This window comes from Callospermophilus lateralis, chromosome 3 (assembly GCF_048772815.1).
Source record: "Callospermophilus lateralis isolate mCalLat2 chromosome 3, mCalLat2.hap1, whole genome shotgun sequence".
NCBI classification, from domain to species: Eukaryota; Metazoa; Chordata; class Mammalia; order Rodentia; family Sciuridae; genus Callospermophilus; species Callospermophilus lateralis.
In genome coordinates, this window is record NC_135307.1 from 146,302,678 (window position 1) to 146,591,035 (window position 288,358).

A 288,358-nucleotide genomic window follows, 5' to 3' on the forward strand; every position below is an offset into this window, starting at 1 on the left:
TCTTCCCATGACACAGATGACAAGACAGGCTCGAGTCAAAGAGCTGCACAGCTGAGAAAATCCAGTCTGCACTGGGGCTCAGCTCAGGCTGACCCACAGCTGCTTCTGGTATCTTTTGAATGCGTTCACTTTGCCCAAACCATGTATGGGGAAAATATTGCAGGTTTTTAGTGATATGTAGTCATGACCAACTTTGCTTACTTTTGTTTCTATGCTCCTTGTGCTGAATATTTTAAAGAAATATAACTCATCTACTGTATGTTTTAAACTAAGCAGAAGTATGTACCAAACCTGGGACAAGCCTAGTAACTTTTTCAAGTTTTTAAAACAAACAAGTATAAAGAGCAATGAATAGAAACAACTGTACCATAATTCCACTGTTTTACCCTGCTTTCTATTTTTGTATACTCCCCAACATATCCTTGCCTAATTGTGATTATAAATATATTTATTATTTTACCTTCCAAAAGATGTTATGCAACAAGTATTTTCCCCAATTCTAGCATTTATGAAATTTGTAGTGGTTGGATATCCTTCTATATAAATTTGACCTATTGGCATATGTGTTATTTTCTGTTTTTCCACTGTTAATTGATTCTCTATAATGAACATATACTGAAGCCTTTCATATAGGTGGTATTTTTTTCAGTTATCTTAGGATAAATTCACAAGGGGGGCATTATTTGGATATTATGAAATATTTTCCTGATACAAATCACTGTGTTACTTTCTCAATGTCATAGAACCAATTTAGAATCCCACCAGCAGGTCCCTACAGCAGTACCACTTTAACTACAACCTTGCCAAGATATGTGGGCAAATCCTCCAAATGACACTCATCAAGGCACTCGGTTGTTAACTTTTCAAAATGTCATATATTTTCTGATGTTCAGAGTGGAAAATGATAAAACAGCAAAAAAATAGAGTGAATTTTAATATGATTTTAGTCATAGAATATTAAAGCTTAAAAAAGACCTAAGGAGGAGGTACTCTCATGCCTTATTTAAACACATGATGAATCCAAGACTCACTTATCTCAGCTCCTAAATCAGGTCAGTGAGAAAGCAGGATGAGCTAATCAACTAAGAGGAGGGCCAGCGTCCATTTCCTTTTCAGGTGACAGCCCTGGAGTGAGCCAGACACTACTATCCACCACCTCTTAGGGACATTCGAACACAGTGACTGGGTGACTCGAGTTGCAGGGCTAAAGAGCATTTCATAAGAAGCTGCAGACAGTCCCTGAGCTCCACCAAGAATGATACCCTGCATCACCATCCACTTACGTCTCACGTTCCTCCTCCCTCTTCCACTCTCCAGCTTTCTGTTTTTAATTAGAACTTTAGAGCTCACTAGTTCAGATCCAAATCATTTAAAGAATGACTTTCAAGTTGAATCTTTTAAAGAAAATGACTCTGGGTTTTTCAATCTCTATCTGTCATTACACTCTCATGCATCTCAGGGAAATTAGCAACCTGATTCTTCTCAGCTGACATTTAAAATAAAAAGCTTTCTTATTTACCATCCAAGAAAAAGTACAGTAAACCGATCAGCAGGCGGATGGGGTAATGAAACATAATTAAACATATTCAATAGGTTCCCAGTATCATATGGACCTGCATGTTTTTAGGTGATGTAACTTGGGGATAATGCATATTTAAAATTTGCAGCTGTGTTGTTCATGCACCAAGCAGGTGTGTGTATCGTTTGCACATGACAGAGGCAGCAACGTGTTCCCATGATCACCTCGGGGCCCTAGAGCTACTCACCCTGATGACTTGCTGAATGTATTGAACCAACACGTGACATCCACTCAACACAGAGCTTCCAGCCGACCCCACTGTGTTGCGTTTGGGTCTCTTCACTGAGGCTGTCGAAAGGGACCTGCATCTCCTGATGACTGAGTTCCCTGACGAAATGTATGTTCCCAAACCTGCCTCCTTGTGTTCCAGGTGCCCTTCTAAGTACATCACTGGGATCATGGAGTGAATTCTCTCCACAAAACTATGAGAGAGACTTGGCTACTTTCCCCACGTGAGGAAACTGAGGCATAAACATGTAGGTAACCCACTCAAAATGAGTAATAGAGCTAAAGTTTGAGACCAGGCCATTGGGCTCCCAAGGCTATACCCTCTGCCTTTTAAGGGACCCAAGGGGCATGGCAGTTCAGTCTCTCAGGCAGTTCTGAGTACCGCTTCAGCGAGCTGAGGGACAGAAACACACACTTGCTCACTGGCAGTGATTTTGAACCTGATCCCAAGTCAGCCTGCAGACTGAACTGTCAATGTACAAATGTTCTAATGTACACAGCCCAGTATGGTGTACAGTGGTCTGACCATTTTTTTAAGTTTTACAATGGTGTGAAAATGTGCCCACACAAAAATTGTTTTCCCTTTTAGTACACTGTTCAGTAAATCCAAGGAAATATTTAGCACTTTATTATAAAATGTGTCTTGCCTTAGATGATTTTGCTCCTCTGTAAGTGTTCAGAGCACATTTAAGGTTAACTAGGCAATTACTTTAGTGTCCTTCTTTAAACTATTTCCAAAGTAGAGTAGGCAAAGTGATGATACTCAGTGGAGTAAGTGTATTAAATGCAACCTTTACTTAGCTATTTCAACTTGCAATGGGTTTATCAGGATGTAATCCCATAGTAAGCTGAGTAGCATCTGTACAAATTAAAGAATTCCACAAAGACACAGAACAGCCTATGAGATATTAGGCTTGATCTCATAAGAATGCCAAAGTCAGGGGAGAGTGCTGGGGGTGGAGGTAAGGAAGACTGCTAGATGACAAGAGACTGAAGAGACATGTAAGTCTTCAGGATGATGCTACAGTGTCTCAGGCACTACAGTCCCGGGGTCATGCAGGATGGCTTGTTTTCTTAGGTGTGGTCTCTGTGTCATCTGTGTAGAAGGACACCTCTTTTCTAGGTGTGCACACTGAAGTCTGAAGCAGTAAAGGGTTACGACATCTACATCTTACTTTTGGATGACTTGACAAAGACTTCTGTAACACAGAGATGAAGCGCATGTGGAAAATACTAATGTGTTAAATCTAGGTTAAAAAAATTCAAAATTTAAGTGGGAAAAATTTGATCTGACTATACTTATTTTTTAAAATGTTCACTCAAAAAAGATCTACAACCAAAGTTTTAGGACATAAAATTTTAGAGGAAGACAGAAACTGAGAAATCTTACAGCTCAACTCCTCTCATTTTAAAAAGAAGGAGAGCCAACATATTTAACAGTTAAAAGCTATTTAAAATAGGTGTTATAAATGTTTCCATTAAGAGTTTGTTTATACCAGACACAGAAAGATAAAAACCAAATAATCTCACTTACGTTATAGGTGGAATTTTTAAAAATTTGATTCCATGGAAGTAGAGAATGGAATGGCAGTTATTGAGGGCTGGGATGATGGGGAAAAGAATTAGGACAATATTATCAAAAGACACAACAGAGCTGGGTACATGGTGCATACCTGTAATCCCAATAAATTAGGAGGGTGAAGCAGGAGGATTGCAAGTTCAAAAGCAGGCTCAACAATTCAGTGAGGTTTTGTCTCAGAATGAAAGAAAAGAGATGGGGCTGGGGCTGGGGCTGGGGCGGGGGCTGAGGCTGGGGCTCGGACAGTGGTAGGACACTGGCTCTGCATGGATGCGGCCCTGGGTTCAGCTCCCAGTACGGGGGACACAAAAGTTCATATTGAACAGAAGGAATAAGTTCAAGACATCCGTTGTACAACGCTGTGACTATAGTTAACAACAACATTCTTAGAAAGTGCTAAGGGTCTAGATTTTAAATGTTCTCACTAGAAAAATGATAATCTTGTGAGGTAATACATACGTTAATTAGGTAGATTCAGCCATTTTAATATATATACATATATATATATATTTCAAAACATCATATTGTACTTGATAAACACATGCATAGTATGTGTCAGTTTTTAAAAAAATAAACATAAGAATAGTTTATTATTTTAATGGTTTTCATAATTTTGAATAAGTTGAAAAAAATTAAGTTTCTATAAATTATTTACTAATTATTTTTAAAGCATTTAGAATTTTAAGTTTATAATATTAACCGATATTTATGTAGCATAACATATAGTATAATAACAACCCCCAAAAAAAGCATAATATATAATAATATAATAATCATGCACATAAACTTAAATTCTTAGCGTATTTGACCCACGTATAAAGGAAAGTAAAGAACACAAAGATCCAGAACTTCATCGGAAGAGTAAGTAAAACAGGCAGTATTTGACTCCTGCAAGAACTTAGTTCTTTACGACTCTAGTGGTAGAAAGACAAAGCGTTTTATATGCTAGGAAAAGGAGAGAAGAGGTATCAGTTGAGCAACTCCCTCTACTATACTTATATCACTACTTCCTGTGGCAGCAATTAGCTTTGGGAAGCAAGATCCAACACGAACGGACAAAGCCAGTCTCAACAGTCATTAGCTGGGCATTTCCCAATGACAACTTTGGTGACTTGAGGAATGTGTTCCTGGCTCACCCAGCAAGGGAAGTATCAGCATCCAGCAAGGAGTATGTCCACTGGAAGACCGGGTAGAAGCGGAAGTTTGGAAACATGGATCTGGAAGTTATCAGTAACTCAAAGTCCTCACATTCATGGTTTCCATCCTCCACCCGAACCCCATGTCTGCCATTCCCATCCCCAACCCTCTCTCCAGGACCCAAGTCAGTGACTGCTGGTCATCTGTAAGCCCCATCTCTCTTTAACCGAAGACATCACCACTGGAACTCTGATTTCCCAAGATACATGTAACCCAGATATTTTTTGATTTGCTAGATGTTGTCCCCATTCTGGTCACAGAAACCTCCTGGAATTAGGAGTGGGAGTGAGTCTGGGGCTTTGTGCAGCTGCTCAAAGGGTTCTGACTGCTTCAGCATTTTGCTGGCTCGCTCTGGACAGCAAGAACCGACTTTTCAAAAGTGCTTAAATAAATACGTCATCAGATATGGAATCTGATAAAAACCTTATCTAATCACACTCACATGCATGTGTTTCTTAATGCTCTTGATGTAAGATAAAATGTATTTCAATAAATTAAATTTTATGACATTCATACACATCATAAGTTGAGTATATAATTACATTAATTTCATTCATGTTAACTGCTCTGAATCTTTATTAATTTATCAATTTACTCAATGAATAGAGTGGTGATATATACATAAAAATTCTTGGAAAGATATGAATTTATAAATTTAGGAAAATCTATAGATCACCTCTTGAGTGATCGAGATCCTTTATAGAATGATGTTTTTCGGGTACCAAATATAATAGCGTCCACCAGCAATGTCGTAGCAATTGAGTTCTGATCTTCTCAAATGCTGGGTTTAATTCTATTAGGTAATGCTATTTGTTCAAGCTTTAGAGTTACACATTAGCAATAGCTAGAAGGGTAAAGCAGATGAAATAACGTGGATCTTGGACACTGTTTGAAGGACTATACTTTGAATAAAGCCACAGAACTTCCATGGTGACTGTGACCTTGGGATGTGGCCAGTAACCTGGCAGGCTCTGCTAAGAGGGTTGAATGTGGATTCCTCTGAACACTGTATTGGCCAGCTGGGATCCCTACCCTCCAAACCCCCACCCCAGCTCCCTGCTTTGAGTTTTCCCAGTTACTACATGAATCAAATTACGGCACCTCTGCTAGGTTTCCTGTGAAATAACAGACCTTACTGTAACCAAATATTACCATCTCGGAAAAACCTTATGCAACTAGTGAGGACTCTTCATTCTCAGGCAACAGAGAAAAGCTTCTTTGTTTTGAGATTGAACACCTGGAACATGTTATCCGGGGCAGCCACGGTGGAAAAGGGGCTCCAAGGACCCAATCACACCACTGCCTTCCGAAGGCCAGTCTGTCCAAAGCTGACTTGTGACTCCATTTAGCCCTGTTTCATCAGACCCCAGTCTCTGCAGTTAGTTGTGGGCAAATAGCAGAGGGTGCCTTGCTTCTGTGTAGAAAAGCCACGTTGGTAAAGACTACAGAACTCCAAGGCAAGGTTTCAGAGACTGAAGAGAAGAGGTGGAAGGATGCAGAGAGATAGCAGTCCCAAGATCTGCCCTCCCTGCCCCCAGGCCTGCACCCTCCCAAAGCAAACACCAAATAAGAATGCTGGCTGTGTGTGCGCGTGAGAGAGGCCGACTCTTGGCGTGGGATCAGTCAGCACGCACATGTGGATGGCTTCCCTTGGAAACCAGAGAAACCCTGTGTTTCCACCTTTGCTTCAAAATATTCACATTCCAGAAGAAAACCTTGCTTCTTTTATCTTTCTGCAGCAGTCACACACAGTGGTTACAGAAAGGGAAGGCTCCCGGAATCCAACTCCAGTCTGGAGATGAGAGTCAAGGTTGGGTGTTGCCAAACTCAGGATGCTGGAGAACCAGCCGGGACCGTGACTGTCATTGAGGAAAGAGAACAAGAGCCCTCTTCAGCGTGGAGAACCAGGATGCATCCTAAGAAAAATGCAGAACCAAATGCCAATATAACTTTCCAAACAATATCCCATTTCTGTTCTCATCGTTTGGTCCTATCTTAACTTGCTGAATGAAAAGAGGCAGTTTTTAGTCACCTTGGGGCTCATGGTAAGACACTGAAATGGGGGAGTGGAGCGTTCCACCCCTGTGAGCTGAAATCACTCAGACCTTTATTTGCATGGCAGTGTCCTAGGGCTGGGGAGATGCAGATTTTGAGAAAGCACATTTCCAGCAAACTCCAAAAGAGATGCCAGGACAACTGAGTTAAAAAGAGATGTCTTAATGACAGTTATTTGGCTACAGAATGGGTGATTTTCCACATCCTATAAAATGCTCAGTTTTGTGATCTAAGACAGTTGTAAGAACCTAACGTTTCCCCCTTGCCAAATAACAAAGTATAATTGTGTCTGGGCTAATTCTTGTGTCATTCATCTCATCACTTACGCTGGGCTATGACAATTTTTTTTTTAAAGAGTAAATCTATGTAAATTATTGGCCAACTGGTTCTCATAACATCTATCATGTTTATTTGGGAAAACAAAGCTAAAAAGTGTTAGAAAGTTAGGCAGTGCATACCTGTTGAGCTATGGCTATGTTTAATAATTCTAACAAAATCGTTACCTTTTGCTAAATATACAGGTGTGTTTAGAAAGGGACAGAAACCCTGCTAAAGTCGCTTTTGAGGTTTCATCTTTTATACAAAAATGTGGCCTAGAGTCCATGCCTGGTTGACCCTTTAAAAACATGTTCCTTTACTTCTGAACCAGGGATAAGGGGCTCTGTTTGCAGAATATTCCCCTAAAATGGTCGAGGTCCCATTAATTATTTCCTGCCCAGTGTCATGTTTCAGGGAATCTAGTGTGCTCTTTCTCATTTAAGCTGATCTCTCTAGCAAAATACAATTCAGCTGCTTTATCCTGCTTTAAAGCAAGTTTAATTTACTTGATTAAAAGTACGCCCATGTTCGGCACGTCTCACAAGGACCAGGAAGGGACATTAATGAAGAGTTTCTCTTTGAAATAAAATATACAGATTTTGTTTCCCAGTGTTTCCACGTCGATCTTCCTTGCTTTCTTAGTTTTCATGTAGTATCCAATATCACAGAGATTGGCAGCAGAAAGACATGGAAATGCTTCTCATGGGGGCCCATTCTCTGGGCTTGTAGGCATAACATATATTTTACAAGAACAATGAGAAATCAGTTAGGGATCTACTTTTTTTTTGCTGTCCCCTTAGAAGAAATGCTCTCTGGGGTAGAAGTGAGGATGGCTGGCAGATGGCTATTATAGAAAGTTCTGGACAGAAAAAGCAAGCACATCTATTTCTTGGACGTTTCTGTCCCTGTGATCTCTTTCACAACTTGACTGTTCATGAAAACTAGATTATTAGAAGCAAAAGGAATCCTATGGAACAGAACTCCTTACACAATTAGAAAAATTGAGTGGTTTATATTTATTTGTATATATTTATATCTTTCAGAGGGAAATATACTCCATATATTATTTTTTACCACGAAGGGCAGAAATTCCTTAAGCAAATATGTACTTAGGCATTTTAAAATATAAAATGTATTTATAGCTTACATCCCACACATTTTATTTTTATTTGTCCAAAAGAGGGAAACGACACTTTCTTGGATGAGTTCTTTCTTGGGTTTCTTGTTTAAATATTTAATTAGGCAAATTTCAACTGTACCTAATAGCCCTGAGGAGACTGAATGGTGATCTTTTTCGAAAGTTTAGAAATATCAGTGGGAAGCTGTTCTCATCTTTTTCCACCAAATTCAATAGCTTAGCTTTTCATTTCCTGTCTCCAATAACCAGGGTAATTAGACCATAATGAGAACTCATTGCTTGGAAGATGACATCTGAAAGTTGAAACTGTTTGCTGCTGCACAAACTTCAACATGAGGCAAAGGGGCAGGGACCCCCTCCTGAAAGGCAGAAAGTTCTATGGCTGAAATGCCATTTCTCTGAAATTATTTCTTCTTGGAAAGACTCCAAAGTTCAAAGTCCAGGAGGCAAAGTGACATTTGTTCTTCTTCACCCCCCCCCTTCTCTTTGTTTATTTTTTTGGAATAACTCTTTGCTGTTAAGGAAACCTCTTTTAGCTCTCCTTGGTGAGGGAGGGGTTCTGGGGATGGAACACAGGGCCTGGCACACGCTAGGCAGGGGCTCCACCACTAAGTCACATCCCCTTCCCTTGCACATCTTAAAGGGTGCCTTTCTCACTTGCGTAGACACCTGTGTAGACACCTGTGTAACCATCACCAAGATAAAGAAACAAAACATTCCCAGCCCTTGCAGATTCTCAGACCCCTTCTTATCAGCACCTCCCCCAAGGAAGTCACCTGATTTATATCTCCCAGAATGTTTTTCCCCATCCTTGCATTTCACACAACGGGGATGTGATATTTAAACTCTGGCTTCTTTCTTTCAATGTCTGTAATCCATCCACATTGGCTTTTGTATCTTCACTGCTGTATCCTCTTCCTTTCAGTAGATATACTACAATTTATTTATCTGTTCTACCTTTTATAGACATTTGGGTATTTTCTGGTTGGTACTTGTGTTAGTCAGCTTGCTGTTACTGTCACAAAGTACCTGAGATTAAAAACTTAGAAGGAAGAAAGGTTTATTTTGGATCATGGTTTCAGAGGTTTCAGTTCATGGTTGCTCAAAGAAGAGAGGTAGAGACCAGTAACCCAATATCCCCTTCAAGGGCAGAGCCCCAATAACCCAAATTCCTCCCACAAAGTCCCATTTCCTAAAAGTTCCACCATCTCCCAACAGCATCATTGGCTGGGAACCAAACCTTCAACATAAGAGCCTTTGGGAGCTGGGGGTAGAATATTATGACTTGGACCTTAAATGTCCACCAAAGGCCATGTGTCAGAGTTTTGGTTGCCAGCCTGTTGCACTATTGGGAGGCAGTAGAATGTTTTAAGAGTTGGACCTAGTGGAAGGAAGTTAGGTCAATGAGGGTGTATCCTTGAAGGGGATATTGGAACCTTAGACCCTTCTCTCTCTCTGCTTCTCAGTTACCATGAAGTGAGCAGGTTTTCTCCACCACTTGCTTCCCACCATGATGTTCTACCTTGCCACAGGCCCAAAGCAACAGGGCCAAGCAACCCTGCACTGAAACCTCTGAAATTGTGAGCCAAAATAAACTTTTCCTCCTTTTCAAGTTGTTTATCTCAGGCATTTTGTCAAAGCAACAGGGAGCTGACTAACATAGGGCTCTTAAGAATAAAGCTGCTGTGAACATTCCTGTCCACATCTCTGAGCATGTGTTAGTCAGCTTCTCACCACTGTGACCAAAATACCTGACACAAACAACTTGGAGGAGGAAAGGTTTATTTTGGCTCATGGTTTCAGAGGTTTCAGTCCATGGTCAGCCAGCTTCATTGCTGTGGGCATGAGGTGAGGCAGAACATCATAGCGGAAGGGTGTGACACCAGGAAACAGAGAGAGAAACAGAGAGAGGAAGAGGGGCCAAGATATAGTCCCCAAGGGCACACCCCCACTGACCTCCTTCCTCCAACTATGCCCCACCTGTCTATGGTTTCTATCTCCTCCCATTGGTCCATTCAAATGATTCACCCATCAAATGGATTAAACCATTCATGAGGTTAGAGGCCTCATGAACCCATCATTTCCCAAAAGTCCCACCCTAGACATGCTGCACTGGGTACTGAGTCTTCCACACACGAGCTTTTGGGGGGCATTCCAGATGTAAGCCATAACAGAACATGTGCATTTGTTTTCCATGGATGTCTACTCAGCAGAGGAATTCCTGGGGCACTGAGTATGTGCAGCTTTGATAAATTGGGCCAAACACGTTCCAAGGAGTTGTACCAGGAGTCTAGTCACCACTTTTTGAATGGCAACCAGGGATTAGTCTCATCACTGAAGTCAGAGTGCAAACTGTCCCCAAAAGAAAAGACTCTGAGACTGAGCAACAGGAGAAGTAGGAGAAAAACAGTTTGAGAGAGAGAAATGGGGGAAGGGGGGGGGGCATTTTTTACCTTCCAGAGAAGGAAATGGGGTTATTAGAACCTTCTATTGGTCCAGGCTAAACAGGTGCTGGACAAGGTGCTGGAGCCTTTTGGGGTGAACCATTTTCCACCCACACTGGTCAGGGCAAGGGGCCTGGCTGGCAGCTCACTCCCTTGGGGCTTTCAGCCACATGTGCACAGCCAAGGGACAGGAAGACTTTTTTGGGATCAGGCTGCCTCTAGCACCCTGCATCCTGTTCTCAGTTGAGCATCACTTACAGTATTTGCCTATTGGTCATCTGAGCCTTTTCCTTTGGGTCAAATTCTATATGTTCTCTTTTTCTGATATTTTTTTTTTCTAATTTTTGACCAAAATGTGAAGACTAAGACCATTTAAGGAGATCTACTGTCCTCAAGGTCAGCAACCCCACCCCCACCCCATGGTGTCCTGCCCTCCTCTGTGACAGCCCTGCTCTAGGCTTCTCACTGACACGCAGGCTCTCTGAGGGCCCCAGAGGAGTCTTTGGGCTTTGGGCTCTAACCAGGCTGAATTCCAGGAAATGCGACAACCAGAACACTCCACCCCACATTTTAACAGTTCTAGAGGAGACGGGTTGAAAGGGTTCTGTTATCTTTACTGACCACTTTCTTTTCTTTTTTTCTGGGGCTGGAGATGAAATCCCTGCTGAGCACATATATAACCATGATCTGTACCCTAGCCACAAACAACTTTTCTAAACAACCAGAGCAACATCATTTTTTTAAAAATTCAATATATTTGTATCATTAGAGCATAATACCCTTCTGCTTAAGTGCAGGCTGGACTTAGTACCTTGCTTCTCTCACTCATAGAATAAATGTTATGTGACTCTGAAATCAGGTCATAAATGGCACTGTGGCTTCCTTCTTGTTCTCTCTCTCTCTCTCTCTCTCTCTCTCTCCTCTCTCTCCTCTCTCTCTCTCTCTCTCTCTCTCTCTCTCTCTCTCTCTCTCTCTCTCTCTCTCTCTCTCTCTCTCTCTCTCTCCCTCTTCACTAACTCCTGGGAAAACCAGCTGCTATGTCATGGGTACACTTAGGATTCCCAAAAGACAGACCCACATGGGAAGGAACTGAGGTGTCCTGCCAACAGCCCTGTGGATGACCGTCTTGGAAACATACCCTGCAGCCTCAGTTAAGCCATCAGGTGCCTGCAGCTCTAGTCACCTTCATAAGAGACCCTGAGCCAGATTCATCCAGCTAAGCTGCTCCCAAATCCCTGAGTAAGAAAACAAAAGGTTATCACTTTAAGCTTTTAAGTTTGGGGCAAATGTGTTACACAGCAATAGATAACTAAAAACAGTAGGTTATTAGTACTACTAACCAAATATTCCTGGTTCTATCTTCCAGAAACATGGCAACATGACCCATCTCCTTTCTTTGGAATTTAGATACATATCCATGTAACTTCTCTGGCTAATGACATTGAGTAAGACAGATGTTTGTCACCTCTGTGGAGACACTTCAAGCATCAGAGTGCTGTCATCAACTGTTTTTATTCCTCTACTAGACCAGTGATCAGTGTTGTGAATAATGGAATACTATTCCACTAACTTGTAGCCAGAAGTGGAGGTGGTATGATGTAGAGCCTTTAGCTGACCCATTGTAGATGTGTAGCAGCAAAAAAAAATAAACCATGTGGGTGTTTGTTACAGCAGCATGACATGACCTGTACTGACGATGTAGACAAGGAGACACAAGGATTCTCCCTTTACCCTGAGCTCTTCATACTCTTTGGGCCCAACAAAGTCAGCATCTCCTTTGAGGTCAGCAGAATAGCCTCATTAATGTGGGATGCCATTGTCTACACAAGGAACCAGGGAGTCCAGGTGAAGACTGTGGAACCTAGTTCAAGAGAGGGTTAGGGGCTCAGCACCACCAGATTACCATGGGAGCCATTCAAGGGAGAGGATGCAAGGGTTGAAGAGGACTTTAAGGTGTTAAGTACTGGCCCCACCCCTACAATCCAGTTCTGAAAGTCACAAAGTCAACAATGATTGATCCTTTGCTTTATTTTCCAGAACCATAGAGAATTTAGGAAAATTACTGTCTGGCCACCCAGAAAACAAAGGCCGGTTAGGATTTGTTTTATTTTCTTTTCTTCCCAGATCAGTCCACAGATCCCCAAGGATCTTCTGTGGTTTGGAGCTTCCTCTGTGCCTGCTCTGATCTTCTCCACTCGACACCCCTGCCTGGCCCCTCCTGGCCCTCTCAACGGTCCTACTCCCCTTGCCCACAGCCCCCTCTCTTTCTCCCAGCTTCAGGCTCCAGCCTCCTCGTTATGAAGTGTTAGAAAGTTGGTGAAGTGAGAAATGAGCCTGTGAAAGCTCCTTGTCCTAATTAAACTTCGACAAGGAGAGTGACAAGAGGCGACGGGGAGGAAACTCTGCCACCATCAGAGGTCCTGCCTGGGCTCAGGTCGGGGAAGGCCATTGTCCTGCAGAACAAAAGCTACTGTTTGCATGTGTTAAACCCCATCAAACTTCATCAGACCCAGGTGCAAAAGCCCACATCCCAAATGCCATCCCTGTTTATGCCACCTTCCTCAGCACTGATGGTCCCCAGCTGTCGACCCTCATCAGGGCCGGGTCCCACATCAAAGCTGCATTCCCTCCACCGACAGCTTTGGCTCTCAGATGCATTGTTGTTACGACTTCCTACGCTTAGTCTCAGCCTGATGAATTAGGGCACAGAGCCCCCCATGGCACGCTGGGCCCTGCGGTGTTGTTAATGAGGTAAGGCTGGCGGGATGGTCCTGGCCTGGGCCTAACTAATCACATAAAGCTGTTGCTTTGGAACAGACCCGAACTGCCCCAGAGTCAACTTCCCTGGAAGTAACACAAAGCAGAGCTTCCTGGGAGAGGACACAATGCCTCCTATTGTCTCTGTCACTTCCCCTTCACCCTCCCAGAGATTAACCATCTACTTGGGAGACACAGCCCTGTGCAAACGCTGTTTGCTGATGCCTAGCCGCGGTTTCCAAAACCCGGTGAGAAGCAGTTTCTCTCTGCAATCCTTTCTTTCAGACTGGTCAAGCCGGCTGGGGAGGAGAGGCCAGGCCCAGGAAGATCTGGTAGCAACTTACGACACAGGCCACCAGAGACTGGTGGTGTCTCACAGGGAGTTGGGACACAGCCAATGATGGCCCTATTAGACATGCCCTGTGTCTGGGCAGAGGCTGGCAGGGAGGGGCACACAGTCTGTACATGTCCTACCATGGCAGACCCCAGGAAGAGGGTCCTCGGGGACCAGGGCCAAGCCTGGGTTATCTAACAAGCCCTCAGAACGTCCCTAGAAAACTACTCCCAGACCCTGGAATTTTATTGTTTTTTGTGGCATGAGGGATGGAACCCAGGGCCTTGTGCATGCCAGGCAACCCCTCTACCTCTGACTACACCCCGGCCATATCTTGTGTTTTGCCCAGCACTCTGGGCAGTGCTCTGGGTCTCCACTTACATAACCACTTCTTTACCTCTTCATAAGCATTGCTCCAGTCCCAAATGCTCAGCCAGCTTCCCAGAACTGTGACCAGAAGGATATCCTCATATTTATCTCTCCAAACCTACTTGTGCTCTGAAGAACCCAAGTGGGCTGAGGGATTCCAAATGTGGCAATTTAGGACCTGGCACCAGAGCAGATTCAGGAAGAAGCAAGAAATAGGAGGTACCTAGAGGGTAAGGTCCAAGTCTGTACTGAAACTGGGTAGAAAATGGGGAATTGAACTGGAAGCCACATTTCTCCCACCCTCCCTAGTTGTGCATTTGAGAGTTCAGTTGCATTCAATGAGGCACCAAAGGGCTCTAGGAAATTCTAAACCACCAGAATTCTTAGGTGACCAAGACATTGTCCCTCACTTCCCACCAGTGGCAGACTCACAGGTGAATAACCAACCATTACCATAGACGGAGGTGACAGAGGGCTCCAGAAGTTTCCCAAGATGGCATGAAGGGGGGAGTAAATTAGAAGATTCTGTATGGAAGGAAAAAAGATTCCTGAGAAAGTGGCCCTTGCTCCAGGCCTTAGTGGTTTCACAGGATTTTGCAGAGAGGTGATGAGGATAGTGAGGGTAAGGTTTTGTTAAGCATCATTTATTGAAAAGGCCAAAAGCACTTGCTCTCGTCCCAGCCCGGGGTTAGCATGTGTCTCTGAGTCTTTGGCAACTCTGGATGTACAGCTGTGACTTTTCCATCTGCACCAGCCCAGCCACCTCCTCCCACCCTAACATGTCACAGTCTAGTGGAACGGATTGGCATCAGACAACACTTACTGATCCTGAAGACAAAGCCATTCTTCGGAGTTCCCTAGAAACCAAATGGACTCACTCTTGGACACTGGCAAGAGTGAAATCACTTACTGGATGTTTTGTTGTGTGTTTCCTTGTGTGTGTGTGTGTGTACACATGTGCAAAAGGAAAAGGGTGATGTGCAAAGAATACCCCGGCTCAGTCTCAAATAGATGAAACTTTAAAAAATGATTAAATGTTATGTTAAGCTATTGCATGGTAAAGCAACGGCCGTGCCTCCTAAGAAACCAGAATCAGATCCTGATACCAATGCCTGGGGCAAATTTAAAATTGCTCTTTTTAAGGGAGCAACCATAAACATTTTGCCCAATATATACAGCAACCAGGACCTCTAATGACTGTGTCAACACTCTTTCGTTCCCAGGTTATAAGGTTCCCATTTTCTCCTCCTCTCCCCAAACCACACTTTTCCAAACAGCCACTGTGTACAGGATGGGAAGCTCATGAGAGAAGGAAATATTTGGGGCTGTGTCAGCCGGGGGAGTGGGGCTGCATGGTTATGGCATTACAAAGGCAAATGGTTTCCCAGTAAACCCATTTCCGATGGCTCTCTGGCCACGGTTGGTGGGAGACCGGCGGGAGTGTATGTATTGGGTACATTGCGTCTCCAGCTGTGCAGCTACAGAGGCCTCTCTGGACAGAGCCATTAATGGACAATTATTGGGCCCTCAGCCCACAGCAGATGTGCTGGGGAATGGAGCCAGGAAGAGCTGGGATGCAGCCGGCAAAGAGACATGGAGGGCCTGAGACGCCTTGCAACGTAACCACAGGTGGAAACCTGAAAAATGAAGATATTCCCACTGTCCCAGAAAAAAGGGGTGAACTTAAAATGCAGTTCCTTTCCTCGAAGTGGGCTTGGCAGGCCCAGTTGTTGAAAGGCAAAAAGAAAAAAAAAAAAAAGGAGAAATAAAATGAACATGTTTTACATTTGTCTGGCCTGCATATCTAGCTGAGTTCCTTTCAGACCCCCTCGTGTGCTGAACTGAGGTGCAGGGTCAGAATAAAAGGAATTTAGGGTAATCATTGCTAAAGAACACAGAATGAAAAGGGAGGTCATCTTTAAATATTGTTTCATGCATTTATTATACTAGGCTGACAAACAGGTAGGGCTTGCTGGGTCCTTTTGGAAGTTACCAGAAGTCTCACAGCTGTGGTCTCTCTGGCTGTTGCTTTAGAGGGTCACCTGTCCCCCATCAAAGCCCACTTCTGCTCAAAAGAGAAAGCCAGGGTCTATGTTTCCTAGTTTTGAGAGTTCTTCTTTCCCCATTGGTGCTACAGAGCCTCAGATCCTGGACTTCCCTCATCCTCCAAGTCTGTTCTCGGGTGCAGAGTGGCCAGGGAGATTCTTGGTATACCTCCTTCAGGACTGGGGTGGAACTGAGAAGCTGGCCCAGGGTTCTGCCACTAAGCTGCACCCAGCCTGAGGCTCGCGGTTCCACAGTCTTAAGCTAAAGTCAGACTTTGCATACAGATAGAGGGGGTTCTATTAGCGGCAAGAGGTCTACCCTGGATTCCTATGAGTTCCTTGAAGGACCCATAACTTACCTTACCTCTAGGTTTTATGAAGAGATTGGATTTTTCCATCCACACCACTCTTTGCCTAATTGACTCATACTTTCTATTTTAAAAAAAAAAAAATGTCATTTCCCTGACATAAGTTTCTTTGGTGCGGGGGGCGGGGGGGGGGGTTGTGATATTCCCTGTGATAAAAAAGACTGTTACTTACCTAATAATACCTATTTCCCTTTCTTTTTGACTAACAGATCCCTATATTGTTGGGACAGCAATTGTTCTAGCAAAAACGCTACATTTCCCAAATTTACACATATTTGTAGTCAAGCAAAATATGTTGGGAATGGGAGGATGCTTCTGAGAAAGCTCTTCAAAAGAGAAAGAATCAAGCCAGTAGGCAGGCTCACTTCTTTGTCTTTCCTTCTTGGAATGTAGTCATGATGGTTGGAACTCTAGCAGTCAGTTTGGATTCAACTTGAGGATGGGTGGTTAGAAGCTAAAATGGTTGAGTGGGATCAAAGACAGAAGAGATCAGGCTCTCTGAAGAATGACTGTGGAGCTGGCTGGCCAAGCCTACACTGCCCATCTCTGCAGTTCTATGAAAGTAAACTGCTATCCTAAGTCACCGTGGTTTCCAGGCTTCGTCACCAGCAGCTGAACTAAATAAACTTCTTCAAGACCTGCCCGTTCTGTGCTTCTCCACAGCACTGCTCACACTTGCAAATGCTCGCCCTGTGTGTTAGCTCCTCTGAGCTCTGTAAGAGCTAGGACACCAGTACCTGGCAGCCCTGTAAATGCTGAACAAGAAGCCCCTGAAGTGTGGTCCTGCCAGTTGGTGTGCTCACTGGGAGTCCCTTTTCCATGAAGTGACACAAGAATCCAGGATATCAAGCCAGGACCCATGAGAAGTCAGTGTTTAGACTAATTAGAACACACAGACAGGAAACCCCTGTTAATTTATTTATAACAAAACCAGTCATTTTTGAGCACCTGCTGCGTGCCACACACTATAGTGGAACTTCACATAAACTCTTCCCTGTGTGTGCATGGAATTATGTAGGCAAGTTGTCATCCCTGAACTTCAGGTAGCGCCATAGCTCCTGACCTGCTGCATAACAAACAACCCCAACACCCAAGGCTGGAAACAACAGGCATTTTAAACTCATCTCCTGATTATAAAGGTTGGTTGGAGATCAGAGGGAAGCACTTCTGCTGGCCTGGTTTGGGTCTCTTCCAAACCTTGCTCTCTCCCATGTCTTCATAGAGCTGGGTAGAGGTGGGTAGGGGCCAAGCTCAGCCAGGACATTGGGACAGCTGGACCTATCTTTCTCTAGGATCTTAAGGCCTCCCCTTCTCCCCCTGGCCTTTCCACATGTGACTCCTGAAGAACATCTGGACCTCTGACAAGGAGGCTTGGGACCCCTAAAGTGCAGAAGCAGAAGCTAGAAGACCTTAAGAGACAGACCCAGAGAGGCCAGAATCACTCAGTAAGTTCCGTAGATAAGACAGCAGCAAGGTCAGCCCAGAGTTAGCACAGGAAGGGACATCACAAACATGTGGACCCCAGGAGGCCATTTTTAAGGACTAGCTGTTGCACCCCTGAGTAGGTGCAACTCTCAGAATTTTATAGGTGAAGAGGCCAAGGCTGCGTGAGACAAAGGGCCTTTCCCAAGGTCCCACACTAGTGAGGATAAGAATGGAGCCTGGCACAGCCACCTCCATGACCCGCCCTCACTCAGTTCCTTTAAACAGGAATGCTGACTGTGTTTGTTTTCCATTGGTATAACAAAGTACCTGCTGGGTATTATGTAAAGAAAACAGGTGATTTTTTTTAGTTTACCGTGTTGGAGGTTAAAAGTCCAAAGATCATGGTGCCAGCTCTGGTGAGGGCCTCGTGGCAGACAGCATCATGCAGTAGCTCATGCAGGAAAGATCACATGGCAAGACGCCCCACTAGGCCTCACCTCTTAAGGCCGCCCCACCACTCACTCTGCCATACAGAGGATCACACTCTCAACACATGAACACATCCGAACCATAGCAGATATCCCTTGTCTTCGTCTGTTATCTGCTGCTATGGCTAAATACCACAGGCTGACTAATTCATAAAGAAAAGAAAATTATTTCTTACCATTTTAGAGGCTGGAAAGGCCAAATCCCCTAGGGGCTGTACCTGAGGAAGTCCTTACTGGTGGGGGCTCTCTGCAGAGACCCAAGGACGATCACCTGGTGGGACAGATCAAGTGTGCCTGCCAGGTCTCTCTTCTTCTTATAAAGCCACTAATTTCATCATGGGGCCCCACCCTCATGACTTAATCTAATCCTAATTACCCCCCCAGAGGCTCCGCCTACAAATGCCATTGACGCATGGTGTTAGGGATTAAGTGCCAACCTGTTTGGGTGGGAACATTCAAACCCTGAAGATGCATTTGAGGCTAGAACTCTGCCAAAATGCACATTGTTGGGAGCTGCGCACTCAGGGTTGAGGAGGGTCTCTCATCCGAATGTTTTATATCTGTCATTGGTAGCCAGGAACGACGGGTTCTGGGGAAACTGTCAACAAGATGAAGGGTGATTTGATAGAGGGGCTGCCAGAAGGAGGGCTAGGGACATCCATACTGTGTCACCCAGTACCCTGGGCTCCTCTGTTCACTCCAGCACATTCTTTAAAATTTCTGCCTATTTATCATTATCCTGGGGGATACCATATCCGCACAGGCACCTCACCTTCTTCCACCGGGGTGATCTCAGCTGCATCTCTGCAGGTGCAGTAGGTATCAGTAGCCTCAGGAAATGAGGTACTCAGGGTGGGGAAGCAGAGCCCCGGAGGGAAGGTCCCTCAAAGCCCAAGAGTTCCCTTTGCCTAAATGTGTTTTTAGACACACAGTTCCCAGCTGGCCCAGCCCCCGAGCCTCAGAACTCAGCCTTCAGGGTAGGGCAGGAGAAAGAATGCAATCAGAGTTATGGCTTAATGAAGTGAACCATGATAACCGTAAACAGACAGTTTGGGATTTGGTTTGTTATTTTGTACAAGGCAGTACCTTTCAAAAGCAACTGGTGTCAGGGTCGAGCTTAAACATTTTCGTGTCACCAACGAAAAAAAGAAAAAAACAGTGATGCCATTGTTAAACACTGTACTTTTCCACCTTAAGATGGGATTGGTTTTGTGGATTGGGAAAGTTACCAAAAATAAGTTCCCTCAATCACAAAGCTTAGCAGAAAGGAAGTTATTGGATGGCTTAAAAGATGAGAAAACGATATAGGTAAGTAATGGCTGTTACAAATAATGATATGCCCAGCTATTAACCCAAGCCTTTTAAAAATATTTAACACATATAGCCCAAACAATAGATTCTGCACAACTTGAAAAAAAAATAAGTCTACTAATCCTTATATACAAGGAAGAGCCGAAATAGCTCTGTATAATAGCCTGTGGCTGCGTGCTCTGTTTAAGAACAGCAATCACTAAAATGTGGCTTCCCTCTTGAGATCAACACCCCAAATGCAGTATGCCCACATGGGGATGCCACACAGCATGGAGATGGGGTACTCTGTCAGGGCGGAGGAGATATTTATGGCTCTCTAAACTGCTTCTGGAAAGAAATCTGTCAGCTCTAAAAGGTTGAGGTCTTTCTCTTAAATCCAAAAAGTAGGCAAAAAACTACCTAATCACAACCCAAATTAGACCTATTTTTAGCACTTTCGTAGTTGGAGGCCATTTGGTAATTCTTTGGAAGTTGTTCACTTTTTTCCCCCACTTGTTTGCAGTTGAGTTCACACAATACTTTTTTACTGACTGTAAAATAAGCTCTGCTTATGGTGCCACATTGTATTCCTCTATTTTTTTCATGATCCTTCAAGTTTCAGGTGGTTTTGCTTTAGACAGTACAATTGTCCCACAGCACCCATGGGGACTTGGTTCCAGGAGCCCCTGTGGATACCTAAATCCACTGATCAAGTGCAGATGTAATATTTTTTCCAATTTTTTTTTTTTTATCTGTGGTTGGTTAAAGCCATGAATGGAAAACCCACAGGGATGGAGGGACAGCTATATTTATTACCATTCCAGTCTTTGCTCAGGTGTCCCGAGATTTTCTCCTCCTTAATCGACCTTCAATTCCATTCCACTGGGAGCAAAAATAATCCTGATGCTGGCCAGTGAATGTGCTGCGGCCTTGGAGATGCTTTTCTTGAGCAGGTAGAGAATGACCACACACCCAACCTCCCCTGGCATCTTTTTCTGGAAGTGTCCATTTCCATAATAGTCCAGCACCACAGCACCAAGCTATCCCATAACTGTCTACTGCTAAACCATCTCCTTTTACAGAGGAGGAAGCTGAGGATTAGCAACCTCTGCCAGGTTGCCAGGTACTTCAGGTATAAGAGAGAGCAAATACTAGAGCTGAGAAAACCAGAGTCAGATACTTAATCTCTCAAGTCCATAACATAATACAGGAACTTGACCTAGTAAAGATGACCAAGGCCAAGTGAGTAACTACACAGATAAATGCGTGATTCTATTTTTGCATATATAAAGTCACATGTGCATTATAATGTAGCTCCCCCATAAGTTGGCATGTACACAATGCCTAGAGTTGCTGCTCTCACAAAATATCCTGGTCTGCTGTGGGGCAGGGCTGGGGAAACGAGACGGCTTGCCAGCCACTGGCCCATCTGCAGCCCTCATCTAAACCACACACCTGAATCATGGCAGTTGCTCTGACCTCACTCAGAGGTCTCTGCCCTTGTCTTACCCCCTGAGCCTGATACTTGTGGCTATCTCCTTATTCTGCCTTCTCTTGACTGCTTGACCTCCAGTGGCTATAGTTGACCCTTTGATGTTCCATTCTGACATTCTGGGGAAACTCTTTGTCATGCCCTGTTTCCCTTGGGGTCCTCATGTTCCAAAGTGGAGATCTTGTCTTGGTAAGATTCAGCCTCTCCAGTGGGCACAGGGAGTCTGACTCACTCAAGCCCCAGAATTCAAGATAGTTTAATCATCTTCTTCACTGCTATGATTTAAAAAAAAAATAAGAACAATTTTAGAGAAAAAAATGTTTATTTGGGGACTCATGGTTTCAGAGGTTTCCATCTATAGACAGCCAGCTTCATTGTCCTGGGCTCCAGGTGAGGACAGAACAATATGGCAGAAGAGTGTGTCAGAGAGAAGTAGCTCACATGATGATCAGAAGCAGCAGAGACTGTACTCAACAGATAGAAAATATGTACCCAAAGCCGTGCCCCCAATGCCCATCTCCCCCAGCCACACCCACCTGCCTTCACTTACCACTCACTTAATCCCTATCTGGGGATTAATTCACTAATCAGGCTAAGGCTCTCATAGTCCAATCATTTCTCCTCTAAACCTTCTTACGTTGTCTTACATATGAGCTTTTGGGGGACATCTCAAATCCAAACCGTAATGTAACTAAAAGAACAAGTTTTATTCAATGCAATAAAAAATATCACTTCTTCTTAATAGCATTGTCCTGGTGTTACTAGACCTTTATCATATAAAACTACGTTAATTAAAATTCTGCAAAGCCATCTCTTGGAGATGGGATGGGATCTTGACTGGGAAGGGTACTGAACTTTCCTTGGGTTCTTGGTGGGACATCAAATTTCCACTCTGAAAATAAACCAAGAACTGGAAAGAGAAGAAGGAGTTATCTGGGGCATCCTGAGAAGATGGATTTTGAGGGGGCAGGAATTGTTTTTCCTAAATTAGCCAGACTTCAGCCTGGCAGTCCTTCTCACACCATAATGTGCATGTGAAGCTCCTGGGGCTTCTGTCAACCTGAAGATTCTATCTCAGGGTCTAGGGCCAGGACTGAGAGTGCATTGCTGACAAGCTCCCGGGAGATGTCAAAACTGCCAAAGGAGAGAGAACACTTTGTAGACATGTGTTAGTAGCTGGTTAGAAATGCAAAATCCTGAGCCCCACTTTAGATCCATGAATTGAACATGCCTGGTAACAAGATCTCAGACAGTTCTTGTGCCCTTTATAGTATGAGAAAGTTGGTTTCTTGGGGCTTGCCTGTGCTCACAGCAGACAGAGCTAATGGATCAGAAACTCTGATAGTCCTTCTCTACACAATGCTGCAGTTCCAAGCAATGCCTGAAAGGCAGCCTAGGAAAGAAACCCTATAGCCAAGAATCAGCCCTGATAGATGGCTGATAAAAAAGGAGAGAGAGAGAAACACAGCAGGGCAAATCTGGGGTTTTAGAAGCCAAAAGCCAGGAAGATATAAGTAAGGGCCTGGAATTAGCACCCTAAAGGTCTCTGTCCCCAGGGTTCTGGAGCTACTTAAAGCAACCCGTAGCATCACTCAGAAACAGGATAAGAAAGAAGGTTCTAGAAAGGCTGAGAATCTCTCCACCCAGCTGGAAGTTTCATGGCTAAGGCTGAAGAAAGGGACTGTAGCCTGTCTCCCTAGTAAGAGGTCTCAGAAGACTTAATGGAGCATCCACCATACACCCTGCAAGAACTGGCCCCGATTTCTTATCCTATGAAGGATGCCCACCATCTTTCTCTTAACACTAGGAATCTGAGGCCAAGGGCATTTAAATAATTATCCTGGTAAATACCCTAGCAAAAGTCCTCCCCATTGTCTGCCTGCTAGGCTGACCTCCTGAGTTCAAACATATTTATCTTTTGGTAGTATTTATTATTTTGCCATCTCTTAACAGGCATTAGAGGGTCTTGCCTGTGGAGAGTACTGGACGGGATGAGGCTAGGGTGGGTATTGAGGACCCAACAGAGCAGCCAGATGGGGGGTGATCCTAAGAGCCAAGCACAGGCAGGACGCTATTCCAGGCTTCCTGAGGAATCAGTCAAGAGCTGGGCCACAGTGATGCCTTCTTGTCCGTTTCACTGCGATTATGCTTGGTACATCACACCTGCTCTCTGGTGGATCCCCAGGACCTCCTAGGAAAGAACCATTAATCCCATTTTCAGAAGAGGAAGAGGAGGCTCATAAAGACCAGGTGCTAGGCCCAAGTTTACCCTAAGCTGAGAATGGCTCTCACATCTGTCTGTTCTCAAAGCTAGGAACCTATTTTATGGCTTATTAAAAGTGGGATTTTGTGGGATAGTCTGGGTGCTAATCATCAATTCTGATTGTGTATATGGTACAGCTGAAATTTTGGACACTCTACTGTGAATAAACCTTTGCACTGCCACTTGTTTGGAAGTTGGGAAGTGCCTATGTGTTGCAGGAGAACAAACTTTTACATCCTAACTTCCTACTCAATTTGGTCTCATGACATCTAGTGGCCAACAGGAGAAGTGCAGCAGGCCCCTTGGACCTTATGAACAGGTGCAAAATCTGGTACTTAATGGGATAAAAAATGGAGGGGAGGCGAAATTCTTAATAACCGAAGTATCTATGGAATTCATAAGATGAAGTTTTAAGCCATGTAATTTCTATAATTCTGTGTTTCATTCCTAATATGTATGCTTATTTACTATCACCAACGGAAAATACACTGCATCCAACCCATTGTTGCTTAATGGATAAACTATGTTTGCACTCATGTAGAGCATAATCTAATATACAAAATAACATAATGTAATGTAATATAATAAAAACTCAATGCTTGTGGACATGCTCAATAATGAAAAACATAAATTGGAAAATGCCGACACTCATTAATTCAATCCCCTGGAAGTGGAATGGATGTTGTGGGATCACTAAAATGCCATATGAAAATCTAGAGGAAAATATACATGAATATGCTCCCTTATTAGTACACCTACACATATGATAAGATATGACATGCTTTATAGAGACTTATGGTTACAGGGGAACTTAAGCTCTGCCCAATTAATTTTTATACTACAGAGACATAAGTACAAGAGGTTCCCCCAGGAAATCTCGTGAGAACAGACTTTAACCATCTCTTCTCACCCACCCCACCCCCACCCATTATGGTTTCCACTGCAGGATTCAAATAATGGCAAAATTCCAAGGGAAGATTCTTGGGTAATTGATGCTTCTTTACAGGGGGTCTCTGCTGAAGGGCAAGGAAAGTGCTGTCACTGTGGGGCCAAGAGAGATGCACCCAAGAGTGACTTGCCAAACCTTAACACACTCAAATTATTTTTCAAACATTTTGGGTTTGGCAAATGCACACTGTTAAGACCCCTTTCCCGACATTTTTATACCCATGTGGATTTCAAAGGAAATTTAATATGTATGTTTCTGATTCACTTAGGCTAAGTCAGCACAATTGTTCAGTGAAAATCACTTTGTGTCCAAGAATCTTCCTGAACCCTTTCTTTTGTAAGCCCCCTTAAACAATTTTCTTTCTAACCAGGAAGCATGTTTTGTCCAGAATAAATTGAACTCAAACCCCCAAAAGATTTAAGTTTGGTTCAAAATTCAGAGCCTTTGAATTCTGAAGAAAGTCAGAAAGTTTGCAAACAACTCCTTGAGTCATGGAGAACGTCTTGTGGTGGTATTGAGAAGAGTGATTCTGTGGAGTGATATTTTTGTATACTTTAAAACTGAACGTCTGACTTCTTGCTACATAGATCTAGTGCTGGCCTGGCCAAGTACCTTCTGGGACTGGGTGGCCCAGGGACTTGTGCAGCCACATTAGCTCTCAGTGTTGGTACTTTCCTCAGTAGCTAACACTCCACAGCATACCCAACACCCAGGCCACCATAGGACAGTGGCTCCCTGCTCTGTTCCCTTGTACCAAAAATTCTCTTCCCTAGGTAGGACCTCACCATCAGGTATAGGCAATTAAAACTGTGAGTGAATTAATGAACCAGTTCATTTATTCCATCTCGATGTAGAGATGGTACCTCTAGACAATTTGATTGAGGTCAAAATGGCAGAGATAATGATAAGATTTCTTTTAACGTGCTGCTCTTCTTATACAAAGGTGACATAATTATTCCATTCAAGTTTCATTTTCTTTTTCATTTTTCTCTCTCTGTACTGGGGATGGAACCCAGAGCATTCTATCACTGAGCTATACTCCCAATCCTTTTAATTTTTTTATTTTGAGACACAGTCTCACTAACTTTTGCAGGCTGGTCTCAAACTTGTAGTTCTCCTGCCTCAGCCTCCCAAGTCATGCATGGAATTATGTACCACTGTGTACCACTGTGCCTGGTTTATTTATTTATTTTTCTTATCATAGTGATAGGGCATTGGGGTGGATGTTGTGGGATCACCAAAATTCTAGCTCCACTGCTCAGGATTAAGTTCTCTCATATATAACAGAAAACCCAAATAGCAGGCTTTAATAAAACAGGAATTTACCTTTTGTTCATGTGAAAGAAATCCAGGGAAGGAATTCCAAGGCTAAAGGGCTGATCCCAGAGTCATCAGGGACCTAGGCTCTTCCCTACGTATCTGCTCTGACTTCTGATTGCCTTTCAGAATCACTTTCTCATCACTTTCTCATCACAAGATAGCTGCTGCAGCCCCAGCTCTCTTGTCTGTTCCAGGCAGCAGACATGAAAAAGAATTCACCAGCCGACACTGCCCATGGAAAACAAACCCAAGATTTTAGCTTATGTTTCTTTTGTCACCTTTCTGCAAGAGAGGCTGGTAAATAATGTTCATTGCTAGACCTCAACAATTAGGATTCCTCTGCAAAGAAAGAAGAAAAAAAAAAATGGGTGGCCAACCATCCATCACTCTTACCCATAATGCTCTTCCCTGCCCTTGTCACAACTCTCAACCACTGGAAGGTAGACCTAGGAGAAAGTTGGAGAAGCCATGAACTGCCAGGCTCTGTGTGTGTGTGTGAGGTCAGGCCCACAAATATTATGATGTATTCTCTTTGTTTCTGTATAATTACTTCTCTGTTTGCTTTTTTCTAGTCTAAGTCTAATTTACCTCCGATTAATACATACGTGCAAGATTTTCCCTTGGGCCAGAAGGGAGCCACAGGGCTGAAGAGAAAGCAGCTGAAAGGGCAGTGGGGAAGCCCTTGTTCCTTCCTCTGTTGTGACCACTCATTGCTAGAATTTGGATCTTAAATGTCCACTAAAGACCCACGGGTCAATGGCTCAGTCCTTGGTCTGTTGGGCTATCGGGAGGTGGTGGAACCTTTAGCGAGAGGAAGTTAGGTTGTGGCGGGTGTGCTTTTGAAGGAGACAATGGGACCCTGACCCCTTTCTGTCTTCCTTTTTCCTTCTTTCCCAGCCATCATAAGGTGAACAGGCTTCTCTGCTGCACACCTCTGCCATGATATACTGGGTCATCACAGGCCCAAAGCAACATGGCCAAGGGACTGTGGACCGAAACCTCTGAAACCATGAGCCAAAATAAATCTTTCTTCCTTTTAAGTTGATTATCTCAGGTGTTTTGTTACCATAATAGAAAACTGACTAACATACTGATAAAAACTCAGCAGGAAAACAGATTTGTTTGCATGTTCTCTGAGGACAGAATGGTGTTATAACACGGTGGGGGAAGTTTGTGGATCCTGATTTATAATGAGTTTGAACAGTAAGTAATTGCTCATTCAAGTCCAATTTAGGCAATGTTGGACATTCACACTGAATGTGGAACCTACCTCATTGATAGCAGCAGGGAGGTGCTCACAGTGAAGTTCATCTTCCCTCAAGGGCACATGTCATCTCAAGAAAACTGGGGTTAGTTCACCTCCCTCAAGTCACCACAGGCCACTTCAGAGCTATAAGTGGTGTCCCTATATCAACAAATCACCCTTAACCCAGGAGCCAGGAAAGAGTTCAGAGTGCATATGACAGGTCCCAAGACCTGACCTTGACTCCTAATCACTGAATGAAGTGATTGACCTCAGTAGGAAAAGGTAGCTCTGGGATGCTGGGCATCCTGGGTATTCTTCAGCAACAGTCAAACCCCAGACTTGAAATAAAGTAGAATAAGGAGTGGGCTCCATTTCTGTCCTCATCATTCCTATGAATCACATTTGCTGCTTACCTTAACATATCTCATAAATGCTTATGGCCTAAAGATTGTTGAACTGTGAGGAAGGTTATCTGACTTCTCTTGCTGTAGCTTTGCATGCTCTTTAAATTTACTTATTTGTTTACAGTGCTGGGGATCAACCCCAAGGCCTCGTGCAAGCTAAGCAAGCACTCTACCATGAGCCTCCAGCCCTCCTGCTTACTCTTATTAAGTGTGTATCAAACAGACCAGACCCTTCAATGTGCAATGTCTTAGACTTAGATCCCTTGACATGCCAAGCCAAGCAGCAGACAGAAGCAGCTATGCAGAGCTGAAGGCAAAAATAAAAATATTTTCCCCCTAGTCCTTGACTGGGGAAGTTCATGCAAGTCAAAGAGAAGTGAGGGTAGCTGGCTGATTTCTAAGAAGAAAAGCTTGCTGGGAGGAACCAGTCCCCAAGAATAGGAAAACTGAGACCTGGCAAACACATAGCACTTTAGAGTTTATAAAGCCCTCTTTCACCGTGTTATCTTGCTTGAACCTCCTCAAATGCTGTGAAGTGGGAAGGAGATCACAGAAAAGGAATCCAAACTTCAGAGAAACCCGATGTCCAAACCAGAGGCACACAGCTAGAATCAGGACAGGGATGTGGTCAGAAGGGGCTTCATCCACCACCACAAGCCTCAGGCAACTCCTCTGCAAGCAGAAGCAAGTCCTACCTCCTCCTCCAACCTTATGTGGTCACCACTTTTGAGGCCAAGACCATAGGATTTGATTTCTAGGACAGACACAACCAGGAGGGATGCTGTCACTGCTTTTGCACCTGTAAAGCAACTTTGTACCTTCACTATGTCTTATGTGGCCTCAGTGACATGGAGGCACCTGAGGCCTAAGGATGAATGAATGAATGGGACAGAGGAATGTAAGAGAAACCCTTCCTTCACATCCTGCCCCCTCCCCCCACCACAGCCTACCCTTGGCTCTTCCATGACAGTATTGTCTGGAGCAAGTATCCACATGCCTCGGTTTACTCATCTGTAAAATGGGAAGAAGACCATTTACCTTCATGCCTGCTACTGAGTGGCAAGCTGAGGGGAGCAGAGGTAAAGCCTACTGGTCTAGACAAGCCTAGAGACAGACAGGCCCACCCCACTGACCTGCCCTCTCAGGGCTGCCTGCTAAGTGTCTGCTCTGATCTCAAGCTCCTAGTATCACATGGGGAGCTGCAGGTGAGCCAATGGATGCCATTGCAATTGGCTCCCAAGGCTAGATGCCTCAGGTCACGAGGGTGGCTCTGGGTGTGAGCTGAGGCGGTTTCTATTCTTGACATCACAGCCGGTAAAGTGGCAGCTTTGAGCAAACAAGCTCTTAACACTAAAGGAGAAGAGTTCAAAGTCCCAATCCCATCTTCCCTCCCCCCACCATTTATCCAGCAATTAATGAGCAAAATTCCTCTATAAATTTTCTAATTTGTTGTTCTTGTTATTGTTAAGCCTTGGACAAGTGCAATACATCCAAGATCCCAGATACACTCCTGGAATGGGAATTCAGTTTCAAAATTTCTCTAGGTGCCACCCCCTGAAGCTTAGTTCACCCACCCGCCTAGAGTCCCTGACCATTGTGCAGGGAGGGTCTGTCAATAGCTCCCACAGGTCCTCAGATACTGGAGTTCAGCATCCAGTCAGATGTGCTGGTGCAAGACATCTGCCCAGAGTTTTCAAGAGACCTAAGTGGGAGCCACAGGGCCAGTCAGGAGGTCAGGGAGCTCAAGAATTGGCAAGAGTACCTGTGAAAAGAGGTGGCTTCCCTCTAGGATTCACTAGTGTTTGTGCACCTAACATCAAAGACAGATTCACAGATGTTGGTCAGCCCTGGCCCATTCGACAGTCCCATTATCCCCCTTTGCCAGCCTCACCTGCATATTTCAACCTATAATTGCACAAGCCCTTTCTACCATCGGACGCCAGGTAGTGACTTTCCAAATGCTTAAAAACTTATCCCGCTATCCAGAAGACACCCAGTGATACTGCAGCCAGGAAGGGGACAAAGATGGACACTGAGGACACTGAAAAACAGAAGAAGCCTCAGGAAAATAGGAGAGTCCCACCACGTAACTGTCAATCGCTTGGGATTACTAGCACAAGGAGATGGACTAAAGGGGCTGAGCCTATAAAATCACTGATTTTATGGGGAGTTCATACCTTGAATCATTGTTCCAGCCACCTGAGGAATGGCATGCATGAGAAGCCATTTCTATGTCTCATATGGGACCTGGGGCAAGTCCTTAGGTTTGGTGGTGCGTTTCCAAAATGGCAAAATGAAAAGTTGGACGTGGCTCGCTCTCTCCCTGGCAGTTATGAGCAACATACAGGACAAAAGCTTCAACTCTGAAAACAATTAGCTACAAAGATCGAATGTGCTTTTTATTTTAATCATTTTTAAATTTAAATCATTTTAATCAAGGTAAAATTTATGCATTTTAAAAATCAAAATAATTTCACCCCAGGTGCTGGACTGGATGGTGGTATGCGCCTGCGAAGGTAAGAGGCCCAGCAGGCACCAGGACTCCAAAGCTCAGCGCATGCAGAAAGGGCCTCACACTTCTCTTTCTCCTTCTTTGCTTGGTTTGTGATGCCCCAAGGCCGCTGGGAAATTCCGGGCCAGCCGGGCCCAGGGTGGACACCGGCGTCCTGGCTCTGGAGGGCTGGAGTGCAGCAGGCATCTGTCTTGCCAGCGCTGGCCTGGCAGCTGGACCCAAAGCGTAGGCTCGCAGGCAGCGACGCTGGGGGTGCCCCGCCAGACGCCCATCCTCTCCGGCGCTACCAGAACCCACAGCTACCGACCTCCGCTGCGCGCGGGCCAAAGTTTGGGAAAGTGCGGATCAGCAGGGGGCAGGGGGCGCGGCAGGTGCAAACCCGCCCGGCTGCGGGGAGACAGCTGAGAGCTGCTGCGGTCCCTGCACCCAGCTCCCTGCCCCGGCTCGGTGTCCCAGCTCTGGGACTTCCGGAGCCCGGGGGCGCTTCGCAAAGCTTGTCCAAGAGCAACCACCCGGCGAGAGCGCGAGGCGCAGCCGCCCGGGCGGTCCGCACGCGGGCCGCGGAGCCGACACCGGGCCGGGCGGGGGATGGCCCGGCTCCCTCCGGGGCGGCGGGCGGGGTGGGGTGAGGCGGGCCGGCCCCCTCCCCTCCCTTCCGCACGCCCTCCCGCCCGCCCTCCGGTCCTACGGTCCTGCAGCCAATTAGACGGCCCCCTCGGGCGGGAGGCGTGGGGCGCTCCATAAAGCAGCGCGGAGCTGTCACCCCACGAGCAGGCTGCGCACCGCCCCAACTGAGCCGGCACGCCGCAGACTCAGGCGCCTCGGGCCGCCGAGCGCGGAGGAGCCATGGCCACCACCAACGGGGCCTTGGAGAACGGGCAGCTGGACAGAAAGCCGCCTGCCCTGCCGCGCCCCATTCACAACTTGGAGGTCAAGTTCACTAAGGTGAGGTGGAGGCGCCTCCCACCCGACGGCTGTCGACTCCGGGCTGAGCTGGGCCGGGGGCGCGGGGCGAAGAGTCAGCAGGCGGGAGGTTCTCTGGTCTCTTCCTAGACCCAAGCTTCTTTGCCTGGGCCAGCGCCTCCCGAAACCGCACCCTTCAGGGGGCATCCCGGGTGGAAACCCGCGCCCCAGGCAGGCTCGAAGGCGTCGGGGCTCGGGGCTCGGGGCTCGGGGCTCTAAGCCTCAAAGCAGGGTGAGAAGACAGTGCAGGGTTGTAACCCAGGGCAGCCCCGACGTGCCCTTGAAGGGCCCTCTTTGAAAGCGAGTGGAGGTGAGCCCTGAGGTGACTCGCAGCACTGTAGTTTCTCTGCAAACCCTGAGGATGGCTTCCTGGGTTGAAAGAGTTGGGTTTGGGGAGGGTCTGAGGTGCCTGGGAATTCCCAGGAGTCTGAGAGGAAGGACCACATGGGAAGCCTAAACTGGGCAGCAGGACCTCAGGAGCAATGGGAGCGCAATGGCACCTTCTATGCTTAGCTGTATCCCGCTTACCAGCCGAACTTGGGAAAGAAGAAAGGAGTTCACTGATGAAACTGTCCTGGTATTTACAGACCAAGAACATGTTCCCCAAAGTTCCAGATCTGGGTCTGGGGATGCTGTGTGTGGCAAGGTCGAAGCTCCCAGGCTCTGTCACAACCCTGCAGTACTGGGCTCTCTGCTTCTTTATGCTGTTTCCAAGGACTCTGGAACTCTGGCAAAGCAGTGAGATCACCTGCCTGGGGCAGAGGAACATGGCAATGCTGGGAGCAGGGGCCAAGGAGAACTAGGGAGCAGCAGACAGGAGCCTGTCCTGAGAGGGGACACCCCCAGGGCTGTCTGGGATTCTTTCCTCTGCTCTGACTGGGAGGGGGCGCTTCAGGGGCTCAGGCCCAAGGCACCTATGGCTTTACTTCTCCCAATTTTGTCTCCTCTTGTCCGTAGTTACCAATTCCAGCTAACACAATGCTTAGAAAATTCCCTCATCGATTTTACTTTCAAAAGTAGCAATTATCTCTCTCAAATAATTTTAATCAAGCAAAGAAAGTGGCAGGCCATTATGTGTGGCCTTCAGGTTTTGGTCTCTTGGCACTTAATTCCCAAAGTGGGCTGTGTAGACATTTAAATTACTTGACATTTAGATTGACTGTTTTCAGGCGGCTCTGTAATCTACAGCAAAGACTGAAAATTGTTTTTAATGTAGTTTCCTTAATAGTATCAGCCTCGAAGGGAAAATTCCAACCCAAATTCTGGGAATGGTTAGAATAGCGCCTTCATTTTTTTCAGACCCTAACTCTTCGGTGTTTGGCTGCTGTCATTTTTGGGAGGTGACGTTTTGCTTTTTAAAGAGTTTTGTAAAACTATAGAAACAGAAAATGAAGGTATGACTGTCCTTTAGCTTTGTACCTTATTAGTCTTGTCCGAGTAATCTAGCCACACATGAAAAGTTTCCCCTTTTCTCTGTGATTCCTTAGGACCATTTCAGTGTGTAAATGCAGCCCTTTTGGAGGAGGAATTTAGGAGTTTCACAGAGTAATGAGTGACTGTTGTCCTAGTGGGTGTCCCCTTTGCCCATTAAAAAGAAGATGTATGATTTACCATATACTAAGGAAAGGTAGTGAGATGAAGGAATTGAGCTGGGAGTCTTAGAGGGCTTCAACTGCCTGACGCCATGTGTACCTTTCACACTCATGGGGGACAATGTTGCAGTCTGCTCTGTCCCTGCCACTAGCTTAATTTTTTCTGCTCTTGTCCATAGAGGCTTCTCCTTAGCAGCCTGAGTGGCTGTGGGTGAGCAGTCCTTCCTTGGTCAGGAAGACTCAGGCTGAGAGGCAGTGGGGCTGCCTGCCCAGGGAATAAGTGGAGAGGAGGAGGAAGAGAGGCTGAAGTCCAGCATGGAGGCCCCGGGCAAGCAGTTGGCTGGGTGGAACATGTGAGCCAGCAATGGTCTGCTATTTTTCAAAACTGGTGCGTCTCTCTCTTGGAGGATCAGTTTGAGCCCTGGCCTTGATGGTATGATTTCTAAGGTGAACCAACTTCCAGAAGGAGGTCTTTGTCAAAGTCTTTCACTTGTTCCAGATTTTAACATTGAGAGTAGGGTCATGCAATGTGATTTTGGTGAGGGGAAGGTAAGGTCCCTCTAGAGACCCCCACAGACCTCAGAGGATACCAGCCCCTTTCATTTTACGGGACTCTTGCTTTATAAAGTTTCCTCCAACATCAGAGATTCTCTTTTAAAGTTTTGTGCTTCGTTCAAATGCCAGTTTATATTATCTCTTTTATGGAAAATAAAATTCCCCCAAATCTCCTGAAAAACATATTCCTTTTGAGCTTATCTGAGTGGCCTGACACCCAGTGGAAATTACTGAAAATGATGCCAGTAGGATTCACTTGTGTGACCACCATCTCGACCTCTGTTCAGGGCACCTTCCAGCTTTGTGCTGATCCTTCTGTAAAATGTGAGTTCTGTCTACAATTCAATGTTACTTAATTTTACACCCGATAAAGTTTGTTTCACACCAGTTCACAAGTCAAGAAAAACAATCCCCTTCCAGACCCTTTATCCTGATTTGGGGTTCAAAACAATACAGCCAGCGTTATCAGTAGACTACGTTCATGGGCCCTTTCCTTATTTGCGTTTTTGTTATGTTTTAGTGGAGAGAAAAACCAACAGTAGAAACCACTTACAAGATTGCTTCGTAGGGTAGGATAAAGAAAATAACTTTGCTAAATTAAAAACATTGTGATGATGAGATATGGTTAGAGTCAAGCAGTTTGAATTTTTTTTTTTAAGTTGTCAGTTAGCAAAAACTATGGATCAAGTTAAAAAAAAATTTTTTTTTTTTTTTTGGAGGCGCATGCTTGGAGATGAGGTATAGCAGACATCCGATCGTTGCAATCTGTTTCCATCCCCCCTATTTATATTCTTTCTTGCCACCTTCTCACTTTCCCTCCCCCTTGGAATTGATACCAGGAAGGCCTAGAATCAGCAATTTTCACTGACCGTCTCTATTATCTAACCCACGAAATTTCATCTTGCTATAAATGGGCCTCTCTTCCCGGCCACACTTTCCTCCCCACACTAACCTAACTCCTCTTCTCTGCTTATTAATTTCTCACTGTTACCGACTGATTACTTGCTGCATGGCAAAAGTGGACTCTTGGATTTGGTTTCAGCTGGAAGAATAAACCTGTAATTGAAGCCTGACCTTTTCCTCACATGCTTCCCTGGGGGCCTGGCCTCACAGGGAAGGTGCTGAGCTTCTAGAAGTCGAATGGGCGAGTTCCTCTGGAACCAAATGCTCTCAGATCTGGACTCCAAAAGGGAGGGCAGGTGGTCTCTGCCCACCTGCCAGGCAGAGCCTCTCTTCTGTGCATGGTCCCCACCAGAGGCAGCCTGGGTTCCCTTCCCGATGAGCTGCGGAGTTGATATAACAGGGCCTACTCCAGAGAAGTAACCAAGCCGCACACTGGAGGAGATGGCTCCCTTCTCTCGTCTGTCGTCATTGGAGAGTCAAGTGTTCCCAATGAATCAAATTCACAGTCATTGAAATCGGCCCCATAGTGATACAACTCCTTTTAAACAACTCAAAGAGAAGCAGAATACAAATATATGTGTATGATATCATCTAGATACAAGAATGAAATCCCAATGCGCTAGTTCTGTCCTTAGAAATGATGGAAGGCATTGTGTGTGATTTCTGCGACTGGGGTCTTTCCCAGTGTCAGGCTGTGCTGACAAGGCCCTCCCAGAGATGCAGCAGGACCTTATCTGTCCTCTCTCAGGGCAGCCAGGACCTTAGTGCTGTCAGAAGGTGCTTAGTACATTATCCATCATCTCTGTTCCTAATTCTTTCCCAAAAGCCCTTTCTTTTAATGTGGTTAAAACTTAGAGGAAACTAAGAGTAAATAGTACATACATCTCAGTGCATGCATAGGCTTTGCAAATTCTTTTTAGTTTGCTCATGATGTCTTTTTTTTTTTTTTTTTTTGCATTCTTATTTTTTACTGTAGTTTTGGATAATTGAGGCTTCCAGTGAAGTGATTTTTGTGCATTATTTCTTGGGTTCTGGATATCAATAGTGTTTTGCTACATGACTTAATATAACCTGAAAATTTTCTATCCCAGATTTTTAACTTTGTATTCCAAAAGTGGTTTTTACCAAGCCCAACAGGAAAATAGACCTTTAAAAGGGGTATGCAAGGGAAGGATGTGCTGATGTGCATTTATGAAGACTGGAGGATTATGGCACGATCCTCCTGTAAGTCAAGGTTCTGTCAGTCCTACTGGGGTTGCAGAAGGAAGAAGGACAGGGACACTCACTGCTTATACACACCCTTCGGGGGCAGGCAGATTGCTCGCCACTTTCTATACCCAAATCTGCTTCATCTTCCCCCAAAGTCTATGAGGGTGTAGGATTCAATCTACCCCCTCTATTTAACAACTTAACCCAGCTTTTTCCTTTGTGAATCCAGGTTATTGTTATAAAAACAATAATTTAGAAAAACTCCAATCAATTTTAGTTCTACTGTGACAACCTGGGTTCTAATTCTGAGTTTGCTCCAAGTTGGTGACTCGGTCATGTGACAGGATGTTCTGTCTTCTCCGGGTCTCATCTGTAACACATCCAGGGGGAGGTGGGAGAGAGGGTGGATAAGACGTTACCTAAGGTCCTTAGCATGTTGAAATTATATGATTTTGATTTAAACCTAATTCGTTACACTTCCTTTCCTGGTTAGATATTTATCAACAATGACTGGCACGAATCCAAGAGTGGAAAAAAATTTGCCACATATAACCCTTCAACTCTAGAGAAAATATGTGAAGTAGAAGAAGGAGATAAGGTAGGTCCCCCCCCTGACCCCACTCCCCAGTAATTCAATTATAGATAAATGAAGGATAAGGAAGCGGTGTGGTTTAGCTGTAAGACAGATTGGGCCCACCCTGGGGGTAGGGCCTGGGTAATCGCACTGGCCTGTTGGTATGTGCAACTCAGACACATGTTCTTGAATGGGATCAATTACAGACGGTCTTTGCAAAGAGTCACTCTCCTTTGATAGATGTTTCCCCATCTATGAGGATGACCTCAGCTATCCTCATCACGTGGCTAAAGGAAAGGTTTTTATCAATTATTTGAACCTGGAGTCATTAAAGACTCTTTCCAGAAAGCATTTCCGGCTGGGGTGTTTCACCAAACGCAGCATTCTGGCAGGAGACACTTAAAAAAAAAAAAAAAATACACTTTCAGGAAAAAAGAGTTACAATCCAAGTGATGTGGAGGTAGTAAGTAATAATATCATGTAACCATCAGATTTCTTTTGTACTAGAAACTTCCATGATTGTGTAAAGCTGAAGTCTATGTAACCCTGTTGGCTAGGCAGGGTCTATGTTATCCTATAAAAGCTAAGGAATATTTCAAGGCCATAAAGTGTATTTTGAACTGAAAGATTAAAGGTCTTGTACAGAAAAAAAGGGAAACATGACCCCCTCTTCAACCACTAGAATACTGAACAGACACTCTTTTTTTTTTGAGATGGGGGTCTCACTATATCATCCAGGCTGATCCTGAATTCCTGGGTTCAACCAATCCTTTTGCCTATATTCTTCTTCTTCTTCTCCCCCCACTCTTGGATATTGAACCCAAGGCCAATATCACTGAGCTATATCCCCATCCCTTTTTTGTTTTTTATTGTGAGACACAGCGTTGCTAAATTACTAAGGCTAGCCTGGAACTTATGATCCTCCTGACCTAGCCTCTGGAGTAGCTGGCACTGGCATTAGAGGTGGGTACCATCATGTCCAGCTTGGATACATTTTTTTTTTTGTAACTAGGGATTGAACCAATGAGTACTTAACCACTGAGCCACATTCCCAGCCCTATGTTTTATTTTATTTAGAGGCAGGGTCTCACTAAGTTGCTAAACTGAGGCTGACTTTGAACTCAAGAACTTCCTGCCTCAGCCTCCTAAACCACTGCACCTGGCTGAATAGATATTCTTAATCAGTGTATTAGTGATGTTGAAATGGTTGAAATGGTTGAAATGGTTGTGTAGGTGAGGTAGGCTTGGATTTTCTCCCACCAGGGAAAGTCTGTGATACATATGCAATGTACAGTGGTTCTCCCACCTAGACACCCCTCCATGTGATTTCTTATCCTAAGCTTTGTTTTCTAATCAACTAGCACAGGAGCCCTGGCAGGGAGGGCATGATGTTAAATGGGATTCCCACTGGATGATTCCCAAGTGTCCCACATGGGCATCAGGGAAGAAACTGAGACTCTTGCCCGCCCACATCCCCTGCAGATGGAGAGGTCCTGGCCTCCACCCCAGAGCCCAAAACAACGAATCCAGTGACCCAGTATCTCCCATGCCAAAGCTTTTGCTCACCCCCATGCAAACTTTGGAGCCAGATCCTTGGTGCAGTCCCCTCCTGACTGATGTCCTGTGTTCACTGCCTGATGCACCTCCCCAGGGGTAGGGACTCAGAGCGACCTTCAGGGTGGATCATTAGCCATCAGCAACCAGAAACTTGAGGCCCATTTTCCTGAAAATGAGTCTAGGTGATGCTCTTCTAGATAACTCTGGCTTTTTTTTTCGTTTTAAGAAGGCGATTCAGGGCTGGAAGTGTGGCTCCATGGCAGAGCCCTTGCCTAGTGCTCAAAAGGCTCCAGGTTCAATCCCCAGCCCCTCCCACCACCACCACTGCAACAAAAAATAGTTCCTTTGTAATTATTCTCAGTGTACAAAAGAGGGCTCCTTGTCTATAAAATGATGCAACAATTCTGTACCCATGGGGTACAATGAGGCTGAAATCAGAAGAAGGCCTTCATGGCAGTCACAGCCGCTGCCTGACTTCAGATGACTGCGAACTCTTGAAATGTGATCAGCTCTTCAATCTACAGAAGCATAAACCCACCCCCCACCATCAGCCCTCTTGGGCCACAGTGGAAAATCTTTTCATAGTTGAGTCACCAAGAAAAAGAGTCAAGGTTGGTGACTTTATTAAAATGCTCTTTGAATCAGAAAGGAGGTTAATACTTGGCCGTGGTAGAAATTTTGAAAAAGACTTAAGATACAAAGGAAAAAGAGAAGAACACCCCCACACACACACTCCCTCACATCCATGCAAACTTTGGAGACAGTTCCTTGGTGCAGTCCCCACCTCCACCCCCACTCCTACATTCTGGTGACTTAACTTTAGCTTCTGTGCTGGACCCCCCTCGGTGCTACAGTGGCTCCACGCTGCTGCTGTTCTCCGTCGCTGACAGCAGAGTGGTCCCAAACTGTAGATGCATCAAAAATGACACTCTGTCATTTTGGCCACTCAGCCTGATGTGGACAAGGCCGTGGAGGCCGCACAAGCCGCCTTCCAAAGGGGCTCCCCGTGGCGCCGCCTGGATGCCCTGAGCCGTGGCCGGCTGCTGCACCAGCTGGCTGACCTGATGGAGAGGGACCGCGCCATCCTAGCGGTGAGTAGACTTGGGGCATTTTCACGTAGGGACCGTGACTGGGTGGTATCCTGGTCCCACCTACATGTTTATGTACTCAATATTTTTTCTTTTTCACATTGACTTCCTTTAAACTTCAGTCTAACCTCATCCTGAATACAGTAGTCCCCCCTTCTCTAAGGTTTCCCTTTACATGACTTCACTCACCCAGGGTCATTCCTGGCTCAAAAATATTAAGTGTAAAATTCCAGAAAAAAGAAGCAAATTATAAGATTTAAATAACTTACTATAGTGTATTGTTATAATTGTTCTATCTTACTTTTAGTTATTATTGTTAATCTCTCATTGTGTTGACTTACAAACTACATTTGAATCATAGGCAAGTGTGTGTATACGAAAAACATAGTATTATGGGGTTAGTTACTCTCTGCAGTTTCAGGTATCAAAGGGACTTAAAATATGTCCTCCATGGATATGGGAGGTGGTTGCTGTAATAATATGCATGTAACTACAGATTTAATGTGCTGGTTGTGGGAGGGTGCTCTTATACTTATTAAATCACTTTTAGAAAAAATAAACTAAAATCATTTCTGTATTACTCCTGAATTGAGCAGGGGTGAGCATGTGTGGAGTGGTGGTCAAGGCAGGATAGCCTGGTTATAGGAAACCTCAGAGAATGAAAGATCTGGGCTTAAATCTTAGCGCTGCCACTTACTAGCTATGTGACCTTGGACAAGTTTTTTAACATCTCTGAGATTTATTTCTTCATGTGAAATTTCACTAATAATGATGTCTAAGCATTGTAAGAATGTTCCCATTTAAAATCCTCAACAGAGTTCATGGCATTTAGCAAGCACTAACTACATGATAGTTCTGTGGTTATAATAGTTATAATATTAGTGGTTGTAATAGTGCTATGTGAAGACCCAGGTACATGCCCACTGCCACTAATTTTTAGATACCTTAGTTCCTCAGCTGTAAAATGGGGACATCTGGCTGCCCAGCCCATGAGGTTGGAATGCCCCACGAGACCGGGCTGGGAAGGCCTTCATATGTTGTAAATGTGTTCTTTAATAGGATCCTCAGAACTTTGTGTTGTGGTGGGTGATGAGAGGACACTTCAGGGCCACTGGCTTGCAACCTACACATCCATCCTTTGTATGCTCAGGCTCCTGTTTTTAAAACTTGTTCTAAACCTTGAGGCTCAGTTTGTAGGAGAGGAATTTTCTTTGGGGCCTTTGATTTGGGAAAAAAAAAAAAAAAAAAAAAAAAAAAAAACAGCTTTTCTGATGTTGAGAACAAGAAGCACCTGTTTAAGGGCTGGTGTCAGCCAGGACATAGAGTTGCTTTTGTCCCTGAATATGTTTGTTGGAGGCAGAGGAACTCTTGGGTGCATTTCCCTGAGGGCACCTCTGCGGAGAAACCAGAGCCCCTTTCCTCCTTCCTTCCTTCCTTCCTTCCTTCCTTCCTTCCTTCCTTCCTTCCTTCCTTCTCTCCCTCCCTCCCTCCCTCCCTCCTTTCCTCCCAGTGGCCAGTGGTTTGTTGGCTGAATCTGAATCCCAGTTTAGGATAGCTTCCTCCCCAGCAAGCCAGCGAGCTCTTCTCTCCACAGAGCCTCTGGTTTCTTCCTGCTCCGAAAGCCAGCCTTGACTCTCAAGCTGCCAAACTGGCTTTTTCAAAAACATTTCTGTTTTCACCCTGCATGAGCTCATCGGTCTGCAATGTCGTGTGGACTCATAGCAGGCTGGAGAGGATGTGCCCTGGGCACCCCTCCCCACCCTGTCCTCAGTGTCAGTATCATCCTGGGAGCAGCAGCGGCTGCAAGGCCACCTTCCTCTTCATCCACCCCATTGTCCCAGCGTGGCTGTGTTTTGATAGCAGCTAGGGAGCGTTGGAGGAACTCCGGGCGCCGCCCAGCAAATCTCCCCTGCCATCAGAACCTCGCTGTCCACAAGAAATAAGATCCAGCTCTTTGCCACGACATGAAAGGAACAAGGGAATTACAGGCAAATATGGTTTTTAAAACTCCAGCCACATCACAGGCGGGCTTCTCACTCTCCACCTTGATATGGTTTCCTGCGTTCCCAAGTAGAAAGTGCTTCGCTCCTTCTTATTCTCTGGCCGGCTTAGTGGTTTGACAGAGCTGGGTATTTATTGTGGTCAATGTTTGGAAACAGATGTGGGGGAATCCAGTGGCCCCTGACTTTTTCTCCCTTGCAGAAGCACCCCAGGCTCTGGCTCTTTGGGTACTCCTTTTGGCAGCATCCAAACAGGGGCTCTCCTGCAGCTTCTCCCTGTCAACCTGTGTGCCATTTCTGGGTTCTGTCGCTTAAAAGCCTGGACATGCAGGCCAAGCAGGGCAGTTCCCACCTGCCACACCTTTCTGTCCTTCTTCAGTATCTCATGGTTGCTATGTCTTAATTATTCAGAAGGCATTTTCTTTTTCCAAAAATGTGAATAAACTTAGGAGTAGCCATGGTTCCTTTGGTTGAGCCACCACCATAAAGAAGCATGGCCTCTTTGTACTGGTGGTGCAGCCTTCTGGGCTCCGACGCTCTTTCCAGGGCCACACTGGCCAGCCCTGCTGAGGGGGAGGAACCGATGCCTTCCCCTTCTCTTTTGTTAAGTAGCTTAAGAGGCAACTGTTCCATTCAGTAGCTAGCACTTGGTTTCTCAGGTTCCTGTCCACTCCTTCACCTGGGAATTTTTTTGTTTTTTAAGAATTTTCTATCTGAACCTATTGTGACCTGGAATTTTCTTGGACAGATTCCATAAAACTAACCTGGAAAATTTATATTATCACTCCAGAAAGTTCATGATGAAGCTAATGATTAAAAAAAAAAAAAACACCCAATGCTTACTGAATGCTCTCCATGTAGCTGGCCTGTAAGTCCTTGACCTCAGTATTTATTATCCCATTTAAGAGATGAGAAAACTGAGGACCAAAGAGGGTAAGTAACTTGTCCAAGGTCACTCAGCAAAAGGTGGGAAGCCAGGATCAGAGGCAGTTAACAGTTACGCTGCAAATTTACCCACAAAGTTAAAGGCTTCTCCCTTGTCTTATTCCAGAAAAGAGCCAAGAATAAACTCCTGATTCCATCAACAGGCAGATTCTGTCTGGAGTAGCTGTGTCCTAGAGACCTTTTTGGTATTATTTGCAATTGCTAAGTTTTTTCCTGGGAAATTAAAAGTTCCACCTTGGAATGTGAATCAATAGGAGCCAAAGGAACAGTTTACTGGTTGTCACCCTGGCCTGATTTGGTCCCTAAGTGGTGGCTGCTAGGGATGGGAACACACACCCTGTCTTCTCCAGCCCCCAGGCAAGGGTCACCAAGCACCTGCATAGTACCTAAAGGGAAATCAAAGTCATGAGTCTCCTTTGGACTATTTGCAAGGCACACGCAGTGGTCTAGGTACCTGTCTCCTCACTCTCACACCAACCTAGAAAGGAGACACTGTTGTTATTCTCAATTTACAGGTGAGGAAACTAAGGCAGGGAGAAATTCAGGTCTTACCCAAGGCCTCTCAGCTAGCATTAATCAGGGTCACCCCCAATTTAGAGGGGAGTTGGCTCATCCCTGAAGCAAAGGTATTATAGAGGAGACCCAAGCTTCTCAAGTCTTCCAAGATGCAAATGCCCCCCGGGGCAGCCACCCAAATGGTAGTCATTGTGCTGGTGGACACCCCAAGTTCAGTGCTGGCTGTGTGGGTGCCCATGGTTGAGTCATTGGTCTCTGTCAGCTTCACCATCCGCATCTTTAAGTGGGAATGGAGATGCCGCACTTGGGATGGGACCCATGCCTGTGCATTAGGGTCAAAGCCCTGCATAGGAGCAGAGGCCTTCCTTCCTGCCTGCCTGCCTTCCTTTTTACATCATCATCTCACTCCATTGATGCTTCCGCAGGAATCCAGCCCTGGGCTATGTGTCAGGGTGGCCACTTCCTGCAGAGACAGATGACTGGCAGTTTCAGTGCTGGACTCCACTGGGGTTGCTTGTCTAAGAAACAAAGGGGTTCTCTTTACCCCAGGCTGGAAATAGAAAAGAATCCCTGCATTGAGCTGCTGCACGCTCGCTCGCCCTGCGTAACCACCTCCCTCCGCAGTCCACGAGCTGCTCCCTCCCGGCTCTGCTTCCGGTGGCACCAGCGAAGTTAGGAAGCATAGCACCTTTGTACTGTTGGTGCAGCCTTCTGGGCCCCATCACCCTTTCCAGGGCCACACTGGCCAGCCCTGCTGAGAGGGGGGAACCCATGCCTTCCCCTTCTCTTTGTTAGAGGAAACCACTTTCTTACTAGCCAAATGTCCCAGAGCTTCCTCAGAAAGCACGCGTCATGTCCAGATCAGAGGGCTGAGGTCCCTGTGGTCTAGATGAAGACCAAATGGCATGGAGGACCTTTAATGAGGCTTCTGGTGAACCTTCAAGGGCAACATGTGCCCAAAGCCCTAGCTGAGCCCCCAGCCTTAGTCATTTGGCAATAAAAGCAGCCCTGGCTGGTCTTAGGTCAATTTCGATTCATTGTCATGCTTTCTGAAGTGACACGGGGGACTGAGGTCCAGAGATCAATGTCCTGGAACTGTGTCTTCTCCTCCATCTTTACCAAGCTGACAGATAAAAGAAAGCTGCTTCTTCAATGGATGTCATCTTGTTATTGCAGACCCTGGAGACGATGGACACAGGGAAGCCATTCCTTCACGCCTTTTTCATTGACCTGGAGGGCTGTATTAAGACCTTCAGATATTTTGCAGGGTGGGCAGACAAAATCCAGGGCAGGACCATCCCCACAGGTGAGTCGAGCAGGACAGACTCTGGCCTCACGGGGGAGTCTCTTTGGGGCTCTGTCTTCTCCTTCCCCCAGGTGGCCCTTTCAGAGCCCCTCCAAGTCATTTTCTCATCCACCCCCCACCCCTGCAAAATGGTGCTGTGCTGATTCCTCTCGTAAGGAACGTACTTCATTTTTGAAGTTAAGTTCCAATCACTCCGTGTACAACAGACAGGGCGTGGAGCTGGCACCCTCGTGGGCTTCCGGGTTTCCTTCCTGTCTTTACTGCTTGAAATGCTTAACCTTGATGAAGTGAGAGTACTCTTCCCCACTGGGTCACCTTTCTTCCAGATGACAATGTTGTGTGCTTCACCAGGCATGAGCCCATCGGTGTGTGTGGAGCCATCACGCCAGTAAGTCTGACAGCTTTTCTTGATAGACCCTTACATAGACCCCACCCTGCTTCTCTGTGTCCTTTGGAGCCAACTTCTAGTGTGTGTTTTGTGTGTTGTGCCAGTACTGATTGTGCCTGTGTTTGGTGGCCTGGTACTCCAAGGCAAGGGCTCTTGAGATAGGTTAGACCCCATTTCTCTCTCAAGAGGCCAGCTTTAGGTGTTTGGCAGAAGGCATGGTAGATTCCAGCCAGTGGTTAGGAATGACCAGTATCCCTAGGAGGTGGTTTTTAGCTGGGCCTTAAAAAAGACAAGTTCAACAGGAAAAAGGGGTTCCAAACAGGATTGGCCTGGACAAAGTGGGGCTGCTTGGAAGGAAAGAGCAGGTGGGAGCCAGAGGTCAGGGGGAGATGAGCACCTGTGTCAGGTGGCAGAGGCCCGCACTGGCAGCCTTGGCTGTGAGGGGCTGGGGCTTTCATTGGGCCGTGCCAGTGCTGGTAGGTGCCCTAGGCATGCAATGATGCTGCCCATCTGTTTGGGAAGCCCAGGTGCCCAATGTGGAAATCGGGCTGGGGGACAGGGAGGCAGTCAGTGGACTGAATTGAGGATTGAAAAAGTGCTCAGGAGGCAGGGAGGATGTCACCCCCACAGCAAACATTTTGGAGGGGAATGTCAAATACATCCAGCTGAATTCACTCCTCCTGGGCTCCATAGCCATCGGGACCTCATAGGTGCAGTTTAGGAAACACTGGGTAACCATGTAGCTCTGACCATGGCACCTCCTATGTCACCCCTTCAACCCAAAACCTAGATGGTGAAAAGCAAGTGGTGTCCTCCCCAGAGGCATCGTTGGGCACCTGGGTGGGGGCGGGACGAACCTGGGCCCCCAAGGCCTTCCCTGTGCTCTGTCCCAGTGGAACTTCCCTCTGATGATGCTGGTGTGGAAACTGGCGCCCGCTCTCTGCTGTGGGAACACTGTGGTCCTGAAGCCGGCCGAGCAGACCCCCCTCACCGCCCTCTATCTCGGCTCTCTAATCAAAGAGGTAAGACATCCAAAAAGAAAATAGTGTGTGTTCTTGATCGCATTCCCACTCCTAGGAACCGCTCCCTGTCACAGGACGTGACAGTGGCAGCCAGCTCAAGATGGAGTGGGAAAGGAGCAGTTCCCTGTGTTTGGCTTGGCAACTGTGCTTTCTTTCTCCTGCTTGTGGTCACTGAGCTGGAAGAAATGCCATCCCTCCCAGTGGTCCCAGTGAGAGCATGCCACTTTTATTACTGGCTCAAACCTATGGTTTAAAACTCAATGTTTTTGTCTAGAGGATTTGCAGGAGGGTCACCCGAGAAGGAGCCAAATATCCAGGGGGTTCTTTGGGCTGTGGAGTTGTGGGGTGTAAAATGGTCCTCGTCTCTCTTGGAGGAGTGACCCTATCCCATGCTAGCTGAAGTAGCATAGCCAATCCAGGCTGCCCCAGGGGCCTCCCCAACAGTGCCCTCTGCTCTGCCAGTAACCATCTTCCCCACAGGAACACTGTCTCCCAGACACACCTGGCAACCTATTTTATTCATTCCATCATCACCTTGTATATAGGAAAGACTTAGAAAAAGAAACAGAAAGAAAAGAGGGGTGGGAGAAAAGGTCCTTTCTTTCACTTCTCTGCTGGATCCATGTGACTGGGATGCATGTTCTGTATTCCTGTGATCAAGGTTGGAACAATAGATAATAAATCCGTCTTTCCCTTTCTTTTGACCAGTGATGTAGGCCATGAGCATGACATTGACCGCACTTATGGATTCTAAAATAACGATTGAAAAAATGGGAAAGTAGAGATTTGAGCGCTGTGTCCCAAACTCTTCACTTTTTAAAATAACATATTTTCAGTAAGACATGGGACAAGTCGGAGGTAGTACCCTCTGTCTTGTTCAGCATAGAGTGTTCTTGGTTAATGAGGAGCCCTTGGATGTGCAAAAACAGGGCGTGAGTGTGAAAGCAGTGGCAGCCCCTGTCAGCTCCTATGTGAGCCAGGCTGAATAAGCAAAGGACATGGAGGGAATGATCTCTTGTTCTATTTGCAACATTAATTTAAATGTGAACAGCGTTGCTTGGGAAGGATGTTTTGCAGGTGCCTCTGAGCCTGGGAGTTTGTGACAAAGTGCCTCTCGTCCTCTCAATGCACGTGCACACACATATACACACGTTCACACTCCTACACACTGACATACACATGCACATGTGTACTCATACATGCGCACACACACACACACACACACACACAGTATTGCATGCACACATACACACTAAATGGTACTTTTCTACAAGGGGGCCAGTGCCACCTTGTGGCATCATTGTGCATTTATTTGCTCATGAGCCCTCTCAGGTAGGAAGCCCTTCTTGGAGGAGCCCAGCCTGCTCCCTGGGCTGGCAGCAGGGGTTGAGGAATCCAGGTCAGCTCCCAGGGTACCTGCAGCTGACCTTGTCTGGGTCCTGGGGGTGTGTGTGACCCGGACCCAGGCTTGCTATGGGGATGCTGCTCTGCGTAGGAACAACACGCAGCCACAGCTTTCCCCACCCGTGCATCATCTGTGACTGACACTGGTCTGTTCTCTTCCTCTGATGCCATCTTGCTTTCTTCCCAGGTCGGGTTCCCTCCAGGTGTGGTGAACATCGTGCCAGGATTTGGGCCCACAGTGGGAGCAGCAATTTCTTCTCACCCTCAGATTAACAAGATAGCCTTCACCGGCTCCACAGAGGTACCCCTCCTCACTGCTGGCACAAGTGGCAGCAGCTATATTACTTGAGACCTGCAACTATTTCCTTTAAGAAACTCAAGTATAATATTTTTGCTTCTAAATTTGATAATGTTTTAGTTCATAACAATCAGTTAAAAAAAGTCACTAGTCCAGTTTCCAATCTGAATAAATATTTAATAGAACTCAGAAGCCTTAGAATAAAAGATTGAAAGAGAAGATAAATTAAAAATGTAAGACATCCATGTCGCACACAATAACATAATTAAGGGATAACTAACAAACTGGGAGAAAGCCCGTTGTAATGTATGCAGAGTCCCAAGGGTTTGTATCCTTCATATGTGAAGTATTCCTATAAATCAATGAAAAGGAAAAAAAAAAAACAATGATGGGAAAATGGGCAACACAGAGAAATACTGAGTGCCTAATAATTTAACCTAGTTAACTGGTGACCAGAGAAATTCTTGTTCAAATGAAATTCATACTCTTCTTTTGTCTGTCCATTTGGTAAAAACTGAAATGGTGTTGTTGAGAATATAGGAAAACAGACACTCATCAATGCTGTCCCTAAGGTGGAAGGTGAGATTTAGCAGTATTGATTAAAATATTTCAAAGTTAAAACTTTTACTTCAGAGATTCCATGATAAGGAAATTACTGTGCTTTAGAGAGATATGCTCATAACCTTCAAGGATATATTTCCCGAATACATCTGCTCTTAAAATGTCATACGGTCATTATAACCAGAGCAACTGTCTATGACCTATTAGGAGGTATGAAAAACTGAGCTGTAGGAAATTAACTACAACATGATCCCATTAGTAAACCTACGTGTGTATGGAAATGGAAACCATCTGGGAGGATTCCCAAGAAATGACAATGGCCATCTCTGGGGCAGATCCTGGAACGTGAGATGAGAAAAGACACAGATGTCCCCTTTAATTTATATGTATCTGTATTTGGAATTTTTTAATGAGAATAATCTTCTATACTTAAAAAAAGAAATGATTAAGTTCTTCCCATGTCACAAACACTCCTACCTCCATTCTAATTTAAGCCAATCAGGAACCTGCCCCCCCCCTCCCCCCGCTTCCAGAACCTTGAAGGAGCGTGCTGGTGTCCTCTGCTTTCACAGCCACGGTGGGCATCATGTAAGAGTGTAGTCAGAATTAAATTGGGCTCTAACCTACAGCCACGACGGGCAGTGGGTGCTCAGGACACGGAACTGAATAGCTGGTCCAATCATCAGGACAAAGCCGTGGCTCCTGCCCTCCAGGGGCTCCCCTGCCTTCTCACCCAGCAGCAAAGTTGTCCCCGCCCCTCCCACACCAATGTGCAGATGTCCTGTGCCTTCTCTGGGTAACCATAAGTCCAGCTGGGAGGTGCCTGCTTCACTCAAAAGCCAAGGCCAAGCAAATGGCCTCTGTGGTCCCAGGGATTGCTCAGACAGAGGGCACCTCCAAAACCAGGTGCTTTTAAACTGCCCCAGCAGGCCCGCTGCCCTCAACACCCCACCCCACCTTGCCATAAACTGCCGTCCTGGGACAGGCTGGTTTTGCTTTTGTACTTCCCTTAAGTATTGTCATTATGGATTCCAGACCTCATCGGGCCATCACCTATGAGCTTGAAGATTTTATTCCAGTCTATTTTATTTTATTTTCATAGTGCTGGGGATGAAGCCCAAAGCCTTATGCATATTCCACAAGCCCTCTGCCATGAGCCACATGCCCAGTCTGAGTTTGCTGGTTTTTAAAATGTGTTCCTCCCCTGGCTTTGGGAGAAAAGCCTCAGCCCTGCCTTTGCTAGCTGTCCAGCTCTTGGGCCTCAGCATCAGCATTGGTCTCTAAGTGTCTTTCCAGCTCTAACATCCTTAGTGTCTTGTTTTACTTATTTCTCAAATTAAGTCACGGAGGCATGCTGGATAACCCTCCACTCCAGGGCAGGCAGGCACTGGGCCATGGGAGAGACCCCACTGGACACCAGAGGGAGGCTGAGTGTTACTGTTTGCTGTCTGATGGATTGTTCTCCTGTTTCTTCATCATGCCTCAATTCTTTGCCCACCTGCCCACCCTAGCTTCAGTCCTAATTCTCAAAACATCCTTCAATTTATACCAAAGAGCCACGCCTTCCCTGCTGGGCTGTCGGAATTTCAGCTATTACTACCACTACTACTGAGAGGTGGAGGAGTCGCCCCTCAATATCTCAGTATCTTGAGCCCTTCTCAGATGCACTGGGCCAGATTTCTGGGCCCAGAGGGGCAGGTTCTGGGAAGGCAAGTAGATGGCTATGCCCGTGGGCAAATCTCAGGGTCATCCAGAGATTCCCATCCACACCTGTGAGTAGAGTGGCTCCGGGATGTCAGATCAGTCTAAGGGGAGATGCTGGCCGAGGCCAGGGGAGCTCCATCAAGGCCTAGGGCCCCACTGAGAGGCAAGTGCCCTGGCCCTGCAGTGCTGCCTGCCAGGCTGGTCCACGACACTAGCTAGCATGTACATTTCAGCTACACTAAGTTATGTCCAAGGTTTATTCTGGCCTGTTTTTTATCCTGAAGGTTGGAAAGCTGGTTAAAGAAGCCGCCTCCCGGAGCAATCTGAAGAGGGTGACATTGGAGCTTGGGGGCAAGAACCCCTGTATCGTGTGTGCTGATGCTGACTGTGAGTCTCTGTCCCTTCTGGGCTTTTTTTCCTGGAACTTCAAATATCTGTAAATCCTGTCCCACTTCCTGGCCTGCATTCAGGACCAGCTGAGAGAGACATGGTCAGTCAGTGGGGATATTTCCTGCCTTGGGCCAGCCTGCCTGCCGTCTGCCAGCCATGACCAGGCAGATGGAGATCACACCGTCTGCTCTATTGCTGATAGAAAGCTACACTGGAGAAGGACGTGGCCAGGGCAGAAGCTGGAGGAGCTGCCTGACACTGCCCTCCACGATTAAGTTCATGTTCCTGACCCTGCCAGGCTGCAGTTGGAGCCCTGAGGAGCAGACAGGCCTAGTTTCCCACCCCCCCAGACCCCCTGTAGGGTGGAAAAGGGGCAAGAGAATGAGGGAAAGTGGGGAGACAGGTGCTGTCCACTCTCAGCAGCTGTTATTCTACCCTTGAGTCAGAATCTCCTGCAGTGTTCCCAGGCTCCCCGAAGAGTTGTCTCTTCCTTCTTTGTCTTCTGCCTTCTTGATAAATCAGAGAAAGATGGTGGCAACTGACTCTTAAAAAAAATAAATAAATAAAAAAGCCCATGGTCTGTCTGGGTACTGTCTCTTCCCTGGGAAAGCCACCTGCACAGCAGTTAGGGAGTGGCTGGAGTCTTGCTGGAGTTGCATGACAAAATATTAAAATATATGCTATTCTTGGCTGCCATGTCTAGAAGAGGATAGAAGGGACCATACTGGGCCTTCATTCACCTACAGGGTCAGCTATCAAAAGGTATGACTTCCCAATACCTTGAGGACCTTTGCCTTAAAGAATGGCCTCCCCTTGTGTTCACTACTGCCAGAAATTCCTGTCATAAAGAACAAAACCTTCCATTCCACACACAGATAAGGCTGGAATGGCAAATATCCCCGAGGGGCTAAAAAATGGTCCTGGCACAATTTCTTGCTATGGTGTGAATGACTGGTATCAGTTCCTTTTCCTGAAGCTGGTTTTCAATGGGAGAGAAGCAGGGTAAGGAAACAAGCTCCAGATGGACTGCCCATTTCTTGCCTGGGCTGGTGCTCCCTTGTGGAGGCATCATTAGTGTTGCTCATGGTCTCTAGAGCCACATGGAGCTGTTCTGGGTGTTGCCCCATTGCAGCTCATTTTTGGAGTCCTAAACTCTCATCCAAAAGAGCCAGGACTCCTGTTTTGCATTCTTGGGCCACTGTGTCTGGGAGCCTCATCTGCACTCCAGCTCACCCCCTTGTTCTTTTGTGGCACAAAAGTCACAACCATAACCAAAAAGTCACAGGACACATTCTTTTTGGAAGTTGGTTTTATAAGGATCAAAAAAGAAAGAAAGAAAGCCCACACTATGGAGCCATCTCCTATTCCTAATCTGGGCAGTGCCAGTCCATGAAATTAAATCCTGACATAATATCAGGGGTAACACACCACCCTTCCCTGACACTTCAGCCCTCACCCCCAGCTCCTGTCAGGGTGCAGGAATGAATTAGTTGTCTTGGGGGAGGGGTTGTGTAAATTGGCACCCAGCCCAGCTACAGGGATGGTGGTTGCAGGGACGGTCAACAGCTTTATGACGCGCTGTCCTGCTACCACAGCTTACAGACAAACCCGCCAATGGCAATGGCCTCCTGCTCAAGTCCAAGGGCAGAATCCCTCAGAGATGTTCTAATGGACTTGGAATGAATCACCTTCCAATGCCTCCTGGGGCCCTGTGCCTTTGTTCAGTGTAAAGGGAAGCTTCATTTCTTAAACAAGCAATAGTATGGGATGCTGGAAAACCAGCCAACCATTGAGCACTAAAAGCCCTTCTGTAAATTTGTAAATGCAAATGACATCTGACTGTCATCTTCACCCAGCAAGCCTGTCTCCCCCCCCACAAATCTGTCTGTATAGCCTTCTAGCTAGGCTTTAGCAGCTAATTCAACACTGGCTCTACTATTCAGATCCAGGCCTGAGGTTAAAGCCCTGCCTTTTTAAAACTTCTGAGTCATAGATGGCATCAGGTTACTTACAAGACCCTTCTTTCACTCAAGGTGGAAAAGTTTGAGTCCTTTAAAAATTCCTACAATTGGCCCACATTAAAACTTGCCCGAGTTTTTTTCCATGGAACATTAGTTAGTCTTTCAGAAAAAGGGCTGAAGAAAGTTCCATGGGCAAGGGGCATGGAAGGTGCTACATCTCTCTGTGCCTGTTAGCATATTTGAGGTCCTGAGAGGTCCTGCAGGCAGGGGACTTACTTAACCCCAGACCTGCAAATCCTTTTTTCCCATCCTCTCTGGGAAATGCTGAGAACAAAATTAATTTCTGAATTGCAGCCATCCTGGGGCCTGTTTTCTTGTGTGGGCAATTAGAGTTGCAGCTGTCGCCAGGCCTCTTTAACAACTTAATCGCTTCCTCTTGCCTTGCCCGCCCGCCCCCTCCAGTGGACTTGGCAGTGGAGTGTGCCCATCAGGGAGTGTTCTTCAACCAAGGCCAGTGCTGCACAGCCGCCTCCAGAGTGTTCGTGGAGGAGCAGGTCTACTCGGAGTTTGTCCGGAGGAGCGTGGAGTACGCCAAGAAACGGCCCGTGGGAGACCCTTTCGATGCCAAAACCGAGCAAGGGCCCCAGGTAATCCGCTGAGGTGTCTGCGTACGTGGTGCTCCTCTGGGGACCAAACAGAACAGACATGTGGCCCCACACAGTCCCTTCCAAAGGAAGAAAAGCTGACTCCAGCTGCCACTTCAGGCTTTTGTGTAGAAGCCCATCAACAATATGATCCCATGGGGTTTCAGCAGGGCTATGACATGGGGGTGGACACACAGAGGCACGGGGCCTCCGGAGGAAGGAGCAGTTCCCAGGGCAAAAGGCCATCTGCCTGCAGCATCCAGTCCTCTCAGTGTACTGTCCTTCTCCTAAGCCAGACCAGAGCGTCAGGCCAAGCGTGGTCTCCCTGCAGAGGAGGGCTGGATCCCTGCTGCACAGTGCAGCCAGGGCAACAGCGGAGCCAGCAGTCTTGGCTGGAGGCCCTGGAGCTCACATGTGCTGTAGCACAAGATGACCATCAGAAACCAAAGAATCCCGGATAGAGAGGGCTCTGGGGATGGGGATGCATTCCGAGCAGAAGGAACAAGTCTCTGGAGGCTTGGTGTGGAAAGCCAAGGACAGGATGAAAATGACGGTAACCATGAGATTTAATAACCTCTTTAAAAGGGCACATCCTGTATCGCTTTCTTACTAATTATGAAGTGAAGCAGATGGATAAATATTTAAAAGAGGACAGCCTGACCATCCCATGTATTATTGAAATGGAGCTCGGCAGCAACCCACTGCTTTTAGCCAAATCCTTGCTCTAGCCCTGACGTTTCAAATCCCGTGTCTGTGACTTACCCCCTGGCATCTATCTTGCAAGCTCACTGCTTACCCACTGCATCAGCGCCCCGAGTTTACACAGCAAGTTGTGGATCTGAGTTCAAATTTGTCTCTGTGGCCTTGTGAAAGTCATAAGATCCTTCCACCCCTCAGTTTCCTTATCTGGGAAATGGGAGTAACAGATAAATGTTACAAGAATTTCATGACACCTACGAGCTATTCAGTGAGAGGTAGGGTGTTTTTCCATATATATGTAAAAGGAAGAAATAGGAAATGACAGTCCTCCAATCTAGGTGGCATGAATGTCTATGTGTGACTTCAGTCTTATTGTCTGTCCTATGGAGAGAGTCTAACTGGGGAAATAGGAACAAGGAGTGCTTTTATGACCTCAGTGCCCACCCTCCCCTGGCTCCAGCTCATGAGTTTGCTGCTCTGTACCTCATGCTGTGGTGGAGAAGCAGTTCCACTCATGGCCAACATCCCTTGTCCCCAGCAGCAGCCACAGACTTAGCAGTCAGCAATATGGGGCAGTCAATGGCCTTGGTTGGATTTCAGCTCTCAATGCAAACATTACCACAAAGTCATTATCAAATCCACTGTGATTTTTTGAGGTATTCCAGAATCAGTGGGAAATATGTGAGCTGACCCCCAGACCAAGGACCCTTTTTCACCCTGTCATTGTTTGTTAGTTTTTTTCCCAAGGCTCCAGTCCTGACTCGTGAAGCCAGATATACCAAGCTCTTCCCAGAGCGTGGATGCAGGGGTGGTGGGTGTTGATTTCATCTGTGCTTTCATGCTGCTGTTCAAAGTCCTTTTGAAAGCTCACTTAAGCCATCTAACCTCAGCTTATTATTTTAGGATGTTGTTGGGTTTTTTTTTTTTTTTCTCCCCAAGTGCTTTTTCAACCGCAGTAATAAGATTTTATTCTGAGAGGACTTACAGCTGTCTAAATAGTCCTGTCTGCCTCATGCCTGTAAAAGAGCTAGCTGACCTAGATCAGTGTCCACTGCGGGAGAGCCGCTTGCTGGAGCACTCCAAACTCATTCAGGTTTATTTGGCAACTGAGCAACCAGGCGCATAAACATTATGCAGGCCACCTGGCCAGGGCAGGATCCAGAGGCATCCTCCCAGGCAGAGAGAGAGTAGAGCCGAGCCTTGGGCCAGTCCTCTGAGGGCTGTATTTCCATGTTTCTGGTGATGTGCCCTGCCCTGTCATCTCACTTCCTGGCAGGTCCTTCTTCCTGTACTGTAAGGCACCAGCTGATGTTTCATGGGATGATTATTAGATTTAAACAATGTGTCCATATGGACTCACCAGGGAGAGTGTTCAGATGTGTAGGGTTTTCACTGGGATTCAGTGCTGCCTGCAAGACAGACAGGGTCTTCCAGGCGGAACATGGTCAGCAGCCAGTGAGAATCTGTGGTCTGATGAAGCCCCTTAAGTGAGTCCTGTTGGTCCCCAGGGAGGAGGAGGGAGACAGCAGCACCTGGAACTTTTAAGCCAAGATTTGGTTCACACAGAGAGAAGTTGAGCTATTACTGGATCCATTGTAGTTGTTCTCATCATTTTCTCAAGTGGGAGTACATGCATGTGGTCTAAGCCCTAGATTTGTGAAAAGGTCTGTAGTGAAAGTGCTCTTTCCTACCCTCCCCACTTAACACCTCTGGTTCTTGCTCTTCCTCACTATGGGTATCCCGTGTTCTTAATTTTTGGTGTATACCTGTAGAATTTCTTTATGTGTATACAAGCAAGTATGAACATGTATTCTGATTTCCTCCCTCATTTTTATGCAAAATATACCGGGATAGCTCTACCATTTGGCACTGTGTTGTATCTTAGCAAGAAATTTGAAGATCTTTCTATATCTGTCAATGGGCACCTGCTTTGTTCTTTTATACGTGCATGTAAAATTCTGCTATATGATGCCACCGAAATTTAAATAACATATTCCCATGGACATGTGGCTGTGTGCAGTCACACACAATATCTCAGTGTGATTTCATACAGGCACAAGGAAATCCATGGGACAGATTCCCCAAAGTAGTGTTGCCAATTGAGAACACATTTGTAATTGCTGAATTACATTCCACAGCACATTAACCAATTTTTGTGCATACCCACATTGTATAAGCTTTTTTCCCCAACACTACCAACAGAATATGGATTCTTGCCCACCTGAGAGTTAAAAATGGATTATTATTTAGTTTTTTTAAAGTTTTAGTTGTAGATGGACATAATGCCTTATTTTACTTATTTATTTATTTATTTATTTTTATATGGTGCTGAGGATTAAACCAGTGCCTCACATGTGCTAGGCAAACACTCTACCACTGACCCACAACCCCAGCCCTTATTAAATTTTAATGTACATTCTACTCTCAAATAGTAAGGGAAAATATTTTATCATATGCTTAAAAGCCATTTGTGTTTCCTTTTCTATCAAATATGAAAATGCTTTACATATTTTTCTCCCATATATTGGTCATTTTTCTTATCACTTCTAAGACCTCCTTATAGATACAGTAGAGAGATTCATTTTCTTTAGGACTTGTCAGTGTTTTTTCAAAGTCCTTGTACTTTGCTTATGATTTTGCTTCCTCTTCATTCTTTCATATTCAAATTTATGAATCTTTTCTCTTTTGGCTTCTATATCTCAAGTCGTTGGCCATCAACACTCAGAGTTTTCAAGGACAGTCTCCCACAGGAGAGAACTGAAAAACTTGTATGTTTTCATTAGTTGTGGTTATATCTTTGATCTATTTGGAATTTTCCTGGTATAAGGTACGAGGTATGGATCAGATTCAATATTTTAAAACTGGATCCATATTTCATGAGTCTGTCAGTCAAATGGCATGCACATTTTACACCCTCCCCTTCTAAGAAAGCCAGCCTGCTCCTCGGAGATAGTCACCGAGATGCACCATTGGGTTTACTTATTTCTCTATTTAACATTGTTAGACTGAAACCAGCTCTCCTATCTAAAAATCTCAGCTACCGTAAACCTATTAAAGCTCTGTCTCCCCTGGTCCACAAGGAAGGGCACTGTAAACAGAGTCATGATGGAGAATAGGGATCCCATGGATTTCAGGAAGAAAGCCAGTGGAGGGGAATATGAAGAGCACTTTTACAGTTGAGCTGTTCCCCATAGGGGTACCATCTTCACAGACAGTAACATGTCCACGAATCGGGTATTAGGTTATATAGTACAGGGCACATTCCAGCCAAGGAGACCTCTAAACAAGATAGAAAAAGATGGCAAATTCATATTTGTACATAGGAAAGGAATGAATCTGACCTAACTTTACTATGTACAGAAATGAACATACCACAGTGAATCTCACCATTGTGTACATCCACAAGACACTAACAACAACAAAACAAAACTAAAAGTAAACAGCAGAAAGATCAGTAAACGAGAGGGAATGGAACCAGGGGAGGAAAAGGGGATGTACCAGGGACTGAATTAGAACAAATTATATTCGCTTTTATAATTATATAAAAATGAATCTAATGTTATGGTTAACTGAAAAGAACCAATAAAAAAGAAAAGATATTTAAATTAAAAAATGTATGTGTAGAAAAAGGTGGAGCCTTTCTGATGAGCTAGTTCCACACCAACCAAGGAGCAGCCCCTCCACTCTACCTTGAGGTTCACTCCACTCTGCTTCCAGGGTTGCCAAGTAGGGCCATTGGCTTTCCTGCTCACTTCTCCTCACCATGAAAGGAGAATTCCAGAACAGTTCCCCTGATCCATGGTGTCAAGTGAGCAGGGGGCAGGATTGCCTGGTTAAATACATGATACCCATTAGATGTGAATTCCATCTAAACAACAAAGGCCTTTTTAGCACAAGTATGTCCCAAACAATATTTTTATACATGTTTTTATATTTTTAATAAATGTCTCAAGCAAATATTGTTTGGGACATACTTATACTAAAAAAAAAAAGATTATATGTTGTTTTTCTGAGATTCAAATTTAGCTGATTTATATTTTTTTATTTACTAAGTTCAGCCACTTTAGCAGGATGCAAAGTGTTGAGAAAGCAAAGAACATGAGAACTTCAAACCAATTTCACCCCCTGGCTGGCCTCACAGCATGGAGAAGGGAATCAGATGGGTGAATGAACCCCAAACCTGGGGAGGGTGAGAGCAGCCTATTGCCCAGGTCTCCCCTGGTCCAAAGGGTGCAGGTTTGTGCATCGGAGGCTTATTTGCCTGCGAGGCATGGTTGTTATATGACTTAGGGCTTGGTTAAGGCACGTGGGGGAGGCCAGCATCAAAGGCCATTGACAGTGTAAGATGGTGCTACTGCCCCACAGGGAGGAGCCTTAATTCCCATCTGGATTTTGCAGATTGATCAAAAACAGTTTGACAAAATCCTAGAGCTGATTGAGAGTGGGAAGAATGAAGGGGCCAAACTGGAATGTGGGGGCTCGGCCATGGAAGACAGGGGGCTCTTCATCAAACCCACTGTCTTCTCAGAAGTGACGGACAACATGCGGATTGCCAAAGAGGAGGTATGTGTGGCTGCAGCCAAAGCTGTAGCCCCAGGGGTCCTTCAAACCATTCTCCTCTAAGGCCCAGAAATATCAGAAGTCTTTGTGGGGTGCACATTTGTCTTTTCCGTGTGGCCTTTCCTCCCTTCCTTAGGGCCCCTAAGGAGATACTTCCTGTCCCCTGTTCCCGGGTCTCTGGCACACCCTAAGGATAGGATGCCCAAGACTGGTGCTAGCCTCAGTCTCCACTCATTGCTCTGGGTCTCTGGGGAGTAGCAACCCTCCCCTGTCTTCTAGCACGACCCTGAGTTCATCATGAAGCCCACGTGTGGAAAGCAGCCACCACCTGTGAGTCTTTGCCAGGAATCTAGCTGTAAATTCAGGGCTCAAAGTTGTCTTGAGTTCCTCCAGATAAAGCGTAAATTACAAGTGCTCATTCAAGGAATGTGTCCCAGCAAGAATTCTCATTGAAATTTTCCATCAGGGCCATTCCTGGGAATGATGGAAATTAAGGAGACTCCATAAGAGTGTAAATCTACCTTTGTCCTCCAATCCTACTGGTAGGCAGATGGAAGCGCGTTCCTGCACAGGGCTTATAGCACAAGACCTGATACCCAGTGATCTTTTGGGGCACGTGAAAGAATGAGCACTGCTGGAGGGCTTCCTGGGACGGGTGTTTCTCCTTGAGATTTTGAGGGGTTACTAACACCGCCACGATGATACGAAGCTTAGCTCCTTAAACATCCCCATGATGAGAGATCCTGAGGAACCTGGGAATGTGTATCCAGAGACTGGGCGCTGTCCTGCAGAGATGGACCCATGCCTAACATTAAATCAACTGCAGGCTCCCTTCAGAATACCCCTTAAATGTGCAAGCTCTTAGTTCTTCCCTGCCTTTTCTTTGCTGGGTTGTAGACTGTGTGAGCACTGTCCCATGTCCTCCCCTCGGAGTTATCATGGAAACATGTTAGGGTGACCTCATTAGTGGAAAAGCAGCACCAGGAGGCTGGGCCACACAGTCCTACAGCCCTGCCTAGCGACACCCTTAGAGATAACTTTCCAAAAAGGTACCTGGAAGTTTGTCTTCTGTGCACCCCCACCTGCCCACAAGGGGGCGTTCTCAGAAACCCTGATCGTAAAGACAGATCACAAATACAACATATGGGGGGGGGGGTGTTTTTTTTATTTTTATTTCATTTTAATCCTTTTCTTCAGAGCTCAACCATCATGCAGCTAAAAAGATGTCTATTGTTCCTTCTTCTCCATGAAGAAGACCCTACCTGCATCTTAGGTACCCCAGTTATTAGACACTTAATGTAGAATGCTGCCTAACACATGGGAATGTGAAAAAGGCATACAACCAGGAAAACACCTGCTCGGAGCATACATCTCCACCCAAACATGCCTCTTACTGTTCTTCTTGCAATTAATCATAGATTTTTGGACCAGTGCAGCCAATACTGAAGTTCAAAAATATTGAAGAAGTTATAAAAAGAGCAAACAGCACTGACTATGGACTCACAGCAGCTATATTCACCAAAAACCTGGACAAAGCCCTGAAATTGGCTTCTGCATTGGAGTCTGGAACAGTTTGGTGAGTTGAGTGCTTGTGTGCGTGTCGGCTCCCCTCAGTTGCTGGCTGGGTCCTTGGCTATTTCTCTGTTAGCAGAGAGCATCTAATTGTATATTATGTGGCACCCACTGTGTGGGCACTTTGCTAGATCCTTGTGACCACCTTCTGAAATGGATTCCCTTATAGTGTTAGGTACCACATTTTACAGATAAGGAAACCAAGACACAGAGAGGTTGAGTGACTTTCCCAGGGTCACATACTGTAAAGTCATCTCTCAGTAACCTTAGGGGATTGGTTCCTGGACCTTTATATACTTGAATGTATAAGGTACTCAAGTCCCTTATATAAAATGGCACAGTTTGGGCATATAACCTAGGCACATCATCCAGTATACTTTAAATGAATTCTGGATGATTTATAATACCTAATACTTTTATCAATGCTATGTAAATAGTTGTTATATTGTATTTCCTAGGAATAATGACAAAGGGATAAATCTGTATGTGTCAGTACAGATGCGATCTTATTTTCAAAAATTTTCAATTAAGGTTGGTCGAATCTGAAGCTGCAGAATTTATATATGAAAGGGAACAGCTGTACCAGGCAGAGCAAGCTTCAGGGCCTGTGCCTTTGATCAACTCTGCTGACTGTCTGACTCTGGTTCTGATTCTAAAATCAGTGCATGCTCATCTGCAAAGTCTGGAACTAGTTCCTGCCTCACCAGTAATTCTAAAGATTATATATTGTAATTCCCATTTTAAAGATGAATGGATTGAGGCTTAGCAAGTTTGAGTAACAAGCTTAGAGTCTCGTAGTTCGGGAAGCAGAACTTGGAGTCAGGTCTGTGTTATTTCAAAGCTAATTCTTATTCCCTTAGGCCATAATATTTTTCTTCTTTGTACTTGTCTTTTCATTTGATTCCTATTCCAATGAAAAGCTCTGGGCTGAATTATATTCAAATTTTAGCTTCTGGTGGAAAGAAGAAGGCAGAAGTTAAGAACTCACTGTTTTAATATTGGAATTTTGCCAAAGGCTATGTGTTAGACAATTAAGTGTCTAATTACTGGAGCACCCGAGGTGCAGGTGGGGTCTTCTCCAGATAACTCTCAGTATCTTTTCATCCTTTCTCTAGGATCAACTGCTACAATGCACTCTATGCACAGGCTCCATTTGGTGGCTTCAAAATGTCGGGGAATGGCAGAGAACTGTAAGTGTTTCTGGCACTCTAAACCTGCCCACCTGGGAATGAAAGATACACTAGAATTGCAGTGCAGCAACTTGAGCTCTCACCTGATCCCCTAACCCGCTCTGTCTGGGGCAGCCCTGTCACGAAGACTGGCAGTCCATTCCCCACCCTCATCCTTAATCGGACTTCCCCCAGGCCACAAGACCAGCCTCCTGCCTCAGCTTTCCTGCCAGCCCTCATCCTACAGGGAATGTTCCCTAAATCCTTGATCTAGGCTTGCCAGAGGAGGCCACAGAGCTCTGGAAAAGTGCACTTTTTGCCAAGCATAGGCTGTCATTATGCACAATCTCCACTTTCTGCAAGGAAGATAGACTCAAACCCAAGTCAGGCTGGGAATCTTGTGAGCCCAGCAGAGGCCCCAGGAGACACACCATGGGTCAATCTGGTTCCTTCTTGATACTACTTTGGGAGTCCTGCTGGGCCTCCAGATCCCATCAGTGTGTTCCAACCCACCACCTACCCCTCCAACATCTCCTTTCTTTCTGGCCTGCTGGGAAAATGAGCTCTGTAGGTTGAGATTCATGGACAGGCCTTCTTGCATCTGACCCAGGTCCAGAGCTGGATGGAGTGCCCCTAGGGGTGGAGATGCTGTGGTTTCTCGCTGGCTCTGGCTGCTTTCCCCATCTCCTTCTTGGTGCTGCTCAGGGTTTTATTAGCCTTGTGGACAAACATCTTGTAGGCTCAATGTTCCTAGGGAACCATCTGTGACAACACCCCAGGGCTGTTCCTGGGACATTTCTAAGAGCTTGAGTCCTTCCTTTTATTTAAACAGTTTGGGTCATTTATATACAAATACATTACCTTATACTTGTTTGCACATCTTCTAGTGGGAACACACTCAAACGCTTCCCCTTGCCTTGGGTCTTGGTGGGGCCTTTAAGGGCTCTACTTGTAGATACTTGAAGATAGTGGTATAAAGGAACTGTTTTAAAGATACTGTTATAAAGGAACAGAGCTGGCTTCCACCCCTGAGCAATTGCTCTTGACCAGTCTGCTTGGAATCAGAGACCTCGTATCACATCAGTCCTTCTTTCTAATCTAACTGATGGCAAATGCCCCAGAGTCATCTGCGTGTCTGAGTGGAGACCATCCTCTTTATTTCTATAACTGGCTTCCCCTTCAAGGAACTTTAGTAAATTCTTGATCATGAAGTCCTTTTGCAGCAGCCTCTTTCCTCCCCCTGGTGGCCAGCTGGTGTCTCTTTGCATTCTCTGAGCCTTTATTTCATTAACTCTTAAAACTGCCTGCCCACCTGAGACAGAAGGCCCAGACTGAGGTCACCTGGGTTCCCTCCAGGATCCTCCATAGTGCTGATGGCAACTGGCATTTGCTGAGCAGACTCTAGGATTCTCTGTGAAAGCCCTGAATGTTAGTTCATGTCCTGTGACAATCTGTGAGGGGGTACAACTGCTTTCAGATGAGCAAATGGCCCAGAGAGGTAGTGAGTAGCCGAGCAGGGAATAAATGCTGGCAGCTTGGTCCCTGGACCCCCCACAGTAGAGAGCCTGGCTGGGCAAGGGTCACCTCTGGAAGCCACCTGGAATGAAGCCAGCAGGGCTCATGTGGTCATTTGCCTCCTCTGATCTTCTGTCTTCACCCAGTCAGGTCATGATGGCTGGGGAACTCGGATCCCACACAGTCCTCCCCTGAGAGGCCAGATGTGGCAGCAAGAACTCCAGTCCCCAAAGCAACTGTCCTTATTTGTAGAAGCAACAGGAAGGCACATGGGGACACCTGATGCCTAGTTTGTATGGCCCAAACTGATTCCCTGCACTGTTTCCTCACCTCCCTTCCAACCACTCCAATGGTGTCCTTGCCCCCTAGCACCCCCGTGCCCTGTCCCTCTGGTTAGCCGCAGTTGAAACTTTTTTGAATGTCTGGTTTTTGGATCCTTGACATATATTTTCCCAAGATTTTTGATAAAATATTTAAAAAATATTTACAAGGAGCCTGGAAACTGCCTTCAAAACTTATTTCTATTTTTAATCATCTCTAATTAATGTCTTCATGTTGCAAGAAGTTCCCCCTTTATTTTCATGCTGGAGCACCATGCGGTAGATTCCACGGTTTTCCCCAAACCTGGCCTCCTGAGCTGGGCTGGTTACTGGCTGCCCATCCACGAACCCCTCTGGGATCTGTTTCTAGTCCAGTCTTGGGATGGAGCCTGCTGCGTTTTTTTTTTTCCTTCTTTGTCACTGTTTTCTTTTTTCCCCCCCTCTACGTTCTATGTTTTGCTTTGTAATACAGTTGAGACAGTAATAAAAACTCCACATAGTAAGACATGGGGAAGATCAAATTCTTCTTCCCCTGATCTTCAACCTCATTTGTTCGAGGTAACTGCTGGTCATTTGTTCATTTTGTTCACTTATTCATTCACTTTGCAAGTGTTTATTGAGCATTTCTGATGCTCAGGTATGACATTAAGTTCTGAGCATGTGACAGTGAACAACACAGTCACCAGTCTCTTCCCCCTGGTGCTCTGGTGAGCTTTATTGGGAAAAAGTCTGGGCTCATGAGTGACATTGATTGCCCAGGTGGATGAGCCACAATGGGTTGAATAAGAGCAGCAAGAACTTGAACTAGAATAACTGCAGAAACAGAAAAAAAAATGAGGGTATCAATGTACTTATTCTTACAAGAATGATTTTAATTCTATATTTATTAGTTATATGCTAATACATTAGGATTTCATCACTTTCTTTACTTTTATTTGGAAATTTGACAAGTCATTAACAACCTTGAATTTTTACAATGCAACATTTTGTGCTCATTTTTAAAGTGTATTGTAGGTTTTCTATGAAAGCAATCAAATCTCTTCTGGTTTTAGATGAAATGAGAGCAAACTACCCTTTCCTCTTAAGAATGGGTCTTGGTTATCTTTCCATTCTTCTTGGTGATGGTCTCCTTCAATGGACTTTTGTGTTATTTCCAAGGTGCTTTGTTATTATAAACCATGCCTATGTTTCCTCGTGTGTGAATCTGTATGCACTTGTAGAAGATTGTTTCAGAATAAGTTTCTAAAAATTGACTGCTCTGCGACATGACAAATAGGCTCACCACTGTTTTGGTGTGCATTTCTTTAATTGTGAGAGGTTGATTATCCTTTTCACACTTTTCAGAATTTGCATTTCTGGTTTGCAAACTATGTCCTTTTGGATTTTTCTGTTTGGTCATTTTTGTTTTCCCAATTGGTTTGTAAGAACTTTTTATATATTGAGGAAAACAGGACCTGTTCTCACACAGGTTTGTAAATTATATAATGAATATTATATAATTTATACACATCATATATTCATATTAGTTTTCCATCTACTTTTTTTAAGTAGAGTATCAGTGGTAAAGAAGTTGAATTTAGCATTCTGTTTGTATGTTTAAAAAATATTATGAAATAATTCACTCATTATCATGGGTTCTTGATGATGAAAGAACATTTAAGAAACTAAGTAAAAATCTCAGTGACACATTATTAATAAAATAACAATATTACTTTTCACCATTCACATTTTATCTAGCACATGAATTGTTCCTAATTGTTATAACTGCAAGGAGGTTATAGTATTCCCACTTCTCAGATGATGAATCTGAGGCTCAAGAGGGACAAAGCACTTGACTGACCTTCATAGTTCTAAGCTAGTGGTTCTCAAACTTGAGCATGCATCAGAATCCACTGGGGGATTTAATTGCACTGGTTAAAACAGACTTCTGGGCCACATCCTTGGAATTTCTAATTCAGTAGGTATATTCATTTTCTATTACTGCTATAACAATTTACCATAAAATTAGTTTAGTTTAAACAACACAAATGTATTATCTTACAGTTCTGTAGGATAAAAATCTGACACAGGTCTCTCTGAGCTGAGATAAAGGTGTCAGTAGGCTACACTTCCCTCTAGAGGCCATTGGGGGAGTGTGTATCCATGCCCTGTCTAGCTCCTAGAGGCTGTCCTTCCTCCTTGGCTGATGGCCCTTCCTTCACCTTCAAAGCCAGCACTGTGGCATCTCTCTGCACCTGTGTCTCATTTTACTCTCTCTTTATCTGCCTTCTTCTTCCACTTTTAAGGATCATATGACCCACCCAGATGATCCAGGTTATTTTAAAATCAACTGATTAGTCACTTGAATTCCATCAGCAATATTAACTCCCCTTTGCCATGTAACCTAAGTCTTCTCAGGTTTAGGGCAGTGAGACATGGACCCTTTGGGGAGGGCCTTTCTTCAATAAGGCCTAAGCATAGGCACTTCTAGAAAGTTCCAAGATGCAGCTGACGGCCCTGGCCTGGGGACCACACTCTGAGGACTTCTCAAGGATGGGATGAGACTGTCTCGGGTCTTTCTAGTACAGAGCCTCTTTTCCTAAATAAGAACACAACTTTTCTTTACTCAACAGCAGAGCGGGTGCTGTAGAGGAATTTAAACCCAGCCAAAGCTGCTTCTTGGTTCTGGGAAGGGGAGTTGCCACAAGTCTGGCCCATGTGCTGGGAAGGGGCGCCTGACTCCTGTATGACTTAAAGAAAGGAACTGCACTAAGGGTGCCAACTCAAAGGCTGTGTGTCCAGTCTGTGCTAGCATCTGCCCCTCACCCCACCAGGTGGCATCGTTCCTCTTACGCTGGTCCCCAGCTGTGCCCTCCCAGGCCAGTCTAGGCTCTCAGTGTTCTGTCCCTGTGATTCCCTGGCCACATCATCTGCCAGTAGCCTTAGACCTCATTCTCTTCTGTCTCTTCATGCAGCTCCAAATCACCACCTAAAACTTATAAATCTATTGTCATTTCTTCCTTTCTTTCTTTCTTTTTTTTTTTTTTTTTTTGATACCAGTTATTGAACCCAGGAATGCTTAACCACTGAGCTACATTCCCAGCCCTTTTCTATATACTTTATTTAGAGACAAGATCTTGCTAAGTTGCTGAGGCTGGCTTTGGACTCACATCCTCCTACCTCAGCCTCCTTCCTGAGCTACTGGGATTACAGGCATGCGCCATCCCTTGTCCTTTCTGATCCCTGACTTCTCTACCCAAGCCCTGTCCTTTGATTCTTAATTCCCTGAACAAGAGAATTCCCCTCGTGTTTGTTTTTTTTTTAATTCCCTTCATTTTCTTGAAGGTGAACCTTTAATTCTTCTATTTCAAAAATATCACATACAAAAATCTTTATATTTAAACTTATATTTTCAGTTACTTAAATTCATCATCATCCTAGCTATTACTTTCTTCAGGTTTCAGAGTTTTCCTCCCAATCTCAAACTTTTGTAGAACCCTCAACCCCAAACTGCCCAGTAGAGTAATCAGGCATTAGAACAGTTTCCACAGAACTGTGAATGGACATTCTCAGTTTGACTTTTCTTCTCTTCGGTCATCACAGAGGTGAATATGCCCTGGCTGAATATACAGAAGTGAAAACTGTCACCATCAAACTTGATGACAAGAACCCTTGAAGGAAAGAAGGGCTCCTTCCTCAAACTCTGGACAGCTGAATGTGGCACATCAAACTCGCCAAAGGAAAAAAGTACAATGCTTGACCTTCCCGGGACACTTTCTTCTGGACGCTTTCAATCTACGGGAGATTGAATGAATGCTTTTTCTTCTCCTCTCACACTCACATTTTATTGACCTAATAATGTGGATGCCCAGATGTCGTGTGTGAAATTCAGTCCTGACTTGGGAGGGAGCTGTTGGCCATTTCTAATTTTGCCTTTATACCAGATGTGAGAGATAGTGAAGACACTCAGGGCTCTGCTAACAAGAAACAGGACTCAAAGTATCCAGCAGTTGCTTTAATTGGGAAAGAGCTCCCTGCATGTTCTGCAAGGAGGGTCCCATACCTGTGGTCTTCTCAGGGTTGCCTGTGCACAGGACAATACCCACCCCCCATTCTGAGGAAGGGGAGAGATCATACAGAAGGGAAGGATTAGCACTAAGTTAAAAAGGAAAATTTTGAGGATCTGATGTGGGGAGCTTTTAGGAAGCACATACCATGGAAGGGTGCCAGAGGCCTTGGGCATGCACAGGTATGGGTCTTGGAGGACTGCATATTGACATTGACCATGGGATTCACCTTGAAATCAATACTGCTTTAGGAACATGACCATATCAACATCCCAAGGAGCTTACTCTAAAACTATGTGATAGGCTACTTTAACCAAGGCAACTTTCTTGGCTAAAAACAATGTTAGTGTCACCTTTGCTGCTGAAGATTCCAATTTCTGTTACCACAACAACATAACAAATCCTAAGATAATTACATCCCAAGTTTGACAAATCAGAGCAATGACTCCCTTTTACAAATTATGAATTGACACCACATTCAGTAATGGTTTCTGATAAGTGTATACACTTTTCCTTTTCTCTAATTCCATTACCTAGTTTAGGTTAGTAAAAATGTGCACAACTGGAAAGACTGCTGTTAGAATACAGCCCTGTTTTTCTAAAGTCCTATTTTGGTATTAATTTCTGATTATTAACAAATAACACTTGGATTCCATAGAAGAACTGGGTCTTCATCCAAGTGACCTGAGTAGTTCACTAACAGGTCACAAAATTTTCAATTTCTTCCTTTGTGTATCCAAATGATGTGCAATTCTATGTTTTAACTTGGAAAACTGAAAGCATTCCCACATAGCTTTAAAAACCAAACCAAACTTAAGTTGTGTTTTGGGGGTACTTTTCTTGTTACTAACTAGTACTTTTCTCATTGGAAAAAAAATGGTGCTTGTGTTTGAGGATTAAATTGGAGTGGGCAATTGTAAAATGAAACTCTGTCAGAACCAGTGTGTATAAAGACAATCATGTCTGAATTATGGTTGTCATCCTTGTCAGAGAAATGCAATATGCAATTCACCTTCTCTTCTCCAGCAGTTAACACTCATCACTTGTACTACCAATAACTTGTTAAATCAGGATTTGACTTCGTACACTGAATTTGCAGTATCTCCAGTAACTATAGACACTAACCTTCTTAGTAGTACATTAGAGGGTTCCTATCCTTTCATTGTATAATAATGCCTTTAATATGAAATGCTACCTTATTTATAATTGATATAGTTAATGTATCTTTTTATAGCTGTAAGTGCACAGAGGTGGTGTATTTAACCTTCTGTAATATACTGTATTTAGAAATGGAAATCTATATAATATTAGAATTCACTTCTTTTAATGTTTACCCCTATGGTATGGCTTATAAGTCTATCAGACTGGGAATTCTGATCCTAACTTCAGATTGTGTTCAACAATGATAAAATAAAATCGGATATTTGAGAAATGTTATCTTTTTTTTTAATTGATGGACCAAACCCACTTTAATTCTGTGGTAAGCCTGAGAACTCCTGTACCATATGGCTTGTAATAAAACAGGATCAATGACATGAATAAAATTACATTCCTCAATTGATCAGGTCCAATGTTTACCTGAGTGTAAAACCCCTTTCTATGGCTCTTGGGATTGACCAGACAGGGAGCTAAGCCTCAGAGGTCCGATGTCTTGGTTGACTAAGTTTAAGGCATCATCTAACCTGCCTGAGTTTCTTAGAGTCTCACAAAGTGATGATGGTGTGAGTGTAGAAAATGGGGATTGGTGGAAAACATTCCATCCCCAACATGAACACGAGTGTCTGTTTTGTCACTTTTCTCTGTAATGACCTAGGTGTTTGGGATTAATTTAGCAAAGTTCCTAAGACTTCTAACCAAGAAGCCTCAATTACCAAATTGTGAGCTAACACTGAGATTGGATCATTGTACTTGGGTAGGACCACCAAGCTCAACCTGCACACTTAATGTTTAGAGCCCAGGTCACTGAGCACATAGTTGCAAAGCACCATTCCTTTGAGAAACACCTTAAAGGAGGTTGGATCAAATCTCTCTCTGTGCATTTATCTATGTATTTAGCAACATCCCATTTCTCAATCCAAGTGAAAGCAGAAAATTATAAAAAATGACATTCCCCTTCATTCAGTTTTCTGGTATATGTCTTCCTGAAGGGAACCATTCTAGGGACAACAGGATGTAGAGTGTGTGTGCATGAGCATGTGTACCACACGTGTGTTATACATGTGTGCTTGTGTGCCAGTGGGCGTGGGTATATTTTCTTAAAGTGGACACTTTGGAGTGCCATAAGTTCTCCTGTTAGTGGATGGAGACTTCTAAAGTCTTTGTCCCTTGCCCGAAGCCATGTGCAGTGCCTCAAGATAATAAGGGGTGTTTTAAAATTGTTCAATAGGAATGTCTGAGGAAGCTGAGCATCCAATTGAAGAAAGATAGTTAGAAGACACAGAAAGAACAGGTAGTTACTGTACCTTCAAAAGGCAGATTGTTAGTTCAGGGAAGTAGGTGGCTTCCAGCTGATGTAAAAGGAGTCATTCCAACTAGAAGATGCTGAAACTCTGGGTGGGATTTGAGCAAAAGGAAGAAGTCCATGGGTCAGCAAATGTCAAAAAGTGAAAGAAATTAACTGCCTGGTACCAAATTTCCTATACAAACTAGTTACATTGCATGCCTAATGGATAGAGTTAAATGCTGGTCATTTAACTCCAAACAGGTCATCTTCCTGTTGAATATACCAAATGTTTTTCTACACTAGGCACAGTTACTAGCCTAGTCCCAAACTCTTTTAAAAGGGAAGTTAAGTTGTCCTTATCTGCATTGGCCACACATCCCCTAGTGTCAGCCCAAGCCCTGGACGTGCACTTCCTCCCGGTGGCGGTAGATGGCGATGCGGTGCGCCCTGGAGGCGCCACTAGGCGGTCGCGGGGGCTCACGCAACACTGTGGCTGCCCCGCCCGGCAAATTACTAGGGACTTTTCGGTAGCAATCATACTGCTTCTCTTGCAAACTGGAAAGAGGACCTCAGTGGTGAGAACAGGATTGCAAAATTGTGCCCACCCTTTTGGAAGGGCGTTTTGTTACTGGACAGCCTTGAGAGGAAGCTTCTTGGGAGCAGAGCAGAGCTGCCAGGTGGTCCCCTTGCCAACTAGACTCCAAATCTAGGAGTGCCACCAAGTAACCGCAGCCTGGGGTGTCCTTGAGGTCGTACTGGGACCCGGATTCTGTGAAATGGCAGTGAGGGTTTTTGCAATTTGTCTCTGTGGTTTGTGCAAAGTCCTGGGAATATTTGAGGAGAGACATTACATGATAGTCTAAGGTACTGGTCCTGCCAGGTTGAAGAACCCTCTGCTTTTTCTGAGCAGAATTCTTTTCTGGATGGACAGACAGGTGAAGTCGAATCTGAATCCTACCTGCAACATGGGCTTCAACGTTTAGGTTTGCTTTTGGTTATATGCCTCAACGATTTGATGAATACCCTTATGACAGGTCCAATCCTGGTGAATTGCCAACATTCCACCATGTTTTATTTGCCTCTACCACCCGCCCCAAGCAGATCATTAAAATGATTCACCAATCAAGTGTGGTGGCTCACACTTTTACTCCAGCTACTTGAGAGGTGGAAGCAGGAGGATGACTTGAGCTCACAAATTCAAGACCAGTCTGGCCAACAGTGAGAACCCTCACTCAAAAAAAAAAATAAATAAATAAATAAATAAATAAAACTAAATTTAAAAATTAAAAGATTCACCAAACAGCTACATCTTCGCATATACACCTGTAATTAAATTAGCAAAAGAAGAGCACTTTACAAAATATTAACGTTTTAAAAATACTTCTATATTGTTCTCTTACGGATCCACAGAAATGAATATTCACTCTCTTTTTAATATTTACAACCAGAATTGATGGCCAACATACAAGTTTGAATTAACCTGCCAATTTTGCTGCTCCTAGAGTGCAGTGTGAAAGTTGTGCTCAGCAAAAAAACCGGCAAATCTTATAATTGTGCCTGACCCTAGGGGAGAGAGCGGGGGAAACCAAACCCGAAGAAGACCTAGCTCTGCCAAGCCCTAGGGTCCTGGCCTCTTCCAGGGGCAAGCAGTGAACTTGATCACCTACTCCCTACAGCTAGGAAAAGTGCGGCGGGCCATTGAGGGGACTCCTCTTGCCCATTCTGGAGGTCATCAGTTGCCGACCCTCGGGTGCCGCGGCCTTGCCCTGCGCGCTCTTTGCGCCGCCCGCTTCCCGCCCTCCCCGCCCGCCCGCCGGCCGCAGGATTGAGGAAGTGCGTCTGGGCCCGGCCCGGCCCCGGCGCGCTCGGCCCGAGTCGTGGTGGGCAGAGGGCGGTGGAACCGCCAGGCCCCCGCCCGCTGGTGTCCAACCGCCCGGTCCGGCCTCGTAGTCCCGTAGCGTCCGTGCCCCTACCCCGCCGCCGCAGGTAAGTGCTCCTCCAACCCGCACCCTGCCGGGGTGGGGGCCTGGCCGCCTCCTGCAGCGGGCCCGGGAACCCTGCGCCCCCACCGACCCGGCCCGCGCCCAGGATCCGCGTGCAGCCCTGGCCTCCGCCTGCCCACCCGTCCGCGTGCCCTGTGACCCAGGCCCGCGCCCCAGGCGGCCGCGCGCTTGGGCATGGGTAGCCTTTACCCAGGGGGCAAGGAGCACAGCTCGAGGGGCGTGGAGAGCGCGGGGCGACCCCTGCCTCACAGCCCTGCTTCCTCGGCCGCCCCCGGACCCCAACCAGTGGGCAGGTTAGGGAGTGTGCGGGGGCCCAGGCAGGGAACCCCGCAACTCCGCGCGGGATAGGGAGCGGGTGGGAGGGAGGCAATGCAAGAGACAAAAGTAGGAAACATCAGGGCTTCAGCAGGTTTTCTTCGGCCTTTGGAGAAAACCATTCTTTAACTTGGGGAGACCTCAGAGCGAGCATGGCGCATGGGGAAGAGTGCAGACGAATGTGTGCTGGGAAGGAAAGTCTCTCTTTGGGCCAGTAGTCCGGTGTTACCGGATGGCTGAGGGCGTCTTTCCCCTGCTCAGGAGTAACACCTTTGGTCCAAATAAAAACTGCCATGGCTCTTGCCTCAGCAGGTGACCTTCCTTGGTAGGGACACAGAGGAAGGCTGGAGGTCAGTGGGAAAACTGTGATGGAGAATTTGGGGACCCCTATGGGCATCTCAATATGGCCGTTTATAGTTTGAGACCAGGAAATTTTTATCTTACAAATACATCTCCCTGCAACAGTTGAAGCAGTAGAGAAACAGGGACATATAGTTATATTCTTAGCAATCCTATCACCAAATCCACTATTTTTAAGTTTGTCACTTACATGGTAGCAAGGTTTCTGGGCACTAAAGGGATTTTGGAAAACCTACACAATGCCTTTTAGGGTTTGGTTTTTATTATCTTTACTAAGGTTTTAAAAGGAAAAAAAAAATGTTAATTACATACCAACACCTAGTTTGTCCCTAAAGAAGGATTTACAGTCAGCCTGACTTCTTTTCCCTGAACTTTCAAATTTCTGGGAATGTCCCCACCATCAACACCATTTCTTAAATCAAAACTTAGAAGTTATTCTCATCCTATTCCCTCTTCCCTAAATCCAGTCTGTTGCCAAATCTTGTTGGGTCTCCCAAAATGTGTCCGGGTCTATCTTCTTTCTCACGCCATCCACCCTGTCCAACCTACCACCGTCTCTTTCTTGTATGATTAGTCTCCCTCTCTCTTCTCTGTCTGGCAGCCAGATGATGCTGTCTGTGTATGAGTCCCCCATGGGTAAATGGGATCATGTCAGTCCTCTTCATGGAACCCTTCAATACCTTTCCCTTGCAATTGGCATGAAATCCAAGGAAATTCCTTCCCTTCCCAACCCCCAGATGGTCTGCCATCTGCCATCTCAGGTCACCAGACCATTGCCACCCAGTCACCAGGGCCAAGCTCACTCTCTAGCTCTGGGCCTCTGCATTGCTGCTCTAGGTCTCTTCGCATGGCCTTTGAAGGCCTTTCCTAGCCACGCTCTCTAAACCCATTGTCTCTAACACATCCCTTGTTCTGCGTCATTCGAGCATTCCCCACAGTTCATGTATTCCTTAATTTGCTTAATTTCTCTTTAATTACCTCACGGTCTTCACCAGAGCTCCTGGGATCAAAAATGATATCTATTCTGCTCACTGCCACATCCTTCTGCTTAAAACTGAGCAGGAGGTGCCCCAGGCATGGTGATGCACACGGAGACTAGCTGGTGAATGGAGAGCCTTAACTCACTTGTACTTTCAAACTCATGGAGCACTTTTGTTCCCCAACCTTTCTGTTTTCATCTGGGATTGAGAACAATATATTTCTCTAGCCTGCAGCTCCATGATATTTTGACGTCCACAAATTCATTGCACACATTCTGTAGACAAGCTAATATTAGGGGATGCCCAAAGCACTGCAGAGATGTCTAGAACATGAGCCATTGATCTTGACCAGGCTTTTGATTCCAAAAGCTAGAGGATATGAGCATTTCTAACATGCCTCACTTGCGAGGGTCTTCTAACACATTTGTACCCACAGTTTTTCCTAAACTTCCTGAAAAAAAAAAAAAAAGACTTTAAAGCAGTTACTTGCTTTACTGTCTGGCCTCCCTTCCAGTTCCATGAAGTTCATTCCTCACCAAAAGGGCTCAATACAAGGTTCCTTGTTTTCTTTGCTCTTGAGCATTTAAGTTTATTTATTAACGCAGATATAAAGGGTTGGCAAAAGAAAACTGAGGACATGTTTAAAAATTATTAAAATAATCATTACTACAGGAAACTTCTTGAAGCCTCCTTTAGGACGTTGAATGAAAGAAAAGATATAATTTATGACCATGACTTGTTGCATTGGTCTGAATCCAAAAGAAGCAGGGGGAAGCAAAGATCTGTTTGATGGCAAACGTTGAGCAAAACTTGAGTTACTTCATCTTAAAGTTTCTACCTTAGGGTCTAAGCCAAAATACTAATTATAATTATAAAAACTGCTCCAGTGACAAAGTTCTCCACTAGTACAGTGATTTGAAAAAAGAAACTGAAAGGGGAACCAAATGTTCTGGGTGAAGGTTAGAATAGAATATTTTTATGATTTTTTTTAGGGGGAGTAAACACTACATGATAAGACTTCTGTTTTGAGAAGGAACATCTACTTTGGGGATCTTTGAGATGTTGTACGTATGTTTGGTAGCTGTTTCAGAGAGGTGTTTGGAAGCAGATGGCAGCTGTGCTTCTCTGATTTTGAAAATCAACGTGTGATTTGGAGCCTTTATTTTATAACAGATTCTGTCTTGCTGGTTTTCCCTATTCCTGTTCTCAAGTTGATTTTCCAACATGGGTTTCACAATTTATAAGAGTAATCATGTCCTGAATATTATCCAAATCTGTCATTTGTCTTTTTCTCCTTGGATTTTTTCAGGCTCCCCAAGTTCAAGAACATGTGTTTCTCTAAACCATTCCTTTTTTTGCTTCAGCAAGGTTCATAAAAAGCAAGACCACCTGGTCAGAGTCTCCTGGTCCTACCTTCTCCTGTCTTGAAGAGTTCAGCCTACCTGGGCCAGGTGCCTGACTCCCAGGCTTTTAGACAGAAATTCCAGGTGCTCTTACAGCCCTGCTCTGTAGCTTGCTTGGTGTCCACATGGTACAGAGCATCTTCCAAAACCTGCTTTCTGGGGAGACAGAGCCTCTGCCCTCTAGTGTTGACACCCTGAGCTTATTCAGCCTTGCTGGCTACCCCAGCCCTCATGCTGACATTGCAGATAAAGACCACACCAGCCCTGTTGTAGAACATGAATGTAGAAACTTTGCCCTAGTAAGTTTGGTCTTCATCTAACTGAGAGGTAGTAGGGGAATCAGGGTGCATGTCTATTTTTTTTTTTTTAAGAGAGAGAGAGAGAGAGAGAGAATTGAGCCACATCCCCAGCTTGAGCCACATCCCCAGCCCATGCATGTCTATTTTTAACAGATAAGAAAACTGAGAAGTGTAAATTTCAGCTGGAGATCACACTGATAACATGAGACAGAGGGAGTCCACACCTTGGACAACCATACAGTGCTTTTACTTAGTGTATTAGGCATTATTTACATGACTCTAATTTTTTACCAATTTTTTTTGGTTGCGCCATCACTCCCCATTTTAAACTTGTCTGTCTCAGTGTCAATGACTTTGTACTTTATGTATACAGCAGACTATAGGAACATGGATTGGAACACCTAATTGATACAGTAATACGGTCCTGTCATGCAGTTATGCCTGTACTAGGCCTGAGTTGTGCCCTCAGACATTTCTGGTCCCTTCACCAGCAGAGCAGAATGGGCATTCATGTTGAGGGGACTTCCAAACTTGGTGGGAGCCCAGCATGGAAGAGCAGCACGTAGCCTCAGGAGTTTGTCACAGTTTGTTTTAAGAGTTTGGTCTTCATCTAACTGAGGTTTTCCACTGTGGAACCATTTGGGTCCAGATAATTCTCTGTTACAGGAGGCTGTCCTGTACCTTATAGGAGGGTTAGCAGTGTCCTGAACCTCTACCCACTGCATGCCTGTCAGCATCCCTCTCCTCCTGTTGTGACCATCAAAAAAAATGTCTCCAGGCATTGCCACATGTCCACAAGTAGAGGAGCACATTTCTGGGGATCATTTCTGTTAGCCTCCAAAACTCAACCCAACTTGACTTCATAACCAGCAACAATTCCTTCCAGACCCCTTCTTTCTGGGATTGTTGCCCGACTGCCCTTTTGGGATTACTTGCCCACCTCTTGACTTCCAGAAGAATCTATCCTTGGCAAAGGGCAGGGACTTGTATTGTGTCCATCTGTACATGTATCTGCCCCATACCAACTGGAGCAGGAGCCCCTGAGGGCAGAAGCTTCATTGAGCTGTATTGATGTCACTGGGCCCTGCACAGGGCCTGGCTGCCTGACAAGAGACAGGAGATATGTGTTAATTGAATGATGACTGAGCCCTTTACCAGCAAATGCTTTGAGATTGCTTAGGGTTTCTTCTCGGGGAGACAAGATCTAAACCCAGTGCTGAAGTGGGATATGGGGAGCTCTGTCCTTTCGCAGTTCTAACCTGAAGGGTTTGGCCATATAGATAGACTGTGAAGAAGAATATTGCAAAGGAAAGGAAATACCAGTGGACCAATATAAAGTAATTATTTGTAGGGGGTGCCAGAAAGGACTTGAGTTACAAATTCTCTTATTTTATGATGTTTTTCTCCACCAGAAGGGGAAAAATCTCCACTCAACCATGATTGTGTGTTCGTGCCTTAACCCACCTGGGCAGCTGCGGTGGCGGTGACAACAGCAGGACCTGCCTTTGGAGATTGGCTGCCTCGAGGGTTGATGGCTGGCATGTCGCGGGGGCCACCCAGCATGTACTGGTGTGTGGGGCCGGAGGGATCAACCGTGTGTCCAGAACGCGCCATGGAGACCCATAATGGTAAGGGTGGAGCTAGCCATGCTGGCCTGGGTGTGAGCTGCCATGCTTGTCCTGTAGGGAGTTCAGGCTGTATAAGAACAAGGGGTTTTCAACCAAAGGAAAGAAAATGACAATTAGTTGGTGCTTTTTCATCATAAAATATATCTTGGGATTTTCACTTAAATTCTAAAAATTGAAGGGCCATGAATAAAATTTATTGTGGGCTCAATATTGTGGGCTTAAATATTAGGGTATTATTTTATGTTGGTTAAAGGACTTTTAAAAATGAGAGTTTTGTTTTTGCATTATAAAATAATGTGTTTTCATTAAAGAAAAATTGAAAAAAGCAAAGAAAAAATTACCCAGAGTCCTACTGTTCCACATTCAAGAATAGTTAACATATGGGCATATTCTCTTCTCATCTGTTTCTCTGTCATTAAGAGACTTTGTTTTAACTTTATGGTATTTATAAAGTGGATATAATGTATGCTACTTTCTCCTCCTAATCTTTTTATTATTGACATTTACCCAAGGTACCACCTAGCTCATGTGATTAAATGAAATATCATTTTATATGAGACTACTACATAAAATTATTGACCTAATCTTTATTCTTCTCTTAGACATTGGAGTTGCTTCTAATTGTTCACACTTTGCAAAAGCATTCCATTCTATCTTTTTTATACATGAGTTTCAGGTTATTTCCATAAAATAGATTTACGAAAGTCAGATTATTGGGCTTGAACATTTTAAAGATTTTTCCACTAAAGTTTTGCCATTTTCTTAATTCTAATTCATTATGTATGACAGCAGAATGCATGGTGATTCATTGTACATATAGAGCACAATTTTTCATATCTCTGGTTGTACATAAAGTAGAGTCACAGCATTCATATCTTCATACATGTGCTTAGGGTAATGATGTCCATCTCATTCCACCATCTTTCCTACCCTCATGCCCCCTCCCTTCCCCAAGTTGTGCCATTTTTAACACTAACACAATATCATTGACATTGTTAACAATAAATATGTGTTAATACCTTAGTACATACCAGGTTCAATGCTTTACCAAATAATCTCATTTAATCCTCAGAACAATCTGTGAATATGGTACTTTTATCCCTGTTTTATAGCTGATTAACTTGAGGGTAAGAGAGGTCTAGAAATTTGTTCATGGTCAACAACTCATAAATCATAAAACTGACATCTGAACCCGGCCTGACTTCTAGAACTTTCATTCTAATAGTCTGTCCTTCGAGGTTTGTTAGGGACCACATGTTGGATTTGAGAGGCCCCTATGTTGGGTGTGAGAGGCCATCATGCTGGATTTGAGAGGCCCACGTGTTGGGTTTAAACACATTGAGTTCAAAAGGTCCTATGTGTTTGTAACTGTATTAACAAATGGGCACTGGTTCAGCAAATGTTTTGTTCAGTGTAAGTAATTTTTCTCCATCTCAAATGTTTAGAAGCTAATAAGGGTGAGGTTTCTAGAAGGTTTCTTTGCACATAAGTCAAATTATGAAATGGGAGAAGTATTTGCTCTTTGACATTTCCCAGCACAAATGTTGCCAGAGTGTTGATTTGTATCTTGCTTTCTTAGCATGAGATAAGGCGATGTGGACAATAGAATGCTATCCCTGATTTTGGAGCAGAACCTCTGTCTTTCCAGAGCACTTGCCGCTTTACTTTCCCACCTGCTGCTTCTCTTAGCTGTCCTGAGAGATGAGAGTCGGGGCAGGGATGCTGGGACCATTTGGGGTTTGTTAGGTAGGTGATTGTATCATCTGCAGAGGCCTCTGCCCCATCCCCTTCCTGGTCAAGATCTGGTGATCTAAAGGCAACCCTGGCCCACAGAGTCACTGTGTTGTGACTACCGATTCCCAGACCCCATCCAGACCCACAGGAACAGTATCTTGGTGGTCTGGGCATTTTAAAAAAGTTCCTCCATAATTTTAATGCAGTCAAAGTTGAGAATCAACTATTCTAAATGGTTTGAGTACAATAGAGCAAGATTTCTGGGATATTCAAGTACACATATGTCCCCTGGGGATCTTGTAAAATGTGAAGTCTCATTGAGTAAGTCTGGGCATGGAGATCTACCTTTCTAGCTGGCTCCTCTCACTCAGGCTCATGAGTGGCAAGACTAAGATGATGCTCTCTAAGTCCCCAGGGATCTTCCTTTGATTCTTACATGTCCCAGGGACCTGGGTATGATGGGCCCTGGACAAAACTGGAACCAAACCCACCTTCCAGACTTGGGGTAGAACAGATAACCAGAAAATGTTTAATGTGAACCTAGAGGTGAAAGCACTGATTATCCCCAGTCCTTCATTTCTTTCCCTTAAAGATCTGTGTCCGAGTTTTCTACTGTTCCTTGGTTCGTCCCCTCTCCCTGACAGCTGTGATCCCATAGCAGGTTCTGAAGACTTTTCTGCCCTCACAAGCCATTTTCTACCATGGAATCTCAGGTCTCCCCATTATCCCTGTGGGAAATAAATCTAAGAGCACACACAGGGGACATGATGGGACTGGGTACTGTACTAGCTGCTTGGGGTAGGAAACAGGGCAGAGAAGTGACATCCCTGAAACCCCTGTGGGTAAGGGAGGTGTTTATCAGGGACCTAACACACAAACCATAAAATCAAAGAAAAGAAGAAGAAAGTGGCCTGCAATACATCAGAAAATTCTGTCCAGTGGCTTAGCATTAAGGAAATTGTATATTAAAGAATTATGATAGTAACTGAATCCCTTTAAGGAAGCTTATAAAGATTTATGCTCATACTCCATCCTCACATTTTAAAGGTGGTTACAACAGGACTGAGCCTGGGAGCCCTTGCCCTGGAGCTAACTAACTAGCAGAAATTTATTAATTTCAGAGACTGAACCCTATGTCACCCCCATTGTAGAGTCCAATTTTAATACTTCACATGTTGGATTTCATTTTTACAGAGTATAAATACCAAATGCTCCTTAAATTATGATGGTGTATAAGGAGGCTGATTCATAGTGGGATAGGGAGTGGGAACATGGGAGGAATAGACAAACTCTAGATAGGGCAGAGGGGTGGGAGGGGAGGGGAGGAGGCATGGGGTTATTAATGATGGTGGAATGTGATGATCATTATTATCCAAAGTACATGTATGAAGACACGAATTGGTGTGAATATACTATGTATACAACCAGAAATATGAAAAATTGTGCTCTATATGTGTAATAAGAATTTTCATGCATTCTGCTGTCATATATAAATAAAAATTATGATAGGGTTATGTCCCGATAAAGCCATGGTAAGTCGAAGATGCATTTAATGCACTTCACCCACCCAACACTTAGCCTAGCCGACCTTTAACGTGCTTGGAACACTAATGATAACCTACAGTTGGGCAAGATCGTGTAACACAAAGCCTATTTATAATAAAGTATTGACTATCTCATGTAATCTATTGAATATTATACTGAAATTATAAAACAGGATGGTCGTGTGGGTACACTTTCATACCATGGTAAAATTTTTAAAAAAATCATAGTCAGGAACCATCTATATGAACACCAAGGCCACACACAGCACAGGTGCAAATAATGCTCAAAGGGTGGGGTCGGTGTGCTTTGTTTATCTGTAGTCTTTCTGTTTTCTAAAGTGAACATACATCATCTGTTGTTGTTACATTACTTTTGTAATCAGAAGACTGATATTGCAGGTTATTTTTCAATTGCTATTTTTTGTGTCAATGGCTTTGTCATTAGAACCTTGTGGGTTCACATCCAAGGTCAAATTGTTTCATGGGTCTCTCTCCCCTTAAATGTCTTTTTTGAATAAATGGGGGAGTGTTTGAGTCGATATACCTATAGTCGAGTCCTCTGCAGGATCCACTTTCTCAGTGTGTCCCCAGAGGTGGATTGTTCCTTCTAACCCTCTCTGTGGATCTCCTAGATCAGGAGGACCTCTGCTTCTCAGCCCCACTTTGCCTACCGAGATCCACCCATCTCTTCTCAGGGAAGTTCCAGACCTAATTCCCAATCCTGGTTAAGAAAACATGGCTGCCAGCAGGAAGACAACTGATTCTCAAATTATGTAGGGGCAGATCTCTCAGCTTTTAAAAATCCTTAGAAGATGATATGTTTGAAAATGACAAAAGTTCTTACATTTGCAAGAATAATTTAGAAAAAGACCAGACTTTTAATTAAAAACCTGCTTTACTTTTGAGCTTGTTAGTAATAGCATTTTGTATTTCACACGCACCTGTTTTGACTTGGATAACCTCACCTCCTGTGTCTGTGGAGTGGTTCTCTCTTTCAAAGCCCATGAATGAAGCTGGGTGCAGTGGCACGTGGCTGTTGTCCCAGCTTCCCCATAGGGTAAGTAAAGGCAGGAGCCCAGGGGTTCAAGGCCAGCCTCAGCAACACAGTGAGGAAAAAAAGCCCATGGATGTGTGAGTGTGTCCACTGTGTGGCCTACCATGTCTACACAGCACGACTGTGTCTCAGCGAAGCAGGCCACAGCCTTAATCTCATGAGCACCATCAGCAGTGAGCTCCCACTTAGTGCAAGAGGAATGTTCGAAAGCTCTGATGGGTTCCCAGTGGGCCAGGCCGCAGAAGAGAGGTCAGCAAGTTCCTTACTGGACAGGGCTGCTGACCAACTGCTTTGACAAACATGTCATTAGACATTCTTGAGCATGTCCCTCCTCTATCTGACACCAGCCAGAGTGGAAAAACCTGTTCTGCCAGCCGAGGTGGGGCACCCGGGAAAGTAGAGAAGTGAGGAAACTTCCAGATAATTTCAGCCGAGACTCTCCTGGATGGTGGAAGGTGGGGGTGCTTGGGCGGACCCCATCCTGGAGGCAGTCCACACCCCACCTCTCTGCGAGTGGTCCTAGCTTCTTCTCTGAAAGCCCTGACACAGCTGCCTGCCTCTCAGAGCACTGCGCGCGGCCGGACCCAGCATGGACCAGAGGAGGAGGAGGAACATTCCAGAGGGTCTTCAAATCCCAGGTTGTTACATTGCTACTTGCAATATCCTTCCCCCGCCACCCGCTTTGGCATTTTTCAGGTCGGTATTAAAAATCTAACTTTTTAATCTAAGTGCCAAGTGGTTTGCTTAAGAAGAGGCTCTTCTTGCCTCCGAAGTAGAAGTGCCCATAGGGTCGTAGCTTGCCTTCTTTATGGGCCAAGGGACAGATCTACGCTGACGAGACAGCCCACATGTTTAAATGTCCCTCTTGTTGGTGTCCTGCTTATACCTGCTGGGCCATGGAAGAGTGGTTGGAGGGGCTTTGACCATGGTCAATGGGGCACCCTTCTCCAGCCTGGTGGCAGGAGCACCCTGGGCCTCTCCAAGGAAGGCAGCCAGCATCCAGTAACAAAGCCCTTACTGAGTGAGATGAAGAAAAGAGGACTGAGTGGTGGCCCGGCTGGTAGGAGCAATGGCTGTGAGCATCCATCCATGCAGGTGGCAGTTAGCACAGCTGCGCTTCATGCCACAAAGCAGAGCCCAGCTACACCAGCTCTGGGCTTGATGCGGCTTTTAATATGAACTTTAATTTGAGACTTAGATCTCGGCTTCATCATTTACTCACTTTTAGCAATGGGCAACTGGCTGCCTGTCAAACGATGCCAGCCTTTCTATTAGGAAGTTGATGCTGTAGGTCTGTGCCCTGCTCTCACTGGACTCAGGGCCACTTGATGAGGTTGATCAGAACCTCTTTACCCCTTTCTTGGCATAACTAAAAGCAGATGCCTTGCTCTTGCTGAGGGTTCAGTTTTAGGCCAATTCATCTCCCTGCCTTTCATAGCTAACAGCTCTTCCAACTTAACACCTTCCACTTGGCTATCACTCCAACGAATCTTTAGGCCATGGCTGCCTGGGACCATGGGAAGAGCTGCCTTCCATCTCCCCTTCCTCCACTGTGCTGTGGGTGGGCTCCAGGGTGCACCCTCACCCTCTCATCCCTCTCCCAGGGGCCAGAAGCCTCAAGGCTCAGCCCCCACCCTGCCTGCCTCCTTTTACGTGAGTTGGCCAGGCAGCCCTGCCTGATGGCCCAGGCCTACGCAGTATGCATTCGGCATCCAGAAAAGATTTTCTTTCCAGTTCTCTTTCTGGGTCCCAAAGAAGAAGTCAATGGCCTGTGAGCAGGGCGATGCCTACAAGGACCAGGCCCCTGTGCACAGGGATAGGATTGTTACCCATCAGTCTGGATTCCTAGTCCACAGGAGTCAGACCTCAAAGGAGCCATAATTAGGAAGTGTTATGAATTCTTCAGTTCTCTGGGAATGGAGACTCCCTACCCATAACATTTAAATCTAAACTCTAGTGTATGAATTTCACATACATTTCGGGGACCCTTGATGAATGACTATAGGGAGCTACAAATACAGACTGTTCCCCCTCACAATGGTCTTTGACTTGTGATTTTTCTACTTTATGGTGGTGTGAAAATGGTATGCATCCAGTTCAACCCATATTTCAGAATTATGATCTTTTTTTCCCAAGCAAATGTTTGTAGCCCTGTGCTGTTGTGCTATGCTGGGCAGCAGCAGTGAATTATGGCTCTCTGTCAGCCATGCTGACCCAAGAGGAGCAAGGGATGCTTGATAGTGGTGATGTCTGGGAGGTAGGGTGTGTTAAATGTGTTTTTAACTTAGGACATTTTCAATTTACAAGGGGATTATCAGGATGTGACCCCTGAGGTTATATTTGTGTTTCTTGGAAGTCCCAATTCTTGGTCTCTTCACCATCCAGGCCACCCTTGTCTTCAGTTTGTCCTGATTCCGCTTAGCCATCTTGCTGTTTCTTCATGACATTTGTCCAGAGAAGAAAAGAAACAAAACCAAAGAGAACACCCAGAAACATGCAAGAAAAATCTTCCTGAGCTCATAACCTTGATGTGCTAGAAGGAACCACACACATTAGTCAGAACTGTATTTTCAGCTGTAAGGAATTTTTCAGGATGGCAGTTGAGTTTACTGATTCTGGCTCAGGTTGTGCCCAGCAACTTTTCTTTCCAGCCCCACCTGTCATCCAGCACCCAAGGGCTTGTTGCCAAGTGTTGTCTTAAAATCACCTGCCGAGGTGTCTGTCTTACAAGAATCCAGGGGAAAAAAAAAATAGCTTAATTTCTGTGGCACTGTGAACTTTTTAGAGACTTAGAGATATTTAAAGGCATTCAAAAATAGTCTATTATTTAAAAAATAGAACCATGTGATCATGTAAATTTCAGGCTGGAATTTGAATACAAAGTGGCAATAATGACACTAAAGTTTCTGTTAGTAGCTCATTTTGGACTTGAGACAGTGGTGAGAGTGCTCAGAGACAAGTGGGTGGTCACAGGTGGCCCACACCTGTGGAGGTTAAGAGATGGAGGACTCAGGGGCTGGTGGTGCTGGGTGGGGGGAGGCCAGGGCAGAGGCCAGAGGCTTTCCTGCCCCTGTTCCAGCTGCCAGGCCTAAACAGCTCTGTGGGCAGTGGCCTGTCTCTGTGTCAACACCCCAGCACCTCTGGGCTCCAAAATAAAAGGTGAACAAACAGCCTTTGCTTAGCAGAGGGCAGGAGCATGCTCCCTAGTCCTGACTCCTCCCTGAAGGTTAAGGGAAAAAGTTATTTGTATGAAATTCCACACATTCTCTTGTAGATTGAAATGATACCAGTGAGACCCAGGTGCTCCAGCTCATGCGCTATCACACACACACACACACACACACACACACACGCAGGATAATTCTTTTGGTATGTGTTCTTGATTTTCCGTGGGTTAAATTCAGTCCTACATGTTCATTGTGCAACTTTTTCATGATTGGTATGTCGGAGCTCTCTCTGTGTGTACCGCGTTAGTTGAGTGTGAAAACAACTAGGTTGATTTTTACCCATCCCCTAGTAAAGTCACTTGAGAGTCTTTCTCGATGCTGCCTATTATTGTAAGGGTTGCATATTACTGCATAAGCCCCAGCAGATGTAACAGAGTAAGCATGTAAACATTTTTCAAAATGCTACTCGCCCCTGGTTCAACAAGTCAGTACAAAACAAAAATTATAACATAAGAAGACTAGCAGGGCCCTGTCCCCGTGTCAGTGTCTTTATATGCTGTGGCTAGATTTAGTTCTCTAGGTAACTATCGCTTCTCCATGTAGAGAACGTGCCTGCACTCTCTGGCTGACCCACTGGGGCAGGGGCTGCTGCCCTCCTGCCATGTTGGATGAATATTTCCTTCATGTTCCTACTCCAAGCTCCCTGCATGCTTTGTTATATTGGTGTTGACTCATCTCTATGAGATGAGTCTTCATAACTAAATGATTTGTTCCCATCTTCATGCCTCTGCCTGGAGAGACTCAGTACCATTCTCCAGAGTGAGCACCTTTCCCCTCATCCCCTCCACCTCTCTCCACCTTCCCCCTCCCACCAGGAGCTCTTGCTTCCCGACCTTGTTTAACTGGAAAGTCTCAGTGAGAGAACTCCTAGATAAGGGCTCATGGAAGGCACAGGCCAGAGACTGCCACCGGAGGACATCTTCATCTTGCCCTCCACTGGGCTCTCTTGGTTGGACAACTCCAGTCCTCAGAACTTGAAGAAGCCCGCTCTCTTGTCCTCCAGGGTGGTCTGACGGTCATGGTTCTGTGGGCAACCTGTCTTTTCCTCTCTGGGAGCTTTTAGGATCTTCCCAGCAGGCTTGGTCTTCTGGGATTTCATAACCAACAACCTGAGCAAGGGTCTTTTTTCACTCATGCTACTTGGCTCTGGGTAGATCAGACACATATTCCTTCCAGGCCCGGAGATTCCTTTGTATTTTTTTTTTTTTTATAATATTTTCCCCTCTGCTTTTTCTCTTTTTTTGTTGAGTTTTGCTTGTTTTTTATGGAATTCCTACTAGTTAAGGTATATAATACCCTTTCTTTCAGATTTTCCAACTCTTATTCTCTTTCTTAAAGTTGGAAAGATTTCCTTGACTTTATCTTCCAGCATCTCTGTGGAACATTCATTTTGGTATTTGTTTTTATTTTCTAAAGGCTTTCTCCTGCACTTAGTTGTTTCTTTTCATTGCATTCTACTCCTGTGTTATGTGTACAGAATGTTCTTGAGTTTCCCAGGGAATCCTAATTGGATTTTATTTTATATTAATGTGAATCCTATCATCTTAGCTAATTTTTATTTCTGTTCATTTTTTGAATGTTAAACATGTTTGTTAAAGTGAACCTTTTTACAATGAATTCCAGACAAACCAATAATTATACGATTCAAAACATTATGAGGGAAATTTGCAAACAGTTTATTTTGTAGGAAAAGACTATAAATTACATGGAGAGCAGGTTCCTGCCTTGCTAAGTCCATGAAAATGCTGGCAAAGGATATTTCTTCATTGGTACTTGTTTTTTAAGTTTGTTGTAGTTTGTTTTGTTTTTGGCTTTTGTAAATGATTTGCATCATCCGAGGCCTGGATTTTTGTTTCTCTTTATTAAGTCAGCACTATTATTTCAATGATTACATATCTATTTGCAGTAGACAGTGCTCTAGATGCTGAGAACACCATAGGAATGTGGCTTTTGCTTTCATGTGCTTCTAATTGTAGCAGAAAAAAGGACAGCAAAGAACAGGAGGAAAACCAGAGAGTGCTGCTTGATGTGGGTAGCATTGAGCAGGATCATGCTGAAAAAAAGCACATGAGGACATTTTTCATTGTTATTGGCTGTTTTAGTCTGTTTTGTGTTGCTATGACAGACTACTTGGCACTGGGTCATTAATAAAGAAAAGAGGTTTGTTTGTTTTATCATTCTGGTGGCTGTAAAGTTCAAATATCCTAGTGTCTGCTTGGCTCGAATGAGGGCCTTGTGCTGGATGGCCTCACGTAGTAGGAGCGCCTGCATGTGGAAGAGATCATGGGCTCTGTTAGAACAGCCCACTCTCTCAGCAACTAATCTGCTCTTGTGAGTCCCAACCCAGTCCTCAAGACCAGAATTCATCCCTTCACAAGGGCAACCCTGGCTCATCTCCTTCTAGGTCTCATCACCTTGCTTCACTATGAGTTTTGGTGGTGGTAAACCACATTAAAACTGTAGCACTGGATGAAATGTTGACATTGAATCTGAGATCCCTGGGCAAGTGATCACATCTTCTGGATTAACCAAAAGGAAGGAGTCATGGGAGGGTGGGAAGAAGAATGTTTTTTGAATATACTGAAAACAACAAAGAAGGATATGCCCAGCCTTCAGGTACACATTCATTCACTTAACATTATGTTAGAGCTTTCTATGGAGAACCTAGGAAACCAGGAAAATATTCTCATAATGCTTGTATTCCAGGGAAAAAACAATAAATAAACTTGCTCCACCTTTAGGAGAAGAAAGGGACATAAAGAAAATTAACCAGGGTGCAGGAATGGAGAGATATGTGCTTAGGGCATATGTTAGACAGTTTTCTATTACTGTAACAAAATAACCAAGGCTTATACTTTATGAAGAAAAGAGATTTAATTAGCTCACAATTTTAAAGACTCAAGAGCATGACACCAGCTTCTGTTTGGCTCTGATGAGGCCTCACAGTGAATGGCTTCACAGTGGCATGAGTGCATGAAAAAAGGGAAGATCGCATTGCAAGACAGGAAGCCAGAGAGCATGAAGAAGCCAATCTTGCTCTTCTATAACAACCCTCTTTTTCAAGAACTAACTGTAGTCTCAAGAGAACCACATTGATCCCTTCTGGGTTTGCACCCCCCAAAGACTTTATCAACTCCTACCAGTTTCTACCTCTTAACAGTCCCACCACCTCCCAACATCACCAGGCTAGAACCAGGTTTCCAACACATGAACTCTTAGGGGACGAACCACATCCAGACCTCGCAGAGCACTGGGAAGGAAATCTATAGAGAGAAGTCATTTAATCAGAACCAAGCGATTAGAATGAGAAAGACAGTCTCATAAAAATCAAAGGAAATGGCATTTCTGGCAAAACACCAGAAAACCTAAATGCTGAGAAGTGGGAATGATCTTGGCCTGTTTGAGAAATAGCAGCCTGGCCCACGTGATTGGACAGAGTGAGAAGAGCACTGAGCGGTGCTAGAGAGGTGAGCCTTCATGGCAAGGGCTCAGGTTTTGTTCCAATAGCTATCGAAGCATCAGAGCAGCAGTGTGTTCTTAATAAGGGAGTCCAAAGGCTGTTTTCCTGAGCCCTGGGGACAAGGCACCAGGCAGAGTCCAAGACAGTTGGGTAGAAGGGGAGAAGAAGACAGACCTGGAATATATTTCCAAAGAAAGCTCCAGGTGTTTAGGTTGTGTAACAAACCACCTCAGAACCTACCAGCCTGACATGGCACTCTTATTTCCCAGGTTCCTCTGGGTCAGGACCTGGCAGGGTCAGCTGGGCGGTGCATGCCTCCCCCACCTGTCTGGCTCCTCAGTCCTCCTCCACTTGACTGCTCTCTCTTCCACATGCTTTCTCACCATCCAGTGTTTGGCCTGGGCTTCTTTACAGCCTGCAGTGGAATTTCCAGAGTCCAGTAACACAAATATCTAGGCCTTCAAAATGCTTAGACCCAGAACTGGCACAGCACCACTTCCGCCACATCCTGGGGGTCAAAACAAATCCAAAGTCCTGTTCAGATAAAGCCCAGGGAAGGAAATAGGTCCCACCTTCTAATGGGAAGAATAGCACACCGTTAGTGGCCCTCTTTAATACACCATGGACTTGCTGGTGGACTGGCTATGAGAAGTGAGTGAAAGAGGGATCATGTAGTCACCACTCGGATTTAACCAATGTTTGTCATTTTTCTTTCCAAAAATTATGGCAAGAAATCTCAATGTCTTACATGTACAGCTAGAGCCCTTTGGGTCTCTCCCTGCTTTCTCTTCTTCAGCTCCAGAGGTGGCCACTGTTGGGAAGTTAGTGTGACCTCGTTACCAGATTTATACCATGCTAAGTATGTGTATGTCCATAAATACACGAGACTGTCTCTTCCTAAGTGGGTCCTCTCTGGGTGCCACCTGTTGGGCAAGATTGAGCGTTGAATCCCACAGTACCATCCATGGGTTAAGAAACAGGCTTCACGGAGGAAACAAACTACAAAGCCTGGGTCTGTGAGATAAAGTTGCATGTAGTCCCCAGGCTTCATTCTCTCACAGAGAGGTGTGAAGACATGTGCCAGCATGTCTTCTAGACAGAGGTGGGTTCAGTTCAGCAAAGAGTCCAGCCTGGCTGTCCCCTCTCAGAGCGCATCAGTGACATGCAAGCTGTGTGGCTGCTGCTTATAAGTGACGACTTGAGACTTTGGGATGTGAAATTCTCGATGATGGAGGGTGGGAGGCACTAGACCTGTGGGAAACTGAGCTTGGGTGCTCTCCCTTCACCTGGGAGATGGGGACACCCCTAAGCTGGCTCATTGGCCAAGGGTGAAGAGGGCAGAAGCTAGCGTCATGGTTTGGTAATGACAGCTGCTTTCAGAACAATTTCCATATTTAAAATTTTTGAGTAAATATTTTCACACCATGCCAGTCTTTTTGCAGCTTGCTTTTTTCAGTCAAGATGAAGTTTATACAATATAAATAAGTTGGACCAGCATTTCCCTGGGTTCCGTATCCATGAATGCAACCAACTGAGGATCAAAAATAATTTTTTTAGGCCGGACACCATGGTGCACACCTGTAATCCCAGCAGCTCAGGAGGCTGAGGGAAGAGGATTGTGAGTTCAAAACCAGCCTCAGCAATTTAGCGAGATGCTAAGCAATTCAGTGAGACCCTGTCTCTAATAAAATACAAAATAGGGCTAGGGAAGTGGCTCAGTTGTCGATCCCCAGTAACCCCCCATACCCCGCAATTTTTTTTTAAATAGTGTTCACCCTAAACATGTACAGGCTTTTTGTCATTATCCCCTAAAAATACAACATAACAATAATTGATATATCATTTACGTTGTATTGGATATTATAAGCCATCTAGAGATCATTTAAATTACATGGAAGGACGTATGTAGGTTCTACGCCAAGTACTGTGTCATTTATACAAGTGACTTGAGCATCTATAGATTTTTTTTTCCCCAAGTAGATGAAGAACAAATTACCTGCAAATACCAAGGGATGAATGTATGTACTGTATTTTCCAAGAAGTTGCATTCAACATTTGCCTATAAAACCATTTAGGCATTGTCCTTTTTTCTGGGCAGTTAATTTGACCATTAATTCTCTTTCTTTCAAGGTCACAGGTTTACTTACATTTTTCATTTCTTCTTGAGTTAATTTCGACTATACAATTTTCTGGATAGTCATCTATTTCATCTGGATTTTCCAGTGTTTTAGCATGAAGTTCATAGTGACAGCAGTATTTTAAAAGATATATTTTAATTATGTTATTAATTTTAATATGTAATCATAAACTTGATATAAAATTCAAAAGTACAAAATATTCTCTCCAACCCTGTCCTGTCTTCCAGTTGCCCTCTCTTCCAAAGAATCGACAAATACAGATCCACCCCCCAACCCCTCCACCCACCATGCTTTTTTTTAAACCTCAGAAACCACAGTTTCTTAGGCCTAGACTCATAACAGCATTTTTTAAAAATCCTATAAGTCTTGAGCCTGTGCAGAAGTTTGAAATATTATGTTTTATCTTAGTTTTTAAAAATTTTATGTTATGAAAAAGTTTGAGCACATTATAAATTAAAGAGAATAATTTAATGGACCTCTTTGTAGTCATCATCCAACTTAAGCTATTTTCACACATGGCCAAACTTGATCTACGTATATTCCCCTTCTCCCTCTCTCCAGATGATTTGGAGCCCAATTACAGAGTTTATAGCCTCAGGAGTCTTTTTTTAAAAATCATAATACACTTAACATACTTTTAAAAAAATAAAAAGTTTCATTAATACTATCTAGTCAATTTTCAAATATCCGTGATTCTCTCTTATTTCATTTTTATGACTGTTTTTGTTTTCCCCCAACAGATTTGTTGGATCAACATCCTTTTATTTTATTGGGTCAGTATAGTGAAGTCTCCTAATTTCTGTCTTTCTCACTCACTTTCTTTTTCTGTGAGATTTCATTGTTGATAAAGCCACATTATCCTTTGCAATTTCCCACAGTCTGGGTTTTAACAATGCTATCCCTGTGTGTGGCCTAGCAAATTCGTCTTTTCCCTGTGGTTTTCTTAGATCCAGAGGCTTGATTAGATTCAGGAAGATGTTTTGGCAAGAACACTCTATCATGGTGTGTGTACTTCCTATTGCCTCACCTCAGGAGTTAAGGAATGTCGAAGGTTTCTCTTTGATGTTTAGATTTTGCCAATGATTTTAGTTGTCAGCTTGATCATTAAAACTCCTAATGGATTTTTGGCTTTTCACTGAATAGTTTTATGGGTCACCCATTGTTGCTCAGATAAACTTTTTTTACTTGGGGTTGTAGAGGAGTGAGTCTTTAAGTCTGTCTTTCCTTCCTCACTTATTAGCAGAAAGCTATCTCTAAAGAAGAGCACTGTCCGTCAACTACAGTCCTTGAGTTATAGTTTGTATGAGAACATCAGGATTAAGACTTGGTTCCTTCCCTTTGATTCTTCTGAAAATGAGTCTATTCACTAGCACTGTCGGAGGTGACCAGTGAGGGCTATCATTACGAACTCACGGATTTTAGCTTATTCGTTGTTGCTCTTTGGTGAATAGGTCCTTCAGGTTGGTTCCTCTGTCTTTTGGCATCTTTGATGACTTCTTTGATTTCTGACATGAAGAGCTACAGGCCAAGGTTGCCTGTTTTCTGTCCCAGATGTACAATGTGCCATTTCTCCAAGGACCCCTGTTTCCTCTGGTGACCTCGTGATTTCCAGTTCTCTAATGTACATTTAGGTCTCCTCTCTTGTTCCAGATATTCCTTGTGAAATCTCATGTTCACCCCCTTGAGCCTACTCTTGTCCCCCAACTCCATGTCTCTCTTGTTTTTTTGTTGGTCAGTTTTTCCATAAATTTGCTTATTTCATTAGTTCTTTGAAAAAACCAGCTTTAGGTTTTGTTGCTGTGTTTTTTTATTTCCTTGGTTTATCTTTAATGTCTCCGTTTCTCTATACCATCATCTTTTTTTCTACATTTACTCCTCCCCCTTTTCAACTTCATGATTAATAGTATCCTGTCACTTCTGAGAACTCATCTTTTTTCAACTTGACAATTGTGCTTATTTATTAGAGTATATGCTTCTAGTATTCTTTTCAGATGCATTTTGAAAAACTTCGGTAAGTACTGTCAGCCCTTGGTATTTGTGCCCCGTGTGGGTGGATTCTACCAACTGCCAATCAAAAGTATGTGGGAAAAAACATGGTGTCTGTACTGAACATATGCAAACTTTATATATATATATATCATTATTCCCTAAACAATGCAGTAGAACAACTATTTGCATAGCACTTACATTGTCTTAGATATTTTTAGTAATCTAGAGATAATTTTTTAAATACTCTTTTTTTCTTCCTTTTAGATGTTGATGGACCTTTATTTTATTCATTTACTTATATGCGGTGCTGAGAATTGAACCCAGTGCCTCTCACGTGCTAGGCAAGCACTCTGCCACTGAGCTACAGCCCTAGCCCCTCTAGAGATAATTTAAGTATAAGGATGGATGTGCATTACATTATGTGCAAATATTATTCCATTTTTACATAAGGGACCTGATCACCTGCAGATCTGGATATCTACAGGGGTTCCCGCACCCCTGCAATTCTTAGGAACAACTATATCTTCCATTCTCTTATTTTTTAATTTCTACTTCTAACCTCTATCTTTGGTTGCTGCATCCTTTGCTTGGTCTTCCAAATTACTTCCTTCGGCCCTGTTCTTTGTGCTTGGCAGCCCATCTGATGCGTTTTATAGCTCAACTCTTCTAGTTTTGATTTCCAAGATTTTTGGTTGATTCTCGCTTATGGATTCCACTTTCTCCTGTGTCTCTCCAGGTTGCCAGTGGTGCTTACTCTGAGCTTGTTCTTGCTCCACTAACACTGGCTCTGGGTAGAGATGGTGGAAAGCTGGAATCCAAAATGCTGCTTAGGGAAGTTCGGGGCCTGACTCAGTCTTTTCCTCCAGGTAAACGAGGTCACTTGCAAGTTTCATTGTGAAACAAGAGGGCCCAAGTCTTTCTCATCTCGGTGACTGGCATATCTATAAGTTCCCCCATCATAACGTAAGGGCACAGCAAGTAACTCAGGTTCTTAGATGTCGCAAGACCCTGCCTTGTATAGACACTGTCACCATCAGCTGCTCATTTTCCCATGGGAACTCAGCCTGAGAGCTGCAGCTGTGATAGGTACATCTTCTGCCTGGTTTCTGATGAGCCTGTAGCCTTGGCCGCATAAACAGGGAACTTAATTTGTCTTTACCCTGTGTGGGGGGTGGGGAGGGTCTCTTCCTGCCCTTCTGGAGCCTGCTCTGAGGTCTGGCTCTATTGGTCAAGTTTGATTCTTCTCCTTTATGGGGTTGCCCTTCCTCAAATGTTTGTGGGTGCCTGGTTGGATGTTGATCTTCCTGTTCGGGATTCCCCAAAGCTTTCTGTGAATCCAGCAACAGTCACTCAGTCACCGTAGCCTGCAGGAAGGAGGCAAAAAGACTGTGGCAGGCTTCTTGGAGGTGCACAGAGAGCACATTTCCTGGGCAGAGATGTGGGTGGGGAGTGGACAGGTACCTTCTGGGACTTGCCCACAACACCTCCTCTTTAGCCCACATGGCAGACCCACTGGCTTCCTGCTGCCTGGCACAGGCTGGAAAAGGGCTAAACACAGGAGCCTGCACACTAGGGTGGTCCCTCGCTGAAGCCCCTCTGCTGGCATCCCTGCGGGGCTGTGGGAGCCTCCTGCTTCCTGTGTGTATTGCAGGCAACCTCAGAAGTCCCCCAGCCTCCTCCACCTCATGCATCTTGGTTTCTGGTTCTTGTAGGTCTCCGTCTTTTCCTCTACTAATATTATTGGTATTTTTGGACATTTTTAATAGTTTCTAAATATTTGGGCAGAAGCAATGGCTACAGAGCACCTTTGAAGTAAAAAGATTGCAGGAAACATTGAGTAATGATGTTGAGAACATGGGCTTTGCAGTCAGAGGAGCTGGGTTCTAATCCTGATTCTTCTATATCCTTGTCCTTACCTGTAACACATACAGTTGAAATCTCTTTGTGGGATGCTAAGTGCCAATACTACAGTGTGTGCTTGTGGACCCTCAATGATTGGCCTTTTTTTTTTTTCTTTTTCTCTGGTGGGCAAGTTTTGTAGCCTCACCTGGACTTTATTTCTATTAACAAAAATGATAGTAGTATTACAATGATAAAAAGGGGGGATCTTCAAAAAAAAAATGTCTTTGATTTTGGCTCTAAGTCATCATTGACATAGAATTTAAAACATGGTCAGTTCTCATTTTTCCAAATGTATACAGCTGAAAGTTGACGTCCCTCAAATGGAATCATCAAAATTAACTGTTTTAATTAAAGTTGTTTTGCTAACATTAAATCAAAGTGTTTTCAATACAGTAAAACTTTCCTTGCTTATTTTTAGAATGTTTCTCCTCAAATTATAAAACTTGTATGTCTTATGGAAGTTTAAAACACCTGATACGGCATGAGGTTCTAAAATTCATGGAGTAAACAAGGCTGATGGTATGCAGGGAGCCCCTCTGGTTACTGGCAGCAATCCTGGAGGGTGGTAGGGCTCTCTGCTTTCAGAGAGCAGGTCAAGAGGGAGCACTGGCTAGAGAAGCCCCTCTGTCCCTTCTAGAACTCAACTCCTTAGAGTCTCCATCCATCAATCAGTTTGTGCAGTCAATCCTTTTTGAGAAAGTCAGGAAAGTATTTCTTCCTGGGGTGTTCACAAAATAACTCAGAAATGACAATGAAAATATACATGCACTTCCCCAGTATGTTCTAAATTGGGACTTTATATAGAGAGACTTCTGATCCTAAATTGTTACTGCAAAAAAAATTAATTCATCCTTCTTAAGATAAGGACAAGATGGTCACTGTGTCTTTAAGTGCATGGGTAATTTCTTTGTTTTACTTCAGTTGGTTGCAACAGCTTCCTAAGTGATTGTTTTCCATCCTTGTTTATAAAAACCAATTTAGGGAGGCAGTAAAGTTTAGTGCTTTGGAGCCAAGAATTCTGCAGTCAAGCCAAAGGCGTGCAAATCTTACCATTGGTCAAGCCACTTAATCTCTGGGGACCTCATTTTTCTACCTATAAATGGGGACAATACTAGTATCGAAAGGATTAAGTAATCAGTTTCCTTTGAACATTTGCTAACCACCTTTACAAAATAATATGTCCATTCTCTCTCCCTAAAATTTCTACAAAACAAAAATTCTTTCTTTCTTGTTAATGGCATAAAGATTTCTACAAATTTAAGTAAACAAGCAGTAGCGTTAGGAAGTTGCCAAAATAAGCTATCAGAAATTTCTTTTTCTAAATTCAATCTTAGACAATGTCCCTTTTCTCTTGTTCCCCTTTTTTTTTTTTTTTTTTTTCAATGGCTGGTATCTTTTAAATATTCAGCCTCAAGCCATTCATAGTGCCTTGAACACAAGTCATAGAAAAATCATGAAGGGAGGCCGTGAGTCAGGATTTGGCAGTACTGGGTCTTGGTACTGGAACCCAAGCATTCTTGGGATTTTTGTGGTTAGGGAGGAATCTTGGAGTGCTTAACTTTAATACCCAGAATATCAGTCATGTAAAAAAGAGAGAGGCCTGTTGTCTAGCCTGCGAATTTGCACTCTACCAGTGGGCTTTCCCATGCAGGAAAAATGGCTGCGATGTGACCACCACAGGGCAGTGTGGGTTCAGTTCAGTGGGCCACACAGTAAAACCCCAGCCCCCAAGCAGTGTTGACCGCTGTAAACTGCAGATCTCCTTGGGCTTTGTGAGGCAGGCGGTCACTCTACTAAGCACTGTCCTTACGAGAATGGCTTTTGGCGTTGGATTGAACCTTTCAGAGGCCACATTGTAGTCACCCATTGTGTTCATCTCAAATCTGCACATGAAATTCATCAACCTGGAATTCGGACTTGCATCTATATACATAGCACGTTTGCTTTTGGCTTCAGAAGGTAAATGACAGTCCCAGCATTGAAACAAATCAGCTGGAGTCAATCTTTAGGTAGAGATACACACCCTCAAGTTCAAACAACTTGAGGGTCTCTCCCTAAAGACAGGTGGGGGAGAAGGAAGGCTGAATGACCTCATGTGTTCCTCACCAACTCAGGCACAATTCCCTGGACAACTAGGACGTGTTCTGAAAAATGCTTGTTAGGTGACTTGTGTTGTTAGATGACTTGTGATGTGTTGTGCAAACATCATAGAGTGCACTTAACCCAAACCTACATGGCAGAGCCTGCTACACACCTGGGCTATATGGGATGTGTGTGTGTGTGTGTGTCCCCTATGGTTCCTAGAACCACAATAAGCAAAATAACACAAGATTAAATCAACCACAAGAGGAAACAGTACAATCGAGAGATGCAGTAAACAGGAGATGTATGAAGTTGCTCCCAGCAGAACACGGCACACTGTTCTATAGTCAACTTTTTTTTAGAAATAGGAGTATACTCTAAAATAATGATAAAAAGTGTAATGTAATAAACCCATAAACCAGTAACACAATCTTTCTTTATTACTATCAAGTATTGGTGTATCGAACAGTGAGAGCTGTATTCTTACCTGACTGGCAGTGCAGCAGAGGGCTTACACCAGTGTCACCACAGGCAGGAGCAAAACCTTGCACCAGGATGCTTGTAATGGCTACAGTGTCACTAGGTGGTAGCAATGTTTCAGCTCCATTATAATTTCACAAGGCCACCATTGTAGACTGAAACATCCTTCTGCGGCTCCTGGCTACATTTTAAAACCTTAGTTGTTTGACTATGCCATACAGTCACATGATTCAAAAACCATGAGTATCAATCTACAATTCTTAGATCATTTTTTCCTTCCAGAATTTCTGTATATGTACACAAGCAAAACAAATATAGATTATTGTTTTTCCCATCTTTTACACAAAAAGTAGCCAATCATGAGCACTATTCTGGACCTCCTATTTCTTTCACACATTTGTACCAAACAGGTATTATCAGTGTTCTTTTTGACAAGTACATAATATTCTATGGTAGATGGGCTGAATTTAGTAGACACTCTTCTCTCTCTCTCTCTCTCTCTCTCTCTCTCTCTCTCTAGTTGCAGATGGACACAATACCTGTATTTTATTTATTTATTTTTATGTGGGGCTAAAGGGTTTTTTTTTTTTCTTCAAACCCAGTGCCTCACACATGCCAAGTAAGCACTCCACCATTGGGCCACAATCTCAGCCCTATACTCTTCTCTTAATGGGAATTGGACTACTCCTAATATTTGCTATGAAAATCCTAGCTATCTTTTCACATGTATGTAAGCATATCTGCATAATAAATTCCCAAAGCAATGTGTGGGTCAAAGGGTACATGTTTCTAAAATATGACAGATATTATCAAATTGCCCTCTGTGAGGGTTTTTCCTATTTAACTTTAGCCTGACAATGTGTGTGCTTGGCCTGTTTCTCTGTAGGCCTGACAATAGTATTTGTTACCAATTTGGGAGGTTTCTTTTACTTTTTGGGGGGAGTTGCTTTTTGTTTTGTTTGTTTGTTTCCTTTGGTGCTAGGAATCAGCTGGGGGTCATGGGCGTGCTTAGCTGGTGCTCAGCCACTGAGCTGCCCATCAGCCTTCGGTGTAATTTCCAGGTGCTTTGCTCTGATGGTGAGTGAGGCTTGAGCTTGCTTTAGCTGTGTAGGAACTCAGTACAGTTACCTTTGTATAAAACCTTTCTTATCAATTTCTGGGGATCAGCACTGGCACTGTACCTTCCTAATACACGATTAAATGCCTGACCAAGATACACTTAAGAACAAAGACAACTGAAATGAAGACTTTCAATGTTCAAGGGGCTATAAGAAAAAACGGTCTGTTTTCACCCCTTATTTACTAAGTGAATATGTCCAATAAAATTTATCTAGATAAACATATTAAGATCTACTTGAAGAAAACGCTAGACTCTGGATGTGAAAAACCTTTAAGTAAACAAAATGACATGTCTTCTTGCATAAAAAGACTTAGAATCAGTTATGCTCTTAATATTGTCAATGCTGAGTATTGTCAGTTCTGCAAGTTCTAAAATGCAATGTAGTAGCAATTAAAATGCAAACAAGATTTCTTGCGGGAACATGAAAAACATTAATTTTACCAAGAAAAATAAACCCTATGGTAATAGCCTGGAAAATTCAAGTGGGAGAGGTTGAGCTGAGAGGAGGGATGAAATTTACTGCAACACTACAGTAATGAATAGAGTTGGAGACTAGACAGGAAAGCACAGAGAAAATAAAAGAATAGAAGAGTAACTAAAAAATAGGCCAAAATTCACATGAGTTTTTCTTAGTAAGTTTGATAATAACCTAGAATAGCATGTTTTTTTCACTTCCAAGCCAAAATAAATTTCAGACTAACCAAATATTTAAAAATCAAAATTACCACTAATAAAAATTTAGGAAAGTGATTAAATTAAGACAGTTTTGGAATAAGGAAGGTCTTTTTTCTCCCCTGAGTATAAAACCTAGACATCATAAAGGAGAAGATTAATGAATGTGACAACATACCAACTAGAAGTGTTTTTCTGTTTTTTTGTTTTTGTTTTGTTTTTTGTTTTTGAAGCAAAGCCCCTCTCAGTGCCAAGCAGGAACCAGGCAAAAGCTATTTTCTACATACACCATGAAGAACTGACTCCCTCCATCTGCAGAGAGCACTGACAAATCGTTGAGGGGAAAAAAAAAGCATTCCAATTTTTAAATAAAAGGAAAACCAGAAGTAGTTCCTAGGAAAAAAAAATAGAAATGATCAATAAACGTGAAAGTATGATTCATGCCATTTTTGTGGATGAAAGGCTAATCAAAACCTTGTTGAAGCTGGAGGCCAAGATGCACACCTATAATTCCAGCAGCTTGGGAGGCTGAGGCGGGAGGATTGCGAGTTCAAAGCCAACCTCGGCAACTTAGTGAGGCCCTAAGCAACTTAGCGAGACCTTGTCTTAAAAGAAAATATTTTTTAAAAAGGCTGGGGATGTGACTGTGTGATTCAGGGTCACTGAGTTCAATTCCTAGTACCAAAAAAATGCACCGTGAGATGTTATTTTGCTCTACAGATTAGGGGGGAAGGAAAAAAACAAGAAAGCTTGATATTATCTAATGTAGCATTTTTCATAAATAGTTTTTTTAAACTAATAGAATTAAGAAGTAAAGCTGTAACTGGTGCAAGATTTTGAACGAAAAATTGACAATATTTTTTAAAAATTACCTCCTCTGCTTCTTCCACTGGTGAGCAGAAATGCAAATGCAGTTCACAGGGCTGCTGAGGCAGCAAAGCAGGGGATGACAGAGATCTGGAAATGTCTGGAGGGTCCATCAGTGAGGTCTGCAGCTACCATGGAAAGAGTGCCCATTAAAAACAAAAGCAAGTTGCAGAAATCACATTATAATCCACTTCTTTAAAAAGGAGAGGAGGAGAAATGAATACTTATGTGAGATCCAGGGAAACGTGAGCTGCCCCCATGACATCATGAGCTCGGTGATGCACGCAAAGGAAATTCCAGCCTGGAATCTTAAAGTCAAGCAACTAACCCTTTATAAAAGGTGTCCACAGGGAGTTGTCTTTAAAGCACTCAGTCAAGGTCCTAAACTCTGTTGCCTAGCCCTTTCTTCCCTAGAAATTCACAAAATACTGTCTGTCCCCGATTTTGAATCTCATTCTCTCAAGAAAGGACCTCAGCGCTATCTCTAAATCCAGCCTATCTTGTGTGTGTGTGTGTGTGTGTGTGTGTGTGTGTGTGTGTGTGTCCATCTGTCTGTCTGCCCCTGCTTCTTCCCTTTCCAGTGCAGACCTCTGAGCCCCAGCACCCCACCCTGCCTGCTCTTGCCTGGGAGGTAGAGTCAGGGAACATCCCCCTGTGGGGCTTGTTCCCACCTTTCAAACATGACTTATGGATGTACTGAGATTTCAAAAGGGCTTCTGGAAGTTCCTGGCAGCATGTTCCCTGGGCATGTATGGCAGGGAGGAGGGAGCAGGCCTCTCTCTGGGATGGCTCTTGCCTTTCCATAGGACCAACAAGTGTCCCCTCACGGTCAGAACCAAGTAAAGCACAAAGAACTATGATGGGACTGCATCCCAGCACTAAGCCCAGCTGCATCTTGAGAGGTGGAGTTCAGGCTCCGCATTTAGTTTCTGCTGAGCCTCAGTCTTCCCAACGTCAGGCTGTGTGCGCAGGTCCCACCCCCAGGACCAGGCAGGGCTGGGATGTGTGCCCTGCAGTGGAGGTGATGGGATCTGCACTGAGAATCACATCCTGGACCGGACTCCCTAGAGGCTGGAACTCTTTCCATTCCTTCTTACCACTGCACAGTACCTGCCCTAAGGACATCCCAGAGTATGTTTAGCCACTTCTCTACAGATGGACATCCTGGTTGTTTTCCCTGCATAACTCTGCAGTGAATAATAGCCTTGTGTAGACATCATTTTGCATTTTGCTTTTCTGTCTCTTTGTATAAATTTCTTGAAAAGTGTTGGCAAAGAGGTGAAAAGGCAGACATCATTTTGCTAGGTGTTGGTAAATTCCCCTCCATACAGGTCTCACCATTTTGCATTTCCTCCAGCAATGTGAGAGCTTGTCTTTTCTGTGATATTAACTCTTTGTAATATAAGTTGCAATTTTTTTTCTGTCTTGTCCTTTGTTGCCTTCTGTATATGTACTGAGGTGTAATGTTTTAGGGGTTTTTTTCCCCTCATGTTCACATTTTATGTTTGACCACGAAACAAACCTTAAGAATTTTAAAAGGATTGAAATAATACAAAAACATGTTCTGAACCATAATGGAATGAAATTAGAAACTAATAACAGAAGGAAAATTGAGAAATTCACAAATATGAAGAAATTGATAACTTACTATTAAATAACCAGTGGGTTAACAAACAAATCACAAATTAGAGTGTTTTTTGAGGTTAATTAAAACAAAAACACAATATGCCCAAACTTGGGTTATGCAGCTAAAGCATTGATTAGGAGGAAATTGATAGCTGTAACTGCCTGTGTTTAAAAAAGAAGGAAGCTCAAATCAATAACCTGATCATCCACCTTAAGAAACTCTAAAAATAACACACTACCTCCAAGCAAGTAGAAGGAAGGATGTAACAAAGACTAGAGCAGAAGTGAATAAAATAGAGAATACAAAAACAACAGAGACAGTCCGTGAAACCAGAAGTGGTACTTTGAAAAAAATCAACAATACTAACAAATCTTCAATTAAAATGACAAAGAAAAATAAAGTGGAAGGTTTAAATTAAAAGAGCAGGAATGTAAGAGGAACATTACTACCAACATTACAGGGATTTCGAAAAAGATGATAGGAGACTACCATGGACGACTGTATACTAACAAATTCAATAACCTAGAAGAAATGGATAAATTCCTAGCAAGACATGAACTAGCAGGCTGACTTGAGAAAGGACAGAAATAGACTTTAACAAGTAGAGATTGAATCAGTAATCAAAACCCTCCCCACAAAGAAAAGCTAGGTCCAAAAGCCTTGACTTGTGAATTCTATTATAAGCTTAAAAAAGAATTAATATCAACTTCACCAATACTCCTCAAAATAGGAGGGAATACTTCCTAACTCAATCTATGAGGCCAACAGTACCCTGACCCCAAAGCCAGAGAAAGACATCAAAAGAAAATGGTAGAACCATATCTCTTACAAATATAGATACAGAAATCTCAACAAAATACTAATAAACCAAATCTAATAACATAAAAAAGGATTATACACCATAATCAAATAGGATTTGTCCCAGGATTGCAAGCTTAGTTTAACATCAATCAACATAATACATCATATTAATAATGGAAAAAAATGTAATCATCTCAGCACACATAGAAAAAGCACTTAATAATATTTAACACCCTTCAATGATAAAAACACTGAGTAACTAGTGATGGACTGGAATTTCCTCAACCTGGTAAACTGCATCTATTAAAAATGCCCAACTAACATCAAACTTAATGGAGAAATATTTAATTCTTTCTCCCTAATATCAGGAGCTAGATAGGAGGCTGTCCATTCTCACTACTCCTATTCAACATTACACTGGATATTCTAGCCAGAGCAATAGTCAAGTAAAAGAAAGAAAGTACATCCAGATTGGAATGAAAGAAGTAAAACTGTCTCTATTTGCAGATGCATGATATTGTATATATAATACCCTAAACAACGCACCCACACATACACACACACACACACACACACACTTCAACTAGAACTAATAAATTCATTCAGCAAGTTCGCAGCAAACAAGATCAAAATGTAAAAATCAGTTTGGGTTATATGCGCTATCAAAGAATCATCTGTGAATGAAATTGGAAAATAATTACAATAGCATCAAAAAGAATAAAACAATTGGAAATATAACAAAGTATAAGGTTTATACACTGAAAACTAACATTGTTGAAAGAAAATAAAGAAGAAGTAAATAAATGGAAAAATAATCCATTTTCATGGATCGGAAGACTTAGTTAATGTTATGATAACAATTTGACCTACAGATCCAATGTAGTTCCTTCCTATCAAAATCCTAGTGGAAATCTCTACAGAAATCGTCAAGCTGATCCTAAAAATCATAGGAAATGCCAGAGACCCAGAGTAGCCAAAAGAATCTTGAAAAAGAACAAAGTTGGGATTCGCACTGCTGCATTTCAAAATGTACTACCCTGAGATGTAATCAAGACTAGGTGGAACCAGGAAGAAGCATAAAGATAGACATATAGATCAATAGAATTGAGTTAAAAGTCCAGAAAGGAACCCACATATCTGTGGTCTAATGATTTCTGACAAGGATGTCGAGACAGTTTGATGAGGAAGTATTCATCTTTTCAACCTATGGTGCTTAGACAATGGAAGAGCCACATGCAAAAGAATGAAGTTAGACTCCAAGGCATCAGTCAGCTTTGAGTCACGGTGTTGAGATACCTGACGCGGGCTACTTATGTAGAAGAGGTTTATTTAGCTCCCAGTTTTGGAGGCTTAAAAATCCTGACAATCCTGACACTGGCATCAGCTCATTCTTGGCTGCATCATATCATGGCTGATGGCATTAGCCAGCAATGAATTGTGGAACCAGGAGCCCAGAGAGCTGGGTGGGGCCAGTCAGATTGTGACAGCATTCCTCTTGCAAGAACTACCAAGGGGTTGCACGGAGCACTGCCTTCTAAGAATACGCTGCTAATGACCTAGGGACCTCTCATTAGGCCCCACTTCCCAAGGTTCCACTATCTCCCAGTATCACCACGCTGTGGACCAAGCCTGCAATCACAGTGATACACAAGTCAGCCAAACCATAGTAGCCCACCAGTACAATGTACAAACATTAACTCAGAATGGACCATAGAACTAAATGTAAAGAAAGAAAACTATAAAACTCTTAGAAGAAAACAAAACTAAAGGGCTGGGGTTGTGGCTCAGTGGTAGAGCGCTTGCCTAGCATGCATGAGGCACTGGGTTCGATCCCCGGAACCACATAAAAATAAATAAAATAAAGGGATTGTGTCCATCTACAATTTAAAAAAAAAAAAAAGAAAACAAAACTAAATCTCATGACCTTGTATTAGGCAATAGTTTCTTAGATATGTTACCCACAGATGATAAAAAGAAAAATAGGTAAATTGGACGTCATTAATCAGATTTTTTTTTTGTTTGAAAAGACATCGTCAACAAAGTGAAATGACAGCTAACAACAGGAAAAAAGTATTTGCAAATATATCTTACAAAGGTCTCATATTCATATTGTGTAAAGACCTCTTGCAACTCCACAACGAAAAAAACCAACCCAACTTAAAATTGAACAGAGGATCTAAATTTGTCTAAAGAAGAAATTAAAATGTCCAATAAGTACCAAAAAGATACTCAACATCATTAGTCAGCAGAGAAATTCAAATCAAAACCATAATGAGATTTTACTTCACACCCACTAGAATGGATGACATAAAAAAAAAAAAAATGGTAACAAGTGGTGGTGACAATGTGGTGAAATTGGAACCCTTGTACGTCGCAGGTTGTGGGGCACAGAGATGTGAATCAAGATGTCTGATTACCTCAAGGATGTGGTGTGCTTGTGCTGAGATTTCCCTGTACAAAGGTATAGGGTTAACATTCCTCTGTGCAAAAGTACAGGGTTAACATTTCCCAGTTGCTATGGTGACGTCAGCCCTTGGTCTTTCTGGGAAAACATCCAGAGAGATCAGTTTTAACCTTGAATCACAGACACTGACTCCTAGGGAGAGAGGATCTGAACATAGCAAGGTACCCATAATGTCTCATCCGCACTGTGACCTTCAAGCCTGCCTGCTTTCCAGAAACTTTCTCACAGATAAACTTTTAATGATAAAACCTATATAATAAACATGGGGAGCTGGCTCTGGGTCACTGTTCTGAATCACAGTCCAATTTCCCACCGCTTGTCTCTCTCAATGTTTGTGTTTTTTTTTTTTTTTTTCTTCCATTGCCCCTCCCTGGTTTCTGAATTAACATCCTTGCAGGTCATGGCAGCAAATGGAAGTGTAATATGGTGAAGCTGGTTTAGCAAATGGTTTGGCAGTGAGTTCCTCAAAAATTTAAACATAGAGTTACCAAATGACCCAGCAATTCCACTTCTAGTTATATACCCTAGAGAACTGAACTCATGCTCACAGAAAAACTCATACACAAATTATCTTAGAAGCATTATTCATAATGGTCAAAAGGTGGGAAAAAAAACAAGCATCCATCAACTGATTGATGGATAAACAAGTCTAGTATACTCGTACAATGGAATAGTATGCAGCAATAATAAGGAATGGGGCTGGGAGTGTAGTTCAGTGATAGCCTGGGCAAGGCCCTGGGTTCTATCCCCAGCAATCAATCAATATAGGCCAATTCATAGAGACAGAAAGTAGGTGAGTGAATGTCAGGCCAGGGCCAGGCAAGTGGGGAGTGATTGCAAATGGGTCTGGGGTGTCTTTGCAGGGTGTTTTAATATCAGAGTGTGATGATCACAGAACTCTGTAAATACATTAGAACTTACTGAAGCGTACACTTTTAAAAGTGTTTTTTGATATATGCTTTTAATCTGACCACATTAAAAATTGGCTAATCTCTTCTTGCAAATGGGTTTTTTTTATTTTTTTACATGATTTTTAATGTGTTCTAATTGATTATACATGACATTAGAATGCACTTTGACACATCATATATAAATGGAGTATAACTTATTCTTCTGGTTGTACGTGATATATACTCATACCAGTCGTGTAGTCGTATATGCACGTAGGGTAATAATGTCCAATTCATTTTACCATCCTTCCTACTCCCGCCCCCCACCCTCCTTCACTCCCTTCTGTCTAATCCAAAGAAACTCTGTTCTTCCCTTCCCACACCTTATTGTGAATCAGCATCTGCATATCAGAGAAAACATTTGGTCTTTGGTTTGGGGGGATTGACTTATTTCACTTAGTGTGATATTCTCCATTTCCATCTATTTACTTCCAAATGCCATAATTTCATTCTTCTTTAGATCTGAGTAATATTCCATTGTGTATATACACCACATTTTCTTTATCCATTCATCTGTTGAAGGGCATCTAGGTTGGTTCCATAGTTTGGCTATTGTGAATTGAGGTGCTATAAATATTAATGTGGTTGTCTCACTGTAGTATGCTGATTTTTTAAAAAAGTTATTTTTTAGTCGTAGATAACACCAATACCTTTGTTTTATTTTTTTTAATGTGGTGCTGAGGTTCAAACCCAGTGCCTCACACATGCAAGGCAAGTGCTCTACCACTGAGCCAAACCCCATCCCCCAGTATGCTGATTTTAAGTCCTTTGTGTATAAACTGACGAGTGGGATAGCTGGGTCAAATTATGGTTCCATTCCAAGTTTTCTATGGAATCTCCATACTGCTTTCCATAATGGTTGCACCAATTTGCAGTCCCATATAACAATATATGAATGTACCTTTTTCCCCACATACTCACCAACATTTATTGTTGCTTATATTCTTGGTAATTGCCATTCTGACTGGAGTGAGATGAATTCTTAGAGTAGTTTTGATTTGCATTTCTCTGATTGCTAGAGATGTTGAACATTTTTCATCTATTTGTTGATCAAGTGTATTTCTTCTTCTGTGAAGTGTCTGTTCAGTTCCTTTGCCCATTTATTGATTAGGCTATTTGGTTTTTTTGTGTGTGTGTTAAGTTTTTTGAGTTCTTTACAGATTAATGCTTTTTCTGAGGTGTATGTGGTAAAGATTTCCTCCCATTCTGTAGGCTCTCTCTTCACATTGTTGATTGTTTCCTTTGCTGAGAAGAAGCTTTTTAGTTTGATTCATCCCCTTTATTGATTCTTGACTTTACTTCTTGCTCTTTAGGAATCATGTTAAGTAAGTCAGGTCATAAGCCGACATGGTAAATATTTGGACCTTCTTTTTCTTCTATTAGACTCAGGGTCTCTGTTCTAGTCCCTAACTCTTTGATCCACTTTCAGTTGAGTTTTGTGCAGGGTGAAAGATAGGGGTTTAATTTCATTTTATTAAATATGGATTTCCAGTTTTCCCAGCATCGTTTGTTGAAGAGACTGTCTTTTCTCCAATGAATGTTTTTGGCGCCTTTGTCTAGTATGAGATAACTGTATTTATGTGGGTTAGTCTCTGTATCCTCTATTCTGTATCATTGATCTACATGCCTGTTTTGATGTCAATACCATGCTGTTTTTGTTACTATTGTTCTGTAGTATAGGTTAAGGTTTGGTATAGTGATGCCACCTGCTTTACTCTTCCTGCTAAGGATTGCATTGGCTATTCTGGGTGTTCTATTTTTCTAAATGAATTTAATGATTGATTTTTCTATTTCCATGAAGAATGTCATTGGGATTTTAGAACTAACACCAATATTCCTCAAATTATTCCATGAAATAGAAAAGGGTAGAACCCTTCCAAACTCATTCTATGAGAGTAGTATCACCCTGATAGCAAAACCAGACAAAGACACATCAAGGAAAGAAAACTTCAGACCAATATTCCTATTGAACAACATAGATGCAAAAATTCTCAATAAAATTCTGGCAAATCACATACAAAACCATATTAAAAAGATAGTCCACCACAATCAAATGGGATTCAACCCAGGGATGCAACATATAGAAATCAATAAACATAATTCATTACATCAATAGACTTAAAGATAAGAATTATGTGATCATCTCAATGTATGTAGAAAAAGCATTTGACAAAATAAAGCGCCTCTTCATATTTAAAACAATAGAAAAACTGGGGATGGGAGGAACATACCTCAACATTATAAAAGCTATATGTGCTAAACCCAAGGCACTTAACTCAGGGGCACATAACCACAAGGCCAACATCATTTTAAATAGAAAAAAAATGAAAGCATTTCCTCTACAAACTGAAATAAGGCAGGGATGCCCTCTTTCACCACTTCTATTCAACATAGTCCTGGAAACTCTAGCCAGAGCAATTAGACAGAAGAAAGAAATTAAAGGGATGTGAATAGGAAAAAGAATAACTCAAAACTATCACTCTTTACCAACAACATGATTCCATATTTAGAAGACCCAAAAAATTTCACCAGGAAGTTTACATAACTCACAAATTAATTGAGCAAAGAAGCAGAATATAAAATAAACACCCATAAATCAAATGCACTCCTATACATCAGTGATGAATCAACTGAAAGAGAAATTAGGAAAACTACCCCATTAACAATAGCCTCAAAAAAAAAAATACTTGGGAATCAATCTAACAAAAGAGGTAAAGACCTCTACAATGAAAACTACAGAACACTAAAGAAAGAAATTGAGAAGACCTTAGAAATGAAAATCTCTCCCATGCTCTTAGAAAGGCAGAATTAATATTGTCAAAATGGCCATACTACCCAAAGTGCTATACAGATTTAATACAATTCCTATGTTGTAGGGACAGACGAGGCAGGGCACCCGAGGTAGCAGGAAACAGTCTTATTTGGCTGAAGCCAGGCTCAGAGGGCACAGCTTTTGCTGTAATCAATCAATCCCCTGAACCCCGAGTTCAGGTAGTTTCAAGTTTTATACCCAGCATGTAAGGGGAGAGGCTCAGAAGTTCACAGTCTGCAGAAGTTCACGTAAAAGCAGCTTTTCCTTTCACTGTTTTGGGCAAGTTAACCCTTCAGGGACAACACCTGAGAAGGGGAGAGCTTCTTCTCCCCTCTCTTTCCTCCCCCTGCCAGCTGTTACCATGGAGCCCAATTGGTAACTTCTCTCAAAAATGTAGACATCTCTGTGAAGCCCAGCTCAGGGCCAGAGGCCTTGTTTGCACGTTTCTACAAACTGCTATACTGGATACATTTGTGAAAAACTAGTACGGGTGTCCAGCACCTGGAGGGCTCATTTCTTCCAGGCTAGCAATCAAGTTAAATAAGGCAACATAAAAAATAGGAAGTTTATCTACATTGAACTCTTTGGTAGAGACTCTTTTGTTGACATTCCCAAAATCAGCCATGGTGAAGATTTCTGGAGAAGCCCAGTTAAGATACTTCTGTGGAGAAAGGGGTGCCACTACACCTATGAAAATCCCAACGACCTGTTTCATAGAAATAGAAAAAATGAATGGATTTTAAGTAAGTTAAGAGGTTTATACACTCCCAGGTTAAAAGGGAATTCAATCATGTTTTCTTTTTTTTAATATTTTATTTTTGAGTTGTAGTGGGACACAATACCTCTATTTTATTTTTATGTGGTGCTGAGGATCGAACCCAGGGCCTCGCACGTCCTAGGCGAGTGCTCTGCCACTGAGTCAAACCCCAGCCCATTGTGTTTTCTTTTAGTACTTAACAAAGTTTCATTTTTTGCATCCTATCTCTGATCCGTTTGGAATTGTACTAGTGTATCATGTGAGGAGTGGATCTGATCCTGTCTCTTTTCACGTGTCCATGCACTCGTATAAACACCCTGAGTCAGCCCACTCTTCACTTGAAGACGTGGCTCTCCAGACTTGACAGCAGCCCCGGGCCACTCTCCTTCAGAAGGAGAGGATCAGCTTTCCACACTAGTGCTTCTCCCTGGCGATGCTATTAGATCATCATCTGGCTTTTGGCAACATCCAGTTTTTATCACAAAATCCCTTCATCAAGGATTTTTACAGTGAGTAACCAAAAAATTAACTATGAACATTGCCTCTAGGATTTTAAACTGATGTTAACTATAAAGCTTACCTCTTACCTGGGAATGTTATTGGACATTTCCCATATTTTAAAGCAAGATCTTTTTATAGTTAATTTATTTATTTTACAGTAGAATGCATTTTGACATATCGTACACAAATGGAGCAAAACTTATTCCTCTGGCTGTACATGGTACAGAGTCACTCCAGTAGTGTAATCATATATGTATACAGGATAATAGTGTCTGTCTCTTTCTACCATCCTTTTCATCCCCACAGCCCCACCCCTCCCCACACTCCCCCGTGCACAAACCAAAGTTCCTTCATTGTTCTCTATCCCCCTGCCCCACTATGGATCAGCATCCACTTATCAGAGAAACATTTGGCTTTTGGTTTTTTTTGCAATTGGCTTATTTCATTGAGCATGATATTCTCTATTTCCATTCATTTACCTGAAAATGCCATAATTTCATTCTTCTTTAAGGCTGAGTAATATTCCATTGTGTATATGTACCACATTTTCTTTATCCATTCATCTGTTAAAGGGCATCTAGATCATTTCTGTAGTTTAGCTATTGTGTATTGAGCTTAAAGCAAGATCTTCGAACAAAATTTGTGAATTTTTCTTTTTTGGGGGGTGATGGTACCAGGTATTGAACTCAGGGGCTCTTAACCACTGAGCCATATCTGCAGCCTTATTTTGTGTTTTATTTAGAGACAGTGTGTCACTGAGTTACTTAGTGCCTCACTTTTGCTGAGGCTGGCTTTGAACTTACGATCTTCCTGCCTCAGCTTCCTGAGCTGCTGGGATTATAGATATGTGTCACCCCACCTGGCAAAATCCATGAATTCTAAGGTCACTTATTTGAACCTTAGCTGATCTCTCAAAATAGCATTTTTATTTATTTTTCCCATTTATTGAGGTATAATCGACAAATAAAAAATATATATTTATAGTATACAACATGATAATTTGATGTATGTCTACATTGTCAAATAATTGCCACAATCAAGTTAATTAACACATGTATCACATCACTAGTTATCTGTGTGTGTGTGTGTGTCTGTGTGTGTGTACATGTTCACATGTGTGTGGGGGTGAGAATACTTAAGATCTACACTCTAGGCAATTCCAAGTATACAATTCAGGATTATTAACTATAGTCACCATACTGTACATTAGATCCCCAGAACTTCTCAACTGAAAGTTTGCACCCTTTGCACCCAACTCCTCTCCATTCCCCCCACCCTTCAGCCCCTGGAAGCCACTCTTCTACTCTGGTTCTGAGTTCGACTCTAAGATTCCATATACAAGCAATATTATGGGATATTTGTCTTCCTGTACCTGCTCTATTTCACTTAACATAATGTCCTCCAGATCCATCCATGTCATCACAAAAAGCAATAAATTTCCTTCTTTTTTAAAGGATGAATACTACTTCAGTGTGTGTATGTGTGTGTTGTGTCACACATTTTCTTTGTTCATTTATTCATCAACAGAGACTTACTGTATCTTGGTTATTGTGAAGAATTCTGTGGTGAACATGGGGAAGCAGATGTCTCTACTTACTTCTTCTCCTTTGGGTATATAACTTAGTTACATATCTAAGTTACATTCTTAGCAACAGTGGACAGGGTTCACTTTTTTCCACACCATTGTCACACTTTGTGTCTCTTGATAATAGCCATCTCCTGTAAGAGTCAGAGGTGAAGGTACCCCAAGGACCACTTCCTTCAAGTAGGTCCCACCTCCTACAGTTTCCACCACCTCCCAGTGGTCTCTTCAGCTATGAACCCACGGATGTATTAATCCAGTGAGAAGTTAGCGCCCCCATATCCAGTCACTTCCCAAAGGCCACACCTCTGAACATTGCTGCAGGGGGACCAAGACTTTGATACATGTCCCTTTAGGGGGACATTCAGATCTAAGCCATAAGACACCTCATAGTGTTGATTTATATTTTCCCAGATTAGCGTTGTTGAGTACAGTTTCATGTATGTTTGTGCTTTTGTATCTTCTTTGGAAAAATGTCTAGCCAGATTTTTTGCCAATTTAAAAAAATTATTATTGATCATAGTAGTAGTAGTAGTAGTAGTATCATTATTGCCACTGAATCATATGAGTTTCATATGTAGTTTGAACGCTAACCCCTCATCAGATACATGGCTTAAAAATATTTTCTCCTGTTTTGTAGATTGCCTTTTCATTGTGTTCATTGACTCCTTGATAGGCAAAAGCTGTTTAGTTTTGACGTACTTCTGCTTGTTTACTCATGCTTTTTGGTGTCATATCCCAAAAACCACTGCTAAGAAAAATGTCAAGGAGCTCTTGCACTGTGTTTACTTATAGGAGCTTCAGGTCTTTGATCTAAGTCTTTAATCCACTTCAAGTTCAATTTTGTGCATGATATAAGATAAGGGTCCACTTATTCTTTTCTACTTTTAGACTTAATTTTCCCAATACTGTTTATTGAAGAGATAATCCTTTCCTTTTGTATATTCCAGGTCCCCTTCTCAAAAATTAATTGATTATTACGTGTGAATTTATTTCTGGGATTGCTATTCTATTCCATTGGCCCATCTGTCTGTTGCTTTGCAAGAAATCCACTGTTTTGATCACTCCATCTTCGTAATACAGTTTGAAATCAGGAAGTGTGGTGTCTTCAGGTTTTTCCTTCTTTGTCAAGATTGATTTGGCCACTTGTGGGGTTATTTTGTTTGTGATTCCATCCAGGTTTTAGGATTTTTTCCCCCTATTTTGTGTTGAAAATGCCATTGGTCTTTGATTGGAATTGCATGAAATCTGAAGATCAACTTAGGAAATATGGAGATTTTAACAATATCGATTCTTCCAATCCATAAAAACGGGGTATTTTTATTTGTGTCTTCTTCAGTTTCTTTCATCAATGTCATAGTTTTTAGCCTGCAGAATTTTCACTTCCTTGGTTAAATATACTTTTAAGTATTTTTTAGCTACTGTAAATGAGATTTTTTTAAAAATTCTTTTTCTGATAGTTTGTTGTTGGTGTCTAGAAATGCAGCTTATTTTTTATGTTGATTTTGTCTCCTGGAACTTTACTGTTCTAGCAGGTGTTTTGGTGGAGTCTTCATATATCTGCAGAGATGATGTGAATGCCTCGTCTCTGATTTCTATGCCTGTTATTTCCTTTTCTTGCCTAATTGCTCTGACTCAGGCTTCCAGTACTATTTTGAATACAAGTAATGAGAGTTGGCAACCTTTTCTTGTTCCTAATCTTAGAGAAAGAACTTCCAGTTTTTTACCTTTGAGTATAATGATAGTTTGGATCTATCAAATACGACCTTTATTACATTGAGGTGCATTACTTCTATATCTAACTTGTTGAGAATTTTTACTGTGAAAGGATATTGAATATTACCTAATTCCTTTTCTGCATCCTGAGATGACCATATGGTTTTCCTACTTCATTCTGTTGATGTGGTGTATCACATTTATTGATCTCATATGAATAATCATCCCGACATTCCAGGGACAAACCTCACTTGATCATGGTGTTATTGAATTTAGTTTACCAGTACTTTGTTGAGGATTTTTCCACCTGTGTTCATCAGAGATATTAACCTATAATTTTTTTCCTTGTAGTATTTTTATCTGGTGTCAGTCAGAGGATAATGCTGGTCCCATAAAGTGAATTTGGAAGTGTTCCGCTCTCTTCAGTTTTGGGCACAGTTTAGAAAGGATTGGCATTCTTCTTTAAATGTTGGTAGAATTCACTCTTGAAGGCATCTGGCCCTGGGCTTTTCTTTATTGGAGGATTTTTTACTGTTTCAGTCTTCTTACTCATTATTGATGTAGACGCATTATCTATTTCTACATTATTCATTCCAGGTGGGATGCATATATCTAGGAATTTTTCCATTTCTTTTAGGTAACCAATTTTTTATCTATAATTGTTCATAATAGTCTCTTATAATCCTTTGTATTTCTATATTATCAGTTGTAATGTTTCCTCTTTCACTTATAATTATTTTAATGATTCCTCTTTTTTTTTCTTGGTTGGTCTAGCCAAAGTTTGTCAATTTTGCTTTTCTTTGCAAAAAACAACTCTTAGTTTGACTGATCTTTTTCTATTGTCTTTCTAGTCTATTTCATTTATTTTTGCCCAATTTTTTCTTTCCTTCCTTCTGCTAACTTTGAGCTTTGTTTGTTCTTTGTGTATTTCCTTGAGGTGTAAATTTATTGTTTGAGATCTTTTTATAATGAAGGTACTTATGCTGTAACCTGCCCTTTTAGGACTCCTTTTTTTTAATCCCTTAAGTTTTGGTATGTTATGTGTCCGTTTTCATTTTTCTAAAGATACGTATTCATTTCTTTTTTAACTTCTTCCTTGGCCCATGATTTCTCAAGAGCATATTGTTTAATTTTTATATATTTGTGGATTTTCTAATTTTCCTCCTATGATCACATTTCTAGTTTATACCATGTGGTCAGAAATAGTAATAGATATAATTTCAGTCTTTTTAACTTTGTTAATACTTCTTTTACATCCCAACCTCCCAATATATGATTTTTCTGGGTAATGTTCTATGTTCACTTGAGAAGAATATGTATTCTCTTGTTGGATGGAATGTTCAGTATATCTCTAGTAGATCCATTTGGCCTATAGCATTATTCAAGTTCATTGCTTCCTTATTGATTTTCTGTCTGGATGATCCATTGATTATTGAAAGTAGAGTATTAAAAGCCCCTGCTATTATCATATTGCCATCTATTCTCCCTTCAGTTCTGTTAATATTTACATTATATATTTAGGTGCTGCAGTGTTGGGTGTGTATATACTTAAGATTGTTAGACCTTCTTGATGAATTGAATTGACTTCTTTATCATTATATAGTGGCCTTCTTTATCTCTTGTGACAGATTTTGACTGAACATCTATTTTGTCTGATGTAGGGTAACCATCTCTGAACTTTTTTGGGGTGTACTTAGGGCCACTCGACCAGTGAGCCTCATCCCCAGTCCTATTTTATATTTTATTTAGAGACAGAGTCTCACTGAGTTGCTTAATGACTCACTTTTGCTGAAGCTGGCTTTGAACTCACGATCCTCCTCCTCAGCCTCCAGAGCCACTGGGATATGGGCGTGCACCACCTCACCTGGCCCCTGAACCATTTGTATGGAATATTTTCTTTCCCTCACTTTTAGAGTGTGTGTGTCCCTAAAAGTAAAGTGAGTGTTTTGTAGGCAAGCATATTGTTGATTCCTGTGTTATTTTTAATCTATTCAGCCTATCTGTATCTTTTGATTAGAACTTTTAATCCATTTACATTTAAAATACTTATTGTTATGTAAAGAATTACTCTTGCTATTTTCTTGGGTTTTTTTTTTTTTTTTTTTTTTTACTGTTCTGTAGTTCTGTTCTTCCTTTCCTCCTCTTATGCTGTCTTCCCTTGTGTTTGTTGGTTTTTTGGTAGTGGTATGAAGCAGCATTTTTAGATAAGAGTGCTGCCAAAGTAAACAATTAGGGTTCAATATTTCAACATTCTACATATCGTGTATGTACTGAATGTTCATTGAGGCTCAGCCATATGAAGGGCAGCAGGTAGGATTCTAACTTGCCCACTGTCAAATGCTGTCCTGTCTGGAATTGAAGCTCGGGCACTTTGGGTGCATTCAGACCTCTGCTCCCTAGCACTGAAGCCTTTTGTCTTCTGTTTTTTGGCCTCACTCATATTTGACCCAGAGCTAAGTAAATAAGATTCTGAAAACCACCAACTTGTCCATTTGAATTGACATGATTGATCCTAGATGCCTAAGGAGTAAGATGAGAAACCCAGACTTCATAGTTTGTAGACACTGGCCAAATGTCTGGCTTCATTTCAAATAAAGGTAATAGTAGGAGGCACCTATCTAGAGCCCACTAAGGGTTCGGCCGAGTTCTGATCACTTGCCATACTCACTTTCATTTGATCCTGACCACACACCCTCTTAGCTAGGTGCTCTTGTCATCTCCTGTTTCATGGTAGAGGGAAGGAGGGAAAAGGAGGCAGTGGAGGGTCCCAGAATTGGGTGCAAACAGTAGGGGGTGAGATTAGTTGTGACATGTTTGGTCCCGCTCTGTGCTTTGGGGCCTCTTTCTCTGTGAATACTTTACAACCATATAGTCCTGTGCAGTTTGTGTATCTAAGGTCTCAGATCCTTTTATGAATTGGAAAGTCCCAGAATATTATCATGAAACAGTGTGAATTTTGACCTAATATGAGCCCAACACGTGTTGTATAGAAACAGCCTGACTCTCGGGCAAGCCAGGGGCGCAGGCCACAGTAAAGCCATTTCTGGCAAGAAGAATTCAGAAAGTATCTCTTTCTGTGCTCTGGGGGCCATAATACGCAATACTCAGAGGGCAGGATTACAGCTGAACCCTTCACTAAGACATGCAGAGAGCTCTGGGAGGGGGGCATCAATAAATTGAAGTCAGGATATTTGCAGTGAGTACCTGCTGCTAGGTTCTAGAGACAATGACAGCACCCAGCTCAGAGGGCTTGTGGTCAGGATCATCTGAATAAGAGTATGGCAAGTGATCAGAACTCAGCCCTACCTTAGTGCTCTCTAGATAAGTGCTCCCCACTATTACCATTATCTGAAATTGTTAGATATTTGGCCCATGGTCTAAAAACTATGATGTCTGGTGTTCTCACTCCTCAAGCCTTTGAGACCAGTCATGTCAATTCGAATGAACAAGGCACCCAGGGAAATGAGCAATGGGGGCCCAGCGCATGGGCAGAGCAGGAGGCTGACAGGCACCCTCACAAGATGGGCAGTCCACAATCCAAGTCTGACCACATACAGATGGAAGGACAAGAAGGAAGCCCAATGGGAAATTCCCCAAGTCCTCCCTGGGGAGCATTATCTGTGTGAGGTCCTGAGGGACCAGGAGTATTTTAATAAGTGGGGAAGGAGCAGGAGCTCTTTCCAGAAAAGGGAGGAGAAAACTGAGGGCCATGGAGGAAATGAGAGAACAATTAGCTGATTCATAGGCACCTGGAGTGGGGATCAAGGGGCAGGGCCCATTCGTGTGCTGGCTGTTCTTTTATTTATTTATTTGGCATATGTTGTGCAATCTTTTATATGTGCCATTCTCCTTTTACAAGAAATGGTGATATCCAGATATTTTAAATGCTTGCCAAAGACCAGGAAGCTGTTCAAGAGTCAAGCTGGGGCTTAAACCCAACTTTCACTATTTGAAGACAGTTCTTTCTGTCTGCCACATGTTTTATTTAGCACAGTTCTCAGTAGGAGACACTACTGGGAAAATCTTGGTGCCTCATCTCATTGGTTTGGTTTTGTTTTTGTGGTACTGGTAATTGAACCCGGGGGTACTTTGCCACTGAGCCACATCCCCAACCCATTGTAATTTTTATTTTGAGACAGGATCTCAATAAGTTGCCCAGGCTAGCCTTGAACTTGCAATCCGTCTGGCTTGGCCTCCCATGTTGTTGCTGGGATTATAGGCGTGCACCACTACTCCTGGACTCGTGCCTTATCTTAAATGTTCCCTTTAATTTGAGACATTTTCTTCCTTATTTTGTGCCCATCTTTGCCGAAAGGAAGTTAGGAAAAAAATTTTTTTTGTTAACCTGAAAAGCATATTTTTAAAATTTTTATCATTATAGTAGTAACAGAAAAATGATCAGAAAATAGTGAAAAACATTTTCAAAAAATGACCTCAAATTTCAAGGCATAAGAAAAAATATGATCATTTTGGGATTTTCTTTATTGGTTTGGTTTTCCTGTATGTGTAGTTGCTATATCTATCTACTTTCATTATTTATTTTTTCTGTGCTGGGGATTGAACCCAGGGGTGCATTCCAAGCCTTTGCAATTTTTTAAATTTTGAGACAGGGTTTGCTATGTTGCCTAGGCTGGTCTTGGACTTGAGATCCTCCTGCCTCAGCCTCCCAAATAGCTGGTATTATAGTCTGCACAATTACACCTGACTTGTATCTGTCTACTTTAATGCATTTCATAATTGTTATAGCCTCCATTCTTTGATTAATGGTATATATGCGTATAGCTTTTGCTTTTTTTTTTTTTTTTTTTTTTTTTTTTTTTTGCCTACTGCATTTTAAATGTGTAGGATTATTCCCTTGGAGTCAGTACTCTGGAAGCAGGATTGGTGTGTCAAAGAGTATCCAGTATTTATAACCACAATCATTTCCTTGAATATTAGACTAGGAATGATTTTTTAATCTTTTATGTCTTCATATTATACCATTTTATATTGTAGTCATGGGGTATGATGTAAAGGAACTGTCCTGTTTCTGTAATTTTCATTTCTCAAGTGGTTTTTCCTTCTTTACCAGCTTAGTTTTTAATCTGTTGACCACCCCAAGTCCCTTCAAGCATCCTAGCTGGATAAAGGTCATGGATTCTGCTGTAGATGTTTAAAAGCAAACTCTGGGGAAAATACAGCTTGCAGTCGAACTATTCCTGCCTGTCTCAGCAAGATGTGTCCCCAGGGTCTAGCTCAGCATATAGGAGATATTAAATATCTGTAGAATGAATAAGCACTAAGTAACTGAATTTTGGGGAGGATCGAAATTTGGGTAAGAATTAGTCTGTGTAGCTCTGGATTGCTGTGTTTCTCTTTTACCATGAAAAAGTCATGGAGGAATTGGTTCCTATTTCCTCTCTGGTTTTTCCATCCAACAAGATAGGCTCATTTCACCTTTTAGTTACCATGTCCTTACCATGCAGGATTAATTCTTACATTATATGCAGAATAAGGATCTCATGTTTGCTTGAGAATGCACAGCCTAGAATGCAGAAGTGTGGGCTTTGATGGCAAGGGTCCAAGTCTAAGTTCTGCTGTTGGGAACTGAGTGGGCAGCTTCCCTAACCACCTAGAGCAGTGGTCACTTCATGTTAAGTGGTGCTGAGAAGCCCAGCCTTGCATGGGTGTTGAGAGGAAGACAGATGTAAGCAGGGTGTTTCCCAGAGCATCTGGCAGGGCTCAATAAATAGCAGCATTGCTGAAACATGAAATATTATTATAGACCATTTTATTTTATCTTTTAAAATCTGGGTCATCTGCATCAATTACTATTCCATGAGATTTTCTTGCTCTTTCTTTTTTTTTCTAGCACAACATACGGGTGTATCTAAGTGCAAACAAGATGCTTCTGTGTAGATAATTCCATCACAGAACTTGTTCATTAAGCCAGGTTGAAAGTAGTTCATTTTTTGCTGGATATATTGTCTCTTAATATATTTTTTCCTTAATTTCAAAAGCAGTATAAGCTTGGTGCAAAAAGAGAAAAAGGTTGAAAACACAGAAAAACACAGAGAAAAAGACTCTAGCCGTTTCCTTTACTAAAGGTAAACATCACTGTCATTTTATGTGTACCTTTCAGGTGTTCTAGAGAGAGAGACTCCATTGGTACAAACAAAAAGATTGTATATATTATCTATGCTCATAAGGAATATGCTTTTTTCCCAAAAATCTTTAAATCACACATAGTCTGCAAACCTGAAATTAATGCTTTCATTCTGTAGATTTTTTTAGAGTGTCCATCGGTATTCTTTGTTATGTATTTTTCTATGATGTTTTCTAGTGTATGTCCCATATCCTATGCTAAACTTAATATGCTAAGTACCTCTCATACTACTCCTTGATCTTCATTGTTATCAGTTTCAATGGCTGCATAATAGTCCCTCGTTTGAAATTATAGGAGGTCCTACACTGGAAAGCAGATGAATGGAAACTCCACGGGCTCTGGAGTTAGAAAGTGCTGCTTCTACTATTGCCCCAGCCTCTCTCTAGTTCTAAAACTTTGTAGGCCAATGTCTCATTTTGGCCTGTATCATTTGTGAAATGGTTGCCCGGACACTTCTTTCATAGTTTTGCCGTGAACATTAAATTAAATCACGTAAATCAGTCCCATTCCTGCAAGCCCTGGGCATCACTTTAAGCCACTCTCTACTTCCCTGGCATTGACCAGTTTCCTGATTGGCTGGTTCTTCCCTCAACAGTTAGCTAAAGAGAGCAGTTTCACAGTTCAGTGCTACATTATTCTTCAGGTTAATACTGAGGAGATAAAACCACTGAGTGAACCAGCACAGCCTTTTCGGGGATTCTCATAGAGGATTTTCGTCTTGCATTCTGAAATTGTCATGTCATTTGCAAAGTCTCCCACAACGGCTGTCATACCATACGATGGGCCAGTTGCACCACCCTCTAGCTGGTAATGCATGTTGTAAAAATTTCACTGTCAAGTGAATGTAACAATTATTTTAGGAATAATTGTATTTTTTGTTGCTAAAGAAAAATAGGATTTTGACACAACTTCTCCCTCCCCCATGGGCTCTCTGTATATGTAACCACCAGTCTCCTTTTTATTAACAAAAAAATTTCCAATGGTTTGGGGAAATAGGCACAGAGAAGTTGTAAGTTTGTGCAGGGAAGCTTTGCTGGACTGAGATATGCTTGCCTCCGAGCTACAGCTGGCCGGTGTCAGCTCCCAGCCGGCACTTGCTCTTTGCTTTCTTTTCTGATCTGGTGGAGTGGCTGGTAGGATGGTGCTGAGGATCAGCCATCTGGAGCCAGGGAGGAATTACCGCGGAGGGTCACCCTGGGGGCTGTGTCATCCTCCCCCTACACACACCCTGCAACCTCTGCATTTTCCCCGAAGAAATAGAGGGTTGGATTTCACAGTAACGTGACCCAGAGATGAAAACTGCTGCTGAGACTGAAACCTTCGGGTGACATCTGGGGAAGAGAGAAGCACCCTGCCCGCCGTAGGACTGTAAACCCAGGGCCACAGAGGCTGGGAGGGCATCAGTTCCAAGGCAGGCCATCCTGCTGTCCCCGGCACTGTGGTCACTGGGGATTCGGTGGAGGATGGCACAGGAAGATCATTAAACAACTATGATCAGGTTGGTAGCATCCTAAAGCTTACTTGTGTTTGTTCTGCAGTGAGCTCTGGATCAATGGAGCAATTTTACTTTTTGTTACTCTATTGATGAAGGGGAATGCAATTTTTTAAAATGTCATAGATATGCAAATGAAATGGCAGTGTCCTTTCAAAGAGACAGAAATGCTCCTCTCAAATGTGAGAATGCCACCGTTTTGAACTGATAAACAGTATTTGTCTTCCATTGTACATACTTTTTTTGATGGGGAAGAGAGAAAACACACATGCACACACATGCGCATACACACACATGGATGCACTCGCATACACACACACACACACACACACACACACACACACGGCCAAAGTCAGGACTTAACAGAATTAAAGCCACTTTCATATCACCTCTCCATTGCTGTGCATTTGTAGAGTAAAATAGTTGATAGAGAAGTTTATTCCAATCATTGTATATGATTTAGTAAATTCTGTCCTAGAAGAAAAGGTGAGGATGACATCAAGACAGAACATTTTCAGAGACTGACAGACAAAGGAGGTGTCTTTCAAGGTCTGCTTGAATAGCACACTGAGCTATCGCAATAAGTGACATGATTCCTATAGTCAACAGTTACCCTATTATATTTGGAGAATTCTGTTTCCTTATTGCCCTCAAAATCATGAAAGATTAAAGAGTGATTTCTATAGTCAGAATAATTTGTTCTCCTAAAACAAGAATTGTGGAAATGGTATTTAGAGACTGAGTTATTGGCAACTATACTCATCTCTATTTGAAATGGCTGACTAAATGGAACATAAATATGGAAGTATTTATTTATAAATGAGATGCTAAATTGACAGTGATTATCAAGGACAAAATGATAATCTGGTTGTACAGGTTTTAAAATACTTCTTCACATAATGAACTTTAATTTACTCCACATCCAGCACATTGAAGTATCAGGATATAGCCAAGGCAAGCATTTATTATCAACCAAGAATAGTGCACTTCTACACCCAGAGTGTATTGTAAATGTTTCTTGTATTCTCGACTAACTTATGTACTATGTCCATAACTCTAGCCATTTGCTACATTAAAATCTACATATAGATTTTTCTCTCACTGGTTCATACTTCTGACTATACTAAAATCAAACAAGGAGCACCACTAAAAAATGAACCATGCCCTTGGTTCATCCTTCTCTATCTTTGCTTAAGTAAGTACTTGGTTAAATATATTAGTTTGCATTAAAAGCAAGTGGGAATCCCATTTGTAGTTCTCTGTGTGTATGTTTGAAAATTTAATTGCTACATAGGAAAACAGTGACATGAATTATAATAAAACAAAAAAGGGAATTTTTTAAAAATCTGAAACTAAACTATTCTAATGTTTAGTTTACTGTTATTTTCCTTGTGGTTTTTGCTACTTATTTGGAACATTAATGTCTCATTGAAATAGAATCAGTCTGGGAGGTTTATATGCTTTAATATGAATTTTAAATCTGCATGAGGAATATATTTAGAACTGTGATGTGCTATGGCATAAAAGAATCTATTGGACAAATTGATGAGTAAGTACAAATAACTAAATTTAAATAAGTGTAAAAACCTGAATAATCTCGAATAGTATAAATCCATTCCCCAGGGTTTAAAGTTTAAATCAAAAATAACCAATTCTCAGATACAAAACTAGAATTTTGGGGGGAAAATTTCTATGAAATTATATTCCTCCAAGGAAAGAAGATGTCTGACATTGGTAAGGAGCAGTTTCTGCCCTTTTTTGTAATATATTTATGCATTATTTAGCTTTATCAATGAGGATGTGTTTGTTTTTACCTGTGTGATTTCTTAGTTTTCAATAAAGCAGTGTTATGATTCCACTGTAAATAATTTGGAAAATTAAGAAGAAAAGTCTTTCCTAATTTTGTTCCTAATTCCCCACAGCCCATCTTTAATGCTTACTGTTAGAATTTGGGCGGGGGTCGGGGGGGCGTTGGTTTGGTTTGGTTTGCTAACCATTCTCTTCACAATTTCTTAAAATTAAATGAGATTGGCCGCACAGATTAAATGCATGCACATTAACTGGTATTTTCCCCATTGTGTCCTTCCAACAATTTGATTAGACTAGAGCCCCAGCTCAAAGGATCAATGAGTGTGGCCGTGTGGTGTCCAGACAATTTAAGAAAGTCAGATTTAAAACCAAAAAAACACAACATTGAACAATGTAAAGAGAACTGAGCAAGTTGCAGATTCATATTATGTCATTTACTCCACATACATGGGCAATATTTTTAAATCGCTCTTGTAATTTCACATGCACCATGTGATCTGCATGTGACCTGAATCCCACCTTCACAATGTCCCTTCACTTGAGCTTCACTTGTATTTATTTTCTTAAACCAAACAGAAGAGATTAGTTTGTACCTACTCTCCCATGTGCATGCACACACACGCACATACACTTGCTTTTTACTAAATAAGGAGAATATTTGTTTAATTCCGAAAGATGAGTCATGACATAATTAAGTGCCCCCTTCTGATGGAGGATGCTGTGATGATTCTACCTCCTTCTCGCCTCTGCTAATGGCCTCTCTCCCTCTGGTCTGCTCTCAGATGTCTCAGGGTCTCTGACCATAAATAATTTATGGGGATTGTCCGAGCATGTTGGAAAGCAAAACTGCTTCATGCACATGTATTACCACTTCACACTAAGCCTTCTCCTGGTTCCTCTTTCCAAAAATTCCCAGCCAAAGAAACTGGTAATCTCCACACAGACCCTGTAACCCTCCCCTGGCATTTGAGGAATAACCCCAATTGTCTGGTGACCATCCATTTTCATGGATTTTCAGGACAATTCCCTAGGAACTAGTGCAAACCACGGCTTTGGGAATTGTTAAGATCCTGGCGAGAAGGACTTTTTCCTCTGTAAGCAGCATGGCTCTGCCTTCCTCCAGAGCTGGATTTCTGGGTCCGTAGTGGAGCTCATTCTGTATGTCATATGGCAGGTCTTATTTAGGATATGATATTATGACTCACCTTTCCTCCAAATATGGTAATGTGAAAAATTTCAAAAACATTGTAAAGAATGCAACCAGTTACATATGTAATAAGAGTTGCAATGCATTCCACTGTTATATATAAATAATAAATAAAAAAGATTGGTGGGAAAAAAAAAAGAAAAGAAAGTCAGGTGATGTGACACTAAAGGGGTGGCTAAGGAAGGATTATACTACGATGATAGATCAGAGAAAACCTCTGGGAAGAAACAACATTTGAGCTGAGATCTGAATAACCAAAAGTTCCTGAGGAAAGCACCCCAGAGAGAGGTAACACCAACTGAGACACAGAAGGGGACCAGATGCAAGGAAGGTAGGCAGGGGACTTCTTTGGGGACTTGGTATGAGTTTGGATATTCCTCTATGGGTAATGACCGACTTCCCGGGATTTTAACTGGAGGACTGATACAATCTGATGTGTTTTAAAACAATGGCTCTAGGATTCCACTTTAAGTTTTGATGGAGAAAATCGAGAGACCAACCATCCTGCTAAGAACAATATATAAAAACTCGGGAATGGGGAGGGAGGCAAGTTCATGAAGACATCAGAGGGATCACAGCAATGAGAATTTGAGGAACCAAAAAATACAGAAAGAAGGGAAACAATGAGGTGCGCTAAAGAGTTAATATGGTCCTGGATCAAAGACTGGACAAATTAGAACAGAATAAAGAATCAAGAAACAGAGCCACAGGAAAATCGTCATTTGTACATTAATTTAGCTGCCACTGCATTGCAGTGGATCAACAGGGGAGTCTTTTTAAAAAATGGTGGTGGGTTTACTGAATATCTACATAATGAAAAAACTAACCTTGATCACTCCACCAAATTCATTCCCAAGTAGTTACATTTCCTAAATGTAAAATGAGACATAAAAGAGACTCATGATATAGGAAAAGTAATAAATTGAACTTTATTAAAATTAGGACATTTGGGAGACCAAAACTTTAAAAGAATGAAGTTGAAAACTGAAAGAAAAAAAAAAAAAAAAGAATGGAAGCAGAGTACACAGATCTGCCCCACCTAGCACACCATAAACATGTTCTACAATTGCTGTCCCACATGTTTGCAATCTCATTTTTAGTGCATTTCAAAGTAGGTTCAAGTTTCTGTGTAATTCAACCTTATATACTTATTATTGACTAATGTTTGATATTTTTATAGTTGTTTTGGTGTAAGACGTATGTGAAGTGAAATGCACCAAACTTAAATGGACTTTTTGACAAGTTTTGACAAGAAAAGCACCTGTGCATGCGATGCAAACTCCACCAAGACTTGGGGCCATCGACCCTGAAGATGTACTTATAATGTATGTCTCCTAATAAATGTCACTGCCTACCCTGCCCACAAGAACCATTCTTCTGGGGGTTTTTCCCCCCAACCTAGATTAGAACAGAATGTAAATGGCATCACTTTCATGCATGGTTTTTCACTCAGCACTATGGTTTCGAGATTCCTGTCAGCCATTTCCTCCTTATTGTGGAATAGTTACTGTACCACATTTGTTGAATCCATTCTCCTATAGATGGACACTTGGGCTATTTACAATTTGGAAATATTATGGCTGAAATTGCTCTGAACATTCTTGTATAACTTTTGGTGTATATTTATAAATATCTAAGGATGGCATTGATGGCTCAGAGGGTAAGTATATATTTAGTTTTTTTTAAAACCACCAGACCTGTTTCCAAAGTGGTGGTAACGTTTTACATTCTAATCAATAAAACATGAGCATTCTGATTGTTCCATATCCTTATCAATACTGTCAGTCTTTTTAAAAATTTAACCATTCTGGTGGGAGTATCATTGTATCACATTATAGTTTTAATTTGTGTTTCCCTGATGACTAACAATATTGAGCTCTTTGAATATCTTCCACCATTCATATCTTTGCCCATTTTTAATTGGCTTGTTTTTCTTTTTATTGAGTTGTAGGAGTTTTTATACGGTAGATACCATTCCTTTTCAGACATACATTTTATAGGTATTTTATTCCAGTCGGTAATTCACCTATTCATCTCTAAGTGGTACCTTTAGATCAGCTGATGTTTTAATTTTGATGAAGAATAATTCAACAATTTTCCTTTCATGGTGGTGGTTTTCTGTGATCTATTGTGTTAGTCATTTTTTCTTCACTATAGTAAAGTAACTGACACAGGCAATTGATGAAAAAAGGTTTTGCTCACGGTTTCAGAGATGTACCTCCCTGCATCAGGTCAGGTATGTTAAGAACCTCCTGGTGAATGACAGATGGTGGAGTGCATACAGAATCAGACAAGCGATCACATCTTGGACTTAATGAGAACTACCAGGGGTCGCATAGGAATGACCCTCTTCACACCCTCAATGACCTGAGGAGCTCCCAAGCATCCCAAACCTTTAAAGCCTCCACCACCTTGCAGTGGTGACATCCTGGGGAACCAACCTTTAATCACAGTGGACACTTGGGGAACACTCAAACCACACCCAAACCAAAGCACCTATCCAGGAAACTATTTCCTCTCAAATCATGTTCTCCTATGTGCTTTTCTAGGAGCTTTGTAACTTTAGCCATTAGATGTAGCCACTATCCATCTCAAACTAATTTTTATGTATGGTGAAAACAGGGGACAGGGATCTTTTTGTTCAAAGAGGATGTTCAGTTATACCAGCACCATCTGTTGAAAAGATGTTGCTCTTCCCATTGTACTACTTTGGTACCCCAGTTGAAAATCAATTGCATGTTCAAGGATGGGTCAATTTCTTAACTCTCTTTTCTATCCATGAAGCTATTAGTTTATGCTAGTACCACACGGTCTTGATTACCATAGTTTTACAGTAAGCCTTGAAACCAGGTACTGTAAATTCTCTAATCTTTCTTCTTTTTCAAGACTGCTTTGAATATTCTGGGTTATTCAAATTTCCATATGAATTTGAGAATCAGATTGTCAATTTTTGCACCAAAAAAAAGCCTAATGGAATTAATGTTAGGTATAAATTAAGGCTATAGATGAAATCATGGAGAATTGACATCTTAACATTCTTCTAATCCACAAACATTGGAAGTCTTCCCATTTATATAGGTCTTGCTTAATTCTTCTCAGCAATATTTCCTGACTTTTGCTAAATTTATTTCTAAGCTTGTCATTTTTCTGGTGCATTAAGCAGTTTTCCATCACTCTAATAAAATACCCAAGACAAAAAATTCATAAAGAGAAAAGCATTATTTTGTTTCAAAGTTTTGGAGTTGTCAGTCCATAATTGAATGGTCTATTGTTTGGGGCCTATGGCAAGGCAGCATATCATGGAGGGAGCACATGGTAAAGCAAAACCTTACCTTATAGCCAAAAAGCAAAGAGATAGCAAGGAAGAGATGTTTCCCCAAATCCCCTAAAAGAACATGTTTCTGATTACCTAAAGAGCTCCCACTAGGTCCCCCCTGCTAAAGGCTCCACCACTCTAAGTAGCACCAGTGTCTGAACCAAGCCTTTAACAAAGGGCTTTGGGAGACCTTTAAAATCCTAGTTTAGCATATTCTTCTCTAAATAAATTAAATTTTTTTTCTAATTTTCCAAATGCTAGCTGCTACTATGTGATTTACTTTTGTGATGCATGTGTTTGGAAGTCAACTCAGTATTTACATTAGAAAGAAAAAGACAAGATAAAGCCTGTTTTATTCATCTCTTCAATGAGACAGCAATACGATGGAACTGATTACCCCCAGCTCAGTTTGTCTCTTCCTGGCTTTGCAAACTTGGCCCAAAATTAATAGAATAGAATTCTCTTCCTATTTCTGCTCCCACTCAACACAATCAGAATTTGAGTCCTCATTCTGTAGAGTTTTTCCTGGAACATCTATAGAGAGAAAGCTTTAACTCTGGTTCCCTGACCTGGTTCACTGACCTGTTGAGAAATCTGGTAAAAGCCTTGAATTTTTTCATGAGAGAAAACTGCACACACACACACACACACACACACACACACACACACACAGAGAGAGAGAGAGAATTTTGTGTACATTATGAGTTATCTGGGGAACTTCTGAAGTTTAATTGTCATCCTTTGTGGTCCCATAGACACCTAATTATGAACCTCTGTTCTAGAGTGGGACATTGATCAGGGGAGGGGCCCTACTTTCTGTGTCTTCAGCACCCAGCAGGGTTTTAACAGTGTCCCAGCTGCTCAGTTAGTGTCCACGTTCACCAAATGTCCCGGCGGCACTGAAGCTTTCTTGGAGACTGGTCTCTCCTCCCAAGCAGCAGTAGGTGCTCAGTTGGCCTGGAGCAGCCCAGTACCTTCCTCCCTCAGGGTCCACTGTTAGAAAACAGGAATGCTTCACTGAAGAACCACAGTTCAGTTCAGAGTGACAGAACCAGGTGGCATCTTAGGGACATCCTGGGCCAGTCATACCCATGGTCTGATCACATTCGGAGGCTCTGAGTTTCAGGGAATTGTCCAAGATCATAGTGTGCCCTATTTGTTCAGGGGCAGGAGTGAAGTGAGTGCTGCAGATCCTAAGTCCTGTGCCTCTGTGGGGTTTTCTAGCCAGGGAGGAGGGGCTGGGGAAAGTCTATAGATTTCCACACCCTCAGAATGACACAGCAAGGGGGGCAGTTTGTCTGGCCCACCTGCTCTCCTCCCAAAGCCCCTGCTCCTCCCCTGCTGTCTGTGAAGTCAGCCAGCAGCCCCACACCAGGCAGCTTCCCCTGGGTTCTGGAGTGGCTCCAGGTGGCAGACTCACAGGGCAGAATCCCCAGAGCTGTGCTCAACTGCCTGGTGAGCAGACAGCCTGGCTTCGGCACCAGCCCCAGAAAGTCTCTTCCTGAAGGGCGGCAGGTCCCTAGTGTGACGAAGTTTGGTGACGACAGCACTTCAGGGCAATCCTTTCTCTTCCTGCAGCCCCCAGAATTATGTCACGGGCAGCACATCCCTCTGCTGTCATCTCCAGTCACTCTTGAGCATACTGGCAGTGACAGTGACACAGTGTGTGTGCTTCCTCCCATGCAGGTGCCGGGGATATGGGCAGCAAGCTGTCTGCAACAGGCGGGGACTCCACAGCACGGTCCCCCAGGACAGAAGACATTCACACCGCATACAAGAAGGGAGACCTCAGCAGGGCCCACCACCTGCTCAAGGAGGCTTATGAAGAGAGCACATCCCAGCTGGAAAAGGTAGGAGGGATTTGCACCCCCAGGGCCACCACTGCAGTCCTGGGTTGGCTGAGGGTTACTGCTAAGATTCATTCCTCATTGACATCTGTGTGTGGGGGGGGGGGGGCGGTGGGTGCTGGGGATTGAACCTAGGGCTTTGGGCATGCTAGGCCAGCGCTCTACCAATTGAGCTACATCCCCAGCCCATAATTGGCATGATCGTCATGGGGATTTTTTTTTTTTTATTGTGTCCTGAAAATATCTCATTTTGCTAGTGGGTACCATTCCTTCTAAGTCAACTTCTTCAGGGTCTGTCATCACAGAAGCAGACCCCTTGCCACCTTTCATTTTTTGGTTGTAAATGATTTTTTTATTTATATGAGACAGTGGAATGCATTACAATTCATATTACATGTATAGAGCACATTTTTTTCATACCCCGGGTTGTATACAAAGTATATTCACACCAATTCGTGGCTTCATACATGCACTTTGGATAATGATGTTCTTTCGGTGTCAGACCTTTAAGAGACATGGGTGAGGTAATTACATGTAAAGAATAAAATACCATCTGTGAATTTAACCGACTATATTCTTTTACACTTTTTTCCATTATAAAAATAGCACACAAGCTCAAAAAAAGAAAATTTAGAAAAGCTGTAAAAGTAAGGAAAAAAGAATAAAAATGTAACCATGCTTCTAGTACAAACAATCCCACTTAACAGTTTTTGTGTATTTTTCTTCCAGCTTGCTGATCTGAGCATATGTTGTTATTTCTAATATAAATAGTTATATTATAAATATGGTTTTGCATGTACTTCTTATTCTTAGATAATATGTCAAAATTTTTCTGCGTGACTATAAATTCCTTATGTCACCTTTGATGGCTGTGTGATATTCCATCTGGTAGAGAGACCATAATTTACCCAGCTGCTTCTCTCGTTTAGATATTTGGATTATTTCTAATTTTTTACTACTACAAAAGAATACTGTGTTGAATGTTTTTGCCTAATTCTTTTCTTATTGTAAAATTATTTTCTTAGCATAGATTTGTAGGAATTGAGAATGTATTGTAGTGGGGCAGGTCGCTCAGAAAACACACCAAGTCCCAGTTTTGTCCAAATTGAAGAGTCTTTATTTAGCCGGCCCAACTGTGACTGCCCCTTGCAGGACCCATAACTGTCTCTGCTAGGAACAGCCCTGAGCCTGAGCATTTTGGGATATTTAAAGACAAAAGCCACTTCCAGGTTGTCATTGCTGCAAGCAAACAGGTACAGAAGCTGAATTGGACAGGTAATGAGACTATGCAATGGGTACATTGGTATTTCCCACAGGACTTTACAGATTGGCATAAGTAGAAGGGAAATGGGTCAAAATAACCCTAGTTCATTACAAGTTGGAGAATGGTTACTAATGGCTGAACAATCAATCTCTAACAAGGTACATTGACCAAGAAAAATGGAAACCAAAGAGAACAATTTTACATTGTATAAGAATTGCTGTTTTGTGTTACCAAGTATGCTATGCTAGGTAACTATTAATGGGTACAGAGGCAGGGTTTTCCTGTGGGAGAAGCATTTCTTACATGATTCAGAGTCTCAGGGTACAACATGCTTGAGAATTAAGGGGAGGGCATTTGCAATCCCTCTGACTATGAATTCACAGTGTGTTTGGGAAGGGCCCCCATTCTGTATGGGCCCATGGCCTAACTGTTCCATCCACAGGAGGAGATGGCTACATAAACATCACTGTGCCCCAGCCATAGAAAACCATGTGGCACTCCAACAAAACAAAATAAGAATGTTGAGGTTTTCTTTTTACCTTACACTTACAGAAGCTGGTAACCCAGAAGCACAAACTCATACAGGCAATGCCCAAGGAAAACCTACTGTCTTGAGCCAAAAAACAGGCAAGGGGCAAGCAGAAAATTTATAGGCAATAACCAACCTACATACACAGGAATACTTGCAACCCCAGCCCTACCTCTCATCTGCAAGGCCAGGTGAACAGCCTAGACTTTCACCTTTGCCAGTAGGTAACAACCTTTCCCAATCTAACCTACCTCCAGGGTGTCTGGGAAGGAGCTGGGATATTGATCCCTTCCAGGTGGTAACAAATCTCCCCTGTCAGCGGAGACCATGTGGGAAACCTGGACTTCCATCTTCTCCTGACTTATCTGGCAGTAAGGAGACACTCCTCCTCCTCCAAGCCAGCAAGGAATTATAGCAAGCCTAATGATGATCCCAAAGTCCAACCTTTGCCCAGCAATAATAAGGAGTCCCTCCCCCTGGGTGTTAACCAATTCTAGTATAGTAATGAGGTGGCACCCTTGTTGACACACCAGAGCAGTTAGTAGAGTCTATATTGAAGTCAAATAAGATTCAGAGTCTTAAAATATACCTCCCCAAATTCTCTGATTCTAATAAAAAAAAGACAGAAAAATTCATATGAGGAACCATAAAAATTTCAAACTCAATGAAAAAAGACACAAACATACACCAACAGCAAGATGACTCAGAAGTTAGAAATATCTGACAAGGATTCTAAAGCAGACATCATAAAAAATGCTTCCAAATTATGAGCACACATAAATGAAAAAAATAGAAAATCGCAGAAAAGGGATGTTTTGGCAAAAAAAAATGAAGATACCAGTAGAACAAAATGGAAATTTTAGAACTTAAAAATATTATGGCTGAAGTTTAAAAAAAAATGGATGGTCTCAATTCTAGAACAGAGAAGATAAAGGAAAGAAATAGTAAACTTTGAAGGTAGAACAATGGAAATTACCCAAATAGAAAAAAAAAAAAACAGAAAGGGAAAGAGAAAAATAGGCTGAAAATAAATGAGTAGATCCGATAGCTAATATTCATGTCATCAAAGTCCAAGAAGGAGAGTATAAAGAAGGCAGGACTGAAAGAGTACTGAGAACTTCCGAAAAATGGCCAAAAGAAGGTAAATTTTAAAAACAGATATAAGAGGCTGAATGAATCCCAAACAGAATAAATCTAATGAAATCCATTCCTAACATAGCATAGTCAAAATTAAGAAAACAAAGCAAGCAAAAATCGAGAAGCAGCCAGAGAGATATATTGACCACAGGAAAAAAAAAACATTTCAGGTGACAGTGAATTCTTGATCAGAGACCAAAAGACAAGAAGAAAGTGGCACATTTTTCAAGTGCTGAAAGGAAAAAAAAAAAAAAGGTCAACTCAGAATGGCATATATCAGAGAACATAGCCTTCAGGAATGAAGGGAAAATACAGACATTCTGGAATAATGGAAAACTAAGAGGATTAATTTCCAGACACTCTACCCTAAATGAATGTCTAAAGGAAATTTTCTAGACCCAGAGACAATGACAAAAAGAGGAAGCTTAGAATACCCAGAGAGAAGAAGGAATATGGAAACAGCAAAAATATAGGTAAATGAAATAAATTTTCAATTTGAAAAGTGAAGCAGAAACCATAACACTGCCTAACATAGTTCTTAATATATAGAAAGAAAATGTTTAAGATGAGAATTATTTTATAAATGAAGAAGGGTCAAGTGATACAAAGAGGTAAGGTTTTTATGCTCCATTCAAAATGGTAAAATGTTGAAAACAGTAGATTTTGATAAGTTATGTATCTATGATATAATGTATATCTATGTATTATATGTATCATATAATATGTAATGTGTACAAATACTAAAAAAAACTATGCAGGGAGATATGCTCAAAACACTATATATTAATCAAAATGAAATTCAAAAATTTGTAAGGAATTCACAGGAAGACAGGAAATGAAAACAGAAAAATGAAGCAGAGCCCAAATAGAAAACAATCAAGCAAAATAACATGGTACGAGAATTATAAAACTTGAGAAGCAAAATAAATAAATAAACAAACAAACAAACAACATGGTACACTTAAACCTTAACATCTAAATATTATATTAAACACAAATGGTCAAAATACATGAACTTAAAGACAGAGTTTACTAGAATTGATTTAAAAAAGCATAAGCAATTGTATACTGTCTGTAAAGAAAAAAAACTCATTTAAAATACAATGATATATGTAGGTTGAAAGAAGAAGGATGGGAAAAGATATACTATGAAAACATTAATCAAAAGTAAGTAAGAGGGGCTATAATATAGTGATACCAGAAAAGTAGGTATCAGAGCAAGAAAAATTACCACGGACACATCGGGTTATAATGATAAAGGACTTGATCCACCAAGAAAGCATAGCAGTCTTAAATGCATATGCACCAAATGACAGAGCTACCAAAATTATGAAACAAAAGCTGATATAACTGAAAGGAGAACTAAATAAGTTCACAATTGTAGTTAGGGACTTGAGGTTTTGACACTGTCTCTCTCTCTCTCTCTCTCTCTAAACAATTGATAGAACAGTTAAACAGGAAATCATCCAGAATACAGAACAACACTATCAACCAACAGAATCTAACTGACATTTATAAAACATTCCATTCAATAGCAGTAGATACACACTCTTTTCAAATGTCCACATATTATATATCAAGATAAACCAATAACCTTGGCTATGAAACAAATTTAAACAACAAATTTAAAATAATTGAAATCAGACAGAATGTGTTCTCCAACTTCAGTGGAATCTAAATAGAAATCAATAACAAAAAGACAATGGGACGATCTCCAAGGACAGGAAACTAATCACATACTTTAAAAGAATCTTTGGGTCAAAGAGAAAGTTTCAAAGGAAATTTAAAACAAAATAACTGAATGAAAATGAAAATACAAGAGAAAAGAGACAATCACCAATAATAAAGAAGGAAACAGGAAATATGACTACAGATCCTGGAGGCGTTGGAAGGATAATAGAGGAACACTATGAATAACTCTATACACATAAATTTGGCAACTTGGATAAAATGGACAAATCTTTCAAAAGTAGACACTACCACAACTTAATTAATATGAAACACATAATTTGAAGAATTCTTTAACCATTAAGGAAATTCAATTTGTAATTTTAAACCTTCTAAAAAATAAATCTATAGCTCAGAAGATTTCACTGTAGAATCCTCCATATAGTCTCTTCCAGAAAATAGGAGGGAATACATTCCAACATTTCTATGAAGCCAATATTACCAGAATCCCCAAACTAGACAAAGACAGTATAAAAGTGACCCCCCCCTCCAAAAAAATAAAAAGAAAAGAAAGAAAGAAAAAGAGCACTCTCTAGTCTCCATCATGAATATAGATGCAAAAACTCAGCAGTAAATGAAAAGAATCATACACACCATGACCAAAGAGGCTTATTCCAGGGATATAAGACTGATTCTATATTTAATAATCAGCATAATCCTCCATATTAATAGACCAAAGACGAATATTTGCTTTACTACATCAGTTTATGTAGAAAAGCCATTTGAAAAATTCAATACCCATTTGTGACTTAAAAATTCTCAGAAAATTAGAAATAAAGGGGAACTTCCTTCATCTAAAATCTACAAAATACCTACAACTAATACCATACCTGATGGTGGTCTTAGTCTGTGTTCTATTACTATTAACAAAATACCCACAATTGGGTAATTTATAAGGAAGAGAGGTTTTGATCTCATGGTTCTGGAGTCTCGCAAGATTCTCTTGCTGCATCATAAAAATGACAGAAAAGCAAAGAACAGGCAGATGCATGTGGAGGAGATTGAAACACAAGAGGCAAGTCCGCCCAATAACAACTTGGTCTTCTCAGAACATACACACTCCCTTGATAAAGGCATCAATTCCTCTCAGTGACCTAATCACCTCTTAAAAGGCACGACCTCCCAGCACCACCACAATGGCAAGCAAGATTCTATAGGAGTTTTGGAGGGGACAAACCATATTTGAACCATAGCAATGGTGAAGGACCTCTTTCCCCCTAAGATCAGGAACAAGGCAAGGATGTCCGCTCTCAGTACAGTACCCCAAGTTCCATTCAAGAATAGTTATAACTATATTCAATAAGATACTATTCCGTGTACTACTGGAAGTCCTAGCCAGTACAATAAGGCAAGGAAATGAAATACATCTGACAGGGAAAAAACTAAAAATGTCCTCTATTTGCAGAGGATGACCTATATAGAAAATGTGTGAATGAAGCAATCCATAGAAGAAAAAGTTGATAAATCAGATGATTCAAAATTAGAAACTTTTGCTGTGAAAAAATTCTCTGTTATGAGGATAAAAAGACAAACTGTAGACGGGGAGAAAATATTTGCTAACTATACACCTGACAAAGTTCTCATATCTAGAAAATATAAAGAATTTTAAAAACTTTAACATTGAAAAGCAAAAAAAAAAAAAAAAAAAAAAAATCCAGTTTGGGAATGAATGAATTCGTGAAGAAATGTTTGTTTTAACAGGGTATATAGGGAGCAAATAAGCACATGAAAAGCTGTTCAATATCCTTAACCATTAGGGAAATGCAAATTAAGACCATGATGAGAAATCACTGTGAACCCATTGTAATGACTAAATAGTGAAAAAAAAAAAATCTGGTGGGAATACAAAGAAACTATCTCTCATACATGGCTGGTGAGAATGTCAAGCGATGAAGACACTCCAGAAGTGGTTTAGTAGTACATTAAAAAAAACTAGAAGCACACTTACATTATGAGCCAGCAATTGAACTGAACATTTATTCTGGAGAAGTGAAACTTAAGTACCCACAAAAATGAGTGCACGGTTGTTTGTGCCAACTTTATTTGTAATAGTCACAAACTAGATGTAATCAAAAACTCTCAGTTGATAAGGGGTTAAACATATCAGAGTCCTACTAAGCAATATAAAGATACTTATGGAAATGTACAGCAACTCAGTCGGTCTCCGGACATTATGCAGAGTGGAAGGTAAGCCAGCCTCCCAAGGTCATGTTCTATATGATTCCACTTTTAATTCCACAGAATGACAGAGATGGAAGAGAGATTAGTGGTTGCCTGGAACTCAGGGTGTGGAGAGGACCATGGTTGAGACTCAAAAGGTTTAGCGGGAGGAAGATTCCCATGGTAAAGGAAAGTTCCATGTCGGGATTGTGGTGGTGACACAGGTCTACACGTGTGACATAGTGTCAGAGTTGTGTACACAGGTCTTACTAAAATGGTCTTACCAGTCTTGATGATGGTAAGATGTTACCATTGGGGAAAACCAAATGAAGGCTAATCAGATCCTCATGTACTGTTTTTTGCAACATCCCATGAATTTTTAGTTATTTAACAGTGAAAAGAAAAAGTAAAAACAAGTGAAATATAATTCCACTTTCATAGATTTTAAAAACTCACAAAAACGAATGCTTGGTGTGGGAAGTCAGGACGGTGGTTCCTCCTGTTAGGGCAGTGACAGGACACAAACACAGTGGTCCTTCTGGGCTCAGGGCACTATTCTGCTCCTTGGTCTGGGACCAGTCACACGGGTGCCATCAAGTGGGAGTTCATGAAACTGATCACTTCTAATTTTTTTCACTCTTCTAGGTTATGTAATAAACTGATAAAAAAGTTATAATGAGTTAGATAAAAAGAACATTTGGTTTTGCACAGACTACCTGTGAGTGTGTATGGATAAACATGTCCTGGGAGGCTTGTGAGAGAGCTTTCCTTTGCAGAGGGGCGTTAGTTGATGGAGCTATAGAAAGTCATCTATTTTTTTATTTTTTACTAAATTAAAATAAATACATACTCCAGAGCCTCTGGGCTGTCTCCAGCCAGAGAATCAGCTCCAGCCCCTCCCACCTTCTGGATCCCTCTTGACCTTGGGCTGGCTCAGTGAGATCTACCAGCTCTTGAGGATGGAGCTTTTAAGCCTATAACCGACTGGAGTCTAGACGGCTGTTAGTTGTATTAGTCGTTTAATCAATCACCGTGGTTTTTCTCCATAATGCAAGTGCTTTCCTGGAATGGCAGGGCTAATGGGCCCAACCCTGGGCACAGCAACAGGCAGTAGGTTTTTCTTTTCTGATCATATTAAATACACAACTCTCTACTGTCCTCCAAATCATTCCATCCCTGAAAATGTCCCCTATCCCACTTGTCATCTCTCATTGCAACCCATTCATTCCACTAACTGAAACTGAACTGTCCTCCAAATCCCTCTTCTTCCAGGGAGTCTTGGGTGGAATGAAGGGAACATGGGCTTTGGAGCTGCACAGGCAGCAATTCAATTTGAGGTAGGGGTAGGGGGATCTGATCATAAAACCTGACCATGGACAAGTTTTCATTTCCTCATCTACAAGATGATAAATACAGGTAACAACATTGCATGACTGGTATGAGGATCAGAGTGATCATATGAAGTACTCTGTGCTGCATCTGGAATGTGGTCAGAGCTTGACAAATATCAGTTCCCTTCCCCGGCTTCCATTTGCCCATTTCTGCCCATCTCACCCTAACATGAACTCCAGACCCCTGGTTTTCTTTTTTTTTTTTTTTTTTTTTTTTGCAGTGCTGGAGATCACACTGAGTCTCCCACCTGCAAGGCATGTGCTCTACCACTGAGCTACATCCCCTACCCCAAGACACTTATTTTCTAAACTGTTCAGCAAATAACATGTGCTTGTTGGTGGTTCTTTTATGCACATTCCTGCCTTGAACTTAACTTTAAATTTTTGGAAGCCAGAAGTCACCCCTGCCATCCTCTCTGCTTAGCAGTGCCTCTTACTCACAGCAGGTCCTCCATAATTGTTCTGATGCCGCTGGTTGTCTCATTCCACCTTGGGTTCCGTACATGCCTCCTTGACGAGGCTAATGGTCAAGTCCATAGGAAGCAGCCACATTCCAGGAGGACGTAAAGGTTCAGTAGTGCAGTCACACACTTCACATATGTATCCAGCCTGCACCTGAGCAGCCTTTCTGCCCACCCAGGGAGCCTGTGAAAAGTCAGGGCCATGTTTACATTAGTCTATAACAGCCACTTCTGGGCTCTGTGAACTTGAGCAAGATATGAAACCTCTGGGGACCTCCATTCCCTGTCCATGTATTAACATTCTTCCTGCCTCAATACAGTTTTTACCTATCAAAATGGCTGGGATGAAGTAGGGACTTAGGCTCATGTCCAGTTTCCACCCTATTCCCTTTTCCTCTGGACTAGCAACCAAGAATCCCACTGTGTGGGGGGCTGGGGTTGTAGCTCAGTGGTAGAGCGCTCACCTAGCCTGTGCGAGGCCCTGGGTTCGATCCTCAGCACCACATAAAAATAAATAAATAAAATAAAGGCATTATGTGCAACTACAACTAAAAAATAAATATTCTTTAAAAAAGAATCCCACTGTGTATTCCCAAATGATCTTTGTCCTTTGGTTCAGATCTGTGGCATGCCCTCACCTGTCTCATTCATTTTACGAATGCCTTGCAAAATGGTCCTTCACAGAGCTTGTCTTTTTGTAAGGTACAATCAACCTGAATCAGTTGGCAGTTGAGCCCTGGGTCTGTGCTGAGAGGGAACACTCTTATGCTCCCTGTGCTTATGGAGCAGATAGTTGAGAGCAGTACTGTCCAGTAGAAATAGAATGCGAATCACATATGCATTAACAAATTTTCTAAGCCACAATGAGGAAGTAAAGGGAAATAGAAGAAATGGTAATAACATTATTTCATTTAACCTGAATACAGGCAGTCTCTAATTTTCAAAGACTGACAGTGAGTTTTGGAGTTTGCAATAGTGTGAAGATCATTTGTATTCTGTGAAAGTTGTACTTGAATTTTGAATTTTTCTCTTTTCTCAGGCTAGTGATATGCGGTTCCATCCTCTCTTGTGATTTAGGCAGCAGTGGTGAGCTAAGCTCTCAGTTAGCTGCAGGGTCAGGCGGGGAAACAGCTGGCACTGGACAGTGTGTTGCATTGCTAAGCTAGGGTGCTTGGTAGGTTAAATGGGTTCAGTGCATTTTCAGTTTACAATAAGTTTATTGGGAACATAAGCTCATCATAAGTCAATGAACAACTATACGTAGATTAAAAATCATTCTTTCAGGGTTGGGGCTGTAGCTCAGTGGTAGAGTGCTTGCCTTGCAGGTGCAAGGCCCTGGGTTCAATCCTCAGCACCACATAAAAATAAATAAACAAGTAAAGATATTGTGTCCATCTACAACTAAAAAAAATTAATCATTATTTCAATATGTAATCAACATAAAATTATTAATGAGCTGGTTTACTCTTTTGCACTAGGTTTTTGAAGTCCCAGGTGAATTTCCACTGTCCTCCTCTCACTTCCGACAGCCATATTTCCAGCTGCACGGCTGCTCATGGCAGGCATTGTCATCCTGGGCAAAGAGGCCACAGTCTTGCCCACAGGCTTGGTGAAGCACTCCAAGCTGATTCACTTGGCAATCCCAAACACAGCAGGTCTCACTGAAGCACTATTATGTTTTGACCAGGGTCAGCTTCTGAGCATCTCAGCAGCCCATGGGGATCTGGAGATGGTCCGGTATCTACTCTCCGAGAAACAGGTGGAGCTGCCAACGGAACCCACCGATGACAACCCAGCTGTGGTGGCGGCACATTTTGGGCACACTGAAGTTGTACATGAATTGCTTGAGTCCTTAGCAGGTAAATCACAGCACGTGAGCTCCTTACCACCTCTCAGGGGACCCTCTTACATTTCAACCAGGAATTCTCATCTCTTCATGCTTTCACCAATAAGGAGATGAGTAAATCTGGGGCATCCGACTGACAATCTAAGTGAAACTGCCTGGTAACCACAGCACCAATCCCGTGTCTCACTCCCATTGACTCATGGGGAAATAATAAAGACTATAGATAATAAAGCTTGGGTTTTTTTTTTTATTTAATAAACTATCTTTTTAGAGCAGCCTTAGGATTACAGAAAAATTTATAGTACAAGTTTCAATATTTCCTCCTACACAGTTTCCCCATTTTATATTAATCTGCTATATTTGTTGCAATTAATAATCTAACATCAAGGGCTAGGGTTGTGAGTCAGCAGTAGAGCATTTGTCTAACACATGTGAGGCCCTGGGTTCAATGCCCAGCACCACAAAAAAAATAAATAAATAAAATAAAGGTATTGTGTCCAACTACAACTAAAAAATAAATATTAAAAAATAATAGTAATAATCTAACATCAAAACATTATTATTTGTTCCCAAATTGTAGGCTCTCTATTCACCTCACTGATTGTTTCTTTTGCCGAGAAGAAGCTTTTTAGTTTGAATCCATCCCATTTATTGATTCTTGATATTAATGTTAGATAAGGTACTAGTCTCTAGGATATATAAAGAACTCAAAAATCTTAACACCAAGAAGACAAATAGCCCAATCAATAAATGGGCCAAGGAACTGAATAGACACTTCTCAGAAAGATGAGAAGTGATATACAATCAATCGATAAATATATGAAAAAATGTTCAACATCTCTAGCAATTAGAGAAATGCAATTCAAAACTAAGATTTCATCTCACTCCAGTCAGAATGGAGCTATTAAGAATACAAACAACAATAAGTGTTAGCAAGGATGTTGGGGGAAAGGTACACTTATCATACATTGCTGGTGGGACTGCAAATTGCTGCAACCATTCTGGAAAGCAGTATTGCAATTCCTTGTAAAACTGGGAATGGATCCACCATTTGACCCAGCTATCCCTCTCCTCAGTCTATACACAAAGGTCTTAAAAACAGCATACTACAGGGACACAGCCACATCAATGTTTATAGCAGCACAATTCACAATAACTAAACTGTGGAATCAACCTAGATGCCCTTCAGTAAATGAATGGATAAAGAAAATGTGGTACATACATACAATGGAATATTATTCAGCTTTAAAAGAGAATGAAATCATGGCATTTGCAGGTAAATGGATGGAGTTGGAGAAAATAATGCTAAGTGAAGTTAGCCAATCCCCCAAAAAACAAATGCCGAATGTTTTCTGAGATTTAAGGATGCTGATTCATAATGTGGTGGGGGGGAGGATGGGAGGATTAGATGAACTCTAGATAGGGCAAAGGGGGGGAGAGAAAAGCAGGGGACATGGGGGTAGGAAAGATGGTAGAATGAGATGGACATCATTACCCTAAGTACATGTATGAAGACACGAACGGTGTGACTCTACTTTGTGTACAACCAGATATGAAAAATTGTACTCTGTATGTGTAATATGAGTTATAATGCATTCTGCTATCATATAGAACAAATTAAAATTTTAAAAAATGAAAAAAAAATATTATTAAAGTCTATAGCTAACACTAGGGTTTATTCGTAGACTATGAGTTTTTACAAATATGTAATGACATCTCTCCACCATTACTTTATCATATAGAATAGTTTCACAGCCCCAAATATCCTGTTCTTCATTTGTTCCTTTCTCCCCCTTCCCCCCAACCCTTGAAAACCACTGGTTTATTTTATTTTATTTTTTAATTTTAATTTTTTGGTACCAGGGATTGAACCCCAGGGCCACTTAACCACTGAGCCACATCCCCAGCCCTTTTTTTATATTTTATTGAGACAGAGTCTCATTAAGTTGCTTAGGACCTCACTAAGTTATTGAGGCTGGCTTTGAACTTGCACTCCTCCTGCCTCAGCCTCCCAAACTACTGGGATTATGGGCATCTACCACTCATCTTTTTACTGTCCCCATAGTTTTGCCTTTTCTAGAGTGTCATGTGATTGGAATCATCAGTAGACAGCCTTTTCAGATCAGTTTCTTTGACCTAGTGATATGCACCTAAGTTTCCTCCGTGTCTTTTCATAACTTCATAGCTCCTTCAGTGACTAATATTCCATTATATGGATGTACCATGCTATTTTGCATTTGTGATTCTCCCTCTGGTAAACTCAGGGTATCCTAGTCTCCTATAATTTCTTATGGTGACATTGACTCAGTAATTATCAACAAGTTCAGACTGGCATCACTACCGCTAAAGGTTGAAACAGGAGCCTTGGCACCCTGTAGGAGCCAAAAGATGGCGTTCTCTTCAGGGATTCCCAGGATGGGCCCTGTTCTAGCCCCAAAGAATCTATACCAACTGACTCCACCACTTAATCACACAGCTCATATTTATTAAATATTTGCCAAGTACTGAGCACCCTTTGAACTTCAGAGCCATGGAGATTTTCTTTTTAAGTTATTCTAGTTCTTTAATAGCTCCTGGCCAAGCAGAGGATATTGAGATAGAAAGGAAGAAGGCTCTGTGTGCTTTGTGGGAATTCCCAAGCTAGAAGAAGAAGGCAGCCATGGTCAGGAGTTAAGTAGGACCCAAGATAAGAGGTTTCTAGAGGCAAAGGAGTTTGAGGGGTGGGGTGAAGAGAGTGTCCTTTGAAGCATATCATAATGTAGTTTCTGGTTGCTAGCCATCAGGGAGGAGGAAGGGTGGAGACCAAAATGGGGTGCTCTCTGAGTGTGGAATTTAGGACTCAGAGAATACAAGTAGGGGGTTTGTGTGGTTAATAGAACACTCTGTTTTTTTACAAAGCAGAATTGAAGTCTCGACTCTGCCCTTTTACCAACTCCAGGACCTTCAACAAATTCCCAACCTCTCTGAGCTTTGGTTTCCTCACCTGCCACCTGAGATTGACACACCTACATCTCAAAAGATGTTAGCATCACACTTACTGTATTTGTCTTACTTAGATATCCCTGCAGTAAATGGATTAAGGAGTACTTGTTTTCTGATAATATGCCTTGAATCATTTATTCTCATTAGCAACAAAAGAAGGTGTTAGCACCAACAAACATTCAGTTAGCACCACCAACAGCCCAAGCACTGTGCCAGATGCCTTATGGGGTGAATTCCAATTCCTGCCATCCTCCTCTCCATTTGCTGGTCAATGTCCTATCATGGAGGGGAAGGCTGCCCTCTCCATGCCTGGGGACACTTTGAACTTTAAGAACCTTACACCTCTGAAAGAGAAAATGTCATGATGCTGCTGGGGAGTTTCAGAAGATGAGGTCATTTCTCCATGGCAACTTGGTCCAGAAGATACTGTGCTATTTTGAACATGAAGATGTTGTCATTCTTCAGCCCACACTGTCCCTGTTCTTCAATGTGCTACAGTTATTTCATCCTGGAATTAAGTAGGCGGTTCTTTCAGGGAGTAATTCTAAATCATTTAGCCTGCAGAGTTAGATCTAACTTCTTTTGTCAAAGCTTTTTTAAGAAAATTATTACTCACTGCAGAAAATTTGAAAGAGCAGAGCATTGTTAGTACTCTAACAATGTGATAATGTAACATAATGAATTAGATTTACTGATTCAGGCACTCTGTGAACATTATACTATATAATTCTCTATTAAGCTTTAGACAATGAGTGTTATTATACCCATTTTACTTCTGGGTGAACTGAGGCAGAGAGGTTAAGGAATTTGTTCAAAATGACATGCCTAAAATAGTTTAACCCTAAACTGCCTGTCTCCAGAGCTTGATTCCCATTTGTTAGCTACTGTAGGAGCAAAGTCAAGATGGGGATGAGGTCAAGGGTCCAGGTAAAGTTCAGAATCCTACTACCCAGAGAGAATACCACAATACTGGAGAAGTTTATTCTATTCTTAATTTCCAAATATACTTTTTTTTTATTCAGTTAAGATCCCACACTGTAAGTGTCATTATGAATCCTGCTTTTCTTCACTTGGCATTATTTGACCAGCAGGTGGAGGTATAATGAATGATGTGGGGAAACATCACATACAACTCAGATGGACAATTCCAGAAAACACTGTCCACCCAACAGAAGCAACTTTCAACTAGAAACAGAACAGCTCAATTATATTAGTGGTCAAGTCTGGGAGCAGCCAGTGCCCTTCAGTGCCACGTTTCCTCTGTCTTGTCGCCTCTCACCAGGTCCCTGCAGCCACCAGCGGCTGCTGAACTGGATGCTGGCCCTGGCTTGCCAGCGGGGGCACCTGGGGGTGGTGAAGCTCCTGGTGCTGACCCACGGGGCCGACCCAGAGAGCTACGCGGTGAGGAAGAACGAGTTCCCTGTCATCGTCCGCTTGCCCCTCTACGCAGCCATCAAGTCAGGTGGGTCCCGCCCTGAAAACTGTCCCTTTTCCAGATGTGGGACTGTGGCTTCACCCCCACCCCTGACTCTGCCGGCACCTCTGGAGACAACTCCCTGTTCTGTTTCTTTTTCAAACTGTGTGCACCCTCCCTCCCTCCCTTCTTCTACCTTCACTCTCCCTGGTCAGGGGATTTCAGTGGTGGGGACCAACTGTGCCAAATGTCACCCTTGTAAGAGGGTGACATTGTATGACTTGTATGACTCTCCAAAGGGCAGAGTCTCACAGAAATCCCCTCAGTGCCAGGAACTCAGTGCATCAGGAGACATCATAGAGAAGCTCACCCACGATAAGAGCTGCTTGGCCCCCACCCCGTGTGGTGGAGTTGGCCATCTTGGACAACAGTGGTGCGGCCTTCTGTTTTGTCCCCTTAGGGAATGAAGACATTGCTATATTCCTGCTTAGACACGGGGCTTTCTTCTGTTCCTACATCCTACTGGACAGCCCTGACCCCAGCAAACATCTCCTCAGGAAGTATTTCATCGAAGCCAGTGACTTGCCCAGCGGTCGTCCAGGAAAATCTGTGAGTACTCACTGCCTGTGCAGGGGGATCCCAAATCGGGGTTTCATGTACGGCTTTCTCAAGGCCTTCTTTGGGCATTTTCCCAAAATCGGTTAAGTGGGCCATAATTTTTTACTGGTTTTTAAATTTCCTTTATTAAAATTTTTAATTAAATTAAGTTACCTGTGTTGTAACAAGTGAAAGCAGAGGAGAGAAGTCATAAAAAATTACAGTCCTTCCCTCTTTGAAGTAAATGATTTAGCAACCTGGTTAGGATCTCGTCACATCTTTCCCTATGCAAAGCTATAAAAACAGTTATAAACCTTTCTAGGGCTTCGTTAGTTTTCTGTGTTAAAACAAAAATGACATTGCATTATGTATGTTCAACTTGACTCCTTAAAACTTACTACTCTTTCACAGACTCATTCTGGATCAGTCAAGGTGGCTGCAAACCTGTTCTTTTAAACACGTGCCTTAGATTTTTAGAGTCAGTGTAGCTTAATGGACTCAGCTCTTCATTTGTGGATTCACATTTGGAGCATTCCTGGTTTGGGCCTTGTAGTATGTAGCCTGATTTACTAGGGTATATTTGCTTATGATCAGAGTTCTAAAAAAATGGACTGCTTTGGAATCACAGCCTTAAACACATGGTGGTCAGCCACACTTTGACCAGCAACATCTGGGACTCTATCCCCATTCCTTGGCCAGCATTTGATATCCCAGAGCCTTTTCCTTCCTATCAACCTGATAGGTAAAATGATATCTATTAAGTGTTTCAATTATTAATACTCATTGAATATTTTTTCAAATGTCCATAGCTCTTTGTGATTTTGTGGGCTGCCCATTAAAGTTTGTTGATTATTTTTCCAAATATCTTTATCTCTTTCATTCCACTTTGGAAAGTCTTTCATATATTAGGGATTCTAAGCCCCTGTAGATCCTATATGTTGCCAATATTTTTCCCAGACTATTATTTTTCTTTTGTCTGTTATCTTTTTGATAACAAAGATTTAAGAATATATGATGAAATATGTTTCTATTCTTTATGGCATCCAGATGGGATAGAAAGGGTATATCCCTGCCACTTTTATATAAACACTTTCCTAAAGAATTTATGATACTTTTATTCACTCATGTTTTTTACATTTTTAAATTTTTTATTCTAATTTGTTGTGTATGACAGCAGAATGCATTACAATTCATATTACACATATAGAACACAATTTTTCTTATCTCTGGTTGTGTACAAAGTATATTCACACCAATTCGTGTCTTCATACATGTACTTAGGGTAATGTTGTTCATCTCATTCCACAATCTTTTTTTACCCCCATGCCTCCCCCCCCCCGGCTCCCACCCCTCTGCCCTATCTAGTTTATCTATTCCTCCCATGCTCTCCCTCCCTACCCCACTATGAATCAGCCTCCTTATATCAGAGAAAACATTCAACATTTGTTTTTTTGGGATTGGCTAACTTCACTTAGCATTATATTCTCCAACTCCTTCCATTTACCTGCAAATGCCATGATTTTGTTCTCTTTTATTGCTGAGTAATATTCCATTGTGTATATATACCACATTTTCTTTATCCATTCATCTACTGAAGGGCGTCTAAGTTGGTTCCAAGTTTAGCTATTGTGAATTGTGCTGGTATAAACATTGATGTGACTGTGTCCCTGTAGTATGATGTTTTTAAGTTCTTTGTGTATAGACTGAGGAGAGGGATAGCTGGTTCCATTCCCAGTTTTCCAAGGGATATCCATACTGCTTTTCATATTGGCTGCACCAATTTGCATCCTCACCAGCAGTGTATGAGTGTGCCTTTTTCCCCACATTCTCGCCAACACTTACTGTTGTTTGTATTCTTAACAGCTGCCATTCTGACCAGGATGAGATGAAATCTTAGAGTAATTTGACTTACATTTCTCTAATTGCTAGAGATGTTGAACATTTTTTTCATATATTTGTTGATTGATTGTATATTATCTTCTGAGAAGTGTCTGTTCAGTTCCTTGGCCCATTTATTGATTGGGTTATTGGGTTTTTGGTATTTAGCTTTCTGAATTCTTTATATACCCTAGAGATTAGTGCTCTATCTGATGTATGAATGGTAAAAATTTTCTCCCAAGATGTAGGCTCTCTATTCACCCCACTAATTGTTTCTTTTGCTGAGAAGAAGCTTTTTAGTTTGAATCCATCTCATTTATTGACTCTTGATTTTAATTCTTGGGCTACAGGAATCTTATTGAGGAAGTTGGGGCTTAATCCAACATGATGGAAATTTGGGCCTACTTTTTCTTCTGTTAGATGCAGGGTGTCTGGTTTAATTCCCAGGTCCTTGATCCACATTAAGTTGAGTTTTGTGCAGGGTGAGAGATAGGGCTTTATTTTCATTTTGTTACATATGGATTTCCAGTTTTGCCAGCACCATTTATTGAAGAGGCTATCTTTTCTCTACTATATGTTTTTGGTGCCTTTGTCTAATATAAAATAACTTAATTATGTGGGTTAGTCTCTGTGTCCTCTAATCTGTACCAGTCTGTCTTGGTGCCAATACCATGCCATTTTGTTACTATTGCTCTGTAGTATAGTTTAAGATCTGGTATAGTGATGCTACCTGCTTCACTCTTCTTGCTAAGGATTTCTTTAGCTATTCTGGTTTTCTTATTTTTCCAGATGGATTACATGACTGCTTTTTCTATTTCTATGAGGAATGTCTTTTGATTAGAATTGCATTAAATCTGAATAGTGCTTTTGGTGGTATGGTCGCTCTCACAATATTAATTCTGCCTATCCAAGAACAAAGGAGATCTTTCCATCTTCTAAGGTCTTTTTCAATTTCTTTCTTTAGCATTCTATAGTTTTCATTGTAGAGTTCTTTCATCTCTTTGTTAGGTTGATTCCAAGTATTTTTTTTTTTGAGGCTATTGTAATCCTCATTTCCATTTCTGAGGATTTATCACTGATATACAGAAATGTCTTTGATATATGGGTGTTGATATATCCTGCTACTTTGCTGAGTTCATTTACTAGTTCTATAAGTTTTCTTGTGGAACTTTTAGAGTCTTCTAGGTATAGAATATATTGTCGGCAAATAGTGCCAATTTGAGTTCTTGTTTTCCTATGTGTATCCTTTTAATTTCTTTCGTCTGTCTAATTACTCTGGCCAATGTTTCAAGAACTATTTTAAATAGAAGTGGTGAAACAGGGCATCCCTGTCTTGTTCTGGTATTTAGAGGGAATGCTTTCAATTTCTCTCTATTTAGAATGATATTGGCCTGGGGCTTAGAATAGATAGCTTTTACAATGTTGAGATATGTTCCTGTTGTCTATAGTTTTTCTAGTGTTTTGAACATGTATGGGTGCTGTGTTTTGTCAAATGATTTTTCTGCATCTCTTGAGATGATCAAATGATTCTATTGATGTGATGAATTATATTTATTGCTTTCTGTTTTGAACCACCCTTGTATCCCTGGGATGAATCCCATTTGATCATGATGCACTATCTTTTTGATATGTTTTTGTATTTTATTTGCCAGAATTTTATTGAGAATTTTTACATGTATGTTCATTAAGAATATTGGTCTGAAGTTTTCTCTCTCTCTCTCTCTCTCTCTTTTTTTTTTTTTTTTTTTTTTTTTTGATGTGTCTTTGCCTTTTTTGGAATCAGGGTGACATTGGCCTTATAGAATGAGTTTGGAAGTGCTCCCTCTTTTTCTATTTTCTGAAATAAATTGAAGAGTATTGGTATTAGTTCTTCTTTAAAGGTCTTGTAGCACTCGGCTGTGTGTTCACCTGGGCTTTTCTTGGTTGGTAGGCTTCTGATAGCATCTTCTATTTCATCACTTGAAATTGATCTGTTTAAATTGTGTATATCACCCTGATTCAATTTGGGCAAATCGTTTGACTCTAGAAATTGAGTTTTCTCTCTCCTTCCCTTTGTTAGCATGGCTAAGGGTTTGTCAATTTTATTTATTTTTTTGAAGAACCAACTTTTGTTTTGTCAATTTTTTCAATTTTTGTCAATTTTTTCTTTTGTTCCAATTTCATTGATTTCAGCTCTGATTTTAATTATTTTCTGTCTTCTACTGCTTTTTTAGGTGGTTTGTTCTTCTTTTTCTAGGGCTTTGAGATGTAGTGTTAGGTCATTTATTTGTTGACTTTTTCTTTTTTTAAGGAATGAACTCCATGCAATGAACTTTCCTCTTAGTACTGCCTTCATAGTGACCCAGAGATTTTGATATGTAGTATCAGTGTTCTCATTTACCTCTAAGAATTTTTAAAATTTCCTCCTTGATGTCTTTTGCAACCCATTGTTTATCCAGAAGCATATTATTTAATCTCCAGATGTTGGAGTAGTTTTTTTAATTTTATCATTGATTTCTAATTTCATTCTATTATGATCTGATAGAATGCAGGGTATTACATTTTTATATTTTCTAAGAGTTGCCTTGTGGCATAATATATGGTCTATTTTAGGGAAGGATCCACCTGCCGCTGAAAAGAATGTGTATTCGCTCATTTCTGGATGAAATATTCTATATATGTCAGTTACATCTAAGTTATTGATTGTATTATTGAGTTCTATAGTTTCTTTGTTCAGCTTTTGTTTGAAAGATCTATCCAGTGGTTAAAGAAGTGTGTTAAAGTCACCCAGAATTATTGTCTTATGTCAATTTAACTCTTGAACTTGAGAAGAGTTTATTTGATGAACATAGATGCTCCATTGTTTGGGGCACATATATTTATAATTGTTATGTCTTATTGGTGTATGGTTCCCTTGAGCAGTATGAAATGTCCTTCTTTAGCTCTTTTGATTAACTTTAGCTTAAAGTCTACTTTATTTGCTATGAGGATGGAAACTCCTGCTTGCTTCCGCAGTCTATATGAGTGGTATGATTTTTCCCAATCTTTCCCCTTCAGTCTTCGTATGTCTTTTCCTATGAGATGAGTCTCTTGAAGACAGCATATTGTTGTATTGTTGGGTCTTTTTGTTTGTTTGTTTTTGATCTAATCAGCTAGCCTATGTCTTTTGATTGGTGAATTTAGACCATTAACATTCAGAGTTATTATTGAGACATGATTTGTATTCCCAGCCATTTTTGTTTATTTTTGTTATTTAACTTGACTTGGTTTTTTCCTTTGATTAGTTTTTTCCTTTAGGCTAATACCTTCCTCTGCTGATTTTCATTATTGTTTTTCATTTCCTATTTATGGAATATTTTGCCAAGGATGTTCTGTAGTGCAGGTTTTCTAGCTATAAATTCTTTTAACTTTTGTTTATCATGGAGTGTTTTTATTTCATCATCAACTCTAAAGCTTAATTTTGCTGGATACCAGATTCTTGGTTGGTATCCATTTTCTTTCAACACTCAATATATGTTGTTTCAGGATCTTCTAGCTTTCTAGAGTCTGGGTTGAAAAATCTGCACATAATCTAATTGACTTCCCCTATATGTAATCTGATTCCTTTCTCTTGTGGCTTTTTATATTCTCTCATTATTCTGTATATTAGGCATTTTCATTATAATGTGCCTTGGTGTGGATCTGTTGTGATTTTGTACATTTGGTGTCCTATAAGCCTCTTGAATTTGGTTTTCCAATTCATTCTTCATGTTTGGAAATTTTTCTGATATTATTTCATTAAATAGATTGCTCATTCCTATGGTTTAGACTCTATGCCTTCCTCTATCCCAATAACACTTAAATTTGGTCTTTTTATGCTATCCCATATTTTTTTAATGTTCTGCTCACATTTTCACTGTGTGGGCCGCATTCTTTTCAAGATTATATATTTTGTCTTCATTGTCTGAGGTCCTGTCTTCCAGTTGGTCTACTCTGTTGGTGATGCTTTCAATTGAACTTTTAATTTGGTTTATTGTTTCTTTCATTTCAAGGAATTCTGTTTGGTTTTTCTCTAGAACCTCTATCTCCCTACCAAAATAATCTTTTGCTTCCTTATTATTTTATGTAGCCCTTTGTCATAATGATCTTTTGCTGTCTGTATTTGCTCTCATATATCATACTTTAATTCACAGAATACTTTAATTATGTACATCCTGAACTCCTTCTCTGTAATTTCTTCTGCTATGCTTGCCATGGATTCCAATAATGTGGTATCTTGAAATGTTTCTTCCCTTGTCTTTTCATGTTGATTGTGTGTCTTCCTTTCTAGCTCTGTGGATCTGAGGTTTTTACCCTATAGGTTTATATGCCCCTGTAAAGTTCCAATACCTCTCCTTTGAGGGGAAGGACAATGTTATCAGATCCCAATATAAACAAAATACCACCTAAAAACAAATTGTTATAATTAAGATGTTTACAGTTTAGTCACAATGGTGACCAATGGTGAATTCAATTATTATCTACAATATAATCAGTAGATTTATAAAAGGGTTTACAGTTTTGATGGTGGACAAAGAACTGGGGGTGAAGTGTAGGAAGATATGCTGAGGAGGTAGGAGGATATAGAGTTATTATATCTTAGGAAGTGTGAAAGAGAAATCTAAAGAAGAAGGTTAGTAGCAGGAGAATAGAGAGGAAGTACTTTTGGATAGATAAGTAAGTGGGAAGACAGTAGAGTACATTAAAAAAAACACATATATATTAAAAAATGAAAAATGTTCCAATAGTAAAAATTGGAGAAAAAAAGAAAAAAAATATATATGGGGTTATGGCTCAGTGGTAGAGTGCTCGCCTAGCATACGTGAGGCCCTGTGTTCGATCCTCAGCACCACATAAAAATAAATAAATTAAATAAAGGTATTGTGTCCAACTACAACTAAAAAATAAATATTAAAAAAGAATATATAACACAACTGTAATATACTATTCAGTCATCCCAGTCGTCAATGTCCTAATTCATGCAAAGTACTTGGTTTCCCATATGTTGGGGAAGTGAGGGCGGGAAAGTAGAGAGGGAATAGAAGAAAAAAAATCTCGAAGGAAGAGACAAGAATTGTTTTGGTAGGAGATCAGTCTCTTTCCTGCTTCTCCTCTCATCCAATAGATGGGGTCCTCTGTTGCTAGTTGGTATTGTCATAGGGACAGACAAACAGGGCACCCGAGGTAGCAGGAAACGGTTTTATTTGGCTGAAGCCAGGTTCAGAAGGCACAGCTTTTGCTGTAATCAATCAATCCCCTGAACCCCGAGTTCAGGGAGTTTCAAAATTTTATACCCAGCATGTAAGGGGAGGGGCTCAGAAGTTCACAGTCTGCAGAAGTTCACATAAAAGCAGCTTTTCCTTCCACTGTTTTGGGCAAGTTAACCCTTCAGGGACACCCCCTGAGAAGGGGAGAGCTTCTTCTCCCCTCTCTTTCCTCCCCCTGCCAGCTGTTACCATGGTGCCCAGGTGGTAACTTATCTTAAAAATGTAGACATCTCTGTGAAACCCCAGCTCAAGGCCAGAGGCCTTATTTGCACATTTCTACAAACTACTGTACTGGATATGTTTGTGAAAAACTAGTAAGCGGGTGTCCAGCACCTGGAGTGCTGATTTCTTCCACGCTAGCAGTCAAGTAAAATAGGGCAACACAACAATAGGAAGCTTATTTACATTGAATTCTTTTGTGGAGTCTCCACAAAAGAGTTTTTTGAGGCTGACAGCCTCAAAATCAGCCATGGTGAAGACTTCTGGAGAAGCCCAGTTAAATTTTTCTGTGGAGAAAAGGGGTGCCACTATAGTTATCTCTGCCCTCAGGATAGTGATAGTAACCAGGGTGGAGGGTTGGTCCTGGGTGGGGGGCACCTGGAAGTGGGGCGTGGCACCTGCTGGTTCCTGAGGGAGACTGCACCTCAAGGATCTCTTTTTGGGCCCACTGATGTGATGTGAGTGCCTCGTCTTATCTTCTCATCTCACCTGAAGACCTCCCAGTTCCTGGTCTCTGTGTGAGTCTCTAAACTGTATCACACTCACTCTCTCCCTTACTGCTTCCTAATAAGGGGCCTTTCTCTCCAGGCCCCTTATTAGGAAGCAGTAAGGGCACTTTGGGCACACTGTGCACCTGCCCCCTGAGAGCTGTTTCGCGTTAGGCAGTCTGTGCCGGGTTAGTGCTGCTGGGGAGAGACAGGAGCTAGACACTGTGTCCCTGGCCAGATAATAAATTATCTATTTATTATTTCTCTATTTATTTATTAGAGTTCCAAACTGGGAGCTGCCCCCACTAAATATGCTGATGAAGGTGACCTGAGATGGAGGCAGTTGCTTTCAGTGATGGGGTGTTGTATTGGGTTGGGGGAGTGGGGTGATGGTGTTGGGTGTGGACTCTGAGTTCAGAGACTAGCTCTGAGGTGTGCAGGGAGTGGCTGTTGGCTTTCTTCAGAGCCTGTGTGATGTTCCCAGGTGCATGCAGGTTACCACATGTAGGGGATTATCTCCACTGCTGCAGAATCCCAAGATGGAGGCGACGGGGGAGCCCTTCAGTTGTCGATGCGGGTCCACATGGAAGTGGCGGCGGGAGATCCTGCGTGTGGGTAGTTGCCTGGGGTCCTGCATTTGAGCAGCATCCTGTATTTCTGCTCAGGGGGTGGCTGAAAGTTGCATGGGTGCAATGCCGCTGGTCCTCCTCAGGACCTTAGTCCCGCATTTAGGAGTGGCTGGGAGACCCACTCTGATGCTGAGGCCTGGAGCCCTGCACCGCATGGTCTCTGGGATTCCTGCATGGGAGCAGGGATATCACTCACAGAAAAGCAGTATTCTCACTCCTTAAGTCCCAGGTCGAGGAGCCACTCAGAATGCTGCCTCCCTCTGGCCCGCCATCAAGGTTTTTTACCTTTTAAACTTTATTTTTTCCCGTTCTCATCATTATGTATGAGGGAAGGGGCTCTCATGTCTGTCTTTCTCTTGAGATGAATGGCCAGTTATTCCAATATAGTTTTAATTATTTTAATTAATTAATTATGAGCATAAAAGAGTAGGACTTTTTCAAATGAGAAGAAAAGACACAGAACTCCCACAAGGCGAGGGGGCACTCTATAAGGGTTGCCCTCCATCATATTTTTTTTATTCTTTTTAGTTATACATGACAGTAGAATGTATTTTGTCAGATGATGCATACATGGAGGATAATTTCCCATTTTTATGGTTGTACATGATGTGGAGTTACATTGGTCGTGTATTCATATATGAACACAGGAAAAGTTATGTCTGATTTATTCTACTGTCTTTTCCATTCCCATTTCCCCTCTCTTCCCCTGTCCAATCCAGTGAACCTCCACTCCTTACTCCCCTTCACTGCCTATTGTGAGTCAGCATCTGCATATCAGAGAGAACTTTTGGCCTTTGTTTTCTTGTGGGGGATTGGCTTATTTCACTTAGCTTGATAGTTTCCAGTTCAATTCCATCCATTTACCTGCAAATGCCATAATTTTGTTCTTCTTTATAGATGTATATATGTACTCCATTTTCTTTATCCATTCATCTGTTGAGGGGCACCTACACTGGTTCCATAGCTTGGCTATTATGGATTGAGCTGCTATGAACATTGATGTGGCTGCATCATTGTCACTTGGTATACGCCAAGAAGTGGGATAACTGGGTCAAATGGTTGTTCCATTCCAAGTTTTCTGAGGAATCTCCATATTGCTTTGCAGAGTGGTTACACCAATTTGCAGTCTCACCAGCAATGTATGAGTGTACCTTTTCCCCCACATCCTTGCCAATGTTCATTGTTGCTTGTATTCTTGGTAATTGCCTTTCTGACTGGAGTGACATGAAATCTTAGAGTAGTTTTAATTGCATTTCTCTATTTATTAGTAATGTTAAACATTTTTTTCATATATTTATTGACTATTTGTATTTCTTCTTCTGTGAAGTATCTATTCAGATCCTTAGCCCATTTATTGATTAGGTTATTTGTTTTTTTATGTTGAGTTTTTTGAGTTCTTTATATATCCTGGAGATGAATCTTGTATCTGAGTTACAGGTGGAAAGATTTTCTCCCATTCTGTAGGCTTTCTCTTCATGTTCTTGATTATTTCCTTTGCTGTTAAGAAGTCCAGCATATTTTTAACTAAAGTTCTCCTTTCCCTTTGAATTGAAATGTCATCATCAGCACTGCTGCATATATTTGTATACATTCTGGGTTTGCAAGTAGTGGTACACTGACCGCTTCCTCTCTTTCTGGTGAATACCATATTACTTTGATTATAGACATTTATTTAAGTCTTACAATCTGTTAATGCAAGTTTTCCACTTTTTTTCTAAGTTACTTATTAGACTAGACACTTGTTCAATTTTGTACAATTCCCATGGTCACTCTGCTTATGCGGATTTTACATCATTTAATGATATTTTATTTTGTCTTCCTAAAGATCTTAGAACTCTCTTTTTTATTGTTTTTTTTCCACAATTTCAGTGGGAGATATATATTTCCCATTTCCTTTTCCATCCTGATGTTACTGGTGCTGGGATGGAGAAGAGGTTTTTTTTTGTTGTTTGTTTGTTTAGGTTTTAGACAGCCATCATCTTTTTTTTATTAATTCAGGTGGTTTTTAGTAGAGTTTCTTGAGATTTTTTAGGTATATAATTAAGTCATCTGCAAATTGTCAACAAGTTTGTCTGTTCTTTTTAAATAGTTGTGTAATTTATTGTATTCTCTGTCTTACTGTGTATCACTAGAAATTTAGAAAGTTGAATAATCATGTTGATAGCAGGTGTATCTATCTTGTTTCTAATTTTAAAGGTCTTGGTGTCAGCAATTTACAATTTCCGTAGGCTTTTGGTAAGTGTATTCTCGTGTTTAGATAGTTCCTGTGCTTTCATTTTTGCTTAGAGTTTTTATTAGGAAAGTGTATTACTCAGATTTCTGTCATTGTGTCAAAATACCTGAGATAAATAACTTAAAAGAAGGAAAGGTTTATTTGGGCTCTGGTTTCAGAGATTTTAGTCCATGCTCACCTGGTCCTGTCACTTTGGCCTATAGTGAGGCAAAGCATTGTGGCTGGGAGTACATAGTAGAGCAAAGCTGCTTGTGTCATGGTGGCCAGGAAACCTAGAGAAAGGGGCAAGGGACCCAATACCCATTCAAGGAAGGGACCTAACTTAGGTCCCCTCCAGGGACCTAACTTCCTCCTACTAGGCTGCTCCTAGAAGGCTCAGGCACCAAGCCTTTAACACGTGAGCCTGTGAGACCTTTAAAATTCAAACCATAGCAGAAAGGTTGTTGAATTTGTCAACTGCCCTTTTCATCACTATTGATATATTTATATAGTTTTTCTATTTTATTGATTTAATAAATGATGATGATAGTTTTGACCTAACCTTGATTTCCTGAAATAAACACTAGTTGTTTTGTTTTTAACTGCTGGATTTCAGCTACTGACACTTTATATATACATTTGACAGTTTTTATATCCATATTTGAAGATGACTTGATCAATGGTTTTTTATTGTTATTGTTTAATGTGATTTGATATAAGATCAAGCTTATTTCACATGATTTGGGGAACTTTCTATTTTGTTACGATCTGGAAATGTTTTGTAGGAAATATTGATGTTAAAGTTAAATAGATAAAGCAAGTCTTTGTTTGCTGACTTCTTTTAAAATCATTGGTCAGTTCCCTTACATGTAGTTAAGGAGATGGAATTTTGGTAGAAAATCATTTATTTCCTTTGGATTTTTGATTTGCCCTCATGGCGCTGCTTTTATTTTCCCTGTAACTCCTTTTCTAGATTTGCAGTTACATTTCTCTTTCCATTTATGATGCTGAAGTTTGTTTTTGGTTTTTTGTTTTGTTTTGTTTTACCTTTTCTCTACAAAACTTAATCTAAACAGCCAATGATTATGTATTTTAGTGTTCCTATTGAGGAACTTGAAAAAATTTTATTGATGTTTGTGATTTGTTTTATCTGGTATTTTGTTAATTTCAGCTTCATCTGGACTAACTCCCTTCATATGTCCTCTTTGGGTATTTGGTGGTTGATGGTGAAGGCACAGCAAAACCCCGGCACTAGACTTCCCGCTTTTATTATGGGCTCCAGGCTTTGCTACTCTGGCTCTGTATGGTACTTCCTCCCCTCTGTGTGTCTTGCTTTCTTCATCTGAAAAAAGGGAAAAAGCACCTGTCTCAGAGGATTCTTGACAATTAAATGTGGTACTATTTGTTGCATTCTAATAGCAATGTCTAGCACATGGCAAGGACCTACCTAATAGACAGACATCACCTATTATTGTTGTACAGTTGAGTTCCAGGAGCCCCCACAATACCCAGATCCACATATGATCAAGTCCTTTTATGAAGTGGCATAGTATTTCTGCACAGCCTATGCACATCTTCCTGTATGCATTAAATCATCTCTATCTGAATAATAACACAATGCAAATGCTATATAACTAGCTGTTATTTTCTAATCATTTAAGGAATAATAAGAAGAAAAGTCTGTACATATTTTGTACAGATGCAGTCTTTTTAAAATGATTTTGATCCATGGTTAGTTAAATCTACATGTAGAAACCATGGATATGGACCCTGGTTATAGTTCCTTTTTCAGATTTCTTGAGTTGAATATTTGTTTGTTTCTATTTTTTTTCTCTAAATGTAGCTCATAGGTCATATTATTATTCAAGCCCTTATTTGTGCTTTATCAGAATCTAAAATACAGTTACAGTGATCTATACTTATATGGATGCATAATTGTACGTGTTCAAATGTACATACATAAACATCTACTCTTATGTATATTTTCCACCACTTCTACCAAATTTTTTCTCATTCTTCTATGTTTCTATAAGGCCTGCTTCACATACCTGGTTTGTGACTTTTCACCTACAGATATTTATTTTCATTTTATCAAATAACACTTTAGTCCTCTTGGTGCCTCTGTCCTACAAACTAAGTTAATCTACTCTTCCCATGGCCATATTGTCCTCTTTCTCTTAGTGTCAATGAAGAAGCTTTCTCGGACTTTTATATTCTTTTTTTTTTTTTTCCTTTGTGTTCAGTTTTTACCCTGAGTGTGTGTCTTTTGAAAGAAGACCCTGCTCGCTTCACAGTTGTATGAGATCTGCCATATTGGTTTATTCTTCCCACCTTTTTTTTTAATGGTGCCGAGAATGGAACCCAGGACCTTACACATACTAGGCAAGCATTCTACCATTGATCTATAACCTAGCACTCATCCTTTTTGTATATATTTATTGTTATTTCTTTTTCACCCTTCCTTTATTCCTGCTAATTTCCTTGTTTCTAAAAACACTGGCATTCTACTTTCTGCACCTTGTTATCCCTTTGTGTCTTGGTTGGTTTTCTCAAGCTCTAAAGCAGAGAGAATTCTACCCACTGTGGAGGGCAGCTCTGCATTGAGCACAGGGCCTGGCACACGGTAAATGCTCAATATTATCAGTGTTCACTGGTTACTATTATTATTAGCCTCATGATGCAAAAAGAAATAATGATCATCTAACCCTTGCCTTTATTTTATAACGGTTATTTTTCACAACCCTTTATCATCATATTTGGTCCTCTCTGTACCTCAGTAAGAATCACAGGGAATATAGTGTATTTTGCATATGAAAATATTGAGGTATTAAGATTTACATGACTTGTTCAAGGATAACAAATACTAGACAAGGTTGATGCCCAGACCAAAGCCTGTATCTCCTGAAGCCAGAGCTGTTCCCCCTTTTCCAATTTCTGAAATGTACTTCCAAGATTTCATGGAAACCAGTGACTCTCACTTTTCTGCACATCAGAATGCCTGGGAGTTTTTAAATGCTCAATGGTCAGGCTACACCCTTCACTGATGAAATCTGTATATTGAAAATGGGACCCAGCATCAGAAGTTTAAAAAATTCCCCAGGTGATTCCCACATGCACCAGGGTTGAGAGCAGTGGTTTTGGTTTTCTTGGCCCGAGGTTAAAAGCAGAAACAGTCGGAATCTCAGCCTGTGATCTGTCCTGCAGGGTGACTCCCACCATGTGTGTCAAGGGTGGCAAAGAGCACGGAAGTGATGGTTGCATTTGTCAGTGAAGAGACAAAGAAAAGACAATGTTGCTTTTCTTCTCCTTGGCTTTTCTGGGTCGAATCAGAAGAGGAAATGAAATTTCAGCACAGTCTGAGTCATAAGGATTCCTTGGGCTTCCCTAAAGCAGGTGTTATTTTTATGATTTAAGTGAATTTCAAAGGCCAGTGCCTTAGAGTGGATGTGTCTGGCTGCCCCTCAACCTCTACCCTGCAATAGCACATTCCCTCTGGGCTGCTGGCGGGGGAGAGGAGGGAGCTGGTTGCCTGGAGAGGTCTGGAAGGGAACAATGACTCAGGAGCCAGAGGTAAGCTCTCCTGCCTTTTCAGATATCCCATGGGATTGAACTGACATTTGGGGTTTGGAATATTTAATTACTAATGGTAGGCATAAGAAGAGTGCTCTGTTGACATGATACGTGGCCTGAAAGTTCCCTTGGCTTTACCGGCATCCACGGCAGTGACCTTGTTGAAGTAATAATCCCACCTGGGCACCCCTGACATGGGTTACCTCCAGCGCTGGTGAGTAGGTCATTGGGTGCCATTCAGTGACATTTTAGGGTGATCATCTTCTGTGCCATTTTATTTTTTGTGTGTTTATGCTCTGCCTCCCCCACTGGCTAGTGGGGATTTTTTAATATCGTTGCTGCCTTTATGGAAGCCACAGCTAGTCTGGTGACAGTGACCCCCCGCTGCATGTTTAGGCCCTTCACTGCCTGGTTCTCAAGCTTCCAGAATCCACCTCCGTTGGCAACAGAGGGTTTCCTATGGCCGGTGTCTGGCTCCTTGGGTTTTGTTGGTGTTTGGGTAACCAGGTTCCAGAAGCCAGACTGCACGGTCTGGTCTGCTCCAACGTACTTTTAAAAGAACAAACGTAAAGCCAAGCTGGACCTGGCAAAGCCATTTCCCTGGCTGCCCAGTGGTCCTCTTAGAGCTGCCAACTCTTGCCTGCATGTTTAATGAGACGGCCTGTGTTCGTGGAGAACATTCTGTCAGTGTTTCTCTCTGTTGCCATGAAAAATAGCTTATTGCTTTACACCCAGAGAGGAGCACGAAAATGCAGAAATGCCAGGAAAGGCTTAACCGGTCCTAGAATAACCACAGTGTCCATCCCCGTCAGCAGTTAGAGGTCCACGCTGCAGGGTTTGCTGGGGCCGTTTTAAGTGTTGGAAATAAATGAGAGCCAAAATTAATTTTGAAACAACCCTGTGGGGAAATTGTTAATTTCCTCTTTCAAATCTGGCAAATAACTTGAAGTTAAAGGGGTATTCATAATAATAATAATAATAATAATAATAATTATTATTATTATTATTATTATTACGCTTTTGGATCTGCTCTGGTTTTGTAGCTGAAAAGTCCTGGATAAGCCACCACTTGTGTCCCTGTGTCAGTGCCTGAGCACAACCACACTTTCTATGCTGAAGAAGGCCCTTCATCTGAGTGATCCAGTGGATCTGGAATTTGTATTTGCAGGATGCTCACAAAGGGGTGGGAAGCAGCAAAGGAGGCCTCTCTGCCTTTGCTGGAGCCTGTGGAAGCTGCTAATAGTGTCAGCTGAGCGCACACTCATGAGTGTGTCTGATGGCCATGGGCTGCCAGCCTTTCCTGAGAGACACTTAAGGCCTCTGGGGGGCACTCTTGTCTTAAGCAAGGCCTCATATTTGGTACAAAGGGTATTATTCATGAGTTTTGTGCTTTCAGGAGTATTTCCACACCCAGTGCCACCATCTTGGTTTCTTATATCCCACTCACAGCTAGTGGTACTGTCTCATGTGGAAGAGGTGAGAATTGGCACCCCCAGATTTAAATCTGTGAACCAGCAAGGCTCCCATGGGTAAGAGGCAATGCCGGGAAGCAGACTCTGAATCCCCATGTCTTGGCCTTTTCACCACCAACTTTTATGAGAGGAAGAGAAAGCCCTCAGCTGCCCTCTGAAAGTCATGAAAGCAAATTCAGGACTGTTCCAGGCATCTTTCCATCAATTCTCTTTTGCCTTGTGAGAAATTCAGCCTATTACAGTAGTCCCTTGTTATCTGTGCTTTTCACTTTCCACAGTTTTAGTTGCCAGGAGTCAACTTTGGTTCAAAAATATTAAAAGGAAAATTCCAGAAATAAACTTCAAATTGTATATTATTCTGAGCATTGTGATAAAGTCTCACACTGTCCCACTCCATCCCACTTGAGATGTGAATCAACCCCTTGACCAGTGTATCCGTGCTGTATATGATACCTGACTGTTAATTACTTAGTAACTGGCTCAGTAATTGGATTAATTATCAGGATATCATAGTGCTTGTGTTCAAGTAAAGCTTATTTTACTTCATAGTGATTCCAAAGCACAAGAGTAGAGACGCTGGCAATTCAGATAAGCAATAAGATATTTTGAGAGAGAGCGAGAGCATTCACACAATGATTATCATGGTATTTTGATATAATTCTTCCATTTTATTATAAGTTTGTATTGCTAATCTCTTACTGTGCCTAAGTTATAAATTAAAGTTGTATCAAAAGTTGTAGGAAAAAAACACATTAATATACAGGGTTTGAGACTCTTCATAGTTTTAGACATCCACTGGGGTTCTTGAAACACATCTGCCATGGATAAGAGGAGACAACTGCATTGTGTCTGTTTTCTCTAGTTTCCAAATAATGGATCTTTTAAGTAGCCATCTTTCAAGTAGGCATTCATCTTGTCCTAACACTAGATGAATATCATAATACTATCACCAAATGCCTAGAACTCAGAAGCAGCCAGGCCGTATCTACACCTTGGCAGTAGCATTGCTCACAGATTCCTTTGGCTAAGAAGTTAAGCAACATAGCAGTTAATTTACACACCAGAAGACACAGACAGCAAATCATGGCATGGCATATACAACCTTACTGGCAATTACAGAAATTCAGATTAAAACAACTTAAAAATACTGTCACTCCTATTAAACTAGCAAAAATAAATAGAAACACTGAGTAAGACATTTGGCAGGGCCGTGGAGCAATAGGCGCACCAGTATCACGATCCTGCCACTATAAATTGATCCCATGTGTGTAAAAGTAATTGGCATCACATGATAAAACCTATAAAAGTTTTTTCTCCCCCAGTGAGCTGCTCTGAGTTTGATATTTCTTTTCTGAAAGTTATCTCTAGGACATAATCACAAACACAATGACAGCCTGCATTTATAAGAATTGGGGGCTACCCAAAATATCCAATAGCACCGGAGAAACAATACTCTCCAATGCTATACCAGCAGGTGGACCCTTCCCAACCAGGAAATAAGTGTGCCTGCCTCTTCAGCACTCTACATTATTCCTTAACCCAGGGACATCCTACGAATCCTATCCTTAGCCTCGTACAACACCCTCAGGAAAATCTTCTTTAACCCACAACCTGGTCACACACTCTTACATCTCTCAGAGTTTCCCATCCGGTTTTTTGGTTAGTTGGTTGGTTGATTGGTTTGGGTTTTAGTTTTGGTTTTGGTTTTTCATAGCACTTACCAAAGTTTGGGGTTGTGTGTTTGGATGGCATTCTTGTTAAAATGTCAATTCTTCAACTGGACTGGACTGCTTCTTGAAAACGGGGACCTTGGCCACTCTTGCTCACCGTGGGTGCCCCCACAGTGTAGGGCCTGAGCAGGATTAATAGATGGTTGCATGAATGGATGGGAGTTGGGCATTTTATTGATGGATGGTTGCATGTGAATAGGTAGATGGGTAATTGCATGAATGAATAGGGGGATGGATGGATGGATGGATGGATGGATGGATGGATGGGTGGGTGGGTGGATAGCAGGATGGATGGATGACTGAAATTTTATATGTGCATTGGCCTCCTTTCTATCTACATAGACCATCACGGCTTCAGTAGCACTTTGCCAAGTAATCTATCTTAATCTCTTATTCGTTCCTGTGAGGTAAAATTGTTGTCCTTATTTAAAAGTTAAGGAAACTGAGGATTCTCCTACTAGTAAATTCAATGGCTTAGTTAACTCCACCCAGTAATTTTTATTTCTTGCTTTTCTCTCTCAAATAGCTCTTGGCAAAATTCCTAAGTTGGAACAGATGACAGCAATTTCTTGTAAATTTCCTATTTTTTAAAAGGAATAACTGAAACGCTACAGGAAAAACAAGTACAATGTTGATTTTCGGGATAAAAACCCTCTCTTTGGGGCTGGGGATGTGGCTCAAGCCGTAGCGCGCTCGCCTGGCATGCGTGCAACCCGGGTTCGATCCTCAGCACCACATACAAACAAAGATGTTGTGTCCGCCGATAACTAAAATAAAATAAATAAATAAACAAAAAACAAACAAACAAAAAAACCCTCTCTTTACCTGCGTTTAAGAATTTGAGTGAAGACAAAGTAACAAATTTTCCTAAATAACTTTTGACATTCCAATGATTAAAGGAGGAAAACTGTGTTCCCTTCCTGTGCTGGAAGGTGCTTTGGGTTTCCCTAAGTGGCCACCATGCTGTCTTGTTGAGACCCTATTTGTCCTCCACACTGAAATATTTGAGTTTGGTCTAGTTGTTTTCTACTTTTAAAGCTTCTATTACATTTTTTGCATCCATGTACATACATGTAACGGTGCTGGAATTTTAATGGCCCTTGCAAAATTACTAGTTTTGACCCATAAAACGAAGTGAGTCCTGCATTAAGGAACCATTTATGTAACATGGGGACTGTTTGTTCTTTGAAAGATTTGATTGAAAACAATTTATATTGGATGAACAGCCTTTGGGGGTGATTCCTTAGTTATTTTCCTTGTTGATCTCAGACAGTATTTTTCCTTCTAAAGTATCTTTATGTTTGTGAGTAAAATTTGCATGTCAGTGTAGCCAGCTGGTTTGTTATCTCTAGCCGGGGACAAAATCTCCCTTAACGTAAACACTGATTTTCACTTCACTTGTTTTAGTGTCGTTTTCACTATTTTCATTTATTTTATTATTTTTTCCATCAATACCACATGTTTTAGTCCTTAAAACTATGTGTATCGTTTTCATATAGTATATGTGTGTGTGTGTGTGTGTGTGTGTGTGTGTGTGTACAGAGAGAGACAGCCTACGTTTAATGATACTTTATTTATTATGAAGTGAGTTCTGACAGTTTCATTATTTTTTCAAACACCCTAGAATTGATTTTATGTGTTGACCTCATTGTTTTAACTTAATTTTGGTCTTTCTTTTCTTAGTCTAATTATTTTCATTTTCCTCCTGTCTTTTAACTTTCTGTTCAAAGTGGATTGAGGCAAGTTCTCTGTTTCATTTTTACAAGTTTTTTTTTTTTTTTTTTTTTTTTTTTTTTACTGTGATCTGAGTTGTACCTTCTCTTCTCCATTAATTGTGAAGTTTTCATTATTCTGAAAGTGTCTCTCTTGGGTGTTGGTTTTTACTCATCCGCTCCAGCATTTTTTAAAAGAGTGTATTTAATGTCCAAACAATCGAGCATATTTGTTTTCCTTTCTTCATTAGTTTCTTTCTTTACCTTGTCTTCTGGGCAAAAGATACATATGACAAGGGATAAGGTGCATAGGAAGCCTACCTTTTAAATTTGCTTTTCCTTTATATCTCAGAATCTAATTAATCAATAAGAAAGCTTCTTGTGTATGTAAAACAGAATTCTTTCTCTTGCCCCAATCCTTTGTCAATCTCCCATTGCTATTTTAATGTATATTCCATAATTTCTCTATTTTTTGTGTGTATTTCATCTCTTACATTCTGCTAATGCCTTTCTTGCATTTCCATGTTTCTTTTAACTATTTTATCCTGTGTCGTAACATAGAGATTCATCATCATGGCATTTGGGCGTTGCAGTCCTTTGTCTTTTATCATGATTGCACTGCCTTGGTTTTTCTCTCCTAGTGCCTTTGAATTGCTCCGTCAGCTTTCCAATGATTGGTGAACATAGAGGCACAGTAGAAGGGAAATAGATCAAGCACCAGGCATCCAAATTGCCATCCTGATCCTATGGCCTTTGAACAGGTCACCTCTCTAAGGTTTTTTTGTGAAGAAGTACACCAACTTTAAAGGGTTGCTGTCAAGCTTAGAGTTAGGGTGAAAATGTGCTTTGCACACACCTAAAGGAGTTGCCAAGAGAGTGTTACCATCCGATCCTAGCTCCGCTTCCAAACTGCTCACCTACAGAGTCTGGTCTCAAATGTACCTGGTTTAAACAGGGCTCTTCAGAGAGAGACAACCAGTAGGATGGATGCATGAGAGGGGATTTATTAGAGGAACTGAGTCATGCAATTGTGGATGCTGAGAATTCCCACTACAGGCCATCTGCAAGTTGGAGACCATGGGATGCTGATAAATTGGCTCAGGTCAAGTCTGAAGGCCTAAGAATCCAGGGACTATTGCTGTAAGCTCTAGAGTCCGATGGCTAGAGAAGATAGAGTTCTGGTATCCAAGGGTAGGAGAAGAGCACCCCAGCTCCAGGAGAGAGGAAGAAAGTCACTTTTCCCTACTTTCATGTTCTATCTGGGCCCCTTGCTGATGAGATTGTACCTTCCCACGCTGAGATGGGATCTTCCACCAGTTAGTCCACCAACTTACAGACCCATCAAGAAAGAATGCAGCTGCACATAGTGAGTGGTACACACTTGCAATTCCAACTCCTGAGGAGGCTGAAGCAGGAAGATCAAAAGCAAGACCCTGCCTCAAAATAAAATTTAAAAAGAGTTGGGATGTAACTCAGTGGTAGAACACTTGACTAGCATGTGTGAGGCCCTGAGTTCCGTCCCCAGAGCCACAGGGTGGGGCATAGGAGGTGGAACACCAGAAATAATGCTTTTCCGGTTATATGGATTTTTTTAAATATTTTTTAACACCTAAAATTTTCCATCACAGAATGCTTATAAGCGTAGATTGCTGTGTTTATTACTTAATCTATAATCAGAAGTTAGTCTTGTAAGTTGTCTTTGTATTTAACATTTCTCACTTATTGAGCTTCTGTGGCAATGTTTCCTTTGTTTGTTTGTCTTACAGTATGTTGGCAGCTAACCAGCGTTAATTCTGATATTTACAACATTTTTAGCAAACAGGCTCTTGGGCCAGAACTGGTTTCATTTTTGTCTCTCCTGCGGTCATTTAATTAACTGAAACCCTTCTGAGATTAGAAGGATCTCTGCTGCCTTTCCTCATCTCTCCCTTCCCTCTTCTCTGTGGTTCTTCTTCTCAAGACCTTTCTGAAGTTCTGCTTTTACACCACAGCGTCCTCACAGGTTCTCCCCTAATTGGGTGGCTGGTCTTACTGGCATTTTCTCTGCCTTTCAGTGGTACGTCTCTAACCTACTCTCTCAGCAGGCAGCCCTGCAGATTTTTAAGAATCTGGTACTTTCTTTTCCCGTCTCCATCCGCGGGCTCTGTTGGTGGAATGTCCTGGGCCCTCGGGTCTTGACTCCTCCTCCCCACCTCCTGTCATGGGTCACCATGTGTGTGAGTTTCCCAGAGCTGCCATAACCAAAGGCCAAAACCTGTGTGGCTGGAAGCAGCAGAAATTGTTTCTCTCAAGTTTCTGAAGGCCGGAATTCAAAATCAAAGTCTGGGCAGTGTTGGCTCCTTCCAGGACTCTGAGGGGGGCGTCCTGCCGCACTTCCCAGCTTCTGGCGTTGGCCAGCAATGCTCGAGTTCCTTGGCTAGTAGGTGCATCGTTCCTGTCACGTGGCCACATTCTCCCTGTGTGTCTTCACGTCATCTTCTCATAAGGACGCCAGTCGCCCTGGAGGAGGGCTCACCCTAATAACCTCATTTTAACTTGATTGCCTCTGTAAAGACCCTAATTCTAGTTAATAACTCTCTGAGGTATGAGGCATGGGAGGACTTCAGCATATCTTTTTGGAGGGACACGTTCAACCCATCGCCCTAACCTTGCAACCGTTGCACGTAGCCTGGATTCACCCTCCATGGGCAGCCACTTGTGCAAGGTCAACAGCAGTCAAGTTTCCGTGTCCTTTCCATCGTCTTCAGTGTCCTCCTCACCTTAACAGCCTGTTTCCACCAGACACAGAGACTTGAGAAGTAGGTATTTAGAAGACTTCACTGAGGATCTTGTCTGGGGTCAAGGTCAAGGCACAGCCTATTCTGGTTCTGTTGGAGCCTTGGCATGCACAAGGCGGTGGGGACAGAGCTGCTGTCCCTGCATGGCTCCTTCTCTGTCCAGCCGGATCCCTCTCACTCAGAGATGCTCCTGACGATCTAGGTTCCCTGCTTGTAGGCTTGAAATTTACCCCAACCTGTCAGCACGAGTGCGTCGACCCCCTTCTTCAGCCACCACTTCTTCTCTTCTGTCCTTGGTCTCGCTCAGTTGACTTGGCACAAGTCTTCACGTGTCACCATCTGTGTGAGGCTCTGGGGCCCAGAGTCACTGGGTCTGCTGCTGTGAGCTTCTTTATTTTTGGGGTGTTATCTTTGATTTGTTCCTCAGGCCTTTGAGGGAGTTGATTCCTTTTAAATTAGACCAGTAGATTGAGCACCTTTTCCAGCTGCTCGCTAGTTTTATAAAAATGGCTCTTGTCTTACTGGCTGGCTCAACAAGGAGACAGTGTCTTCCACCATCATCGCAGGAATCTTTGCTTACCTCCAAAACTTGAGTTTGTATGGACCCAGGTTTGAAAAATAAATCATAGAACATTCCATGTATTCCTGCCATTTTAACATGTGTGTCTTAACTGAATGGACATCTTTTTCGAGGGACTTTCAGTCTCCAGTGGGGACGACCTGACCCAATTACCGACAGATGTTTAGCACAGACCAACCAACAGGAACAATGAGCTGGGAACAGAGCAAGAAGAGCTATGAGTTCTGCCTTATGGGGTCGGCAGAGACCTGCTAAGGCGTGAACGTCAACACAAAATCAGGCAGAGGCACACCTGCCTGTGCCAGGAGCCAAGAATCTTTTTCTGTGTCAGCCTGAATCTCCAGAGCTTCAAAACCAGGCTAAAAAGCATTGTGGACTCCAGTCTCTTGATTAGCCCTTTCTTTCACCAGTAGGGTTTAACTGACATCGAAACATAAAAGATGTCATTGTGGCCAGTACCATGTGTGTCCAGTGACTTCCAGAAGCATTGTGTCAGGATAGATAACTGCTTCCCTGGACAGCAGGCTCCATGGAGACCATCCTTGTGCATCACTCTGTAGGGAACCCATGGCCCTTAAACACATCTAATCCTCTTGAAACCATCCCGGTCATTACCAAGGCCTAAGAAGACAAGCTTTCTAAGTCATGATTCTGGGCCTTCTGGGGAGAGTGATACTTCCTCTTATTTAGCCTGCCATTTAAAGGGCTCAAGCTGGAAGACAAACAAGAACACATTTTCCGTCTGTGTACGCAGGGGTGGGTGTGGCTGACCGTTGAGTTGGTGGGAGTCTGCAGCCAGCTGTCTTTGATTTTGCAGTTCAGCCTTCATGGACTGCATTATGCAATGGCTGGCTGCGCTTCCCCAGACCCTTGTTTATTGTTATTATGCCTGGACTAAACACAAATAAGCAATAAGCACTTCAGGGCTTGCTGGGCCTGTTTCTGTGTCAAGTGCATGGACATCATGTTAATTGGACATTCTCTCTCCTTTCTTTGTGGCACTTTGTGAACACTTAAGCACCCTGGAATGCCTGTGCACCAGATAGACAATGCATTGTGTAAACCAAAGTTCCCAAACCAACCCAAGATCTGGTGGAAGCCTTACGTGTCTGTCTACCTCTGTCTAACCCAGATACCATTTTGCCATGTGACTCTCCCAAGAGTGTTGTCATGTTTTCAAACCTCTTCTGTCTTTTCCCACTTCTCTCTGCACTTGAGTTTATCAGATGTTGGTTACGAAGAAACCCGCTGGCGTAGGACCTAAAAGGAGCTCTAGAACCTGGCAGCAGCCTCTGCTTCCTCCTCTCCCCAGTGTCTAAGGAAGTCAGTAGTACACATGGCCATTCATTCTTCTTGGTGATTTTCTTCTGATAGGATGGTCACCCCAAAAGAAGCATGGAAGGTTTCCATGAAGCATTCTTTAGCTGGGTGGTCCACCACCTACTGTGTACTCATATGAGTCCATGAAGATCAAGGAACCCTTGAGCTAGGGCAGCCCGAGAGGCACACCATGCCCAGATGTGCATGTGCATACCTCTTTCCCTCTGGACCCTAACCTCTCTGGGTTTGGTTCTGTCTGCAGTGCTGCAGCTTTATTCCCACCCCACTTCCTAGCAGGACAGTTAACACTTAACAGTTAACAGATCAACCCTGCCCATGGAATCTTGGAGCCCTTGCTGACTTTAGGACACCCACCATCTAAAGGAGGCAAGCTCTTAGGAGTGTTTTCGAGGTTTTTCTTGGCTCCAGGCCCAGCCAACCTTGTATTTCCCATGCAGTCTTCTCATCTCCACCTTTCTGTCACCATGACAACGCTATCCTAGGGGGAACACCTGGAGCCCCAGAGGACCTGGCAGCCCTTGGGCACCCTGGGACAGTTACCCATAGTGAGTCCACATCCTCTTACTCCTCACTCCCATCCTGTGAATGCCAGGGTTGGACCTACTTTCTGAGCCCTGTGGTTCCTCTCCAGGAAAGCAGTGTCTGCTCTTTGATTGTGGATTCTCTTCAGCCTTGATTCCCCTGCTCAACTTCTTTCACCTAGAACAAATTAGTCCTGCAAACAGCAGGAATGTAGGACAACTACTGCTCTTGGCAGGCGGAGAAAGGTTGTAGAGTAAGAGGATGAGAATGGAAGTTGGAAACGTGGGTTAGGGGAAGATCCTGGAGGCGTGAGGATCTTCTGCTGAAGGCAAAGCTGGGGTGGGAGAGCAATTGGAGGAATTTTAGCAGACATTTTAAGATGATATAGAGGATATTTTAAGATGATTGATCTTATTAGAGCTATATAGAAAGGAGGGCCTGAAGGTCTTGGGGGCTGTGTGCTCTCTCTGTACCCAAACATTTTAGTGTCTGCTGCATGCTGTACGTTATGTGGAGCCATAAAGGAAGTCCAGGGCTTGGGAGGTGTGTTCATCCAGGTTCTGAATGGCTAGGCCGCCTGTCAGAGCAGGGAAGATGACCTATGGTTTGAGTCAGGACAGCACAGATTCAGTGGGGAACTTAATATAGGAGAAGTTGAGCTGGATGAAGCCTGAGAAAGTGTCCACCTCCCCCTGCAAGCTGCGCAGATCTCATGGAGTTAGTTAAGCAAACCGAGGTTGAGCCTGCTCCTTATGCAGTTCAAGGCTGCCCCTCCAGGTCAGGAGACGTGGAGATGTAAGGAGGTTACCACTGTAGCGTGGTACACAGAGCAACCTCGGTACTTGTCTCCCAAGGACGTCTAGTTCATCTGTGTCACATTTAGCTCATGTCACAGTAACAATCAAATTCTTTCCTATTGTTTTGTTTATTCTCATTGTCTTGCAGATTTTTATTTGTAAGACTTTCCACAGACACCTAAAATCTGTTGTCAAAGTTAAAAACAAAAACCAGTCTCCTGGTTGGTTTTGAAACCTTCTTTTCATCTTGCATTTGGTTGCTGTTTTAAGTTTGTGTCCAAATTGTTTGATGTGTAACAACCACCATGGCCATACAGAGGGAGTGGAAGAAGTTGGAATGCAATCTGGACACCTTGGTTTGGCGTCCAGCTGTCTGGCCCCAACTCCCAGGACCTAGGTATGTCTCTGTGAGCTCAGGATGGAGACAGCGAGGCCCTGCAGAAGGCTGTCTTTGACTTGGCTTTGCAAAGACTGCCTGGTGACTTCCTCTCAGCCTGTTGCTGAGTTGATCGCAGGCTTACCCCAAGACTCCCCAGTGAGGGGAGCCCACAGTGCTTTGCAGACCAGCAGCCAGAAAATACCCTGGATCCAAAAATGACTTGGACATCATCTGACCCAAACCACTTATTTAATAGATTAAAACCAATAATACCAAAGTAAAGGGTGGTGCAGTTAGGAATTAATGAAAGGTTAAGAAGAACACAATGTGCTGAGTTTGAATTGGGCATCAGAACGCACTCATGATAAATGTAGAGCTGAAGTGACAAGCACACCTAACACCCAGATCTTGGTTTCTCAATTCCATTTTCCACTAAAGGGAATCAGGACTGGTTCCAGGGATTGGACTTGGATAGCATAAGAAACTGGAGCATGCCATTTTGCTCGGGAGTAAGGAAGCACCCAGAAACTGATAGGGCTATGTTAAAGGAACACAAAAGCCACCTAGATGGGACTCCCCCTGGAAAACTGGGGACAACTTAGACATCAAAAGAAATAATGATCATGATGCTTTGAATTTTTTTAAAGGGATCTACGAGTCCAGAATGACATTTAAATATGATGGGGGAGCACTCTTGTGCACAGAAGAGTGCCAAGTAATAAAGGTAGAAACAGACATCATTTAGGGGAAAAAAATCACAGCTTTGCAACCACCGTTGTATTAACTGATTCAGAGCAAGATTGACAATATTAAATCCACTGGGTGCAATGATGTAGGAGCACAGAGTATTCACATAGTGTCAGAGTATCACAGATTGTATGTTAATCACAAAAGGTAAAATCAGAGAATGGACAGATACCATCTTAACCAGGGAATCCAACTTGGCAGCAATAGTAGGATCACATGACATCTACTGCCCCCTGGTGGGAGTCAGTGGGAAGGACTCAACATTGTCTCCAAAGTGCTTCATCTAAACTTGAAGAAAACAATGAGTAAATTCAGATTAGGCCATTATTCTATAAAGACAACTGGAATGGCTTGGAAAATGGCAATACCAATGTCAAAAAGGCATGATAACTCTTCCAGATTGAAGAAAAGTAATGGGACATGACAACTAAATACAGTGTGTGGTTCTTGATGGGACCCAGGATCAGGACACAAGTAGTTATAGAAAACATTTCTTAGATAACTGAAAATATTTGAACATGTTGAACATGGACTATGGACTTGATAATATTAATGTGATGTTTCTTGAAAATTATAAGCTCATGTACGAAAATATCATTGTTCTTCAGAAATACATGCTGAAGTTTTTAGGGGTGAAGTGTTATGGCGTATTGTTTACTTACAAATGACTCAGTAAGCAGTGAAGTGGGTGTGTGGGTGTGGGTGTGTTTGTAGAGAAGAGAAAAAGCAAATGTGACAATATATTAACAATTCGTGAATATAGTTTTTAAATTTTTTTCAAACTTAAGATAAAAGAGAAGAAAGACTGGGGGACGGGGACGGTGTCCTGGGCTGAGACTGGAGCCTCATCATTCCTTTGGTTCAGACCAGAGCTTGAAGGAGTATGTATGAATCCAGCCTTTCAGGATTTGGCTGCCATAAAGACAAGTACACACCGCCATCTAGTGGCCATCTAAGAACACCTCTGCTGCTGCCAGATTTTGAAAGCCAATTTATCCCACATCATTGGTACTTTTCCCACAGTCCCTGCGGGTTCTTAAATTTCCCATTTGCGAAGCACTAATTTTTGTTTATATTTCTGCTTCTTTAATTTTCCGTTACGGATTTCCAGTTGCTTTAGAGAAACAAGCCAAAAAGCAGATTTCCTCTCCTCAGAGACCTAATTGAGCCCCAAATTCTTTGATAATCAAAAAGGAAAAGTCTGCTCATATGTGTTTAACCAGATCCCCTTTGCCACCCCACACCAGCAAACCACTGGACTTTCTGACTTCCTCTTATGGAAATAAACGAAGACCAACCGAATGAGGAAAGCCTTCACTCTGGGCTGACCACATTCAGGGTATCCGTCTCTGTCACTTGCATGTGGCAGTCTTAAAGTAGGAGAAGAATAGGAAAGCAACAAAGAGCAGGTCTCTCCCATGTGGCTGGCCATCGGGGTTGAGGGGGTGGGGGGGGGGCTGTTCCTGGGGAGGCTGGAGGCTGTTCACAAGAAGCAGGACATACCGTAGGATTGGTTAGGGAGCATATTTTAGTTTTTCTATTATTGGTCCTAAGTCCAAAGCAGGAAAAAAAATAAGGGAAATTATCATTTATTGATAAAATCTTAGCCATTCTGGACTAATTATCATAGAAATTATTGTTTAGTTCACCGGACTGGCATATCTGCATATCTGACTTGCAGCCAGCTAGCTTTCTGGGCTATTTATTATAGCTACAGGGGTTGGTTTCCTGGGCAGGTTCCTGTGGATTTGGGTCAGAGTTCTGTTTTCATATATGGTGTCACCATGGATCATGTGTATATTCAGTCTCTCACTTTGGAAGCAGCCAGTCCACAAAGCATGCAATGTGGTCTGGCACAGCAAGGGTGGCTGCAGAAGACAGCTGCCCTAATCATGGGAAAGAGAGCCCTGAAAGGACTCATAAAGCCAGGTTGGGGGTCCTTAACCTGCATCTCCAGTCTGGGAGAGGCTCCTCTATGCCTGGGTGGCCTCCCTTGCACACAGTTCCTGCCATGCTTCTGCCCTGACTGGGACCAGCCCCTTAAGGGTCCACTGAGTCCACTGGCGCCCCCTGGAGGCTGGAGAGTGAGTTGATGTAACCATGCAACTACCTGTAGGTTGCAGGTGCGGATCAGATCAGAACTCTGGTGCTGGCCACAATGGCAGGTACTGGGAGACAAGATGGACATAGTCCCAGCATCTCAGGACTGGGTCTGGGGTGGGCACACAGACTCGCCCTTGAATGAATCCTGCTTCATTCCACACCTGCATTGGTCCTGGACTCACCACTTGACTGTGCTCTTCCTTTTTCTCCAACACCAGGCACTTCGTGTGAAGTGGTCCCATCTTAGGTTGCCCTGGGTGGATCTCGACTGGCTCATAGACATCTCTTGCCAGATCACGGAGCTCGATCTTTCTGCCAACTGCCTGGTTTCCCTCCCTTCAGTCATTCCCTGGGGACTCATCAACCTCCGGAAGCTGAATCTCTCAGACAACCACCTGGGGGAGCTGCCTGGCGTGCAGTCATCAGATGAAATCATCTGCTCCAGGTGCGCGCTGGCTGTCACCTGTCCTCCTGCACAGGCTCCCTGGTTGTATTTTGTGGTTTTGAAAACAGAAATTCTATCTAAGATGAGAGCAGGAAGTTGTAGCTATGATTATACAAGCTGTAGGGCACAAGAGAACAAGTTCCCAGCCCTGTGCAGGTGAACACAGAAAGGTCTGGAGAGGTGATCTGGCCCAAGGTATACAGCTCACTCACAGCTGCACAGAACTGCTTGACCAAGACAGGCATCTCGATCCTGCACAGGAATCAGAGGATGATGGGCAGAAGCTTCCTGAACTAGTGGATGATTTTACTCCTCCCAGAGAAAGTGGAAAGGACCTCAGAGAAAGGGTCAAAACCATAAAGTTTGGTCAAAACCAAACTTTAGCATCAAGTGGACAGTGTGGGTCACTGTCTGGAGGCCTTGGAGAAGGCTGAGCCTTTCTCCTGAGGTTGCATGAAAAGGCGAAGGTTCACACTTAATTAATTCCTTTAGGATACCTACCTGCAAGGCCTCAGATTTGAGCTGGTTGCGAAAGCTGAGTCTCTAAAGTAAGAGAAAAGGATGTTGGAAAGAGCTTGGGGTCAGCATATGGACCTCACAAGTGAGCTTTGAACATCTCAAACTTAAAGAGCCAGGGCCATGCAGCAAAGTCCTTAAGATGGGCAGATGGATGGCTCTGCAGGGGTCCAAAAGATTAAAAACCCTGCTCCATGGTCTTCAGCTGTCAGGACACCAGCTCACTTTGCTGTCAATGCCTGGGAAAGGTTTTAATCCCTGTTAGTCAGCAGGACTAAGGTTCATAAAGGAAAGATTTGATTTTCCTTTATGCCAAGGCTGGTAACAGTTAATCATGTGCACTACCTTTCCAGCATGCTCTCTAACCATGTGCAAGGAGAAAAAGAAAAAAGTACACCTTGTTTCTGGAGAAATATGTAAAGTGGTGTTTTGTTCTTTCTTCTTCTGCCTTGACTTTTTCTTCCCCAACCACAGGCTGCTTGAAATTGACATTTCCAGCAACAAGTTGTCCCATCTCCCACCTGGGTTCTTGCACCTCTCAAGACTTCAAAAACTGACAGCTTCCAAAAATTACTTAGAGAAATTGTTTGAAGAAGAAAGTGGTATGTTTTATCATCAGTGACCTGATATAATTAAGTCATTTTTTTTCCTGACAGGGATATTTTTACCAATTCATGCTTTTTCTTCCCCTCTAGCCACTAACTGGATTGGTCTACGGAAGCTGCAGGAACTAGATCTGTCTGACAATAAATTGACAGAGCTCCCCGCCCTTTTCCTGCACTCTTTCAAGTCACTCAGTTGTCTGAATGTCTCCAGAAACAACCTGAAGGCATTTCCAGAGCCCTGGGCCTGCCCTTTGGTTAGTATCCCAACGAAAATCATGAAAGCCACAGTCAACTCTGCATGTCATGGGAGCCTCACAGAGAGTTCATTCTCTCACTTCATCTTCTTGGTGGCCACCGTGGGTATGAGGACTGTCACATGTTGTAGCTGAGTGATGCTGACACTCAGCATTGCAGCAAGCCAAAATGTCTGAGGCCAGCAGCTCACCTGTAAGCCAGCCGTCTTGGCTCTGGGTGTCAAAGCTGCACAGTGACACCCCCAGAGCTTTCCAGAGCAGCAGCTTGCACCCTGGCACAGGAGGATAGTTCTGCCCACAAAGGGAGGTTCAGTTCTCTTGCAACAACTATAAAATAAGACCAAGAAACAATTTGCATTCACCACACTGCCAACTGAATGGTGTTTTTGTTTCTGGGGAATTTTGCTTGTTAAAACAAATGGAACATGGAGTGGCATAAAGAATATTTGTGCTTTGGTACTATTGGTTTTAAACCAGGAAATTCTCCATCACTCGCATTAACATTTCTAGTCTGACCATATGTGTGTGGGAAACCAGCTTCTCTTGAGAGCATGGTTCTGAATTGTTCCATTATTTCCGCGGACAATGGGCCGGATGTTCTGAAATGAAGGAGAAGGACTGTGAGCCACCTTCGTCTCCCCAGGAAACGCAGCCGTTCCCATCCCTTCCTTGGAGCAAGGGCAGGACAGTGAGGGCAAGGAGAGTTCATAGCCTCGTTCCCCACGCTGCTCCGCATTTATTACAGAGCCCTATTATAATGGTCTTGTTTTTAACATCAAATTTGGAAGCCCCAAATTTGGCCCCGTTGCATTGAGAAAGCTAATTAATATTCGTTTTCTTTCTCATCAAACTCCTAGAAATGTTGTAAAGCATCCAAAAATGCCCTGGAATCCCTGCCAGACAAAATGGCTATCTTTTGGAAAAATCACCTCAAGGATGTGGATTTTTCAGAAAATGCACTGAAAGAAGTTCCCCTGGGACTTTTTCAGCTTGATGTAAGTCTAATAGCACTTTCTCGTTTTCAGCTTTGGGGAGAAAAATCACACCAGCTTACAGTGAAATCTATGTGATTTTCCTGAGACAAATCAGGCGGGGGAAAAGGTAGCAGAATACAACAGTTACTAATAGGGCATTAGGTAAAAATGTGGATGTGTAACAGATGTGATTCTGCAATCTGTATTTGGGGTAAAAATGGGAGTTCATAATCTACTTGAATCTAATGTATGAAATATGATATGTCAAGAGCTTTGTAATGTTTTGAACAACCAATAAAAAAAAAGAAAAAAATCAGGCGGGGGAAAGTGAAGGAAAAGTTTAGCTATCAAAAATATACAGGTCAGGAGCAAAGATGGGAAGGTGGGGAGAATGTGTCCGTGGGTACAGCTGTGGTAGGGTTGCGGGAGGATGGGGTTGTTTCCCTGTGTTAGCTTTCCATTACTGGAACAAATATTGGAGATAACCGACTTATAATGAAAAAAGGTTTCTTTGGACTCACAGTTTTTGAGGTTCCAGTGCATAATTGGTTAGCCCTTTTGCTTTGGAGCCTGTAGTGAGGTTGCACATTGCATGAGGGAGCTGGTGGTGGGGCAAAGCCACTCTCCTCATGGTTGATACTCAAAAGGAAGAAAAAGAAGGAGGTAGGGTCCCACTATCCTCTCCAAGGACACACCCTCAGTGACCAGAAGACCTCCATGTAGGCCCTACCTCTGTTTTTTTTTTTTTTAATATTTTTAGTTATAGATGGACACAGTGCCATTATTTTATTTATTTTTATGTGGTGCTCAGGATCGAACCCCATGCCTCACATGTGCTGGGCAAGTGCTTTACCACTGAGCTGCAATCCCAGCCCAGGCCTACCCTGTAAGAGCTCCACTGCCTCACAATGGCACATGGACTTGAGTCCGGTCCTTTAATGCATGAACCTGTGGGAGTCATTCCAGATCCAACCTACAGCACTCCCAAAGTCCAACAGGGAGGCCCAGGATGCTCAGCACCATGCTGCTTCCCCAGAGATGATCCTGTGTGCTTCAGGCTAGGCGCTCCTCCAAGGAGAGGTCTACCACTTATAGTGACTCTTAGAAATCCTTAACCCTGGGAGATGCTTGGACTCCTTTCATTCTGTGACAGTTGATCCCACTGATTTCCAGGGAAGCTCTTCCATGCATACGTTGTTTCATCTTCTCTGTTTGATATAATTTCATGAGTTTTCAGAGACTCTCCAGCCCCTGTATAGTTGGGATCCTTGTAAAAGTGGCTACAGCCATTTGGCTGCATTTTGTGGGGGAACTGACTGGCTTTTCTCCTTGGACTATCCTCCCGTTTTATATTTGACCCCCATCTTTGCTTATCTCTCCCCCGTTCTCTCTCAGGCCCTCATGTTCCTGAGGTTGCATGGAAACCAGCTGGTAGCACTGCCACCTCAAGAGAAGTGGACTTGCAGACAACTCAAAACTCTAGACCTCTCCAGAAACCAACTTGGCAAGTAAGCAGGGGCTCTCTTTACCCCTAAATGTGTTATGTGGCTACTGTTAAGCAAACCCAGGGATGGTGCCTGTGTCCATCCACTAGGGCTGCCATGCCACAGGCCGGGGCCTTAAACTACTCAGTGAGTTGCTCCCAGTGCTGGAGCATGGAAGTCCAAGCTCAAGGTGCCAGGGTTGGTTTCTCCCTGTGTCTCTCTCCTTGGCTTATAGATGCCATCTGTCCCTGGGTCTGCAGATGGTCTTCCTTCTGTGTGTCAGTATCCAAATCTATGAGCCATTTTGGATCATAGGGCCCCACCCTAATAAACTCGTTTTAGCATTCTTGCCTCTTTAAAGATCCTACATCTTGAATATCCTTTATTCAAAATCATTGGGTCTTTCAGATTCTGGATGTTTTTCAGACTTGGAATATTTGCATTTACATAATGAGATGCCTAAGGGGTAACCCAAGTTAAATTACAAAATTCATTTGTTTCTTATACACATCATCTGAGGGCAATCTTTCCAAAAACTTTAGCATGCCTATGTTTTGACTTCAACCCATCATATGAAGTCAGGTATGGAATTTTCCACTTGGGACAGCATGTTAGCACTCACCGAGTTAGAATTTTGGAGTAATTTGGATTTCAGACTTTTGGATAAGGGATGTTCAAATTTCATCTCCAAATCCAGTCATGTTGTAAAGTTTTTAGGCTTAGGACTTTAACATATGAATTCCAGGGGACACAATTCAGCTCGTAACAGCGACTCCATTTCCTAGACAAGCTTGTCTGTCACTTCAACCTCAATTGTAATCCAAAAGACAAAGGCCTTTGCTGACCACTGTGTTTACTGGGTGAAGAAATGTAACCACCCCAACACTTTCCAGTAAAAGGTAAAAAGTGGGGGGTGAACTTAGCCTGCTCTTTGGGCCCTGGAGAACAGCCTTCTGGGTCACTTGCTGAAGGTCACTTCTTCAGCATCTCAACAGAACATAGACCCCGGGCAGGGAGTGGGGCGCCTAATGTACAGCCCCTGGAATGTGCCAGGCTCAGCACACAAACACTCACACCTGCCTCCATGGAAAAGCCCGAGAATGGAAACCGCTAGTCATGCTGGGGTTAGATCATCCTTTCTAAACACCTTTCCCAAAAGCCCTTGAGCTCCACATCTGTACATTAGCTGCAAGGAGCCTAGACACCTGCTGCCGGAATTTCCTGCCTTCTCCATGGACCAGTATATAGTTTCAACCAAGATAATAATGGGTTTGTTTCGCATCCTTAAATTTTGATTCTTCTTGTACCCTCCTCCCACAGAAATGAAGATGGACTTAAAACAAAGCGTATTTCCTTTTTCACCACCAGAGGCCGCCAGCGTTCAGGAACTGAGGCAGGTGGGTGCTGACCGAGAGAGATGGTGTACTGAGACCAGAGGGGTAGGTGGGGTCCCTGCTCCACCAAGTGGAGGAATCGCCTCATCATGGGCTTTACCCTTCAGTGCCCTGTTGGAATGCGGAGATGACCATGGCTGAAAAATCCGCAGGTGAACAGTGCCTGTTTCTCATTTCATGTGTGTGCCATGCCAGTGTCCTGATGCCCTGGTTTCCTGTTTGGAGTCCAGGGATGCTGGTAGCTATCTACTGCATGCTGAGCACACCCTAGATAGATTACAAAGATAAAATATGGGCTGCAGTTCTCCTTTCTATGCATAAGGAAACCAAGCCTCTCAGGGTGTCTTAGTAGCTCAGGCTACAATAACAAAATACATAACCTGCATCACTTACACCACACACATTTATTTTCTCACCATTCTGGAGGCTGGACATCTGAAGTTGGGGTTCCAGCATGGCTGGGTTCTGGTGAATCAGATCTCTCTTTTTGACTTGCAAACAGCCACCTCCTCACTCTGTACTCATGTGGTGAAGAGGGTGGAGGGAGAAAGACAGAGACTCTGGACTGTATTCCAGCTCTTATAAAAATTTTAATCCCATCATAGGATCCTTATGACCTTACCTAAACCTAATTGCTTCCCCCAAAACCCATCTCCAAATTCCATCCTATTGTGGGTCGGAGCTTCCATATATGCCTTTGGAGAACATGCTCCAGTCTGTAACACAAGTGTTGACTGATTTCCCGGCTCAAGTGGCAGAGAGAGATTTCAGCCCAGGATGGTGGAAGTCCAGTCCTGGAGCTGGGAGACCAGTGCTATTAAGTCCTTCCTGCCATACTGTAGTATCTTGCAATGTCCACTGAGGCCCACAGCCACCTTTGACCCCACAGGCTGAGGCTAGTCTGAGATCGTGGAAGAACATGTGGTCTTCCCCAACACATCGGAAACAGAATTTTGCCTGGAGTTTTTGTACTGGTCACCCAACAAGGCCAGGTTGACACAAAATATTTGTAGGGAAAGTTCTTGTCTGTTCTCTTCCATGATGTGCAGGGGGAAGGTTTGGACTCGTGGTAAACAGTCGTCCTTCCTTTTTAACCTCAAAGCCAAGACTTTTTATGTTTTCTACACCTATTCTTTTTAATACATTATTCTTTTTAATCAACATAATAACTGCATACAAGGCTCAGTATGCCATTTCAGTACTTGTATATAATGGGTAATGATCAGATCAGGGTAATTGGCATATCCATACCACCAACATTTATCATTTCTCTATGATGGGAACATTCAGAATCCTCTCTACTAGCAATTCAAACTGTATGATTAATTATTGTCAACTATAGCTATCCTACTGTGCTGTAGAACATTATATGTTATTCTTCCTGTGGGTACCCCATAACTATTAACCATCCTATGTCAATCCTTCCTTCTCCACACCCTTCCCAGACTCTGGTAATCACTTTTCTATTCTCTACTTCAATGAGATCCACTTTTTTTTAATCAAGGCTTAGACTTCTAAAGCCAGTTACACTCAGAAATATCCCTTAGGGTGCTATCTCCTAAAACAAGAACCAATATTTAGGTAATTTTAAAATGTAATGTAAATTTCTCCTTTAGTTTCATAGATTGATATTCACAAGTACAAATGGTGTGAGGTGGAATTGGCCAGAAAGCCCAAGACACATTTGCAGGAGGTGAACTAAATGGTCTGTTGCTCTGTTGCACTTTTTGGTGGGCTGGTGTGTATGTATGTACACATTGTATGCAAACAGGTCAGTCACACATAAGTATGTGTGTTTATGTATGATCAAAAAAGAAACATGTTCTCAGCAGAAAAGATAAGAGAGTCCAAAATAGATTTAAGTAAATCCAGTCTGCTGACTGTGTCTGTAGGTTCCACATCTGCAGGTTCAAGCCAGTCATGGATTGAAAATATTAGGAAAAAAAATCACATCTGTCCTGAAAACATACAGATCTTTTCCTTGTCATTATCCCATAAATAATACAATATAAAAATTATTTACCTAATATTTTCATTGCATTAGAAATTACCAGTAGTCTAAAGGTGACAAAGTCAACAGGAGGATATATGTGGGCCCTATGCAGATGCCACACCATCACCATTTATATAAGAGACTTGAAAATCTGCAGATGTTGGCATCAGAAGACAAGTCCTGAATCAATACCACTGAGGGACAACTGTGAAGGATGTTAATATAGGATAAAAGTAGCATTTCAATTTAATGGAAAAGAATATTTGTTGTTTTAATAAGTAGTGTTGGTATAACTGCCTAATTGGAAGAAGAAAATCCACACTAGATTCCCAACCTTACATTAACCAAAATCATGTGCATGTGGATAGCAGATCTAAGTGAAAAAGAAAAAAACAAAATGACATTAAAGAGAACATATGTATAATACAGGGGTGATATCAGAAGACCTTCAAAAGCTAGCCGGGAAGTCAGAAATTGTTTTTAAAAAAAAAAATTAACTTTGTAAAAATTGAAAAGTAAAAGGTATTATAAACAAAGTCATCTTTCAAACAGGATGAAAAGAAACATTTACAACAGAAATTATTGCAACACAAATTGGCATATGTCCCTAATATAGAAAGAATGCTTACCAATTGATTAAAACAAAAAAAATCCCAGTAAGCAAAAGAAAAAAAATGGGGGAAAAAATGAAGCAACAGATAGAAGCAGTTTGCACAACTGCCAGGAGACAGATGAAAAGATCCTTCACCACACTAATAGAGGATTGCAATTATGAATTTCATAACTGGTCCCTTTTAAATGAAGGGCCTTAGGACGTCAGAAATTGAGTGCAGGCTGGGAAGAAAAGAAAACAAACACCATCTTCTCATTGATGCCAAGTGGGGTGATGGGCATGGAAAGAGGATCTGGGATGGATCTTGATCCCGCAAGCCACATGTGGATTGAGCTCTGTGTGTTAGGAAGGTACCTAACTGGAGATCAGAAGTGCAGAATCCCTTTTAGGGGACTTTGACTCAGTGGAACCATCCACCCCCTTGGGAAAATGCCAGACAGGAAGTTCCCAGTACACATGGCAAGTTCCATAGGAACATGCACCCATTCTGATGAAATTGAGCTTGTCTGAGGACCCCCGTGAAAAGGCCACACCCCCGGGATGTTCCCTGGCCGAGGTGGGTCATGGCTTTGGCAAATGACAAAGGCCTCTTGATTTTTTCAATTTCTTCTAAAAGATTGAACTTGAGTGAAAAGAAGGCAGGGGGGTGGGGGGGTGGCTTGTGAACCCTTTTCCTCAGTAGGGCTGTTGTCTCAGGGATGTTGACCCTGGGGTAAAGAATCATCTATAAAAGACAACTTGTTTGCAGATGGATAGTGAAATTCCAGAGAGATTTACGTACATTCAAGTGGTCATATTTTTGCAGTAGCCTTGTCCAAAAATAATTTGGATGGCCGTTTTTACGGTAAAATTCAGACCAGCAGAGTCATAAATAACTTATGAATAAATAATTACAGTTCATAAATACCTCGAGCCGTGCTCTCGCCAGCCCGGTTTCCATAGTTCTCCACGCTGGGCCAGGAGGTGTGTGGCAGGTGCTGCTCCATCTGGGGCAGCAGGTCCTCACCCCACCCATCCGTTCTTTAAAAAGGCTTCATAAACACCGGGGAACCTTCAGAATTGGAAAGCCCAGAAGCCAGGTGCTCAGAATGTTCCCTTTCTCTTGGGAAGAAAGCAAATCTTTCTCTTGATGGATGTTCTCCCGTGAAAAATGTGAATTAGTGCAGGCTGACGTTGATCATCCCTTTTTCTTGAAGAGAAAAAAGAAGAAGCCTTTTTGAACATCTTCCTATGGAACGAGGTCTAGTACAAAGTCATCTTTAAATGTCTGTTGCAACTGTATTTCCACAGGGCCCCTGCAGTGAGTCTCATTGGCATTAGAGTCAGCTGGGTACATTTCCCAGACCTCGAGCTTGGTATGCTACAGTCCTCTCTTCCAGAATGTTCTCTGAGGTCAGGTTGCCCCATTACTATTGATACTACAGCTCCACGTGTGGAGAAAAGCCAGAGCTTGGGGTTGGGGGTGGGGGGAATCAAAGGCAACCAAACATGGCTTCAGCCCAACAAAAGAATTCTAGCTTCTTCATCTTCTGCATCTGGCCGGGAACCCAGGGAGGGGACTTTGAGGCACTCCTTTTATCTTGAATTCCCTAAGCTCCCAGAGAGGATGAAGACACTTCAGAGATTTTGCAGAAATCTAAACCTCTGATTCCCATTAGTGTCCTTTTCCAAGCTCTCTCCCTTCCCCCACTGCACGTTTTTGCTCAATGCAAACACTCCGGTACCTTGGAAACGGCAGATTTGACGTGATTTTAATGGTAATCTCATAATTAGACTAATTAATGAAGTCCCTTGAATACTAAAGGGTTGGCTGGCTTTTCAGTGCCATCTTAGGCAACATAAAGACTTAGCCCACAGTATTATTTTGTTTTAGTTAACTAGCTTTTTTAAAAAATTGAAGAAATAATGCATGTATATTTGAAAACAGAATTTTCAAACAGTACCAAAGGGCATGGGTTGAATAGTCAATCCTCTAATAAGACCCTTCCTCCAGAGACAATTGTGGAATTTTTTGTTGCTAACAACTGTTTTCATCTGTAACATTCATGCATATGCATTTGTGCATGTGTGGTATATGTACATGCATATAACACACACACTGTGAGTGTGTGTGTGTGTGTGTGTGTGTGTGTGCATGTCTGCAGATGTTTTCTGACACACTAATAAGCCTTCTAGAAACCTGGTTCTGTATCTTGCTTTTTCAATTCATCACTGGCTCTTGAGTATCACTTCATACCTACACACATGACCTGCCCCATACTTTGTAATAGTTGCATATTATTCCATTATTCACTAAACCAACTCCCTGTGGGCATGTGGCAATAAAGGGCACATAGGTTGTCCTCTCTCTGTTGTTGCAAGCAGCGTGCCACCAAGCATCGTTGTTGCCACATCTTCGCCACACATGCATGCAAGGATGTCTGTGGAATGAGAATTGCCCTACTGGAGAGATGAGCATTGTACTCTGAAGGGTTTGCCACAAAGCCCTCTGCAGCTTGTATTGATTTACATACCCACCTGGCCTCCACGCTGTCATGGTCCAGAGTTATTTCAAAAATACAGGGCGGTCTGCTTTGTCTTGTCTTCACAGCGTGTGTGCTGGAATTCCCGGCCTTCCTGAGTGAGTCTTTGGAAGTCCTTTGTCTGAATGACAACCACCTTGACGCAGTCCCTCCATCTGTTTGCCTGCTCAAGAGCTTGTCAGAGCTCTACTTGGGAAAGTAAGTGTGTGGTGAGAGAAGTCTGCTGGCTCTGCCTCCAGGGAGGCAGAAGGAAGCTGTCAGTAGAGGCAGTAGTGGGGGTTTTCAGAAGTGGGCATGGGCCAGAGGTGGGGCAGAGAGTGAGAAGGATATGTGCTTCTGCTGCTTTACTTGGGCTGTCACGAGGACTCCTCCATCCTGCATCCTTGTTCTTCCGCAGCACTCACTGTGTGCTGGACACTGCTGGAGCTTTTAGGCAGTGTGTAAAATTTGATGAAAATATGAAATACTATATTGATATTGAAGATGTGTTGCCTTTCCTAGAGGAGGCAGTAATTCTCTTGATGGCAATGTAATTGGAAGACAAGAGAGGGGAAGTGGAGGAGGGCACCCAGCTCTAAGCCACAGGGACTTGGACTTGCAGAAGACAGCACTGCCCTTTCTACCACTGAGCATCCAGAAAGAGAGGCTTTGGACTTGGTACTCAAATAGGTTACCTGAAATCAGGGCCTGATTTACAGGGCTTGGGGTGGAGGCCAGTGGTCGTCTCCTCGGGCTGCAGAGGCTGATGGGAGCTGCATGTGCATGCGTGTATGCGTGTGTGCACACATATGTAGTACTCTTTCCTCAGCAACCCTGGCCTCCGAGAGCTCCCTCCTGAGCTGGGACAGCTGGGAAACCTATGGCAACTGGACACTGAAGACCTGAGCATCAGCAATGTGCCTGCAGAGATCAGAAAGGAAGGTAGGACTTCCATGTCCTGTCCCCAGAGCATCACTTCCTTGTCACCCTTAAAAAAAAAAAAGCAGGTCCACCTGCTAGGTTCTAGAGATGGAAACAGTGGATGACTCACAGGGTCCAGCTCCAGCTTCAGGATTTGGAAGATGCTTTGGAACTGTCCCTAGAGCAATAGTTACCATGGGTCGTTATAAGTAAAGCTATGACCTTTTAGACAGCAAGGACATTGTCCCTAGATTCTTAACGTTGACTCGTCATCGTTGGGGTGAATGGTATGGCACCCTGTCTCCACCAGACCCAATCATCTTCTTTAACCAACCCCCTAGAACACATGAGAAACGTCCCCTCCCAACAGGACTTAGTTTCTTCCTAAGAGATGTGAGCACGTTCCCTTTACATGTTAGCAGTGATGTCCACTCTCCTTTCATGACGTTGCACAGGTCCCAAAGCAATGCTGTCTTTCCTGCGTGCTCAGCTGCGGAAAGCAGAGAAATGCAAGCTGATGAAGATGATCATCGTGGGTCCACCGCGCCAGGGCAAGTCCACCCTCCTGGAGATCTTACAGACGGGCAGGGCCCCCCAGGTGGCGTACAGTGAGGCCACCATCCGGACCACCAAGTGGGAGCTCCAGAGACCAGCAGGCTCCAAAGCCAAGGTCAAGGATGGTCGGCGTGCAGTATGCGTGTGGGTGGGAGGAACATTCATGAAGGCCCTTCTTTCTTCCCAAAGAGCCCAGGGTTTCTCAGCCTGGTGTCCAAGCCCAGGATGTTTGCAGGGGCCATTACGTGATGTTCCAAACCAGCTCTCTCAAAGGCAGCAGCAAGTCACTTCTTGATGGGAACTTGTAGTTTCTCTCCTCTAATTAAGCTGAGGCTCTGGGCCAGTGAGTCTTGACCTTGGCTGTCCATTAGATTCCCTTGGGGGACTTGTAAAGACACCAGTACTCAAGCTTTACTACTTCCTGGCCCCAGAGATTAGATTCAAATTATCTGAGTTGGGATTCTCCCAGGGCTGAGAACAAAGTACCCCTGCAGGCAGTGAAACACCCCAGCATTTGTCTTTTCTCTAACGGGGAAGTTGATAAAGCACACCTAAAATGAATGCTCTATCCCTCATGATCTCTGCCTTTCACCCCAAGATCTGAAAAGTTCTATTTAAAATAAAGCCCTCACTGAACCTATTCATCATCCCCTTTTTCCATTTAGTACCAGGCAAATGGAAATGAACATTTTCTTGCTCTGAAAGAGAAAAAAGAACTTGTTGGATATGGTGGGAGTGGGTGGGGGCTCTCCCTCCCCGGGACATAGCACCAGGCAGTTGGCTCTTCTCTGTGCTCAGGTTAGGAACAGTGTCAGCCTCAGCTGCTGCCTGTGTTTTTCTGCTATCCCATGGTGACCAGGAATCCAAGGCGCAAGGAGTTTTCCCTATGAAAAACTGAAGGGCCATGTCCAGATGTGGCATGATTTCGTCCAGAGTCCCCAAGCACAGAGTCAGCTGAAGATGGGTCTCACTGTAAACATTTTTCCTGATAAAGGAAACCCAGTTCAAGAAATGAGGCATTTAAGGTCTTCAAACACAGACTCAGAAACCAGCCCACTTGAGAATGGGCTGGGCCGTCGTTCAGTGGTAGAGAGTGTGTGTAAGGTGTGTGAGACCCTGAGTTCAGCCCCCAGCTTGGAAAAACAAAGAATAGAGTCCCGTCTGTTATGATCAGAACAATCAGATAATTAATATTAGGCCTACCCAGTGCACCCCAGCAAGGAATCTAGTTAATACCCATCCAAAGGGTCTCCAAAATAACCAGGATCTTCCACATTCTTTGGCTTTGACTTTTTAACAATGACTCAGTCTCATTTCCATCCAGCTGTTCTTTAGCAAATGGCCGTCCAAGGCCTAAGGGGTGAATTTATATTATTTTTCCTGTGCACATCCTTCCTGCCATCATGAAACTCCCCCTCCTTCAACTGAAGGACAGCCTCTGGCTCTGTGAGTGCTGAACTCAGTCATTCTGTGTGTGGCTGACCTTCAGCTGGTGGAGAACAGCTGTCTCCAAAATCAGGTCAGCGTGCTGTCTGTCTTCGAGGCCAAAGCACTGTCTCGCAGAGACTCCTTGCTACAGCCTGCTGCGGCCTTAGCTTCTCAGGCCAGCTGTGACCTCATTCGACAATAGAGAAACCACCGCTTACACAGCCTTTCCCAGCAGCCAACAGCCCCTCTGGTGTTGGGTTCCCACATCAGGGGAGTTTCCCGTCCTCCTTGGTGGGCGCCACCCTCTGACCTACACAGTCTGGGGGCCACCCTCTGAACAGAGGGAGCTTAAACCTTGGTGAGGACCAGGAGGTCAGAGCGGGGGCGTCCTCCCACCAAATGTCTCCTGAGTCTGCAGCTGTGACAGAGCCAGCGGAATGCCCTGCAGTGTTTCCCAGACACCCCAGCCATGGGGGCCTGTCTGGCCCTGCTCTGTTAGTAAGAGGCAGAAACCCCCAAGAGCCCACCCTGATGCAACTGTGCCTCTTTCCCTCGCCTGGATTACTGATTCCAAAGAGACATGATAGGAGGTCTAGAACTTTCCTATGGTTATGTCTTCTTTAGACATGATCCCAAACACAGAATTCAAAGTTCAGTTTTCTCAGTGTGGTTTCCTAAGACCATGGTCTCTAAAATGCCTCCCTGTGGTGGCTTGTTGCTCAAGTAGGTTGAGTCCGTGGAATTCAACGTCTGGGACATCGGGGGCCCCGCCAGCATGGCTACCGTCAACCAGTGCTTCTTCACGGACAAGGCCCTATACGTGGTGGTCTGGAATCTGGCGCTGGGAGAGGAAGCTGTGGCCAATCTGCAGTTCTGGCTGCTTAACATCGAGGTGAGGAGATGCCAGGCCTTCTCTCTGATTCCCAGTTCTCAGAGTATTACTGGGGTCCTGCCACTCCTCTGAAGCATCCCCTGTACTGAGAAAAAAAAAAAAAAAAAAAGGATGGTGTTAGGAAAACCACCTTGCTTTCACAGAAGGCCCCAGCATCATGGTCCTGAGGGGTGGGGTGCTCTTGTAATTTTCTTGTTAACCTTTAATTCAAGAGCCCCCATCCCAGAGGGTGAAAGAAGAGCTGAGCTTCTTCCCAGCCCTAAAGGTGAAGCAGGCCTGATGCCAGTTCACAGCCTTAGGCAGTCAGGGAATATCTGGAGGATCAGAAATCCCTCGCCATAGGCTGAACTAACTCAGCACCCTCTGCATGGAGAAGGTCATAGGGCACCTCAGATAATTCTCAATACCTAACAAGCCCTCAAGGGAATAGGCCACAGGATGGTGTGGTGACAGCAGTTCACCTGCACACCTGGGGAGCTGTTTCCTATCCTTGTTCATGAATGGAGATGGCTGTCAGCCGTGGGGTCCTCTGTCACAGGCCAAGGCCCCAAATGCTGTGGTGCTGGTGGTTGGAACACACCTGGACTTAATTGAAGCCAAGTTCCGAGTGGAGAGAATCGCAATGCTGCGCGCCTACGTGCTGGCACTATGCCGCTCGCCCTCCGGGTCCAGAGCCACGGGCTTCCCAGACATCACTTTCAAACACTTACAGTGAGTGTCCCTCATCCTCGTGCTTGCTCCTGCTTCTGTGTGCTCTGGTGGCCGATGTGTCCATCTTCCTTGGGACCTGCCTGCAGAAGGCTCCTGATGCTTGGATGGGCTCCTCGGGTAGCGGGTGGCAGCTCAGCAGACCAGCCCTGGGCATCCTCTAGATATCTAGAGGGAAGGGCCTGGAGATGACCTTTCTGTGCTTCCTTTCTGAGTCCTCCCCTCCCCACTATGACCAGTAACGACAGTGCCTGGTTCCCATGTCACTAAGAGAAGTGAACTTGGATACCACTCCTCCCATTTGCAGATCATTGATCAAAGACAGACCCTGGGGGAGTGAGGTCCCAGTTCTCCTGTTGAGTCTTAGTGGTTCTGACAGCTGCACATTTGGGGGTGGGGGAAGGAAGGAGCTGCTGAGTGTGAGGAGGGGTGGGCCGTATGGGTTGGATCCATCGCTCTGGGCCTATCACTAACATCCTGTCGATGGACTGTCCTGACAGCCTGCAGGTTACAGGGGCTGTTTTGTCCACTTTAAAGACATGTAACTGAGGCTTAATGAATGAATTGAGGGCCCCCTGATAAAAATAAAACATGCATTGGTGTAACTGCGCTGGTGGTTCTTGGGTTCCGTCTGGATGAAGTACCATGGATGCTGGTATGTGAGTCAGTCAGTCTACAGACCTGAGAGCCTGGCTCTCAGGATCAGGCTTTTGGGGACTCCTGGGATGGCCTTGAGATAGCCCTGGAGGGTCTGCAATAATAGGAGCGCTGGCTCTGGTTAAGAGCCCTGGATCCAGCCTGAGTCTGCTCCTTCCCAGCTGTGTCCAGGGGCTCACATCATAACTCTGTACCCCACTTTCCTCTTCTGTAAATGGGCAGGCTGGGAAGACAGACCAAAGTGATGTATTGAAGGGTGCCCAGCATGGTGTTTCACACAGAGTAAAGCCTCCTTAAACTTCCTGTGTCACCTTTAATGAGTTTTCCACCCTTGCCAGTGTTCAGGATAAATCTTTTGGGAAAACAAAGACGCTAAGTGCTTCGCAAAGAGGGGTGGCATGGTGATTAAGCTGGGATTATTTTTGCACACACAGCGAGATTTCCTGTAAGAGTCTGGAAGGCCAGGAAGGACTGCGGCAGCTCATTTTCCATGTCACGTGCAGCATGAAGGACGTGGGCAGCACCATCGGCTGCCAGCGACTAGCAGGGAGGCTGGTGGGTACCCCCTCACTCAAGTAAACCACAGGGTTGCTTCCTGCTGTTGGGGATTGGGACACTCCTCTCTCTATGTTGTAAAACATGCATCTGAGTTTAAGGATCCAGGTGGGACAGGGGAGGTGGAGGGACGGAGGGTCCTGAAGCCTCAGGACTGAGAGGGAGAAGCTAGTGCAGCACACCCTGGGACCAGCCTTGTCCACTTGTCCTCCAGGTCCCTAGGAGCTACCTCAGCCTGCAGGAGGCCGTGCTGGCAGAGCAGCAGCGCCGCAGCCTTGGCGACGACGTGCAATACCTGACGGACAGGCAGCTGGAGCAGCTGGTGGAGCAGACACCTGGCAACGACATCAAAGACTATGAGGACCTGCAGTCTGGTGGGCCTAGGGGGTGGGCACCAGCATGGGAGACGCTGGGAGGCTGGGCAGAGGGCCAGGGTCACCAGGGAATGTGTGAGAAACACAATCACCTGTACTTGATAGTTCTAGCTTGAACCTCAGCACAACAGGGAAACCAATTTTGAATGAGAGATTCCAAAACTCTGCCTGGCGTTCTCTTTCCCATCATCCCCGCCACACACCTTTTTTCCTTGGACAGAGAGAACACACATGGCTGCTCTATAACAGCATTATGTTGGCCATTGAGAACATAGCTCTGGTCATAGCCCCTGGGGCTGAAGTTTAGTAGGGAGGCAGAGGTTAAATAGTTATAACCAGTTCTCATCATTTACGGTAGTTATAGTCTATAAATTTACCTCAACCACTGAACTAGTGAATCCTGAACCATCGCTACTGTGGAAAGATAGAATTAGGTTCCCTTGAGTCTCTGACCACATTATCATCAACCTATCAATGCATAAGCTTGCTTTATGTGTGCTCCTGTTTAAGATGTCTTATTTAATATGTACTGTTGATTCATTAACATGGAACCCATGGTCCACAGCACTAAAATTCATGCCCGAACAAAGCTTATCTAACTATGTATTTTCACGTAAAGTACATTGCAGCTTTCTGGCGCCCAGGAACACTACACAGCATTTCAACACTTGGGTTGGGGGCCTTTGTAAACAACAAAATCACTAGCAGAAAGTACAAAAATTCAGAAAACATGGCACTAAATAGCCCACTAGATAGATACTCCTTTACGTTACCAGAACTGCGGCCACAAGGCAGAACATCATTTGTTCAACCTCAGCTGGGAACACCTGGGCGGGCGACTCACACTTCCCCCAGCTCAGCCCATGTCTATCCATGTCTGAAAAAGTATCTCAAGTATTGTATTTTGGGGACACAAATTTTAGCAAGTAGGGAAATTTGCAAAGGCTGGATCTGAAAATAACAACTTGCTATAGAAGCCCAGTTGGCCGTCAGCTCAGGATGCTGGCAAGAGTTACAAGGTGCCACCAGGGAATGGAGCTCAGGTTTCCTGTCCCACCTGAGGGGCTTAGCATGTCAGGAGTGTTGGATTCTTCCCAGGAAAACTTAGTGCCTAGCTTCCCTTTCACCCCATCACCAACATTGCTTCCTGCTCTCTCCCGCAGCCATCAGCTTCCTCATAGAAACTGGCACGCTGCTGCACTTCCCGGACACCAGCCACGGCCTGAGGAACCTCTACTTCCTGGATCCCATTTGGTTATCTGAGTGTCTGCAGAGGATCTTCAACATTAAGGGCTCCAGGTCGGTGGCCAAGAACGGGGTGATCCGTGCAGAGGACCTCAGGATGCTGCTGGTGGGGACAGGCTTCACGCAGCAAACCGAGGAGCAGTACTTCCAGTTTCTGGCCAAGTTTGAGATCGCCTTGCCCGTCGCCAATGACAGGTGAGGCCACAGACCACCCTGTACAGGTCTCGCTTCCTGGAGGAGGGAGTTGGGGTCTGGAGCCACTTATGGCCTGAACAAGACCTCCAGGGATTGGTGCCACTACCATCACTCCCCAGGGACAGGCTAGCACCTGGTGATGACCTGCTGCATTATGTAGGGTATTGAGGCAGTAGGTACAGCTAGCCCCTCAGCTGGTGGTTCCCTCCTGTGTAGGGAAGTTGAAAGAAATCGATTCATTGAAAAGATTTAGGAAAACATACAAGAATGTCATTAAAAATGACTTGGAAGAGGGATCAGTTTGGCAGGGGGTTTGGTGGCTTGCTTATATGGCAAGTAAAAATAGATTAACCAATGAGGATTATTTCCTAATTAAACAGCCTAGATTCAAAATGCAATCTAGTTTGATAAACTTATGGGAGCAACATTGTCACCTACTCTGAGGGTTCCGTCATCACAGGGCATCCCTTTGCCAAGAAGAGATATTCTGTGAAATGCCTCTTTTTGTGGACTCTTCCTGGGTCTGTGACATGAACAGGTCTCCCAGTCCTAAACCACAAGCAAAACAAAACCAAGTCTCCTCCTCCTTTTCCTATTCCTCCTTCTCAGCAGCATCCTGCTCTTCCTCAAGGGCCACCCATTGACCTCCTGACTTGATGCTGGTTGCCAAGAAAGCCAATGGGTGCCTTAGCTGCCCCTCCCTGTCTTCCACTAAAAGTAGTCAGAACCTTGACCTCTGGTCAGCCTTCTTGACGCAGTGACCCTGACAATTTCCTCCACTGCCACCAACCTCTTCCTGAGTAGGATCCTCCTCTGCACTTAGCCTGAGCCATCAAGTCAGCTGCCCTGCTCTTCTTGCACTTTGCAAAAAGAATCCCAGATTTCCTGCAAGGACCTCCCTCCAGAGCCTAATGCCTGAGCTTCCAAATGCTGCCACCTGGAAGACTCACATGGCACTCAGCTCAGCTTTCTCTCCTCTGCTGTCTGGTCCCACTGAGAACATCCTCCACACTGCCCTTCTTAGAAACTGGAACTTATATGCTCAGGATTTCTTTCTGTATCCCTGACACCCATTCCTTACTCTACCCTTCTATTACATGGCCCTGCCACCCGTCAAGGAAGCAAGTCTGTTGACTGGACTTTTCCTCATAGTGCCACTCATCTATTTCTCTTTTTAATTTGAGGTAAAACTTACAGTAGTCTCCTCTTAATCAAGGTTTTACTTTCCACTGCAGTCTGAAAATATGAAATGTAAAATTTCAGAAATAAGCAGTTCCTTAGTTTTAAATTGCACACCATTTCAGTGATATGATGAAACTTTGTGCCATCCTGTTCCAACTCACCAGGAGCATGAATCATTCCTTTGTCTACTGTATCCATTCTGTATAAGCTATCCCCCTGCTAATCACTTATGTCTACTGTATCCATTCTATATAAGCTATCCCCCTGCTAATCTCTTAATAGCCATCTCAGTTATCAGATTGACTGTGGTGATGTAATTTTGCTTGTGTTCACGTAACCTTTATTTTATTTAAAAATGGCCCCAGTGCATATAAGTAGTGATGCCAGCAACCATATGACCATTTTTTGTGACATTTTTATGTGTCTGTTTTATCATTAATTGCTATTGTCAGTCTCTTGCTTTGCCAATTTTTTTGATTAAATTTTATGGTAGGTATATATATATATATATATAGGAAAAAACATAGCATATATAGAATTTGGTACTAGTATCAGTTCCAGGCTTCACTGCAGGTCTTATCCCCTGCAGAAAAGAGGGGGACTACTGTGCTTACAGTGAAATGCACAGATCACCAACATCTGAAACAACCAGTTTTTACAAATGCATACAGTAGGTTACCAACTCCCAGATCAAGATATAGACAATTCCATCACCACAGAAAGTTCCCCCACATACCTGTCCTTATTAGCTATCACCATTGCTCTAATTCCCTCTCCAATACCTTCCTTTTTCTTGAACTTCATAACTGAAAGAAATCATGCAATATGTTCTCCAAGTGGTACCTCCTGCGAAACATCATGTGCTGAAATGCGTCCAGGCTGTTGTGTGTATCAAAAGTTTGTTCTTCTTTGTTGCTGAATAGTATTCCGTTACAGCTTTACTGCAGTGTATTTATTGCATTCACATGTTGGTGGATGTTGGGGTTGTACCAGGTTTTGGCTACTATAAATAGAGCTGCTGTGTGTAGCCCTAAGTCTTTTTGAAGACATGTATTTTCATTTCTCTTAGGTAAATAAGAGGAGTGGAATTATTGGGTCATAAAGTGAATGAGTTAAGCTTAATTTTATAAGAAGCTGCCCAATAATTCCCTCAAGAGGTTGTATTTTTTAGTCACTTTATTACCTCTCTAACATTTGCTATCAGTCTTTCTAATTTTACCTGGTGGATATGAAATTGTATTTCCCTGTAGTTTTACTTTGCATTTTCTTCATAACTAATGAAATTTAACACCTTTTACAAATTTGCTGGTTATTTATATTAAAAATGAGTCTCTTGCTAACAGCACATTATCAGATAGTCTCTGACTTTTCATAGGAATATTTAATTAATATTAATATTTAATTCATTTACATTTAATGTAATTAATTCTATGGTTGTGTTTAAGTCTGCTATCTTTCCATTTATTTTTATTTATTCCATCTGTTTTTGTTATTTTGTTCTCTTTCTTCTACCTTTTTTTAGATAATAAAATTGTTTTTAGTGTTTTCATTCCCTCTGATGGCAATTTAACTACTCTTCTTGGTATTGTGTTTAGTGGTTATGCTAGGGATCATGTATCACCTGGGCTACTTCATGTCAGGATGCATCTTCCTGAACAGCTGAACTACAAAGCCCCCTATCCTGAGGTGGAACCCCAAGCAGTCTAGGCCTGGAGGGAGCACATGGCGATCAGACCTCTGGTGGCTTCCCAGTCTACAGGTGATGCTTGGACCTAAACCAACTTGGTGCTCAAGGGCCCTTATTCTAGTCTGATTCGTCCACTTCCAGAGTTTGATTCTGGTGTTGGTCACAAGGCAGCAGCCGGAATCCCTAATCCACAGACCTTTTTAGACACCTGCCATAGAATATATCTCCCCCTGCTCCCCCAACTCTAGAGCCCAATGGGATGCCCACTAGAAGCCCCTGGGAAGCTGGCCCAGCTGTTATGAGGCCAGATCAAAAATTCTGTTGGCATAGACACAGACTCCTGGGGGCCAAACTGGGCCCCTTTGTCCTGAGGCCCTACCCAGCTTTTTCAACTTGGCCTTATTGTAGGAGGGAGACTCAAGTTCTTGCTGCTTCAGTTTCATGGAGGTCATGTTCAAAGACCTAAGAAGAGAAATCCCAAAGAGGAACTCAAGATGTCTTTAAATTCAAGAGGAATTCAGGGTACACAAAAGACTCAAGGTTAAGGTTGGTACACAAAAAACTCAAGGTTAAGTACTCAGTGAGTTTACATAACTTTCTACTTATTTTATCAATGGATTAGAGGACTGAAGAAATATTAGTGCTCAATACATTTGAGCCAGTTATTTATGTACTGTATATGGAGCAGATATATCAATACATGTATATGTATAGATATAGATCTTTCTACCTATTTGGCTGAACAGTAAAATCAATTGGCAATGTAACTTAGTGGTAGAGTGCTTGCCTAGCATACATGAGGTCTTATGTTTTATTCCCAGCACAACATATACACACAAAAATCAGTCAGATGGGGGCTGGGATTGTGGCTCAGCGGTAGAGTGCTCGCCTACACCGGTGGGACCTGGGTTCAATTCTCAGCACCACATAAAAATAAAGGCATTGTGTTGTGTCCATCTACACCTAAAAAATAAATATTTTTAAAAAATCAATCAGATCATCACCAGGGTCCCCAGGGAAGCTTACTGTACAGGGAGTGAGAACATAAAACCAGCCTGTCCAAGAATCTCAACTATTTTCTTTTTCCTCCTCTGTAAAATGGAGATAATCACTGTTACCTACTTATAGCTGTCATGATCATTAAATTAGATAATACATGTAAAATACTTAGAACAGTGTCTCTTACACTTAAGAACTCCCAAGACATCAGGTATTAGCAGTACTGTTGTTGCTAGTTCTTTGCGTTAAGTACTCACAGCTGGGGTGTCTGGTTCTGCACAGTGCTGTGAATAGCAGAACATTTTCCATCTTAGCACAGCCATAATGGTTCCCTTGTGTCCTAGGTGAGTTCCAGCTCCTTGCATCATAAGCTGTTGTAAGGTCAGTGACTTTGCTGCAGTTTCTGGATCAATACAAACAGATGTATTGGCAGGTCTTCCACCTGCAGGTCGTGAACCCCTCCAGTCCCTTGGAAAACCTTCAGGGGATTCATGAACCTCTTGAAACATGCACTTCTTGCAGATGGAAACTCCTGAGCTCTCAGCAGACACTGACAAGGGCCCTAACCCCACCATCTGGCCGTCTCAGTGGTATACCACCAGCCAGCCCAGTTTTTCATTGCAGGCGCCACTTCTTGCCTAGGTTTCACTTGCTTGTGTTCACCAAATACATAGATAGTTCGCCTCTTTAGTTCCATCTTGCTCGCTGTCTGCTCACCCGCTGGGACAGCCTTCCCGGCTCCTAATTGCTCTTCAACCAGGTATACTGTTCTCTCCAGGGACTCTGCTCCCCTTGAGATCTGGCTTCTGTGATCAGAGTCTGGAGAGTTTGGCTTTACTGACTTCTAAGTCATACCTGCCTTCAGAAATATCCATCCCTGCCTTCACAAAGCACCGACTCTGTTTGTGCACTGAGCTGTGTACTGGAGCCCCTGGGATACCTGATGCTCCTTCCCTTCTCCAGGCACATATCCACAAAGAGAGAGAGGAAAGCAGGAAGCCCTTTCCCAGAGCACAGCCAGCCAGTGTAAGCAGTCACGTGAGACACAGGCTGAGCATGACATGGGTAGATGAAACAGAAAAAAAAGCAATAGCAGGTTCTGGTGAGGTCCTCCTGTGTAGGGGAAGAATTATGAGCATATAAAAAAAACAAACTATGGAATTTCCAAAACTTGAGGAAATAAGACAGGATGCTAAGATAGAGAAGGCCAAAGTGGGGACAGAGGCACGAGCCCAGTGGTTGAGAATGTCCTTTCACCTAAGACCTGCAGTGACTGAAAAAGACCTAATACCTCATCAACTGTGTCCACTAGGTCACCTTCACAGCCCTGTCAATCCTCACCAACCTGCCAGGTGGGAACCCTATCCTTCCCCTGGGGCTCCAAACACAGAGCAGGCAAGTCAGGGTTGGGATTTGCACCTATGTGCTTGGGCCACCAGGCTGTCACAGAATTTTTCTTAAAATGGTCATCCCTCAGTACCCATGGGGTACCAGGACCTCCTGAGGATACCAAAATCCATGGATACTCAAGAGCCTTCGTAGAGAATGGCCTGGTATTTGCATAGAACTTATGCACATTCTCCCATAGAATTTAAATCATCTCTAGATGACTTATAATACCTAATATCATGTAAAAGCTGTGTAAATACTTGCTATACTCCATTGTTTAGGGAATAATGACAAGAAAAGTCTGTACATGTATAGACTTTTTTATTACCATTTTCAATCTGAGTTGGTTGAATCTATAAATATGGAACCTATAACTACGAAGGGCCAGCTGCATAAAATTTTAGGAGACAGCCTCTTCCCAACTGTTCTAAAGACGTTTGCTGGAATGCAGTGGATTTATTTTTAGAAGATTGAAACTGAAGGCATAGGTTTGTTGAGAAGATTCTAGCTTCTGCACACCCAGAGGGTGGCCCGCAACGCCCCTGCCTGCGGTCACCCTGTGCTTTTCCCACTTCTACCCCCACAGCACACAGAGGATGCTAGTTTTCAGGCACGCTTTTGGGAGGACCTCCCAGGTTTCAGCTGTTTTATAATGACAACAGACATGAGCGCCTCAGTCACACAGTGATGCAGCATTTTTACGATGGCCATAAGTGTTCTCATAAAACATCCCTCTTTTGCGCAAAACAACCACCTTCGAACTTTTAAGGCAATTGTGTTGTTTCAATTGGCCAAGAACAATAAATAGCTTCGAAGACCAAAAAAAGTTACCCTGACCCCGATATCTGCATTGTCCTTAGAACTGTGCAGCTGTATTTGTTTTTCCTCCACCAACCAAAGTCAATGTTAAGTAATTTCCCAACCACAACCCAGTTTGCCGAGAATCGACCTCAATTTGCTGTGTCTGACATTTTTATGACCACAGATGTTTTCACATCTTCCCTCAACATCATTCTAGTCTCTCTCTTAGAAACTCTGGTAAATACCTTCACTATGGCCATCTTCATTTTCCTCTGGAGCAGTTATTCTCAGCATGTAAACCACCCTGTCTTTCTAAAAATAGAATTCCAAAGGCCCTGTGTGGAAGGCACTTGGACAGCCTGAGTCACTTGGAGAAGCAGACTCCCAGGCCAGGCTCTCTGCCAGGGGGTCAGGGGCCTGCAGCAAAGCTTGGTCCATGCTGGTCACCGGTCCCCTTGATGTATTTCAGCTACCTCCTGCCACATCTCCTTCCATCCAAACCTGGCCTGGACACCCATGGCATGCGGCACCCCACAGCCAACACAATCCAGCGGGTGTTTAAGATGAGCTTCGTTCCTGTTGGCTTCTGGCAAAGATTTATAGCACGGATGCTGATCAGCTTGGCCGAGATGGACCTGCAGGTAGCTGTGGGTTCTGGGGGGGCACCTGCAGTGCACCCTTGAGAGAGGGAAGATGTCCTGTTTCCCAGTGGGACCAGATTGAAGACTCTTCTCCTTCAGAGATGCCATTGAGCTAGAACCAGGAGGCACAAACTATTTGAACCATCCTATGAATATCATCAGTGTCCACCAGACTTAGAACACCCCTTTAGAGCAGGTGTTCCAATGTCAGCCCACCTCCAAATCATCCAGAAAGCTTGTTCTAATGAGCATACAAGTTGCTGGGCCCCACCCCCAGTGATGTGGCCCAGGACCAAAAATTGGCATTTCTCACTATTCCCCAAGTGATGCCACTGGTCCATGACTTCAGACGCATGGTCTTGCCATCCTGGCTGTACACTAGACTCACCCAGAGGGGCTCTAACAAACACAGACTATTCCCCAGACCATTCATATCAGAATCTTTGGGAACAGGTGTGGTGGCACACACCTGTAATCGCAGCAATTCGAAAGGCTGAGATAAGAGGATCGTAATTTCAAGGCCAGCCTCAACAACATAGCAAGACCCTATCTCAAAAATAAATAAATAGATAAATAAAAGTAAAAGGGCTGGAGATAAGGCTCAATGGTACAGCACTCCTGGTACCCAAAAATAAATGAATAAATAAAATTCCTAGTACAAAAAAAATCAGCATCTTTGGTGGTGGGCACCCAGGTATTGGTATCTTTTAAGGTCTTCTGGTGATTCCACTTTGCAGCCAACCTTGAACACCTGGTCTAGTTACCAAAAAAGACCTAACCTAAGGACTTTTGTCCTGTGGGTTCAGCTAGGGTTATGGAGCAGTAGCCTGCTGTCATTCAACATAAATACTATGGAAATAATATTTGCCCCGAGCAGTGGTTCTCAAATTGGGGTTCCAAATCAGCAGAATTAGCTTGGCATAGTAACATACAAGGAATGCTAATTCTTGCACCCCAATCTAAACCCACTGCCTCAGAAACTCCAGGATGGAGCCCAGCTATCTGATTTGGACAAAGAATTCTGATGCACTCTAAGTTTGTGAACCCTTGGCATAAATCTGGCCTTTTAAATCCTTTTGACATTGATCTCTGTGTGAGCTTACTTTTGCTACTTTCTAATTAGAACACGCTTACTGAATTATAAATTCTTGGCTCCATAAAGCTGTTCTTTGATCTTCCCTTTTTATTAAAGTGGAAGAAAAATAAATGCAGGTACCCGAAAATCAATAGGAACTGTGGCAGCCTGTGTTAGCAGAAAGGAGATTTGTTTATAACGCCTGGAAGGTGCAGTGGGGTGCAGGCACTGTCTCTCCAAGGTTTCATCCTTCCCTCTGCCCTCCCTTTGAACTCTGCATCTAAGTGGGAGGTCACCAGCACCATCATCTTGGGAGGCTGAGCTCACAAGCAGGGCACAGCTGGGTGCTGAGGCAAGCATCCTTCCCAACAGCATCCCCCACCCAAACTTTGGAAAGAAGTTCTATTGAAATTCAGATGAGTGACAGGGGGAAAAAGAGTTCAGTTGCATCTCTAATCAAAGGCATGCAAATTCATACAGCAGAGGATGCCAGTTTTCACCTATCAAATTAGCAAAGAGTGAACCTCAATACCCAGAGGCGGAACATTGGAGGTTAGTGTGTATGATGGTCTCAAGGTTCCAAAAGCCAGTTCCTCTGTAGCAACCAGAGCCTTAAAACCTTCAGCCCCTTCAATCAATAACCCCACAGCTAAATACCTGAATTGAGGAAATCATTTTGAACCAGATAAATCTTTGTGCTTTTTTCATGTCAGCATGCCATATTTGAGGAAGCAAAAGATTGGCATTGATCTAAACGTCCAAAAGAAGGGAATGATTTGAGAAATTACTATACTTCACAGCTTTAGCAAAATGAATGTTAAGTGAGTTTTTTAAAAAATATTTTTTAGTTGCCAGTGGAATTTTTTACTTTTTCTTTATTTATATGTGGTGCTAAGGATCGAACCCAGGGCCTCACACATGCCAGGCAAGCGCTCTACCACTGAGCCACAACCCTGGTTCCGAGTGAATTTTTAATGACATGGGAAAAGTGATGTTTTTTAAAAGTATACTTTTTTTTTTTCAGTACTGGAGATTGAACCCAGGACCTCACATGCAGTGGACAGACAGACAAGCACTCTACTCTGAGCCACATCCTCAGCCCAAAATTATACTAGAATTAGAAATACAGGGCTGGGGTTGTAGCTCAGTAGTAGAGTACTTACCTCGCATGCATGAGGCATATATAAAAACAAATAAATTTTACTTTGATCCTCAGCAACATATAAAAATAAATAAAATAAAGATAATCTTAAAAAAGAAAAGAAATACAACATAGGCTGTTTTTTAAATGTATATGTAAATTTTTTAAAATCCTGGAATGCTAGGTAACTAAATATTAATGACTTGTCTTCTGGGTGTTAAATTGTTGTTTTATTGTCTCTCATGTTTTTCTGCCTTGCCCACATTTCTAACATAAATTTTTACTTGTGAAGCCAGAGAGGGAAAAGATTTTTTTAAAAAGAAAAGTCTATTTTCAATCGTTTGGAAAATCTGTTCCCAGGGTACCCAGGAGACCCCTACAGATCATGCAGCGTTTAATTTGGCAGCAGGGATGAGCGGCAGGCGTGGGAGGAGAGGGTGGGAAGCCCATGGTGATTTATCAAGATGAGGCCGCCCAGGCCTCGTTAGAGCTCTGCGCAGGGCCAGCGGCGAGCACGGAATGCTTAAGCAGGGTCTTTTCTGTCTGTCTTTCAGCTTTTTGAAAACAAGAAGAATACTAAAAGCAGGAACAGAAAAGTCACCATTTACAGTTTCACAGGAAACCAGAGAAATCGCTGTAGCACATTCAGAGTGAAAAGAAATCAGACCATCTATTGGCAGGAGGGGCTTCTGGTCACTTTTGATGGGGGCTACCTCAGGTAGGAACATCTGGAAGCCCACCAGCCCAGCTCAGCAAGGTGCTGGGACAAGGATCCCCACAACAGCCCCCTGGGCAAAGCCTCACTCTCACCAGAGTGCTCCCGAGAGGGGTTCCTCACGGCAGCTTGCTGCAAATGCAAGAGCCCCTCTGTGAATGTCCCGAGGTCCCCGTCTTCTCACCCTTTCCATACTCCTTTTGCAGGACTGGAATGGTCAGAGCAGATGTGGCAGCCACAGCCCAGGACTTGAGGGAAATGGGCAGCCACTGAGCTAGCAATAAGAACAGTGGGCACCTCCCACAGTCACTGTGGTGGGACCACCAGCCCACCCCCTTGTTCTGAGAGAAACCAGACGAGTGGGCGCGAGGGATCCTCAGCTTCGATCCCACGCTGGGGCCTAACAAGTTGACAAGATGCTCTTTCTCTTCTTTTTTATGTATTAATTAATTTATTTAGAGACACACACATGAAGTTAGCTCAACAGACTTAATGAATGATCAACGCACAAGATTATTTAATATTTACCATGAATTTTTCCAAAGAATCCTTAGCTGTGTGAGAAGATACCGTGAAGATGTTCTTGCTTTAAAGCTCACCATTACCATGGCGGATGAGACCACGGTGGCTCAGAGAGAGAAGGGACTCCGTCGGGGTCCCATCTGAGCGTCAGAGCCCACCCTGAGCATCCTGACAGCAAAGTCCTCCTCCTTATGGCCACGTCACTGTGGTGGGGATGACGTGGGGAAGGAGATGAGGGCAAGACAGACCCACAAACACAAGTGCCCAGCAGAGGGATCTCCTAGCAGTCCTGCAGGGCATGGGGCCCCCTCCAGGTCCCTAGGGCGGGGTCCACCTTGGAGATCACCCAAGTCACCTCAGCAGACTCACAATGGTCTCCTTTTCATTTCTGGGCTGCAGCGTGGAATCCTCTGATGTGAACTGGAAAAAGAAGAAAAGTGGAGGGATTAAAATCATTTGCCAGTCGGAAATGAGGGACTTCTCAGCAATGGCTTTTATCACGGATCATGTCAATTCCCTGATCGATCAGTGGTTTCCTGGTAAGAGAACTTTCTTGAACCAAGCCTTTGACCATCCTTTTATTTCTTTATAAACCAGATGGGGCTGTGCCTTTGGGGAAATTGAAATTCCACTAGGATTCAGACCAAGAAAACCAGTGTGTGTTAGGGGAGGTGGGGGGTGGCCCTTTGGTAAGGGACCTAACCCCAGGGGACTCGGGCTCTGGGCTTGGGCAGGGAATGCCGTGAGAAGGTGTGGACTGGGCCCCTCGGAGAATGTGCCAGCACTCGGGCCCCTGGGAAGAGAGGTGACTCTGGATCCCACGTGTGGCCCAAGGACATGCTCCATGTGAGTCAAGTGTGGCCACTGCACACAGTGAAGACAGAGGGTCTGAAGTTAGAGGGGGCTGGCAGACGGAGGCCCACCCCTGGCAGGGGGAAGGGAGCAGCAGAGCTGAGGGCACCTGTCCTTCCCCGCCTCCCCGACTCCTCAGTGGTAAGCAGCCTCCCACATGGCCCTTCTCAGACCCTTTGGATCAGCTTTGTCATTGACGTTCAACCAAAGAAAATACTTTTTGAAGTGCTGTTGAGGTCCTCTGTTTGTTTTGTTACTGGAGTGGAGACAAACACCCAGAGGGGCCGCAGGGAAGAGGTTGTCAGGGGTGATGGGGCGGAGACGAGAGACCGGTGAGCTCTCCCTCAGGCTCTGAAAACTGGAGGCCAAGCCAGTGCAGAGCAGGTTTGGGATCCCAGTGAACCAACTACCTGTTCAAACAAGTCCCTCGGCCTCTCTGAGCCACTTCCTCACCTGCCCAAGACCCCTGCATCCAAAAGACAGCATCAGGAAAAGTGCTTACAGAAGTGGCAGGGTGTTGCTGAATACACATTCCAGCCACTAGGGTCTGGTTTCCTTGGCGGCTGGGGCCCCTTGGGTACTGGCAGGAGGGTAACCTACAAGGAGCAATGGCTTAGAGAGGGGCTTTCAAAGAACCCTGTTTAATATGTGATTTGTGAGAATCTGGGGGCTCTTGGCTATCCAAGGGGGGGCGGGCCCTTGGCCCACATCAGCCCTCTGGCACTTTGCAGCTCCCCATCCAATAGTGCCCCCCACCTTCAGATGCTGGGAAATTTGACCCAGTGCCACCAGCCAGTGGCCAAGAGCCACTCCCAGCAGGATGCCTGTGGAAGTCAAATGTACACAGGAAGTTGTAGGCATTCCCCTCTAACCCTGCACAGAGCAGGTCATTGGCCAGCCCCAAGGGTGCCAATGTTTCTTTGCACCAATCAGAGGCACACAGAAAAGTTATGTCCTCTGCTCAGGGAAACCCATGTCAGATGACTAGATTTGTCTACTGTCCTTTGTACTCATGATTCCCCCTCCCTGTATTGCTCTTCTAGAAAGCATCATAGTAGTTTCAAGTCTCTTGTGTCTAATATTAAGAATGTTCCTTATGCCAGCTGTGTTTGGATGGCTGGAGTATAGCTCAGATCCAGCCCCAGCCATGAAGGTGGGGTTCCTGGTCTCCTTCTCACCCTGCTCCACCAGCCTCTCCATGGGTGCATGGTTTCAAGGCCCCTGCTCAGGATCAAAACCACCAGGCAGCTCTTAGGTGCATCTTCACCTACTCCCAGGGAACATCTTTCAAGATGAACAATAGCACTGTCTAAAAAGGCACTGAGTTTTGGACTCATGATGAACATGGATGTTCACAATGAACAATGGCACTCAGTTTTGGACTCTCCCTGGGATCCAGGCAGGGGCGGCCGGACCCCTGCTGTGAAGGTACACTTGGCCCAGTTTACAAGGTGCTTGTTATTCAGGAGACCCACCTGCAGCCACCTTACCTCGTGTGAGCTCTCCTTCTCTGTCCCCATTTAGCCCTGACAGCCACAGAAAGTGATGGGACGCCTCTCATGGAGCAGTATGTGCCCTGCCCTGTCTGTGAGACCTCCTGGGCCCAGCACAAGGATCCCAGTGAGAAATCAGAAGGCGTGCAGTACTTCGACATGGAAGACTGTGTGCTGACGGCCATCGAGCGGGACTTTATCACCTGCCCTAGACACCCAGACCTCCCTGTGCCACTCCAGGAACTGGTGCCCGAGTTGTTCATGACAGACTTCCCAGCCAGGTATGCTTCCAGGGCCCCTCCCAGGACACAGGTGCAGGTCACAGGGCTATGCTTCTAGCCATGCAGGTGCCCATCAGTCCCAGGGCAGACCCCTTCCATTAGGTCACTCCGTGGTGGCCAACTTGAGGTGGCAGCCATTGCTTCCCATCAGATCCCAGGTCTCCATCCTAAAAGGGAACCAGGAGGGAACCTAAAAGGGAACTAGCCTAAACATGCCCAGTTGGGCACCTCGCAGGTGAAGCTATCTGGGACCACTGCCCTTTCTTCCCCTCTCATGAGCTAGAGCTCCTTACTGCTGAACTAGTCCTCACTTCTAGTTCCTATCTCTCTGCCAGCTAGAAGAATGGAAGGTAAAGAGATGTGCTCCAGCCCCTTAGGAAGGAAAATGCTCCCAAACCTAGTCTCATTTTACTCTTTGGGCAAATTCTTATTCCCAACTGCAGCCCCAAGGCTGAGCATTTGGTCCCCTAACTGCTCTACAGTTGATTCTATCCCTGCTCATGACTGATAACTGGGAGAAGATGCTGGAGGAAGTATTCTGTGGTCCCACCCAATTGGTAATGGCAACAAAATCCAAGTCCTCAGTAAAACATGGCATCTTCTTTGGTGGATAGGAAACCAAATCTGTGATTTGGTCTCCCTGGAGATGATTAGCTATCAAGTGGCTCCCAGCATTTTGGAGTTCTAAAGTTCTATTGATTTCTCACTGAAAGGCATGCATGCTGTATCTGGTTTCTTTAAAGAACACTAAATTCTCCCCCTTTTTTCCACAAGAATATTTGCATTCTCATATTTTCTACATCACTTCAAGCAGATGTGGAATACTCTGTGAATTTGCAGAATTGGGTTCCAAAGCATGCTTCTGGCTGACTGTTAAATTGAGGAGGAGTGGGGGTAGAGTTCAGTGATAGAGCACGTGCTTAGCCTGCATGAGGCCCAGGTTCCATCCCCAGCACCAAAAGTATAGTAGTAACTAAACGAAGGAAATGCATCCTACATTAGATTATTCCAGCAGTTCTTTTTATCATCCCCAATAATCTCACAAATGAACGTATGTGACAGATGCCACTCTTGCAAAATGACTTCCCTTCATTCCTAGATCTTTAACATGAGGAGGATTCTTAGTTCTCAGAGATATATATACACACATGTATGTATATATATGTGTGTATATACATAAATACAATCTGATAAAATATCAGGTTGATATTTTTAGGGAGGTGCCCAATTAGAGACCCCCTCAAATTTTTGGATTTTCATTTGTTGTACTTTGCTATGTTTACGTCTTAGCTTAGAGACCCCAACTGAATGTGGAATTCACTGTGTGGAATTTGAAAAGCCAGATTGTACTGTTCCTGTTGGTTTGAATCAAATCAGGCTGTAGCAGAATTCTGAAATTAAGTTATTTGACAGGAAATTGGAAACTTTGACAATCTGAATAGGATTCACAGTTCAACAGAGGTGCTCCAGACTTCATCTGGGGCCCAACTACAGCCCCAAACCATCACACCCCCCAAATTTGGAGTTTGGCAGGCAGAACTCTGCCCTGTGGCTCCTACAAGAGCATGCACTCCCTGAGTCTGTGCAAGTCCCAACAGAAAGCCCCTGAGGGATCCCCAGTGTTCCCCAGCTCCCCATGGCCAACCTAGGTGAGAGGTGGTTTTGTTGCGTGCTTGGAGAACAACTCCAGCCCATCTTTTGTGATGCCCCTAAGGGCTGCAGTGGGTGTAGAGGGTGATGTGATTGAGCTGTGCAGTCTGAACAACCACAAACCTGTTCCTAAAGTCATGGAAAACAACCCCAGCTGCAGGCCAGGCCAGTGGGGCCAGGAAGGCTCAGGTGAGGGCTTCCCCCTGCCTGGACGGGGCACCTGCCAGGGTGCTGGGGAACTCAGGTGAACTTCAGCAGGTTGGCTGCCTTCTCCTCCCTTCTTGGCTCCCTGCTTTGCCTTTTCACTGTAATGTTTCTGAAAAGAAAGAGGAGTCTCAAGGAATGAGAAGCAGACTCTGAAAATCCTGGCAACAGCGCAGACCTGGGGTAACGAAGAGCACCCATGAAGGCCCAGGCCTTGCATGCCAGCCCTAGAGCCCCTGAGCATCAAAGCCCACAGAGGACCTGCCATCCTGCCCCTTCTGCCCTGGCCTCCATCTGGGCTGCCAGGAAGGCTCTAGGCCACTGGTCCATGAAGCTCTGGCCTTCTAAGTCAAGATCCTCCACTCCCCAGGAATCTGCAGAGAAGGCCAAGTCCAGGAGCAACTGCTAGTATTTTCAAAAGCCTGGTAGAAATCTCTCTTCACTAGGATTAGCACACAGAGACCAGTGAGGTGGCTGACGCTCCCTGCCCTTGGGTGAAATCGGGAAAGTGGGGACCCTGGCCAGGCAGCACATGGCAGCATATACAGTCTTGGCATAATAAAAAGTAGAGAGACAACTTCAGTGTGAGGAAGTCCGAGGGATGCTAACTGTCCAAGCACAAAATCTTTCAGAGTAAAACATCCAAAGGGATCCTTGTTCTGTACCCACCATTTTTGGTACCCTCAGCCTGGTGTCGTCAAAATGTCCTGGTTATCTCCTATTATGAGCCCACTTCACAGAGGGAGGGACTGAGGTTTGGCAAGGTATGGTTTGCCCACTGGCATGTGGCAGGTCCAGGGTTAACCCAGATTGGTCCATCCTCACAGATGGCTTGAACTGTGACTCTCACGTGGGGAACAAATGACCTGGCCTAGGACCCTGGGTGTGGTCATTGGGTTGACCCTGAGCTGTGTATGTTGCAGGCTCTTCCTGGAGAACAGCAAGCTGGAGCACAATGAGGACGAGAGCAGCATCCTGGGCCAAGGTGGCAGTGGCACTGTCATCTACCGAGCCCGGTACCAGGGCCAGCCTGTGGCTGTGAAGCAATTCCACATCAAGAAATTTAAGAATTTTGCTAATGTTCCAGCAGGTAACAGGGGCCCTACCATAACACTACTTTTTCCCCAGATATTTGCTTTCTCTGGTCAAACTCCCTGCCATCTCAGGGGCACCTGAGGTGACACACATATGGTACAGGAGGCAAGGAGGGTGGGCAAGGCCAGTGTGGGTCCCAAGGCAGCTCTGCTTAAGGCCAAGCCATGTGAGGCCTAGGGGTCACTCTTTGAGATGAGTCTCCTGTCTAGCCAAGACCCTCCGAGAACAGAGACCACCTTCCTATCTATCTGCTCTGAGCCAGGCATAGGCACAGAGCATAGGAAGGTGGGCACTCCCAGTGGATGAATTGGAATGCTTCTCCCCTACTGCCCAACCACAAAAAAAGGAGCTTCCTCTTGCCCACCTTAGAGGCAGCATACTCAGCCCCAAGCATCATGGATGGTTCAGGAATTTTCTCCACCAAGAAGAACCCATCACCATTTGTCTTAGTCCTGTTCTGCTGCTGTAACGATACCACATGCTGGGGATTACTAAGCAACAGAAACGTACTCAGCTTGTGGTCCTAGAGGTTGGGAGGCCCAAGAGGGTGGCTCTGGCATCGGGTAGGGCCTTTGAAGGTTAAGAAAGTCTGAGAGCCAGACAGCAAAAGGGGAGCCGAACTTTATTTTATAATGAGCCTATTTCTGTGATAATACTCCACTCCTGAGACAGCCACAGGAATCCACTTGTGAAGACAGAGCCCTCTTGACTTTGTCACCTCTTATGAGGCTCCAGCTTTCACACTGTTGCATTGAGAATGAAGCTCTCAACATGTGAACTTCAGGGAACATGTTCCAACTATGGTACCATGTAATGCCCAGCCAGTCCTCCATCCAGCCTGCTGAAAATTATATTTTCCACTGCCCCTGGCTCAGAATAGGTCAACTGTGTGGTCATAAAGCTAATTTATACTCCGGGTAGCAAAATTAAAATCACAGACAAATATACAGAACATAGAAAGGAAGAGAGAAACTTGTAATTGTCTGAAGAGACTGTGACTTTCTGCATAGAAGATCTAACAGACTTGGTTGACAAATGTCAGAGCCAATCAGGGTTTCCTGAAATTGCTAGACGTGAGAAGAGCATCTGAATTCAGCAGTGTCCCTACATACAACAAGGACCCATTAGCAAACGTGCTCCATGATAAAAACCATAAAATAAAAACCATGTGGTATCAAGGAATAACCAGTGTATCATTCCATTTAGTTCTCCTCTGAATCCCAACAGGGCGTATCTACATGTAATTTGATTAACTGTAAAATGCACGTGCAATGAGAAAATCCTAGAACTGAGAACATTGACAACAGAAGACAAAGCGCAGAGGACTGCCCTGAAAATGTCATGACGTGAATCTGCAGACATTAAGGCCATTTCCTTCTGGGGCAGGCCTAGGCCTGCACAGGCAGGGAGCTGGCAGACTGCAGAGATGATGTAGCAGGTCAGGGGAGACAGACACGCCAAATGGAGTGCAGATTTGAATCTGATTGCACACCATAAATTTCTAATGGGTTAAGGACCCAATGTGGAAAACAAAACCTTTATACTTAAGAACCAAGTGGCTGCACACACATAGATCTGGCACAGCCAGTGCCTTCGATCACCCAGATTGTCATGCTGTTTGAACTCTCACCCCCAACAATCACTTACTATAACGTATAAACACAGAGGAGAGACAGAATCAAGAGGACAAGACAGACAGAACACAAGAGGACAAACAGGGCCTACATGCACCCTGCCTGGTGGCCTTGGGCCCAGCTGATTCTGTGTATGCTGGTCACACCCGGCGGGCAGTGTCCTGACCCCTCCAGGGTCTCATGCAGGCTGTCAGAATTTTAAGGGTATTGGAAGAAATTTACAGTGTAGGGTTGGAAATCACCCACCATCTCCCAGACCTGTCTGCTCTGGCCTGAGATGTCTGTCACAGGCCAGTGGCCCTGGGCTCTGCTGGTTTCCACCTTCAGGGATCCTGGCTACTAGCAGCGACCTAAGCCTCAGCATCCTTAAGGGGACAGAGGAAGGGGCCTTGTTAAGGGGACTTGTTCCAGACATTGCCTGACTCAGCTGCTGAGTGAGATGCCACGGATGCAAAAGAAAGAAGACATAATTGGGACTCCTGGGTAGCTGACCATGGGTCTGGGGTGAGAGCCCTCTCTGGTGACAAGGGTGGGCACATGTGGCAGTCCTCCATCAAGAGGGCCAGGTGGGCCTTAGTGGAGGGCCACATTTAGTGCTTGAAAAGGAGGGGGCTTAGCATCAGCCCACGGTACCACCCCTTGGTGCCAAATCTGGGCCCTGACATTGCAATCCCTTATTCAGTGTGTGCCTTAAGATGTGAATCCCTGCCCCACCTGACCCCTCCCATCCTGCGAGACCCCCCATGTCATGTGGCCCTTGGGAGGCTGCCTCACCCATGTCCAAGCCCTTTGTCTTCCCTGGGTGGCTGAAGGCCGTGCTGTCCCCCAACAGACACCATGTTGAGGCACCTGCGGGCCACAGATGCCATGAAGAACTTCTCGGAGTTCCGGCAGGAGGCCAGCATGCTGCACGCCCTGCAGCACCCCTGCATCGTGTCGCTCATCGGCATCAGCATCCACCCGCTCTGCTTCGCCCTGGAGCTCGCCCCGCTCAGCAGCCTCAACACGGTACTATCTGAGAACGCTAAAGGTACGGGCCACTCAGAGGACAGCCTCCAGGGGGTTGCCTGGGCCCTGCCTCCAGGAGGCCACCAGGGCAGTGGGGCTGGCAGGGCAGGCCTCAGGGAGGCCGTGGGCCCAAGGCCTCCCCCCAGCCTGACCCGGCTGTCTGGGTACAAAAGTAGAGAGCCACAGGTGGTCTCAGTGACCCAGTCCCATGGCAAGGCTCCCCACCAGGCCTAAACCCTTGATGGTGACGTTGGTAGGGCCTGAGGACCTCACACTCTAGAGTCACAGAACCAGGTTCCAAGTCCAGGTTGCCATAACTTGCTATTTTACTTTCCTATAAGAGAGATAATAATAGCCCCCAGGGAGGGCATCAAGCTTAAAATGAGGCAGTCCTGGGTGGGCCCAAATTATAGCAGCTGGCACCCCAAGCCCACCAGCTACGAAACTAAATCCCTTCTCTGACTAAGGCACTGTGCTGCCCACCATTGTCAAGTCTGAGACCCTGGGTTCCGTTGTGTCATATCTGAATCTTTTAAGAAATTTAAAAGGAATTTACCTTGAGAAATGCTGGCTAAACTCCAAAGAGCTGCCAAAAGAATGAAAGTTGGTAACTTTGGACTAAAGAAGAAATGGTATTAAAATCAGTCTCTTCTCCCTCCGTGAAAAGGAAAAATTTTAAATGAACTTCTTGTATCTGCAGCTCTGTTCTCAAGAGCGAGACCACCCTGACCTGAAATGAACTAATGGGATTTTGAATCCTTGCCCTTATAGTGAAAACACCAGCAATTCCAAGCATGAGATGGCATGAAAGGAGCTCTCACAGGAGCATTTCTATCCGAAATACCATTTCATTTAAAAAGAACATTCTCTGTCCATCTTGAAAAATAGTGAGCCCGCACCAGTGGGACTTAGAGTATTGGGAGATGGATCAGCCAACTTTCCACCACTGAGACAAAATAGCTGACAAAAGCCACTTAAAAGAAGGCTAGATTTATTTTGGCTCATGGTTCCAATCCCTGGTTGCTTGGCCCTGTTGCCTTGGGCCAGTGGTGGCAGTACATCATGGTGGGAGAAAAGGCAGCCCACCTCGTGGCGGCTAGGGAGCAGAAAGGGAGAGGGCAGGGACCAGGGTCCCCTTAGGCCCTTCAAGGTCATGCACCCAGTGACCTAACTTCCTTCCACTAGGTCCCACCTCTCGAAGGTGCCACCACCTCCCAGTAGTGCCACAGGCTGGGAATCAAGACTTTAACACATGGGCCTTTGGGAACAAATGATAGCAGGAGAGAGAATGGAAGAAGGGGAGACAGTTACCACAATGTTCATTTTATTCCAAAAAAATTGAAATTTTGATGGATTTCAAAGTTGTCATATTTTTTTTCTTCTTGCAAGATTCTTCCTTTATGCCCCTGGGACACATGCTCACCCAAAAAATAGCCTACCAGATTGCCTCAGGCCTGGCCTACCTGCACAAAAAGAACATCATCTTCTGCGACCTGAAGTCGGACAACATCCTGGTGTGGTCCCTGGATGTCAAGGAACACATCAACATCAAGCTGTCTGACTACGGGATCTCACGGCAGTCCTTTCACGAGGGAGCCCTGGGTGTGGAGGGCACCCCTGGCTACCAGGCCCCAGAGATCAGGCCTCGCATCGTGTATGATGAGAAGGTACCTGGCCAACCCACTGCTGTCCCTGGCTCCGCCCCACAGTCCCTTCTGAGGCCAGCCAAACAGTCCTGACGGCCCCTGGAGCTTCCCAGCTCAGCAGCCCCTCAGCACTTTTCTCTCTCTCTGACCTTGCTGGCCTTGTTACTTAATCACCCAGCATAGAAATTCCCCTCATCTGCAATTTCTGACTATTGGGTGATTCTTAGATGGACCATTGACTAGTTGCTTTGAGAATGACGTAAGCGTATCAACTTGGCACCTGTGTTTGTTGCTCAAGATAGAAAAGTCAAATCAGAGCAACAGAAATCAGAACTTCTTCATAGCACATAACACAGATAAGGTGTTCACCCTAAAACTTGGATTTTAATTAGAAACAGTCACATTAAAACTTTTCCAGTCTTTTCTCAGCCATTCTCCTGCTGAAAGTTATTTCTTGACCCTTATAAGTTATGCAGGTGCCTGTATAATTCTTTCCTTGCTGGGCCTTTTTATGAAAATTAAAATGAGAGACACAGGTTGTAATCTAGGAGTTACTCCCAGTCTATGAGTTACATACACAGCCCCTCTGCAAAACCTGTTAAGCCAAGGGTCTTGCCATCATTATGTCCCTTAATCAATACCTAGAGGTTAGCAAGCTCTCACTGTGAGTTTATTGGTTAGAAGGATGATTGGATGGATGGGTGGGTGGATGGGTGGGTGGATGGGTGGGATGATGAATTAATGGGCAGTAGGACAGGAAGTCAGATAGATAGGTGGATGGAAAGAACAAAATATGGGAAGATGAATGGATAAATTCACAGGAGGACAGGTAGTCAGATAGATGTGTGGATGGGTAGATGGATGGATTGAAAATGGGTAGATAAATAAAAGAACAGGTGGTTGGAAGGATACATGAATAGGTAGATGGGAGAATGTGTAGATAAATGGACAGAAAGACCAATGGTTGATTGGATGGACAGATAGAGATAGATGGATGAATTGGTGGAGGGATCACTGGTGGTCTTCCTTTAGCAGGACCCACGTTTTCCTTATTTAATTGTGTCTGTCTCCCTGCTCCCTCCACCTCAGGGCTAGCTTGCCAAAAGCCACTGGGCTCAGGCAGGGGACCTGACTTGGCTTGCCTCTCTGCCCAGGTAGATATGTTCTCCTATGGGATGGTGCTCTACGAGTTGCTGTCGGGACAGCGTCCTGCACTGGGCCACCACCAGCTTCAGATTGCCAAGAAGCTGTCCAAGGGCATCCGCCCCATTCTGGGGCAGCCAGAGGAAGTGCAGTTCCATCGACTGCAGGCACTCATGATGGAGTGCTGGGACACAAAACCAGAAAAGGTACGAGGGGAAGGCGGACACAGGGCCTGGGGTCTGGGACCTCCTGTCCTTGTGGCAGAGACAATGGCAAATGTGTGTATGGCTGCCTACCACCCTTTACTAAGAACAACAGGCAACCTTCTCTGATCACCTCTTCTGTAGATAGTTAATGCCCCTAACATACCCACTATCATTTTGTGTATTATTCTCAGGAAAAATGAACTTTCTTTTGAATTTTTCAGATTTGGGGATATTTGCATAGACTTTATTGGTTAAGTATACCTAATCCCCAAACCCAAAATGCTCTGAAATCCATAACTTCTGAGCACCATTCAACATGTGTATCAATTCCTTTATAGTAACATAACCTCTAATGCAAGAGCAGAGGGAATCTAAGTATCTCTTTGTAAAGTAATGGGGGGGAATGGTTGCTTGTGAGAAGCAAGGTTCACAGTATAGTGGTAAAGCTATTTTATTATTCATAGGGAGAAGCCCCAATGTTTCAAGGTTAAATTCATTTATCAAATCAGACAGAGCTAGTTTAATGTACTGAGAATAAACAGGGTCTGAGAAAAACCCTTCACAAGAGTGTATATCCTCAGGAATGGCATGAAATAGTTGGGGTTAGGCTGACCTGACCAGCTGTGCTCAAGTTGCTTGGCCAATGTTGACCCAGAAGCCTAACTGGGTATGTTTCTGGTGCCTGAAATCCTCTGAGCCTCTTGTTAGGATCTGGTCCTGAATGACAAATTCCCTCATGCCCACCTGACTTGAGACAGCGGATCTCATGGGCAGAACTGGCATGGACATGCTCATGACCAGGAGACCTCTGCCCCTCAGCGCCCGCTGGCCTTGTCCGTGGTGAGCCAGATGAAGGACCCAACCTTCGCCACCTTCATGTACATGCTGCCCTGTGGGAAGCAGACGGCCTTCTTCTCATCCCAGGGCCAGGAGTACACCGTGGTGTTTTGGGATGGAAAAGAAGAATCCAGGTAACCCCCAGATGCCTGTCCTGTCCTACTGGTATTGGGGGTGTGATTGGAGAACAGAAAATCAGCGATGACCACTGTGAGCGTTGTTTAATGGACAGAGGGTAACAAGACTTGGTGAGAGTCCATTCAAGAGAGCAGGAAGAGAGAAAACGGAGTATGTATAGACACACGGTACAGTTTTAGGGTTAAGAGAGGCAAAAAAGGAAAAAAGGATGGTGTGTTGGGAACACAAGTCAGGGAGAGTTTGCTTTGAGAGGAAGCCGTTTGCAGCCTGGTGATGCAGGACATTAAGTGATGCTGCAGTGGGCAGTGTAGTCACTGCAGAGTGAGAGGAGGGGACCCAGAGCCAGGCAGGAGGGTCACCCTGCCATAGGAAGTCCAGTTGTAGCTCCTTTACTCAATGAAGTGGCAGGAAGAAGAGAAGCAGTGGGGGAGGTTGTGGATACTCCAGAAGGAAGGAGAGGGTATGCGATGGGCCTGGGGAAGTCCAGGGTGCCGCAGGGTGGTGCTGAGGCCTACTCAGGCTGGAGGTCCTGGGTTTGAAATGAGACCCACCAGCCTGGTTATGTGACCTTCCCCAGCTTGTTCCGCTTCGCAGATTGCAGAAGGGGCGACGAGGTGGTTTTCAGCAGTCGGGGTTTTGTCAGGCACAGGAGCAGGGTGTCTTCAAGGAAGTGATTATATTACAGAGAAGGACTTGGAACCTAAGTGAGGCCATAAACCAGGGAAGGCCAAGGGTCTCTGTGGAGTAAGAGAGACTTGCAGGGAGTAATGATGTGAGCCGACAAGCCTGGAGGAGGTGGTCAGACAGCAGGTGCTTGGCATGGCCTGGGCAGGAGGGACGCAGTAGCAGCAGCAGGGTCTGGAGTGCAGCACTGGGCAAGAGTGGCTGGGATAGAGGGGGAAGAGACCACTGAAGAGCGAGCAGGAGGTCCCGGGACACAGAGGCCAGGGCATGAGAAAGGAAGTGTGAAAGACAAATCTCTGAGAAGTCACCATCTTGTGCGAGAGCCTTTAGTCTCAGCCAGTGTGTGTTGCCTCTCACTTACCTGGTGAGACACCTTCACAGGTGACAGCAGCCTTCTGATGAGCCCTGTGGCAAACATATTCAGGTGCCAAAGTCAGGGAAGGCTAGACAAAGTGAAGCCTGGGTGGTAATGAGATCAACAGAAGGGACTTTGCCATTCTCTCTGGTCAGTCTGGGTGCCATGTACATCAGATTCTATGTCACTGGGACAGAGGGTTGTGACATAGACACACACTAAAAAATGGTGCCTTAATGAAAGAAGTCATTCTAAAAAGGACAGCAAGTATACCATCCTGCTGGGATACTTCTAAGGATAAAATAAAAAGCAATTTTTTAGCCAGGCATAGTGGCACTTACATGTCTGTAATTCCAGCACCTTGGGAGGCTGAGGCAGGAGGATTACAAGTTTGAGGCCAGCCTCAGCAACTTACCAAGGTCCTAAGCAACTTAGTAAGATTCTGTCTCAAAATTTTAAAAAAAAAATTAATTTTAAAAAGGACCAGGGATGTGCCTTAGTGGTAAAGTGCTCCTGGGTTCCATCTCTGGTACCAAAAAAATTAAAAAAAAAAAAAAAAAAGCAGTTTTGCACAGCTTCCCTCCAGCCCTCCTTATCCACTGATTCAACCAACTGCTGAGGGAAAAAATTTTTTTAATTGTATCTGCACTGAACATGTATAAACTTTTTTGTGTCATTATTCCCTAAACAATAGAGTATAAGCATTATTTACATAGCATTTGCACTGTAGTATTATAAGTCATCTAGAGGATTAAACTCTGTGGGAGGATAGTATGAAAATATTTTGCCATTTTTTTTATAAGGGACCTGAGTGTATGGAGATGGTGGATCTTGGAACCAATTCCCTGTGGATACAGGAGATGACTATGTATTACACTGTCTTCAGTAATGACGTTTTTGGTGGTAGTGTTATTGTTATTCTAACATACCGTGTGGTTGTGGGTAGTGTTATTGTTATTCTAACATACCGTGTGGTTGTGGGGTAAAGTTAATGAGTAATTATGCTGTTGCCATTGGAAACCATGATTTTCAGCATGAGCTAAAATGGGAATGGGATGGTAAGGTAAGTAGAAACCTTATATTCTGAATTGAAATTGCATGGACTTTGGAAATATTTTGGTTTGGTGCCCACTGAAGAGACCTAGAAACAATAAGCAACCCAGTACCCATGAACCCCGAGGACTCGGGTGGTGGTCTCTAAGTAATGAAGAGAAGCAGACCTCAGAGGAGAAGTGGCCAATTCCAGGTCTGGGGTGGGACATGAACCTGGGACATTTGACACATGAGAAGCAAAATGTCCTCAGAGACTTTGAGATATTCAAAGGGATTCCGGAGCCAACCTGTCCTGCTGGTGCTGGATGGGCCCCACTCCACACACCTGGGGATGCTTTCTTTATCTTCTCATCTTGTACACACAATGGGGTATTGGAGATAGCTCTGCTCAGGACACAGAAAGCTCATTCCCAGAGGGAAGAGAGAGGCCTCTTTGTTGACCTGTGAAGGTTATTGAAAGCTCCCCACCAGCCTGAAGAAGGACAAGCTCACAGGAAGGGAGCAGGGCTTCCGGCCAGATGCACAGGGCAGGGAGCCTGGAGAGTCAGGGTGGAGCAGAACTTGTGATTTATTCCTGAATTATAGAAGGAAAGGAGGCAGGAGGAAAGAAAGGGCAAGCTGATAAACACAATCCACCTGTGACAAAATTCTGACTGGAAGGAATAGGGGTATAACATTTATTGTTTTCCATATTTCAATTTTTTTCTAAGTAAAGGCTATTTAGAATGTGAGGAAAAAGACTGGAGAAAATGTGGACAAATATTACTCTGAAGAAAGTTTGGTTTGCTGTTTTGTTTGCCCATTCTTATCATCTGCAAAACACGTGTTATCAGTCAAAGATGGCGAGGTTCCCAAAACATGGCCGCAGGAAACATCTTACAGTGTGGAATCCTGATCACCAGCTTAACTTGCTCTCTCGGATTGGGGAGAAAAGCTGTGTGATCTGGGGCGCATAACTAACTGCCTTCCCGAATTTACCTCCTCTTCTGTACAGAGGACGTAGGGGATGTCCACCCAAGATATCAGGGAGGCAGTGGTGCTGGGACTGCCAGGCCTTCAGCCAAGGTCCAGCTCTTGTAAATGACTGCTCACTACTCTCAGAGCACTCATGACAGGGACACGTTTGGAGACTCCACACCAGGCTACTGTGGAATTCACCCATCTTGTCTTTAGCTTTGGCCTTGTTACTCGGCTCAAGGGACCACCCTTGTGGGCACAGTCTAGCCATTGAGAGGGCAGTGAGTGGTCTGGATGGAAGTGCCTTTTCTTTATGCTGGGAACAACTTTCTTAACCCTCAAAAGTCATTAAAAAAAAAAAATCAGGCTAGGGTTTTGGCTCAGCAATAGAGCACTCACCTAGCATGTGTGAGGCACCAGGTTCAATCCTCAGCACCACATATAAATAAATAAATAAATAAAAGGTATTGTGTCCATCTCAACTAAGAAATACATATATATTTTTTTAAAAGTCTTTCCTCCTTTGGGAATGTCCTTTCCTTGCAATGTTCAGGCATCACTACTGAGCAGGCAGAACCCAGGCCCACCCAATGGCATAAAGGGGGGACCTTGACCTCTCAGATGTGCCCTAGTTTCCAGAGGCAAACGAGGCCCAAAGGTGATGTCCTCCTCCAAGGTCGTTATATTACTTGGAAGAATATACCAAGCATGGGTGAGGGAGGTGGCCCGTTGGCCACGGGGAATTGACCACATGTTGTTGCTGATCGCAGGAACTACACGGTGGTAAACACTGAGAAAGGCCTTCTGGAAGTGCAGAGGATGACCTGTGCCGGGATGAAGATGAGCTGCCAGCTCAAGGTCCAGAGCTCTCTGTGGACCGCCACTGAGGTAACCGCCTACCTACAGGGCCCCCCCAGAGCAGGCTCTACCAGAGTGCAGCCTTCAGGGGGACTAGATACATAAAAATAGAGGATGCCCATGTCAAGGTGACTTTCAGGAAACCCCAGGTCATCTGCAGGCCGTCCTCAGAGCAGTGCCATCATCCCTGAGGCAGCAGCTAGTGAGCGAGCTGCTCAGCCCCACCTGCTGCTGGCAGCCAAGCTCAGGTGGAGAATCAGGTGTAGACTCAGCAGGAGGAGAAACCCAGAAGGTTGGTGACATGTGCTGGTTCCACACGGCACATCCTCTAAGCTCTAAAACCTTTGCTTCACGACAAGGGAGCCACTGGAAGGCCAAGGAGCTGTCTTCTAAAAAACTCTGGGGAGAAATGCCCCAAAACAAATGCTCTGAAGTTATGGTAGGGGATAGGTTGCTGCCATCTTTCTATGTGATGTTTGAAAATATGTTTGAAAAACAGACCAGAGATTTCCAAAATATTCATGTCACTTAAGCCTTGGTCATTTTTTCAACTTTAAGAATTTATCCTAATAAACAAGACATACCCACACATGGAGAAATCTAGAAGAATACTCATGCCCATATAAGTCATAGTAGTGAAAACTTAAGAGTTTCTCTGACAACAGATTTTCCAAATTACAGTACACCCGAGTGACAGGCCATCAAGAGGCGCTCCAACATCATCCTTCATGCAGGAAGTGAGAACCAGGGCTCTGCCTTGGCGTATTGTCATTGTATTGTGATGCCACTTTTGTCAGTACCACATACATACACAAACATCCACAGAAGACCCACAGAGGTGCTGTGTCCTACAACCCCAAGAGTAATTTCCTCTAAATAATGGATTTGGGGCAATTTTATTATCTTCTGGACTATTCTGTATTTTTCAAAGTTTCTACACAGAGCAGAAATATATAAACAACCAACCAGAAACCCCAGTTAGTTTTTAAGGAACAAAGGAGATCCCTGAGGCCAAGCGCACCCTGGTAGGAAATGGCAGCCCCTTCTGCCCGGGTTCTCACAGTGGGCTCCTCTGTCTCTGCAGGACCAGAAAATCTACATCTACAGCCTCAAGGGCATGTGCCCCTTGAACACACCCCAGCAGGCCTTGGACACTCCAGCTATTGTCACCTGCTTCTTGGCTGTACCTATTATTAAAAAGGTGAGTGGGGGGCGGCATGCGAGCCTCTGACTTCCCCTCCCTGTTCAGGTCTGCCTCCCACCTGTGCTGGACTGGGGAGTAGTAGAGCCACACTCTCTTGGATCACCTAGCCCCGGGCACAGGGCTTAGTCCACCTTAGAGACACTGGTGGCTGGCTATCATTAGCATAGAAAGCCTACTGTCCCCAAGCAAATGCCACAACCCCTGACTCAGGGGAAGTGCTTTTGGAGCAAACAGTGCAAGCCAGCAGATGCATATAGGCCCTTGTGACGGCAGTGACATCAGGAGTCTCTTCTCCACAGCACTGGCCAGTACCAGTGACCATGTCCCGGCAGGTCCAGCTTCTCACCTGTAGGGCAGCCAGTTCTCCTCCCCTCTGTCTGCCTCCTCTCGGCCTCTCACTGTCCACCCCAGACCTCAGTTCTTCTTTTGCCCAGGGTGGCCTGGCAGACTCATCTCCTCAACCTCCCAGGCCTCACCAAGTGGTGCTCTCCTCGACCCAGGCTCAGCCAACTATGCCACACCTTGAGCTATCTAGAGACCCCCACCCCGCTGGCTTCCGTGACCCTCCCCACACTGCAGCACACTGTGCTGGGACCTCTCCATCCAGCCTCTGCCAGGAACAGTCGTACACACACACACCTCTTCTATACTCCCTCCTATTCAGTTCTCAAGATCGCAGGGGCCATGACCCGCTGACAGAAGCTGCACTGTGTGAGAGGCAGCTGCCTGACTTTCCCAGGTTCTGTGGCCCTCTTGGGATCCAGGCACTGCTCAGGCAATTCTGACTCGCCCAGGGACCTGTTTGATTCACAGACACACTTGCCAATGCATGCATTTCCTGGTGTCACTTATTAAAATGTGTTGACTGTCATCATTCCATTCCAGTGTCCTCATCTGTAAAATGGGGATATTAAGAGACAGTGAAGTGGATCTCTGGGTTTAACATTCCCAGAGCTCTAGGCGGGTGCACTTGGAAATTGTGTTATTATGACCCCCTGACAGTTGCAAACTATATGAGTTCTCTCCACCCTGCTCCAGTTTCATTTCTTTAAAAATGAAGAAGAAGAAGAAGAAGAAACAGGTATGAAATGAACCTCAGGATCATTTATGACTGTGGCCTTGTGCCTAGGGCTGGACAGCTTGGCCTGTACCAGAGCACAGGAGAGCAGGACACAAAGCGTTATTGAAGGCCATCGCTGGCCAGAGCCCCAAGCCAGGGTGCCACCTCCCACACGACCAGGGGGAATAAAGCCGGCTCTGTGCAGAGCCTCCTGTGAGGGGTGCCCGCCCTCTCGGAGGCCGTCCTGCCCGCGGCCACGCAGGGCAGACCCCTGCATTCTTGCACGTGCACGTTCTCACCCAGCCAGGACGTGGCATTCACCACGCGGGCCAGGCTGAACCAGGACTGCAGATAGAACTGCAAGCCTGTTTGCCTTGGCCGCTTTCTAAAATCCTTCCAAAAATCCCTAAGGTGGATTTTGATAAACTTTCTTCAAGCTTCTTTCCCTGGATGTTGAGTCCCAGGCCAGTCACTCAGTTACCTTGGACAGCCCAACCCCCTGACTTGCCCTGACTCCCAACAAAGCTGCTTTCTGCCGCTCACCCTCCTTGGCAGGAGGCCTGGATCCTGCTGCGTCCTGACTCTGCCTTTGTTCTGTGGAGCTCTGCCCACCCCTGCTGCCCTGGGGAAGCCTGGGGTGGGCCCTGCATTCAACACCATCCCTGCAACATCGGCCTCTGCCCAGAGACCTCCGCTGGGTGACTGCAGAAGAGGTCATGCTCCACTGCAGGCCTGGGGGAACCCTAGAGACCCCATCAAAGTCAGCAGTCCTGTGGGCATTTCAGAGGAGGAGTCAAACTGGAAATCAGGCCAGGACCTACTTCTAGGAGAGAGTTGAGTTGGGAGGGATTTCTTCCAGAATGAGTTCAGCAAACATGTATTATCCACTTGAAGAGAAAACTCTGAAGAGTCCCAGGGCCACAGAGATGGATGAGACAGCTCTTCTCTGTGCCAGGACAGTGCCCAGGGGACAGTGGTGGGCACAGGGATGTCTGCTTTCATGGAGCATGCTGCCTAGCGTGGAAGGACCCCCAGGATACCTACAGCTCTGTCAGGTTATTAAGCAGTGTTCCTAGGAGGGAGGGCACCATGCTCTGCCTCTCAGGGAGATCTTGGTAGCCTCAAAGGAGAGGCAGCTTCTTGCTGCTCATGCCACAGGAAGCTAGCCCCAGCAGGGATGGGTACGTGGTACACCTGACATCCACCCGCACTTGGTCATGTAGGCCTGCTCCTCTATGGCACATCCTTTGCCACATAGGAAAGAGTGTGGGGGTGGCTCTGCTGGGCTAAGGCTGCACCTCCTCTGGACCCTAGCCTAAAGCTTCTGCTAGCAACCCCAGCCTTTCTAAGAGCTTTGCTTCTTTGGGTGCATTAGTGGAAATAATGTGCCCACCTGGGGCAAATATAAAATGAGTCTGATTTGCATTCTCTTTCCTAGAAAGGGGGGACCAGAAGGCCTCATGAGTCCCTGTCTCCTCCCCACAGAATTCCTTCCTGGTGCTGGCTGGCCTGGCTGATGGGCTTGTAGCTGTCTTTCCCGTGGTGCGGGGCACCCCGAACGACAGCTGTTGCTACCTGTGCTCCCACACAGCCAACAGGTCCAAGTTTGGCATCCCTGACGAAGACACACGGCAGAACCCCTACCCAGTGAAGGCCATGGAGGTGGTCAACAGTGGGTCCGAGGTCTGGTACAGCAACGGGCCGGGCCTCCTGGTCATTGACTGCATAGCCCTGGACATCAGCAGGCGGCTGGAGCCCTATGCGGCCCCCTCAGTTGTCATGTCAGTCGTGTGCAGCTCAGATTGCAGGGGGGAGGAGGTCGTCTGGTGCCTGGACGACAAGGCCAACTCCTTGGTTATGTACCATTCGGCCACCTACCAGCTGTGTGCCCGATACTTCTGCGGGGACCCCAGCCCCCTCAGGGACATGTTTCCCGTGCGACCCTCAGGCCCGGAACCCCCGTGCAGCCACACAACCAGCCTGAAGGGGCCCGATGGAGACTGCATCGCAGACGTGAGCATAATGTACAGCGAGGAGCTGGGCACGCAGATCCTGACCCACCAGGACTCGCTGACCGACTACTGCTCCATGTCCTCCTACTCCTCTTCCCCACCGCACAGGGCCACCAGGTCCCTCTCCAGCCTGCCCAGCTCCCCAGCCAGCTGTTCCAGTGTGCCTTTCTCCACTGACTATGAGGACTCGGACAGGCTGCAGGAGCCCAGCGCTGCCTCCGACAGGTCTGAGCACGACCTGACCCCCATGGACGGGGAGACGTTCAGCCAGCACCTGCAGGCTGTGAAGGTCCTCGCCGTCAAAGACCTCATCTGGGTCCCCAGGTAAGTTTCCTGGTGGGGGCGGAGGGTCGCCATCCTGTGCTGCCACGGCTCTTGCTTGGGGGATGAGGCGGGCAGAACCCTGTGGCTCCCTTTAAAGATAATGTCCAGACCCACCAGGGCCTATTCTTCCAAGGATTTGCTCCCTCAGTTTTGGAATCGGGAGTGATCTCCTTAGCAAATCTTAGAATGGCCACAGAGAAAAAGCTCGTCTGCCCCTAAAGGAGAGCCACAGTCAACTGTGATTGGGTTTCCCGCTGGGAACTTTCTTGATCTGCTTCACAGGCTGTACCTTCTCCGTAACTTAAAACCTTAGCAGAAACTGCACATTTGCTACTTGGCGGCCATGCCTTTCAGCACACAGCGCCATCCCCGCCCCACCTGGAGAGCCCGGCCAGCCATGCACAAACACTTGCCCCTCTTGGTTTTGGTTTCTTAGGCGTGGCGGAGATGTTATTGTCATTGGCCTGGAGAAGGATTCAGGGGCCCAGCGGGGACGTGTCATTGCCGTCTTAAAAGCCCGAGAGCTGACTCCTCATGGGTAAGGCTGAGGGAGGGGCTTCTGTGGGATCCAGGAGAGCAGCGTAGGGAACCTGAGGCCCCACCCCAGGTCCTGTAGGACAGCCTGATGTCCCTCCTGCCCTTCTGTTCCCACCTTCCACCAACACAGCCACAGGTAAAACAGGAACAAGATGGGGTCCTCCAGGCAGCTCCCAGGAGCTCAGCAAATACCAGTACCTGGAGCATTAGCCACTGGCCAGGGCCATCTTCTTCTGGAGTACCCAGGGTACCTGTAGATCAGGCACCTTGCTGTTGGGGTCGGGGGGATCTCCAGGGCCAGAGTCCAACTGCAATTGAAATAGGGATCCCTGCAGGCGATTCAAAGTATCCTTCCTGCCAAGGAGGAGAGCTCTGCCAGAGGTGACCTTCCTAGCCGGTCAGCACCAGGCAGGGCCAGATGACACAGGCACACTCTGCTCTCTGCCATCTCCAAGTCTGAGGGCATGACTCTAAACAGGCATGTCTGTGTCCACCATGAGGCTGTCCAGAACATGGTCTCCACAGCAAGACGGTACAGGACTGCCGTTTCTAGTGGTATCTGCTTCCTCCCTTTGACTCCCCACATAAATCTCCCTTATGAAAAGCCCCTCCCTTCAAACATATTGTGTGGACACATGTGGGTGTGTTTGTGCATACACACACACACACATGCACACACTGGAACACTTCCACTCCACATTAGACCTGTTTCTCTGCAGTGTGAGCAGAAATCCACAGGCAAGGGTTTTATTTCGTCTGGAGCATAAGGGGCTAGAGAAATCCCTTTCAGTCTGTTTCCCCCAGAGCATGACTATGACCAAAGAGACATCCATGGCAATTCTACTCCCTTGTCCACCAACATTGAGCTTTCTCGGCGAGTCCTGGAGCCAGTGACCCTTGGTCAGTGAGTGCTTATAGAAGTGATATTGGGGTTTGATCCCCAGATCTGGCTGAGATTTGGACAGAAGCCTTGAGCCGAACTAGTTCCCAGCTTGCAGGTTGGACTTCTGGGATCAAGTGGGTCTGCAGAACCCAGCTCAGTGAACCTTGGAATTCCTGTCGTTAGTGTCCCTTAAGTTTTACCTGGTATTCTTTTTCATATTCATCCCCCAATGCTAGGTTTTTCTAAAAAGCCAAGTTATAGGGAGAAAGACCCTGGGCAGCAGCTCAGAGTCAGGACCTGGCAAGGCCACTAGGAAGTGGAAGGCTTCTGGACATCCTGATTTACAGAATGGACTCAGTGTCCAGCAAGGCACATGTACTGGACATAGAAAGAGGAGACACAGATAGTACATGCCTGGAGGTAGGCCACCAGCCCACAGAGAGACTACCAGCAGAGGAAGTCCATGGGGGAGCTGCCCACTGTGGCCCAAAAGGAAACCTGTGCACACACAGATCATGCACAAAACCAAAAAAAATTTGTATACAGTTATGACTGTGGGGCAGCAGGCTTTCTACCTAATGTATTACCCTGTGTCCTCCAAGTACGTGGAAGTGCAGTGAGAGAAGAAGAATCCCACTGAGCTTTTGGCAAGGGAATTGAGAAGCCCAGACTCCATAGTGGGCCATTCACCAGCAGGAGTTCGGGTCAGTGGTATTTTCTGAACACTTCAAGGTCGAAGAAGGCATGAAAGGTGCTTGCTCTGGTTGCATCAGTGGCCTTCCAGGGTCTTGGTCCCTTACAGATAATTTCCATTAGCATGAACTGCTGCCCTCAGCCCCTCGGGACTCTTCATATAAAGCTCAGTCTCCAGGCTGCAACCATGTGGGAGCATCCAAGCACATCCCAAAGCCAGACGGGGACACACACAACCCCCTTAGCCAGCTCTGTCCACTCCAAGGTGTGCAGGGTGATTGTACTGTCCCCCACTAAGTGGGGACACCTGTGGGTTTTCTCAGACCCTCTCTCTCTGCAGGGTGCTGGTGGACGCAGCCGTGGTGGCAAAGGACACCGTGGTGTGCGGCTTTGAAAACGAGAACACAGAGTGGTGCCTGGCTGTCTGGAGGGGCTGGGGCGCCAGGGAGTTTGACATTTTCTACCAGTCCTACGAGGAACTGGGCCGGCTGGAGGCTTGCACACGCAAGAGAAGGTAATTCCCATGGAAGGACCCAAGCGTGGAGCCAGCTGGCCCCGGGGTGCCGCCTGAGCCCCCTGTCTGCAGCCCTCCCAGGATCCAGAGGACGGATGGAGTTCTGCCCTGAACCCTGTGCTGCTAAGTGCTGAGAAGTTACCTGCCTGGCTGTGGTTTGGGAGTTCTCAGGTTCTGCAGGGCAGTTACCTGAATACCCTGTCCCCCTGTTGCTGGTTTTAGAGCCCGAGGGAAGACAGTGGGGTCTGGTCAGGAGGGGCCTCCTCCATCAGCTCCCAGGAGTGGGGGGGACCCCATTCTAGGCTGGGTCCCACAAAGGGGGGCCAGGCCTTCCTGGCATAATGGGCCCTCCCTGTCTCAGATGGAATTACACTAGAGCCTCCCTGTTGAGGAGCCGTTCGGGGCAGGATGGGAGGAGGGCTGTGACCCCTGGCCCTTCCCCGGTAGAGACCCCAGTCACCCGGCCCATTTCCCAAGCTCAAGTCCCCAGAGCATGGGGCCCTGCTTGAGCGAGCTGAGATCAGGTATCTTTATCTGGGCAAAGTCTCTGTGTGGGAAACCCCCAGAAGGACCCTGGGCACCGAGAGTCGCCCAAGCTGGGGAATGAATGAGCTCGCTTAAGTGCCACGGCCGGAAAACCCCGTGCGAGGGCACCCGCTGGCCTTTACATTCTTCTCCCACCAACAAAAGGAAGGAGAAACCTAGTCAGCAGGATTTGCAAAAGGCCCTGTGTTTATGCTTAGTAAGATAAACTTGGACACAGCTGAGCTCAAGCCCTGTTTGTTTGCACATGTTTATCACTTTAACAAATTAAGTAATATCTCAGTGGTCAGGCCTCTGGTTGTGAAATCACATGGTATGGGGCTTCTACCAAATCATGTATTTGCTAAACATTTACTGCACACATGGACAGCAGACTATGAAAAGTGAAATTGTTAACAGGGGATGTATGGGTATGACAGGGAGCAGTTTTGTAAATCGTATGCACCCATATCCCCATCTTTGCCAAGACTTGCCATTTGAGACTGCTTGACCAGAGTGGAAGTCCGAATGTGAGGTCACATTCCAGCTCAAGGTGATGAACCTTTTCTAAAATTAAATCATAAAAGTCCAACTTATGATTTGTGGGGTGTGCAGGCAGATGTGACTCCTTTTATCTGAAAAATAAACAGACCTTCAAGAATGAAACCGCGGTCTCTTGTCTGTTGAGTGCTTGGGACAGCTCCACAGCCAGGTCCTTCCCAGCTCACTCACTGTCCCGGGCGGGAACGGACAGCCCATTTTCAGCCCTCTGCTACTGGTGTCCATGAGCAGAGACCAAGGCTGTCAGTCACAGGCCTGGGAAAACAAATCCCCCACTTCCCTTTACAAGCCTGCGCCACATCCTGGGGAACTGGAGGTCCATGCCTCCTGCCCACTCCACGGTCTTTCTCCATCCTGGCATCTCAGCATGGTCTTAGAGATCCCCATTCTCCCTCTCCTCTCTTCTCGGGGCCCCACAGCTGCCTAATTACCCCCCAAATGCAAACCAGATCTTGTATGTGCCCCACCCAGTGCCTGTGCCCTGTGTTTCCTGCAGCCAGACTACTTTGCCAGAACACCATCTCCCCTCTACCACCCAACCTACCTCTCCAAACTCTCCTCCTGACCTGGGTCCATGCTGGTGTGAGGAGAACCTACAGGGACCCTTCATACCATGGTTAGAAATTATGCAGAAAATGGTTCATGAACTTAACTACATAAAAAAATAGAAACTTAAATAGAAAACTTACCACTAAGTCTGAAGGTGAGCAATCAAATGGGAAAAAATAGCAACAGAAATGAGAGGTGAATAGCTCACTTATTATGTTTGAAGCATCTGTACCCCTCAATAGGAATGAGAAAACCCAATAGGAAAAAAAAAGGTGAAGGGTGTGAGCAGGCAGCTGAATTACTAAGAAATGCAAACAGGCCCATAAACATTAATGCTGGACCTCACCCAACTGTAAGCAAAAAAGTCATGATACGGTGCCATTTACCCACACATTGAAAAGATCAAAGGGCCCCAGCAATTATTTCTTGAGTATCTACTATCAGGCACTGTCACCATTACCCAGTGAAAATCACAAGAATATTGGGAAGCAAGAGAATCTGTATTGTGAGAATATTCTGTGAGACAAGAATATCTGCTTCCAAGAGCGCACTTCTCCTGGGCAGAGGTGGCTATGAACACACAGATGAAATCAAAGGCACGCTAGCCAATACAATCAGGAAACTGGTAGCATACGGCCACATTTAACTGAGGCTGGGAAAGACTGGCATGTTGGAGGTGCCATCTGAGACGGAGGCATTGTGTGGAGATCTCGGCAGCAGCTGAAAGGGGTCACATGTGCACAGGCCCTTCTGCAGGACTGAGCTGACGTCTTGGAGGGATCATGAAAGTTGGTGTGGCTGGATCACGGTGAAGAGCGGAGCCCAGGGCCCACCAGGGACAGAATGACAAGTGTAGGTCTCCATGGCAACTACTGGCTGTTTTAAGCAGGACTATTAAATAATCTTTCAAAAGCACTTTGCTGAGTGGAGGAGGGACCAAAGAGGAGGAAGTCTATGTTTGGAGCCACCCATGAGAGGGTACTGTCACAGAATCTACCACAATTTGAAATGCACATACTCTTAGACCGAGCAGTTCCACTTAGGCATTTGATCCTGAAATATTTGTGAAAGTGCTCAAAAATATAAAACAGAGATGTTCATTGCAGCATCACTCCTGATGGCCCTAAACAGGAAACAACCAAAACTCTCAGGAGAGAAGTTATGAAGTTCCTGTACGTGCAACAGTGCGAGCAGCCTTTCCAGGAGGAGGCAGGGCTAACTGTGCTGGTCTGAAATGCTCTCGGAGGCATAATAAGTGTGATGGGTTTCTAAAGCATCTTGCAGTGCAATGCTGTTTACATCAAAAAAAAAAGTCTATAGAGGTACGTGTGCATGTGCATGAGAACTATCCCAAAGGATGCCCGAGAACCTGGTGGACATAGGTTGCCTCTAGGGAGGAGAATTAAGGGCTCCTTAGAGGACAAGACTCTTCATTTTTATTCTGTACCTTCCCCCTTGCACTCTGAGTTGAATGGGTGCCTTTTCATGGTGGTGATCCAGGCCGAAAGGGACTTCACCTCTGGACCCCAAGAAGGATGTGCCTAAGCGTTAGTCTCTAGAGATAATGAGGAATTTCCTCTGCCCCTCTCCTGGGTGGACGTCTCTCCCTAGGGAGGGTCTGAGGTTCCAACAATCCTGCTGTGTCTCTCTGACCTCATGCTCATGGCTGAATTGTCACCATGCTGGCTGTCTTTGGGCTACAGGCACAGAGCCCCCAGTGAAGAGGATGGACACAGGAGGGGTCAGGTGTGAGGAGTTGGGGATAGTCAGCCAAGGCCAAGTAGCTCTGCCCCTAGTGCACCCTTGTCCTGCCAGGGGTGGTGTACAGCCCAGGTGCAGGGCCCAGGCCTCTGCTGCCCGGCAGACAACACCCGCGCCTCCTCCCACCTACTGCCCTGCACCTGGAAAAACAGTGGCCTTTCTGACAACCACTCACCAGCAGGCTGCTGCCCTGGAAAGAGCCAGGGATTCTAGCAAGTCAGGCCCCGGGGCCTCCCACCTCTAAATGCCTATTGACATCTTGTATTCCAGACAGAACTGAAGAGTTGGCAGGGGGATCTTTAGTTATGATGACACTTTGACAATCGCTGTGGCAGAAACTGCTAGCTGCACCCTTCTGCTCAGTAACAGACCCTGATTTTGCTGGTGCCTCTTCTCCCAGCTGACTTTGCAGGTGGGGTGGTCCTGAGGCTGAGCTCCATCCAGGGGTGATATGGATGTGTCCAGAATACGCTTAGGACGAACACCATCAAGGGGAACTGGGGTCAGCAAGAGGACTTTTGACTCTGTCCCTTGCTCCTCTCTTCCTTTCAGGCCACTCCCTGGGGTTGGTGATGAGAGGCACCCTTCGTGCCAACCTTGGCTGCCCACCTGCAGGCTTCTCATGACATAGTGGGGGGCAAACCCCACTTTCTTGTTCAAGCCCATGTTTTTCAACTCTCAATAATGGCTTCCAAATGAAATTCCTAAATATTCAGATATATTTTCCATTAACCCAACCAGAGCACTGGGAGTTAGCAAGTGAGCTGGCCCTAACAAACCTCTGTGCAAGTTCAGGCAGAGAGATCAGAGCCAATGATGGAGTGGAACGCGGTGGGGCCAGACGTGGCCCAGGGCTTAATTGGGCAGTAAGCGCAGGGTGTGGTATGGGCTGGGATTCCTCCAGGGCAACAAGCAGTCATTTCCTCCCCACACCACAGCTGCAGAGGGGGCAGGGGTCTAGCCTAGTTGCTCAATCCCCAAATATAGGGTGCGATGGCTTTAATGTCTGAGAGGTTAAGGCCTCCACCCTGGGCAAGCTGCCCCACCTGGGAGGCCCTGGCTTCTCCACGAAACAGCCACGGCTCTTCTTACTCCACTGAGAAGCCATGTGTGAGACAGCCCCAGCCCAGCCCCCAACCCGGGGCCAAGACCCACTCCCTTATCCCCCATCCTGACACCCCCTCCCCTGCCTGGGAAGGACCCCCCTGGGCAGCACGAGCTCTTGTCTGAAAACTACTTAAGGGAAATACAAGTGTCCTGTTGTGAAAGGTTCCACTTTACAAACCAAATCTGTGGCTTCAGAAGTGCCGACGTGACTAACACCTGTGCTTGAACCCAGTTAAGGTGTAACACCTGTAAGAGTAAAGGAAGCCAGGCCCAGCGCGGAACACCTGTAATCCCAGCGGCTCAGAAGGCTGAGGCAGGAGGGTTACAAACTCAAGGCCAGCCTCAGCAATTTAGTGAAGCCCTAAGCAACTTTAGTGAAACCCTTTCTCAAAATAAAAAATAAAGGCTCAGTGGCAGAGCACTTACCTAGCATGTGTGAAGCACTGGGTTGGATTCTTAGCACCACATAAAAATAAACAAATAAAATAAATATGTGCTGTCCATCTAAAACTAGAAAAATATTTTTTTAAATAATAAAATTTAAAAAAAAAAAAAGAGCTGGGGATGTGGCTCTGTCATTAAGTGTACCCTGGTACCAAAAGAAAAAAAAAAAAAAAAGAGTAAGTGAAAGCTGATTGATTAGTGGAAAAGATGACTGGGGTATTTCGAAGTCTCACTTGGGAATACATGTTTTGAAAAATGAAATCGGAATAATGGAATACAAATAAAGTAAATGTCCACTTTTCCATTGGTGGTCTCTGCCACCAAGGCTGTCATCAATGCTGTTCCAGATGGTCAAGGTGCATTCCTTGGTCCATGGTGGTCAGTCAGTGGGTGGGGAGAGGCCATGTGACTAGTGCAGAAAATGAGTGTTGAGGGGAGGGGCACCCATCTTCCCTCATAGCCAGAGCCCTGCATTTCCTGTATGAGACCCCAGACTGCTCCATCCCTCTGCCCTAGAACTGCAGCATGAGTTGCAGTGTCTTCATGGCCCATGTCCTAGAAAGATGACCCGCACGCACCCAGACAACCTGCCATGGATATGTGTCAAGAGTAGGAAGTAAAGTGGTGGCTGGGGTCACGGGGATTAGAAGGTGCTATTACCTGAGCTCTCCCAGCCCTTTCTGACTGGTACGTGCCCGCAACCTGCCACCAGCCCTCCACGCCAGCACCACCCTGCACACACATGCCATGTCCCCTGCTGTCTCTCCCATGCTAGGAGCTTCTCAAGGAAAATGGCAACAAGGAGAGGTCTGGATGGGCAAAGAGTTCTCATCCTAGGAGAGCCAAGGGCAGGGCAGGGCCCAGACTCACATGCCCACTTCTCCCTTTACACAGGCTGCTGCCTCCTGCACAACTGAGCTGTCTCAGGAGGCACGTGGTAAATGCTGGTGTCCCCGTGTGTTCTGCTGGCTCTGCTGCCTGGATTAATGACTGTCATGAATATCCCCCTTGACACTTGTCCCCACATGCTCCTTGGCATCCCAACTTCCACGTCTCCGTTAGCTCCAACAGCTCTGGGATATACCAGCCACCATGCTCCCAGGAGGTATGGTCCCTCAGAGTACTCAGTGGGACTAGGGCACTCCCAGCTTGCACCAGGGACCCCATCTCTGCAGCACCAACATTCCATCAGTGTCTATGTCCCCTGCTGACAAACAAACTCTTTAACTAGAGCAGTGCACAGCAAGCCCCCTGTGGCCATGATCTGGGCCCTTATTGTCACTCTCATCCTTTGGGGAAGTTGGCAATTCTCTATTCCAACCCCAATGGCCTGCCACTTTGTAGCTCCTGGGGCCTGTGTTAGTCAGCTTTCCGTTAATATAGCAAAATACCTGAGACAATTCATTCATAAAAGAAAAGGCTTCTTTTTAACTCACAGTTCTGAAAGTTCCAGTCCAAGTTTGGGTAGACCAGTTGATTTGGGGCTCTGATGAGGCGCCAGATGGTATTGGCAAGGAGTGCACAGCACAGCAAACTGCTCATCCCACATCCCAGCAGGCAAAGAGAAAGACTGGATGGGCCAGAGACCCAAAGATATCTTTAAAAGGCACGATGGTAAGACCCAAGGACCTCCCACTAGGCCCTGCCTCCTAAAAGTCAGCACTTCCCAGTAGCACCATCCTGGGAACCAAGACTTGAACACATAGACCTTGAGGGACACTTACTCAAACTATAGCAGGGCCTCAGCTTCCTCATCTGTAAAATGGGAGGATTCAGTGGAGGATGACTTGGCACAGTGAGACACAGCAAGAGCTGTGAGTGTCCACTGTCATCCAGCCCCGGAGCATCAATAATCTGTTTCCTTAGTTTCATGAGCTTCAGCTGCATATCCCCCCAGCCCTTGAGCACCATCTACCAGCTGGCTTAACTGTTTCATTGCTTTCTGATAAAATGGAGGTCTGGATAGGTGAGGGTCTGTGGTTATTCAGCTTGGGGCCAGAATAGAAACTTGTTTCTGATGACTCCAGGTAATACTTGAGGTTTTGAACTTTAAGTCTCTCTCCCCTGGGCTCAGACTCAGCCCCCTCTCTGGTGTCATTCCAGGCACTTGACAGTCTGTCTCAATAGAGTGTGAGGCAGGCTAAGGCTTGCACCTGGACGGACACATCTGTACCCTGAGTTTTGGGCACCGGCCAGTCCCCAAAGAGGATCCTAAACAGCTCTGCTCAGTGTTCCTGGCGTCCACAGCACAGGCACAGGGGCCAGCCTCTTCACTTCCTCCTCAGCTTGGCCTCCCCCGGGATGTGCTGTGTGCTGTGCAGGGTGAGGTGACATTCACCCCCGGCTCAGAATGACTCCCCCATCCTCAAGTCCAGCTAAGGCCCGCCCATGTCAGCCCTTCCTCTGAGCAATGTAGTCTCTACCCAGGTCTGCCATGAGCGACCAGAGGAGGAACGAGGCATGAGAGTGAGGTGGAAGGAACTAGAAAACGCCTCCACCTCTGGCACAGCTTCATCAGAGCACCAGAGCCTTCAATCGGTGCCACTGGAGAAGTGAAGGCGTATCAACTCATTATCTGTATTTTATTTATAAAAAATAGTTTAAATTTGATCTCAGGTGCACTAGGTATCTGCAACCCTCAGTGAAAAGTTTCTGCTCCTCCACGGACCCACCGAGCAGTCACAGTGGGGAAACGCCCCCCACAGAGATGCAGGTCCCACACAAGGCCCAGGCACCCTGGAATCGTGTACTTTAGGCTTCCTACGTTGTTTACCCTTTCATTCACTTTTAGTTTCAGAGGTCAGAATTGGGGAAACAGAGACCCAAATAGAGATCCACTGAGGACAGAGAGCATTGTGATGAGCCACCTCTGGGACAAGAGTCAAAAAACCGGACCCTGGCTCTTTCCTCCACCTCCCAGGTGGGTGGCCTATGGCAGCCCCTCTCTCCTGTACCTCCAGCATCTCCTGACTCTCAGGTTGTGACCAAGATCCAAAGGCATGGACTCTGCAAACTCCCAAGCTCCATTGTGATGGAGACCATGGGCACCTCAGAATGGAAGAGCCCAAGACCCTTGTGCAATGGGAAATGTGGCCAGGAACAGGGACTTCTGCTTAGCCCTTTAAACTCCAAAAACCCCATACCCAGGATTTTTCTCCAAATCTCCCTCTTAAGGTTGTACCCCAAACCAGAGGAACCCATTCTTAAGGACTATTGCTCAAGGTGGTGGTAAAGGTAGGGTTTGGAGACACAGACCCAGGTTCCAATCCTGTTTCTTCCCATTGCCCACTCAGATCCAAGGTAACTTTTTTAGCCTCTGACATCTTTTTTACCTCCCTGACAGGATAGGAAAATGATTCAGGATTTACTTAACAACACTAAACAGTAGGGCACACAAGGGGGCTTCAGTTAAATGGAAGTTCTCTGTGTCCTGCAGTAGACTCACCCGTGAGTGTGCATGTCCAGGTGGTGCCCAGGTTCTAGAAGGCTGGGCCCACCCAGAGCTAGAACAAGTTGAAAGGACATGTGCAGAGCGCACACCATAGGGATCAAACCCCTCACGGCAAAGTCCCTTCAAGGACCAGGGCTTCAGGAAGATGCCTCAGCTCCCACCCTGGGTCCCCTCACACTAGCCATGTGCAGGCAGGAGGCCCCTGAGCCTTTCCTGCCAGTACTTCTTAGGGACATGCACAGACCTTAGCTGAAGACCCATGCCACCCACATCCATGCACACGCTCTCTCTCACAGCCTCCCTGACCTTGGCGTGCTCAGGGTAAGCCTCACATCTGCCCTCATGCCCACTTCCACTTAAGCCACGGAGGAGACCCAACCCCAGAGGCTTGTCCAAGGACATTCTCCTCCTCAGCTCCTTACCCAACTGCCCCCATCACACAGACCCCAAGCAACAACAAGGCCCTACAGAGGAACTCTAATTGCTGAAGGCAGGGCTGGCTGTGGACAAAACCTGTTGAGCCCTGCTCCCCTCCCCCACTCCTAGGAAGGAAATGCACTGAGATTAGTTTCTAGAATCAGGAGGATTTGCATGTTCTAGGGAGATAGGAGGGTAAGCCCTGAATGTAGAGGCTTAGGGGTTGTGGTGCAGAGGCTTCCTTGTGACTCCAGAAATTTGGGGTTGTCTCCCCAAAACCAGACAGATGGCAGGGCCCCTGGGGAGAGTCCGGGTCTGGGCCCTGCCCCTCCCACAACAAGGAAAGAATTCAACCAACCACAGTGGCCAGCAACCCGGGGCTTGGCCAAGTAAACCTACTGTTTGCCAAAATATAAGAGCTCCTCTCCCTCTCTGGAGCTTAGGGAAGGAGGAAATTCGCTGCCTGCCTCCCCAGCTCTCTCCTCCCAGCATCTACACCCCCATCCCTACGTGGCCAGCTCTCAGGAGCAGTTTCATTAACTGCAGCCAGGGGGCGCCCTAAACCCAGCAGCAGGGCCCCTGTCCTCCCATCTCTGCCGGGCCAGACAGGGGACAGGGCCAGTTGAGAAATGGATGCCCCTGTGCTCCTGAGCCCTCTGAGAAGAGTTTGTGGGTTTGATGAGTTTACTTTACCAAGTATTTCCAAGTAGGATCCCATCTAGGGAAGAAGGAACCCTTGTGGCTGCTTGTGGATGTAAATACAGACACCCAAGGAGCCCTGGAGTGTTTGAGGGCCAGCTGGGTAGAAGGGGAAAATTATCTTCTTGGAATTTTCTAATTGACATATTGCATTCCTTGTGTGATACAAATTTTGTTTTACTTTAACTCGGGTTTTCTGTATATGTCACAGCTTGTGAAGTTTGGTATGTGTACATGTACCCAGGCATGCACATGTGTTTGCTTACAAGGGTACATGTCACGATTTGTGCATGCACCTGCTTGTAGTATCTCTGGCATGTGGCCCCATAGCCAGGTGCAAACCCAGATAGGGCACCTCTGTCCACAGGGGTGATTTTGAGGGTCTGAGGGTCAGTGGCACACAGAGAAATAGTGGTGGTAGACTCTGGAAATCCAGAGAAAACGTTCCTATGAACGTTTCTGGCCAAAAGTTCCTTCTGGAGTTCCTTCTAAAGAACCCCAAGTTTTCACAGATGGACCTACTAATCCTTGCACTGTTCTCAGCAAAACTCTTCAGAACTTCTCAGCCACCAAAGGCTACAGAGGCGTATCTGCAGTTACCATAATGTCAGTCACACCGAAATTATTCTGCAAAGGGCAGCCTGCCCCTTCCCCAAACAGGGGAAGGGATGGCCATATGTTCTGCCCAAAGCCCCTGAAAGTCAGGCACAGAAGGGAGGCTGTCCACTGGGAAGCTCTGGGTTACTGGAGGGCTTTCCGGGTCTCACACTGCTTGGCTCTGGGGTGAGGCTCTGCCTGGCTCCCCTCATTCCAGAACCACAAGCTAAAAGCCAAGAAACACAAGACCCAAAATCACACGAACAACCGTGGATAGTGAAGGAGACAGGCCAGGATATTCCACTAAACAGAGTGCCCTTATGGGCTATAGCTGACCCTGAACTTGCTTCAGTGAAAAAGATAGAGGTACAAGGGCCTGGCCCCTGCTCTGTGGCCCAGTCACTATTGGGCCTGTGAGGTGTCTGTTCAGCAGCTATTAGGAAAAGGATAAGGCAGGGGGGAGCCTGGCCAAGACAGTCAGTGCAGATGGACTGTGTGGCTGGGGCCAAGTGGGAAGGGAAGCCAGAAGGCAGTGTATTACATGGCCACAAGAGGTCTCCTGTACTCCCATTCAGAGGTGGAGTCTGCATCCCTCCCCCTTGACTCTTGGGAGCTTGCAGGTTTCTTGTAACCAACAGAATGTGCTAGAAGTGAAGCAACATGACTTCCAGAGCTCAGTTAGAACAGGCAGTGAAGCTGAGTGCTCACCTCTGAAGTTCCGAGCCGCCAGACAAGAAGTCTGACTATGATGAGGCCGTCATGCTGTGAGGAAGCCCAAGCCACAAGGAGGCCATGTGCAGGCATTCTGGCCTTCAGCCCAGCTGAGGTGCCAACCAAGGGCCAGCATCCCGGGGCTTGCTGCAAACTTGAGAAAAGACACCTTCAGATGTTTCTAGCAGTTTAATCTTCCTCAGCCATGGAGTCTTCACAGTCTCAGCTGCTACAGGGTAGAAGCAAATCACCCTGATCTCTCTCAATAAATTCTAGACCCACAGAACTACAGTATAGAAAAGTGGTTGTCATGTACCAAGTTTGGGGTGGTTTGTTATGAATCAACAGTAACTGGAACAGGTGGCCAAGCAAGAAGTTAGGAAAACTGTGCCAGCCTACTTTCTTTTTCTTTTTTCTTTTTTTTTTAATATTTATTTATTTATTTTTAGTTTTTGGTGGATACAACATCTTTATTTTATTTTATGTTGTGCTGAGGATCGAACCCAGCACCCAGTGCCTGCCAGGCGAGCGCGCTACCGCTTGAGCCACATCCCCAGCCCCCAGCCTACTTTCTTGCTCTTTACACTTCCACAGGGCTGCTGGGACCTGGGAGGTCAAGGGTTGGTTGGAGAGTTACTTCAGCATGTGAGCACAGGCTCAGGGACTGTGAGAGCTAACTCTTGGGGTGGGGGAGACAGCTTAACCATGAGCCCCCATAACCCTGGCTCAGGGAACCAGTCAGTGGCCCAGCCAGGCAGAGCTGACCTTTCTGTCTGGAACTAAGGAAGGCACTGGTGACTGAGGACTGGCCATGCACACTGGTGGAGCTCCAGGGCTGATTTGCCAGGATGTGATGGGTGTTTCTGGGCCTAATGGATGAATGGGGGCTCAAGAGTCATGGGTCACCATGGCAACCAAAAGCTCAGAAGCATCAAATGCAAATTGTTGATGTTGGGGGTGGCACACTTGGAGAGGAAATACACCTTGCCTTCACCACTCGTTTATGGCCATGGCTGCTGCTGAGACTCTCTTCTATCACCTGCTCTGAACTTTGGGAGTGGACAGATGAATACAAGTATCCAAGAAAGAAGAAAATGATGGCAAGCAGGTCCCTGGGGCTGTGGAGGTAGATCTGCCAGGGGGCTGGGCAGCCTGGGCAAGACTCCCAGCTCTAGGCACCTAAATGGCCAGTAGCAACCAAGGCCATGAGTGGTCAGCAGCTGCCTTCATTGGCCACGAGATTATCTGTTTGCAGGCAAGAGGCCCTGGGAAACCGTAATACAGATGCTCTTATTCTCCCCAGCCAAGATGCCAATCCCGAACTAAATGGAGGGAGAGAGGCCCTGAGGTGTGGGTTTGGCTTCCCAGAAATGTGAAGCCGGAAATGACCTTGACCCTCTACCATCCCGTTGTACACTTGGGAAACAAAGGCCTAGAGAAACCGCCAACTCAAAAAATGTCGTCACCAGGGGCAACCTGGCCACAGCACTGGCCAGCCTGGGAAAAAGTTGTTGTTCACGGCGGGGGTGGGTGTTAGTTTTGTTTTGATTTTTAAAAAGCCTGAACCAAATCAGCTTTTTAAAATGCTGCTCCAGGACACAGTGCTACTTGCAGATGGCCTGAAGGCGCAGAGATCCAGGCAGAGTTGAGTCAACAGCATTCAAAGGGGAACCCTTGCAGATTTCAAAACATCCATGCACAGTCCTGCCTCACTGAACAGATGGCTCTGGGCAGTTCTGTGCCTGTGACCAAAGGGTCAGGCATGTATTTGCCCATTTTGTTCAATCAGCAGGTTTCATGTGGGAATGAACTTAAAAGATCCGTTTTTTTCCCCATGATCTTATGTGGTTGCCATTTCTTAACTCTGAAAAGTTAAGAAATTTTGAGATTAAAGAGGCCGTTTGTCATGATTTCATGTTGTCACATGAGTTAATTAATTAATTGTCACATCAGACCAAACACAGTACTAATCCAGCTGCGTGTGACACAACCCCGACTTCAGTGGAAGGAGAAAAGATTAGTATGATGGAATGAAGAGCCTTACTACAGAATTCAGGCTTCCCTTCTTTCAAAAGAAAGCAAACTCTCTTTAGGAGCCTCTGTCTCTGCAGGAGCTTGAGTCTGGAGGTTCCTCCCATCATTTAGGTCCTAAGTATGCATTGGAGCAAACCTGGAGCCCTGCTGAGCTGAGCCTAGTTGACCATCTCCTCCACCCCTGAGCTCCCACCATGGTGCCCAGGCATAGGCACTGAGCTCTCAGGCCCTACTTGTAGCCTCAGGGGGCTGCAAAGCCCTTCTCATGTCCACTTCTCCCCAAGCCTGACAGGTGCAGACTTCAGTTCACCATGCAACACCTCCATGTTGGAGGGACCATGAGCAGCCTGCCAGCCTCCTTCTGCAGGAACATTGAGCCAGTGAGAGAAACAAGGGCAGCCCAGTGCTAACGCACACTATGCTCATGCTACTGACTGCATTCACCAAGGGCAAGATGTGAGCACTCATTCTGGGGTTTTAAAAAGAGAGAATTTAAAATAGACTGAGTCATTCCCACCAGAGATTCTATCTATCAGCTCCTGGATAGCAGTGACCCTCTAGTATGGCGGAGCACAAGTGAGAATTCCCTGGAGTGTTCCCCTCTGTGGGATCTTGGTGGTCAAGAAGAGACCTTGAAGCCAGGCATAGTGGAGCATGCCTGTAATCCCAGTGGCTCAGGAGGCTGAGGCAGGAGGATTACAAGTTCAAAGCCAGCCTTAGCAACAGTGAGGTGCTAAGCAACTCAGTGAGACCCTGACTCTAAATAAAATTTTAACAAAAAAAAAAGGATAGGGATGTGACTCAGTGGTTGAGTGGCCCTGAGTTCGTTCAATCCACAGTACCACCCCCTAGGGAAAAAAAATAATAATATGAGACTTTGGAGATAGAGGAAGCCAGCTGAGTTGGTGTATGAGCCCTGAGGTCCACAGGTTGTTGCTGGAACTGGACCCCACTTCCAGTTACTGGATGGGGTCAGGGGAACAGGCCTCCACCTCAAGCCTGCACCATACCAGCTCTCCCCAGGGAGTGCATTTATGCAGTACCACTTCTACTAGCACACCAAAAAGATGAGACGGCATGAACAACACAATAGAATGACAGCGGGGGTATGGGGAGGGGACCTAAGAATCAATTAACCATGAGGTACAATTATGTCAAGGTGACTGATAAGAACAAGCTTTGGCCTCCTGGTTCTGTGCCTAAATTCTTAAAAAAAAAAAAAAAAAAAAAGTGTAGAAAATGTGTTTAAGAAAATAAACTAATTCCTGGCAGTACTAGGGGAAAGGGGGATTTTCCTGATTGTAAAATGGTACAGAAGATCTTCCATCCCACAGGCCTTTCTTAACAAAACACTCTGACACTCTCAGAAATTTTCTTCTCCTGGAACCTTTGCAGGTCTCTGCAGCAGAAATGAAGCCAAACGACAAGGTGACTCATAACAACTGATTCCATTTCTGCCTTGTTGGCTGAGCACAGACACCATATTGCAAGGAAGCCCAAGACAGGGAAATGGTGCGTGTAGGTACTTCACCTGACACCCCTTGAGTCTTCCCCAAATACCACTGCAATGAAAGCCTCTGAACAGGAGCCATCTGGCTAAACCCAGTCAATTTCCAGAGCCAGGAGGGGCAACAATCAAAATGACTGTTGTGTTAAGCCTCTGTTTTTGAATGATCCATTTATCCAGAACAGGAATACCCTCAGGGGCCAGAGTTATAAAAGAGCTGGGATTTGATTGGATGAGGAAACCAAAGCCCAGATTCTAGAAAGGATCCAAGCAAATTTGGGGGTACTTCCAATGTATTCAGGGAAGGCATAGGGGACAGAATGAAGCCCCAGTTGACTGTTAGGGTGCTGAATGAGGGGCACTTCCATCTGGAAGACCACTCAGTGGTCCACATCACCTGGCTGCACAATCTGACCTCTTACCCACAATTGCTGGAGATAAGTAGATAAACTATTTATAGATGCACCAACAGGAAATCTCTGAGTATAAGTTGAGCGCTTCTTGAAAATACAACTCAAAAGAGAGGTAACAAACTAAAAAAATAAAATGCTTAAAGAAAGTGAGCTGTTCTGACAAAGAAATGGAGATTAAAATATAATGAATACATTCAGAAGGATATAGAAGATCAGGCAACTATAAAAAAAAGAACCAATTAAAAATCTTTAAGACTAGACATGTTTGTCCAAATACAAATGGACAACCCTGAAAAGCAAGTTCCCAGAATTTAAGGCCAAAGCTGTCTTCAGAATGTAGCACAAAACAGCAAAGTCATGAAATGTATGAAGGAAGAGTGAAGAGACAGGGAGAGTAGATGCAGGAATGGTAAAACCATACAACAGAAAACCCCAAAGGAGCATGAGTTAGTTAGAAAAGCACTAAAAGAAATAGTAGGAGACAAAATAATTGAAACTTATTCCCAAAGTTCTTTTTTTTTTTAAATATTTATTTTTTAGTTGTAGTTGAACACAACACCTTTATTTCACTTACTTTATTTTTGTATGTGGTGCTGAGGAATGAACCCAGGGTCTCTCACGCATGAGGCTAGCACTCTACCGCTGAGCCACAACCCCAGCCCATTCCCAAAGTTCTTAAGAAGCTATTTTAAAAACTTGGGTAGATGAAGAGAAAAAGATTTTGAATAGAAAAAAAGACTGAAATATAAAAATAATAAAAAAGTACTCAGGTCCAGCCATTTTAAAAAAATTTTTTAGTTGTAGATGGACACAATATCTTTATTTTATTAATTTATGTGGTGCTAAGGATCAAACCCAGTGCCCCACGCATGCAAAGCAAGCGCTTTATCACTAAGCCAAAACCCAGTCCCAAGGTTCAGCCATTTTTACAGGCCCTTTCTATCTGATCTCCAAGAAACAGGTAATAACTATGTGAGGTCAGCTATTTCAGAGCATACAAAAATACAAAAACTAACCAACATATTTTCCAAAAACAGCACAAAGTTGATATCAAAACTGGAGAATAGCACACAAATGACCATTTTTGTAAAAATTCTGATGTACAGCTTATCCCCTGTGCTCATGAATCTAAAGTATTGGAGAAAAAATGTGCCTACACCAAATGTACAGATTTTTTATAGGACATCATAATTCCCCAAACAAGATAATATAACGACTATTTACATATCATTTACATCGAAATATCTTGGGGACTGGACTAAATCTGTTTGTTTCTGTATACTTTATACAAATAGCTTGAAGGTAATCCTATAGTTTCTTTAATAATCTTTAATCATTTTGAACATGAAACCAATTCACATGGAGTAGAATTTTCCAGTTATAGTATCCTGTCAGTGCTCCAAACATTTCAGATTTGGGGGCCTTTCAGATCTCAGATTAGGGCTGCTCAAACCATATCTCACAGTACTACTGTGAAGATTCAATATGAAAATGTGTGTGCATCACTCAGCCCAAGTAGATTTTTCAGTAAAATATTAGTTCTTTTCTCTTGTTGGTTACAGGAGTTTATGCACATTTAATTTGGGGTGTGAAATTAGCAGTTAACTCTCTCCCAATTGGCAAACCTAATTAAGAACCATCCACAGGAAGGACCCCCAGCAACAGGAGGAGCCATTTCTGCAGTTGAGGAGCGGGGAGTTTTGCATCAGAATAAAGAAAATAAGTGACCCATGGAGCTTGCCAGTGGCACTAGCATAGTCATTATCTATGTGGCAGCCACAGTGTTTGTGGCAATCCAATGCCAGAGGTAAGAGAGCTAGAGATGCAGTCCTGGAATCTAGAAACTGCTTAATGTACATTAGCCTATTTTGCTAATAAGAAAACAGAGGCTAGACAAACATGTCTAGTCTTGAAGATTTTTAATTGGTTCTTTTTTTATAGTTGCCTGATCTTCTATATCCTCCTGAATGTATTCATTATATTTTTAATCTCCATCTCTTTGTCAGAACAAAATGCTCAACTTATACCCAGAGATTTCCTGTTGCTGACTTGCCTGGGATCACACAATGGGTGGCAGGCTTCAAGGCCAGGCCTCCCTCCAAATTTCACTGGAAGAGAGTCTGCATGAGAACAGGAATCCTACACTCAGGGCTGGAAGCAAAGGGTCTTTCTCTTGGAATTCAGTGAAGAGCTTCAATAAGTGTGATTTGGCGGGAACTTCCCAGAAGAAAACTGGCTTCTTTCTCCTGGGCATGCTGGTCCCTGGCTGTATGCACACCCTTTCTAAGTGATGGCATTAGACACTGCAGACTGTCCACAGCTGGGCTCTGGCACGGCTTCCCCTCCCTGCTGGACAGAGTGGGCAGCTCAGCAGCTGAGGAGTTGGAAGCCTGCTTTGCCACTGCTGGGAGATTGGGATGTCCCCTCAGACAAAATGGTCACACTTGTCAGGAGGGTACCCTGGGTTCGTTTGCCTAGAGATGAGGATGATAAAGGCTCCCAGGGTCCAGGTGGCTGTCACAGCTGCTCCTCACCATGAGAAGCCCTATGTCTTGGGCACTCTGGCCCCTTGCTCAGCAGATTCAGCCAGAAAAAACTAGCTCCCTAGCATTACTCCATTGTGACAGCTGGGGGTCCCCGTGCCAGGAGAAGTGGGACAGATGCAAACCCTCTGTCCTCAGGCCCAAGACCAGAGTCAAGAATGAACCAGGAGTAAAAGGCACAGAAGTTCATTCATTCTGGGCACATTCTGAGACGTAGGGGATACAGATCCTTCCCAGGGATGAGGGCAGAAAGGAGAATGGGAAGGGCTCCAGGCTCCCTCCTCCTGCCCAGAACTACTGACCCGCTCAAGACAGAGCAGCCCTGTGGAGATGCTGGGAGCCCAGCACGTCCAACACGTCAAAAGTTTCCTCTGAAGCAGCACCGCAGCTGCTTCCACTCCACATTCCAGACGGGCCCTGCAGGCTCCTGAGTCCTCACCCACACAGAGGGTCCATACGGTGCATCAATACCTCCATAACTAGAAAATCTGAGGACATGCTATGGGCCTGCACACAGCTCTGACAGCAGACTAAAGGCGAGGCTGGACGGCACCCCCAAAGTCAGGACCCATGGTTTAGCAACGTGGCCATGAGCAGTGGATAGGGACATGAGTGGAGCAGCTAAAAGAGAACTGGAGGGACCCCCCCCCCCCACTTATGAAAGTGAGTTCACTCTGGTCAAGTTCACCCACCCAGCAGAGCCTTCCCCAGGAAGAGTGGTATATTGTCCCTAAAAAGGGGGAGGATAGTAAAATACCACACCCTTGAATATCCCCTTCCCCCCGCCCCCACTCCAAAATCTCCAAGTTAGGGAAACAGTGAGAGCAAGCCTGGGCTGGGAAGTCCAGTACATATTATTTTAAGGACACTGGCTTTCTCCTGCACACAATGGGAACCGGGGCAAGTTAGTGTTACTGTAGAAAGCTACTTTCTCGCATGGACACCAGGACAGGTGCTCCTTGGGAGGCTGGTCAGACATTGGATTTAGGGCCCACCTAGGTAATCCAGGATGAGCTCATCTCAAAATCTTTAACTTCATTACAACCAAGCAAGCTAATGCTGCTGCTGAGGGCGCTCGTACAGTCCGGGGAATCAGACCCCTCTCTGGGTGGGGGCAAGCGTGCAACGTGCAACCGAGGAAACTGTGGAAAGAATATGTGTCACTTGTCCAGTTGGCCGCATCTGGATAAAACACAGAGGAGGAGGAGACACTGTGAGGGACAGAGATGATGTCAGTCAGCCTGTCGCCACTAAACTCCCTCTTGGAGCAGTCACTGATCTCTTGTAAGCCTTCCCCAACAAGAACATATGTCTCCACGCTGTCTCCAGGCACTGTTTTTGGCCTGTCTACAACCCAGCCCACTGTCCTGGCCCAACTGAGCTAGGGATGAAACAAGTGACTTGATGCAGCCCATGAAGAGAACTCAGTGCCCAGAGAAGAGAGGGAGTCAACCCCAGGTGACAATGACAATAATGGTCAAATAATAGCTTCTAATCTGTATTTGTTTATCCTCCTCTGCTCCCTGATTAGGGCGAGTCAGAACCTAAGCAAGAGGAAACAGAGGAAAAGAGAAAGGTGCCCACATCCCCCCCTCCCCAACCCCTGGCTTCTTGTAAATGCCACCAGAACCCATGACAGTCGAACAGGTGTGTGCTTTGCCTGATGTCACTGGAGGATGCACACCTGGGCAGCCATGGGTGCCCTGCACAAGGGGATAGAAAGCACCAAGGGCTTGGCTTGAGGAGATAGCTTGGGGGGACCGGGTTCTAACAGGCAGGCTTTGCTCTAAATCAGGTACCATCAGGAAGGGACAAGGGACTGGGGCTGGGGCTGAGTGGTAGAGTGCTTGCCTGGCATGTGTGAAGCCCTGGGTTCCATCCTCAGCACCACATATAAATAAACAAATGAAACAAAGGTATTGTGTCCATCTACAGCTAAAAATATTTTTAAAAGAAAGAAAGAAAGCAGGGCTGGTTCTGAGAGTGGACATCCCCACACATCTTATCTGCAAGGAGGGCTGACAGGCGTTCTCTGCACTCTGTCCTGTGCACAGTAAGCTGGGTTTTCTATGCTTAGCCACACTGATAGAGGGGCCTCTTTCTGTTGTGCTTCCTCCTAGTCAAGGGGGATCTGGCCTGATGCTGGCGCTCGGTGAGGTTGAGGACACCAGGGTGGGGCTGGGGACATCAGGCACTTCCAAAACGCAAGCTCAGCTCAGGGAGCCAGTTCAGCTCCCAATGTCAGAAGCTGGCATTTCCTCTTTCTTAGTGATGCCAGCAACCCTCAGCATGACCTGGGTGGCCCTGTCTAGTCTGTCCTCCTAGCTGTCAGACATAGCCCTGCAAAATAAAATTGATAGGAGGCTTTTGTTTTGGACTAATCTCCTGCACGAGGTCCCAGGTGACCAGGCCAAACCAGAATGGAGCCACTCATGCTAAGTGCCACGTGACCAATCTGAACTTTAAAACAGGCCAGTTTAAAAAAAAATAAAAATGAACAAACCCCAGGTAATCCACAGCAACCAATCAAAAAGAGCCCAGTTTACCTGAGCTAGCATGCTAAGAAATTATTTTAATCCTATAAGAAAAGCTACCGCGAAACAACCAATCTCCTTGTTGTGCTCTGTTTCTGTTTTCCTGAGCCCTTCTCTGTCTCTAAAGCCAAGCCCTCTGTTCAGCTCATTGGAGCACTTATTCTCTTTTAGAATCATAAATAAAAGCCAATTAAGGTATCTAAACGGAATCTGCTATAGTTTTGCCTTTTGGTAGTTGGCCTATGCAGAACACTGGGCTTTTGTACCTTCAATACGTTTGCCCTCCAACTACTCCATGCCCCTTCCTCCGGGCCCCCACGCTCCACCCCCCAAAATCCAAACATCACTCTTCTCTAGTCCCCAGTATAAGCTCTCCTAGCTCCACACCTCTGTCCCACCACAGTATGATGGCGCGATTGTTCCTGATGACCCCTCCCCTGTCAGCCTTGCTAGACTGCAAATGCCACCAGAGCAGAGCTGGGTTCTGCACCCACCCCAGCCTCTCTCACAGACTCTTCTACAGCTCACTTCTCTTCTTCTCTGTGTCTACTTCACTGGGTTGACGTGCAAGCTGTTCTCAAATAGGCAATCAATTCAATTTAATCAAGTTCCATTTAATTACACCCCCTTATCCAAAGATCTTAATGATGTCATTTTCAGGGACTATATTAGTTTCCTGGGCCTGCCAAATTAAGTTACCATAAATTAGTGGCTTAAAACAATGGAACTGATTATCTCACAGTTTGGGAGTCAGAATGTCCCAATCTGAGGGGTCCCAGAGCCCCATTCACCTGCAGAGGCCCTGGGGGTGTTTCATTCTGCCTGTTTCAAGGCTCCTGATGTTCTTAGAGTCCACATCACTCCAATCTGTGCCCCCATGACACGGAAGTGTCCTGTATCTGCTTGTGTGTCCTCTTCTGTCTCTTTTATAAAGACACTCATCATTGGATTTAGAGCCCACCCAGATAATCCAGGATGAGCTCATCTCAAAATCTTGAACTTCATTACATCTAATTTTTCAAATAAGGCCACATTCCCAGGTTTCAGGAATTAAGATGTGGACATACTTTTCTGGGAGCCACCACTGAACCCACTCAAGGGACTGACCTTTCACATGGCCAACTTGTGAGAACCAGTTCACACATCTCCCACAGACAGCAAGCACTTAATCCAAAGTGACTGATATTGTTCTCCCTACATTCTTAGGGGACTTTCAGCATGGACCAAAATGCACTCAGGAAGTAAATCATTCTCTCTTTAGGGCTGACTATACTTTAGCAAATGGCTATTTTTTAAAAATATTTTTTGTTAGTGGACATAATACCTTTATTTTGTTTATTTATTTATTTTTTTAATGTAGTGCCAGGGATCGAACCCAGTGCCTCACACACTAGTTAAGCGCTAGGCAAGCGCTCTACCACTGAGCCATAACCCCAGCCCACAAAGGGCTATTTTTTTAAAACTAGTCTTGTCATTTGATGTCAAAGGCCAGCTGGATGATTTGCTTACTACCAATATTAGCCAAATGATATGGTCATTACCCATTTGCAGACATTTGATTTGACAACTCAGAGTTAGAACTCCCTTCCCCTCAATACCTACTCCATTAGCATCTCCCTGCCCTGCCCAGGGCCCTCTCCTTCCCTTCATGTGGGACACTAGGGGAGGTCATGCCAATCACAGAAGTCAGGCCTCGGGACCATCAAAAACCCATGTGCTAGCCGAGTACAGTGGCACACGCCTGTAATTCCAGCATCTCTGGAGGCTGAGGCAGGAGGATGGTGAGTTCAAAGCCAGCCTCAGCAAAAACAAGGCACTAAGCAACTCAGTGAGACCCTGTCTCTAAATAAAATACAAAATAAGGCTGGGGATGTGGCTCAGTGGGCAAGTGCCCTTGAGTACAATTCCCAGTACCCCCCGCAAAAAAAAAAAAAAGCTCTAAATCTTGGGGGGACAAAAATCCATGCAGGTGTTGTCTGGATGCACATCTAGGGATGAGAACCTTATCTTCTGTTACAGAAAAAATTGTGTCTCCACACACACACACCCCAAAAAAGTTTTAACTCCCAGAACCTCAGAATGTGACTATATTTTGAGAGAGGGTCTTTAAAGAGGTGATTAAGGTAAATGAGATCATACAGGTGGGCCCTACACCAATAAAACTGATACCCTTCTAAAAAGAAGAGAGTCAGACACAGACCCACAAAGAGGAAAGGCTGTGTGGAGACTTGGGGAAGGCGAGGGTCTATCTGGCCATGGAGAAAAGCCTTGGAAGAAACCAACCCTGCTGGCACATTGATTTGTAAGTGAGCTTGATCTCTTCCAGCCCTTGAGAACTGTGAGAAAACACACGCCTGTTATTGGAGCCTCCCAGGCTGTGATACGGCAGCCTGCCATGGACTGAATGTTGATGTGCCCCAAGTTCTGTTGTGTTGTAGCCTACTCCCCAACATGAAAGTATATGGAGGTAAGGCTTTGTGAGGTGACTGGTCAGGAGGGTGCAGCCCTCACATGGGAGTCTGGCCCTTTTAGGAGAGACAGGGGCTTGCTTTCTCCCTCTCTTTCTCTGCCATGTGAGAACACAATGAGAAGATGGCCATTTGCAAACCAGGAAGTGGGCCCTCAGCAAACACCAGATGTGCTGGCATCTTGATCTTGGATTTACAGCCTCCAGAACTGTAAGAAACACCAATTTGTGTTTACCCCTCCAGGCTACCGCAGTGTGTTACCACAGCACCAAACTGGCTGAGTTCACGACTGACCTTCACCAATCAGTCAGTCCTTTCCCTGGCTACAGGTATGGGGTCAAGATGGGTGTTTTAGTCAGCTGTTTCACTGCTGTGACTAAAAGACTCAATCAGAACAACTGTAGAAGAGGAAAAGTTTATTTAAGGGCTCACAATTTTGGAGGTCTTAGTCTACAGAAGGCCGGCTCCAGTCCTCAAGGCTCAAGGTGAGGCAGAACATCATGGCGGAAGAGTGTGGCAAAGGCAAGCAGATCCCATGGTGATCAGAAGCAGAGAGAGACTCCACTCTCCAGACTCCAGACTCCAAAGAACCACTTCCTCCAGCCACACCCCACCTGCCTGCTGTTACCACTGAGTTAATCCCACCAGGGATTAATTCACTGATTATGTTGAGGCTATAACCCAATCACTTCTCCTCCAAACCTTCTTGCACTGTCTCACATGTGAGATTTTGGGGGACACCACATATAAACCATAACAATGGGCATATGACCCAAGGCAATGATCCAGGTCAACGGGAGACCATCTTGAGGAACTGGTTAGATAGAATCAGTGGGGGGAAAGTCCTCTTCCCATGGAGGTGACTGTTAGCCTGGAGCTCCTGGTGGGGGCAGGCCTTTCCAAGAGTGAAGCCATGCAGGGTCTGACTTAACCCATCACTCCCTAGATCCAGCAGTACCTGAGTCTGTGCCAAGCCTTTGCAGTGGTGTAGGGGGAGGAATTACATTCTGCCCTCCACATATGCTGGTTCTGCATCTGTAGATTCAACCAACCACTAATGGAAAATATTTGAAGAAAGAAAATTGCATATTTACTGAATATTTACAGGCCTTCTTCCTTGTCATTATTCCTTAAACAACACAACATAACTACGTACATAGCATTTACATTGTGTTAGGTTTCTTAGTCACGTAGAGATGGTTTAAAGTATTTGGAGGATGTGCATATGATAAACACAAACATTATGCCATTTTATAGAAGGGACTTGGGCAACTGTGGATTTTAGTATCTAAAAGGAAGCCCTAGAACCAACCCACCATAGATACCAAGGGACGACTACACACACACACACACACACACACACACACACACACACCACACGCACAATGCATGAAATAGGATTTTCTGTGTCAATTTTCAATTCTAACATGGGGTTTCCCTGCTACCCAATTGCTTCTCTTCCACTAGGCACCCACTTTCCCAGAAACACTTGGCCTTAGCTGATGTTCATTGAGAGAACCAAACCATTTCATCAAGAGCCTACTCCAGGCTGATAAAAGGACCATATCCTAGGAGATGGGCCTCTCTGGGCCAATTAGTGAGAAGGACAGAGGAAAGGCCTAGCAAGGCACAGCCAGTGCCGAAAAAGGCAGAGGTATGGGTGACTTACAGCACCCACCCACGTGTGCATCTCTGTGTGTCGTGTGAATGCACTTTTGGGGTGACTGACAAGCTCTTTGAAGTTACTGGACCCTGATGAACTCCATGATGATGGCCTATTTGAGGACAGGCTGGGTGAGGGCCAGGTTGGGTGCAGACCACCTGTCCTCTCTGTATCCTCACCCTCCTTCCTGAGACTCTGCACCAGTCCTTATGCCCTGAAGCTGCCCCCAGGAGGGTTCAGTGAAGAGCAAATTGTACAGGGGCAACTAGGAGAAAATGAGACAAGAGGGCAGGCAAGGCCAGAACTTTGGGAACTAGGCCTCGTCAAGCCTACTTCTCGTACAGGATGGTTCACGTGGGAACTGGGAAAGGTCTCTGTCCCCAGGCTTGACTCTCTGAGCTTCCGGGTGCCCAGATCTGGAGTGGAGCAGCAGTATGCACACGCAACAAGCCACCAAGCGATTCTGAAGCTTGAGGAGAGAGAGAAGGGGAGAGGAGGGCTGGCTGGAGCTCGAGGCCCGGAGGGAAGGACTGGAGGACTGCAGATCAAGGTCTGAACTGAATGACTGGGAAGAGCTGAAAGCGGATTGGGATATAGGGATTTTTTTTATTATGTTTTTTAAAATTGAAATAAAGCAAAAAAAAAAAAGAAGAAGAAAAAAGAAAGCCTACATGCAGTAAAATGCACTTAGAGCAATACTGTCTTCCTAGAGTGACCATCCTAAGGATGGTGCAGGGACTGCTGCTCCTGAGAACCAAGAGTGGAATGCAAAGCTTGGAAAAAAATACAGACTGTCATCAGGGCTGTGTGCTGGTGGGAAGCCTCTTGACATTATGCTTCGGAGCCCTGAAAATGCCTCTTCTGTTTTACCCAATAATTCCAATCAAAGAAGTTCATCATAAGGATATATTTTCTAATAGTATTCTTTTTTTAATATAATATTTTTATACCTTTATTTTATTTATTTATTTTGATGTGGTGCTGAGGATCGAACCCAGCACCTTACATGTTCTAGGAGAGCGCTCTACCGCTGAGCTACAACCCCAGCCCCATAAGGATATATTTTGAAAGAAAGAAAAATGTCACATGCCTACAGATGTTCATTACAGTGTTATTTATTCCGGGTACAACTGGAAATCATGTACATGGTTAGTGACAGGAGACAGTAAAGTAGGATGTGCCTACTTCCTAGAAGAATACAGCAGCATTGAAGAAATAACCATAAAGATCATAATATGGTAGGGTAGCTCAGTGGAAGAGCACTTTCCTAGCATGACTGAGGCCCTGGGTTCAATCCCCAGCAAAACACACACACACATTCTAAAAAGGATCATAAAAAGGAAAATTATAAGATGAAAACAACAGCCTGGCATTGAAATTGTCTTTCTGCTCCTGATACTTACTGCACAAACAGTACAACAACACTGCCAGAATTGATTGAGAATCACTTACTGACTTCATAATGCATTGTAACATTATTTATGTAATTTTTAAAAATTGCCTCAGCCGTGCATGGTGGCTCATGCCTAAAATTCCAGCAGCTCAGAAAGCTAAGGCAGGAGAATTGTAAGTTCAAAGTCAGACTGAGCACTTAGTGAAACTCTGTCTCAAAATTAAAAAGAAAAAAGGAACTGGGGATGTGGCTCAGTGACTAAGCACCCCTGGGTTCAATCCGTGGTACCAAAAAAAAAAAAAAAAAAAAAAAGGTCTCAGTGTTTTCAGCTCAGAGAAATCAGGAGTCAAAGAATTAGTTGCCATAGTCCAAGAAAAGGGTATCCGTGGGGACAAGGGAACAGACTGCTTTGCAAAATTGTGGGAAGACCTACCACACGTAGAGGCTGCTGGAGGGCTCAGTCAAAGCACACCATGAGAGGTCACATGTGGAGAGAGAGTCTGTCTTTATTTACTATTTATGTATTATTTACGTATTTATTTGTGTATGAGACTTTCCAAATTTCTCTCCCAAAAATAATCCATCATATCACCAAATATCTTGAAAAGTGAGGCCTGGGTATTCAAGGGCCTTATCAGTACCAGCGAGTAGCTGCGGGATTACACCCTGCCTCAATTAACCTCCTGCACAATCCATGAGGCGTCTCCCTTGAAGCTCAGGTTGGAGGGACCCCCAACTATGAGGAGCTGGTTCCTCCACAGCCAGGTGTGGGGTCCCTGAACAAAGGCCCGAGAGCCATTGCCATATGGCCCAGGCTGGCCAGGTGCTGCGGCCCAGGGACCCGTATTTGGTGACCTATTTATCTTCCACCCTGGCTAAGGTCCACGAATGATAGTCAGCTTGGAACTGTCTAGAGCTGTGAGGATGAGCTGCTTCAAGACCACCACAGCTCCAGCAGGTGGAGCGTGACAAGCACTGGGCCCACGTGATGCAAAGGAGGTGACCTGTTGACAAAACCTGCCACCTGTGGCCTTTTATAACTATTGGGATGTCTCCTGGGTTTCCGCCGCAGTAGGACTGAATTGCTCCTGCCTTTACCTGCAGCCTAAAACTCTAGCCCCCTAATGTGGCATCCGAGACTCCCCTCAGTGTAACCAGCCTCCCCCGGTGTTTTTCTTGAAGCACACCTTCTGACTCGACCCCCACAGTGCCCCCCTGGCACCTGCCGAGGACACACCTCCAGTGTAACCAGCCTCCCCTTCTAGAACCTGCTTTACTTCCCAGTTCTGCTCAGTCCTCATCCTCCTTCATGAACAGAATGTCTCCCTTCCCACCTAGCTGGGAAACGCTCCCTGATACTCCCAGCCTTCCCTTTATCGGGGTGATCAGACACCTTAGCTTTCCTGGGGCCACTCCAACCTCAAAAACTCTATCCTGGTATCCCTGTGTATCACCAAACTGCCCTTTGCTGACCACCACAGGAAACAGCCAAAAGCTGGATCCAGCAATTCAGCATGAAGACACTACAGGCTGGGGCCACCCCAGAGCCTCTGACTTAGTTGGTGGGGACCTAGGCATGGGGGCTTTGTAAAGGTCACAGTGGTTCCAACACAGAGGTTCAGAGTGCTTTGGGAGCTGAGGGTTAGAGAGAGCCTCTTGCCCGGCCAGCCCTGCACTTCCGGGAAAGGCATCAATGGCTGTGCCGGCCTCTGTGAGGGGGGCCGGGTTACCCACATTGCTGGCAGGCAGCACCCCACTTGGGTACCTGGCTGCCCACTTTGAATTCAAGTGTGTGCAGCTCAGCCACAGCCATGCTGGGAATGAGAGCAGGGTATATCAGGGTGTCCATCTGCCACAGCTGAAGGGCAAAACTTACAGTGCCAAGCATGAAATGTTCAGCTCGGGCAGTCTCTCCTTCACCAAGGGATGTGCACTTCTCACCTTTTTACCCCATACTCAGGGAAGCAGCCTAGGGATGGCTTTAAGGTACAAAGGTGAGAGGGGCCCTCCCAGATGCCAGGGTCCAGCCCTTTCCGACTGGGCAGAGAGTCTGCCAGCCCCTTCCAATCTCAGGTAGAGACAGAGGATCTTGGACTGGAAGGATATTTCATTCAGTGTGTTCCTGTTGTGCCCAAGGATTTCTTAGGACTGGCTTAGTCAATGGGGATCCTGGCTTAGCTTCAAATCAGACATGACATTTGCATTCTGATGGGGGTGCAGCGGAACGCCCTCTCCAGTTATTAATTTGCTCCACACACAGATCACTTGCCTCCCAGGGTCCAAGACCCACCAAGGAACATCCTGACAGACCCACAGATGAGACTCCTCCACAAGGAGATCTCTGCTCAGGTGGGAAGACCGACCTAAATAAATAAACACACAATAAGTGAGTTAGGCTGCGCCAGATGGTGACAGGCCGGAGGAAGAGCTTGGGCGGGCAGGAACACAGGTGCTGGAGGGGTGGGAAAGCATCCAGCATGAGGCTGGGTGGTCAGGAAGCTGGAGGAGGTGGCATAGGCCCAGCCTGTTTGCCGGAAATGCTGAGATCTCACTCTGAGCAGGCATCCCAAATCCAAGGGGGAAAATCCCAGAGGCCCAGGCTGAACCAGCCCTGACTGACCTCCTTCAAAGCGTGCAAGGCCAGGGCAAGCTCCCCGACTTGCTCCCCCAGCTGGAGGGCTGCGGCCTGCCTGGCCTTGAGGGCAGAGAAGGCTCCCAAGTTGTGACTTTAATGGGGCTGCAGAGAAGGCCCTGGGGAGCTCTGAGAAAACCCTTCACCTAGGTCCCAGAAGCCAAGCAGAGGAGGTTTAGGGGAGGCAGCACAGGGAGGCATCAGAGCCTCACAGGATGACATCTCTGAGGTGGAGCACACCTGAGCTGTGATCCTAAGTCACAGGCTGCTTAGCCTCTCTGGTCCTCAGTTTCTTCTCTGCAAAATGGATTGGTACCCACTGTCTAGACATGGTGGGGATTGAACTAGGTAACCAGTTTAACTAGGTAACCAGTATCTAGTTTATCTAGGTACTAGGTAAAGTACATGGCGTCGAGCCAGCTCCTGTGGTGTGATGTTAAATATGAGTGCCCCTCCTGGAGCACATAGTAAAGAGCACCCAGGATTGGAGGCAGCAGCCTCTAGCATGACCTGCAACCCCAATTCTAACCTCTTCCAGCTTTGGGAACCTTGGTTTCCCTGTGTGTAAAATGGGATTCACTGTGACCTGTGGAGATCTGCAGCAGCCCAGCACCTTCCCCAGGTGCACCCGGGAGCCTCCAGATTCCCACAGTGCACTGCATCTGAGGGTAGACAACCCCAGATAACCTGCAACCCACAGGTGGCCTTGCCGTGATGTGGAAATAACTGCTTTTATGTAAAATGGTGTGAGAAGGGGCCAATGCTGAGCTGTAGTTTTGGTGCAGCCCCTGGCCTGCACCAAACTTCTCCAGGACCTGTCCATCTCAGCTCCCTGAGCCGATGTCTACCAGGGAACTCAGTGGCCAGCAGCAGCTGAGATAGGGAAGCCCAAGGGACAAGCCTCAGGTCCCCAGGATTCACCCACAGTCTGGCAGCCCCTGGAAGGGCCATTTCTGGGAAGCCATGCATGGGCCTCATGATCAGCCCCCAAGTGGGCCTGGCTTCTGCTCTGCAAAGATCTGAAATCCTGGGACCAGATGGGGAGGACTTCCAAGACCCTCCACTTCTGCCATCCATGAAGCTACCTCCCTCCTTCTCCCCCTTCCTTCCTGCTGCTGCCCCATCTTTGCTCTCAGCCACGGCTGTTAATTCAAAACCTGGTGGGGGTCGATGTGGAATGAAGAAAAGACAAACAGACACACGTTGAGGAAAAGCTGGCGCCAGGTGGGTCATCATCCCTGATGGAGGATGAATGACCCAGGGGTAGTAAGCACACTTATTATATATGTTTCATCAAAAGGGTTTTTTGTGGGAAAGTTTCATCAAAGCAGGCAGTCTGAAGGATGCAGGAAAGGACTGGCGAGACATTGGGGTCATCTTTTTATGCTCAGAATTTTCTATCCCCAGGAGCTAGTGCCTGAGCTCAAGGTCCTGACTGATTCAGCTCTGCACCTCTGCATGGAGCACACTCAGTAGGTATCACCATAGCAACTGGGCCATCTTGACCTGCACCTTTGCACAGGAAATTCCCAGCACAACACAACCGGAATCAGAGAGACCATGATTCAAATCACCGCTCTCCACACTTCCCCTCCTTGCCACTCTTCCTTCTCCCAGAGGCCTCCCCAGGTACAGCAATGTCTCTTGAGAGGGTGTAGGGTAAGTGGGGTTTTGTCTTCCTGAAGCCCCTCTCTCTCCCACCTTCAGCACTCTTTCCTGCCTGCACCATCATGGACCTGCATAAACACACTCTGCCTCCCCAGTGCAGCTCTGACTCTTTGCTCTGACTCCACCCCCTGTGGTTGGAGAAGAGCCACCATAGCAGGCACAGGTGGCTGGGGTATACCATTTCCAAATTACCAGGCTTTCTTGGGAAGGAGCCAGAGGGAAAGCTGGAAGGGCCTGGACCCTGGGCCTGGTGGCCAGGCCTGAGGGGCTCCACCAAGGGCGTAGGGAGAGGCCAGACTCCAGAGTATCGGAGTCTGAGACCAGGGCTACTGTCTCAAGGACCCCGCCCCCCGGGGCATGAGTCCTAGGATAACTGTGTGGCAGAGAAAGCTGGAACATCCTCACCAAGGGTCCCTATAGGTCTGCTGTGTCCTGACCCCCATAGAAAGGCTGGCAACCAAGATCCCTATAGGCCCCCCACTCTGGGGGCCTCCATGGTGAGAAGAAGCCAAACTTGACTGAGGTTGCAAGTGTTGTAGCTCCTTGTTTCTCTGCAGCCTGTTCCCTGCTGCAGTCTCAGAGCTGGAGCATCCCGTAGGGTTAGAGCCTGAGTCCCAGTCCAGGAAGATGGTGCTGAGCCCCTGCTGCACTTCCTCTCAGGGAGGGTAGGTGTGGGTACCAGGGTGCCAGGCTCTACAGGCAACTTTCCCAAGACTGGCACACGCAGTAGGTGCCCCAGGAGGGGATGGCCTGACCACCTCTGTACTTCTAAACAGTGCAGGCCCCCAGCCCCGGGCATGGCTCCGATCAGGCAGCTGTGACAAACACATTTCCAGAAGTATATATGAGGCCCAGAGAGGCTAGCTGTCCCCATCAAGGCTGGCTGCACAGTGTCCCTGGGCTCTGAGGCTCTGCCCCTCACAATCCTCTGGGGTCCAGCATCCCCTGGGTCTTCAGGATCATCTGGGCCAGCCCTTTGCAAACTTTTGTTAATTTTTTTCCCCCTTAAACAAAGATCTGGGTATGCCATCCCTCAAAACTTGAGGAGGGCAGGAGTGGATGTGGGGTACACCTGAGCCCCACTACCCTGTTCTGAGAGCCACTCCAAGGAGCTGACCTGAATGCTCTGCTTGAGTTCAGTGCATAAACGCCCATTTCTCTAGGCGAGGAAACTGAGGCCAGAAGGATGGCAGTGTGTGCCGAGGCAGCCGCTAGCTGCTCCCCCTCTGCCCCTGGTCTGCTGTGCCCCCCCCCCACCCGTCACACTGGAAATCCATTCACACGGCTTCTGCAGCCTGCAGACCACGGGAGCCCTGACGTGAACCATATTTCTGTTCTGACAGCCAGCCCTTGTAAAACTGAGCCTCCTCCTTGTAATCGCCCCTAAGTTTCCCTTTGGAGGAGCTGACTTTGAACTTGCAGAGAACAAAGGCCCCTTTGTGACTTGCCCTGGGGAAGTGAGATGCGGGGAGAAATGCATAAATAATATGAGAAGCAGCAACCCCAATTCTATTTTGTAACCTCTCTTGTGAATATGAAATAAAAACCACTTTATTTGGAAAACTGCAAAGGAGCCAAGTTTCTTCAGCCTGGACACAGAAGCCCGGGACCCAGGGCCGAGCCAACAGGGTCAGTGGCTGTGGCACTGGGGCAGCCTGACCAGCCGTGAGCAGTCGGGCAGCTCAGGCCCTGCTCAGCCCAGGCGAGGCATCAGAAAACACGGCATGAAGCCTCTCCGCCGCCACCCCTGCACTCACACGGAAGTCCAATTTGTGTAAGAAGAAAGTCATTTCTTTGCCTTTTGGGGCTGGACAGAAATGGCTTTCTCCCCTCCTCCCTCCCGCTGTTCCCAACCATGCGTGTCTTCCTGAGTTTCTCTCCTGCTTTTTCTGCCAACACTCCAGGCAGAAGGGCCAGCCCTGCACCCCCCACAGGAGCCTGAGGGGGCAGCAGCTGTCCTCCCACCCTCCACCCTCCCCCAGTGCAGGGAAGGCTGGCCTCGGCTCAGCCCTAAGGCTTCTTTACAGCCTGCGGGTTAGTCAACGGCATGGGCTGTGCCTACTCAGGTTTTCTTCTCTGACAAGCCCTATGTCACCTCCCCTGGGATGTCCTGCCTGACTCAGTCATCCCCCACCTGGCCCTCCCCTCAATATTCAGTGCGACTTTGGCTGTGTCTGAGAATGTAATTCGTTCTGTGCCCCCAGCCCCTGACCCAGGGCCCAGCACAAGAACAGCTTGTGAGTAGAGTAGATAGGTGAATAGCTTCTTATTCCTCTTACTCCATACATAATCGGTCTTTATACCGGTTGAGATGCTTTCAGCCGCAAGCCACCTCTGTAAGAAGCAAAGAGGGGATGCATGGGCTTATAGATTCATATAACTGAGATGTCTGAGTAGATGGCTTCAGGTATGGCTCTATCCAGGGTCTCTTGCTGTCGTGGTCTTATCAAAGGCAAGTCTCTGCATGAGAGGAACTGAAAGATTCCTCCTACCTGCTGAGCAGTCCTGTTGAAGAACAGCCTTTCTATCCCCATAGCTTGACAAGGAACAGGCTCTGCCCTCCCCTATCCAGAGGACCTGGAGGCAGGTTCTTTTCTGGAAAAGTAAATACTTTGGCAACTCTTGTGAAGCAGAGATCTGAAGGGGGAGGTGTGTGTGCACTGTTCTCTGTTGCTCGTCAGCATGGTTCTGGGCCTGAACATCCTAATAGTTTGCCTTTCTTTATTAATAATTTGTGCGTCATTCACTTCCAAAAGAGATCCAAGGCTACAACCTAACTTGGGCCTTGCCAGGAATCCTTCCAAAGAGCTTTTATGTAGTTACGGCTTCCGTGGGTTGCCCACAGCGAGGGACCGAGGCACGAGAAGGACGCGTGTTCTATACGTCTCAAAGCCAGAGAGAATAAAGTGCAGAGGATCAGGATCACCTGGAAGCCATACATGGACCCATTTCACAGATTAGGAAGCTGTTAACCAGAGAAGGTGGCTTGGTCTGTTTAGACTTATGTGAAAACTGGGTGATTTATAAATAACAAAAATTAGGGGCTGGGGTTGTGGCTCAGTGGTAGAGCACTCGCCCCTCGTGTGTGAGGCGCTGGGTCCAATCCTCCGCACCACATAAAAATGAGTAAATAAAGGAAAGGTATAAATAACAAAGACTCATCTCTCCCAGTTCTGGAGGCTGGAAGGAGGTGACCAAGGTGGTTTAGTGTCTGGTGAGGGTCCAGCCGCTGCTTCCAACACACGGGGATGTCACTGCATCCTCCAGAGGAGATAAGCCCCGTGTCCCCCCATCACGGAGAGAAGGAAGGGGACTGTGGTTTGGACCTGAAATGTTCCCCAAAGGCTCATGTGTTGAAGGTTGGTCTCCAGGACAGCGGTGCTCAGAGGTGGACCTAGGGGGCAGCGATGGGCTCACGAGGGCTCTGATCTCATGGATAGATGAGTCCTTTCATGGGCTCATGACTGAACGACGATGGGGAGGCGGTGAAATGGCAGGAGGTGGGGCCTGGGTGGAGGGGGTCCGTCACGTCAGTCACGGGGGCCCACCCTGGAAGGGCGCCTCTTGCCCCCAGCCTCTTCTTCCCCCTCCCACTCTTTCTGCTTTCCAGCCGCCATGAAGTGAGAAGCTCCGTTCCATCACACGCTCCTCGCCATGAGGTTCTGCCTCACGGGACCCAGGAACAGCAGAGCCAAGCGGTTCTGGAATGAAACCTTCAAAATCATGAGCCAAAATAAATCTTTCCTTCTTCAAGTTGATTTTCTTGGACATTCTGTCACAGTGACAGAAATCTGACTAACACAGGAATGAACTCACTCTCTCAAGTCCTTTTATACGGGCTCTGACCCCATTCCTGAGGGCTCTGTCCTGTGGCCTCCTCACCTCCCAGAGGCCCCACCTCCTTATACCACCATCTTCACAATTAAATTTCAACATATGAATTTTAGGGGGTACATTCAGACCATAGCAAAGAGCAATTGAGAGAGTCGAGGACTATTCGCCGGTGGATAGAGAGGCTCTGAGCAGGAGGCTGGAGAGAGACACAGGGTCTCACACTTCTTGGAGGCCCATTCACTCTGTGGGACTCTAAGAGGAGGCTGGATGGGGTAAGGGAGATGAGAGACAGGACACCAGCTCTGTCCATCAGCCCAGGCGGTGGGCTGGTATCCCAACCAGTTGGTCATTCTCAGGTCGGGGTGGGGAGCCCTCCCCTGTCTGTCAGTCCTTCCTTGGAACCTGGTTTCCTGGCTGCCCTGACCTCCCTTCCGCGGGGCTGGGGATGGTCAGGAGCAGTGAAGGCCAGCAGGACCTCCAAGGCCTGTAACAACCAGCAGCGCATTGGCTCTGAGGGGCCCAGGCCACCAGGCAGCAGCCCACAGGGGGACCTGTGGAGCAGGGCATGCACACTGCCCTTCCAAGGGCCGATTTCCCATCCCTGGGACAAAGGACAAGAATGTCCTTCTGATTCCATCCACTTACATGTGGCTGTAGGTTGGAGGCCACACGATTCTCCCGCCATCTGGGCAAAGGAATTTCACTGCATGTGCCTCTGAGCTTCTCCCCTGAGAGCGCACGGCTCCCAGCCCCGTACCAAGCCCTGAGGTCCCTCCATCCAGTGCTGCCCCAGCTTTTCCCCGGATAGGGTCCCACAATCGGGCTCTGCTCAGGAACCAGGACACCGTCACAGCACTAACACAGACCCCAGCTCCACGGTGCTCCCCAACAACTTCACCTTGCTCCGGGTGGTCAGATCCTAGTGGGCCAGTAGGCTGCCATCAGGGAAGTGGAGGACCGTAACAACACCCAGAGCTGTGCAGGCGCACACTCCTCGGGGTTCAGGTGATGACGGTGGAAGGGACCCACAGACCCATGGGCTGGGTCCAGGGGAGCTGGTGCAGAAGCAGACACCACCTTGCAGCAAGCTGTGTCCCCACCTCTTTGAGTAAATCTCTTCATTTGAATTTCATTCCTCTTTTCATTTTGTTTGCATTTAATTTGCAAATTGATCTAGGTGGCATGGATTTGTGACAGCTGTACACATCAGGGGGCTGGGCTTGACTTCACAGTTGTGTGTCTTTAAGTAACAGCATAATAAAAACAACTGAAGTCAACGCTAGGGACCAAGAGACTCTTCCCCTCTAAGATGGGTTCAGAGGGTGACCCAGCACCATTTAGGTTTTCTTTTGGTACGGAGGCCCTCGACCACTGAGCCACACCCCCAGCCCTATTTTGTCTTTTATTTGGAGACAGGGTCTTACTGAGTTGTTTAGTGCCTCACTTTTGCTGAGGTTGGCATTGAACTTGCGATCCTCCGGCCTCAGCCTCCCGAGCTGCTGGGATGACAGGTGTGCGCCACCGCGCCCGGCTCCATTTGAGTTTGATGAAAGCAGTGATAGATGTTGACAGTTGATAATAAGCAATTAAACAAAGGGACACTCAGAAGAGGGTAGACGATGCTGACAGTGCTGTGTTGGAGACACTGTCCTTTATGAGCCCAAAAGGGACTTGGCTCCTCTCAGCTGGTTTTCTTTTTCTTTTTTATTTTTCCTTCTTATGTTTTGTTTCGTTGTAGATGGACACAATACCTTTATTTTGTTTATTTATTTTTATATAGTGCTGGGGATCGAACCCAGGGCCTCACACATGAAGGCAGGCGCTCTCCCACTGAGCTCCAGCCCCAGCCCCTCAGCCGGTTTTCACAGTGAAAAGGGAACAGAAGCCTCTGTCTCCGGGACCAGTAGTCACTACGGCAGTGTCCGCGTAGCAGGAGGCAGGAGCCCGCTAGGCCTGAGGTGGTCTCTCCTCGGGGCAGCCCTCCTCCGGGGGCAACCCGCCTCCTCCAGCTTCCTCTGAGATGAGATGCACAACCTTGATCCAAGAAAGTCCTTTCTCCAGGGGGATGCCAGGCCCAGTGACAAGCTGGACAGGAGGGGTCTCATTTGGGGACTTTGTGGCAGTGCCCCCAGGACGCACCAAGGCCAGCTGCCGTTCTGCTGTGGGGCGAGGATCCCCGTACCCCACTCTCCCATCAACACTAAAGGATGAATGCAGAGCGCCACATCCTCCAACGCGAGCTACTCCTCATTCCAGGGCCAGCGTAGGTCAGATCAAGCAGAAGGGTGGCCAGTAGTGTAGCCCAGGACCTGGAGCCAGTGGCAGACGGATCCCGGCAGCTTCTGAGGCAATCGGTGCAGACGGGGTCACACATACCTCTCAGAGCAGCTGGGACCTGCTGACCTGGGCTGAGGTCAGGGAGGTCAGCCAGTGCCCATGTGAGCCCTGCTGTCTCCTGTCCTGGCTGCTGGGCCTATTGGCCATGGACGAGCCCAGCGGGAGGCCAGTGAGCTGGCACAGGCCCACCAGGAAGCCAGGGAGGGCAGGGCCACAGTGAGGAGCTGTGGTCACAGGCCAGCCTGGCTCCTGGCCTGGACCCTCCAATCTCTGGCTCACCACTCACCCTGGACATCTGGGGCACTAGGCCCAGAGTTCCCCCAGCAGGGACTGGGCGGGTTTACTGACAAGGTGAAGGTCTAATTTATTTTTACTTTTCAGGATTACCCCCACCGACGTGAAAGCTGCTATTTAACCAGCAGCCACTAAAAATAAATATTGAAACACCACATTTGTGCGGCTGAGCCAGGCTGGGTCGCTGTGACTTAGAGGCCTGCTGTTTCCCTGGACTGTGACACCGGCATGGCTCTGGCAGCCCCACCACTCAAGAGGACAGGCCCTGGTGTCCACCTACATCCCTCCGTCCCAGGGTTTGAGGAAACAGCAACTGGACAGAGCAGAAAGACAGAAGACCAAGAAATAAAGTGTTTCCCCAGAGAGGAAACAAGAGCGTGGGCAGGCCTGCAAGAGACACGCTGGCCAGAGCACTGTTGGCGTGCTCCAGCTGTGCAGGTCCCACCAAGGCACCACACACCAGGGACAGTCCCATGGCCAAGGTCAGAGGCCACACAGGAGGAGGGCCGCAGGGCAGGCAGGGCCAGATCCTCCAACACGGACGGAGCTGGCCTGGAGAGGAGAAAGTCTCCCCTCTGCTATTCCCCAGCCCCGAGATTTCCAAACACAGAGTTCATCATTAGGAAGCCAGAGTGGGGACAGTAGAGGCTCTGCTTCAAGAATCTGGAGCAAGAGAGAGGGAGGGAGAAGAGAGTCACAGAGGCGAGGCCAAGAGAAAGAGAAACCGAAACAGAAAGGGCAGGTGGAGGAGAGAGAGAGAGAGGGAGAGATGAAAGAGACCTTGTACAGGCTGAGCAAGGGCAGCCAGGGAGCCAGAGTGGGACCCAGCTCCCGACTGACACTGGCCCCTGAGCCGCCTCCTATAGAGCTGGCTACCTGGCCTGTGTGTGGATGCAGCTCCCAGGTCCTGAGGCCCCAGTGCCCTGGGATGCCCACGCCCAGAGGGTTTTTCTGGTGGCTCTCTCTCCAGACGAAGTTGGACCTAGAATCTTCCAACGTCTTCCAAGTAGGACTAAAGGAAGATGCTGCCAGCCAGTTACCTGTAACCCTGGAGCACGCCGTGGGAAAAAGTTTCCAATAAGCCCATGATAAGTCACGTTGTGAAGAGCACTTACATTTTCTACTGTGTTTTGTGGATTAAAAACTTGTCAGTTGTTAATTGATAATACATTTAAATGCCTATGATCCTGTTTTTATCTCCTATTGTTCTGTAATAGACAAAATTACAAAACCATAGGAGAAGTTAGTCAGCTTTATATCACTATGACAAAATACCTGAGATAATCAACTTCGTAAAGAAAAAGGTTCATTTTGTTTTCAGAGCTTTCTCTCCATGGACTTTTAGCCCTGTTGCTCTGGGCCTGTGGCAGCCCAGTATACCATAGCCACAGCTTGTGGCAGAAGAGACCTGCTCAAGAATGCAGCAGGAAACACACCACACAAATTCAAGTAACAGCCAAGAGAGTGTCACATCACTGCCTGCGAGGAAGCTCAACCTGCCCTCTGAAGATTTGGGGATTGCACCCGCCAAAACAGAGTGACAGCAGACAGACAGGAGAAAGGCATGCACGTGTGAATATGCCAATGTGCCAGGAGCCACGAGAAACGTGAAATTCAGAGACCAGGGCTGGAGGGTTGGAACTTAAATACACACACACTCTTCCTGGAGGACTTGGGAAAGTGGGAGATTGCAGGCACCTTTAGAGAGTGATTTTAGGAGGAACGAGTGGGCCCAGAAAACCAGTAAGCATTTCTTTACACACATATTGGCAATATTCTTAAACATCTAGAATTGAAAGCTGAGTAAAAATGTATTCACATACTTAGGAGTTTTGTTTTGTTTTTTGGTATGGATTGGAAACATTCCCTTTCTCCCTAACAATGTTTCATAAAATTGATTTGTCATCAATAAAAAAGAAAGAAGAAGAAGGAGGAGGAGGAGGAGAAGGAGAAGAGGAAGAGGAGGAGGAGATCTGTTCACATCATAGTGGCCAAATAGAAGAAGATGCCAGGGTCCCAAGAGCCCCCTCCATTAGGTCCCAGTACCTCCAGTACCACCACAGGATGGGGACCAAGGTTTCAACACATGAGCCTTTGGGGGACATTCAAGATCTAAACTGTAACCTCCTGAGAGTCACAGAGCAACAGTGAGTGACCAAGCCAGAACCTGAGCTTCCCCTGGCTCTGGAAGCACCTTGGCTCGGAGCAGGACAGTGTTCCCAGGGAGCCTGGGACAGGTCCCAGGGCCTGAGAAGCCCGTGGGCAAGCTCTGCACCTCTCCGGTTACACTGGCATCACTATGAGCCTTAGGAGAAGCTGGGTCCTGGGGCCCTGCACACTGGGCAGCCAGCCGGCTGCAGCGCGACGGGAGGACCACCAGGCTGAGGCTGGGCAGGTGCTGGGTCTACAGGAAGGAGTGGCCAAGGTGCTGAGGCAGCACCAGCTTTGAGTAGCAGACATCAGTAGAACTGAGGCCCTTGGGGGAATGTGACTTTACGGAGGCCCCTGACCTCGCTGGGTGTTATTGTTGAATGCATCTTGTTTTCTGTTTCCTCCCATCCTCTGGCAACATCTTGAGAAAATTGAAGTAGTGAGAAACAGTCCACCTATTATTCCATACTATAGTATATACAGTAAAAAAAATCCCATAATAAAATTCCATAATAATAAGACACTTTGGCATATTTTACCTCACTGACATTCACAACAGCCCCACCTTGCTCCCATAAACCGATCTTTGTGCTACTCCTCAAATATACCAAACACTTTCCTGCCTTAGGACCTTTGCTCTCCCACCTGCTTTAAATATTCTATCCATGCCTTATTCTCTCATTCCATCCAGGTCTCTATTAAATGTCTCCTTCTGGGCTGGGAATGTAATTCAGAGATAGAGGTTGCCTGGTAGGCATGTGACCCTAGATTCAATCCAATTGCCACCAAAAAAAAAAAAAAAAAAAAAATCCTTTCTCTTCATACACTGTTGTGTGACTCTTCAGGGGAATTTCCTCATCCTTGATAACTGAACATTGGTGTCTTTAAAGATTGTGATGAATTTAAAATGGTCAGAGATTCTTTGCACATTCTTTGCATCTTCTTCCATCAAAACGCACAATCTCTTTCTCCACCCTCTACTCTCCAAGCCTTGTGACTCTGTGGCTGATAGAATGTGGCCTGGGTGGCAATCACTCCTTTGGAACCCAGGCCCCTATGAAGAAGCCCGAGCCAACCTGCTGGAGCAGGCATGTGCAAGAGAACCAAGGCACCAGCCAACAGCCCAGCCAACTCCCAGGGAAGGGAAAGAGAGGGAGGAATACAAACCCAGACCAGAGGAGGAGCCAAAGTGTGCCATGCAATTAAAAAAAATGAATAAATAAGAAGTTGAGGGGAAAACAAAATCTCAAAAAGCTACAGCTATGGTTCCATGATTCTCAACGTGGTGTCAGGCCAATATGGAGAGAAACGTCTTCAAAAAATGGCCCTGGGACAAAGGAATATGCACTTACACAAGAATGACTCTGAGCCCCTACCTCACACCGCACAAAAGTAACATGAAATGATCAAATGTAAAAAGCTAAAACTAAAAACCTCTTAGAAGCAAACAGGCATAAATTGTCTTGATCTTGGTTTAGGAACACTTTCCTAAAGGGGATACCCTAAGCACCAAAATTTCTAAAATACGTCTGTTGGACATCACCCAAATTAAACGCTTTTGTGCTTTAGGATACCAAAAAAGTGAGAGGACGATCCACAAAATAGAATGAAATATTTTCTAAGTCATCCTTCTGATAAGGGACTTGTCTCTGGTGGTCTTTGTGTTTTTAAAGAATGCTTCAAGTTCAAGAATAAAAAGACAATTCAATTCTATGGAATGAAATTGACCTGATTATGCTCTGTGCATGTTTGAACATATCACAATGAAATCCATTTTTATAACTATATTGCAACAATTATAAAAACGATAAATAAATAGAAGACCAGTCAAGTAGGTGAAGAAGATCAGGGGGAGGGAGTGGGAGGAGGAGAGGGAAAGGGGAAGTACAGGGGATCGAAATACATCAAATTATGCTGTACGCGTCTATGAATGTGTCAAACTAACACCCCTGTTATGTGGGACTATTGCGAGCAAATAAAGAAAAGAAAGAAAGAAATGGCCAGAGGAGCTGAATACACATCTTCCCAAAGAAGACAACAAATAGCCAAATGGTACATGACAAGGTGTTAGGGAAAGGTAAGTCAAAGCCAAAATGAGCCGTCATGTCACACCAACTAGAATGTCGAAATTTTTTTCTTGAGGGGGGGACTGGCTTATTTCACTTAGCATGGTTTTATTTTTTTATTTGTCCTTTATAGTTATATATAACAGTAGAACGTATTTTGACATATTATACATACATGGAGCATAACTTCCCAGCCTTGTGATTGTACCTGATGTGGAGTTTCACTGGTCAGGTATTCATATATGAGCACAGGAAAGTCATGTCCGATTCATTCTACTGTCTTTCCCACTCCCCTCCTCTCTTCCTTCCCACATCTGCTCCCTGCCCTGTCTAATCCAGTGCACCTCCACTCCCCACCCACCATCTTTGCTTTTTTGGGAATTGGCTTATTTCAGTTAGCATGACAGTCTCCAGTTTCATCCATTTACCACCCAATGCCATAATTTCATTTCTCTTTATGGCTGAGTAGTATTCCACTGTGTGTATATACCACAATTTCTTTGTCCATTCATCTGTTGAAGGGCAACTAGTTTAGTTCCATAGTTTAGCTATTGTGAATTGAGCTGCTATAAACATTGATGTGGCTACATTACTGTAGTATGCTGATTTTAAGTCCTTTGGGTATAGACCAAGGCATGGGATAACTGGGTCAAATGCTGGTTCCATCCCAAGTTTTTTGAGGAATCTCCATAGTACTTTCCATAGTGGTTGCACCAATTTGCAGTCCCACCAGCAGTGTATGAGTATGACTTTTTCCCCACATCCTTGCCAACATTTACTCATTACTCGTATTCTTGATAATTGCCATAGAATATCATTTTTTTAAAAAAGGAGATAATAAATGTTTTTGTGAGATTATAAAGAAATTGAAACTCTTGTCTATTGCTGGTGGGAATTTAAAATAGTGCAGCTACTTAGAAGGACAGTCTGTGGTCCCACAAAAAATTTAAAGTCAGAGTTTCCACATGACCAGCAATTCCACTTGGACACATATACCCAAGAAAAATGAAAATATTGGTTTATACAAAATCTTACAAATGGCAGCATTATTCACAGTAGACACAAGGTGGAAACAACCCACATGCCTATCAGCTGAGAATGCATAAACACAATGTGGTATAAACACACAGTGGAATATTACTCAGGCATTAAAAGGAAGGAAATGCTGACATGGTACAACATGGCTGAAGCTTGAAGGCATTTTGCTAAGTGAAAGAAGCCAGACCCAGAGGATCACATAGTATATGACTTCATTTCTATTAAATGCCCATATAACAGGCCAATCCATGGACACATAGATGTGTGGTTGCCTTGAGTTGGAGAGAGTGAAGTACGAATGAGGGGGGCGTGCTCACAGTCTGAGATTTATCTTCACGTGGCAAAAATATTCTGGAACTCAATATTGGAATGGTTGTACTGAAAACTCCTGAATTGTGCAATTTTAAATGGTAAATTTTATGGAATATGAATTATATGTCAGTAAAAAAAGCCAAAATATCTGCAAAATAAAAAATAAAAAATAAAACTTGGGCAAGTACTACATTTTCTGTAATATTTAATTTTCTTGATTCACTCCAGTATTAAATTAAAGAGAACACGTTCCAACTTAGCAATAATGGTTTTAAAGGCCCACGTCTCAATGTTAAAGATAATGTTTCCAATATAGTAAAAATAGTTCATCTGTGGCTTAAAATTCACATACATTTTGCAGTTTGCCCTTACACCATTTTAAATTGTAAGCACTAATGAAAACTTCAAGGTCACGTAGAAGGACCAGCTTGAAGTAACTCAGGGTGTGACTCTACATTCTTTCCAATCCCTGGGCTAACATGGTTCTATTAAATCTGCTGTTTTGATAGATGTGAGAATTCACAGGACCCCAGAGGTTAGAGGCAGGAATTATATCCAAGGTGGCTTCAGATCCTTCACAACTTGCTGTAGGAAAGCATGTTTCTAAACCAGTTATACATCCGGGAGTTTTCCAAATTAAATGCCATGTAGATGACAAAGTTTATTAAGAGGTCAGAAATAAAATCTTATTGATCTGTGGCATATAGATACAATAACCCTAGCAATTGTCTAGAAATTAGACCAACAAAATATTTTTTTGTGGGTGGAGTCTGTAGTCATGTCCCGTGTGACCAATATAAGAAAAGTCACAGCGGAGCCGGGCGTAGTGGCCCACACCTGGAATCCCAGTGGCTGAGGAGGCTGAGGCAGGAAGATCATGAGCTCAAAGCCAGCTCCAGTAAAAGCGAGGCGCCAAGCAACTCAGTGAGACCCTGTCTCTAAATAAAATGCAAAATGGGGCTGGGAATGTGGCTCAGTGGTCGAGGGCCCCTGAGTTCAATTCCTAGTACCAAAAAAGAAGGAGAAGGAAGGAAGGAAGGAAGGAAGGAAGGAAGGAAGGAAGGAAGGGAGGGAGGGAGGGAGGGAGGGAGGGAGGGAGGGAGGGAGGGAGGGAGGAAGGGAGGAAGGAAGGAAGGAGAAAGAGAGAGAAAAGCCCCTTGGTCAAGTTCAGCTTGGTTCAGTTCCCACACGGTGCACCTCTTTACCCAGGTGGACAGCTCCCACCACTGGACCCTTACTTTCTATGTCCCTAATCTATTTTGTTCCATCCTCAGGAGAACCTTGTGAGGACAGAGGCTCGTCCAGGGCTGGCAGGAAGAGTCAGAGCTGCCTGGGGCCAACTCTGCCAGATTTCAGTTCTCAGCCACTTTGTTCCAGGGCTCAGCTCCCACCTCCTGGGCCCCATCCAGACTAGCCCTTCCGTGGGTGTCCGTTGTGTGGTCCACACGCCCACAGTCCCGTTGTTCCACTCACCAGGCCTGGGCCTCCACCCTGTGCCTGCTCTCAGCTTAGAAAGGACCTGGAACTTCACTCCCGCTCAGGTGCTGAGGGCTGGTTCTCCAGGAGGCCTTTGCCTTTGACACAGGGGGCTCCTTCATTTGCCAAAAGAAAGCCTCTACGGGTCCCACGTCAGGCCACCTCACTAGGCTGCTGGGATCCCAGGTGCACAGGTCCCTCCTGCCCACGTCACCTGGGGAGTGGTCTGTTCCCTGACGATGGGAAACTCCTGCGTTAACTCAGTTCACTCAGCCTCGGGGACATTTGCTGTGACAAACAGCACATTCTCAGAACTCCCGTGCGGTTACATGGGACTAGGAAAACCCACCGTCTAACTGGCTGTGCCTCGTGTGTGTAAGTGGCCTGTGGAGCCATCTAGACGGGGGTGTGTCCCTCTCAGCTTCCTCTGCAGAGCCAGGGGACTGACCGGGCTTAACAGGCGCCAGAGTTGTCACGGTCGCCTTCCAGGGCCTCCCAGCTTAGTGAAGTCCTTCTGCTCCGTTTAGAAGACAGGCCTGCTTCAAAAAAAAAAAATTAAAGTGTGGTTTCGGGTTCCACTTCCTATCAGCCGGCTTCAGTTAGAGGAAACAGAAACCACTCAACCATTGTGAGCAAAACGGGGTTCAGACAGGAAATGAGGGGCTTATGGTTTTATTGCGAGGCTGGAGGAGGCGGCAGGGGAGGGCCTGTGGGAGGATGGTCCAAGGGCTTGGGGACCGGCCGGCCAGGCTCGGCCACCTTGGCCCCCGTCAGCCAGCAGGGCGGCCTCCGAGCTGCCTCCTCGCCCCTCGGACGCCCTGCATGGCCAGTGGAACCCTGCCACAGGAAAAACAGCCTCACGGCTTTGCTCACCAGGAGAAATGGCCAAACGCAGCAGGAGGAGTCTTGGACCCAAATCCTAGCAGCGTGCGATGCATTGGCAGAAGCCGGGATGCGCTGGAGCCGGCTCTCCCCAGCCAGAGCCAAGCATGCACAGCAACTCCAGCCCTGCGTCCAGAGACACCACGTGACCAGCATGATTGAAATGGACCACGGCGGGGGTATCCTCACTGCAGGAATTGACAGCAAGCACTCCATGCCAGGGAACGTTCCTTTTTACTATATTTTTTTTGGGGGGGGGTGCGGGGAGCTGGTTGTTAAGCATTTGCCAGCACACCACTGGGCAGAACCCAGTTCCCATCTGGGATTCTAGCAGCAAGGGAAGCAGGAAACCCAGTTGTTCACCTTCTAGACTTTGAAGCAACACAAAAGAAGGACAGAAGGATGCTGCCTGCCAAGCCATCCTCATGACACACACTTCTAGGAATGCACATGTGTGGATGATGGATGGCCAAGGATGTGCAGGGTTGTGGAAGCAACATCTCTTAACAGGAATTGCTCTTGAGCACATGTCAAAGTTGATTAGCCCTCCAGTCAGGGAACTGCCAAGGAGGCCAAATAGTGGTTTGTTTCCAAGAGGTTTTGGAAATCATGGATTTGTATCTGCAGAGGGGAATGACGCCTGCAGAAGCGACTAATTCAGAAAAGGGGCAGCTCCTAAGGTCAAGGTCAAGGTCACGTCGCATTTAACCAGACCATGAAAGAGTCCTTTCCCTATCCACTAGAACGAGTGGGATTTCAGACACAGCAGTGTTGGAGACAGTTTCTGGAGAGGCTAGTCGTTTATCAAAAATAATAAGCAGCACATCCAAGACATGCTGCATCTGTGACTGCTAATTAGGAAGACAAACTAGATGATTTCATGCCTCAACAGAGCTGGGCGAGAGCCTGGCAGCTCTGAGGCGGCCAGAATGTCAAGCAGAGGTCACGGCAAAGCATCATGAAACCAGGACCTGCCCGGCTTCTCACATGCCCAGGCTTTTGGGCCAAAGGTGCTGAGTCTATAGGTCATGGATCCTTAGGTTTTGTTGCACTTGACAATATCAGATATGGAAATAATTTGCTGGGATGAAATCCTAACTCTCCACCCCACCCTGCCATATGACTATTTGGAGATAGTCTTTAGGAGGTAAGTTAAGGTTAGATGAGGTTATAAAGATGAGGTCCTAGTCCAGTGGGACTGGCATCAAAGAGAAAATTGTATACAACAGCATTGTTCACAGTAACAAAAGCATAGAAGCAACCAAACACCTATCAACATATGCACTGTATGCCGTATACATATAATGAAATATTAGTCAAACTTGAAAAAGGAAGAAAATTCTGGCACACGCTGTGACATACAGGGACTGTAAGGACATTATGCTAAGTAAAAGAAGCCAGTCACAAAAGGACAGATCCTATGTGATTCCACTTAAGAGGTACCTAGAGGAGTCAAAATCATAGTGATAGAAGGAATGGAAAGTTCATTTTTAACGGGTACAAAGTTTCCACTTTACAGCATGAAAAGGGTTGTGGGGATGTATTATGGTGATGGGAACACAACAATGTGAATATACTCAACTCCACAGAAGTCCACACTTAAAAATTATTGAAGTGGTAAATTTTGTTATGTGCATTTTATCCCAATTTTTTTTTTATTTTAAAAATAGGGGGCTAGTTAAGTAAATGCTAGTGTATCTACCCAAGGCCTCGTGGAACCTCATGAAAAGATGCCTCCTCAAGTTCTGCAAACAGCAACAGGTACCGTGACGAAATACCATCCACCAATCAAATGAAAGAGGCTGCTCTTCATGAAGAATGATCCCGTCATGCACTGAATCAAAAAAAAAAAAAAGAAAGAAAACAAGATGTGTGGATGTTAATTCACAATAAGAGGGCAGAGGCTAGGGAAGAATATAGGTACTGTGGATTAGACAGAGAGGCACAGAATGATAGTAGAATGAGTCGGACATTATTACCCTATGTGCATATGTGACTACACGACTGGTGTGATTCTACATCATGTACAACCGTAAGAATGAGAAATTATATTCCATTTATGTATGAGGTGTCAAAGTGTGTTCTACCCAATAACACTACACTGGCCATGTATAACCAATTAGAACAAATTAAAAAAAAAAAAAAAGTCTGTCAGGCCCAGTGGCGCCCTCCGGTAATCCCAGCAGCTTGGGAGGAGTATTGCAGGTTCAAAGCCAGACTCAACAACTTAGCAAGGCCCTAAGCAATTTAGTGAGGCCCTGTCTCTAAATATAAAAGGGCTGGGGATGTGGCTCAGTGGTTAAGTGCCCCTGGTTTCAATCCCCAGTACGAGAGAGAGAGACAGACAGACAGACAGACAAAGAGGAAGGAGAAAGTAAAGAAGGAAGGAAGAGAAATTGCTACAGTAGGCTGTCCCTTGGGTTGAAAGTGGTTAAAGGAAACTAATTGATCTGCATGACCAGATCAAAATGTATCTAGAGAGATACCCAGAAAACGACTCCCCTGCTGTCTCCAAGGAAAAGTAGCGGGAAGCAGAATGGGAAAGAAGATCTTTACCATATGCCTTTTGGATTTTGGATCAATGTGCAAGCATCGCCAACTCAGAAATATTCAGTTTTTCTAAAGTGGCTCAGAAATAACACTCCACCGACCATTAAGCTGTGGTGTCTGGCCCTGGAAGAACGCGGTTGGACTGGAGGTTTCAGTGTCTGCTTTGCTGAAGGGAGAACACTGGACTGCAGGGCACACAGGCCCGGAGTGCTGACCGTGGAAGAGTCACCCACACCTCTGACCTCAGGGTCTTCACCCATGACCACAGGGACAGACATCAGCTATGCACATCCATCCAAAACTGAGTGGGAGGTGGCCTCTCCTCCTAAGCAAGTTGGGTTCCTGTGCTCACCAAGGCATAGCTCACACAGTCCCCCAAACCCAAGAGTCCCCTCTCTGGGCATCCATATGCCCCACATGGAGAATAAAGGGGTTGGCCACATGATCCCTCACTTCCAGTGCCCATGTCTAACTCTGGTCCAAGGGACAAGCCCGGTTCACTCAGCGGGGCCATGAGGACCCACAGGGTCACCTGTGGAGTCAGTGACCCAATGACACAAAGAGGCTTGCAATGCTGACCTCATGCTCCCCTCCAGTGGTGATAAAGGAGTCTCTCTCTTTCTTTCTGTGCTTCTTTGACTTTCCTTGTCTTAATCACAATGGACCCAATAGTCTGTTCACTTGATACTTTATCCTCAATTACGAACTTGCTGTATCTTGATACTCCAGTTGCCCCAGAAATCTCTGAGCACTTTCTCACCTCTAGCACAAGCTGCTCAGGACCACCTGGAACTGTCACTGCTCCAAACCCAGAACCAGCCAGTCTCCCAAAAAGCCCTGGATCCCCAGGGTGGAGCTGGAACTTGGAACCTCAGATCTGACCCTCAGTGCTCACTGCTGCTGGGGCCTGATAGAAGAAAGACCTGGCACCCTGAGAGGGGCTGGGGGTCCTTCCCCTCCCACCGGCAGCTCAGGCAGAGTGGGTTAACCTCCAAGACTCCTGCTTCTCTGGGCTCTCTGGGTGGGGAGCAGGTTCCAGGTTGGCCCCTTCTAGTAATGGTGCTCCGTGGGAGGTCTCACCAGCGCTCTCTTTATGTGCTTGATCTGACCCTTGAAGTCAGGGCTTGAAACCCAGGGTATGAGTAATTTTGAGAGTCCTGGGCGAGGCACAGAAGTAGGGCCACCCACCCACCTTCTGAGGCCTGGCCTTCCATCATTCACTCCTAAACATGAACATTTGGATCTCAATTTAATTACAACCTCCCAGAGGATCCCACTCCACTATTCAGTTGTTCCCAAGAACAGACACACTGATGTAATGCGCATGAGCCCGAGAGGCCCCTGGGCCTTGAGATTGGCAGGAGGGGCTGCCCTAATTGAGAAGAGCCTGGGCACCTGTGTGGGCTTTGGGGTTATCACAAGCATGTTTCACAACCCGGCAGCTCCAGCCCCTGCCCACCCACTGCTCTAGGAAAAACTGCATCACCTCTGTAACCTCCAGACCCTTAGGGGGATCCTGGGGTGGCTGCAGACCCCCCTGCTTCTGCAGGGGCATGGAGGGCCTAATTTATGGCTGAAACACATTGAACTTTGTAATGGTCAAAGAGGAAACACGTGTGTTCCCTTTTCCCTTGTGGTCTCCAGGGCCTAACAAGGTACAAATGGAAATGTTTTTCTTTGACAGAGTAAAAACATCAAATCGGCCCAAAGTGGTAGCAGACAGAATGTGTGTGTGCATGTGTGTACACACACATGAGTGTGCATGCATGTGAGGCATGTGGTGTGAGTGTGTTGAAGGACCTGACTTGAGCTGGCATCTGCTTTGAGGGGTGGACCCCAAAAGACTTCAGAAGGGGCTTCAACCTTTCAGACCAGCTCACCCCCTCCCTCCACTCTGCTCCCCACCTGTCCCCACGGGATCCAAATCCCTTACAGGCCCAAAAAGCCTTCTGTCCATTAACAGTACACACCGTTTCAGAAATAAAGTCTCGTTGTCCACGCACAGGGAGCTATTTCTGTTTGTGGCAGGATAATACAGTCGTCCTCCCTTCTCCAAAGTTTCACTTTCTGAGTTTCAATTACCTGTGGTCAACCTCAGTCTGAAAATAGAAAATAGAAAATTCCAAAAATAATCAATTCATAAGTTTTAAATTGCATGCCATTCTCAGCATGATGAAATTCCACTCTGCCCCACTCTGCCCTCCTGGGGCGTGAATCATCCCTTTGCCCAGAGAATCCACACTGCACACCCTTCCTGCCTGTCCGTCCTTTAGCGGCTGTCTGTCTAGCTGTTAGACCAGCTGTCACAGGATCGCAGCACGTGTACCCAAATAACCCTTTTAACTTAATGATGGATCCAAAGCGCAAGAATGGTGATGCTGGTAATTTATTACTGTATAGTTAAAATTTTTCTATTTTATTAGTGCTTATTGTTTTCAATCTCTTCTCCTGACTTATCAATCAAGCTTTATCATACATATGAAATGTATATTTATACATATATATGAAAGAACATAATACACATATTGTATGTATGTTATATATACATACACAAGATTCAGTACTAGACATGGTCTCAGACATCCACGGGGCTCTTGGAACACATCCCTCACAGATAAGCGAAGACTAGTATATTTTGACATATTAACAAAGTACTTTGTTTTCTGTTTGGAGGAGATATATATATATATATATATATATATATATATATATATATTTTTTTTTTTTTTTTTTTTTTTTTTTTTTTTGTACTTTATACCACCCTAACATTTAGACTATCAAGGTAGGTGGTTATTTCAGACTCACTGTCCTCAGGGGACAACGCGGGCCCTTGTACATTTGGACAAGGACAGAGCAGGCCCTTGTACATTTGGACTTTCACAAGAGGCTACTGAGACTCTGGGAAGAGACTCTCTGTTAAGAGCTGGGGCTTAACTGCAAGAGCCCAGCTTTTCAGGAGATAAAAGTTCTTAGTTCTATGTTTGGGTTTTGGTTATGAGAGGCTCAGAGGACAAAGTGTAGACCATAGCAACAGCATAGGAAAGGCGTGTGCAAAACCAATGTCCCACCCACACAGAGAACCTGGCCCTGGCCTCTCAGGCTTGGCCAAGAACATCAGGGACACAAGGAGCCCAGGAGGTGACAGGAGAGGCGGGCCTGGGAAACCTCGCCCTGCTGGGGTTGCTCACCATGGCGGTGAGCTAGCGCTACCAAAGGTGAGACGGAGGCTGCACCCAGCTGTCCCTCCACCTTCCCCCAGGCTGCCCCCTGGTCCTCACAGCTGGACGCACACTCTAGCCCCTAGGGCTGTGCTCCAAGCTGCAGGATGTGGGGAAGCAGAGGAAGGGCAAAGAAGGATTATCTTAGGGATATTTCCCAATCACTGGCTCCCGGCACGTCCGCTTTCACCCTTCCTACAGGAATGAAGTCACATGGTCACAGCTTGAGGGAGGCTGGGACACGTGGTCTTTAATCCTGGAGGCCAGATGCCCAGCTAGAAGTCAGAAGTACTAGGACCCAGTGAAGCCATATGGGAAGGTGACCAGCAGTCTCTCCACAGCGTGTCCAGACACGAGATGTCCTGAGCAAGGCTTCTGCTCCCGTGAGACAGTGTGGAGCACCTGGGACCCCACGTGGCTGTGCCTGCCAACGTCACTTCAGTGTGGTGCCCCTCCCCAGGTCTATCTTGGGTTGTCAGGTTTAGGAGTCAGTGGCCTCCTTGTCCTGGGACCTCCCTTGGATGAAATTATTTTAGGAAGAAGAACTAGCCCAGGCCACCAAAGTGGTGCTGCTCAGTATGACAGTCACGACTCATCTGGGGCTCTTGGAATACAATTTTAAAATAATTCTATTTTAAACTTAAAAGCCAGCTCCTCTATCCCATAGTCACACTTCAAGTTTTTGACAGCCGCAGGAGGACCGTGGCTACCATATTGGACAGGGCAGACACAGAACATTCCACCTTTGCAGAAAGCTCCTCTGGCTGCAGTTTCACAAAGGCAGGAGAAACCAGAGCCCAGGGCGGGGACCTAACGCAGCAGGTCACCAGGCACCGCGGCTTCTTGCCTCCCCACCACCACTGCTGCTGCCGCTGCCGATTGCCAAGCACCACAGCCTGGCCCCACCTCTGCTGATGGATGGATGGACACTGTCTCTGATCCTGGGGACTCCACACCAGCCAAGTATTGTGCTCTGGTGTGGGAGGAGAGACCAGCATTGATGGACAGGGTGAGGAGGAAGACAGGAAACTTCGGGTGAGAGGGACTGGGATGCTGTTGGACTCTAAGCTGACTGAGCAACTAGAGGCAAATTCACTCCCTGCTCTCCACTTTTTCATTCATCACTCATCCTCCTATCCACCCATCTGTCCATCTACCCATGACTCATCCACCCACCCACCTACCCATCAACCCATCCATCTACCCATCCATTCACTCCTTACCTCTGCCTTTCTGCTTCTCAGGCATGATGGGTACAGAAATTAATGAGCCACATTCTCCCACCTCAATATAAAAATAATTCACGGACTGATAACAATAGCAACATGAGTGTCCTGGTAGGTGTGAATACTCTGTGGAGTGAGTGGTAAATGCTGGTGAGTGTGGAGGAGTCCTCCCAGGTCCTTCTTCCTCTAAGAGTCTGTACTTGCCCAGGAGTGCTGAGGCTGTCAATCCAAATGCTGGGCCTGGCCCAGACCCCCTGAGGGTCTCTAGGAGCCACAGAGACTCCCCATCCCAAGAACCTACTGTGGCCAGACTGCAGCAGTGCTCCTGGCCCCAATTTCGAGGCTGCCAGGTCTCCACCCCCTCAACAGGAACAAACCCAGGAACCCCCAAGGCATGAGCTCACCTGCAGAGGAGCCAGGCAAAGGCTGCCTTCCCAGCTCCAGTTTCTTTTTCGAGGAGTTGGAAAGGTGCTGACAGGGGCAGGGGGCTTGGCCACAGGCCCAGCTCTTTCACTTCAGCTGCAGGAGGCCTCATCTGTAAAACAGACCCATTCACTTGCAGGATTGTAAATAGAGACATGTGGTGGGAGGGTGCTGGCATACAGCTAGTGCTTAATAAATATTACACATAAAATGTCAATGTGTGGAGGGTTCCTTTTCTGATGCTATAAGCGAGTGATCTGGGGTTTGCACAGGATCATTCCTATAATGACAGACCTGAACAGAACCATTTTGTCCCTGGGCTCCGGCTTGTACCCAAAGGGAAAGGGCAACACCTTGTAAATCAAAATGCCTTTGACCTGCCTGAGAGATGTGCTCCCCGTACACTTACCTGGGTCTTGAAGAATTTTCACGGCACATGTCAACATGTCAGATGACTAGGAGGTCCGAGGCCTCCAGAGTACCGCCTTTTACAAGTGTGTGGTCAACCATAGAGCATCCATTCAAGGCATGGGGTAGGCAGGGCTCGTGCACACCTGAGAGTAAGCTGGTTGGCTGCATTTCTCTGCTAGTTATTAAAAGGTTTAAGATCAAATCAATTTGTTGTGAATGCAGCATGTGGGCTGAGCAGGCCATGGGATTTGCAAAAGTATTCCCCCCCCCCAAAAAAAAAAAAATACATCCCACAGGCAGCATTTGCTCAAGTGTTCAGGCCAGATGGGTCAATAAAGACTTTTTGGAGTACCAGGTCGTTGAGTTAAATCTGAGGATGGACCTGGTATCGAAGTTGGAAACAGACAAATAAAATAATTACAAATCAAGTAAGCATTCAAATGTTATGAAGAAAATAAAGAACTGAGAGGCTAATAACAGTGGGTAATCAGAGGCCTCTTTGATACTATGACATTTAAATTGGGACTGGGAGAATGGAGAATGAGCCAGTCATGAGACGAGAGCAAGAAAAAACATTACACTCAGGGAAGTAGTATGTGCAAATGGCCAGAGGCAGGAGAAAAGTTGTCGTGTTCAGCCTTCTGAAAGATTAAGTCAACTGGAGCATAGTGAGAGAGCAGGGAGAGATGGTTTAGGTCATGCTAGCCACAATAGAGAGTGTAGATTTTATTCTTAGTTAATCCAAAGGCCCTTGGAAGAGCTGAAGCAGAGGAGCCATGTGTTCAAATTTGTATTTAAGGAATAACTCTCTTCTGTGGCTCTTAGGAGAATGATTATAAGGAATAAAAGTGGAAGCAGGGAGACCTGGTAGAAGGCTTTGGGACCATCCAGGTGAAAGTTGATGGTTACTAGAAGAGAGTGGTAATAGTAGAAATAGGGAAAAGTGGGGAGAATCGAGATATAATAGCCCACCCTTATCTGTGGGGAGTATATTCCAAGACCCCCAGTGGATAGCTGGAGCCACAGATAGTATAGAACTCTCTATATACTGATATTTCCCATATTTACATAACTATGATAAGTATTTACCTTTTTGCTTAAAGACAACAAATATTTTATGGTTTTTCTTTGACATATCCAAATTGCCTGGGGCTGAGGATATAGCTTGGATGGTAGTGCTTGTCTAGCATGTACAAGGCCCTGGGTTCAATCCCCAGTACCACCATCAAAAAAAAAAAAAAAAAAAAAAAACAACGTTGGTATGGTCACTACTCTTTCACTTTGGGGCCATTGTTAAGTAAAATAAGGGTTACTTGAACACAAGCACTGTGATGCGGCAGTAGTTGATATGATAACTCAGTGACTAATGAGTGGGTAGCATATACAGTGTGGATACACTGGACAGAGAAATGATTCACGTCTACAGCAGGAAAGAAATGAGGTAGTATAAGATTTCATTCCACTATTCAAAATGGAACATAACTTAAAACTTATGAATTGTTTATTCTTAAACTTTGATACTTTTAAACCACTATAGGTATCAGTTGCTTGAAACTACAAAAAAAAAAAAAAAAACCTGTGAACAGGGGGACTACTGTATATTTAGAAGATAGGACCCAATGTTACTTGCTGCCAGCCTAGATATGAGATGAGAAAGAAGAAAGACAAATTAAAAATAACTCTTAAATTGCTGGGTTGAAAATGGTAGTACCAGTTGCGAAAAAAATGGGGTTACCCTGATCAAGGGCAAACAGATTGAAAAGGGTAACTGGGACTTCTGCATTGGACACATGAAGTTTGAGAGACGGGTGGAACAATCAAAGGCAAATGTCAAGTGATCTGTGAGTGTTAGGAACCCAGAGGAGAGATCTGAACTGAAACTAGAAATAAGACCCTCGATTGAGATTGAGAAGAAGGTGGAAGAGCCAGCTAAGAAGACAGAGGAGTGGCCGAGCAGTAGGAAGAAGGCGGAGGAGCAGAGCAAGAGAGAAGCGGGAGGTGGACAGGGCTGTTCTGCTGAGAGGTTCTGGGGTACAGGGACCCGCTGGGGATTGGGCCAGTGGAGGTCACTGGTGACTGACAAGCTATTCCAGTGTGGCCATGGAATAGAAGGCGAGAGGGAGTGGAGTGCAGAGTGAAGAGGTGGAAACAGCAAGTGAGGCGCCCTGCCGTGTTTTCCTCACGCTTCACATCTGCCTCGGTTTGGGGGCATTTTTCAGTTTCAGAGTCTGGGGTCTCTGAGGTAGAATTGAGAAAACTCCCTTCCCAGCCTCCTCTGCAGCTGGGCACAGGCACGTGACCTGGCTCCACCAATCAGATCAACCTCCTAGGACACCGGCTGGAAAGAGGCTTCAGAGGGCAGCAGTGGTCACAAGCCATTTTGGACACTTGCTGGCAGCAGCGTCAGTTGCAAGCTGAGCTCCAGGCAGCAGACACACTGTGGTATCTGATGCTCTGTAAGGTGACAGTGGATTCCTCTCTATGTGGTTCTGTGGGGCTATAATTTGGGGTGTTGGTCCTTGGAGCTTATTTTTTTATTCTACTGTAGGCTTCTTCAAAATTCCTTTCAATAAGCTCCTGTTTTGTTTTAATCCTCTTGACTCAACATAAATGTACCAGTTAAGAATTCTGCCTGATTTGGAAGAATTGCAGAGCAGAAAGAAAGGAAGAATCTGAGTCTCCTAGCACCCCGGACACTGCCCCATCCCCAGACTTCTTGTTGGGTTAGATTAGTAAATGCCTCCCCATTACTCAGGTGTTCTGCTGCTAGCAGCCAAATGCACTCCTGTGCCCGAACCTGGCAGCAGACAGTGGAGAGTGGAGAAGGTTAGGGATAAATACTCAGGACTCCATCACTGTAGGACAAGATATTGGTCATCACTGTTATATGGTGGCAAAACATTTGGCCAGACTGTCACCTGCTGCATCGTGAGACATAGACCACATGCCTACCAAGTCTGTAGAGTTGGGGAAACATCAGGAAAAATCTGGAATGGAGCTCCCACTGGGAATGAATTGAGCCCAGACACTGGAGGCCATCAAGCAATGACAGAAGGAAATGTGACAGTGCTTAGAGAAGTATCCTTTGCTGGTGAATGGAGTGAGTCTCATAATGAGATCCTCACAAGATTAATCACACACACATACATGTGCATGCACACACACACTCACACACACATACACACACACACAGAGTTTATTCTAGGCTGATGCAGGAAATAAAACCAGAGCCTAGGCATTCCTCTAGACGTTTCTCATAGAATTGCATCTAACAGAGGGGCCCCCCAGAAAAGAGTAGATGAAAGGTGTTGTCTCCCACCAGTGCTATTATTTTGAATTGCTCCAAAGTACTAATCATTAAACTCAAAACTAGGCCAAAGGCAAACCACCCAAGTCCAGTAGATTTTAAAAATTTAGAATTGTTATGTGTAAGGCTTACTTAGAAAGTGCTGTTAGCTATGGTTACTTGCAAAAAACATAAAAAGACTGGAAGTGAAACCAAGCATCAGGGATGCCCCATCAGCCGCCTATACTGATGCCACCCTTAGTCAGCTTCCCAGCAAGAAGGGCTTTGTGATAATAGTCCACTAGTCCCCCTCTTTTCATGTTGGGCTAGCTTTTCTTTCTTTCTTTCTTTCTTTCTTTCTTTCTTTCTTTCTTTCTTTCTTTCTTTCTTTCTTTCTTTCTTTTTCCAATTAAAAAAAAAAGTCTTTAGGATTGATTGATTGGGGGGAACTGAATTCAGCGGTGCTTCACCACTGAACTACATCCCAGTCTCCCTATTAAATTATTTCTCTGAGACAGGGTCTCAATAAGCTGCCAAGCCTCACTTGAACCTTTAATCCTCCTGCCTCAGCCTCCTCACCCCAGAGGTTACAGGCCTGCGCCATTGCGCCTGGCTCAGATAAGAGTTTGGTTTAAATTCTTGGAAGAAGAAAGAGAGACTGTGGGAAATCACGTCCTATGTGGGTTTAGGGATTCTTCTGGGCAAACTTTATCACTAGTGCTGAGGTAAGAAGAATTCAGGCCTCAGTACCTGAAGAGTAAGTGACAAAAGAACTCAAACAAACTAGGACACTTTTCCAACAAATATATACGGAGGACTGTCCTTAATATATGAAGACTATATTTTTTTTGGAGAAAGAAAGCTGGGCACCATGGCACCTGTCTGTAGTCCCAACCACTCATGAGGCTGAAGCAGGAGGATCACAAGTTCAACTGGACAATTTAGCAGGATCCTGACTCACAACCAAATAAAATGAAAAGGGCTGAGGACGTAGCTCAGTGATACAGCACTTGCCTAGCGTATGTGAAGCCCTGGATTCAATCCCTAGGGCCAAAGAAAGAAAGAAAGAAAGAACCCCCCCCCTAAAAAAAAGAATATACTGGGAGAATAATAAGCAGAAGATCTGAATACACATCACAGGAGAGTTATAAAAGGCCAAAGAATCTTACAAAAAGCATCAGCCTGCTGGGCATGGTGGCACACACCTGTAATCTCAACAGCTCGGGAGGTTGAGGCAGGAGGATCGAGAGTTCAAAGCCAGCCTCAGCAAAAGCAAGGTGCTAAGCAACTCAGTGAGACCCTGTCTCTACTTAAAATACAAAATAGGGCTGGGGATATGGCTCGGTGTTCAAGTGTCCCTGAGTTCAATCCCCAGTACTCTTCCCCAGCAAAAATAATAATAATAATAATAACCTTTTAACTTTACAATACTCATGATGCTATCATCATTGGGATCACACATAAATTTATCTATCTTTGTACTTACATATACCCACATAGTTAAATGCTATACGTGCCCTAGTTCAGGGCCACGTCTTATTGCTGTTATCTTTGCTCCATATGGAGCTACAATCAGATCCTCCTAAAACTAAAAATGACATCATTTCCTTGTTTGAAAGCTTTGAGGAGTTCCCCATTATCAACACCATAAAGTGCAAACTCCTCATCCAGGCCTCCACAATCTGACCTGCCACCCCTCCACCCCTATCTGCCTCACACTTTTGTTTCCAGCTACACAAAACACTATCTTGTAGCTATTTTCTTTGCTTCTTTACAGATTAATTTGCCAGGAATTCCTAGAACCTTCTACCCTCCAAGTGTGTTCTCTGACGTGGGACTCCTGTAGTATCTTCTTTTTTCTTTTTTATTCAGTACCAGGGATTGAACCCAAGGGATCTCTACCACCGAGCTGCATCCCCAGCCCCGTTAACTTTTATGTTGAGACAGGGTTTTGCCAAGTTGCTCAGGCTGCCCTCCAACTTGTGATCCTTGTGCCCCAACCTTCCAAGTGGCCAGGATCACAGGCCCAGCCATGCACCTTCATTTTGGGATTAGTCATACTGCACTTAGGACAGAGCCTAGAAATCATCCCCCCCGCCCCCGGAAGTTAAGCTGCAAGCCAGTGCTGGCAACAGTACCAGTCTGGTGAATAGGATGTTAACATTTAAATTGTTTTGTCATTTTTTTTTTCCTGTTCTGCTAGAACTGATACTTAGCTTCATTTATCATTGGACATGCTCATTATCAAATTTAGGAAATTGTTGGCGATTATATATATGTATCACATCAGATCCTGAGCATCCCAACATTTTTATTAGACCTTTCCCTGTAATGTTCACCACATAAATCTCAGAAACTGAATATATCCAAACTGAATTTTAAAATCAATATTATTTCCTTAAACTCGCTGGTGGGAGCACAGGGCTGCAATCCCAGCGTCCCTGGAGGCTGAGGCAGGTGGACCACAAGTTCAGGCCAGCCTGGGCAACAGTAAGACCCTGCCCCCAAACAAAACAGAAATCAAAAAGGGCTGGGAATGTGGCCGAGTGGTAGAGAGCTCCAGGTTTCCATCCCCAGCACCAGGAAGCGGGGACACTGGTAGGGTTTTATTTTATTTCTGGCTTTGGGTACCAAAGCTACAGCCCAGTCCTCCCTATCTTTTATTTTGAGACAGGGTCTGGCTAAGTTGCTAAGAGTTTTGCTAAGTTGCCCAGGCTGGCCCTGTGATTCCTCTGCCCCAGCCTCCTGAGTCTCTGGGACCACGGGTATATGCCCCACCAGCCCAGGCTCAAACCACTGGTGTTTTAAGGAAGGCAGCTGAAGGCCATGTTTACAGGCTTTTCCAGAACTAGAAACAAATTTTCAGAGAAGGCAATAGCTTTGAGACACTATAACATATACAGATACGTTGAATATCTGTATATAAAGTGATGTGGCATTTTATTCTCATCACATTTTTAAATATAAGAAAAAAGGAATCAGGGCTTGGGTTGTGGCTCAGTGACAAAGTGCTTGCCTATTACGTGTGAGGCCCTGGGTTTAATCCTCAGCACCACATATAAATAAATAAAATAAAAGTATTATGTCTGTCTACATCTAAAAATATTTTTTTTAAAAAAAAAAAAAGGAAGGGGAAAAGATAAGGAAGAAGAGAGGAAACTTACAATCTAAATTTTTAAAGTACAATTTGGCTTCAATTTGTGAATGTCATTAGTTTGAGGGTTCGATTGATTTACCTGCAAGTGACGCATTATTATGTTTATCATAGAAAACCTTTAGAACGCCCCAGCAATGGCTGTGTCTAAAGGAAACAGGTATTTGTTCTCCATGAGTAAGAGTGGATTAAATGAACATATCTAAGTACCTACAGTACATTCCTACATAGTTAGTTATGGATACCTTCCAAATCAAATATTGAGTATTCATCTAGTGACTACATATACTCACTGCATAATCACAAATATCTCCTCTCCACATATTCAGCCTTCAACACAAAATCTTTATAAGGCAGCATGAAAAGGTGCTGATGGCAAAATGGATAAATTAAAGGGTTGCACTAAGAAAAATGAAGAAATAAAGCCATTTACTCATAAAAATACATCATTTATATCTCAAGAATTAGATATGTGGGACAGGCATGATGGCACACAATGTTTTCCCAGCAACTTGGGAGGCTGAGGGAGGAGGATTTTTGCAAGTTCACAGCCAGCCTCAGCAACTTAGTGAGACTCTAAGCAACTCAGTGAGACCCTATCTCTAAATAAAAAATAAAAAAGAGCTGGGATTGTGGTTCAATGGTTAAAAGCCCCTGGGTTCAATCCCCAGAATCAATCAAACAAACAAACAAACAAAAGAATTAGATGTTAAATATCTGAACATAAAGTAATGTAACATTTTATTCCCATCACATTTTTAAGTATAATCCAAGACTAAAAATAGTGACTTTTTTTCTCTCTAGACAGAAGTTTCCATTCCTACACTGAATTTTCCACTCCTATACTGAATTTATTGATCCAATGAAGGTATTATCAGTACAGAAATATATAGCAACTTCTTGAAGAAGAGAAAAAAATAAAGGAAAAGGTATAAATTCTCTAAATTTTCAACTTTTGCCAGTGGAAGTTACTGGCACTGTAGCAGGCATTCCTGTTCATCTCACCTTTGCCCAGGTAACCTTCCTACTTTGTTCCTGAAGAACAGAACACTGTATAATTGCACTGTTGATAATCTAGTGAGGCCTTGGTCCTGCATGGAAGAAATGCTCTATAGTAGCTGCATGGGGCTGTCACGAAGCTCTGAGCTAGATAGATTGCCTAGTATCACATAAGCATATAAAATATGTGGTAAGGTTCTGCAGGGAAAAACATTAACCACAAGAAATGATTTCTTTCATTAGATTAAAGGTAGGAAGAACTTGTTGGGCCTAGTAGTATTCACCTTCAATCCCAGCAACTTGGAGGCTGAAGCAGGAGGATCGCAAGTTTGAGGTCAGCCTCAGCCACTCAGTGAGGCTCTCACTTAGTGAGAATTTACCTCAAAATAAAAAATATAAAGAAAGGATTGGGGATGTAGCTCAGTGGTAAAGCAGCTCCAGGTTCAATCCCCACTACCAAAAAAAAAAAAAGAGGAAGAACTTATTTAAACCCCTGTTTTGAAAATTATCAAGCCAAATTATTACGAGAGTTTTTTGGGGTTCTGTTTTATTTTGTTTTTGTGGTGCTGTGAATTGAACCCAGGACCTTGTGCATGCTAAGCACATGTTCTACCACTAAGTTCCATCCCCAGCTATAAGAGGGATCCTGTAGAACGAGTGCTGACCGTGGGATGTTTAAATTATACCTCTAAGTCTAGGAAAAATCAGGAAGTTAAATTATTTGAGCTGACTTTTCAAATAAAACACCCTCCTTGAATCCCAGCTGTGTCTCTGTTTAATTGGCCAACTATGGGGAGAGCAACTGGGCCTCCATTCCAGTTACAGCAGCCAACCACGTTTTTGGGTCGAGGTAGCGAATAACAGCCGATACTCGAAGCAACCCTGAGGACCCCGAAATCACACCAACAGGAGGAGTCAGATTATCTCGGTCTGATTCCCAGATCACCAACTACGTGACCTTACCCTCACTGTGCTTCAGCTTTCTCGTCTGCAAAATGGGAGTAATGAGAATAGCGCCTAGCAAGGAGTTAGGAAGTGAAAAGCCCTTTCTAAATATTAGCTGTTGTTGATGGTGCTGACCTGGAACTGCATGGCTGCAAAAGTCTTAGGAAAGCATCCTCACCACTGCTGACCTGAGAAGTCCCAAAGCCCACTTCAGTGGAAACAGATGTGAGGTCAGAAAGCCAGTCTCTGACACCCCAGGCACTACCCCCCACACACAATCTCCACCCAGGAAGTGGTTTGGGTTTTATCTGACATTTGTTCTGAGTAATGAGACATAGGTCCTTGCAGGCTCCTGTCCCCACATAGCCTTCCACCCAGCTCCCTGAGGGGAAGCGAAACTGCCTATTGTCATGTCCTGGGGCAGGCGCCTGCTGATTGATGCTTTGACCTGCATCTGAGGTGGCAAAAGAGAAGGCTTGGGTTTGGGAATAGCAACCACAGAAAAGGCAGGCGCCTCTGCTGGGGGACATACGTGGGTCTGAGGCCCAGCCACTGTGGGACACCTTCCCCCTTGCCCCTGAGCCTTGAGACCCTGTCTGCCCCTGGGAGGGCTCAGGCACAGTGAGAAAGGTCCTAGGTGGGCAGGGGTCACTGTTTGGCTGCCCCTCTGGCTGTGGTGTCGAATGGACTCTTCTTCCTATGGTTTCCCCGAGGGCCCTGCTGTGTTCGAGCTGGGAACAGAATGCCTCTCACCCCAGAACCTTCTGGATGGGCTCTTGGTCTGGGCAGAGTTGCCCACCTACTCAGAGTACTCCTTGGTCCTAGTGAAGCCAGACCTGCCCGTACCCCAAGAGGTCCTGGGGCCGTAAGGATTCACGACTCTGGGCAGCCATCACAGTTGCTTTTTCCTCCCTGACTAAAGTATAAGCTCTGAGACACCCACCCCCACCAGCTTCTTGCCAGTTCCCCAGACTTGAGCACAAGAGGCTCTTAGACCAGCCAGAAACCGTCCCACGGAACCCTATCAGTCAGACAGCCATGAACCTTCCGCCTGCTCCACCCTGCCCACCCCCCCCAAATAAAGCTTCCGATTAGAACCTTCCAGAAACCCTAAGGCCAGAGCCTGACAAGGGCTGAAGACACATTCTGGTGAGCTTTCTTTTAAAATTATATGAAGTTTATTTTAAGTTTTACCCATTAGCATATGGTATCTTTGAAAAGAAATTTGCCAACTATCTTTTAAAACACCATAAAAATATTCATCTTCTTTTACTTAGATAGCCCATTTCTGATAGTATAATTTAAGGAAATAATTGAGAGGAAGCAATGGTTAGAACATCTAACCTGACCCCGAAAATGACCCTATGTACAACCCAAAAGATGGTTACATTACATTCGTACATGGCTATCTACTCCATGGTGTCATAGAGCTCTTAAAGATCTGACGAGCTGGGCGTGGTGGTGCACACCAGTAATCCCAGCGGCTCGGGAGGCTGAGGCAGGAGGATTGCAAGTTCAAAGCCAGCCTCAGCAAAAGCAAGGTGCTAAGCAACTCAGTGAGACCCTGTCTCTAAATAAAGTACTAAAAAGGGCTGGGGATATGGCCTCAGTGGTCAAGTATCCCAAGTCCAATCCCTAGCACCAAAAATAAATAAATAAATAAGTTACAAAGATACACAATGCATTATTGCCCTGGCCAACACAAAGTTAATCTGCATGTGACCCAAAGGGACGCCATGTGTTGGGCTGTTAGGACTAGAGAGGACCTGTCCTCCTTCTTCCTTCCCTCCCCCTCAGTCTCCTCCTCCTCCTTCCCTTCCTTCTTTTTTACTTCCTTTACTTTCTCCCTTAGCAGAGGTCATTGACATTTCTGTCTGTCTCCAAGAGATAGGGAAGAGAGCCCAAGATTGGCACTTCCTTGCCCACAGATAGAAAGGAAATGTGCTGAACCCATTTCCCCAGCTTTCCTTCTCATTTCCAAACTCTGTCTCTTCTCTCAGTCCCCGTGGACTCCAAAAAAACAAAATATCACCATCACCACCATCATCATCATCACCTCCACCTCCATCATCCTTGTTGCCAAGCCCAGAGCCCAGCTAAACACCCTCCCTAATGGGTCCCAGTTGTTCTGGAGACCCAGCTTCAGAAACACCTGTTCCTGGAAAGTGCCACACACAGTCACGTCCCAGGGTCCTCAGGAACTGCCTCTGAGGGCCACTCATTGAGGCTCTGCCTGGGCCCAGTCAGCTTGCAAAATATATCCTACAAATTAGTATACACAAGATATTTGCCACTCATTTTGTGGACAATCACTTTATTTTAGTTATCTATTTTTTTAATGTGGTGCTGAGGTTTGAACCCAGTGCCTCACACATGGTACACAAGTGCTCTACCACTGAGCCAAACCCCAGCCCCTCATTTTGTGTTTTAATAGTAATTATTTGAGTAGTTAGGTTGAATGCTGTAACAAATAGACCCCCCCACACACAAAGCTACACTGGATTGGAGGAGTTCTTTCTGTACTTCAAATGTTAATTCTGTTAATTCGTTTGTTGCTCATAACAGTTGCAAATTCCATCCGCTTGCTCCCCTTGGGGAGCAGAGGAGCTAATGCCTAGAAGACCGGCCATGTGCTTGGTTGAACAAGTCCAACCATGGGGAAGCACGTGAGCAGAAAAGTCAAATTGCAGTCCAAAAAGGAGAGCAGATGCTGGTGGGTAAAGGGGGACCCACCTGGCATGGTCAGCAGAGTGGGCCGGGCGGTGGGGAGCTCTGACTCAACAGAGAGCCCAGTGCCCCTGCCAGGGCTGGGGAGAAGCAGGCATTTCACTCTGCCCTTGTGGGTGCAGGGGTTGAACTTGCAGCTCCTCGGGAGCAGCCTGGGCCCCCATCCTTGTCCTTGAGCATGCAACTCACACATAGTCCAACTCCGTGTGACTGGGGCTGCAGCCTCAGCTGTGGGTCAATTCCCAAGTCCAAAACAAAAATTCACCGACCACAAGAGATTAATTTGGCCACATGACATTTCTGAACTTCTGGCCGCAAAAGCCATGGCAATAGAGGGTAAAGATAAGTTGCAAGCGGATGGAATTTGTAACAGTTACAAGTAACAAATGAATTAACATTTGAAGTACAGAAAGAACTCCTCCAATCCAGTGTAACTTTGGGGTATCTATTTGTTACAACATTCAACCTAACTACTCCAAATAATTACTATTAAAACACAGAATGAGTGGACAGATATCTTGGGTATACTAATTTGTAGGATATATTTTGCAAGGGCTGACTGGGCCCAGGCTTGAAGCCACAGTGGAAGTGGACACAGGCTCCCTGTGCGGTTGGGACAGGCATCTTCCCAGGCACTAGACACAGAGCCTCAGGGCTGGCTTTCACCTCTGTACCCTGGACACCACAAAGGACAGGGGACTGACATGATCTGCAGAGAAAAGGGATAGAAGGCCAAGAAAGGAGAGCCCAGAAGAAATTGATCCTCTTGGGCTTAGCAGACGGAAGGGCTTCAGGGAGCTTGGTCTCCTATATGTGTGTGTGTGCACAAGTGTGGACCTGCCACATCCACTTGTGAACTTGCATCCATACACATACCTGTGCACCCACATTGCCACATATGCCCCCCACCCCCCAACAAACAGAGAGATGGCTTCCTCATCACCTTCTCCAGCCCCAAGGGGGAAGCACCATCCACCCATGGGCTCGGGCTGAGTCTCCAGGGACAGAGACTGTTCCATCTTTAATTCGGGGGTTTGCAAAGCAGGGGTCAACCCTCTCTTCTGGCACAGGGGGAAGTGGGAACCATCAAGGTTAAAGTTACAGGGGCAGGGAGGACCTTTTGGGTCTTCCTCAGGTTAGAATTGCCCTTCACCCTGGGGCCCCAGCACCTCCACCCTCCTAGAAGAGACCCAGGCCCTGAGAGGAAGTGGGCTGAGAACTGCCATTGACCCACCTGATTCCCTCACTTTTTTTTTTTTAATTCTTAACATGCTGTCCTCCACACCCCAAATTACTAAATCAATGAGTATTTTTACTTTAACCGAGCATTGATTAAGCATATCAAGGTTCAAGGAAAAACTCAACAGTATCCTCAATCCCATCCCCAGAAATAACCAGGGTGCGTCCCAGGGAAGTCAAGCACTGAGGGGCAGGGCCCAGCCCAGCCCTGGGCTTCATTTTGTTTGTTTTTTCTTTGTTCTTCATGATAAAATATACATAACATAAAATTTACCATCTTAGTGAGTTTTTAGGTGTTCAGCTCAGCGGCCTTAAATAAATTCCCTCTATTGTGTTGCCGCATCCGCCATCCATCTCTGGAATGTGTTCTGGTGTCTCAAACTGAACCTTAGCACTAGCTCAACAACTCCCCACACCATCCCCAATCCCCGGCGATCCCCATTCTATTCTCTGTGTCTGAATTTGACGACTCGATGAATTCTATGGAAGTGGAATCATACAAATCTGTCCTTTGGGGACTGGCTGATTACACTGAGCATAAGGTCCCCAAATTCATCATCTGTGCTGTAGCCTGTGTCAGGATTTCCTTCCTTCCTTTTAAGGCTGAGTAATATTCCACTGAATGACTAGGCCACATCTCGTGTATCCAGTCATCCAAACACTGAGTTGAACTGGAGCCTGTTCTGGGGACTTTTCTTCTCTTTGAAGCTTACTGGTGCCCACAGCACCATTTCCCTCTCCCAGATCACAATTAAGTCTCAAGGTTACAGTAAAGTCTTCTCAGAGGTACAGCCAGGAGATTCAGATCTGTGTTTGCAGGACAGAGGAGGTAAGTCAAGTCCTCACCCCACCGCCAGAGGTCGGCTGAGGGGAAGAGGTGGGGACAAAGGGGAAGGGGATGGGCCCAGCTGGGCCCTTAGTGGACTTTAGAGTGACCCACTGCCCAGCACACCTCGACACTGGAGGGGACAGACAATGAAGGGAAAACCTGCACTTCCTCTAGGGGACCAGAAGTGAACAGGGAATATCTCAGGAATCTCCCTAAGAAAGGTAATGGCAGACACAGGGCCTCTACTAGACACAGGTCTACGGCCAACCCTCTGGCCCAGAGAGAATAGGTTAATTGAAAAAGAGGGTCAAAGTGGGAATCATAAAATAAAACTGCCAAGGTTTCAATGTGTGCCCCGAGGTCCATGTGCTGGAAAATTAACCCCCAATGGAATAGTGCTGAGAGGAGGGACCTAAGAATAGTGATTGGGTCCTGAGGGCTCTGTCCCCAAGGGTGGGCTGATGCTGTCATCACAGGGGCTGGTTACTGATCACAGGAGTGGTTCCCGACAAAGGGCACTCTATTCCCCTCTGCTCAGCCTCTCTCTCTCTCTCTCTCCTACACATGTTCTCTTGCCCTTCTGCCTTCCCCCATGGGATGACACAACACAAAGGCCCTTCCCAGATGTGGCCCCTTGATCTGGGAATTCCCACCCTCAGGAGCCATGAGCCAAAGAAGCTTCTGTTCATGACAGAGTTCCCAGTCTGTAGAATTCTGTTACAGCAACATAAGACCAGACAGGAAACGGGCCTGATAATCTAAAGCTTTCAACTGAAAACACACTTGATGACCACACTTTGATGTCGGGCTCCAGGCCTTGAATTTGAGAATGAGCCACTCAGTGAAGTCCACGTCAGCATTTTGTTGTTATTGTTGCGTAAATCACATCCAGAATGCATAGCTGGGATTTCCGGCTTGTTTTCCTTACAGTGGAGCCAGAATTTAAAGACATGGGTGAAATAAGCAACTGAGGTTCCTCTGGAAATGGGTTTCCAACCTTTTACAGCTGTCGTGCCCATGTCCAGTTTGACACTGACTTTTGTAAAACAACTTATTTTTCTCAAGTGTTTGCAAAGCATCCAACCTGCAGATCAGAGGAAGAAACCACGCATTCTTATGCCCCTCATCTCTTCTTGGTTAACTCCACACTTACTAAGATTACATCATGATTACAAGTGCACCTGTCACAAACACGTGTGGGGATGAGCCCACAGACTCTTGGGGCCACGTAGCGTGCTCTACAGGGCGAGCTGGTAAAGCGGGACCAGTCACAGCCCCCTCGCAGCTGCCAAGGTTATAGAATTGGGATCCTTCCCAACATCAACTTTTTAAAAAAAGTTAAACTTAGCATTAAAATAAAAAGCAAACTATATAAAATTCTATGCACTATCCCTACCCATTTTCCCCAGCTCCTTCCAAAGGCCCCAACCTCAGCTCCCCATGGAAGCTATGGACAGAATCATAGACATTTCATACACATGGTTGACACTGAATTTTTTTCACTTAGCATTTTGTCATAAATATTTTCACTACAGCTCATTCTTGGCTCAGAGGAGAGGACATGGCAGTTCTTATTTCCTGCTCCTTGG

General features: G+C 44.8%; 2 protein-coding genes across 2 annotated transcripts; both read left to right on the forward strand.

The window, feature by feature from the left end:
• Positions 1–30,559: 30,559 nt before the first annotated feature.
• On the forward strand, positions 30,560–66,693 carry Aldh1a3 (aldehyde dehydrogenase 1 family member A3). The gene is made up of 13 exons (XM_076851421.2): positions 30,560–30,745; positions 35,516–35,620; positions 38,104–38,244; positions 42,879–43,008; positions 43,335–43,396; positions 44,290–44,418; positions 46,010–46,123; positions 48,670–48,772; positions 51,199–51,383; positions 56,478–56,642; positions 58,058–58,215; positions 59,327–59,401; positions 64,798–66,693. Exons 1-13 carry the CDS (start codon positions 30,647–30,649, stop codon positions 64,868–64,870), a joined length of 1,539 nt encoding a protein of 512 aa, XP_076707536.1. The 5' UTR covers positions 30,560–30,646; the 3' UTR covers positions 64,871–66,693.
• A 2,860-nt stretch (positions 66,694–69,553) lies between these two features.
• Positions 69,554–222,862, forward strand: Lrrk1 (leucine rich repeat kinase 1). The gene is made up of 34 exons (XM_076851422.2): positions 69,554–69,690; positions 74,477–74,692; positions 125,827–125,990; positions 136,345–136,516; positions 140,768–140,947; positions 141,360–141,508; positions 170,135–170,361; positions 171,352–171,479; positions 171,573–171,736; positions 172,594–172,731; positions 174,106–174,218; positions 175,515–175,591; positions 180,785–180,914; positions 181,525–181,637; positions 182,072–182,286; positions 184,327–184,491; positions 185,030–185,202; positions 186,291–186,411; positions 186,626–186,785; positions 187,949–188,225; positions 194,753–194,924; positions 197,695–197,858; positions 198,777–198,916; positions 200,754–201,003; positions 203,781–203,947; positions 206,419–206,616; positions 207,984–208,261; positions 209,395–209,589; positions 210,409–210,560; positions 214,384–214,501; positions 215,556–215,672; positions 218,221–219,071; positions 219,508–219,609; positions 221,525–222,862. The coding sequence occupies exons 2-34, from the start codon at positions 74,596–74,598 to the stop codon at positions 221,700–221,702; spliced, it is 6,045 nt and encodes a 2,014-aa protein (XP_076707537.2). The 5' UTR covers positions 69,554–69,690; positions 74,477–74,595; the 3' UTR covers positions 221,703–222,862.
• Positions 222,863–288,358: the final 65,496 nt, after the last annotated feature.

Excerpts from the sequence above, each read along its gene's own strand:
- Aldh1a3 (XM_076851421.2), top strand. The coding sequence starts at position 30,647 with ATGGCCACCACCAACGGGGCCTTGGAGAACGGGCAGCTGGACAGAAAG. Across the intron at positions 44,419-46,009 it reads TCGGCTCTCTAATCAAAGAG|GTCGGGTTCCCTCCAGGTGT; the intron begins GTAAGACATCCA and ends CTTTCTTCCCAG. Across the intron at positions 48,773-51,198 it reads CGTGTGTGCTGATGCTGACT|TGGACTTGGCAGTGGAGTGT; the intron begins GTGAGTCTCTGT and ends CGCCCCCTCCAG.
- Lrrk1 (XM_076851422.2), top strand. The coding sequence starts at position 74,596 with ATGGCTGGCATGTCGCGGGGGCCACCCAGCATGTACTGGTGTGTGGGG. Across the intron at positions 186,786-187,948 it reads CTATGAGGACCTGCAGTCTG|CCATCAGCTTCCTCATAGAA; the intron begins GTGGGCCTAGGG and ends TCTCTCCCGCAG. Across the intron at positions 188,226-194,752 it reads TTGCCCGTCGCCAATGACAG|CTACCTCCTGCCACATCTCC; the intron begins GTGAGGCCACAG and ends GATGTATTTCAG.